This window comes from Larus michahellis, chromosome 8 (assembly GCF_964199755.1).
Source record: "Larus michahellis chromosome 8, bLarMic1.1, whole genome shotgun sequence".
Lineage (NCBI taxonomy): Eukaryota > Metazoa > Chordata > Aves > Charadriiformes > Laridae > Larus > Larus michahellis.
The window spans coordinates 22,782,012-23,065,893 of record NC_133903.1 but is presented as its reverse complement, the minus strand read 5'-3'; the positions used below and the strand labels follow the sequence as shown (position 1 = coordinate 23,065,893).

General features: G+C 51.3%; 3 protein-coding genes across 8 annotated transcripts; 1 reads left to right on the top strand and 2 right to left on the bottom strand.

The window, feature by feature from the left end:
• Positions 1-73,304: 73,304 nt before the first annotated feature.
• BRINP2 (BMP/retinoic acid inducible neural specific 2) lies at positions 73,305-87,278 on the bottom strand. Of its 2 annotated transcripts, none has more exons than XM_074597972.1 (8): positions 87,100-87,278; positions 79,647-80,014; positions 77,492-77,682; positions 77,142-77,332; positions 76,670-76,775; positions 76,079-76,315; positions 75,645-75,867; positions 73,305-75,294 (listed from the first exon to the last, which is right to left on the bottom strand). In XM_074597972.1, the coding sequence occupies exons 2-8, from the start codon at positions 79,946-79,948 to the stop codon at positions 74,178-74,180; spliced, it is 2,367 nt and encodes a 788-aa protein (XP_074454073.1). In that variant the 5' UTR covers positions 79,949-80,014; positions 87,100-87,278; the 3' UTR covers positions 73,305-74,177. The 2 variants fall into 2 exon arrangements, with proteins under 2 accessions (XP_074454073.1, XP_074454074.1); XM_074597973.1 differs by having other exon boundaries at positions 79,662-80,014.
• Positions 87,279-89,498: 2,220 nt separating this feature from the next.
• On the top strand, positions 89,499-154,542 carry ASTN1 (astrotactin 1). 5 transcript variants are annotated; one of them, XR_012588657.1, is made up of 24 exons: positions 89,499-89,843; positions 111,441-111,628; positions 114,584-114,977; positions 115,802-115,948; positions 116,399-116,506; positions 117,605-117,754; positions 118,342-118,509; positions 118,716-118,800; positions 126,508-126,582; positions 127,067-127,204; positions 127,579-127,729; positions 128,144-128,310; positions 128,506-128,700; positions 128,971-129,098; positions 131,359-131,463; positions 131,637-131,825; positions 134,915-135,183; positions 135,436-135,569; positions 136,265-136,416; positions 136,765-136,900; positions 137,031-137,131; positions 137,722-137,905; positions 139,626-141,043; positions 143,157-143,288. XR_012588657.1 is itself a non-coding variant. In XM_074597365.1 (24 exons), the coding sequence occupies exons 2-24, from the start codon at positions 110,624-110,626 to the stop codon at positions 143,389-143,391; spliced, it is 3,627 nt and encodes a 1,208-aa protein (XP_074453466.1). In that variant the 5' UTR covers positions 89,718-89,843; positions 110,578-110,623; the 3' UTR covers positions 143,392-146,874. The 5 variants fall into 5 exon arrangements, 4 of the variants coding, with proteins under 4 accessions (XP_074453465.1, XP_074453464.1, XP_074453467.1 ...); XM_074597365.1 differs by lacking the exon at positions 139,626-141,043 and adding an exon at positions 110,578-110,651 and having other exon boundaries at positions 89,718-89,843; positions 143,157-146,874; XM_074597364.1 differs by lacking the exons at positions 139,626-141,043; positions 143,157-143,288 and adding an exon at positions 154,497-154,542.
• Positions 154,543-156,054: 1,512 nt separating this feature from the next.
• Positions 156,055-257,235, bottom strand: PAPPA2 (pappalysin 2). The gene is made up of 22 exons (XM_074597362.1): positions 256,743-257,235; positions 250,645-251,707; positions 226,674-226,819; positions 219,908-220,201; positions 218,942-219,134; positions 217,180-217,301; positions 214,757-215,249; positions 214,096-214,224; positions 212,332-212,423; positions 211,892-212,085; positions 210,546-210,683; positions 206,983-207,118; positions 206,553-206,769; positions 195,468-195,639; positions 192,930-193,107; positions 190,489-190,702; positions 183,420-183,588; positions 182,532-182,664; positions 181,317-181,426; positions 178,538-178,609; positions 158,096-158,194; positions 156,055-156,129 (listed from the first exon to the last, which is right to left on the bottom strand). Exons 1-22 carry the CDS (start codon positions 257,233-257,235, stop codon positions 156,055-156,057), a joined length of 4,932 nt encoding a protein of 1,643 aa, XP_074453463.1.
• Positions 257,236-283,882: the final 26,647 nt, after the last annotated feature.

Here is a 283,882-nt window from a genome sequence, read left to right as displayed (position 1 = left end):
AAAACATACCGTCAATTTCAGAGAGTACAGGCAGTTAGAAGAAACTTAAATGAACAGAAAAATTCCTGAAAAGAAAATTGGTTTTGTTCTACCTTAAACCAGGACAGTCGTGGCAAGGGGATGCTGAGCTCCGTCAATAACTCTGCATGGTGGCTAGCTCCCTGCCAACATTGGCATGGGATTTAGATGTCTCACCCATGTTCATGGTGGTCGAAAGAGGAACAGACATGTTACCAGGAGAGTGAGAGTTATGTTTTCTCTCTAATTGACACCACTGGAGTTGTGACCTCCTTCTTTTGGGAACGATATAGGAAACCTCAAAAAGATACAGGCCCTAATCAAAAGTAGAGGGGAACTTCTATGCAAGGAGAGATTAAGCAGATTGAGATGTGTTGCTTGAGTAGAGAGGCATTTGAGAGACACGTACAGCCCAGAGTGGAGTAGAAGTGGCACAGAGGATTGTTTGCAGTGGCTTGTGATTCAAGTTCTGAGGGTTACCTGGTGAACTCATTAAGCAGAAAGTTTGAAGCAAATGAAGGGAAGTCCATTTTTCAGAAGTGCATTGTTACATACGTGTTTCATCACCGTGTGCTGCACTGGAGTCCAAAAGAGGAAAATAGATGTGAAGTGGTACTAGATCCTCACGGAAGGCAGATCCCAGGGGGATGCTGAATATAACCGAGGGGTTTGCAGCAAGGAGAGGGCCACAGATATCCCGTCACTCGTTTGCTTCCTCCCTCCTCCCCTTGGCAAGGCTGTGGCTGTGTTCTGCCCGCTACGTCCTCTTGTCTTGAAATGGGCACAGGGGCTGAGCACCAGAGGGTGTAGCTGCTGTGGTTCAACGGGCAGTCTTTCTCTCCTTAGGGATGGATCTCCTCAGAGTCATAGAATCATAGAATCTTCATGGTTGGAAAGGACCTTTGAGATCCTTGAGTCCAACCATACACACACCAAAAAAAACCCACAACAAAAAAACCCCAACCACAAACAACCAACCTACAATCTCTGCCACTAGAGCATGCCCTGAAGTGCCACATCTAGACGTTTCTTAAACACCCCTAGGGATGGTGACTCAACCACCTCCCTGGGCAGGCTGTTCCAGTGCCTGACCACTCTTTCAGTAAAGTAATTCTTCCTAATATCTAATCTAAACCTCCCCTGCCCCAGCTTCAGACCATTTCCTCTGGTCCTGCCATTATTCACCTGGGAGAAGAGGCCAACACCCACCTCTCTCCAACCTCCTTTCAGGTAGTTGTAGAGGGCAATGAGGTCTCCCCTCAGCCTCCTCTTCTCCAAGCTAAACGTGCCCAGCTCCCTCAGCCTCTCCTCATATGACTTGGTCTCCAGACCCCTCACCAGCTTGGAGTCCTCTCCCACCATGTGAGGCCTTGCATACCGGATGAGGAAGCACGGGGCAGGTGATGAAATGAGGGCCATGATGCTGCTGGGCTACATCGTGGTCCTGACCAGAAACAGCTGGGCAGAGGTGGAAGAACCACAAGCCCGTGAGGCTGAGGCTCAAGAGGTAAGAGCTGAACGTGTGAATCTCATCCCACCTATGAGACGTGATAGTGCTGCAGCAAACACCGGCATGTGAGGATGGTGTGCGATGGCTCGGCAGGGGAAGACAGATCCTTTTCATCTCTCATTTAGGTACTGTTGGAGTCGGCTGCCGCAGTCAGGCAGCATGGCTGCGGGGTCATATTTGGAAGGCTTTCTCAGCAGTGCACACAAGTTAATGATGTTTGAGGAGTAGTTTCTGTGGGAGACCTGGGAGCCAGGCAGCTCTGCAAATCAGCCCATTAGTATTTTTAAAAGAAAACCTCCATCCTGTAGGAACTGCTTTGGCCTCTGGAGACATGCCAGAACTGTATCCCAGACTGCACCGGATCTGCTTCTCCTATTAGATCTTTCCCTCTCTCTTTTTACCCACCCCTTTTCTTTCCCTCCTGGATAGAGCTTTCTATTGCTATTCTATACAAAACACAGTTTAGCTATTGCCTTCTGTTCTTCTCTTGCCTGGAAGTTTGCACAAAGATAGGTTGGTGTTTATTTTTTTTTCTTTTTTCCTCCTTTCTCCTTTTGGAGCTAATCACCCTAGTGAAATTGAGCTGTACTGCAGTTGGCAGTGGTCAGATTGAGCTGAACGTGTGTGCTCCAGCACATACTCAGATTCTTGCATCAATAAAAATGAACACAGACAGCTGCAAAGCGAAAGAGATATCGCATGGCTGTGTTTAAAACACACTTGCGCAGAAGCGTGAGCAACCTGAACAAAAGCTGCCTGTCTCCTCTTTTGAGGTGGGTGAAAGAAGAAGTTACTGGGCTTGATGTGCGCAGCGAGAGGAGGAGACCGCATTTCCCCACCTCCTCTCCCTCTGCCACCCACAGCCATGCAGCAGGTAGAGAAGATTGCGTTTGGTGGGGAGGATTTATAGCTGTCGTGAGTCAGTCGGAGTGTCAGGGTAAATCAAGCCTGACGTTTTTAACATCTTCCCCGCACAAAGGAGGGGCAAGGGGGAACCGGGGAAGCAATTGTAATTTTATGTCTATATCCTGCTCAACTAATCAAGGTGAGCAAGAGACATGCCAGCCAGCAGAGATTTTCCTCTTGTTAGCTTGATTGTTTCTTTGCTTTGGCTTTTCCCTTCCTTTCCTGGACTACCATAGCCATCTCCTCTGTGGGGGAAGAAGGATCCAGCTGATCAGTGCTGGAGGCTGTAGGCAAATGGCTCTTGTTGCTCCAGACAGGCTCTTGGAGTATGTATCTAATCACGTGAGTGAGAACTCAGGGAAAAACACATTTTGTCAGAGGTTTGGCCCTGGCTGCCACCTCCTCGCTCCTATTCAGACCCCAAATCTCCTGCTAGCCCTGAGCCGGCAGTGCTGCAGTGTACCATATCCTCTCCTGGTCCCCTCCTACCCCTCTCAGCAGCCCCCTGCTTGGGCTGGGCAGGCCTAAAGGTGAACTAAAGGTGAAGGAATACCTGCGTCACGAGGGGAAGCTAATTCCAGGGGATTTCCAGCAGCAGCATGGCTTAGGAGTTGTGCTTGGTGTGCCTCTTGTCTTGCCTCAGGCACGTGCTGCTGCAAAGCCTCCCCGTGCCTTTTACCTTGCTGCCAGTGCAGGCTGCCTCCTCTCATCCCAGGTAGCCTAATCCCCTCTGGCGAGTAAGGAGAGGCGAAATAAATACATAAATAGGTGCCTGTTCCTCGCCTTTCCTGTGCTGCAGTGCAGAGTATTGGTGTAAGATATCCAGAGCATCCAGGTTTGAGTACTGGGATTAGCAGGGCGCTCTACCTTTTGCTTGAAGTGAAGATCCAGTAGACTGGGGTCCTGCGCGGCAGTGGAAAGGCTTGTGCCTCAGGGAAGGACTCCTGGCAGCTTCAATGCAGTCTTCTAGCCCATGGCATGGGGTGTCCTGACGACGAAGGAGGGGGAGCCTGCGCAGCCCCGAGTTGGAGCTGTTGAGCAGCGTTGAAAGCTGCACACTGAGTCCGTGTGCTATCAGCGCGGGGCAGCATCATTAAAATTCCTTGTGTGCGCAAAAGCGGGCTAAGCCATCAGCAGAGGGCAGGGAGCCTCTGAGCTCCATAGGCTCCTGCTGATTTGCACCAGCTGGGGAACTGGGCCAAATCTGTCTCATTCCATGAGTGATCATTCAATTTTTCTCTCTCCTATCAAGCCCTTAAACAAAAGCCAATTGAAATCAATGGGAGACTTTAATCACTTTCAGGGTTTTAGGCCTAAAAAATTGGATGCTTGGGGAAAAAGCAGGCAGGGGAAGAGAAAGGGAAGGGAAGAGGGAATAAATGCTGCTGTAACATTACAGCTTACAACGTAAACAGATAGGAATGAGAAATGCTTTAGTTCCGATTCTCCAGCAGCCACAATTCAGTGAAGCTGTACGTGGAAATGTATACGTTGAAGAGCATCCTTCGTTATGTAAATCACTCTATGGGCGCAAAGGGCTCGTCCCTCCATGAATCCTGTCTCTGCATGTCCCATTCCTGTATGTGATTAAGTTCTCTGCTCTTCCATTGCGGTTAGGGTTCTTATTAGCGGTAAGCACATGCTCCACAGGATGGCTGTTACGCACAGAAATACAGGAAGAAGCGCTGCCTTCTGCTCCCAGAAACCAGCAGGATTTTTTTTTTTTTTTTTGCAGTAGCTGGAAGAGAGGGAGGTTAATATCTTGTCCTGCCTCTGGCTGTATTTTGATAAAATCCTTTGTCCAATGACTGCAAAGTATTTTGCAAGCACGGCAGGGTAGATCCCCTTCAGACAGGTATTATCTGGCCTATTTTTACAGCTGAGAATTTGCAGCCTTCAGAGCCACCAAGGCAATGGCGCTGTCTTCACCTTGCGATCTCCTCAGCTGAATGAGTATGTCAGGATCAGTCCTTTCAAACCCAGCCCCAGTTTGAACACGACCCTCCAGTACATCTGGGTACAGTTAGATCCTTCCTACCTCAGCCTCCCCATCCGTATAACAGGTATGACAATCATTCTTTCCCCCGGGTAAACATTTCATTATGCGATGCTGCTGAAGTACCTCGGAGGGGAGAAGACCTACAGATAAGTCTGCATTCTCATTTTGGCTATATTTGTGTGCGTGTTTTCTGCTTTAACTGCCGTTCTGTTGCTTTGCCTGCTCATTAGTTCTGCCTGAGTGCAGGACCTCTCCAAAAAATGCAGTGTTGGCAGTGGGCATGAATTCTTAACGACTCCTGTCTCTAATGACAGAAACCGGGGCCAGGCAGTCAGTTTGCTTGCTGAGAGCAGGAAAGGCGGACTAGACCGTAGCTCTGTGTGGCTTTCTCGTGTCGTGGGGGTGAGTTTGCAAAATCACAGGAGGATCTGCAAAAATATGCTCAGGTGTTGGCCCGCTTCTCACGCAGCAAGGAGAGTTGCTCGGGATGACAGACAGAAAGAGATGCCGCTCAGTCTGTGGAAGGTGTTGGATTTGTTTTTAAAGCTCACTCTGGCCTCTCTCTGCTCTTCTCCCCAAGAGATCAAGAACAGATTTTGGCTTTTGAGCCAAAACTGGAAATCCCAAGCCTGATTTGCCCAGTGCCCTGTTGTGCTCTCCAACTTAACGCAGAGGGAAAATATTAAACTGGTAAACAACCCCAAATGGAACAACACAGCAATTGGTTCAAAGAAAAAAATGCCAAGGGTTCCATTGTACCAAACAGGAGAGGGACGTCTCTTAATGGGAAGCCAAAAACTTATTTTTAGTAATGTTTTTGTTGTCTTTCCTTTCTATTCTCTACCCGTACTCAAAGATTCCTTGGCTTTTTGCAAATGCAATTTTTAACGTAAGCTAGCTTTTCCTTTCACAAACACCTTATGTTTTGTTTAAAAAATAAGGAAGTCTTGGCAAGTTAGAATAGGTGGGAAGAGAAAGGCAGGTGAATCCCGCCTGGGTGTCATTAATTCTGTTTCATTTAATGCTTGGGCTAAGAAGAAATAAAGAAATAAAGAAGAAAAAAGCATCTAAAATCTTGACAATTCTTTGACTTTTGACTCTTAAAAGCAAACCAGAGAAAATTAAATTCGTGCTGGTGGTGGTGAAATCCCAAATTTTAATTTTGATGGATTCCTGCTGAAATGTCATTTGGAATTGCTTTGTTTCTGATGAAATCTCAGTATGCACTGAGAAAATTTCAAGTCAATTTTGGGTTGTCCACTCCCTCTTAGAGCTCTGGTTATTTCTTGGATTTGTCTGTCTTTCTCCTTTCCACCTCCATCCTCGTTAATGACCTTCTTCTACTCCTGTTCCACTAAAATTTCCACCACCAAGATGGTTAAAATGGCCATGAGGTATTTCCTTCCTGGATGGACTAATTGGGGTTCGGATCTTTGTGATTCCCAGACCTATTGTCTCAGACCAAGTTGCCTTCATTTCATACATTGCTACTGGCAAATTTTCTTTGTTCAACTCAGGGTACCTTCCCCCACCTTCTTATACATGGAAAGGCAGATTCTGGCACTGGGGTATTCCATGTGGACCATAGAGGTCGGTCAGGTAGGCTGGATCTCTACTTATATTGATTGGAGAGTCATTCTGGCTTTGCAATAACTGAAGTTCAGCTTCCTTCCTATCTTTCTGTTCCTCTGTAGGTCAGATCAGTTAAATAAATAAGTAAATAAATAAAAATGTAGGAAGCCCTTTGGAGAATCTACAGAACCACAGGCTGATCTTGGATTTGGAGGAGAGGAAAGAGAAAGCTGGGACCTTGCTTTCTACCTCAGTCCCTTCTGCGTCCATGGCCCCAGGGAAATGAACTGGTTCTGATAGACAAGGGCATGCTGAAACACCAGTGTTTTGCACCTCTGTCACTATTGGTGATCTTGGCGGAGTAGTCTGAAAATCAAGTGGTCTCTGGAGTCTGGAGCTCTCCTCAGAACACTAGGGGAGCTTCTTCTACAGGAAGACTGTGACATGACCTTGGAGACGTGGCCTTCCCCTGGACCAGAGCTGTCTGCAAAAGAGTGGAGCCACCGCCTCTAGACCACGGCTGAGGAAGGTGATGCCTCGTGGCGCTCTTTTGCTGTGTTTGTCCGTGACCATCCTTTTGCTTGGTGAGGCTGACCTACAGATGAAAGTACCTGGTTGTGTCTGTTCCTGAAGCTGGAGACTGGCTTTGGCAGTGTGCCACCCAAACGTGTGAGGTAAGGCTATCGCACTCAGTGGGGCTTCCAGAGCTACTTCAGCCCATAAACCTCATGGCTCCTTTAGACACAGGCTGAAGTTCTCTTAGACCAACTCCAGTCTGTGTCAGGCTGCCCTGTCCGGTGAGAAGCAAAAAAGATACCTGCTGGGAGAAGAATAAGAAGACAGAAGGCTTAGACAAGATGCTCAGCTACCCCTGGCTGAAATGTTCAGGATCACGCTGGAAGTGGCTGGGGTCTGGTGAAGGTGCAGTGCATGCCTGGCGTGAAATATCCAATATTCGTTTGTAACGAGGTCTTTGGTCCACGTCTCGCTGGCAGACAGTTCCTGTTTTGTCTGTGTACTTCCAGCTTCGCGAGAAGGCATGTTGATTCCACGTTCCACTTGTTCTTGAGGTCGGCTTTTGAAATCCTGTCGTAATTATTCACGAGCCGTGATTGGAGCCCACGCTCAGAAACACTATTTGCATCCAGGGAGGATCTGATTATAATTGTCACCGGGAAGTTTGTTTGAACCAGATTCTGTGTCAGCTTGAAATTTCTTGATGATGCTCCTTGGGCAGGAGAACTGTGCAGGAACAAGGTCCAGAGAAGGATAATGAAAGGGACTGAAGGTGTCAGGCTCGGATATGGAAACTGCTTTTTCTTCAGAGAAGATGAACGCGGTAGGACGGCTTAGCTGGAGAAAAAGCAGAGCAGTAGAAACTAGAATTACCTGACTGATCTTCAGGGTACCACTGTCTTCTCCACCCGGAAGACTTGAGAAAGATGCATGTTTTGTTCAGGATGGTTGATTTAAATCACTCATTTTAATCATGATTTAAATGAACAAGCAGGAAATCTTGATTTAAAAACCACGTTTTAATCTTGTATTTTAAAGTTCATTTCCTAATGAAACATAGTTTCTCATTGGTTGGCATAATTTGGTACTATTTTTGGCAAAGCAGAAGGGGATGCGACACCCATACATATTTATTGGCGCGACTGTATAGCTTAACATATATCTGTTCTGATTTGGAACTTTTACATCTTTTTATTACATTGGAGAAATGGAAAACATGTAATTTCTGATTTATTAGACGCGGATTCTTTTTTTTACACTTGTCTCAAGCTATACAAGAAAAAAAAATTAAAATGCAATTACAAATGCATGAAGAAAGCATTTTGAAAGTTTGTTGCTGGTATCACAGAGCAGAGGGCTGGAACGAGCCTCTGCAGATGATCTGCTCTGTACGCTGGCATTGAGGCAAGATCAATTACACCTTTCCCCTCTGCACAGGTGTTTGTTTAACCTTTCCGTACATGTCTCCGGTGAAAAACCCTGCAACTTCCCCGGTATCTGTTGTAGTGAGGAAGCTTTTTTTAATGTCTAAACTTAAGCTTTCTTTGCTCCAAGTTAAATTATTTCTTCTTCTTCTGCCACTCTGAACACAGAGAACAACCGACTGCTGTCTTAATAACCTGCTAGCTACTGGAAGATTGTTATGCCTCCGTGCCTTAGTCTCCTTTCTTTTTTTTTTCCCAGGCTGAATGAGTCTAGTTCATTTAACCTTTCCTTGCTAGTTCTTCTTCCTAAAGCTGTGACGGTTTTATTTCTTCTCCTCCAGACTGCCTCCCGCTTTTTCATCTCCTTCTGCATCTGCAGTGAAATGACTTTGTGGATGCTTCAAAAGGAGAAATTGCTTGCTGTGGCGCGTAGGCAAACTGTGGAACTCATTGCTACGGGATACTGGGGATGCTAAAGATTGAATGGGTTTGAAAGCGTTTAAACAAAGTAATGAAAGGTGTTCCTGAGCTGTGTGTTGCTGGAAGGCTTTGTGCGATTGGGATAAGCAAGAGGCAGGGGGAGGTGGGGTAAAATGCTCCTGCTCAGTCCCATGGTTTCATTGCTGGTTTTGGGGTGCTGCTATCCCTGTTGGGGTCACACTGACGCTGGTGCACTGCCATGGGTCCATGCCGTGCTGTTGCAATATACCGGGAGCCCATCCCACTGCTCTGTTTCAGAGAAGTTCTGGGACATGCCTGTGTCTTCCCCCTGGAGCTCCTCTTTACAGCTTCTGCCCTCCAACTGGCTGTAAAAAAGGGGCTGGCTCTGACCCGAGTGCATTGGGGGTCAGAGGCTCAGAAAACCTGGATGGCAGCAGAGAGGGTATGAGTTTGCTGGGATTTACCTGTTAACCAGAGGCTGTTGGAGTAATGCTCTGCTCTTTCCTATGGCAAATACAAGTGTGGGGTGGTGATGGTGACTTTGCCGGAGCACGACGGTGGTTAATGCTGTTCCAGCCGGGCTGTGCTAGCGCTGTAAACAGCCGTTGGGAAAGAAAATCTCTCTCTTCCCCAGAATGTACTGGATTTGACAGCTCTCCTTTTATCTATTCAGAAAGTGCTGAAGTGTTTCTAGCTGCTCTTCAAAAGCAATTCTGCACTGCCCAGAGGGGGCTGTAATTCACGTGGGGAGCCAGGAGAAAATGATGCTACTCATCTCAGCACAAGTGTGTAAACCACTTAACTTCTGGCTTCAGCTCTTGAGTGAGATTTAAACATAAGGACGGGAATGCGGTTACAAGGACTCTGTGGGTCACCAGCAGGGTAAAGGTACACTGGGAAGCCAGCACTTTTTGGAAGGGCAAGATTTGAGGAGAGCACTGCTTAGTCCTGTGGCATCTCCAAGGGTGTTAAAAAAGGTAATTGCAGTCTTTGGCTTTCCTGTTTGCCGGGACCTCATGATGCTCTGTGGTTTTCATGAGAATGCCCTATTATTGAAGGTCTTTAGAGAACAGTCCCTCTTTGCTTCCATCTGTTCTTGGGCTTCCAAATCCCTTTTTCCTTTTCATTTCACCTTGTGGAGGGGAGCGCTCTCTAGAAAGACCCTGCCTGGGTTTAACTCTGCTGAGGCCACCGGAGCGCAGCACGGGCAGGATAGGTCCACCGTTCTTTGGGTAAGAATGAGGCCACTTCAACATCTGTGGGGAAAGCATGGATGTGGCTGCTGGTGGGCTGAGGATGGGCAAAGCAAAAAGTTGCTTGTCCAGCTTTGGGGTCCTCAGTATGAGGAGGACATGGACCTGTTGGAGCGGGTCCAGAGGAGGGCCACAAAGATGATCAGAGGGCTGGAGCCCCTCTGCTGTGAGGACAGGCTGAGAGAGTTGGTGTTCAGCCTGGAGAAGAGAAGGCTCCGGGGAGATCTTATAGCGGCCTTCCAGTACTTGAAGGGGGCTACAGGAAAGCTGGGGAGGGACTTTTTACAAGGGCAGGTAGCGATAGGAAGAGGGATAATGGCTTCAAACTGGAAGAGGGGAGATTTAGATTGGATATCAGGAAGAAATTCTTTCCTGTGAACCCTCACTAGGTGAGGCACTAGAACAGGTTGCCCAGAGAAGCTGTGGCTGCCCCATCCCTGGAGGTGTTCAAGGCCAGGCTGGATGGGGCTTTGAGCAGCCTGGTCTGGTGGGAGGTGTCCCTGCCCAGGGCAGGGGGGTGGGACTAGGTGATCTTTAAGGTCCCTTCCAACCTGAACCATTCTGTGATTCTATGATCTCCCAAATGATGCTCCCAAGAGGAGGATGGATCCAGAAGGGGCGCATCACAGGCGCGGCATCCCTTGCACCTCCTGAAAAGTATTTGCACTGTGTGATGTCTTTGTTTCAAGATATAATAAAGCTGGGCAGCTTGCAAGCCGTCGGCTTGTGCTTGCCTTCTCCCTGGTGTTCATGTGCTTGGCAGTGTCTTTGCTTTTGCTGAAGGAGTGTGGATTTGTTTTTAACTCTTGCTGCTCTGTGAAAGTAGAGAGCAATCAGAGAAAGAATAGGTTTGCATTTTGCAGGCAGGCAGGGGGTGGGCACCAAAACCCACTCCTCTTCTTCAGTCTTGGGTGCTGGAGGTGATCAGAGCTCTTTATACAGACCTTTATCTCTTGGCAGCTGAATTAACTAGTGGTCCCAGAAAGCTCTTACAGAACAATTGATTTTATCCACTTCAGTGTCGTTATCTCTGTCCTATTGGCGCCCAGGCTGTTGTGCAGCCAGTTCTTGGGTGGGGAAGGCTGAACGTGGTTTCCTTTCCTGTGGATATGTCCATATATTCTATGGATATATGAATAAAAACCCTGTTGATAAAAAGCATAGGTTTTGGGATTAGAGATTTAGATTTAGAGACAAAATAAAATGCTCTGTCTGTAGCTGTGTGGGGAGCATGTGGCTGCAGCTGTAACAGCCTTAGAGTATGAATGGCGCAGGGCAAGGAAAACATGACCGGCGTTGTTTCATTGCTGCCTTGCCTCACTGTCTCTGCTCCGCACCTGGCCTGAGGACGCACGTGAGAGCAATACGAGATGTTCAGCCCCTTGTCATGTTGTGTCATTTCCTTGCCTCTGGCCTCAACCTAGGTCTTTCGGTTGCCAGCTCTTGCAATTTTACTGGTCGTCCTCCTGGTGATACATGTCATGTTGAACTCCCGTGTCATGGGAGCATGTGACAGAGAGAATCACGGCCCTTATTTTAATAAAACTTAATTCCTCTGCCTCCATAAAAATATATATGTAAGAAGACACAGCTGAGCCCTCAGGTCGAGATGTGAGAAGGCAGAGGGAAGATCTTCCCCCGGGGGTGTGTGTGTATTTAAGCGCATTCCTGGTGTGGGGATGTGGACTCCTGGCATCGTTAGAATCGCTGAGGCCCTTGCAGTGGGGATTGCTGGGGTGAAATGGGGTTTGAAGAGATTTGACGCTGGCTGTGAAAAAAAGTTAATGACCCGAGTCCTCCTCCAACTTCGTACTAGGTTAGTTTTTGCATCTTCTTTCCAAGGATAGAAGAAATTCGTAATGGCAACCAGGGCCAGAGCAAACAGCTTTAAAACTCGATGCACGTCCTCCCCCTATCCCATCCTTCCAGCTTTCCCAGGCACCTGCTTGCTTCCCTTCTGCCCACCCAGCAGAGACCCCACCATTAGCTCAGCAGCTTATCACCTGGCCAATTAAGCCTGTCCACCCCTGGTGCCTCCGTCTGTCCCCACACCCTTCCTAGAGCATCCATGACCCCCTAGGCATCGTGGCAGACTCCTTTCTGGAGCTAAGGGCAGTTGGGTCAGCCCCTCCTGCACGTGGTGCCGTGTAGCAGTGGGAAAAGTACTTCTCTTTTTATTAACCAGAGGTAAAATACACCAGCACATATAGTGGCATTTCCATACAGTTTATTTGGTGGTCCCTCAGGCCTGGAAGTGAGATGAACCCTTCCCTCTGCCCCCACAGACCCTGGGACAATCAAAGTTGACTTTGTCCCATGTTTTACGCTGGCTTAGTACCCTACTGGGTCTTTCTGGGCTGCTGTTGGTTAGGGGGATGATGTTTTTTTGTTTGAAACCCAGAAATGGTCATTAAGGCAACCAGTTTGGCTTCCTGCATGGCTAAGTGAGAGAGCCCCAGCAATGTAATGGGCTGCTCTCGTGGGCCAACAGCTCCTGCTTGATATTTATAGAGAAATGGAGCTTTGAAAAGACACCATTTTTTAGCCTCTCCTGCTGTTCTCTAGCTAGGGCAGAGCCTTGCTGTTAATAAGGGAAATGCAGACATCTCTTCACAGCAAAGGCAAAAAATAAAACCCCTTTTGCTTTCCTTCCCATCTTGTCAGGAGCGCCCTGCTGTTCCCCTCCTCTTTCTTCCTATCTCACAAAGGGAGTGGATTCTCTCTCTGGGTTGTGCTTCTTGCTAGAGGACTGGTTGCTGAGCGTGTCCATGCAGTATCCCTTCAGTTGGCTTTTAATGGCAAGCAGAAAGAAATGAGCAACGGTTTGGGAAAGGGTGAGTTTGGAAGACCTGGGGGGGGTCCGTTGTGCTTTGGAGTTGCTGTATAGCCTTGGAAAAGTCACTTCTGTGCATCTGCTCTCTGCCTGTAAGCTTAGCCTCTGTCTGCATCAATGTGGTCTGGTTGACTACTTTAGTATTAAATGGTAGTCATGTGTCACTTTTAACCATATTCCATCCACGGAGGAAAATATGCGGGTGTTGAAACAAGGGTCACTTTGGAGCTGAGCCTCAGATGTTTGTGTTTCTCAGGTGCTTTCAGTGATATGACCCATGCTTTATGGTACAGGCTGGAAATACCACAAAAGGCTATTTTGAGCCCTGCTAGCTTTAATTGAGATCCAGGCTCCTACCAGCCCTTGCAAAATGAGCCTGACGGCCTGCACGGTGTTGCTCTAGTGAAAATGTGTTTCTTAAGCTTTTTGGCTGTGCTTTGGGTAGACATTTGTGGTCCAAGGTGTGTGTAGTCTCTGTCACCAGAAGAATGGGAGCTTTGTCTCTGCAGGACTTGTTGGATGCGTGTCGTTTTCCCCTCTGGAAAATCACTGGCCATGCAATAATCTCCAATGAGAAAATGCTTGATTAAAAACTCGGAGGATGCTCCATGGTGAACATACAGGAGAATCCATTTCCTAGCTCTGCTCCAGTCTGCAGGGGCTGTTAGAAGATTCATTTATTCTGCTCGAATCCTGCAGGTTTATAAACAGGGGCTCTTTTCTTCAGCTTGAGTTGAAAGCAACAACTTCCATTTGATTTCCTGTGGGACCGGAGCTGGCTGTCTCTTCCTCAGTTCAGGACTGCAGAAGCGGGGAGAAGAGGGGAGTGGGGAAATCCAGGAGAGCACCGAGAGGGTCTGTCACGTCCCACTCCCAGGAAAGAGGGGGGGTAAGTGACTTAAGATTCATAAATTCTCAACGGTGCGGACTAAGGTGAGATAAATCTCAAGGTCCCTATATTGAAACATTTATTAGCTTCCCAAAATAGTTAGTGTAGGTTTTAACAAGTCCACGATAATTGGTTAGGTGTATAACAAATGATGGGAAGTGGTGAGGTATGCGTTGTGTTACTGAACAACAGGTACAGGACAACTTATGGCAAGCGGTACTTAAGGTCGTACTTAAGGTCGTTACTTCACAACTCTAACCGTTACTTAACAATTCTAAGAGAAAAGAGAAACTGAGGGACAGAGGAAGGAAAAGACGGCAAAAAAGACAGAGATAAAGAGATCACCGGTCCTGGTTCCAGCGTCTTTGTCAGGGAATCTTCCCAGGCATAATCATCTTCTTTTTTGGAAAAATCTTCCTAGGCATGGTCTTCTTTCTTGGGAAGAATCTTCCCAGGTACTATCTTCTTCTATTGTTTCTTCTTTGTTCCCCCCTAGGGGCACTTATTTTCCCCTTTTATGTTTGCTGAATCAGCATGGTCCACCCCCCTTGCAGAGGACAGCCTCGGCTCAGGTTTCTCCCTTCTCCCAGGTGATGTGTAGTATGATTTGGGTGGAGAGACGAGTGCCACGGTCATACATGTTTAGCATGATCTCTATAACCTTCATTAGCATATGCAGGGGTGTGCGCTTTCACATGCATTTCACGGATAATGAAGCAAAGGTCACTCGTGGGACACAATGGCCTTGAGAGCTGAGAACTAGCGAGCTCACCACACAAGTGGCAGAACTATCCTGTCTTCACACGACAGGTCTCCCACACTTTTAGGTGCCAGAAGTGTGAGCCTTATCAGTTCTTGGAAGGCCAGGTCTGCATTATTTATTTCCTTGCGAGTGTTTGAGGCATTCCACTGAAGGCTTGGAGGGCCTCCTGCCCCTCCGCAGGGAATTTACACTCCGTCCCTTACAGGGTCTTGGTTTGGGCCGAACTAGGAAAACCTGCATTGTGGCAAGGATGGGTAGCAAATCTTGTGATTACATGCCCAGTAAAACTTGCGCCGCTGCAGTGGCGGTTTCCTGCCAGAAGGATTAGCCCCATCTCTTGCTGCAGCATCCCTGCTGTGGGTGAGTGTTTGAGGAAGGGGCTGAGGACATGATTTGGCTCTTAGGCTTAGGCTGAACTGCATGACCTTAGAAGGTAGGGGTAACGGACAGCTTTCCCTGGGCTGGTGCAACACTCGTAACAACACGCTGGCATTTCTGAGGCCTCTGAATGTCACCAGTATGTTGAAGATAGCTTTGGGCTCATGACTGAGAGATGTTATTACACGGAAACCCACAGTGCCTGAGAGTTTGCAGAGCTCATTGCAGGACCGAGATTGGAGAAAACAGGCGGCCTGGCTTCTCCTTCTTTTTTTTTTTTTTTTTTTTTTTTTTTTTCCTATGCCATACCCGCGAAGATTCAAACACTTCTGGGACCTGTACAGGCCTGAGGCTTTTTGGTCATTCGGTAGCTGGTGGGGTCACTTTCACCTTGCAGAATGTATTGAAAGCCTTTTAATTGCAGCTCCTCGGCCTCCTGCACAGGGATCGAAGGGCTGTGCTCCTTGGCTTGTGAGACAGAATGACCGCAGTTGCTGCAAGAGAGCGGGAAATCGACTCTGTAAAGGTGTCCAGAAAGCCTCGAATTCAGGTACAAGCCTCAGGTTTATAGGAACATAAAAGGAGCCATGGAAGCTAAATATGGGTCAGAGCACCTGCAAAAAGAAAAACTGGAGGGATTGCGGAGTTACCCTAATTTCTCTGCCTTCGGATTTCTCTGCTGGTTTCAAACCTGCCTGGGATCCTTGTCTCTGAAGGAGTCTTTGGGATCTACATGAGGAAGGGATTTTACTGGGGAAGGCGGCAGGCAAAAGACCTCATCTAAATGCCTGTACTGCAATGGTCGCGTGCTGCTCAGTCATACATGAGATGCTGCTGGCTGTGGTGTCCCTGTTGAGCCCCAAGGGAGGTCAGGTACCCAGACAGGAGTGAAGAGCTTTACACGTGTCGTTGACCTGGAACTTCCACTTTGCTTCCCTCTGCTCCCTTATCAGAGGATTACCCCGTGCAGCTCTGCATGCCCTCCTGGGCCCTTAGCAAGGATTCAGCTGCTCTGCAGTCCCCGGCTTCATCACGGGGAAACTTTTTCACCTAGTTGCTGCCAGCTTGTGTTTGGCGACCCTGGGTGTCCTGTCAGCTGTTACAGGCCATTAAAGGATTTGTTTCTTGGTGTATGAAAAGGCTTAATTCAATTCTCATTCTCTCCTGGCATTCCTCGGAGGTGAGTGTGTCCCCTCGGCATGAATCCTCCGATACCGCTAATTGACTTGAAAGTAGCTCGTGTCTCCTTGGAAATGTCACCCAGCCCTTTTCAAGTGCAATTCCAGGCAATCAGGATCAATATGTTTCTTTAGCTAAGGGTATTAGCACATGACTGACAGCCCTGCGGCATTAGCTTATTCATATGGACTTCCAGATGCTCATTTTTCTTCCCTGTCTCAGCTCTGGTCCCAGGAAGGGGAGACAGAGCTTGGAGCGGAGCCATCCCCCGGGCTGCCGTTCACAGAGCACTGGTGGGTACAATGCTGGCTCTGCCACGCCTGCCCCAAATCTATAGGGTGCTCTCGTCCCCCGTCTCCCATGTGAAATTAAATTGCATCTCCCCATCCACTTGTTCATAACGTCATGGCCTGGAGACGTTTCGAAAAGGCAAGGTCTGAATTTTTCTGCCCATGTTAATCGGCGCAGCGCTTTGTTTGATGTAAGAAAAGGTGTCAGCATTTTTTTGCAGTACCTTTGCACAGAGAATATTGTCAGTGTAATTATCTCTCCTCGGATCCCCGCCCCCTCACGCTCCTGGGGAGGCTGCAGTCCACAGCAGAGGACTTCCCTTACTTTCCTTGTCGTGTGGTGACGCTGGGGTGGTCCTGGTGCTGTCCTGAGCCAACATTTGGGGTGTTGATTACCGTCTTTCCCTCCTGCTTTCTTGTCTAAGGAATGTTTGTGAATTTGTCTTCCTAGCAGCCCTGCGTGGAAGGGGAGCGCTGCTCTCTCTGCGTAGAGGTAGGGGGGTGAAAGCACTGGGAAATGAATTTAGAGGAGTTTACAAAAGCACTTGAGGCAGAGCTTCTGTGAGTGAATTTGATCTGGGCCCAGGTGCCCTCTGCTTTTCTTGCCTCCCTCTCTAATAAGGCTGCCACGGCTGATGCACCCACACGGCTTCTCTGGAGAGATCTCACGTCCCTCCTGTGCCCCAACTCTGCCTCTTGCCTTGGGAAGCAGAGGGTACCGAGTCAGGGGACCTCGGAGCAACAATTCAGAAGCAGATCAAAGCATATTTCGGCTTTTCAAAGGAAGAAACCGAGATACTGAGAGACCAAGAACCACGTCCTAAGTGAGACGAGGCTTCTCAGACACAATTCTTCTGGGTGTGCGTCACACTGCCTTGCATCTAGCGGTGCTCCCAGCTCTTGAGAAAAGCTGCTCCCTGGCATCGGTGCATGTTAGAGCCGCAAGGAAAAAACCTGAAGTTAAGTCCCAACCAGCAAACATTAATGTACAGAGGAACGAGGTGTGCTGCACTGTGGGACTGGGAAAACTTTGAGGGCTTCTCTGCCGTGCTGTGAATTCGAGTGTCTCCCTTGCAGGGCTGCTGAAGGCACGTCATCTGCTGCCGCCTGGGGTTTGTAACTGCTACAGAGGCAGAGGTGGGGAATCTGTGTCAAGGAGCTGCTGAGAGCACGTTCCTGAAAGCCACATGAAGAGATAAACAAGAAAGCCTGGAAATCTTAATCCGTGAGGCTGCCCGGATACCTGGCTGCAGGTGCCTCTGACTGAATTCTATGTCCTCTAAAATTAGTCACGAAGGAGTTAACATGCATGCCCTGTGAAACAGCCAGAACAAGTGCATCCGAAACTCTGGCAATCAGAGGCAAGCAACAATTATTAACGCCTCGGCATTTAATGTGGCAGATCGCGTACGCCCCCAGTTATATTGTTGTTCAATTCCAGAGCACTCGGAGTTGTCAGTCAGCAGGTCCATAGATCATGGCGACCTTAGCATCATGTCAAGGGGCTTCACTCCATCAGGGATAATGAACATCTCCCACCGGTTTCTTCCCATCATTCATTTGAGATCCAGAAGTTTGTCATGCAAATGACAAACAATGTTAATTTTCTGCAAATAATTCCTCCAGATGTCCGCGGGATTCCAGCACTCCTTGCCCAGAACAGTAAAATATGTTTGTCTTCCTCCCTATAATTCATCACCAGGCCCACAAATCTCCTCAAACTCTCTTTAAACAAAGCGGGAGAAAGAGCGCAGAGGATAATAGTTCACTGCAGACGTGTCTTGCAGTCTCTCTGTGATGCAAACAGAGGAAGAAGTGGTGGAAGACGTCAATACGTTTCTTCTCAGGTGAGCTGACTTTGGCTGCACTCAGTCTTGCAAGTGCAGTGAGTGTGAGGGTCTGAGCCAAGCCTCACACAAACACAGGTCCATGTGGGAGGAGAAACTCAGGAGGAATATTTCTGGGCTTAAAATTTAGGCCTGGCATGCACGAATGGCTGCATCTGGAGCAAAACCTGCTGCAAACCTTGTCTGCGTCACTAGGGGACCCTCCCTCGGTTAGGCTTTATCGTGGGCCTGTATCAAGTTGCGTTCTCCAATGAGTACCGAGGCAAATAGGCAGAGTTTGGTTCCTGCAAGCATCCCTCAGCTCCCTAAACTCTAGATCCAGCCAAAAAAAACTATGAAGGGCTCAAATCCAGGGAGGCTTGGGCCACAGAGTACAAGAAGTTTTGGCTTGGACAAATTTGAAGATATGATGCGGGGATTAGCCCCAGCCAATGTATCTGGGATAGGGCAGGCCCATGATGAGGAAGCGAACAAAATGGCTCTATTTTTTACTCACGCGAGAGGTCAGCAGGCAGCCAGGACAAAAATCCAAGGAGGATGGTGCAAATCCTGGGCTCCTGCCAATGTTCCAAAGAAAGTAAAGTTCAGGAGAGTCTGGGGGCACCCAGGTTTGCCTCAGGCTTGAAGAATTTCTGTACTTGGGATTTATTTGGTTGGATATAGAAAAATATCAATTTAATTTGATTGGATATGTATAAATATATGTATTGTTTTATTTGGTTGGACATGAACGAAAATAGGATAGTATGTTGATAGGACGAGGGGCAATGGCTTCAAACTGGAAGAAGGTAGATTTAGATTAGATATCAGGAAGAAATTTTTCATTATGAGGGTGATGAGGCACTGGAACAGGTTGCCCAGAGAAGCTGTGGCTGCCCCATCCCTGGAGGTGTTCAAGGCCAGGCTGGATGGGGCTTTGAGCAGCCTGGTCTGGTGGGAGGTGTCCCTGCCCAGGGCAGGGTGTTGGAACTGGGTGATCTTTAAGGTCCCTTCCAACCCAAACCATTCTGTGGTTCTATGATAAAAACATGGACATCCCAAAACTCTTTCTCCTTTGGCTGCTGAGAGTACCCAACTGCATGGTCCTGCCTTGTGTTGACACCCATAAAGTGCTTCAGTCAGCTTGGGGGCTCAGTCCTGAGTTACGGCATGGAAATGTCCTGACCTGGAGGCAGGACTGTCTCAGCACAGGTGAATGATAGAGCCACCCACTAAAAGCATGGCGTGCGTGTGCTGGAGGAGACAACACGAGGCCCCTCTTGCTGATAGCACAGCTGAGCAGCGTGTGGTGAGTGAGTCACTTAACAGAGTACAGCGTTGAACGCTCTTGGAGCATCCTCTTGACTTCATCAGGGCTTTGCTTTGGCAGGTGGGTGTTGTTGCTCTGCTCTCCTCGATCCGTTTGCAACAACCCTAGCAGGACCAGCTTTGCTGTGGCTTTTTCCTCCCTATTCCCCCGGCTCCTGCCAGTCCTCAAAGCACACACCCGCTCCCTCCCCTGCTAGGAGGGAAACCCTTTTCACACCGGATGGGTTTTTAAAGGTCCCTCTAAGCAGCAGCTGCTGGGTGGCTTTTTGGTTTTTTGGTGTATTTTATGGTGAGCTGGAAATTAATTTCTTTTTCACAGGTGTTGGACTATCCATTCCTCATGTCACAGTGCAGAATGAGCTCGTAACTCTCTTGACTGCCCCGTGGCTGAGTTATAGGGTTTTCTGTAGCTTAGCCCAAAGGGTTTAATTTAACTGTGGATGTTTTGAAGAAAGCAGTGGAGATCTGACAACTGTCTAGTGCTTTTGCTGTCCGTACACTTGGAAAGGTTTTTATTAATGTTTGACTGAAAGGTTCCTTTTTTAAAATTAAGTGTAGGGTTTCTTGTCCTTTCTACAGGTGGGGAAAGGTGGGTTTCCTCCCCCCGCCCATTTCCTTTTTGCTCGTCTGAAGACTGTAACCATGTCTCCATCCTCTCTAGACTGAGCATCACAAATGCTTTCCATCTCTCCTTGCCAGCCATCTCCTATAGATTTCCAGTCACTGTAGTCTGTCTCTTTTGGACTGTCTCCAATTGTTCATACTGTCTTGGAGCATCCCAAACTGGACAACGTGTTGCAGCTGATATCTTAACAGTGGCATGTGAGGATAATTTGGACCACTTACGCATGACATCTTTTTCTGCTTTGATCCTGGTTGCCCTTGGCATGATCTTGAACCTGTTTTGGGAGAAGTGGGGTGAAGTGCTTCAGTTACTGTCTAGGCCACCTGTTGTTGTCTCCTTGTCACTATACACAGACACCAATAAGACCATCTGTTGTAGGAACCTGTGTCTTGAATCGGGGATGCCTGGGTGAGCTAATATGAAAGGACAAAAGATGCGGTCTGCTTGCAGGAACTGAAGCTCATTAACCCCTCTGCAGATGCTCTCTGTATGCGCTCCTTCATGAGACTATTTACAGGTGGTGTCGTGGTTTAGCCTCAGATGGCAACAAAGAACCACGTGCCGCTCGCACGTGCCTTCCTAATACAGGAAGGATCGTAAGAAAAGGCAAGACTCTTGGGTTGGGACAAAGGCAGTTTAACAGAACAGCAAAGGGAACATGCAAACAACAACAACAACAACAACAACAACACGGATAGGGGAATATACAAACACGATTACGGAACCGCCGCTCGCCGACCGGCCAGACCCGGGACGCCCCAGCCCGCTTTTAAGCAGCAACTTCCTGCCCCCTCTCCCGGCAGCTCAGGGTGGGCGTGGCTCACATGGCATGGAATACCAGGAAAAGTTAACCCTATCCCCACCGGAACCAGGACAGGTGGATATGTATGCGATGCCTATTAATATGCAACCTGTGTTGAGTCCCACCTTAGCTTATTTGCTGTAGCTTTACCAAATGCCTTCTTGCAGCAGGATCGATGCCATGTGGGTTGCTTGTCTGGCAAGTCGAAAGACTAGAGGAGCCACGAGGGACTTGAATGTAAACCCCCTGCAGGGTTTGGGGTCAGTCCCTGGGTATGGCACTGGGGCTTTGCTGCCTGTTTAGTGTTCCTTCCATATGGGAAGAAATGGGTGGGGTTGTGTCCACTGGAACAGTCTCCTGTTCATAGAGCTGTGAAGGAGCTATGGGGAAAGAAACAAATTCCTCGGTCTTTCCTCATCCCTAGCTCTTTGCCTTTTTGTAGTTTCTCCTTACAACCATCACCTGACTCATGTTTTTTATGCCCAACTCCTCTTTGGTCCCCTTAATGAGTAATAACATCTTAATGACACTGTGCCATGGCTTTGTCCCTGCAGGGCAGCATCTAATCCTGTAGTATTTGCTTGGTTGACCGGGTCACTGGTTTTACTGGACTTGTGTGAAGGACTTGGTACGGATCCAAGTGGAGTTCAGGGGATGGGCTATGTCTTGGGCTCCTGCAAGGGGGTGATTATATTTCTTCCGGCTTTGATACACCTTCACTTTGGGGTGTGAAGAGCAAAACCAAGCCATCTAGTTGTGGAGCAGGATGGCAATAACAGTCATTAGCAGGAGAGGATTTGGCATCCTGGGGTGCCATCCTGGCATCCTGGAGAGGATTTATGGCATCCTGGGGTGCATGAAGAGGAGTGTGGCCAGCAAGTCGAGGGAGGTCATCCTCCCCCTCTACTCTGCCTTGGTGAGGCTGCACCTGGAGTACTGTGTCCAGTTCTGGGCTCCCCGGTTCAAGAGGGACAGGGAACTGCTGGAGAGGGTGCAGCAGAGAGTTACCAAGATGATGAGGGGACTGGAACATCTCTCTTATGAAGAAGGGCTGAGGGATTTGTGTCTCTTCAGTCTGGAAAAAAGACGGCTGAGGGGTACCTTATCAACACTTATAACTACTGAAAGGGTGGGTGTCAGGAGGATGGGGCCAGGCTCTTTTCAGTGGTGCCCAGTGACAGGACAAGAGGTAATGGGCACAAACTTGAGCATAGGAAGTTCCACCTAAACATGAGGAGGAACTTCTTTCCTTTGAGGGTGGCAGAGCCCTGTCACAGGCTGCCCAGAGAGGTGGTGGAGTCTCTGTCTCTGGAGACATTCCAAACCCTCCTGGATGTGTTCCTGTGCCACCTGCTCTGGGTGACCCTGCTCTGGCAGGGGCTTGGACTAGATGATCTCCAGAGGTCCCTTCCAACCCTATGATTCTATGATTTGATCCCAGCCTGCCCGCTTGTTGGCTCATTAGCTAAGCCAGCTGGAGGTAGAAGGGAGGGCAGGTCCAGCCAACAGCTGGAAAGGGTGAGTAGAAAACCTCAGCCTCCCGAGGGAGGGAGTGACTGAGGTCCTCAAATGGTTCTCCTCGTCCTCCTGTTCAGGACTAGCCCTAAACTAGAGCGTGGTTCTGACAAACCCTGAGGACCTTATGACTTCCTAGCAGTCAGAGTGGAAATGCAGATGTACTGTGATGCGCTGGTGTAACTGCTCAGGTTACGCTTGTGTAAGTACAAGACACGCTGCCTTTGATTTAGCCTCTGTCTTGGTGGAAATGACCAAAGAGAACCTGCAAAATCCCCAGTGTTTCTCAGGAGTTTACCCCCAAATGTGGAAGTAAATCAGTGCAACTGGCTTGTCTCGCCTTTACCGGAGTCTTGCAGGCAATCATCTATTTCTGGCTTCACTTGGATGCTGTTTGCAGTCCGAATACTGACAAGTTCTGTGGGACAGCCCCCATCTCCACCTTAAACTTGTCTCCTGGAGTCAGGCGATTGGATGAGACTCTCTTTCATCTAAGTGCTTTTTTTAATCTTTCTGATCTGGGGAGGGAAGCCGGCAGATGTCATCTTTAAAGGTAAGGAAAATGGAGCCAACATTTTGTATTCCAGAAATCTCATTATTTTCCAACGAATATGCTGATTTTGGATGCTGGGGTTTGGCAGCGATACCAGGGTCAATGCTGAACAAAGCAGAAGTAGGTTCATCCTGAAGAAGCCTGCATGTGTAAAGTACGCTTTTTTCTATACGGGTGGAAAACGTGAAGTCTTTGTGTCGTGTCAAGGAGTGAAGCATTGTGGGTAATTTCCCTTTGACTCCAACTTGATAGTAGCTTTCACAAGAGGAAAAAGTGTGTTTCAAGAAGTTACTTGACACTGATCTGTCCAGACTACTTTTCCCAGGCTGGATTTGGGGAGGGATTATCTCAGATTTTCATTTAGTTCTGAAATCCTGGGTATTGGTTTTATAAACTAAAACCCCTTCGCAGCAGGTTGCTTGTTCTGTCTTGTTGTTTTAGCTTGATGCATAGGAAGGAATTTAAATTTTCTGAAAGGATGGGGCCGGAGCCTCGCCAGGGTAAATCAGCATCGTTCAAATATTTAAAGGCAGATGCATCAATACTGGCAGCTGAGGATCTGGTTTACTTTGATTAAAATCTGATCAAGATTACTCAGCCTTACCGAGGGACTTGGATTACCAGTCTATAAAAAGAAGAGTAGAAGAGGAGAGGACATTAAATACAAAAATAATCCAATGAAGGACGTGAAGCTAAACTCATTGCAAATTGAACAATAATGAAAACATCCTCCTTAAACAGGTGGAGGGCAGCAGGGCTTGTAGACAGACACTGTGCTTGGAGCTGGGTCTGAGGCAGAAATGTTGCTCTTGGGTTTCTCGTGGCCATGGCCCAGTCTTTTAAAGGCAAATTTTTTTTCAAAGGAGAGCCTTGCTCATGAGAAAATCCCCAAGGGAGTGTGGCAGGAGGAGAAATGGGTGACAAATCCTTTGGAAAATCGTTGCCTCTGCTTCCTCAGGAGACCTGGGTTGGTGCCAAATGTCACTAGCAAAGAGGTGATTGATGCTGAAGAACAGAAAATCAGCTGTTACAGATTTCAAAATGTGAAACGTGCATTTGTCTTTAGGGTTTCTTACAATGGTTGAACTTCCCCACTCCCCTTCCATTGCAGCATTTTTTTCTTCCCCTGTTTTTTCATTCTTTTCTAAATGTAAAATGTATTTAGGGAATGTTATTATGCCATGTGATTAGGCTTGATGGACAGTGACTGATAGGGATGCTGTACCAAGGCCTTTGCTTGCTGGGTGGTCAGCACGGGTCTGTCAAACCACTGAGCACGTCTAGCTTTCCCAAGGTTTCTTTGGCGTATGGTCCGTAAGCACAATAAAATCTGGTCTTGCCTGTGCTCTTGTGAAGTAGTGGTGTAGCTACTGGTAGGACGGGCATGCTTGGGTCCTAAGCTAGATGGCTTTTGAAGTGTCCAGACCCTACTGGGGCCAGCAGATTTATCTCTCCTCTTAACAGAGCATACCAGCTTGCTCAGTGGCTTGCTTCAATGAGACGAGCATCCCTTGGTGATCTTTGTTAAAAATACGTAGAAGGAGATCTTGCAGGATTTGTGACTAGAGTGTCCTTTTGTATCCAAGACAGGCAACAGTGGACAAGATGCACAGTGAGCTAGCTGTTTAGGAGTCTGGGGTGACTAGAAGATGCTTTGACTGCATCAGAGGACTCTGGCAGCCTGGAGAGTGGGGCTGAGTGGCCTTAAAAATACTGGTGACTTAAACTGGTGCATCTAAGGTTGTTGGAGGAAAGGCGAGGGGGCCATTGTGGGTCATCCTGGACCATCCATATACATGGATGGTCAGCGATATCGCCTGAATGCCCCAGCAGCTATGCCAGTCTGTCTAGTTTTCTTTAATTGGAATTAGGGTCAGATGAGGATAAGATTGTGTTTTAACAAGTATTTGTTAGCAAGTGCTTTCTTCCCCCTCTCCCCCCCAATATTGTTAATTTTCCTTGCAGTAACACGTGCGTGGTTCAGCTTCTGTTGCTCCATGTGTCATGCTCTGTTAGTCCATCTTGCTCGGAGCCACAGAGCGGAGGGAGCGCTGCCAAGGCTTTTTCTGGGAATTTGCTCTGGTCCTACTGCTTCTCTGGGAGTGCTCAAGTGATGTTTTGTTTACAGGGGGAATAAAATGCTTAAATGTCAGCTTCTGAACAGACTATCGGAGACCCAAGGCAAGGACCAGCTGCCTCTTTGTCTCTGTGCTTGGGTGCCTACGTACACATAGCCATGGTAAGTTTGGGGTGATGACTTTTTGAGAGAGAGAATTGCTAAGCAGTAAATGTGACCTGCTTGCCCTATTTTAAAAGACGTGAGACTTTGCTTAAGGCAGCCTTAACAGGAAGGTTCTTCCCCCTGCCGGTCCTTTCCCAGGTGCAAAAATGGGGGCTACAAGTGGCTGTGATACCCTGTGGAGGGGCGCTCCTTTCTGTCTGATATGCAGTTGCATTTTCACTTGGGTTGGGTGTGAAATGGTGTTTAAAACCATTGTTAATTGAAATGCATTGGTGACACATTTTTAAAACACCTGCTTTTGTGTTGGAGACGTGATTATACTTACCCAGACTAAATGGCTGCGGGGAAGGTAAAGATGCGGTGCCAGGCCGCGCAATTGTTAGCACGGGGTTGCGTTTCTGATGACTCAGAAGGGAGCTCAGCTGCCCCTCAGCTATTTGCAGATCCAAAGATCAGTGCTACTGCGGTTATGAGCCAGGACTCTGAGTATCGCATTGGGCAGAGCTGGGACCAAAAGCTCAAGTCTCGAAGTGCGTATAAAAGCAAGCAGCCGAGGGTTCCCAAGTGCCAGGTTTGCACAGGGCGCTCGCAGGCAAGTCACAGGAAAATAATAAGGTGGATGCTAGGTATGGGATTCTTGCTGCTTGCTTCTGTTTCTTTCAGGCCATGGGAGGGTCCAGGGGGAATTAAAAATTTCAAGCCTTTGTTTGAACCATCTGCAGTAGATCAGGAATGAGAGGTGAATGTTGTGCAAAATCAGAGGCTTTACAACTGCGGGAGCTGGTGATGCTGCGTATCTTATACTTTCTGATTTATAGTTCCTTCCTGATCTGGAGTCTTCTATCAAATATCTTTGTATGCGAAGCCCGAGGAATATTTGATGGGAAAGCCCATTTTCTTGTGGGACGTGCCTGCGAGCCCTCTCTATCAGGTAATGGCAACTGCAGAGCTCTTGGCCACCAGAGTAGACCAGGATTACGCAGACACAGGACTGGTAAGCAGTGGTCACTAGATTGCGTAGCTCCATGACCCACCCCTATGCCTGCAGCACCCTGGGTTGCAGAGCTCGTGTACTTGCTCGATGTATTTAACCTCAGTTCTGGGTACAGTGGGTAGCTTCATGCTGTGCTCCAAGTTCCTGGGCTATGTTTGACCTTCTGTCCTACATGGGGTCCCTTCTTCTGAGGTCTCTAAGAGTTGGATGTGTCAGCCGCCCACACCCAGTTGTAACACCCTTCCTTCTTGCCTTTCGTTTTCTTTCCTGAGAAAATAGGGTTAATGTGTTTTTTCATCGCTCCTTTTGCCCACCCCTGATAACTTTCTAGCCTGATGTCTGGTTGCAGCTGTTCGTGCCAGAGATCTTAAAGATAACAAGTTCCTATCAGCTTGATATAAATAGATGGCCAGCAAGAAGACTTTATTTTTGTCCCTCTATGCCAAGGGAGTTCAATCCTTATCAGTCCAAGAGCATCTGGGTGTGAGAGAACTGAGGATGAGAGAGACGTTATGAAGACAGGGGAAAACTGCACTTGAAGCCAATAGCCTACTGCATCCTGGAGAATACCCCCATGATGTGTAACTCCATGGAAAATGGAAGTATTGCAGGCTCTGCTACTGGATGAGCACTGGGTGAGGCTTTCTTTCACTGCAGCCTTTCAGGAGAGGCTGGAAAGAGTGACGTGTGTGGTGTTGCTGGCCTGACTCGGGGCAGAGAGCTCAGGGGCAGGAGCCTGGCAATGGAGCGGAGGGTTGCAACCTGCTTCCCAGGGGGATGAGGCTGTTTTAGCCTCTGGATGGTTGACGGGGCAGCTTTTCCCTTCAGCAGCACTCGCTTTCCCTGGGTGATAGCCATTTTTTCTAGGATGGTCCTCTGGCTCCTTTCCTGCCCTCTTTCCCTTCTGCAGGAAGCTGTTTAATCAAGGGTGTATCAAAATCCATCTGTCTACGCTGGTGTCAACAACTCGGCTTCAGGGACATTTTAAACAATTTTCTTTCCACACCCTGTAATGGATTTCATTACTGAGGGGATGGAGAGCAGAGCTGCAAAGGTATTTTAATTACAGCTGATTATGGCATCTTGCAGGCTCGCCCTGTCAGTTGTTCTGTCACAGCACCATTTAGAGCCCACTTTCTCCAGCACAGGCATGCTGGCTGGGGTTTACTGATCACAGAGGAAAACACTGATATTTCACTCCTGGCATCACCTTGGGGCTGTGTCTTCTTTCTCTACCTTGTTTTTGTGGCATTGGCTTCTTCCACACTAGAGGATTTCAGTCCTTCAATATAACGTCACTTAGAAGCAGTAAAAAACACAGTCACCTGCCGTCTTGTGTGGGCATAGTATCTGGGCAGTGCAGAGGTGTTTTGCTTGTTCTTAAGAGAACCTGCCTTACTGCAAGGGAAAGGTTCCTTTGAACCCTTTCCCCAGCTCACATCTTGGGTTCACAGCCCGTCAACGTAAAAAGGGCTTCCCTTTTTCTCAGTCAAGCAGGGGAAGACGGAAATGCTGTCTCCAGCACAACTATTAGGGGGAAGAAGGAGGAAATGAGACGTGGAAAGCTGCTGGTCTCGCCGGGCTGAAACACCCCGATCAAACCCATGGGGGTGGATCAGCGAGTGGGGTAAGTCCTGAGATGAGCAGGAGTGCAGCAGGCGCGATGAAGCACACTTTTGGAAGTGCCCGCTCACCAAACCAGAGGAACTCCAGCTGGGGACACATTGAAATGCCAGTAACTATTGTGTCTTTACATGGCTTTAGGTTTATTTTCATCAGCGCTCAGGGCTAGTGGTATCTGCAGCGCTGCCTGCATGTTTCCTGGAGCATTCAGCAGGTAGGGGCTCTCAGTGCCCATGCGTTGACCTGTGTTTTAGCAGGTCAAAGGCAGAATTTGCATTTAGCTAATTTGCATTTAGCACGCAAAAGGCAGAAACTGTTTGAATCTAACCCGGAGTTTGGAGGAAGGAAAGTCCAAGGAGGAGGAGGAGGGCAGAGTTAAGGTAATTTTTTTGTGTGTGTGACTGCTAATATGTGTTTCCCTTCTTGCCAAAGCTTTTGGTTCTGATTTAATAGGGAACGTAATCTGCAATATCCACAAGTTTTCAATGTCGGAAGGTGTTTTTGTTCCTAACAACACTCATCTGTGTCGTTTCCTCCTCTTAATAGGTATAACTTCAGCTGCAAATTAGAGAAGTGTTTTGTTTGTGATTCCTAGGTGCTCCACACTTGATGCATTGTCTTCCTACAGAGGCAGGGCAAACCCTGCTCCTCCCTTCTGGCCTGGGTTGCAATGATGGATTAAGTAGGTAAGTAATAGAGTGGTAATGAGATAACCACTGACATCAAGCATTAACGTGGGAATAAATGAAGTTACCATCCAGAACTAATGGCCTGAACTATCACTGGGTTGTAATTAATGAATGTGGTGGCTGAGATTTACAAGGATATTTTAGGATGCTGCTTGCATGCAGCTTTGGGTTTTATGGCTTGGTTGGAGAGAAATCAATTAATGCCAGCAACTTAATGAATGGGCAGAAGCTGTTCTTTGTCAGTTTGTAGTGCCCCTTTTGTGGAAGAGGCTAGACTGGCACTGTCTTTTCTTTGCTTTGGGGGTGGAAGAAGGTAGGATGCTGTGGCCTCTGACTCCAGGTCACTCTGTAGTGGCTAGTAGAGATATGTTGCAAGGTATCCTGGAGGTCTTGTTTCTTCTTTTTTTTATTAGGGCAGAGTAGCAGGAGCCTTTGTGGAAACAGTTCCTCTGAAGCGAGTCCATGCAGCAGGCTAACAAGTTTGCTTGTAGAAGGGATTGATGATGACGGGGATTCTCCATCCAGCACCTCTGAACTGAGCAAGGACCAGCTGCCCTGTTTTGCCCTATGAAGGCAGGATATCTAGTTCCTTTTTCAGGTCTTCTCCTCCCTGCGGCTGTGGTCTTACCCCCAGCATGTCATCTCCTCCCCGGCTCTGGGGTCCTGTGTGACCCAATGACTGCTTGCACCTAGTACGTGAGCCTGCTGGAGCTGGAGTTGAGGAGTCCAAGCTACACACATGCTGTGTGCCCAGGCTCAAGGGGTCTTGTCTGAAGAGCTGTCTCTCCCTGCTTCCATATCTTTCTAGGCATGTGACCCTGCTAAACCCTTCTGAGATGTGTGAATAACACTTTTGAGGTGGTTGCTAGGCTCTTGCAGAAAACACAGCAGAGCAGTCAAAATTCTTCATGTTAATTGGTAGGAATACTCCAACCGTCTAACTGCTGCCTCCCTCATCTTCCCATGGCAACACTCTCTCTACAGCAGCCCAGGTGCTTGTGGTTGGAGATAGAGGGATTTTTTGAGCCCTCTGTCTTCCAAATTGCCCCTTGGAGCATGGAGGGAACATCTGTACTTTTAAAGTATGGATGTCATGTGATACATCAAATAACTTCCCTTGGTGTAACCATATTCCTTTTTTATGCTATCAGAGACAGAAAACTTTGGAAACATGCGTGAATTGAACCCTTGCATTTCTTTGGTGGAAAGAGCTGTTGCCCTGATTTTTTTTTAACGGGGAGAGAAAGGCGCTGAAAGAGTCCTGAGTTTCTCTTCCTTCTCAAGAGTGTTTCTCTTCCTTCTCAAGAGTGTTTCTCTTCCTTCCCATGGCCTGAGCAATCACTCCTTTCTGTGAGCTGGAGAAAGGAGAGGGACCACAGCTCACAGCATCAGGTGAGCAAAGGGAAGAACGATCTCCTCCTCTCCTGCAGAGCCAAGCCAGGATGGTGGCTGGAAATTGCTGGAGATGAGAACAGGGAGAGTGGACAGGAGAGAAGAGAGTGGCTCAGGCATTGCATCATCCTCACCTCTGTCCCCAGCTGTGAGTAAAGGTGTGTGGGACACATGAGACAGCACCAACAGGGGCACTGCCTGTTGGGCGATACCCAACTCTGCCAGCGTGGGCCGAGTTGGGTATCGCAGAGCAGAGGGCCGGTGCGGAGGACAAAGTGTCCTCTCTTCCTGCTCCCCGCCTCTCTGAAACATTCTCCATGCGTGTTCTAGAACCATTACCTCTTTCAGGCCTCATTTTGTAGGCATTTTTAATGATTTCAGGGGAAAATGAGACTCAGGTGGCCAGTGACAAACCCAGCCCAAAGCCGCCCAGGCTTGGGGAGGTTGCCACTTTGCCTGGAAGCATTATGTTTCCTTAGTGCGAGTTCAGTGGTTCCCTCCCATGCTGAACAGGAGGAAGAAATTTCCACCTGCTGGACCAGCACAAGCCAAGACCCAAACTGAACAAAGAACAGACAGTGTATTCGGGAATATGTAAATCCTCCTCCGCCCGCCCTGGGAATTTTATTGCCCTCAAAAAAGTACGCAGTGTGGCTGTCATTCCCAAGGAGCCCAGGCAAGCCATTATGTGACAAGGGAAAATTACTCAGGCTGTTTTCCAGAAGGCAAATGAGCAGGAATTTTCCTCCGACCGGTTCAGGACAAAGTTAATGTAGGGAAAGCCATTAAAATTAATGCTGGTAAACAAGGACAAAAACCAGCAGGGCCGTAACAAAATTTGGACCAGATTGGGTTTTGCAGCTGTTGTGCTGCGTGCTGTCTTAAAGGCAGCAGGCAAAGGGAGGGCGTAAGCTGAGCTCAGAAAGCTCTTGTTGGAGGGGGCTGTGAGCTTGGGGTTGGGGGCATCTGGGCTCCAGCACTTTAATCCACCTGGGGCCACTGTCATTTTCTGGGAAGCATTGATGCTGTTTCGTCTGATGGTCATTACATCTTGTATCTCTTCACGTAATGGTTATCTGCCGTCTTCCAGAGGCTGCCCTCAACATTCAAGCCTTGCTCGAGGGCTCTGGGAACGTGCCCACGTGTGGTTGCTGGCTGCAGGTGTTTTATGTGAGCGTGTTTGGGAGTAGACCTCGGGCTGTTGGGACAGTGACTTGCTCCAAGAAGTTGATCCTGAGTTCATCTGGAAAAGGTGCAAAGGGGAATGGCGATTCCCTTCTCTGTTTTGTCCGCTCCAATGGGAGTGTGCTCAGGCTGGGCAGAGGGAGGGTTACTGGGGATGTGGGCCAACTGTACTGGGAGGAAGGCTCAGGTTTGATACCTTGTCTCAGGTTACTGGTTGGTACAGGCTAAACAGGGACCAGAGCATCCCAGGGAAAACACTGTAGCGCAGGAGCTGTGTGTTACTGTGCTCTTCTGGGTCAATGTCTTTTTCCAGCCCCACAGTGTACTAACATAAGCCAGTCAACTTCTCCAAAACTTCTGGCACCAGATACTCAACTGACTTGATGCTTTGGAGTAGGTCAAACTTTTCTCCAGTGAAACTGCCAGCAGGTTGCTGACTCAGAGGTGCTGCAGGTGAGGTGGGCAGAGGTGGAGAGCTTTAGTTTGTCTTACATGAGACATTGCCAAAGAATCAAAGTGACGGAATTATTTTTTGTGGAAGTGACTGTGTGAAATATTTCTTCATTTTGGTTATTTGAAAACCAAAACTGTTCATGGGTTTTAAAATTCATGTCCCCTCCAAGTTGCTTTGTTTTGTTTCGTTCCTTATTCCCTCTCCCTTATTCCTTAGAGGGAACCATCCGAGCCTACACAGTGTGTTATTTCTTGAGGAAATGCAATCGTTTTCCAGTCAAACCTAGGCTGGAAATGCTTCTGGTGATTCATTTGTCTGAGAAATTTAAAAAAGCTGGTGTGGAACATAAACCAGGCTGGTTCGGGGAGAGCTTTCTTGTGTTTGAAGACCCACTTGAATGGCAGAGTTGTTTCAAAAGCTTTTTACTGGAAAAAGAAAAATTTATAGGCGTTGTTTGGGATACTTGGACTCCGGCCATTCTTCTGTCGCACCTTCTTGTCTGGTACCAAGATCTGGAGCCTGGCCATCCTGGTCCTAGCTTCCCATGCATGCTTCATTGCAGAGCTGTGCCACCTCTCTAGAGTCCTATGTGTTGAGCCCTTTGCTCTGTAGGGCCACCACTTCTGCAGAGTGGGATGGAGGTGATGCCATCTTTGCCTTTACTGTACTTTGTATGGAAAGTCTTTCCCAAGAGCGAGGATCATATGGGTGCAGAGCTATGTCTTGAGTGCAGCAGGGACCTTCTGCTATTGCACAGTGAGGGGTTTAGATCCTACACCATCGTTATACGTCTACTCAAGCTCCTCACCACCAAGAACCTCTTTCTGAGGTTTCCCAACATCCATCAAGGTTGAGAGCCAGGCACCAGAAAGGCAGATTCAGTAGTATTAGCCACCGCAAAATCCCCTGCAGAACATCTCTCTTTGGCCTTCAGTTTCCCCACCTATAAAACATGCTTGTTTTAACAGCATGCTCTTCAAGATACGGCTTTTTGTTCCCTTGTACAATGAGGAGTTGTGGAAAGCCACTAAGCAACAGCTGAAATCAGATAAGCTGCTCTGTCACATCCCAAGAGTAATCGTGGGGTTTGGGCTCTGTTTTTATCCTCTCCGTGGCGTGTCCCAGAGCTAGCTTGATTGGAGGCAAAGCGCATCATGGAAACAGGACTGTGCTGGAAATGCTTGGGCAGCAGGGATGCTTCACCTGGGACAGGAGTGGTGGCATGTGCCCGTGTGCCTGGAAATACAGCAAGAAGTGGGCTGGATAGAGGAGACCACCTACTCCTGTTGCTGGCTGCCCCGACCGCTCCGCTGTCTAGTGCTGGCCAGATCCACAGCGTAAATGCTCGTCTCCAGTCCTTGCCTTCTCTGTGGCCCACAGGCTCCTTCTCCTATAAATAGCCCAGTGGGAAGCAGAAAACAGAGCCACCGCAAATGGCCCCCAGTTCCACATGCAGCCATGTGTGAGATCCCAGATAGGGGCTGTCAATTCCTCACCTCGAGCCACCCGTGAAACCTCATTAAAAATGGTGTCCTCTTCCCTCACCCCTGTCACCCCCTCCCTTCCCACTTCAACTTGCCTGCATTCAAGCACCCTTATTAAACATGCACTTCTAAGCAAGGAGCGCTGACTTCCCCTTAATTGAGGCATAATAATTAGAGCATTAACACATTAGGAGGGTGAGACAGCATGTTTAGCTTTTGTGATTAATTATCTGAGGATTGTAATAAGTTGTTAAGACATTAATTACTCTGGCATGTTTATTGCTCTTTATTGCAGAACAGACACTTGGTAGCAGCAAGTGCTGGTACGTCTGGAAATACAGCAACAAGCGGGCTGGAGGGAGGAGACCACCTACTCCCTTACAAAACAGGGAGCTGCTGGTGGTGGGGACATCCTCCTGGGTAAACCTTCATAACTGAATAGGTTTATTTCTCTTCCATCTCCAGGAGGTCACAGATGGATAGAAATTTTATGTGAATCCCTTAGGACAATCTAGGACCTGGAAGGTCCTTTCTGATCTTTTCATGTGGATTTTTCTCTTCTTCCAGTTGAAGTGTTTCCTTCCTGATGGTTTTAGCTCCCCCTCATTTGGATCTTTGTGTTTCCAAATCTGGTCAGTGTGGCTCCGTCTCTGTCTTGATCTTACCAGGAAGGTTGTCTGTATTGATGCTGTCTCACGTGACATCCTGGTCTCTAAATTGGAAAGGCATGGATTTGATGGATGGACTACTCAATGGATAGCGAACCGGCTGGATGGCTGCACTCAAAGGGTTGCGGTCAACAGCTTACTGTCCAGGTGGAAACCAGCGATGAGTGCTGTTCCTCAGGGGTCAGTATTGGGACCGGTGCTGTTTAACATCTTTGTCGGTGACATGGACAGTGGGATTGAGTACACCCCCAGCAAGTTTGCTGATGATACTGAGCTGTGTGGCGCGGGGACCTGGACAGGCTTGAGAGGTGGGCCCGTGTGAACCTCATGAAGTTCAGCCAGGCCAAGTGCAAGGTCCTGCACCTTGGGATGCACCTGGGTGTCGTGGTTTAGCCTCAGACAGCAACAAAGAACCACTCTCCGTGCCCTGCCCCCCCTCCCCTGGCAGCTCAGACTTCACATGGCTCACATGAGATGGAATACCTGTGTCCCAGCCAGAGCCTGGAGAGAATTAACCTTATCTCCGCACAAACCAGGACACTGGGTCACAGCAATCCCAAGCACAAATACCTGTTGGGCAGAGAATGGATTGAGAGCAACCCTGAGGAGAAGGACTTGGGGGTGTTGGTGGATGAGAAGCTCAACATAAGGCAGCAATGTATGCTCACAGCCCAGAAAGGCAACTGTATCCTGGGCTGCATCAAAGAAGTGTGACCAGCAGGTCGAGGGAGGTGATTCTGCCCCTCTACTCTGCTCTGGTGAGACCCCACCTGGAGTACTGTGTCCAGCTCTGGAGTCCTCAGCATAAGAAGGACATGGACCTGTTGGAGTGGGTCCAGTGGAGGGCCACAAAGATGATCAGAGGGCTGGAGCCCCTCTGCTGTGAGGACAGGCTGAGAGAGTTGGGGGTGTTCAGCCTGGAGAAGAGAAGGCTCCGGGGAGACCTTAGAGCCCCTTCCAGTACCTGAAGGGGGCTACAGGAGAGATGGGGAGGGACTCTGCATCAGGGAGTGTAGCAACAGGACATAGGGTAACGGCTTCAAACTGAAAGAGGGGAAATTTAGATAAGATATTAGGAAGAAATTCTTTCCTGTGAGGGTGGTGAGGCACTGGAACAGGTTGCCCAGGGAGGTTGTGGCTGCCCCATCCCTGGAGGTGTTCAAGGCCAGGCTGGATGGGGCTTTGAGCAGCCTGGTCTGGTGGGAGGTGTCCCTGCCCAGGGCAGGGGGTTGGAACTGGGTGATCTTTAAGGTCCCTTCCAACCCAAACCATTCTGTGGTTCTATTAAAGACAGGCTGAAGTTCGGAGTGTCAGCAGTGGCCAAGGAATGAACCAGGACTCCAGTTCCCTCCCTCACCACTCCATTGGGTGAATTTTCTTCTGGAGAATTGGGAAGTAGGTTAGGGAAGGGCGTTGCTCCAGTGTCAGGAGAGGTTTGGCCTGCCATAGACTGCTCTTTACGCAACAAGCTGCTCTATGGTCCCTAGAGAACTCCATGCTGGTCTGTCGGATTGGGTCTAACAGCAAAGTTTGGGTGTGGAGAAGGAGTAGGTCTTGTATGCACCTGAAACACTGACAGAGAGAAAAGGCAGCCAAATCAGCAGGAAGACATGGTGGGCCTGTTCTCGGCCTTCTCCTCTTCCCATGAAATAGTCATGGTGCCAGACTCTCCCCGCCCTGACCTCCCTCTGCAGTTATCTGTGCTGGGGAGAACGTGGGACACACGGTGGCAGCCCCGGCCACTGTCACAGATGAAGAAATTTGGGAAGATGACGAAAGACAAGACTGTGGGGAAGCTATGGGTGCGCTGTGTTGATACAGATTTCCTGTGGGCCCCCTGGACCTGATGTTTCTGGTTTCTAGGCTGTTGCTGTATCCTCATGTTATTGCAACACACTCTTGTGTCTTGGGACAGCAACTGGTGGATGCGAGGGGCAGGAAAGGGCTTCTCTTGTTAGAGTTAAAACATGCGACGATCCTGACCCGTCTTTGTCCTCCCAGGACTGACCCGGTGGTCTCTTTCCCTGTGGCTTCCACCACCTCGAGCCAGTGTCTGGGGAGGAAAAACCCCTTCCCTGCATACAGGCCGGGATCCGTCTTGTGTCAGCTGGATGAAATCTGCTGCCTTCAGACCCTCGGAGCCCCTGCCTGCCTCTCGCTAGCCCAGCCTGGATTTGGCGTTCACTGTCAGGTCCCTGCTTTCTGCATTCAGAGCATGGAAAGCGTCAGCCTGGCAGTTCCTGCTCCTAGGGACAAAGCAGGTCATGACTTGTGCGTTTTGTCATTAAAAAGATAATTTCCTCTAGATGTGTGCAATAAGACAATGGTACTGACCTGTGATCCTGGCATTGCTCACCATTAATGATTTCCCTTTGCAGGTAATAAGCAGCAAATGTATACATTTTGGGGAGATCTGAATTTTTTTTTTTCCTTGTAAGACTGCTGTCTTCCTAGGCCAGACTTAATTAGGAGACTTCATTATTTCCTCATATGTAACTTGACTTCCATTGAATGAGAATTGTTCAGTGGATGGGGAGCTGCAGAGCAGTGCTGCAATATTCATATTGTTTTAATTGCAACATTAACATTTCATGCCGCTCTTGGCATATTTTCAGGTGTGGCCCTTCAGCTCAATGCGACGCTGTGAAAGGTTGGATCAGAACAATTAGGATAGAGTGACTGGATTTCTGGATTTTTTTTATTTTTTTTTTTTAATGAACGCAAGCCTGGATTCAATCCCCATCACTCCTTTTGTTGGGCAGAACAGGGAGTCAAGCATCCCTGAAGTGTAAATCCTTTTTTGGAATAAAGGATGTGCTGTAGCACATGTTTAAATTCTCTTTTTGTGGAGCTGAAGCCCCACCGGTACATGTGATACGTGATCCACCGGACTGACGGCACCTCCTGAGACGTGACCTTTATGAGGTGAATCAGAGAAGTCTCGAAACGCGTCTCAGCAGCTGGGCCATGGTCACACACGAGCTGGAGGGAGAAAGGCTATTTCCCACTTCTCAATTACTACCAGGGATGCCTGAGTTTGGAAATGACCCTGTGAACAGATGATGACTGGCCCAGTGCAGATCCTGAAGGAGCACAGGGATTACCCTGTTCTGTTCCCAAAGTGCAAATAGGGTTTGGCTTTCTTGCAGAGGGGTCAGGTGCCACTGAAATGCTGGGCTCAACCTTGGCAAGCTCTGGTCACCTTTGCTGCTTTGCCATGTAACATATGCTTGCCACCAATTGTTCCCATACCGGAGAGTGGTGGTGAGTGATGGGAGTTCCCAACGAGTGATTCCAGATTCTGTCCTGAAACAGCGTAATGAGGGTCTCCTAATTGGGTCACTGAAAGGAGATGAGCAAGGAAAGCAAGCCAGCAGTCTAGTAAATGGCTCCTTGGAGTTGCTCTCCGGAGGCCGTATCACACCGCATGATGTGCAAACTGTTTAGTTGACTTGAAAGGAGAACAAAGAGGCCGTTGCGTCCCCTTCAGACCCTTTAGGAAAAAGAGGAAGGGTCACTGGGGCTCCCTCTGTCCTGCCGGAGGAAGGCTGAGCTTTGCGCCCACGCTGCAGCCTGCCAGCTCTGTGCTGGCACCAGCTTGCAGATCTGTACTGCGGCTGGTGAGTGGGCCTGGTCTGCAGCAAGGACCTGTGCGTGGAGGGACAGGCTCCCTCTCGCTGACAGTAACAAGTGCCGCTAATCAGTCAACCTGCTAATGGGTAGCTTGATGTGTAATTGATACTGCCGTGAGCTCCCTGGGTGGCTGCTCCGACTCTGGGCTGCCTCTGGCTTTTGCTGGCAGCAGCCCGTGGATGAAATATCTCGCTGGAAGGGGAAATCTCTGTCCATGTGATGGAGAGGCGATAGGAGGGTTGCGGGGGCGAGGGAGCCACTCTGCCTATCGGTTCTCCTCCTTGGAACTTCTGTTTTAGGGAGCATCTGAACTGTAAGTAAGTCTGGGATGGCAATTCAAGCTGGAAGTTGCAGCGGGACCTTGACTTGGTCACTGGAAGAACGGCAAGGGAAGAGCGCACAGCCTGTTTCCAGAGGCTTTCCAGAGGCTTTCCAAAGGCTGAAGTGACATTTTATCTGGCTGGCTCTTCCATCAGCCAAACACGTTCAGAGCCTTCTCCTTTTAGTACTGTGTGCGGAGGGATCCATGAAGCCTCATCTCCCGTGGATGTATAGCGTGAATTTGGGTTATCTGGTGTCTAGTAAGCTGCTCGTGCTGAATGGAGCATCTCCCCTTACAAGGATATTTATAGCATCTCTCACTCCCACGCAGATTGTCTGATGTATAATAAGGGATGATACACTACAGTTTAGAAGGTGCTAATAATGTCTCTCCTCTGTTTGACAGTCTGTTCCCATGAAATTTATAGACTCTGACTGTCTCAGAGACCTCTGTCTCTCTGTCAGATCAGGTTGAAATCTGTTTGCAGTGTCAGAAGTTGCTGGGGAGTGGGCAGAGGACAGACTGATGTGGCAGGATTGCATATGCTTTGCACTTCTTAGAAAATCAGGCTGAAAATGTGCCCAGCTCTGTTTCCTGCAGATCGGGATAGGGGGGCAGTGGTGGCTCAGATCACCAAACTGCGAGTTTGGGAAAGCAAGCTGGTTGTGTGGGAGGAAGGCGATGAGCTCAGAGACTACCCAGGAGAAGAATTGTTCTGCCCCCAGCCGTCTTGCGCGGGCTGCCATGCTGCGGGCTCTGCAGGCACGTTCGAGCTGCCTGGGGTGACGAGCAGGAGCGCAGAGTGTGGCCTCTTGTGGAAAACGGCCCCTGAGGACTATCAACGAGCGAGCCCAGAGCTCCTGGCTGGTGTGAAGAATCGCCCAGCTGAAGGATAATGAATGCCACAGCAGGATACAGAGCATTTCTCTGAGGCCATTCATCCCCTTTATCACCCCGCTAACAAGTCCCAGAACGACTTCAGAGACACTTCTCCGGAGCAGCTCCATCCCTCAGCCCTGCTGATGGGTGGGTGCTGGAGGTCAGGGACACACCGTGTGGCAGAAGTACTCGGGTCGGGGTGGGGGGGGGAAACCACAGACCACCCCCAAGTCATTGTGTCCCCCCCCGCCTCCCCAGATAACGGCCCTGAGTTTGGGTGTCAGCACTAGGGACTGTGCAGTGGCTCTGGCTTTGCTGGCGTGGAGCATGTGCCCTCCTTTGGGCCGTGTGGGGTGCCACCTCAGAGATCTGGACGTAAAAGCCAAGCATTCATCTTTTCTAAAGTACTTTTGGGCAGGAAGAGCCCTGCAGCACCCTTAGGAGGATTGCTCTATCCTAACTCCCAGATTTAAGATTTATAAGGTTTATACAAGACTCAACGGGAGTTTGGGGCCGCCGGCACGGAGGGAAGTTGGTTCTGCTTCGCTTGCAGCACAGCTGAGTCCGTGCATGAGCCTTGTGCGAGGAGGAGAGGGCAGGAGTGATGTGCTCTTCGTAAGAGCTAATAAAAGCTAATTCATCCCTTTGCTCCAAGACAGGAGGAAGCATTAGTGGCTGGCTGAGTGCCTCCTCCTCTGCGGCAGCGTGCTGGGTGCCTCTGCCTTCCCCCTGGCTGGGAGCAAAGCGTGTCCTCCCATGGAGGGGAAGGCAAGAGCTGTGCTGTCTGTGACTGTGTCAACAGGCAGCCCGTGGTGCTGTCAGTGGCTGGCATCCCACCTGGGAATTAAAAACAGTCAGATAACCTGGGCAGGTGGGTCTGGCAATGAGGATGGACATCCCTCAGGCAATTTCCCGTGCTGGGCTTCATCTCCAAGCCAGCACCTCTGCCCCAGGGCTTGGGCCACAGCTCATGAGAGCAGAGGAAAACACTGTCCCTGATTTGACTGGGCTACAGGAGGCCCCCAAAAGGGTGATGGCTGTTTGTGCCCAAATAGGCAACCAAATAGGTTCAAATACCTTCAACGAGCACCTGTGCGCTCCGCGTGCAGGTATGTGGTGTGCCACCCTGTGTGCTCACCTACCAGAGCGCTGGTGTCTGGGGTGTGGTGCGCAGTGAGTAAGCATTAAGTAGAGCTAATTGCCAGTGATTGGAAGGGTTTTCTTTTTCATCGTGTGTGTTTTCTTCATTTCTCCTTCTTCTCTTCCAGATTTAGCTGTTGGAGGATGTATTTTGTGTGGTCCATGGTAAGCACCCCACATCCAGGGCAGACAGGACTGGGAGAAGATGGGGGGGAGGAGAGAAAGCAAACAGGAGGCATTATATTTTGTTTGGCTGTCCTCAACAACACGGGTGGGTTTTTAGGGACAAAAAAGGAGGACGAAAGCCGCAAAGCCTTGCAGGTGGAGGGTGCAGAGAGCGCCATGATGGGTAATTGGTTTGTTCCAGCGAGGGCAGAAACAGCAGGAGAGCAACAGTTGGTGGGGATGGTCTGGAGCACGTTTGCAGAGCTGTGGCTTTGGAGCAGAGGAGAAAGATTGGCATGTCATGGAGCCAGACATCTCCTTGAGTGTGAGCAGCACACCAGCAAGAGGACTGTAATCCTAATTTTTTTTTCTCTCTGTTCTTTATCGGTAGGTCTTCAAGCATTGTAAAAGGAAGCTGACACTACAAATTGGAAAACTTAACATCTTGAGGCTTCAGAGACTAGCTCAAAGCCAGCCAGAGCAGCCACGGCCACCACCACTGAGTGCCGAGCCCCTGTCACGTGCTCACCTCCCTGGACCCAAATAGTGTGCACTCCGGACCTTGGCCGTTCTCCTAGGGCTCTGCACTGGCCAGACTGATGATAGGGAGCTGATTGGAGGCCAGCCATGTCCCACAGGGTGGCTGCAGGACATGTTGCCTCCTGTGGCCACATGTGATCAGCTGGACTGCCTCTGGGAGGGAGGCAAGCCCTTTGACGCGGGCTTGCATTTATAGGGGTGCACTCTGGTCCCAGTCGGTGAGGCCCTTGTTCCTGCCCTGACCCTCCCTCTGTCTTATGGGGGCAGTTCACTTACCACCTGGAAACATTTGGCGCTTTTTCTTCTTTTGCCAGCGCTGTTAAATGTCGAGTTGAAGGGAAACACCATACATCACCCTCCTCGTGGGCTGCCATTCAGCCAAGAGTAACAGAGATTAGCCTTCAATCACGCGGGGGCTGGAGCCGAAGGAAACCTTCCCGAGGACACGCTGGAGAAACATTTTCATTAGCAGAGGAGAACCCGACAGAGATGAAGTGCCCCTTCACCTCAACTGCCGGACCTCTCCCCTGCATGGCATTAACAGGATGAGGAGATGCTAACTGAGGAGCTGGTGCCAGCTGCAACACTTTAAGTGCCGTCTGCATCCAGATGTGAGAAACAGCTGTGACACTGCGAAGCAGTGCTTTTGTAGCCTGGCGGGGGTGGCTTTGGTTTTTCTCCTGCCTACCAACAAGCACTCGCTGCTGGAAGCAAACTGGCTCAGTCCATGCTGTCAGTTGAATGGAGGAAATGGGTGGCAGGTTGTGAGCCGTGTACCTGAGTGGGTACCCTAGCACGGGCCAGAAAAAGATGTCCTTGGGTGATGAGGTCCATAGTTCCAGCGGGTGTCACGGGCTCTGCCTCCTGCAACACATTTTGCAAATTTTACAGGGCTGCCTTTGTGTGGTAGTGAAGACTTTCTCTGTTCCACAGCCCACTGTTGCAGGCACCTGCTCTTAGTCTGCGTCCCCTGGGGCAGTTGAGATGCCCAGGATTCACTTCTGCCATTGATGTCTCTGTTGTGTTGGAGAAACACACCCTGCGCCCCAGCTGGGTGCCTGGCACAGACCTGTCTGTGCTGGTTACCGGGAATTAGCCGTCAGGATCCCTGCGGTTGGCCTCTGCCATCCCCCACCTTGCCCCCCTGGGGCTGGCATGCTCCTGACAAAGACAGGCTCCGTCCCTTTCACTCACAGCTGAAGGATGCCTTGCCTGGTCCTATCTTGCAGGTTGGAGGGAAATTGTTTTAATTCATATGGCACATTCCTTTGTGGAGGGGAAAAAAGAAAAAAAAAACCTAAAACCCAAGGGAAAAAAAAACAACAGAAACTCTGGCCGTTCTGGGTATTTTTAGCTCTTTGCAAAGGATCATCTCTTTCTCCTTTCTCTCTCTCTCTTTTTTTTTTTTTCTTTTTTTTTTAAAAAAAACCCCAAAACTCTCTGAAGACCATTCTCTCTTTGGGGCTGCTTGTGATACTGCATTAAGATCACATCTCTGCGATGAAGGTAAGCAAGGGCTCAGCACTCCCCAAAGCTCCAGCTCGCAGGAACCTCGTCTCCACACCTGGCTCTCCGGGTGCCCACCACGTGCGCAACTCCCTGAGAAGAGGCTCTCTGCGTGGGAGGGTGACAGGCTCAGAGATGTTTGTGTCTTCTGGGATGGGTTTTATCAGGAACGTGCTTTTAGCTTTCTGAGAGGGAGGCGACGCAACCTGGCAGCTAGGGAGTTGGTTTGGGACACAAAATCGGGTGGCTTCTGGTTTTGGAGCATTGTGAAGTGAAGATACCTCACAATTCCTTCTCCTCCCTTTCAGAACAGAGAGCAGCCAACATTAGAGGAAAACCTGGCTCCTGAGCATTTTTCCCCCCGATCTCTTCACCTGGATTGTTTTCCTTTTTCTCCTACCATCTCAGCTGGCTGAGTTTCGGTGCCAGCCTATTGAAAGGAAAGGCACGTGTTGGCTTACGGAGGGAGAGAGACCCGAGACAGGATAAATCTGGAGGCAATGAGATTGTGGGGAGGCAAGTCAGCTGCTCTGACACTTTTATTATGGAGCCAGGCTGCTTGGGAGTGAATCTTTCTTGAAGCATATGTTGCTGGATGACATTTCTCCCAGGTCCCGGCAGTAATCTTCGCCAAGCCTCGCTGCCCAGCCCTCTGCTTGCCTATTCTGGGGGCAAGAGCAGCGAACGTCAGCTGGAAATGCCACAGGTAGCAGGGCTTGATGGTGCTTGATGTACCTCCGATGAGTCTGAAAGCACCTGGACTTTTGCACCAGAAACTCTTCAGGCTTTGGTGACTTCAGGGAATGCACGTGTTGTTTTGCAAGGCAGGTGTCGGCTTCTGCTTGTGTTTCTCATTTCAAAAATGAAGAGGATACAACAGAGATCAAAATGAAATTCTCCTCGGAGCTGCCCAGAGGATGGATAACTGCAGGGAAAGAATTCTCCATGGCTCTGGAAAAGGAGGGTCTACTTGCTTAGTAACCTGGTCATGAGGTTCTTGCTCTGCATCATGCAGAGGCTGGAAGCCAGGGGAGATTTGGGGTTACAAAGAGAGCTGGGTAGAGTTTGCTGTCCCCTCCACTCCTTCCCTGTCTCACTGTCAACTTAGATTTCACATCAGGGGGGTGATGTTGTGGCTGGTGGTGACAATAGCAGAATGTCACTGGCAGAGGTGAAATCTTTCCCTCTGTGAGGGTGCTTCTTCCTTTCCCTTCCCCTTGGCTTACATCAGCAACTGCTGGCTCCCAGTGCCAAGCGGGGCATGCATACATGCTGCCCAAGGGATGATGTATACTGTGCTGAGCATCACTTCTCCTTGCTGTGTCGGTAAGCATCTCTGTGTCACAGATGCCTCTTTGCTGCGTGGTGACCGGGGACAGAGGGCGAACCTTTGTCACTGTCTGAGACAAATCAGGGCCATTGGGAGCTGCCGTGTTTGCCATCATGGGGAGCATTGCACGGAGTGGTCCTTTGTCATACTGGCACCCTTATAGCAGCAGGACATCTGCCAGGGATGTCCCTTCAGAGCCCTGGGGGCCATCCGTATTCTTGGGAGGCCAGGCCTGAACCGAGTCAGGGTCTGAGGGGCAGACAAACGTGTTAATGGTTAATGTTCTCTGCAGGCTGTCTCTCACCTCCTCTAAACGGGAGCTAATCTCGTAGAAGAGTGCCTGTGCCCGCACTGCTCCAGCAGCCCCTCTGCCAGCCTTCTGCTCTCGAGGGCCAGTTCAGCAAAGCCTTAGTGCTGTTCTGGGTCCAGCTTTCATTTTCCAGCTGGTTATGGAGGAGAGAGTGAATGTAGCTGCTGCTGCCAGGCCATGCTATAAAACGGAGGCAGGAGATGGGCCTCTCAGTGCACGTAAAGATCCAAGAGGCTAATCAGGTTCTGGTTCTCTATTAGCCCTGATCCTGTCTTGCATCTTTTCCAGCTGTTGCCTGAGCCTGTCTTTGTTCTGGGGTTTTTTTTTGTTATTTTTTTTTCTTTTTCCCTTTTCCCCCTCACCTTATGAAAAATGGCTTTGCCATCTGCATCTGTCAGGAGTCCGCCGAGCTGGGTGTACGGCTCAGTGAATATACAAATGTGCGGTTGGATTGTGGCCCCCTCTGGCAGGCCGGAGATGAATACCAAACGTGCAGGGAGAAGAGTGCGTTCCCTTCCTTCGTTGCTGCTGCCTCTGATGGTTGTTTTTCTTATCCCAAGGAAGTGTGAGAATCGCCTTTGGGAGCAGTGCTTCCTTCTGTTCCTGTTCTGCCTTGCCAAGGTTCAGTTCTCTGCCATCCATCATCAGACAAGTCCTTTCCTCGCTCCCACATCTCAGCTGCTGATGAGAATGCCAGGGAAGGGGTAAATGTTTCACTCTGCTTTTTCCTAGCAACCTTTTCCCTCTCCCTTTTGTATCTCACCTCCCAGATCCATTACAAGCCAATTGCCAGGCTGGGGCTTGAGGACACTTGCCTTCACTTGCTGGTCCAGCTGGTCTTTTTGAGAGAGGTAAGGATGAAGTGAAGGAGAGGGTAAGGTCTGACCTTACCCGAGTGGCTTAAAATGTAATTTTGAATGGAAGTTTTCAGCAGTGTTGTGTGGGACTCCACGTATGAAGTGCTGCAAGCACCCAAGCACTCCTACACGTCTTGGCCTCACTGCATCCCCTTTCCCTGCAGGTGACCAGAGCTACGGGGCTCTGCAAGGAGGAGTGCACTAGCTGTGAGATGCTCAGATGCTGCAACTCTGCAGTGTCACCCGGGTACCCAAAGGGAGATGACAGCCTGCCTTGACACCCGTGGATTTGCTCATGTCCTCCTGCCTCTTGGTTCCCTGCAGTCTGGTATGTGAGCTGCTTCACTGGCCTCAGTGTACGAAGAAGCTTTCAGCCGGGTGGGCTCAGATGAGCAGGCAGGCAGAAAATGCGTCTCTCCGTGTTCTTGCCACAGCTATCTGGTCAAGGAGGGGAGGTTCCTGGGAGGGCAGACCCCTGCTTTGGCAGGAGGAGAGAGCAGGCATCTTGAGCTGAGCTGTTTTTTTGACAAGCAGATGGATGTTCAGCGGGGGCCCAAGAAAACCCTCTTGCTTCAGGCGAACTGTGAGCCCTCCAAACCAATGCACTGTGCTGATGCGAAAAAAAAGCATCACTCCATGGATGCTCAGCCTGAATTATGTCTTTCAGGCGCCTGATTTGGGGAGCAGCAACCGTCCCCTCCTGGCACTGGGCAAGGATGCAGCAGCAGCCATTGAGCAGCCAGGAGTGGGGAAGGCGAGCGATGGCAGGTTCCTCTGGTGTCTCCACACCGCAGGGCTCTTGGCGAGCAAGTGCTCATCTGCTTTGAAAGCTCTTACTGCTCCTGCAGGTGGGAGCCAATTTGTCTGCTTTCCTGCCCAGGTGCCATCTGTTTGTAGGATTGCCTGTGCGGTGGATGAGCGCGACGGGGATGGCGAAGGGAAGGGGCCGCTGGGGTGGGAGAGATGAGCCTAAAACTTTTCTTGGGTAACTTCAGTGCTTTTGGCTGCCGTTGCTCCCTCTCCCCTGCATCGCGGCAGGGAAATCGCAGCCTGTCATTTGCTCTTCCTGGAGCGTGATGGGGAGCCGAGGCACCACTAATAGCAAGCTATCATTTTAATGCTAATTTCCTACTGTTAGCTCAGGCTGGGGGACGCTCAGCCTGGGTGTCGGGAAGCCATTAGCAGATGGTGAAGGGATGGTTCTGCACCTCCAGAAGGGACTTCCCGAGGGCAGATGATGAACCGCCACTGGGAAAACTGTTAGCACACACTGGGGTCAGTCTCTGGTGGACGTGGGAGGGAGGGAGAGGGACAGGGAGAGGGATGCTTTGTTCCAAGTCATCTTCCTGTGGGGATTTCTTAAGCGCTTCAGGCTTTGTCTTGAATTTGATGTTTGCTGCTTGTTGCCAGCCCTCAGTGCCTTGTGACCCAGGAGATGCTGACAGCGCTGGCTGGGCTGCAGCTGGTGGAAGATCATCCTTTCAATAAAGGAGCCAAGCAGGTGTCATTTTAGCTACTGTCTTTTTGTGAGGAGCTCCCCAATTCAGGAGCCTGGATATCCATGTTGGGCTATGGGCTTCAAGGTGGGCAAGTCTTGAAGCTATTCTCAAGATACCCAAGAGCAAAAAAAGAAACTTGCCCTTTTGCCATAGAAACAAGCTCAGTTGCCCCAAGTTGGAGAGCTGTCAGGAGAAACCAGCAGCTGCATTTGGAGTTATGAAGGAAACTGAACCATCTCCCTGTCCTTCCTACAGGTGGAAGATCCCACATCAGACCTCTTGGTCCATCTCCTCTAACTGTGCTTACCAAGTGGAAGAGCCTGTGCTGCTCCCCAGGCGGGTGTAGTTGCCTGGGAGCTCCTAGGGAGTTTGAACAGAGACAACTGGTTATGGTGTGAGTGTAGGGCCTGTTTGGGATTGTGTTGTCAGCAGCCAGAGAGGTCCCTCTACCATTTCTAGACCTACTTGGAAACTTTGAGACTAAAGGGACATGAGCTTGGATGCTGTGCCTGGCTGGGAAGCAACTGGTTGCCTGTTACTGAGGGATGGCATTGTTTTAAGGCAAGGGCCCAGTAATCTCCTGGTCCTTGTTGTGACACACCTCCTGAGGAGCCACCAGCCTGTGCTGATCTAGGCCCTTGCCTTCATCATTTCATATGTAAGCATACATGGATTTTTTTTTTTTAAGATCACTTAAAGGCCATCTTAAAATTGTTTTGCCATCTAGAAGGGAGGCAGTGAAGGGCCAAAAGCAGCCATGATAAAGGGAACAGTAACTGGATAAATGGCAAAGGGATGGGAAGCCAGGAGGGGGACCATCCTGCCAGGGGGACGTTAGCACAAGGTTACGTTAGAACAGCAGCATTGTTTGCTGTGGTTCCCAACTATCATATCTGCCCAGGGGTGGAGCGTGACTCACTATTTTTTAGGGAGCTATTTCCATCTGAAAAAATGGCTCCTATCTTTTCTAGAGCCTCTTCTGCACCTTGAGCAAGGCGAGGGAAAAAAAAAAAAAGTGAAGGGCTACTTTTTCCTAGCTGAGAAGAATCAAACTTTCCCTCAAGTACCTGAGTGAGGAAATCAGTGCCTTATGTATTTCCGAGAATAATACAATCAAGTAGTTGAGGAAAAAAAAATTAAAAAAAATAGCGTTGCTTTTCCCAGTTCAGCACTCCGAATAATGAGCCTACAAGCCGGAGGGACGGCTCCCGGGAGAGACGCCCGGGTACAGGAGATGGACACAACAAGTGTCTCGCATGGGCCGATATCTGAAGCGATCTCTCTCTAATTTTCTACATCAGTGAGAACCCAGCGCAGTGCCATCAATCATAGTCAGCCTCCCCTCGGAAAGCCACCTCCTGCCTCGCCGTACTGTGGTGTCCCCTTCTCGGCTTCTGCCCCCAGTTGGGAACCGCAGGTGTCCAGTCCATCAGCACCCGCAAGCGCATTCTCTCCCAGGGGGTTTCTTCTTCATCATGGCTGAGCCTGCTTGTGTTTGTGCCTTTTTCTTTCCTCCACCCCTGGCATCTGTTCCTTGCTGGAGCTTTATTTCCAGACTGTGTCTCCCCTTCCCGGTGTCAGAAAAAGCCAAATACTCCTTTTATCTCCAATGAGGAGAAGGTATGGAGCTGCCTGTCCTGGGATAACAGCCCTTGCCTGCTGCCTGGAGGAGGGATGGGGGTGGTTTTGGTGCCTGCTTATCTGTGCGTAGGGAGGTTGGACTCTACAGCTCCCCTGAGGCTATTCCTGCAGTCATGGTCATCAGGGCACGTTCTGAGGATTGCTGGTTCCTTCACAGCCCCAGCTCCGGGCAGGAAGCAGCTAAGGGAGCTATCTTTCATGCTGGGCTAGTGGTGCAATGCAGCAGCTCTTTGTCTCTTGGTTTCTCATTTTGTGAAGTCCTCTGCTCCTTACAGGCCTGGCTGTGTTTCTGCCAGACCCAGGGGCACCTTTTTGGTGGGAGCACTGGTGGTGGGCGTTCTCCTGAGCAGGCCACGACCAGATGCACTCCTAAGCTGGCCAGAAGGCTGTGCTTATGGCTGTTTCTTCTATGGCAACGTGGACACAGCTGGTGGGTTTGATGGCTCTTGCTTCTCCATCTCTCTTGTATGCTAGACTGGATGCTCTTGCTCAGTTGTGGCTTTTGGACCTACCAAAGCCTGATGGCAGCTGTCATGTCATGAAGGTGGTTTGCAGTCCCATTTCTGGCTCCATGGGCTCAAGCACCAGCTAGAACCAAGGACCGTGCTTCTTGATTGAGAACAGCCCTGGACAGAAGCATCTTCTGAATAAACCCGTGCAATTGGTACCTGCCTCTGTCTTTTATCCTGGCTTCTCAGAGCTGCCAAGCATCCTTGACCTCTCTTTCAGGCATGGTTTCCTGCATGTGTCAACCCGGCTCCAGTGTTGTGGAGCTATTGCTGGCTTCTGTTATAGCTGCTTTGTTTACTTCCCAAATGCCTGCCCTTTCTGTAATGAGCCGCAATTCACCCTGGTTTATACAGTACTCAGAGATACCTGGAGCAAGGAAGGTGTGTTATTAAACCACCTTCTAGGCTGCTCTGCAGACCAGGATTGCACATCTCCTGGAAATGTAAAACAGGGAGGACAAGAGGGATGAGATTGAAATGGGGAATAATTACCTAGCAGGGCAAAAGGGTCTGACTGGGTTGGAAACTGCTGGGAGCTGACATGCAGGTGCAGATGAATGGCTACGACAGGCAGGCAGGGCGGAGGGATGAAAGATGGTTTTTTTAAAGCATCTGCTTTCCTCTCTTCCTCTGCTTTATAACCTGTTTTTATAGAGACTGCACGAGGAACACATTTTTTTTATTAGCAGCTTGGGAGTGGAGAGTAATAAAGATTAATTTTTTAAATAATTCCTTGCATTATCTTTTAATTTCCTGTGGCAGGGTTTGACTTTTAAATCTGCGGAGTTAACCACTAACATGCTCATCAGTTTGGAAGCAGCAGCTGAAGGAGCTGCAGGACTTGGTGAAGGTGGGAGAGGCCCCAAAGTTGAGCCTGGAGTCCTAGACCCTCCTGGGCTGTATCTCTGTAAAGATCCGTTCAGGTCTGCGGCACTGGGCTGTACCTCTGCTGTATCTCTGATATCCCAGGAAATCTAATCCATACTGCAGGTCATAGCATCCATTTTGCTTCCTTCATTTGATAGTAATGATGAAGGTCCCCTGAGGAGGGAGGGAGGGAGATGGGATGGTCCTGCTCTGCTGCTGTGGGCGATGCGTCCTTGCTGGCCTCCATCCGGGAGAGCATGTGCTGCTGGGACAAGGGCTGAGATGCCCGGGATGATGAGCCTGTGGGTTGTCCAAATCAACTGGGATCCACAATGGTCTTGTGGGAGCCAGGAGGGAGCGGTCACAGGACTGAGAGGAGATACTGGGAAGAAATAACGAGGGAGCAGTAAAGGAGAAAGGGGTGAGGTGAGAGGGAGAAGTGATAACGCTGGGGATGTGATAGAGAAAAGCTTTCCCTACCCCCTGCATCTGTACTCTCAATCCCAGCCTCCGTTGTGCTCTGCTAGGCTTTAACCTGCTGGGAGACTGGCTTACGGTGCAACTGGTCTACCTTCACTGGACTGGGTGAGATCATGTGCCCTGAAGGGTACCCACGGCAAGGGGGCCACTGAAGCTGGGCAGAAGTGATGCCCTGCATGCAGAGACACCCAGCCCCAGTTTACTTTGACCACTGGCTTTCTCTTCACAGCTTGTTCTTCATCACGTGGCCATGCTGGCTGCTTGAGTTTGCTCTGAACTTCTGATAGGGCAAGTGGTGGAGGCAGAGAGCAGCTGTAACGGAGAACAGTCAGTGTGGACAGAAGCATTTTTGCTCACGTGGGTACGAAAGCAGCTGTAGCTCAAGTGCCTGGTGTGAGATTGGGGAAGGCAGAGTGGGAGCTGAGTGATGAGGGGAGCGCAGCGGGTGTGTTGACCGTGTCCTGAAAAGGCATTTTACTGGACCACACCACTCCTGTGTTAGAACCAGGACCAGGATGAGGGCTTTTAGAGGTATCTGGGGACAGCGAAAAGCCAAACCGTGCATGGGGAGCACTCTAACCCAGACGGCTCCTGGCTCCCTCTGACAGATGCCATCTGGAGCAGGCTTTGTGCACGCCTGGGTGTCTGTGCTTTGGCAGCCCTCTGATGGCCAGTTCTGCCAACCCAGCGTGGGAGGACGGCGCTCTCCCTCCTCAGAGTACTTCTCTGCATGGTTGGAAGATCAGCTCTGCATGACGGCAGAGGGGCTCCAGGCTTGGTCTGGCCTTGTAGCTGCTCCCACATTTCCCCTCGCTCCTGGGAAGAGGAGGAGCACACCTCAGCCCATCCCCAGGTATGAAGGTGGGTTGCCCCATGCCAGATAGTCTGTGTTTGTTGGCATTTTGCTGGGCAAAGCTGTCCTGGATGAGGTCTGGGTTTGCAGGCACCGGGCAGGGGGATGTGGGTGGGTCTGCTTTTGGAGGCTGTGCGACTGCCTGGCACCAGGCATCCTGCTGACAGCAATAAATGTGGTTTGCATTCTGGTTTTGTCCTTTGGCAGCGGGCTAAAGGTCTCATCCTGTTGGCCAGGCTTCATCTGACCTGGTCCTCTGGTGTCCAAGGGAAAAACAAAAAGCTTTGGTGCATGTGGCTTTTGCGTGTTTTGAGTGGGAAAACGCGTCCCTCGGCCCTCTTTTTAGATTCTCCGCATATTCGAGTCCTGAACAAAACAAAAGAGACCCTGCCCTCCGCCAGCAGAATAAGACAGAAGTGCCTTACGGATGCTCCTGATCTCAGGGGGGAAACTGAGGCACAAAGAGGTGGCTTGATGCCTGTGTCAGTAGCACTTCGGTCCTGTCCCTTTGTGTACGTCTGCCAACCCCAGTGTCCCGACGTGCTATGAAAAACTGCAGCTTTGAATTGTGCTTTTCAGCCAGAAGAAATATCATCTGATAAAGCTGCCAGGTGTAAGGAAAACTGGGGGGGCTGTTCCCAATTGTCAATATCTGTCCAAAAGCAGAAACCTCTCCTGTTGCGGTGGGTTCTTCTTTTCTTTTCCTTCTGAAGTCACACAGAAAAAAAATTGAAATAAAGATCAGCAGGGAGAGAGCTGTTAAAAAGCTTAAAGCTGTCACAAGGCATTGGTTAGTTTATGTGCAGTGAAGTATACAAACAAGTTTTCAGCCTGTTGGTTGGAGCCGAGGAGCAGGGTTTTTTTTTTGCGTGATAAATATGTTTTATGGGTCTTTTATGGGATTTGTTAAAATGGCTGTCCCAATAAATTATTTACCAGGGTAATAAAAGATCAAGGAAATTGGTCCAGCCATGTCGCCGAGCATCTAAATCCCCTACTTTTACTGGGGTGGAAGGACCCTCTGAATTCCCGTGGCCTTATAAAGGATGGTCCAGGCATGCTGTTTGTCTACGGTGTTCTTCTGGAGGCCAGGTCCTTCACTTAGTGTATCTGCAGGAGGTCCTGGGGGCCTGACACCAGTTTTCAGCCCCTCAGCATCTACTCCTGGAGATGGATGGCATTTCCCTCCACCGCTAGGTCTCACAGCTGCAAATCTCTTGATAGTCTCTGGCTCTTTATTTAAGTTTCCAAAGGTCTCAGAAGCATAATGGTCCTTCCCAGTGTGAAAAGGGAGGTAGAAATCACTTAGAAAGCTAGGCAAGGAGTTTGAAGAACAGCCTTAGCCCCTGCAGTACAGGCTGGAAAGGCTGCCACGTGGTCCTGCAGGTAATGGGGACCTCCTCCCACCCCGTATGTCTGGATGGGTACTTTTCTCCTTGCTTGGTATCAATTGCTGCACAAGGGAAGGGCCAGGTTCTGCTCGCTGTTGGTCTGGTTTCCATGGCAGATGAGCCCAAAATAGCCTTTGCGGAGGTGAAATAAAAATTTATGGCTTTCCAGCCACGAAGTCTATAAATACATCTTTTGGGGCATTGGACTAGGCTTGAAGAAGTTCAGTCAGTCTCCCACCCTGCTCCTTCCAAAGAGATGGAAGAAGGTGAGGGCTGGGGGTCCTACCAAGGGTCCTTGCGTCAGAACAGGGCAAATACTTTCGCTGCATCCCAGACTTTCTGTAGTAAGTGGGATTAGATTTAACCTCTGGTATGGTTTAAAAGACACCCAGTTGTTAATGCGGCGGCTTCTGTAAGGACACTGGTTGAGAAAGATGCATCCCTGTGTGGTAAACTGCTCATAAATAAATTTAGACTGGATTTTAGAAGCAATTTCTGAAGCTTAAAAGAGAGAACTCTGGAGTGGCCTTCAAAAGGAATGGTGAGTGGGAAGGGACAGCCGCTGTTTCAAGATAGCTCTCAATATTCATGGGAAGGATTATTCATTCAGAGCCTTTCCAGAGGGGAGAATCCTTGGGTATCTGATGTGTTGAAGTGAGACTGGATTGATCTTTGTTCATACCGTCTTTAGCTTATATTAATCCCATGCCTCAGGGCGTCTGCTGTCCTCCATTGGGTCCAGGGAGCGGAGGTCCTCCTTGTCTCCATTGATGCCTAATTTGCCTCCTGGATTTGGTGGTGGTCCTCTCTCTCTCTCTGACGTGCTGGCGAGTGGCCACAGCTGGAAACACATCTGGGGACAGGGAGAAGGTCCCCTGGTCAGCCAGCAGGGAGCACAGGGATTTATTTGGCTTCCTTCTGGTGCCTGGAAGCTTCCTCAGATCTTACAATTATCTGAAATAACTCCTTTGCTGTTACAAGGCCCTAGGAAATTAACGGAGCCACTAATCTTTTGCTTCCCGTCCCACATTACAGTGGTGGCTTTTTGGCTTTCTTCGGGCAGGTTCCTGCAGCCTGGGGCATGGCTGATGTCTCCTGAGCCTTTGGTCTAACAGAAGTACTGGGATGGAGATCCTGGGCAGCTCCTGGATGTCCTGAGCCACACTTCTGACCTGTCCTAAGCCTGGGGAGAGGGCAAGCAGTAAAAAGGGGCCCAGCTGGGAGCTGGGACAGCAGGAACAGCCCCTTAGAATCCATTCCCTTGGCTGGTGGCTGCCAAAGTTTTAGGGTGTGTTGGCTGCACCCCAGAGGATATCAGTGCTGGTGCCCACCTCTGCAGTGCATCCCCAGTGAGTGGGCTAAGCCAGGCTCAGGGCTCAGAGCCCATGAATAATTAAGGCTGTAGCCTGGGAAAGGTTTAAACTGGAGCTATGTGTTTTGATGGGTGGTGTTTGCTGGGGTCAAGGCTGTGTTGTTTGTCTTTTTGGCAGCTGAGGACTAGGTTTCAGAGCAGGCTTTCCGTTGCGGGGAGCGGAAGCTGGTACAGCGTCTAATGTTTGGCTTTAAAGAAAAAAGGACACATCTCCCCATGTCACTTTTATTAATTGTAAACACGTCCTGCCCATTTGGGAATGGATGCCATAAATGTAAATGAGGATTGAGCCAGCATGGGACAGGCATAAGAAGCCCAGATGATGTGTGTAGGCCAGGCTTAGCATCTCCTCCTGCTCGCTCCAGACTATGCAGCACGACTCCACTGACTTTGGTGGCATTTCCTCCTGGCTCTCCTCCTCGTAATGGGAATTGGACTGCACATAATTGAAAAGGATGGGGCGTCTGCCAGCAGACTGCGAGCCACGTTCCCCTTGGCAGCTTGAGCTTGTTGGTGGAGGACAGGGGAGACAGGCTGGGGCAGACGTCTGCATCAGGGGGAGGTGGGCCTCAGCATCACGGGGCCCCTCAGCATCATCCCAAAGCCACCTCCATCTGAACCTCTCTGGATGTGGCTCCCCGTTGCGCAGGGGTTGCCCGTACCTAGAGGGGGACTGGTGTCTCCAGCTGCTGCTGCATGAGCAGTAATTTGCTCTCATTCGTGTTCTCCCCCTCGCTGGCACCAGGACAGACATGTGAATAACTGCTCCTCTGAGCGGCTTTCTGAACCAAGGACTTGATCTTGAAAAGCATCCTGTGATCCGGCTGGCTGTTGCTGACCCTGGGCTTTGCATCGCCATGTGTCCCTGCCAGAGCATCAGTCAAGAGAAGCCGAGGGAGGTAAAAGGCTCTCGGGGTTTGCGCAGTCCTGAACACTAACAAGAGCTCGGCATACACGGACGGTACAGCAGGCCTTGGTGTAAGGCCAGTGATCAAGATGCGAGGGTGTTGTAAATCCAGCATCTACAAAGATGTGGGGAACAAAGCAGGGCAGGATCTGCATTTCAAAGAGCGTTTTTTTTTTTTCTGTAATGGCGCAGGGAGCAGACGTGCCTGCCTGCCTGCCTGCTGCCAAGGCGGAGAGACAAAGCTGTTTGAACTATGGTCTCTGGGAGCCCATAACTACCAGCTCCACGTTCAGGGCATGGTTAAAGGAAAGCTTTATAACCCCACACTAATTGCACCATGCTGAGCCCGGGAGGTGATGCCTGCTGGGCACGGCTCTGTCTAACATGGTCTGCATCAGATGAAGATGTCTTGAAACCAGGATTCGCTTTCAAGTGTACGTGGTCCCTCCAATGGCTACTAACGACAGAAACATCCCTGCCACTGAATGGCCCTGCCAGCGCTAGGAGATCCTCTTGGGGAGAGCCAGGTCCTACCTCGAAAAGCCTGCAGTCCAAGCAGGAGAGGCAGCCATGGGAGTAGGAGCTGAAAGAAAAGCCAGTGACGATGAAATAGTTTGGTTTTGTCTTCCAGTTGTAGCAGGGACTGAGTCAGGAACGACTGGAAACAACCAGAGTTCCAGCCAGGCCACGGTCGCTGGACAAGGAGAAATTCTAGAGGGTTTCGGGCAGCGTGGCAATTTTCATATCTCTGTGTTGGCCAACTTGGTGGGAGATGGAGCATCTCCTCCGCAGCGCTGCTGGCTGCCGTCATGCTCCTGGGGCAACTGTTTCACTGTGGGAAGAGGGAGCATCTGCAGATACCAGTTTCTGAGTGACTCCAGCCTGCCCTTCCTTGCGTGGGGTCATGAAAGGCTCGGTTCACGGATGTCCCCAGGTGATGGACGAGCAGACCTCTGCATTCCTTGGCAGCCCTGCTGAGATCCAGACTCTCCAAGCTGAGAGCGGGAGCAGGATCCTGATGCCTGGCTTGTGTTGAAACCTTGTGTGCAGTTATTTACATCTCAGAGGGCATTGTCAAGGCAAAACACAAAATGAAAGAAGAAAAATCCCATCGGCACTACTTGAAACACCTCGGTTCGCTTGGACTCTGGTCCAGAAAAGCATTTAAGTGTGCACGAACACCTCCCTGGGCAGCAGTGTGTGGCATCGCAGCCTGGGGCAGGTCAGCAGGGGCTTTGCCAGGCATCACGGTGAGAAGCCAGGGACGACCTTGCTCTTGACCCCTGCCTTTGCTGCATCCTCATAAGATGCTCTGCAAGGTAGCCCCTCTTGGCAATTCCTGCTTTGATCACGGCTGAGCCTGGGCTGGGAAGTTAATGTATTTTTGTTCCTTAACTGAGAAATTTAAACCTTCCTGGAAAAGAGGACTTATTCCTTCCTACTGGGGTGACTGGAGGCCTGTAGGATGTCACCCTGAGGCAGGACATCTTTTCTCAGACAAACGGGTACTTTGGGGTCACCAGGCTGTAAAAGCAAAGCCCTTTGGTCACAGGACTGCCTTTAGGCCAGTCTGACTTTCAAGGCTGCATCTATGCAGTCTTGCTTCTAGATTCATGGAGACCTCAAGCCCCATTGCCAACACTGGTGTGGCTGTGGGAGCTGTGCGAAGGCTCTCCTTGGGGCAGCAGAGCTCCCTCTTGATGTTCCTTTCCAGAAACGGCTGCGTCAGCAGGAGGGTGGGGGTGGGATGGGCTTCTCCTCTGGCTCAGAGGACTCCTAGAGAGAGCAGAAGGATGGTGAGCGGCCCCACGGCTGAGACCAGAGCTGGATCCAGCATGGTCACCAGAGCTGTGGGCTCATTCCACCATTGCCAGGTCTGCTGTGACAGGGCATGGGCCTGAGGACCGCTCTGGCCACCACCTTGGTGACATATAGAATTCCACCTCGCGCCGGCTGCTGGCATGCAGGACGTCGCATCACCAGCACGCAGTTGTGCATTTGCTGTTTTACAAACCTTGGCTGGGTCATTAGCAGAGGAAGGAAATAAAAAAGCAAGGTCTCCAAATGGATCCCAGAGGGATTCCCTGTAGCAATTAGCTTTATACTTGAAAACATATTTCCAATCTTTACTGCCTGCTCTCTGTATTTGAAATAATTTTCTACCCAATAAACCTTAGTAGCCCCCAAACATAATTTTAGTGATGCATTAATTAACAACAAAGCAACCCGATCGTTCAAAAGCTGAGCAAAACCCAATGCATATATTAGGCAGCGAGGCAGTATTTCTGAGATGCTCACCGGGGCCGTGTGCGGATGCAAGTACTTTATATAGGACATTACCTAAGGCCTGGCTGGCCGGAGGGGAGCGTGGCCTGTGGTCTCGATTGCTGACAGGCACCTTCCGCATTGAATAACCGTGCTGGAATTTGAGACATACCTCTTTCTCTTGCTAGAGCTCCTGTCTCTTTTTTTAGTCCTTCATAAAGACTAATTTTGGATATCTGTTAGGCTTAGGAAGGTCTCTAAACCTGAGAAAAAAAAAACCACTGCACGTTTCTGGTGCTTTGTGGCAGGGAGTTTCCGGGGTTAGACATGTGCAATATATCCCTTGAGCTGCTGTGCAGTCGCCCACCTTCCCTTTACTTTGATTTACATCTCTGTGGGTGCATTAACCAGCAGGGCTAGCTGAAAATCCCTGGCGACTCCTTACCCGCAGCCCCCTTGGCAGTAATTCACACCGGAGGGAAGCACAAGCCTTGAGGTGCCCAGTTGCTTCTGGGGGTGCAAGCCATTCAGTCAGAGCCTGTGAATGCTCCTGGGCTGGGGAAGGCATCAGGTGGAGGGGGAATATGGACTCACCGTGCTGGGTGGATCCGATGAACGTGGAGCTGGACTCCCCTGAGCCCAGTTAACCCGGTCCCAGGTCCCTCTGGGACCCGTTCTCGTCCAGCTTCCTCAGAGCGTGGGCAAGGATGGGGGGGAGCATTGCCAAGGAGGTTGGATCTGCACCCCATGGGGCTTTACCCAGGCAGGTCTGGAGCCCGCTGGTGGAGAATGATGCCCAGGTGTGATGCCTTAGGCCTCAGCTGGCCACCTGGGAAATGGCCAGCTAGTAGCTGGCAGTGGCCATGAGGGCGGGAACCTTGCTGGTTGCCACCGTCGTGGAGGCTATGGTGGAGGCAACCGGAGCACCGATCCAGTGCCACCAGGTCTCTGTGTGTGAGGTAAGCTTGTAATCTCCTGCTTAACAAAAGATGGGAGGTAGCATTGCAGGCTGCTGCCACTATCTGAGTTTTCAGCTGTCGCGGGCTCATCCTGCTTTATCTGTTGCACATGAAATATCCCATGTAAAGCTACACAAAGCTGCAAAGCTACTGTAATCCTTCCTAAAGCCACCCTGCCCTTAGGTGTGAATATGATAATAGATGATATGCTTCTTAAACTCGCTCAATGAAAGTTTTACTTCTAGCCAGTGGTGATAGTCTTGAAACGCCATTAAGGTAATAACTACGTCACGTTGTCCCTGATCCAGATTTTGGGTGGTAATTGTTCACACCTGCTGCCAGCTATTTAAGTGATAGTGGATGCAAGGGAAGGGGGGTATGATCTCAGCTGGGTGACATGCTGGGTGTGAGAGACCTGTGCTGGCTCCTTAGGGAAGTTTCGTTACTGCTCTTTGCTGTTACGCTAGTCCCGGTCAGAGCACTGTTCCCAAGCTCCCCCAGCTTCTCCACTAGGATGGTCTGAACAAAGGGGAGAAGGCGTAGGGCTGTGTGGAGGTGGGACCTGGGACACCTCTCTGGCACCCGCTCTTGGGTGGAGGACCCTCCTGGCCATGTGTGAATCAGTGCCTCTGTCTGGGGCTGAATGATGGGTGGAAGGTTCCCTGTCCTTCCCTTGCACATCTAGGCTGTCCCCATGCCTTGGAGACAAGATGGTGCCTTGAGTTCTGCTGGCAAACTGTACAATGGAAATTTCATTCTCAGAGGAGGAGAAAGGGAAGTCTTTGAAATGAGGCTGCCGTGGGTCATTCTTCATATCCATGGTATTGTTGGATCCGGGTCCCTCTGGGTTGCCCGGTCTATGAAAAGCAGGTGGTTGGCCAAACCCTTGTGCTGGAGGTAAGGGACAGAGGCATGGATGTCACTTTGCTCCTGGCTCCTCCACTCCAACGTAAGGCTAAATTAGTTTCAGTTATTTCTATGAAGCTTATATGTTACACGGAATTCACTCCTATCAATTCCACGTAAATCTTTGGAGGGGGGCGAAGTTGATTTAAAGTTTAGCAAGATTGCAATAGGTGGTTATTTTGAGTCAAGTGGGCTCTATTTATCCTCCAGTCAGATGTAAGTCCACTGCCTATCACTCATCCCACCCCACTCTGCCACAGCCCTACTGAGATGATCTGTTTATCTGTAAGACCCGTGAGCCTAGAACGTATTGCGTCCTGGGTTATAATTGGATGTAGCAGAGAAGAAAGCTTCCCCTCACTTTGTTGGTATTGAGTAAGAGCAGAACACAGCCTGACATCCTGGTCCAACGGGATTTGTAAGGCTAACGGCTATGAAGACTTGTTGAGGTGTCTCCCTGGACCACACTGGCCCTTTACTTCTGGTGAAGAAATAATTTCAGATTTTGCATGAAATGGGATTGCTCTGAGTGACTTGGGTTGCCAGTCCCAGCTGGAGCAGTACGCATCTTGCTTCTGCTTTGGCCTCAGTGAGATACCAGGGAGTCTGCTGGGCAGCTTGGAGAGGGATCCCACCTTTCCTGAACACCTTTGGAGGTTGTGACTCTTGGATGTTAAGAAGGAGCCCCCGGAGGACATGGCACCTGAACCTGGCTGTACCCCTCCTTTCAAAGATGGGATTTTAGTCTTCTCCCAGAAGCCATGATGGGCTGGTTCAGAGCAGCACTCCACCAAGGCTGGGTCTTGCTCTTGTGCTGTCTTGGAGCTGATGTCAGAGAGTAGACGTGATCCCAACCACCACTAAGTCAATAAGGACATTGTCTCCTTGCTAGGAACTCGATCAGGAAATGAAACACTGGCTTATTGCCCTCCTGAAGAGGGTAAACCAGGAGTGACAACAAGCCAGGAGAGTTTCTTATGGCCATAGGATGATGTAGCACTTCACCCTAGAGGTCAATATGAAGTGCTGCCTGCCCATTAGCTGGTATGAGTCTCTCTAGTCTGTGGCAGAAGAAATGAGCTAGTAATTGATTCTTGGATGCAGCTAGCTGGATGACCACTGAGATCATTTAGAGGGCAGTCAGACCACCTTCCAGGTCCTCAAACCTCTCTAGCGCTGGTGGCTGTGCAACAGGTGAGGATCTCTAACCTTGTCGTCAAGACCAGGTGGAAATGGTGGCACGTATCTCTAGGATCCTCTAGGTGGGCCCCAGCTCAGCTGAACGAATTAGGTTTTTGGGCTTCATGCCTTTGCTAATGTGTCCTGCTGCCTCCAAGGCTGAACCAGCAGCTGAAGATGATTATGTACACTGACATAGAGGTAAACAGATGGACATGCCACGGCCCTGGGCTCCAGCGTTGGGCACCCCACGCTCCGGAGTTGCACATCCTGTCCTCTGCCTTCAGCTTCCCACCACCCTGAACCTCTGGAGAGCAAGCTGCTGGACAACGTCTACCATCAGTTGTGGGTGGGGAGTGATCAGCTGGGTTAGCATGACATTGATGTAAATTTAAATCCTTCTTCTGCTCTCTCCGCTAGCAGCCCTGTAGTTTCAGGAAGAAAGAGAATGGGAAACAACTTTTTTAATGAAGTAGAGCATTTAAATTCTCTTTATATTTAGTCCTATCTGGAGTTCTTTACCCAAATGAAGCAGAAAGCATTTACAGCTGTATTTTCCATCACACCAACCAAGGAATATATTCATTTGCAGTAACATGGCACTCAATGAACTGGAAAATAAGCTCCCAAAATTGCTCTCGCTATGAAACCGTCTCAATGACTAGGAAAAGCCTGTTTGGATTCCACTGACCAGTCACTTTGGTTATGATAAAAATTAATTTGGTCGAGCACCTGAACTGTGGCAGAGTAGACACTTGGCGCTGAGATAGCTCTGCTTGGGACCGGGCATAGGGCTGCCTCCTGTGCCACAGCTCCCACCGCTCCTGCTCTTGGCTTCGCTTGCCCAGGAGACCTGGCTGAACCTCCAGTGCCTCCAAGGGCTGGCCGTCAGTGGCACGTGGATGCACAGCAGCCAATGGCCCACACATCCTGCTCCACATCTGTCATGTGGCTGCAGGAGGGGACAGTGCCAGCGCTGTGGCCGTGCTGACCCATGGTCGGCAGCCCATGGCCGCTATGCACAGGCCAGGCATACGTGCATCCCCACGAGCCACAAGCTACAAGCAGAGGAGATGTAAATGGGTTCCTCCTTCCCTCTGCAGCGACCCGAGGAGGACGTGAGCAGAGTGTTAAGCAGGTACTGACCGAACACCAGCAGAGGGTTCTGCTAATTGCTTGTGATGTCTAGTCCAACTTCATCGGCACAAGCAACAATTGCTACTGGAAATGCAATTAATAATTAAGCACCTGGCGCTGGCAGGTGTCAGCAGAAATCCGCGGGGCCCGTTATCCCCCGCATTGACACCTCCTCTGCCTGCACGGGAGCAGGCAGCGCCAGCCAGGATGCAGCCCTTCGCTGCCTGGATCAATACTCGGTGAGATGCAGATTCATGCCTTGAAGAAATAACTTGCTGGTGGTATTTCCACAGCACGGATGATGTCTGCCTGCTGTCAGGGCTGTGGGCAGCGGGACAGGAGCCGAATGCTGCCTGCCCAGCCACCAGGACCTGTGTGTAGTGCTCAGTTAGCATTGCAGCGGCACTTCACGGCTTGATCAATCCCTGCCAAGGATGTTCTGCAAGCATTTTCCATCCTTGCTGTACAGACAGAGTGACTTTGGGTGGAAATGGCTTGGCAGCGCTTCTCCACAGCATCGAAGACCAGGAGCATCCCACCCTGGAGCTGGCACAGCCACCGCAGGGGTGACCAGGGTGGCTGGGCTACAGGTGGCTGAGCCGTGGTGCCCTGTTCCAGCAAAGGAGGGGGCTCACTCTGTCACTGGGCGGCACATCTCCCAGCTGGGGATGATGGCACGCAGCAGAGCCATCCCAGTCCTGTCTGGCAGAAAGCAGCATCGAAATGCCTTGCTGAGGTGTCCTCCTGGCTTACTGTGGTTTTGGGACCCCCCTGCATCCCCACTTGCAGACTCAGCCAGCGTTGCTTTCACTTGCAACTGTGGCTGCTGCTTGTAATGACTTACAGCCTTTTTCAAGACGGCTTTTGTTTTTAATTACATTTTACCTCTGAAGATGGGCTGCTTTGGTGGTTAGTTTTTTTCTCTGCTCTTTTTTTTCTTTTCACTTTTAAGGCCAACAGAGTTTAGGCTCGTTGATAAATTGCTTCAGCTTTTAGGAAGGTGCAGAGCCTTTTCCCTGGGTAGCAAAGTGTTGATTTCCTACCACAGGGCTGAGTGATGGTGATTCCCTTATTAAACTGCACTTAGAGGCAACGACTGTCAGGCAGGGATGGAGAGCTTCTCCGATAAGTTGGAGCTATTCATTATTAAATTATCTTCATTCACTTGAACATCTCATTTTCATTGAATTAGATGAAAAGTGCTCAAAGGCAGCTGCTGCGGCTGCTTGGAGGCTGCCAGGAGCAGCGTGCAAATGTCACTGCTGGCCTTTCCTCCCGCACCGGCTGCATCTGACCCTTTCCATGGGATGGACAGACCTTGTGGCTGGTGTAAATCTCCTGGAGGTAGCTGAGGAGTTGCACCAGCTGATGGCCCTACCTCGGAGATGTGGATTCACCAGCTCTGAGAGCTGGAGCTCACAGGGATCAACTCCGCTGGGCAATAAGGTAGCACGGCCCTGGGGCTGATCTCTGCCAGCTTGGGAGGGGTGACCAAGGTGAGCGTCCCCAGGAACCGGGGGCTGGTGTGACCGCTGGGGGGCCTGCCCCAGTGTTTCAAAGGCTGTGTGTCCTGCTGGGGGGTGCTGCGCAGCTGGGCTTTGCTGAGTTACGCTTTGGGCTTGGCTTAAAGGACCCTGCAGGGCATATGAGCTCACCCAGGGTGCTCAGGGAGCTGTGCTGGCGGTGCAGGCAAGAAACAGGGAGCTAGCATGGGGGTCAAGAGCAGGTGCTTGGGCGTAAAGCACGTCATAGCGCAGGCAGCAGCGAGCTGGCTTTGCCCGTGCCCATCTCGGGGCAGAGATAGTGCATGGCACTGGGGTGTGTGTGTGTGTGTGTTCATCACCTCAGTCACAGTAAAATGGATGCAGGAGCTGCCCAGGGCTGAGCAAGTCTCAGCCTGTCTAGAGGGGCTGCCTCTTGGTGTTGGGTTGTCTGGTTGTCTTACCAAGAGCAACAACCCTGTCCTTTGTCTGCTGCCCAAGTAAGAGCTTTCTCCTCCTGCCATTGCCCCTTCCCCACTTTCACCCCTTTTTATCACTCCATTTCTTGGGCAGTGTGCGTACTGGGCAATCACAAACCGGGCATAAGGGCATGGCTCACACTTAAACCAGACCGTGGAAGCTCTTGAGAAACACCAGTGATGGCACTGGCTCCTCGTCTGCGTAACCCTGCAGATGGCTTTACCCCTGCTCCTGCCACCCCCTCCCTGTCTGGGCAGCAGCATGTTCCCCCTCGGGGCAGCCACCGGCTGCATCAGGCCTGGCTTTAGCCCTCAATTACAGATGAGCTGTTGGATATTTTTGTGGGAGGATGCCATCTGGCTGCCTGATCTCTCCGCTTTCACCTTGGCATGGGTAGCTGGCACCCAGCCCCATCGCTCAGCACTGAGCCAGGGGGCTGCTGTCTGGGCTTGCCAGCCTGCGGCTCTTCAAGGAGTTTTGTGGAGCCTGGGCTGGTTTAAAGCTGCCCTCTAGGAATGGGAGGCTTTTGTCTCAAGGCAAAAGACCTTGGATACAGCACACTGTGCCCAGGCATCACCGATCTCTGTCCCAGTCATGTGTAAAGCTGCATCTTCCCCTGGGAGAACTCAGAAGTAGGACACCTGGCTGCTGCTCGGTCCCAAACGTTTCAAGCGCGGGCAGCATCCCTCTCACCTATGACAGCCTACAACCCCACCGGTCAGTGAAAATCCCTTTACTTTGCTGCCCTGAGCGCTGTGAAGTTCTTCGCACCTCCTACCCACAGCTACCATTTTGTTCCTGGCGAGGAACCACCGGCCCCTTGGGCCAGCTCCTCAACAACTGTTACTTTTCCTTGCCAATAAATCTCACCCACAGAAGCCGCTTTGATCAATGCACTTGAATTTCAGCCTTCAGCCTTGATCGAGGCAGGGGGAGGGAGTAGAGCGAGTACTCACAGGCTCTTTGGGGACGGTCTTGGAAACGAAGCTCATTCTCAAAGAAAAACCTGCTTCAAAGTAAGAGGCAGTGCTGTGAGAGTAAGAGTGAACCAGGTGGGCAGAGGAGGAGGAGGAGGAGGAAGAAGGCTGCTGGGTTCCCAGGGCCCCAGCTGGGCTGGTCCAGGTGTGGATCCAGTGGGGACGGTGATGGTGGCATTGCCATGGGGCTGGAGCTGCTGCTGGGTGAGGGCAGGAGACCATAGCTTGGGAGGTACAGTGGGGAGTGGGAACCTCCTGCTATGCTTAATTCTGCCGCAAACCTGATTTTTCTCTACACATTAGCTTTTTGGCCTTTTTTGACCTTCCTTGGCCTGAGGTCAAGAAATTTTTCTGAGCTGAGAAGGGGCTGTATTTACCTCCTCAGGTCACTGGTTTCCTCCCAGTCTTTCACTGATGGGGATGGTGCTGCAGGTCAGGTGTTAATGGACCGGAGGACGGCTGTGGGACAGGAGCAGAGGAGGAAACAGCATCCCTTCCTTGCCATCCGTGGTCTGACTGTTTCAGCCATAAGCTCTTTGCGTTGGGTGGAGGGATGCATAGACACCGCTCTAGGTTTGATCAGAACAGAGCTCCTGGTTAATGGTAATTAATGGCCAGGAGGAGACCTCCGGGTGTTCGGCAGCTTTGTTTCCCCCTGCTGGTGCACACAAGGGCACTGCATCGGCAGCGCTGGTGGGCTCAGGCCCTTCCTCTGCGGGTTGCGTTACCCAGGAAGGAGCAAAGGACTGAGCAGAGATGCAGAGCATGGAGGTCCTTGTGAGCAGGTGAAAGCTCTGGCCAGAAATTGCCCTCCGGCACCGACCTTCCCTGCTCTGGCAATCCTCCTCCTCCTCCTCCTTTCCTGTTCCTGCTCCCGCTCCCTCTTCTCCCGCTGTCGCCTTCCTCAGGTGCGCGCACACGCATGCACTCTTGCCTTTCATTTTGGCTACAGATGGTAGGCAGAAAAACCAGCCAGCCAGATGTGTTTTTCATAGCTCCCAAGCCAGGCATAACTAAACATTTACATTTATTACCAATTAGAGGGGAAACAGACTGTAGTTTTATGCACTGTATGTGTCTGGATATATTTTGGTTTGTGACCTCACTTACACCGTTCCCCCCCAACAACTAAAGCTCTCATGGTTAGGAGCAAGCCTCTGGAAAGCATCTGCAGCACCGGATCCCATCCCAGCATCCCATCTCCCTGCAATTAGGAGATGATGTGGATGCTGTAGCAGCCCCTGACACTCATTGGGCACTTGGCCGCCTTGCAAGTGGCTGCAGAAAGCCTGTGCAGGGCTTTGCTCTGGGAGGATGCCGAGCATCCCTAGGGACACTCACCTGTCACATTCCCAGGGGCAGGGATTGCCATGGTGCCTGGCCTCCGGCAGGAGCCATGTCCATTAACCCCATGTATGGATTTGCACACAGCGCAGCTGTCAATTTATGGCTTGCGAGTGCCCCAAGCCTGCGGCTCCCGAGCCAACATCACAGCGGCTTGTTAGCAATGCTTGAGCCAACAGCAAAATGCAAACAAATCCATAAGCAGACTTTGGGCCTCACTGAGAGTGGGAGAAGGGGTGGGAAAAAAAGCGTGTGATGGAGGTGATGCCCCATGCTCGGTCACTAAGGGGCTGATGTCCTAATGAAGAGTGGATCCTGTCTAGCAATGGTCCAGCGGTTACCACAGTCCTGTGCCGTTGCACTGCTGCTTGCTCATCTCTGTGATGAGCAAGGCCAGCGGCTTTAACCAGAGCTGGTTCGAGCCGCAGGAGGTCAGGACAGGGTTCGCATGTGACCTGCTAGCCTTGGGCAGACAGATGGACTCTTGCTCGTGTGGGGATGGATTAGGACTTACTGGTTCTCTGAGGATACTGGGTTTGCTATACTGGAACATTAGCTCTCGTTCCTGCCTAAGGGCAATGGCTAAACTGCAAAGAAAAAAATCTTAGTCCCCTTCTTCAGGCTACCATCCCCTTGGCAAGAGAAGAAGGCAGAAGTGTGCAGTGAGGCCAGGGCATGTTGGACACGATGGTTCTTTAAACGAGGTTGTCCCACATCCACCCTGATACTGGGAACATGCCCACCCCTGCAGCAGCCCAGCTGGGATGCAGGATGCTGCAGACACTGACCCCCTGCTCTGCCTGCCCCGTCCTCCCCCCAGCTCCATACAGGTACCACAGCCGTTGGTTCGAGCTGCAACATCCTGATTCCTTCCTCGCTCCTGCATTTTTCCCCAGAGGGTGCCGTGAACCCTCCGGCAATCGTGTCTGAAGCTCACCTCTGGCTGCGCCGCGTGGATCCTGGCGCCCACTTCTGCTGTTGCTCAGGCAACAACCTCTGAGTTCGATGCAGGGATGTATTTCCCTCCTCTCTCCAGGATGCTGCTGCTGGGGAAGCAGCCCAGACACACAGAATGAAAGCCACAGGTCATGCCGTACAGCAGTTGCGTGCATCCCTCTGGCTGCTGCCGGCGACACCGGAGGGATTTATTCCATTGGGTGGAGGCTTTAGAAATGCAATATTTTACTGGAAGCCTATTAAACTGTTCAAGCAGTGATTAAGAGAGGGGCAATGTTGTGGGATAGGGCAGCAGCTGATGCAAATTGATGCAAGGCGTGGGAGGATTTCTGACCTGAGCAGGGGGAGCCACGTCCTGGCATGGTTGGCGGGCCAAGGCCGGCTCTGTGAGGCCAAGATAAGGAATAAATTAAGCTGCGAGGCTGAAGCAGGGAGTATGAAGGGCTGCCCTATTCTGGCAGAGCTATTGGAGAGTGGGAAGCACCAGTTCTGGGGTGGAAATGGTCCAACCCCACCTCAGCCCGTGGAGGACCTGTTGCTTGTGCCCACCTTATGGGGGGGCACCATCCTGCCTTCGTTTGGATGGGAGGAACCAGGTACAGGCAGCACCAAGGGTGCCATAAGCCTTGGCTACCAGCCTTCGGTCCCTTCTAGAAAAGAGCTGACATAGGGACGGGGCTGCGTGGGGAACCTTTATCCGGCAAGGGCTGGAGAGGAGCAAGATGGGACGTGCAGCATCTATAACTGTGTGCCTGGCTTTGTCCCAACATCCTGCTAATCATCAAACACAGGTGATGGTTTAGCTGCAGAGCCAGCTTTAAGATTAATAATAATTCTTTTTTTTTTTTACCCCTGTCCTTTAACTTTGCTGGAGTGTGGCGGGGAGGGAGCTCTTGGCAGCTGGGATGTTAAATGTTTTTTCACATGGTCTCTTGATTATTAATGGATTTTAGTACTTGACAAAGTAGAAATTAGGAGATAAAAGCTATTAGAAACTAATTTGGATAATCACTGATTCTGTTCCCCCGGGAGCTTTCCTGAGAGCACTGCTCCCAACACCACTGCCGAGGCTCAGGAGAGAAGGAAGTATCTTTTTAACTGAGTTTCATGGGCTTTGGGGTAGCCCCCTGATTTACGGCCGATGAGGAGATGGCTTGGATGTAGCAGGCACGATGCGAACATCGCTCTTCTCCCAGCAGCCTCCTGCGGTTTATAGTATTTCACATACCTGGACACTATTTGGGGTGGTTTATATGCTGTATTATTTTACTGTTATGTTGGTGAAACAACCATAGAAACTAGTTTGGGAAAACTACGTGGGAGATAAATCGTTGGTGGCATGGGCTCTCCCAGCGATGAAATGGACTACAAGTAGAGAAATAGGTCCCTGAGACCCTTTTCTCCTTCAATTCCCATCTCCCTGAGTGGATCAATGATGCTGGGGGCAAGGAAAGTACAAGGAACTGTCATGGGGAATCATATTAAAGGAAAAGCTGGAAGGTGGTGACTGATGGTAGTAACCACTGCTGATTTTGAGGCAGATTGGCTGGGAGAGTTTGTGTATCCTCATATGGAGCAGAGGCTGCCTGTAGGCTAGGAGAGCACTTTAAACATAATTTGACTGATCTCGCTCCTTCTTTCTTTCCATCCAGTCGGGCTCTGCTCCCAGCACACGTAGCAGGAGTGAAAGCTCTGGCTCGCACCTTTGTCTGGGTTGTTTTTTTTTATTTTTTGGGGTTTTTTTTGTTGTTTTTTTTTTTTTTCAGAGCTTTGCCCTCCAGGGAAAACCCTCCAAAATTCACCAACCATCTCAACCCCCAGTCCAGGAGCAGAGCCAAGAGGTCCCCTGGGAGCACTGTCCTGGGGGCAGCTGGACTGAGGGGGGGTCAGGGACTGGCTCGATGAGGTAAGTACTCCAACCAGGCTCCTGGCCATGAATCAGCGATGCCCCTGGCCCTGCCACTGCTGATTTATGCTGGCTGTGGTGGCACTCCAGGGCAGGGCACCCGTATTTAATGGATGGGGGTACAGCCACCAGCAGCAGCGGCTCCCAGCCCTGAGATCAGGGAGGAAAAAACAATTTGCCGTGGCATCCCTGGTCCCCTGTGAGTTTCTCTGCTTGCAGAATGGGATGCTGTGAAGACATGTTATTTGATGGTATCTCTAAGAGGTCTTCAGGTTCTCCTTGAGAGCTGGAAGCAGCTGGGGGGTGCTCAAGGAGGTCAAGGGCTGGTGCAGGTGGTGGGGTTGGGTGAGTGCTAATGGGTGGGTGAGGTTGTGATTTTCCATCTTTGCTTAAGGAGGAATTGGTGGAGAGGGAATAAGCTGAAGAACCAGGACTGGAGCCTCCTGAGGTTGCCATCAGCTTCAGTCATCCCAGCTCCTCACTCAGCTCCTGGGGGGGACACAGGAGGGTGGCTGGGACCTCTCTCACATGCCTGGGCTGGCAGCGCAGTCCCCCTGCCTCTTCCCTGCCTGCCCTTTGCCACCTCTCCTGCCTTCTCCAGAGGCCGTGGCATGAGGCTGAGGAGGAGGAGGGAGGAAGAAGCCAAGGTTGTCGTCATTTTAAGATCCTGTTAAACATCCCCCCTGTTCTCCCTAGAAAGTGTCCATTTACCGCAGGCCCTGTAAATCCTCTCTGGAGAAGGAACCCCGGGGAGCGCAGTGTGGGAGGATGAGAGCCCTCAGTGGTTTTGAAAGAGACGGCAGAGGGATGGAGCGGAGAGGAAAAAGAGAGGAAAAAACCCAGCCCACCATTGGCAAAGGTGGAGAAAATAGACTGAAACAGAGAGAAACTGAAAATGTGCTGAAGCAGCTGATGACAACCCAAACAGCAGGAGAAGGCTCCTGCCTGCCAATTAACGAGGCTCTGGCGCTAATTTGCCACCTTGACTGCACTTCTGAGCTTGTCAGGAGAAGGGGAAAAGGAATTTAAAAAAAGACAAGGCTAAAAAAGAGGCAGCGAGGTTTTGGCTTGCCTTTTGGCTATGCAGATGTCTCTGGGCTTCAGAGAGAGAAGCAAGGGGGGCTGATGGCAACTCCCCTCTCCGAGCCTGGAGTGGGTCGAGGATGATGAGTCTCTGTGGGCTTGTGTTGGCAGAGCAGCCCCAGGCCATGGCACTACCCGATCTGGGGACGCTGGTTTCCCAGGGATTGCATCCCACGGTCTGCTTGGTTAGTTGGGAGAGTAAGTGGCAATCCTACACATGCACAGGAACATCTCCGCTACCTGCCGCGAAGCCATGTTATAAGGAAAAAGCCAAAGCAGCCCCGTGCCGGGGCGGAGAAGTCCGCAGGCAGCTTGCCGTTGCCTGCCTCCCCCAGAAATGCTGTCAAACAGCAAAACAGCTCTGTTGGCAGCTGCCTGGTGGTTATGTGCAGCTAACGAAGCCGGAGGAGCCCTGAGCAAAACGCTCTGTGTGACGCCTCCCACCAAGTGAAACGTCTGATTTCTACTTCTTGCCCATCCTGCAGCCTGAACGAAGAGTGCGGAGACCACGGGGAGATGAATTTCAAGCAAAATCTGCAACAGTGTGCTGTTTGCATGCAAAGAAAAAGAGTGTCTGCCAGCAAAGCGTGTTACCTGGAGCTCCCCCAGCCCTCCCTCCTTCCCCGGGGATGTTTTACCCCCTGCGCATCCCATGCTCTTCTCCCAGGCTGATGCAGCATCAGCTGGGAGCTATGAAGTGGGGGGAACCAAGACGGGCTGGGGCAGGGATGCAGGCAGCAATGCAGACTTAGATCCATGGCCTCTGTCCATCCTGGCTCTTCATGGCAAAACTGTCCTTGCTGTTTCAGCACAGCCGGATGCGGAGATGCTCTTGGCCATGAGGCCAAAGGCACCACCTCATGGCACACAGGGCTGGAGGCTCAGCTGGTGCCACAGAAAAGGGGTGAAGACACAGGAGGGGAAAAAAGAGTGTAGGCTGGATAGCTGGAGCTGTTCGGTTCAGGTGTAGCCGATCACAGCCCGTCACCGGCTGTCTCAGGACTGGGAGACAGATGGAGGTGGGATGAACCTGTACCTGGGAGCCGTGAGCAGGGATGCTGGGGGAGAGCACTGTGGATAACACCATACTGCCGCTGGGGCTGGGGGCAAAACAGCCTGGCCTTTCCCCATCCTCCCTTCCCCTGTGGGAGCTCCTAAATAAACATGTCCAGAAGGAACCAGAGTGGCTGCAATCAAGCGAGTGAGGCGCTCAGCTCATTATTTAAGAGGCACCATTCTGGCTTTCACGCTGCAGAGAATATTGTATAAATGCAGGGGCTTGAAAACCAGAGCCCAGGTAAGGATAACCCCAAATGTACCAGTTTTTAAAACCTAATGGGTTTGACGCCAAATTCAGGGTTCGGGGTGGCTTTTTGCATCCAGAGGCCAGATGCTGCCAGTGCCGTGTGGCAGTGGCTCTCCAGCCAGTCCCGCTAGTGCCAGTGTTGTTCTTTGCAGGGGAAAGCACTGCAAGGTAATCAAATGCTGACCTCCAGTTATTAACCTCGTCTTTTTAATCATCTCCATTGAGCACCTTAATTGCTGAACAGGGATGGGAGGACCTGGCTGCTTCCACCCGAGATTAACATGCAGCCTGGCAAGTCCCCTCCTGCCTATCCCAGGGGACGTGATGCTCTGCCCTTTCTCTAACTCACCCGCTTACCCTGAAAAAAGGTGGTAGTGGTTTTCTCCCAAAATACAGCAATTTAACAGCAAAATTCAGGGAACCACTCCTGTCTTTTCCTCTACTAGGTCATGGAGGTGGTGCGGCCCCACATTGTGGGGAGCTGGTGGCCAGAGATGTGCTCAGCATTGCTGTCACTCCTCCTCTGCTGGCCCCCGCTTTGCCCTATGGGGTTGCTTTGCTGAGATGTCACCATGCTGGCTGCCAGGTTAGGAATGCCATACGTGGTCTCATTCTTGACCGGAGTCAGTGATTTGGGCCAAACTCAGTGCTTTTGGGCAATACATGATGCAATCTTGCTCCGAGGCTGCAGGGAGGGGAGGCTCCAGTGCTGCTCTGCCTGCTGGCCTGGGGGGCAACCATCAAGAATGCAAAGAATGCAAGTGTAGGGTTCTGTACCTGGGGAGGAATAACCCCCTGCACCAGGACAGGTTGGGGGCTGACCTGCTGGAGAGCAGCTCTGTGGAAAGAGACCTGGGAGTCCTGGTGGACAACAGGATGACCGTGAGCCAGCAATGTGCCCTTGTGGCCAAGAAGGCCAAGGGCATCCTGGGCTGCATCAAGAAGAGTGTGGCCAGCAGGTGGAGGGAGGTCATCCTCCCCCTCTACTCTGCTCTGCCCTGGTGAGGCCGCACCTGGAGTACTGTGTCCAGTTTTGGGCTCCCCAGTTCAAGAGGGACAGGGAACTGCTGGAGAGGGGACAGCAAAGGGCTACCAAGATGCTGAGGGGACTGGAACACCTCTCTTATGAAGAAAGGCTGAGGGATTTGGGTCTCTTCAGTCTGGAAAAAAGATGGCTGAGGTGGGATCTTATTGATGCTTATAAATACTGAAAGGGTGGGTGTCAGGAGGATGGGGCCAGGCACTTTTCAGTGGTGCCTGGGGACAGGACAAGAGGTAATGGGCACAAACTTGAGCATGGGAAGTTCCATCTCAATGTGAGGAGGAACTTCTTTCCTTTGAGGGTGGCAGAGCCCTGGCACAGGCTGCCCAGAGAGGTGGTGGAGTCTCTGTCTCTGGAGACATTCCAAACCCGCCTGGATGTGTTCCTGTGCCACCTGCCCTGGGTGACCCTGCTCTGGCAGGGGCTTGGACTGGGTGATCTCCAGAGGTCCCTTCCAACCCTGTGATTCTATGATTCTATGAAAGAGTTGATGGTGCATCCCTCCAGCTGCCTGCCTGCCCCTTTTTGCCTTTTTGCTTTGCATTAAATTGAAAGTAAACAGCCTTCATCCGCCTCCATCCCCCCACACAGGAACATCTCTCAGGGCATCACCTGGAGCTAGTACTGAGGTGGAGAAACGTGGGATCAGTCCCCTGCCAGGTAGAAGCTGCTTCACCATGTCTTGGCCAGCGGCTTCTCAAGATGCTGCTAGATGTCGCAATGGCTCTTGCATTCATGTTCAAGTGGCTTTAGGATGTGTTAAGGGTGCCAAAAAGCATGGTAGGGAATGCTCTGTCCGGGGGAGACAGAGGATGAAGCTGAGGAAAGTTAGCCCAATGCATGGCTCGTGTGAAAATGGAGAGAAGCAATGTGATGGCCCAGAAAGATGTGTAGCAGAAGCCCAAATGCTCTTTCTAGCTGTGAAGCCTCCTGGCAGCCCTGCCTGCTCAGGAGCAGGCAGCGCTGCTGACTCTCTGGCCTATACCCTCCTCATCCCCAGGCAGATGTGTGAGAGCTTCCCCTGGGGAGCCAGAATGATGGCTTTGACTTCTCATTTCCTCCTGGTGTGTTTAATTGCCTGATTATTTTTTTTTTCCTTTAGGACTGGGAGACAAGAGAGGAGACATGGCCAAAGGAAGACATACGTATAGAGAAGTCCAGGTGACAGATTGAGGGATGCTATAACCACAATAGCCAGCCTGATGGATTGATAGATTAGACAGGGAATATAAATAGCAAGCATAGTTTATCTACCCCTGTTTTATTTTCCTCTCGCTTATCTCTTTGTCTCTCCTGGTGTTATTTTCCTCCCGCTTATCTCTTTATCTGTCCGATGTGAGGAGGAAGGAGAGGGGGGAGTAAGCGGGTGACAGAAGCAGGATGGATAAGCTCAGGTTACCACCGCTTTTGCAGCATCCAAGCAGGCAAGTTTTGCCAGCCAGGGAGGATTAGGAAGCAGACTCAGATCTACACACCGATACACTCCTTTTCCCCATACCCTGCCCATCCCCTCTGCCTGCACTCCCTGCTTTGGGGGATGCTGCATGTCAGAGGGTCATCTCCTTCCTCTCTCTAGCCTGTTCTTGGCCAAGAAATTAGGGCAGCAGCTGAGGTGGCGAGTTCCGCTTGTCTGGATACCCAGTGTTTCCATCCGACAGCCGGGCAGTGCCGCTGCTTGATATTCCGGTCAGGCACCGAGTGCGGCAGCAGTGGCACCCAGGAAGGAGGGAGGGGAGCCCAGCTCCACCGAGCTGTCAGCTCGCCTGCCCCCGCTGCCTGGATCTTTGCCCCAGCTCACCAGGTGCCAGAGATGCTGCCCGTTCCCTAGCAGTGGGGCTGCTGGAGGTGCTGGTCTCAGGGAAACCCGCTGCCCCTTGATGCCTGCACTGGGTGTAGCAGAGGGAGGTGTCCAGGATGGGTTGCACCTGGTTTGGGGCCCTTTCAAAGGGGGTGATGAATGAGGAAGCCTCAAGGAGGTCAATGAGTGTACCAGAAGCACGGAGCAACCTACGTATATGGACCAAGCAATGGAGCTAGGACACAGAGATGACTCTCATACCTGTCTATACAGTTGTAATTGGACAGAAAGTGTGGGTTGGGCTCAGGTATTCCCTGTCTTTTCTCATACCAGAGTTAAGGGTCATCAAGTGAACCTCCCAAGGGCCATGCTTAACGTGCCCAAAGAGGTCACAGCAGGTGACTGAGCTGTGGCACTTCTCACCCTGGAGCGTGGTGATGTTTACATGGGACCGGGAGGAGGTTGGACATGAGATGTGTCTGGTGCCATGTGGGTCCTTCCCACCAGCTCAGGATATGTCGCATCTGCTCTAGGCACCCTACCGGGAGCAAAAGTGAGAGCTGGGGGAAGCAGGCAGGAGCTGCTGGCTCCAGGTGTGGGCAGGATCCCTCCCTGCCTCCGGGCACATCTGATGGTCTTAACGGGCCACCTCAGAGCCCTGTCCCTCCAAGTTAATGAAGGCATGGACAGGAGACAGATGGCATCTCCCCTCCTCAGAAGGCTTGGCTAAAATCCAGAGAGGAGGATGGTGCAGAGACACAGGGAGGGGGCACAGTGGCTGGGCACGCGCGGTAGCCTCCTTGCCATCCCCTCCTGCCACACAGCAAGGGAAAAGCCAGGGCCAGAGATGACAGTAACTGTTTTTTTGGGATTTTTTTTTCTCAGTTGTTTTTGGTTGCTCTTTTGCTCAAAAAAGGCATTTTTTAAAAAATATATTAAACAGATACATTTTACTAAGAAGTCTCTTGGCTGGAGCCACCAACAAGAAATGACCATCCCCAAATAAATGGGCTTTAAAAAACCACTCCCAAACAAAAGAAATAAATAAATACATAAATAAAACATTATTTTTTTCCTTTTTGTTCCTTCCTTTTGTTTTAGGTTTTGGGGGTTTTTTTTGTAAGGAATTGCGGCCCAGAGGTCTCTGCCGGTGTGGGTGACAGCAGTGTCCACAGGTCAGATGCCAGGTCCTCCCCGTGCAAGGGTGATGATGCCTTGTGACAGGCACGAGATGCTCGTGAAGAGTTGCCAAGAGAGATCTACTGCATCTCAGAAGCCTGCAGCGTGGTCCCCCCATGCTGTGTGTGAGGGCATGGCCACAGGAAGGGTCAGGGGGGATGCGGAATCAAAGGTGCTGGTAGAAACCTCTCTTAAAAAGACTACAAAAATTGGGGCACCTAGGAGACCACCACTGGAAGATCCTCATGGTGAGTTAAGCATCTGCTCCAGAAGGGCCAGCAGCTGCCTCTGACTGAGCCGCATCCCCCCTGGCCATTGGCACATACCCCCAGACACCAACTCTTGAGCAAAAGCTGTGCCACAGGGTGGCTGCGCTGGCATCGTCCCCGCACTTGGAGCCAAGTCTGTGCTGCATGAGCCATCCCTCCTCCATAGTCCCACTGGCGTCCTCCACCTGCTCAAGCCCTGCGTCTCTTTGGCCGGTCGCTGGGTGTACCATGGAAGCACGCAGTTGGCACTAAGGTAAGGCCTTGATTTAATTTTTTAGGGTGGTTATATTTTTCCCCCCCTCTGAGGAGTCCTTTCTCTTGGCCCCCTCGCTCCAAGATCTGAGCAGCCCTAGCTTTTAGCTGCAGAGTTTGCTGGTCTCCTGCTCTACTGCATTGGGCAGCTTGGCGTTGAAGGCCCTCAAGGAGGACTGGATCCTCGCCACCTCATTGTTGGCCAACTTAAGCCTGTGGCGGAGCAAGCAAGTGAAGAGGTCAAGGCGGGTTTTGCCAGGGGGTGACAACCTGTTCACCCGGTCCCTGATCTCCAGCAGCTGGAGCATGGCTGAGTCCTGGGAACCCTGGGTATAGGGGTAGTCCAGTTGAAGGATCAGGTCACGAATAGCATCTGGTTCAAAGGGCAGGCTGTAGCCGAAGACTTGCAAGCTGTTGATTTTCATGTATCCCAGGTTCTTGGAGGGATCTGCCATCTCCAGGGGTTCATAGTAGATTGTCTCATTGGAACTGTCATCCAGAGACTTGATGCGGCTCCGCAAGTAGACGTGGACCGTTTCAAAGAAGGTCTTCCACTTGTTGCCCAAGGTGAGTGTCCAGTTTTGGCACTGGGCAGAAGCATCTACGTTAGTCCTTTCCCAGTCTGGGAAGCTGCCCTCGTTGACGGGCATGAACCAGCTCTCCGAGTGGCTTCCCCCAAACGGGTTAACGTAGATGGCCATGACAGGCTCCAGTGTGCTGTTCTTGGTGAGGCAGATCTGCAAGGAGAGGGCCAACATCACATGAACCAGCCCAGGCTTGTATTTGTTGCTCTTCAGGGTCAAGAGCATGCGTTTCCTCCAGGAAGGGTCGAACCAGCTCCCCAGGCGCATGTCATTGCTGATGAAGATGGAGTGCACCTCTATACGGCTGTCCCGTTTCTGCAGGAGGTACTTCAGCTCCAAGTCCTGCAGGTCCGTCTCCAACCCCAGGTAGTGCTCCAGCGAGTCAGCCACCTCGGGGCGGCAGAAACCCTGGCTGAGCACGTAGCCGTGGTTGCAGGTCCCACAGCGGGTGCTGTTGTCCTCAGCACAGCTGGCGCAGGCTGGCCCCTCGCCCAAGGCACACGGTATGGACCCCTGGCAGGAGGGCTGGTCGGAGGGACATGTGCAGCTGTGACTTTCTTCCAGGAAGGTCCCAGGCACGGTGGTCTCGCTGCAGTACAGGAGTGATTGTGCACGACTCCACCAGTAAGGGAGGGACCTGGTGGAGAAGAGATGCAGGAGGAGAGATGCTTACATGGCATCTTTAGGGGTGTGACCAACTTTCCCTAGGCATGGAAGAGCTGCCCGCCTTGTGTTCACTTTTCTACACCATTGGTGGCCCTCCATGAACCAAGACCCATTTTCCACCTCCAGGCTTGGACCCAACCACTCAAGGCCACATCCCAGGGTGGCATGGCTGACCCCACTACCTGCTCACCCCTGGGCAGCCCTCCAGCAAGGCGGGAGCTCCTCCGGTCCCACCATGGGGAGGTGGGCTGTGGGTCTGAGTCCCCCCTGGGGCTCTGAGCAGCGTCTCCAGCATGGGACGGGAATGCTGTGGCATCTTACCTCTCTTTTGGCATTGTGAAGCGAGGTTGCCGGTGGCAGCGTTTGCTGAGGTTGAAGAGCCGCCGGATGAGTCGGTGGGTTTTCCTGGAGAGCAGCTTCAGGCTGGTGCCCAGCTGCTGGTAGCGATGCTGGATGTCCAGGTCCATGGCCCAGAAGTGGGAGATGGCCGTCCTGTTCAGGAAACGGTCCCCAGGGAGCCTCTTCACCAGGGCCTGAAACTCCTCTGTGGAGAGAGAAAGATGGCGTCGGCAGACCCAAGAGAGCAAGCGGTGAAGGTAGGGCTGGAGCCAACCTCCCTCCAACCAGGCTCTCAGGTCTTCACAGAGAGATGACCACCCTGGATTCTGCCCTGGAGCCCCACCACCCAGCCTGGGCTGCTCCTGGAGGAGGGATGGCAGGGAGGGAGATGCTTGGTGGGGTCTCTCCAGCCTCACCTGACTCCTCAAACTGGCCGTGGTGGCTCTCCCAGGCTCGCCGGAGCTGGGCCAGGCTGCTCTCCAGTGCCTGGACATCAGCCTCGGGGCAGTTGCAGTGGGGGAAGGTGGGCTGGCACTGGCAGCGGCAGTCGCTCCGGCGGCACACAAGCTCCCCGGCCGAGCTGCAGGCGATGTAGCTGAGGGCGGCCACCACGAACCGCTCCCGCAGGTAGGAGGGGAGCACCGTCTGCAGCCCTGTGAGGGGGAGGCAGCCCCGAGAGCATCAGGGCACGCATGGAGCCCCTCAAAAACATCACCTGGGTGAGAAGGGAGTGAGCCTTCCCCCTCCCCAGGCTCCCACCCTCACTTGATTTTCATATCAACTTCTTGTGGAGCCGCTTGTCTGGGTTCTGCATCGATCTTGGCTCCTCTTGGCAGACGAGCAACAACCTCATCCTGCCCAGCTTTGATTATTTTCTTCCCCCCCCTCCTCCCCAGTCCTTACATTAGAAGCAGCATCTCAAGCCAGCGTCCTCCCGTGCAGTCCCCTGCGTGCCCACGAGCATCCCACACAGGTCCATTGCCACGTCCCCGCCAGCCTGGTCCTACCTTGGAGCTGCACTTTGTTCTCAGGGCTCTGCACCAGAACCGAGCTCACTGAATCCAGGTTGTCATAGTTGCTGCAGCCGAGTGGCCCCGTCCGCGTTTCGGTCACCTAAGTGGGGGACCCGCATGAGGTCAGGGACACAGGAGGGCATGTGCCACCCCGTGAAAAATGCTGCAAATAACCCATGGCCAGGCTTGCTATGCCCCACTCCACGGAGCAAGGCGATGCTTGGAGAAGAGAACTAATTGCCTGCTAATTGGCTTGTTGACAGGCGGCAGCCCTGCCTGCAGCCCGCTGAAAAATGTGCCTTCATTAGCGTGCCCAATTTCCCATAAATAATGCGGATGTGCTAACTTTGCCTGCTCTCCCCCGCTCTGTCTCCCCTCCCCGGGATGTGATCCTGCTTCTGGGATGCCGGCGAGGCCCAGGGCCGCTCTCTCCCTGCGCTGACCTCCCCCTCGCGGCCTCCCCTACCTTGATGGCAGCTGTGGCGATCTGGATGTGGTGGAGCCGGCGCAGAGTGCTTTCCCGGTCGATGAAGTAGGAGGCTGCCAGCTGGTGCAGGGTCTCCAGCGAGACCCCCGAGCTGTTCCCAGCGGCCCCAAGGGGCTCTGCCCTCCGGCTCAGCTTGCGCTTGTCCACAAAAATGGTCAAGGACTCCTCTCCTGGGGGGACATGCAATGCTTTCAGGGGGCTGCTGGGCTCCCCCCATTTCCCTTCTTGGCCGTATTTCTCCCGCAGTGCTCATTTTCCTACCCTCCTTCCTCTGCACGCTGCCTTGAGCAAGGGAAGTGAGCAGGGAGCGAGTACCCACCAGCACTCACCTCCCAGCGTGGCAGCGAGCAAGAAATGGGTCCCATACTTTTTGATGAGGCTGTCGGTGATCTGCTGGGCGCTGGGCCGGCGTCCCAGCAGACGGATGTTGCGGATGAATTCAGGGGCCAGGGGAAGCGGCAGGCTGAAGAAGTCTTTCCTCTCCAATGCCAAGTTATTCACTTTCCAGCGAGCAAACTCTCTGCGGGAGGAGGGCAGCAGTGGGAAGAGGGGTCGAAGCCAGTCCGGCCATGCCGTGCACACGCTGTCCCTTCCTCTGTCCCCAGCGTCCACCTCAGGGCAGGGGATCAGTGGGTGGAAAAACTCCCATTGGGACCATCCCGACCTCCCCATCACTGCATCGGAGATGAAGGACCTGCTGTGTGCGTTCGCCAGCTATAGATCCAGCCAGAACGAAACTGCCGTCCATCCCATAGCCATTGATGGCGATAACGAGCAACAAGCAGCGGAGATGCTTGACGTTGATTAATCAGGCACCTCTGATGGGCATTAATCACAGCCCAGGGCAGGGCCAGAGCCTCTTCCAGCCTGCTGGGCTGGATGGGCCTCATCCATCCTCCATCCCTATGGATCTGGGTGAAAACCCAACGTCTGGGGGCTTCATGGTTTTAAGTATTGGCAGTGTTCTGTAGGCAACTGGAGGCGCTGGGATGTGATGAGGGTGGTAGCAGTTCCCCTCGTAGCTCTGGAGGCTGTGAACATGCTCCCCCATCGCCCCACCAGCCCCTTGGTATGGCCCAGCCCCAGCGGGGAGTCACCAGGCTGCCACTGCCTCGAACTACCAACAGACCCGTAAACAACCAGTGGCTGATTTCAGCCTAATCGTTGGCATTTTGCTCTAATTAAAACCAGGCTGCGGCTTTCGGACAGTTTAATTAGGGCTGGTGAGGAGAGGGAGGAGGAGGAGGAGAGGGAGGAGGAGGAGGAGAGGGAGGAGGAGAGGGAGGAGGGGAGGGAGGAGGGGGGGGGCGGGCTGGATGGGCACAAAGCATCTGAGAGGCTTGGCGGGTGCCGGTGGCCTCTCATTATGATTTTTGGGTCCAGAAAGAGGCATGTTGGGGCCAGGATCAGAGCTGGGGGTGAGGGAGGGGGTATGCTGCCTCTCCCCTTGCACACACACCCCCTGGGTGCTGGGCCACATGGAGCTGGGGGCCAGAAGCCCTGCACCAGTTCCCCCCACCCCGCATCTCATCCCACAGGCAAAGCAAGCTCCGAAGGCTGTTAGTGGGTTCTCTGCCTCAGAGGCGGCATGAGGCAGCTGCTGCCCCTCCGGTTGCTCTTTCCTGTGCCACCACCATCACTATCAGCATCCCCGGAGGACACGGGTCCCTCGGCATGGCAGCATCAGCGTGTAGGAAAGGGGCGGGGAGGGAGAGGAGCTCTCTGGGGGTGCTGGGGTGCATAACAAGGCTGCCGTCCCGGCACCTGCATCGGGTCCCTCAGGAGGGAGCGGCTGGGCTTTGCTCTGCTGCTGGAAACTCCCAAGGCTTAGCACCAACAAGGAGAGGAAGGGAAAAGGGCTTGTTAGCAGGATGTGACAGCTCTGATTAGTGCCAGGAGGCAGTGGAGTGGGTTTCCCATGCTTGGCTGTCACGGGCTGACCGCACTGCTGCCAAACCTGGTTCTCTACTGGCAAGAACCCACCTTCAGTATTGGCCCTCACGCGTGTAGCATCCCACTGCCACAGTCTATAGGGTGATGGCACTGGGGACATGCCAGGGGATCTGTCAGGGTGGCTTTTTGCAAGCTCCAGCATCGTCCCAGCCCTAGATGGCTGACAGTCCAGGCAGGCTCAGTATCTCAGCACAGAGATGTCTTGGTGCATGGCAAAAGGACAAAGGAGCATCCTTCTGTGCCTCCCCCCGTAAGGGCTCATCCCACCTCAACCTGCGCACCAAATCAGTCACGGCTTGGGGCAAATCCTGCCCGGGGCCCATCCCAGCCATGCCGTGAGCAATCTTGGAGGGCTGCTGTTATGTTACCCAGGAAAGCAGCATCTCACATCCACCCACCCGCCATCTTTCTCAATGGGCAGCCTCCTCCTGCACATGAGAGTCCACTCCGCCATGCCCCACACAGCCCCCGACACTGCAGCCCCCTCCCAGGGTGCCCACCGACGGGCTGACCCCTGGTGCTGCCGCTCACCTGTAGATCCTGTACCTGGTGGTGAAACCCTGGCGGTAGCGCTCCATGAAGTCCACATACTCCTGGGCTCGGTGGAAGGGTCCCCGGTCGGTGAGGAGCCAGTCGAGGGGTGCCCGGCCCGAGGAAGAGGAGGAGGAGGAGGAGGAGGAAGGGGTCGCAGGGGCAGCATGCTGCTGGGACACTGTGCCGCCCGCCCCACTGGCCACTCCCCAGCGGCAGCACACGCTCAGGGCCAGGAGGGCCAGAGGCCACGGGAGCATCGGCGGGGGCCCGTCAGCACGCGGGAGGTCCTGCCGCCCCATCCTGCTGCTGCCCAGCCGGCTTCTTCATTCTCTCGCCCCACGGCAATCCTCTGGGACAGCCCTGCCCTGCAAAGGCACCGCGCGAAACAAGGAGACCATGAGGCACAGTGGCACGGGGCAAGGTGCCAGGTGGGGTCAATTCGGCACGGATATAAACCAGGTGGCACCACAAGCTAAGGGAAGGTGGGGTTTGCTTTGGGGAAGGCTGCTGATGAAGGGGAAGTTGTGCTCCTGGGAGAGCCATGCATCAGACGCGGACCAGTTCTGCCACAGGAGGTAAGAGTTTATGGGGTTAGGGGTGCTGGCTGCTGCTGAAGTTAAATGAAAACCTGGCTAGTGCCTGTTTTGAGAAATTTCTGGCTTTTTCATGTTTTTTTTTTTGTTTTTGTTTTTGTTTTTTTTTTTTCTCTGCTGTGCATCAGCCTGGCGAATCAAGCTTTCTCCTGTGGAGTGCCCATGTGGTGGGGATGGTGAGCTGCCTCTGCACCCTGCGCTTTGGGGATGCCCGTCATGAGCATGTGCAGCTTGTTTTAGGAGGGCTAAAAACCAACAAGCATAGGGAACAGGGAAAAAATGAGCTCTTCTAGGTATTGTTTGAGCTGCTTGTGGTTGCCATTAGACTTTTCTGTGCATCCTGCCAGTGGCTGAGATGATTGATGGATGGAGGTCCACCCCAAGGCTGGCTGGGCTGATCACAGTGGTGTTTTGAATTCAGTTAGTATTTATGTCAAGACAAGACCTTTCTGGTCTTGGCTCAGCGTGGCGCTGTTTGTGGGAGCACGCAGGGAGCTTTGCTGGGAGCAGCAGCCCCGGAGACAGAGCCTGAATTTGCAAGTGGAAGATAGGGAGCTGCAAGGTACAGCAGAGCTGGGGTGAGGTGAGGTGTCCTCCCAGGCAGCAGGAGTTGTTTGCCTAAAATTAGGGACCCCAGCACCGCAGTGCTTCCAGGGGAGGTGATTTTATTCCCCCAGGCTGTGAGGGAGGTGGCTGGTGGGGGTCAGAAGCCCAAACGCTCATGCCTGCCAAGCGCACGCCAGCCCCAAGCTCTCCCAAATAGGGCTTTGCCAGATGAATCATCGTGCTTTAACATGTATTATTATTTTGAAAAAAAAATTTTTTTTCTCCCTCTCTTCTATTTTTAAACCCTTAAGGGTGCATTTTGATTATGCTTTCTCAGCTTCTCGCTCAGCCCTCAAGGCCGGGGCCCTGTTAATTTTAAACAAAAGCTGAGATTTTCGCATCACCAGATTGGGGGTGCCAGGGCAGTGGGGTGGGCAGGGTTTTTTCTGTCCCCTCTGCACTGTTTTTCCACATGTCATCCTGGTTTCTCCCAGCTTTGCAGGCAGCCTGCTCCTGACACATGGAGTCCCCCATGGACACAAACCCTGGCCCAAACAAATGGGCCCCCAGGGTCCTGCCGGGGAGGGCAGGGGGTTTGGGACCAGCAACATCAGGCTGGTTTCCTCGCTCCATGCTGCCTGGAGGGTTGGAGGGGGCATCCTCCCCTGAAGCGTGGCAGGACACAACGCTGGCTGCTCGTGTGCTGCCACGTGTGGGTGATAGCTGAGCAGCCAAGGCACTTCAGCTGCTCTGAAATCTTCCCTGCCTGCATCAAAGCTGGACCAGGGGGAAGCAGGCAGCCAGGATGCCACAGCTATCTGGAGCAGGCAAGCACTCCTTACTCCTCCTGGGAAGTATCTGCAGATGCAGTTAAAATTGAGGTGGCCTGGGAACTGAAGGAGCACGTGGGGCTCGGGATTAAACCCTGCAGCTGCGGGTCCTGCTGCTGCGCTGCGCAGGGTGAACTGGGGGACAGGGACAAGCTGCCATGCCTGGGGAGGGCACGGTGGAAGCCAGGGCCTGGCAGCAAATCCTACAGCTGTTTTAGATGCTGACCACAGGCTAAGCCCTCCCTGACAGGGAGGAAAGCAAAGCCTCTGAGACAAGAGCACTCCTTTGAGCAGCATCTTTCTAAATGCTCCTCGTGGAAACGCTCTGCTTGTAGCATTAAATACGGCTGTGCCGGCAAAACACCTTGCTAAAATAGCCGGTGTGCTAGGGAGCCTGCCTGTTGCACCACAGACGGGCTCGGCACCGCCAGTCTCCTTGGCCTCTGTCATTGTCTGTGGCTTTTCGGTGGCTCCTGACCACCCCAGCTGAGGTGGAGCTGGGCTGCGGGCAGGGGCTGCTCCCTAGCTGGTCCCCTCTCCCTCCACAGGGAGCTGTACAGCCAAAGCCATGGATGCTTTTCCACAAGCGCCATGGGAGACTGGCCTCGTCCATCACCACTTCACACCACCGCAGGCCGGTATGGATGCTCTCACACCAGTCACCTTGCTGCCCTCCCTTAGGCTTCCCTGGCGTAAATCAGGAGGATTGGGAGCATCCTTCCTCTGATTCAAAGCACAGAAGGAATTTTTGGAGGCGGGGGTGCGGCGGAAGACCAGGCAGGGCACTGTTTCTTTCAGCAAACCATCCTGGGTGCTAACAACTTCCCACCAGCACTGGCTACCCCACTTGCTGCCGCCGCCACCACCACCATGGGGGGCACCCCCACCTGCCTTCCCTGAGAGGGGCTCCCTGTGCTGCCCTTCCCCACCAAATCCATTCTCCCACCTCCTCTCCCAGCACTGCAGCTCAAGGCAGCAAAACCTCTTCTGGGTGACCGTCATGGGGAGGGATATTAGGGGTGGGGTCACCTTGGGCCACCTCTTCCCTTGGGCTGCTGACCCCAGACCAGCTAGAAACCATTTCAGCCTGCTCTGTTGCCTTTCCTGGGGAGCTTATTCCGAGATTCATGGCTGAATGAGAGGCGTTTCCTTGTGGCCACCTCCTGTTTTACTACAGAGCAATAAAAATAGTTAGAATTGCGCTTGGCTGGTGGAAATCCAGAAAAGGTCCCCTCCTGGTGTGCAGAGTCCCTTAAAGCCACAAACTTTCCAGACTTGCTAAATGAGCTCTTATTTACACCTGCCTCTTATTTACACTGTGAGTGCTGGCACCTCTGAGCCAGGCTCTTGCCTGGGGACAGGCGCTGACGCACACGAGCATCCTTGCCAACAGAAACTTGAGGCCCCAAGTCAGGCAGGAATGGGCAAAGCCACTGCGGGCAGTAGAGCCTGCACGGGGGGCTGCGCTGACTTATGCAGTGAGCTTATCCCTGAGGAGCAGCTTTCCCGCACCATTGTTAGCTGGGCTAATTTATTTGCTTGTATCGATCAGGGGTTATATAAAATAAGTATGTGCAGAAATTGCTATAGCTCCATAGAGTCTTTAGTGCACACAGCTGGGGAAGCCGGGGGGTGGGGGTTGTCTCTGGTTTTGCTGAGGGGCTGCTGCTCTGCAGGGTTGGGGGCAATGCTCATCGGGGTGCACCTCCACCTGCTCACACCTGCATCCTCCCGGGATGCTGGGGAGAGCAAAGCTCTTTGGAAATGAGTAACCCCCTTGATCTTACTACTAGAGCTGGAAATAACTTTCTAATCACTTTTCCTTGATCCAAAAGAATGAAGATTTGATGAGAAATATCTGACTACTTTTTGTTGTTGTTGTTGTTTGATTTAGGGTTTTGCATCACAAAAACTGGAAAACTTCCAGCTTGTTATTTTTTTTTTTTTTCCTTCCCCCTTCTATAAAAACCTTAAAGCTAAGGAAGAAGTGTGCCAATGCAAATATTCTTGGCAAACTTTCCCAGGACCACGGCCTGGGCCGAGTCTTCCTGATCTCGTTGCAGCCCTCTGTGTCCCCGTTGCCTGCAGCAGAATGCCCCAGTGTCCCTCCAGTGACAGCCGACGTGCAGCCCAGACTGTCACTCGCCACAAGCTGCATCTTAAAAATAGCTTGTTGCAATTTCTGGAGGCACCCTCCCGGCCTTGAGATGGCAATGGGGTTGCTTCTGTGGTGGGTGTCTTCATCCAAAGCGTCTGGAGAGACTGAGGCAGGATGGTGCGAGGTGTGGGCGTGGATGCGAGTGCCCAGCGAGCGGCTTGAATGAGCTCAAAAGCCTTTCTCTACTGCCCTTGGAGCTGACGGCAACCGTGGCAACATCCTGCGGAGTTATGCCAAGGTCCTGCTTGCTTCCATGCTGACAGCATCTCCAGAGCCACACGCTCCACCACTAATCAGGCCAAGTTTGATAATTAAGATGTTAGCTAATTGTCAGGGATATTAACCTTGATTTCTGCCTTTTCATGCTGCAGGAGCGGATCTAGAGATATGTAAACCGCAAAGGGTGCACTGGGGAGAGGAGAGGCTGTGGTGGTATTCGCTGGGTGCTGTAAGGAAGCATGGGACTCCAGACAGACTCTGGCGCTACCCCCTGTAAATGCAGAGATGAAGCACGCGACATCTGTGCCAGGTAGAGCAATACCTGTTGGTGGCAGAGCTGTGGGATGTGCCCAGCCATGTGCGTGTGGGGGGGCTGGTCCCTGGGGCACAGCGGGAGCAAAGGCACATCCGTGGGGGAGCAGGGAGCAATGGGGACAGATCTCTAGCTCCTCGTGGATGCCTTTTAGTGGGAATGAACGTGAAACTTAGCGACTGAGTCACCTTTTCATTAAACGTGGGAAAGCTTTATCAAATTAAGGCCACTTAAAAGAGTCTGGGCAGAGGCTAAGTGCAGTTTAGCTTCTGAAGTGGATTGACTCAGCTGAGCAGTGCCTATGTGAATTCACGCAGGCACCCAGGGCACTTCTTGCTCTGCTGCTTGCATCCCCCAGGACGGACAATCCCAAAGGGCTCAATCCTGCGGGATGCTCAGCCCCTTGCTCTGGAACCACCAACCTCACCTGGGGCTTCATGGAACGCAGCTCCCTTGCACCCAGCCCTGTCTGTGCCGCTGTCTCCTCTGTCATTCCCCCCCTCCCCGCTCCGGCTCTGTCGTGGTTTGCAATGAGCAGCTCTCAGCACGGTGCGGTGTGCCGCCGGGCTCACATCCACACGCTCCCAAGGAAGCGCCGGTGCCTCATTGATCTGCTGGGGTAATTAAGAGAGCGAGCCAGGCACTGCTGGAGTGACAGCGGCATGGTAATCGCTGGCAAAGTGGGCATGGCGGGGTGCTGTCAGCTGCCTGGCACCCAGCCTGCAGAGACGTGGCTCTGGGCAGCAAGCATGGGGACAGCCACCTTGGAGCCTGCCGTCCTTTCCCAAGCAGCAACGTTAAAGGTCACAGTGGTGACTGTGAACTGATTCTCACTAGGCTCCTGCAAACCGTAGCCCATTTGGTCACTACTGCAAAGTGACTTTAAGTTACTGCCTTCCCCCCTCCCCCCCAGCTCATGAGACAGGTTTTCAAACCTGCAAGACTTGATGACTCAGGTTCCTTTTATTAGCTTTTCTTCACATCCTTAAGAGCAAGACACTTGAAGATGAGAGTAAAGGAAAATAGCACAAAATCCCAGGACTCAGGGAAGCTAAGGATTTGCATGAGACATCAAATGAGATGAAGCCTGGGCTGCCATCAGGGGAGAGAGCAGCTGCGTGCACCATGTTGCACTAGTGCCATGTGTTCTGCCCTCTGGCTTTGCTCACCTGAGACTTTCACACCCACAGGCAGAAAGCCTCTTGGAAGAGCAATGTGCAAAATAGAACTCCCCCCAGCTCGGATCGCTGCAGCGGCTTCCCCCGCCTTGTGCTGAGCTCTCAGCCCAAAGCATCCCTTGCAGAGATGTCTCTGGGTCTGGGCAAGAGCATCCCTGCACATGAGAACTGGGGAAGAGCATCCCACAGCCCCCTCCCCACTCCTTCCCCCCAGTGGACCCTGCTGTCAGGCCAAGCCAAGTACCAGCCTCACGCAGGAGCTGGAGGCAGAGCAAGGTGAGAACTGCTCCCTCCCTTGCCTTCACACTGGTGACAAGTGTCACAGGAGAGCAGTGATGCACGGCAGTAGCTCAGTGTTAGTGACACCAGGTAAATAAGGTGATGGGTGGCTGGTGCTACGCAGAGAACTGGGAGGAGATTTGGGGTGCCAGCCCCCTTCCCATCACCCCGCTGCTCCCCAGGCCTCAAAACTGTCACTGAACCCCCACCAAAGTCAGTTCCGCTTGGAAAAAAAGTGCAGGGGACTCCTTGCAACATCTCCGGGGCTGGTAAGGACCCTCACGGTTGCTGACAGAGAGGGGGATACTGACATCTGCCGGCAGGTCCCACCCGGCCCCGCAGCACCCAAGATCATCCTTCCCGGCCCCAGCATCACAGCGGGGGCTGCCCGGTAGCCGCATCCCTGCCCCAGGGCAGCCTCGCAGGGCAGAAGCATGCGGGCCCCCCTAAGAACGGACGGGACACGGCGGACATCGCGGTGCTGAGAGCTGATGCTCTCGAGCTCGGTGCTTTAAAGGTACGGAGTTTTGTTTCCTACTGAAAAAAAAAAAAAAAAGAAAAAAAAAAAAAAGAGTGTTTAGTGAAGGCAATTGAGCCTCGCAGCCGGGGTCACCTCTCTCCCACAGCTGCCGGTACCGGAGGTTACGGAGCACCACGCTGGTGACCACCGGCAGCGTCCGAGGCGAGCAAGCACCTTCCTACAGGTCACCCGCTGCTCGCCCCGGCCCGGTGCTCCGGCGGGAGAGCCGCCAGCGGCACGGGGGATAGGAGACCTCTCCTGTTGATTTATATCCGCCCAACGGTAAAGTATGTGTTTGAGCATTTCAGGGGGCATCTCCCCAGTCCCTGCAGCCCCGGGGCCTCTCCCACCCGGGAAACCCGGGTCATCTCCCTCGGAGCTGGGCACCCTGCACAAGCAGCAGCGGCTTTCCTGCTTCCCGGGCATTTTGTTTACCCCGGCAGCCTGCCTGACGACACCCGATTCCACCGGGCCGGTCGCAGCTCCCCGGACCTGCTGGGCCCCTCACTCGGGCACCGGGGTGGCTCCCTCCCGGGAAGGGTTGGCTGCCTTCCTCCGCCCGTGTCCTCACCGGGGCAGCTACGAAGCGAGCCTGGAGCAGGGAGGCAACTTGGCCAAGGTCACCGAGCGAGCCACCGGCGGCCGAGTCGCGCCTTCACCGTCGCGCACGGCGGTACCAGGGATCAACGCCGTGCGGGGCCGCGGCTCCCGCCGCAGAGCTCCTTCCCCTTCCCCTTCCCGCCCGCCATCGCGCCCACCGGCGGGGTCCCCACACCGGCTCATCCGCTTTACCCCACGACCCCGCAACACTTACCCCAGTCTCCCGCTCAGCGCCGGCGGGGCACCGGCGGCCGCCTCTCCGTCCCGTCCCACTCCGCTCCGCCTCAGCCGCCCCGGGCCCTTCCCCGCCGCCGTCTCCCGACCCCCCCGCGCCGCCCCATCGCCGGGCGGGCAGGTGGCCCCGCCAGCATCCCGCGGTCGGGCTCCCGCCTCCGCCGCTCCCGGCCGCGCTCCGCCGCCGCCGCCCGATAATATATGCAGGCGCGGCAGCCAATAAAAGGCGCCGACGGCCTCCCCGCGCCTTCCCATTGGTGGTGCCGCGTGGGGCGTGGCGTGGCGTGGCGGCGCGGCGCGGCGGGGGACACGCGCGGAGGTCGCGGGGGCTCGGCCCGACCCGGCCGGCGGTCCCGCCACGGCCGCGGGGGGGTTCCGAGCCCCGCCGGCCTTTCCCCTTCCTCCTTCCCAAGAGGAGGGCACGGGGTCGAGGGCGGTCCCCACCCCCTCGCGGTGGCTGCGCCAGGGAGGGGTCGCTGCCTCGAGACCCCGGTGGCGTGCGCTTGGCGCCGGCTTCGTCTGTCATTTAAAGGAATCCTGGTTGTGCCAAATTATGCCATCAGTACCAGTAAACGATTAACTGAGGTTCAGAATGTCAGGCCTGGGGTGTTACCGGCGACTGGCAGCAGGATGCTGTCAGATATGCCAGGTTTGCAATTCTCCGCTGTTTTATTTTTTAATGTTTCTTTTCTTTTGCCTGTATGTAGTATTCACGCCTCCTACCGAGCCCCTTGGTTGCTCCTCTTTGTGCGGTGTTAGGCGCTAGCAGGGTACCACTCTCAGGGACGCACCCCATTTCCAAACGGGGGCTGAAAGGACCTTCTTGGTCACCCCTTCTAAATTGTGCAATTGCACTTCCCCCCCCCCCCCCCCCCAGGAAAACTCTTTTTAATTAATTTACGTCCCCTGGTGAAAGAAGAGCAGTGGAAGGGTCTGGCAGAGGCCCTCCAAAGGGATTTCCATGTGTCCCCCAAGGGGAGAGCTATGCCCCATCCTACAAAACACCACTGCTCGTTTTTACTGATTTTTAACATTTTTCCTGCTGGTAGCTTCAGCTGACCAGTGCTGGCAGGGGACGGTGCTGCTGAAACACCTTCCCAAACAGCTGACTTCTGGAAACACCCTCACTGTGATACGTTTACTGCTCAGCTCTGATTGTTAATGAGGCTGGTGTTGAAAATGGGTAATTTCTGGTGACCATGTTTTTTCCTCCCCAAAATATTGTGCGTAACTGGGAGGGTTATTATAACTCAGAAACAGATGTGGGGAAAGGCACCCACTGTGGCTCCCCTGCTCGGTGTGTTTGGCGCACAGCAGCATCCCCTCGCGATGCCCACGCTGGGGGGGGCTTCATGGCTGGTGCCAATGGAGGAGAAATTTGGGGAAATCGCTGCAGCTGCTGCATGGTAAGGGGGGAATCTCTGGGAAATAAAAAAAAAATAAAGCAAGATAAAGAAATGCCTATCTGCTGTGCTGTAGTTTTCTTCAGAGGCACCAGGTGGGACGGAGCTGTGCTCCCCACAAGGAGCCTGCATGAAGCTGGTGGGATGGGAGCAGGGATGCACTTCCAGTGCAGGGATGCCTCCTGCACCCATCTGCTCAGTGGGTGTCAGCTGGCAGGAGCCTCCAGGGGGGAAAACCAAAACAATATGTCTGTGTGTTCCTGCTGCTGTTGGGTACCAGGGTGGGGCCTAGGCCTTTCATCCCGCACTGGAAGAGAACATATTTCCATCAGTATGTTTTGGCTGCAAGAACCACAGGTGTCTGCAGGAAGGTGTGGTGGCTGGGCAAACGGTCATTGCTGCTTTGAGTTCACTTAAGACAAAATAAAAAGCCTGTGCTGCAAAAACAACCAGCAGGTTTGGGGTTGGCCCTTATGCTCCTAATATTTTTTTTTTTTTTCCAAAACACACAAGCTTGGGGGCTTTGGAGATCTGTGACTTCTCCTGGGGCCTTGGATGGCTGGGACTTCTGGGATTTTGGAGGTCTGGGACTTTGGAGGTCCGTGACTTGCCTTGAGATTTTTTGAGGTCTGTGATTTTGGGGGACTGCGAATTCTCCTGGGGCTTTGGGGGTCCATTACTTCTGCTGGGACTTCGGAAGCCTGTGACTCCAGAGGTCCGAAATTTCTCCCGAGTGGGGGAATCTGTAAATTACCCTCAGTGCAGAAGGAGGCAAAGGCGGCCGGGCCAGGCAGCACCACCACCCTTCCTGCCACTGCACCGCTCCGCAGCCCTCCCGGTTTTCCAGGGATGCGGGAAAAAAAATGGGGGAAGCGGAGGAAGGGGGAGGCGCGGGGCCGGGGAAACCGAGCCTCCCCGTGCCGTGCCGTGCCGTGCCGAGCCGCACGGGGAGGTGCCGGGCCCCGCGTCCCCGCCCCTCGCCGCCACCGCCCGCCCGCCCGCCCGCCCGGCGCTGGGAGGGCGGCGCGGGGCTCCAAGATGGCTTTGGCCGGGCTGTGCGCTCTGCTCGCCGGCTGCTGCCTGGCGGCGGGCAGCGGCCCCGCCGAGGCGGCGGCGGAGGCGGCGGCCAAGGAGCTGGAGTGTAAGCTGAAGAGCATCACGGTGTCGGCGCTGCCCTTCCTGCGGGAGAACGACCTCAGCATCATGCACGGCCCTTCGGCCGCCGAGCCCAAGCTGCTCTTCTCCGTCCGCAACGATTTCCCCGGCGAGATGGTGGTGGTGGATGACCTGGAGAATACGGAGCTGCCTTACTTCGTGCTGGGTGAGCCTCCGGGTGGGCCTGCCGGCAGCGCCGGTACGCGGCGGGTCCCCTCCCCTCCCGGCAGCGGGACCCGAGCATCCGCGGCCGCGGGGCTCCTCCCTGCGGCACCAGCGTGCGGGTACCCTGCAGCATCTCGGCCCCGGTGCCGGTTCGCCCCGCTGCAGCATCTCGGCCCCGGTGCCCGTTCACCTCGCTGCAGCATCTCAGCACCGGCTGCAGCACCAGGGTGGATGCTGGGGAGATGCTGCAGGCCTGGGGTGCTCGGTGCCTCCCCTGGGTTGTCGTCTGCGGGGCTCATCCCCAGCTCGGTGCACGGTCACTGGCGGCTTGTGCTGGCAGGAGGCCCGCAGTCTGCTTCCAGCGTGGCTGGCTGGAGGTGAGGGTTTCTGCTTTGTCTGCCCCTGAGCGGAGTCACCTTCCCTGCAGCCTGGTGAAAAAAAACACTTCGGTGCCAGCGTTTCCCATCCCACTTGTGTGTGCTGTCTCCAGTACTCCTGCCCCCAGGTTTAGGCTTTGGCCTGCTCACATAGTCCAGGTGGTTCCCGCCCGTTCTAGCCAGGCCTCTGCGCTTCACCCACTGTGTGAGACTCATCTGCCCAAATCTGATGGGCTTCTGCAGTTTTCAGACCGCAAAACAACCCCAACGATTTGCTCCTTTGTTCATGTTGGGACCAGAGCAAGGCCACTTGTGCCCAGGGACTTGCTTCCCTCCACACCACCTGGAACAAGGTCACTGAGATTTTTAATTTTTAATGATATTTGTGCAGAATACCAGCTTCCTACCACCACCCACATGTAACCCCCCTGCCCCAGGCAAATGCCGCCATCGTTTTTCTGCCAGTCCCGTGGGGGCTGTGCACAACTCCTGCAAGCCTTGTCCATCTGTTGCTGCTCCAGCAGGACCTTGGCTACCTGTGAAGTTTTTAAAATGCCACCCTTGTCTGGATGTTGTCTCAAAAATGAGGCTCTGGCATGTTGTTGTGCATGGCATTGCCCCTCTGTGCCATCTTCAAGTGCAGGCAGAGTATAGCGGTGGCCACAGCCTGGATTTTCTCCCCAGTGCTTCATCACCTCCATGGCCCCTAGACACCCCTCTGTGGAAAAAAATCCCCTGGTCCTGGGTGCTGTGCTGGCTTGGGGCAGCGCTCACCGCTGCATGGGCATCCCCCTTCTCCTGTGAGAAAGGCAGAGGCAGATGGGGGGCTGTTGATGCCGTGGGATGGGGGTGGTAGGCACGGGGACAACCAGGGACAATTTGCTTGAGTCCGGGGGCCGTGCTGCCCCCCCCGAGTCCCCCGGTACAAGTCCGCGCCCTGTGCTGCGGGATGCTGCAGCGGAGGCTGGAGAGCGTTGCTGTGGCAACGGGGCGGCAGCGCGGAGGATGCAGGGGGACATGCAAGCATGGCCGCCAGCCCTGCGCTGGTTTGAGACCCCCAAAGGCGACCGAGTGCTTGTCCCCTGCCCCCCTTGGACCTGCTCCCAGGCAGCCGAGCCCCAATGGGTCCTGTGGCCTGGGATGCTGCCAGCGGGGAACGTCTGGGCAGGGATGTATGGCTTTGATCGGGCAGGGGTCCCCAGGCGTGGCCCCTGACTGGCGCTGTGGGGATTTCCCCCTGGGATTTTTCAAATCCATGAAGTGCCATACGCCGGGCAGCACAGGAAAGGGCCTACCCGCCCTGACAGACCCTTCTGCACCCAGGGCTTGTGCTGATGACGCCAGGCAGGGGTTTGCTTTCACCTCCTTCTGCTTATGGCCACCAGACAAATATGAGGATGGCTGGCCCCGTGCCAGCGCACCCTCATGTCCTGGTGATGTCCGGGCTCTCCTGGACATTACTGCCTGGGACATTGGTTCCTTGAGAGGCTCTGGGTGCACGGGGCTGTGCCGGCCCCCGGCACATCGGGGATTGGGCTGTGGAGACACAGAGGTGGCTCCAGTACCAGTCTCCCTGCCCTGCATGCTGGGGCTGGGGGCTGGGCTGGCAGGAGGGGGCACCTCACGGGCGCCCTGTTTGCCAGGGTTTTGGCTTGCTGACTCCTGGGAAATGCCATGGTAAATCTCCGTCCCTCCCCGCAAGAGAGGGGCTTGCTGTGAAGCCACTTTGCCCTGTGTGGGTATTATTATTGTTGTTGTTGTGCTGCTTTGCCGTGTGTGTATGGGGGTCTTGTTGTTGTTATTGTTGTTGTTGTTGTTATTATTATTATTTATTATTATTATTTTAAATTGTTATTATTACTACTATTAGCCTGGGCACTGCTTTCGTATGGCAGAAGCTCTGAAGTACACGGAGCTTGCAAGTGGCAGACTTAGTAGCTCAGAGGCTGCATCTTCTGGAGCTGGAGAGCCCCCAGGCCCAGAAATCCGTGGGGCAGAGGGCATCACTGCTGGCTCTGTGCACTCAGTGGGGACGTGGCCACGTCAGGTTGGTGTGTGGAACCGGTGTCAGTGGCTGTGTTTCCACAAGGCTGGCGCGTGGCTGAAGGACACGCATTTGAGCGTCCTTCCAGGAACCTGGCTTCACACAGTGCTTATTGCACCGTCCCGGGCAAACCCCAGACCCATTAATTGTGCCCAATAACGTGTCGGAGCGGTGGATAATCCCCACATCCACCTTTCTGCCTCTGAGCCAGGCCTGGTTAAGGGTGTTTCTGCTGGGGAGGGAGCTAGGGGACTGCTCCTTCTACTCTTGGCGGTTTTCGGATTCAGGGTTTTCAGATTCCCCTGTGTACAGGGAAGGGGCCCTCAAGGGGGAGCTGCCCTTGCCGGCTGGCAGGGACTTGGGCCAGACCCCAGGGTTCTGCCCCCCCAGGCCAGGGAGGGCCTGGCTTCGGGCTTTGAGCACCATGAAGGGCAGGCAGTGCTGCATGGGAGCTCCTGGTGGTGGCCATTGGTCACCTTGGCTCTGCCACATGGGGTCTCGAGCAACTCCCTCGAGGTTACTGCAAGCCTCAGTTTCCCCATTGTCGTGGTTTGGGCCAGGCTGGCCATTAAAACAAATGACAGATGGATGCTCTCTTTAACGTCTCTCCAAAGGTAGAGAAGAATGAGACAGAGAGACTTATGGATTGAAAAGAAAACTAAAACTACTTTAATGAGATATTAATAATAAAAAGAAAAGACAATAATATTGAAAGTAATGAAATGTATACAATGTATGCAACACCAGTATCGAGCTCCCAGGATGACGATCACGTCACCAGCAGGCACTGGGAAAGGCCCAGGCTGGACTCAGCCGTGGACGGAAACTGGATTCCCTATCTGGAGTCAGGAACACAAAGATCAGGATCAAAGGCAGATGGACAGACAGGGTCCTCCTCAGACGCTGGCAACTGAAGAAAGAGGCTGACCCCTTTCATCCCTCAGCTTTATACTGAGTGTGATGCAGATGGGCTGGAATGCCCTGTTGGTCAGTTTTGGGTCACCTGTCCTGTCCGCTCCTCCCTGCGAGTGCGACCCCTCTACACTCTTCAGCTTCCGACCCTCCAACTTGGTACATAAAAAAGTTACCTGACCTTGGTTGTTATAGCAATAAGTATAAGCAGGAGCCTCTCTGCGTACCATCCCTTGGAATTTACAATAAACATCAGACCAGACCGCTAGAAGTGGACACCGTCTGAAAAATATGCTGTAAATTTCAGAGAGTTAGAGAGGCTTAACTGAAAAGTAAAATTACTGAAAAGAAAAACAGTTCTGTTTTACCTTAAACCAGGACACCCATGAAGATGGCGGGAGCGTGCAGGGAGGTGGCCGTGGCAGGGACTGCAACAGGGCTGGGGGGAGCAGCCAGGAAAGGGTCAGGATCGGGGAGCCCAAGGGTATCTGGGTGTCATCCTGCTCCGATCCTGCCTGTCCCCATCGAAACCCTGCTAAATAATTCAAGTGCTTTCAAGCTTGGCTGGCGTTCGTGGAGACTGGTGTGCTGGAAACAGGTGGTTTCCCCTGCCTTGGTGGCACCTCCCTGCCCTGGTGGCCGATCTGGGCATCCCACTGACAGGCACATGGGTCAAAGCTTTTCCCCCCCCCAGCTAGAGATGTGCTGGGGTCTTTGGAGAGCCACATAAGGTGCTTGCTAAAAACAGAGTGCTGGGGCTGTGTGTTGAACTGGGCACGCCGAAACTGGCTGTCACCCCCCACCCCGACAAGATGTTCCGGTGACATAATCGACTTAATGAAGAGTGCAGAGGTTGCGGGCATCCCATCACCACCGGTGGGCAGCATGGCAGGGATTTTGATGGACCCCTCCTGAGCCAAGCTCTGTGGGGGCTCGCCCATGCCAGCGGGGATAATGAGGAGCCGGGGGCTTTTTGCCGACCTCGGGGTCTGTGGGAAAGACATGCAACTGGTATCCATCCCATTCGTGTGTTGGCTTCTTCAGTAGCGGTGAGCTGCAGGGGCTCAGCCAGGGTCCTGGGGGGACACGTTTGCTTTGCCTTGCCTTGATCCACTGCCCTGTGGCTTTAGATTTATATTTATCTTTACCCGAGAGGGTGAGGATTGCTTGTTGCTTGCTCTGCATGCACCATTTTTGGGTCTCGTCCCCTCTTGTGGCTGTCCTGGTGCCAGAGTCAGGTGTGTCAAGCGCGTTGGTGCTCAGCCCTCTCAGATGTGGGGATCCCGTGGCTGTTCCCACGTTCCTCCAAAAGCAGAGGGATAGGTTTGGGGATTATGACCCCTGGTTTATGATGAGGGGAGGTGCTTGGGCAGGGCTTTCAGCTGCTTCGTAGGTCCCTTTGCTAATGAACAGGGCACATTTTAATTGTGCTGGCCACCTTCATGTGCATGTGCCGTCTCGCTGCCCACGTTTGCTCAGGGGGAGCTTGGTGGCACACCATCCCCAGGTGCATTGCCTGTCATGCTCCTACCCATAAAAATGCCCATGGTTTTATATGCATGACCTCAAAAGGGCTGCGACACCAACCCCCCTGTTTTGCTGCGGGGGTTTTTTCCCACCTCCTGAATTTTCAGGAAGCGGCAAGGGCGTGGGAGCAGGGATGGGGCTGCTTGCTGGTGCGCACCCGACTGCTTGCATTTAAAAGCACCCAGTTTCATCCTGCTTTAAGTCAAGGAAGCCTCCATTTGCAATGGTCACCTTTCATCTTCTTTCGTGTTTGTTGCATTAGTTGTGTTTTTTCCTGAAGGGAGGCCGAGTCTCACTGGTTGGTGGCCATTAAGAAATGCTAATTACCAGCTCAATATTCCATGTCTGCTAACCTTCACACCCCCTTCTTCCTTGCTGCTTGGCTTGGCAGCATCCATCTGCATTTGATATGTCATTAAGCGGATTCACACTCCTGCAGGCTGATAATTTTTTGGGCCCCATCCTTTCCAGGTTACAAACTGGTGAGCAGGGTATTTATTAGCATCCTAGCTTCCCATGGCCCCCTGGGCTCGATGGAGATTTGCAGTGCCATTAAAAACTGCGCAAAAGACAACGTCTTGGACTCCCTTGCCCAAGTAATGCACCAGATATTTGAAAAGCGAAGTCTTGAAATGCAGTTTTGTGCATAAAATGGACTTGAGGAATGAGAAAATGGAGCTGATGGGTTGAACCCGTTCTTTCTGGACACTGGATAATTCAAGATCTTGAAATACCGGATGGCTTCCTGTGTCCTGGTTTTTTTTTCCTGAGCATGGAGGAGCTAAAGGAACTTTTTCTGCCCCCCCAGTTTCCAGCCCAGCTGTCATGCCCTGAAATGGGGGCAGTGCAACCCCTCACCCTCTGACTCGCCCCACTCCTCATCGCCTTCACGGGAGCCTTGGCAACAGAGGATGGTAGAAGGTTCTTAACTTCAATGACTTTAATAGATTATCATAAACTCAGGCCTTAATACAAGCTGTCATGATTTCAAATTATCTTACTTTTAAATTAAATAGATCCCTTTTTAAATACAAAATCAATTCTAATTTTTTAGAGGGGTGAGATTTTTCAAAGGCACCGATGAGTTGGGCATATTTAACTGCTCTTGAATATCTCCCCGAAATATCTAATCAATTTTTTTTTTGTTAAATCTCTGCTAAGCTCTTGACTGTGCCGGTGGATGCTGTGGCCATGACTTCCTTGGGTTAATTATGGGGGGGATAGCACAGGGGGTCGTGGGGGCCATGAGATAGACTGCTGCGGGGATGCAGGCTGCCACTAATCGGGCTGACGGGTGGCTGGCACGCCTGCCTGCCCCAGCTCTTCTTTCAGGCTGCGCGGAGAGGCGGCAGGATGTGACACCCGTCATCTCTTATCCACAACCCGGGCATCTCCCTGCTGCCGCAGACTGCAGGAGGTGGTGTCCCCCCCACCATCTACCCTCACCCCCCAGCTCCTAAATGGCCCCGGAGGAGGGAAGCAGGAGACAAGGGGCTGTAGGGTTGTGTCATTATTATCCTTTTTTTTTTTTTTTTCTTTCACTTCCATGTCAGGTGGGAAGAGTATCCCATTGGGTTTTGATTAGGGGTTACTTGGCCCCACTCCTCTTGCCCAGGTCTGGGCACCAGCGGTTAGTCCCAAAGCTGGTGGCATGCAGGGCAGGCCTTTGGTCCTGGCCCTCTGTGGTGGAAAAGCGGGTCTCAGGGTGGTGTGGTGCTGGTTCCCAGCTCAACTTCACTTCCAAGGGAGGCAAGGACACCCCAGTAACACCACTGGAGCTTCCCTTCCCCATCACACACCCTATAAGACCAGGGTGCGGCAGAGGGCTGCAGTGGGGCTGGTCCCACCGCTGGACCCACAGCATCGCTCTGGTGTGAACCTTGCACCTGGAAATAGGTGTAATGGTGAAATAATGGAGCAAATATTAAGAAATTCTTAAGTACCTAGAGAATAACGGAGTTAAATTATATCAGAGGAGCTCAATTGCCTTGCTTAGATTGATTGAATTACTAAATGAGCCTGACTAATGGAATGGAGTGGATATATCGGACTTTTACTCAAGATCCTGAAATAATTTCTCTAATAAGATTGTGAGCCATTAATTGAACTTGGCTTTGATTCTGGACACTGTCGCATGCACTGAAACCTGGCAGTATGATCTGTGTTCCCGCGTGCTTGGCCAAGGGGGCGGCCGCCAGCACCTCCCAGCCAGGCAGCTTGGAGGCTGGCCAGGGGCTTCTCTGGGGGCATCCCAACCCACCCACACCAGGACCTGCGGTGGGGAAGGCACCCCAAAAATCCTCCTGCCTGCTGGCAAAACAGCCAGGGCTGTCCCGTGCCTGCTCTGGCAGCGGGACATGCTTAATTTCCTTCTGCTGCCAGCAGCTGATCACCTGGCCAGAGTCTTAACCCCTGCTCCTGTCACTGAGGGTTGAATTTGGGATGGGTGCTTTGGGGTTTATATCTCCAAATTCAGGGGTACCACCTCCTTCCTACACTCTCCTGGAGTGGTTGGTGCTACTGGTGGGATGCCACTGATAGCATCCAGAGCACTGCCTGCTGCCCAGTCTGCGGTGTGGGATGCATCCCTCTCCATTGCTTGCCTCCTCCTTTTTCCTCCATCAAATTCAGCCCATCACTGAGACCTCAGTGCTGCTGCACCTCCTTCCCTCTCTGACGCTTCAATGCTTGCTTTTTGCACTGGAGTTGCCCTCTTGAGTGCTGGCAGCAGAGGCCAGTGTGCCCCCAAAGGTGCCACCAAGGCCTGCGGGCTTGCAGAGCTTCCAGCAAAGCAGAGAGGGACCAGCGAGGGAATGCATCCTGCCCCGGACCTGCCTCGGAGCACCTGGTGGGGGAGGACAGGCTCATCTAATACGGTTTGAGTGCAAACCACTGGTGGGACCCCATTCCTGCCCTTGTTCCTGGCCATGCAATGTAAACCTGAGCTCTCCACAGCCCTTTTCCAGACAAAGGATGGGGCCAGAGCGGAGGAGGTGACCTGCTCTTAGCCACTAAATCACTGAGTGCACCCGCATGCCTTGTCACATACCCTCTTCCAGGTGATGGAGCCTCAGCTATGAGCAGGGGAGCCACTTAAATCCTAGTAGGCAGGGTGGAAAACACTGCAGGAAAGTGGGCAGAATCCCTGGGAGGAGCTCAGGGTCCCCCTATGGACAAACTGAGGATGACCAAGGCTCAGGAGGGAGGCACAGGAGGGAGGCACAGGGTGCACATCCCCGTCCTTATGGAAACCTTGACCCCATGCTGTGCCCATCACCGACGTGCTCTCTTACTGGGAGCAGAGGTTTCGGTGGCAGGGTGGATGTAGAGGGCCTCTTGTATATTTTTTCTTAACCAAGGGAAAAAAAAAAAAAAAGAAATAGGGATTTTGTCTCTGGGAACCCGTTGCCACAGCAACCATGCATCCAGCTGGCTCCAGCAGCAGTGGGGCTGGGAGGGAATCTCACTGACCCAGAAAGCAGCAGGGGGGAGCAGGCCGTGGGGCTGCTTGGCTTTTCACCGGCGGGTACCAGGGTCTGGCAGGGTGGGCAGGGGACTGCAGGGGGCCGGGCCCTCTGTTTTGGCGGGATGTGCAGAGCAATGCTCCTGGCTCCCTTTAATCGCTCCCAGCCTTAATTTCTCAGATCGCCTTCTGGCAGGGATGCTCAGGTCCACCCCCATTCCTGCCCTGAGAACTGTCCCACTTTTGGGGTCTGGGCTGCCCATGTAGGAGCTCCTCAAAGACCCCCAAAGCTCTGTGGCATGTTTCATCCCCAGGAACTGTCTCTGGACCGCACAGTGGAGGGGATCCTCGGGCAGCTGCACTCCTCCCTGGCACTATCTCACCTCTGCCCTTCTCTCCCCACACCGGTGGCATTTGCATCTGGGCCACATCCCATTTCCTACCTTTTTAGATGGTTGCTTAACCAGCTAAATGGAGGCTCTGAAATCATCTCCCTTTGAGTCTTGCCGCAAAACGGTTCTTCAAATGAAGGAATCTTTGCCTGGTGGGATTAAGGCAGCATCTGGATGGTGATGGCTCTGCCATTTAAGACTGGTTGTCCTTTTGCTTGCAAATTGCTGGCCTCTGGCTTCTCTGCAGCCAGCCTGGCTGTGGCCGGCAGCTCACCCCAAGCAGCAGCACTTTGGAGGCTGTGGGGTTTGTCTAGATAAGGGAAGATTTTTGATTGCCAGGTTCTGGCGCCCTGCTATGGCTTAATGCTGAGAAAGTGCCTGGAGGAGAGCATCCTCCGCTCCCGTGCACTACGTTGATATGTCTGATCCTGTTTTACTGCCCCGCAGCCGGGACATGCTTGGGATGGATGCTCACCCTGCGCTGCTGGCACTGAGATCTTTGGGGTCTAAGTCGACCTCACAATTTGCTTTGCTGCAGGGCTTTGTTTGCTGGTGACGGGCACCGGCAGGGGTCTGAGCCTGTGCTCTCAGCTATGTCCTGTCTGCAGAGCCTGAGATATGCTGGGGAATGGGCAGCTGCCTTTTTCACCATTTATATTTGAAGGAGGGGTATAGGATCCTTGAGGAACCCTCTAGCTGGTGGTGGCACATCAGTCACACAACTTCAGGGTCCACAGCCCCGATGCAAGAGGAGATATGGTCCCTTTCCTGGCTGGCTCTGAGGCATTTCAGTAATTAGGATGACTAACGAGCATAGCAGACCAAGCAGCTATGGGGGATGCAGAGAGCTGGCTTTGCTCCCGCGAGGAGCTGATCCAGCTGAAAACTAACCTGGGGGAGGAAGGAAGCTGGTGAAGGGTTGGAGAGGGTGGCAGCAGATGTTAAGGAGACCCTGCCTGTGCCCTTGCATGGACACATCGCTTCTGCTTGGTCTGGCAAGGGCTGTATTGCCTCAGGAGTGCTCCCCAAATCCAGTCCGTGGTCCAAGAGAAATCATTGCTTGGCTACCAGAGCCCTTTGGGATGGAGGTCTGCCTGATGGGCAGGGGAAATGGGGTACAGGCAGGACCTTGACCTTAGTTTTTGGGAGCAGCACCTCCTGTTCCTCTCTCCTGCACCCTCCCCCCCTGCCAAAAAACCTGTCTGCAATGTCACCATCACAACACAGTGACTGCCTGGGAAAGCAGATATTAGCAACCCCGAAATATCCCGGGGACGGGCTCTTATGTGATGGGAGACAGTTACCATGGAAACCTCCTTCAAATAAAAAAAAAAAAAAAAAAGAAAAAACCCTGAAATTTAAAGCAGCCCTTGTAGCTCAGAGGAACTGTAGACCTCATTATGGGTTTTGGCAACCCCCCTTTTTTCTTTTATTTGTTCCAGCTAAAAGCTCCAGGAGGGAAGGCAATTAATTTGAGCATCCCAAGGGGACAGAGAGAGGGAGGGCACGGTGCTGGGAGCCTGCTGCCTGGGCCAGTGGGCTCCTGGTACTTCCCGGCGCTGCTGCACCGCAATCAGCAAATGCCCTCCCACAATGGGGTTTCTCCACCACAGATGAAGCAGCAGGGCGTTTTTTTAGAAGAGGTGGCTCAAGGCTTAAACCCCCCCTTCCTAGCTCTGTAGGTGGAGGGTTTGGGATGGGCTGGGATGGTGGTGCGAGCAAAGGGTTCAGGGTGCTGCAGGAGGAGCGAGGATATGGGAAACGACTAGAGGGCACAGCTCCAGTGTGGGCTCGGCACAGGTTGGGGTGATTTGTCTTTACACGTGGCATCGGGATGTAGCGCAGTATCATGCCAGGGGGTCTCCTGTGGGGGTTGGCTGAGCTGGCTGGCTTCCATAGGGAAGGGGAGGTGCCTGGGAGAGGAGATATCGTGCTCCCAAATTTTCTTGCCAGGTTCAACTTTGCAGCTGTGACCACGGGGTCCTGGGCGGGGGCAGGGTGGGGAGGGGGAGGCTAAGTCCAGCTCAGTGAAGACTTTAAATTGCTGCGGTGCTCTCAGCATGTCCGCTCCCCGAACAATGTCCCCAGTGTCCGCAGCTGCTGGGGAATCTGCAAACATCAGGTTTGGACTGGAGAGCCTGCCGTGCTTCCCACTGCTCCAGGCTGGCCCCGAGCTCCTCTGAACGCTGCTTTCCTGGTGGCAGTCATGCTGGGGCAGAGCTGTTTTCCCATCCCAGAGCTGCACCTCCCCAACCTTTCCTCTATTTTTCAGACAGAAATAGCTGAGCTCTGGCTTTTGTGGCTTTGGTAGAGCTCTGGGGAGGAACAGCAATGGGACTCGAGAGCCCTCGTGCTGCTGTGGAACTGCTGGCTTTCTTGCTGGCAAAAGGGACAAGCCAGGGAGTTTGCCTTTGCAGACATGCCACACGTGGCCTGGGAGTTTGGGGGGAATTACAAATGCCTCTGTCAACGTGTGAGTGGGGAGCTGCAGGGGTCTCATGCCATGGGCTGGGATGTGTGTCCAAGCATCCACGAGCAAGACAGCGCCTGAAACATCCTTCCAGGGAAAAATCAAATCAATGTTATTAGCTCTTCAGCAGGAGCTGCTCTCTTCCCAGGTGTGCCATGCTCCTGGCATGCTCAGACCTGGTGGGCAGGAGAAATAGCTCAGCCTCCTTGGTAGATGGTGGAAGCACCTGTGAGCCAGGGAGGGGAATGCATTGCACGCATTGAGCCTGCACAGTCAACCTTGGACTTGAGCTGGCGTCCACAGCTTTTTATTACCATGTTTCCCCTTTTTCTTGCTTCTTGAGTAAGGCACATCGCTGGTTAACAGATGGAGGGCTCAGCTTAAGCTGCTGTGTCCCCACAAGTATTTCCCCTGAGGTCCTCCCTGTGCAGGCTGGCACAAACTGGGGTGAAGGGGTGTCCCATGGGCACTGGGGCTGGGGGCTGAATGAGGGATGCAGAGGTTCCCGGGATGGACACGGTACACATCTCCCCATGGGATGGTGGTGGTGTGGTCAGCCCGGGCTGGATCCAGCAACGTCCTTGTAATTAAAGCTCAGTGCCAGGGAAGAAGGGCTTTTCACATGCTGCGGGATGAAAGGCAGCATGTGGGTGAAATACAGCTGTGCCGGCAGCAGGAACTTGTCGGGATGATGGAGGGAGGGCAGGAAGGACCACGGGGTGGGAGGAGAGGCATGGTGGCAGGAGGTAGTAAATAACTGGAGGGACCATGCGAAAGCCAGGAGACATTAGGTGCGGTGATGAAGAGTGTTGGCAGAGCTGCTCACTAGGGGTGTGAGCTGCAGCATCCCTGGTGGTTTCCTGAAGCCACTGTGTCTGGAGCCCAGCAAAGCGCCCTTTGGAGCTAATCACCGCAGGAATTAATGGCTAGTTTCACATCAGGTGGCAGCATCTGTGTCCTGAGAATAAGCACTGCAGAGACCATGGCTGTGTATTCGGCAAGTTTCTGGCCAAGGAAGGGAGGAGGTGGCAGGCTTGCCCGCTGAGCCCTGGTCTCAGCAACAGCCACAGCCTGCAGGCATAAAGCTGAGCTGTGGCTGTAATCGCAGGAGTTTGCAGTTACCCTGTTCTCAGAGTCTGGAAGGGCTCTTCGTTCTCAAGATACCGAAAATGCAGCTCACTCCTCACCTTGATTTAATTTTGTTTGCCTATAGACATGCTGCTTATTTGCTAAAATGGGATGCTGCATCCCTTTGGCGCAGGAGGAGCGAGCAGCAGCAGCCTCTTGCTCCGAAACCCCCTGGTCACAGAGGTGCTGCCCTGGCCAGGGCGACCCTTGGCACTTGGCTGGGCTGGAGCATCCCAGCCCCATCCCTTTTTTTTTTTTTGCAATCCCAGATTTCAGCACCAGACTAAGAAAAGAAGTAGATTTTCCTCAATTTTTTTTTTTCCCCATGCAAATGCGAGGGAACTTTCTGCCCGTGTTTATGACATTGGTGTTTCCTTTTCCCTTCCAAAGGCGTGAGTGCTGCCTGAAAAGACAGGCAGGTAAATATGGCAGGGCCGTGCTGATGTGCAATAGCATTAGAGCTGATGGGTGCTGAAACTGAAGAGCGGCGTTACATAATTTGGACTGCAATGCAGAAACGCTTGATTAATTTTTAATTATCCAATTGGCGCACATATACAGCGCTCAACCTGGGAAGCAGGGTTGGCCCATGGGCACATGCGAGGGGACCTCACTGGCAAAGGTGACGGGAAAGCCTTCTCTTGTGTTCCCATCCCTCCTGGCATGGCGGGTAGAAATGTGTCCCCGTGGCATCGGCACGTATGGCAGGAGTGGGGCTGAGCCACGGTGGCTGGAAAGGATGCGCTGCAGCCGCATTGAGGACTGAGGGGTGGTCCCGTTGAACGGTGGGAGAAGGGATGCAGGTCTGCAAAGGTCTTGGAGGTTTCTCCAGGTAGCAGTGTTAGATAAATGGAAGACACCATGGTTGCTTTGCATCCAGATTTCCTGTGACTGCTGGTAAAAGAGCCCCAACCACCTCCTGGGGTGGGTTTGTTGGGATGTGGGAGAAATGGTGAAGGAGCTGCCATAGACCTCAGCTGTGAAGCACCCTTTTTTCCCCTCCCTATTTCTCCCCCTCTTTCAAATCCCCGCTCTGCACTTTCTGTCCTTCCTACAAAGGCAGCTGCCTCGGAGCATCTTAGGCTTCAAAGTTCCCAAAATAACAGAGGTTAAAATAAATTAGAAAAGAAAAAGTCGCTACAAGATAAAGTCAGTGCCCCACTTGAACCCGGGCTCAGAGCTTTAAAGTCCCTGCAAAGAGCACCCCGTGGTGTCCACGGTCGGACGTCTTGATGCTTTGGGGTCCTGTTTTCTTCCTCCTGAAGTCACAGGAAATTTGGCAGTAGCCAGGGTGAGATTGCGGGTAATTGCATCCATTGAAAGCCACAGGGGGTCCTGCTGCTTATGCTGCCTGGGGCGGGGGGGTAATCCATACAAGACCTGTCCCGGAGGAGAGGGTTCTAGTGGCTGCAGTGATGGGCAGGTGCGTGTGGGTGAGATGGGTGTCCCCAGGGCTGTGTCCTGCACCCACCAGCTCTGTCCTCTGGCCAGGCAGGGGGGCAAATGGCTCCTCACAGGGTGGCTCCATGCTCAACATGGTGCTTTGTGCCTCTGCTGGCTCCGCTGATTTATATAGATCATCAATGTGACAATTATATACACCTGCAGTTTTAATTACCTCCATTTTCGTCAGGCAGCAACAGATTTATGCCTCTATTCAGTTCCTGTAAATCTGAAACAAGCTTGACTAGACCCAAAAGTCCTCCCATTGATCACCACGCACTGGCTGGTCTCTGGCCCTCTTGACAAGCTCTTCTTTCAAGAGTGATAAATTTAAGATGCACAGTCAACTTTTTCCCCTTCTACATCTTCCTTCCTTCCTTCCTTTTTTTTTTTTTCCCCCGACTCCCCATTGTCTTTCAAAGCCTCTCCACAAACTTGAAAATGGAGCTTGAAAACAGGTAAGAGCTACTAAGCACCGAAGAACTTATGACATTAGGCTGCACTGGGCAGTAGCCCATGCCTACCTTCTCCCTCCTGGTATGGGGCCACCTATGAGGATTTGTCCTGCCCCCAAGACCAGCATTGGTCCCTACAGAAGAGGTAGGTGGATGAGGAGGACCACTTCTTGGAAAAACTCTTGGTTCTGCTGTTGGCAGGAGAGCAGACAGGGTTATTTTGATCCCATTTCACCCCAGGGAGGGCCACCTCATCTCTCCCATACCCCAGAAGACAGGCAGGTCCTGTCTCTCCCCCCAGGAGATGAGGAACAAGCGGCTGTGCTCGTTTCCTGTGCCGAGCACGAGGACGCCAAAATAATGTCTAATTCGCCTGACCTCTTGGCCTTGGCGCAACAGGCACTTAAACAAATTAGTCTGCAGGAGCGGGCTGAAGTTTACCCTTGAAGTGAAGTCCATGTCATCGCTGTAATGCATCCCCCCGCTTCCCCTGCCTGTCTCACCAGCACCGCTTCCTGACCTCGCCTGTACGATATGCTCCGATGTCTTGCTAAGTGCCTGGCAGATGGGCTGGAGTGGCCGGCCATTACCTTCCCTGCCAGCCCGCGACAGATATAAATAGCCCTTTGCCTCCCCATGAAAATCGTTGGCTGGCTTGGAAAGCTGAAGGTAATCTTGGCAGGCGTCTTGGGTCGGTGGGGTCTGATGGCACAGAGGGCTGGGGTTTGGAGGCGGGGAGTTGCTGCGGCAAGAGGCTGTCTCAATGGGAGGAAGCTGCCTTGGGGGTCTCCTTCCCCTAGTGATGCAGTGCCTGGAGGAGCAGGCAGGCTCAGCCACTCTTGAAGGGACATGTTGGGGTGGGATGCATCCTCGAAGGGTGGTGCGGGTAGCACCTAGCTGGCTTTGCAGCCCCCCACCATCCCCAAGACACGAGGCAGCGTGGAGTGCAGTGGGTTTGTGGTCCCTCGGCATGTCCAGCCGTGGCAAGTAACTGATACTTGGGGAAAAAAAATGTTAAAAACGCAGCTTGGTCCTTTCCCTACTGCTGAGGTCTGTGCCACAGGGATTTCTCGAACTGGGATTTGCCTCTAGGCTGTCTGTCTCGATAGCTGCTGGCGGCTTTGTCTTCCCTGAATTTGGTTCCTTTTTCAGTGCTTTCCTACTTTATGGTAGATGAAAGAGACCCTTTTGTTAGTTTTTACAGTCCTAATTTTTGCAAAGTGAGAAATAGTGAATAAACATTTCCTTTCCCGCTTCCCTACTGGCTTCATGATTTTATAGGCTTTTGTCATGTCCCTGCTCCGCTGTTTGTTTTCCTTGCTGAGGGGTCATAACACAGTTAGTTTTCCTCTCCACAAAGCCGTTTGAGACATCTCATGTTCCTTGAACTCCCCCACACCGACCCCAAACCTTGCTAGCTCTGCCTCCTCTGTTACGAGATGGCTGACCTGAATACTGCTTGCAAGATTCGAGATCAGCTTGCATTCACCAAAGTTGAATTTCACCTGCCCACTTCCTTGCCCACTTTCCTCATCCACTTTCCTCCAGCACTTCACAGCTTTAGCTTTATGGAGACTAAATTTAGTGTTGGTGACCAACTTTGTCATTCGCCTCCTCTTCCAGAGCGTTTCTGAACAGCCAAGGTCCTGACAAAGATCTCCATGGGGTTTCTTGGTAACCTCCTTTCATTTTGAAAACTAAACTCTTATTCCTCCTCCACCTGGTGGGCTTTAAGAGGACTTTCCCTCTTATCCCAACTCCACTTTGGCGCTTTGGGAAACTTTGAGGGTGGATTTTGACAAGGATTCTTTGAAATGAGTCCATCAAACTGGATCACCCTTATCTACTGCTTACAGTGTTGAGCGACCCATATTTACCCACGCACCTACCAATTCCTCTAACAAACTGTCCGAGGCAGAAGCAGGATTTACTGGTCTATAATTTCCATGATGCACAAGAGCTTTTTTAAGAGATTGCAGTCTCCTCTGCCAAGTTTTGCTCCTCTGGTTGCTCATCCCTTTCTGAGTGATAGCTGGTGTGTTCGTGGAGTTCAACAGCTGTCCCTCTGATGCTCATAGGTGCGGACCATCTGGGCTGAGGGGTTCATGCTCTCCATCTCTCCAACTTGCTGGGAGGTGATTTAGCTAGGGCAGTAATTTTCCATGGCTGACTGGGAGCTTCTCCATCATTTGGGCTCTTTCCATGGAGACCTGGCTTCCCTCTGGAAGAGGTGATGTGATGGCATTGCAGGGTGAGATATCGACTACAAATGTGGTCCTTTCTGGGATTTAAATTCAACCTTGCATCTCATAAGTTGTCACACATCCTCTTGATTTTGCATTTGCTAACTGTCATGGCGTGGGGCTTTGTTTTTTATTTTTACATGACTGTGTCTCCCTAGTGTTGGTCCAGGAGGTGGATTTGTCGCTTTTCCCACATCTCCTCTGTGGTTCAAGGTTATGGGAGATGGGACCAAACTGACAAAACAGGAGTGAAAATCAGACACCAGTGAATGACCCAGCCTGCTCGTTGTTTTTCCCAGCTTTTGGGCAAAATTGACAAAGGCGGTGGAAAAATAACCTCAGAGGTGATGTTGCACAGGTGCAGTTGGGCATGTCCTTGGGTCTGCAGGGAAGAGCGGGGCAATGGGGCACATCATGTTGTAAGGTCAGCAGCTGCAGAGCAAACCCAGTCGACTCAGACCCATTAATGATGAATCAGTGTCCTTTGCTCTGCAAATGGCCATGCGGCACAATGTTACTTCCAGGGTGATGGAGGGTTTTGTTGTTAAAGAAAGGGACGAATTAAGACTGTGGCATATTCAGAACAAAAATCCCAGTTCAAGGCTAAAGTGTGGCTACAGCTTTGAAACGAACTCCTTGGTGACCTTCCCAAAAGCAAATGCACCCTAGGTTTCAAAGAGAAACACGGTTAGCTGTCAGCCTTGCTATGACAGCTAATGGCTTCACATGTACCAGCCTCACGTGCAGGCATCGTGGTGGGGTGATCTCTCTGACCTAGCCAGAGAGTGGCTCCAGATACAGCGGGTGCTTTTTTCTTGATCCGTTAGCTTCTCCCATGTTTATGGATCTTCTGGAAATTTTGCCCGAGGTGCTTTTTCCTATGAAGCAGGTTCCTAATAGATAAAGTGAGCTTTGTGTTGGCTGGTACGGAAAAGCTGGATTGTCTTGAACCTACAGAATGAGCTGGTTTTCCTACCCGTGATTTGAGACAGGAAAAAAAATTGCAAATAAAATATAGACAGTCAGTGATGAATGTGACTTGTTTAAATGGGCCCATAAAAACATGGGTGTTATCCTGTGAAAGATGTGGCACTAAAATCTCCAAAGTAAAAACGAGTTAAATATCAGGACATGCGTTTTGACATCTGGATTGACAGGAATCAAGTCCTGAGGTCACAACACAAAGTGCAAGTAGCTCATGGTGGGAAAGTCTCCCGAGTTACTTTAGAGGTTGGAGACCCTTGGGGGAGTGCAAGGCCAGGGCTTGCTTTCGCTGGGTTAGAGCCCTTTAAAGGAAGTGTGATGTTTAGACGTGGAGCAAAAGCCTCCGCTAATGGGGAACTTAATAAAAACACAGTCAGGTTGTGGATGGAAAATAAGCCAGGTTTAAATGTTAACGAGGAAATATAAGTCCAAGTCAAAATTTGTGCTATGCTGTATGAAATGAGTCTGCAGAGACTGGCATTATGGCAGCGTTCATTTGACTAATCATAGGTGTCTATTAGTGCAAAACGCTTCCAAATGGAAAGGAAAATTGTTTTGTCGTTCTTTTTTTTTTCGTCAAAATGCTGGCATGCGTTTTTAAGGAGAGTTGCTCTCTGTGTGTGCTTTCCATCCGGCCGCAATGCTGGGTCTCAGCAGGGAGATAAGGATGTGGGAATAGGTCCATGTCAGTGTTGGGCTCAGGGGCTACAGTTTTGACATTGCACAAGCTCAGGTGCAAAATCAGGCTGTGATGGAGGTGTTGCCTACTAAAACTGGGACACACAGAGGTGTTGCCTCCAGAAGGACTGTGTTTGCTTTGGGTTGGACGGCTGTCCCCAGGGAAATGGTGTTATTCGGGATGATTGATAATGAAGCACATATAAACCCACCCACCTCCAGCAACTTTATCTGGACTTTCCTTTTCTCCTCTCCTCGGTTTGGTCCCCTACAACCTTTCATTTTCCCTTCCCTCCCCTTGCAGATGGTCTGGGAGGGGAGCAGCCGCGGCCGTTATGTTGAAAGCATCAGCCAGGGTCTTTGGAGGCTGCCGCTCCTGTAGATATGAAGGACCTGGGCCACGTTTGATACCAGGCGAACGAGGCACAGCCTAATTAGTGGTCTCCTACTGTTATTAACCCCTGACTCAGGCAGGCTATTTTTTAACTGAGGTGCAAGAAGTTAATACTAGTGCTAATGGCTTCATATCCAAGGACTTAATGGAAGCCATGCAGGGACCAGGCCTATCATCAATATCTTTCAAACTTTGAACTTGAAATTATCCTCTACCCCTACCCTTCTTTTTTTTTTTTTTCTTTTGGCTTTCTACCTACTTTCCCACCTCCTCTGGGGTCTCTTGGCCCCATGGTACAAGCTGGCTGCCAGGGTTGGCACCCACCAGCCCCATTGCAGAGCTGAAGCCCATGGTACTGAGATAAATGCCCCCAGTTTGCTACATGGGTCATCGTGGCATCTCCCACCAGGGGACGAGGTGTCTGCCTGGAGAGCGAGTCAAAGATAAAAGTGGAACATGTTGGACTGGGAGATGAGAGAGCTGTGTTAGGAAGGAAGTGTGGTCTTGGTCTTCCTTGAACTAAATGCCAGGAGAACTTCATGGGCACAGAAAAGCATTTATATGTGTAATTTCTTCAAGTAGAAATGCAGTGGGATAGGAGCAGCTGAAGTGTCACTAAGACCCTTGAGGAGAGGAGGTCCAAGGATAATGCTCTCTCATGTGGGCACTGCCTTAAGAGCCTTTGCCCAGGGCAGCACCAGAGGCAGCAGAGCAGCCTTGTCCTGTGGTGTGATGCAGGGGTCATAGCCTACCGGTTTGGGGTGATGTGGGTTGATTTCTGGGGTGTTTTCCTCTGTTTCTAGCACCTTGGACTTGTGTGCCGTGCAGCCGCAGAGTCATGTCGTGGTGTCTGATGGGAGAGGATAACATGTTCAGGGTCTGTGGCTGGATTGCACTCTTTTTAAAATAAGAATCCATTTTTTATAGAAATATATTTTTCATTTTAAAAATAAGCCTGTTTAAATAAATTTGAAATTATGACAACCTATTTTAAGGCTTAAATTTACTATAATCTATTAATCATTTAAATAACTTCCATCAAGGAGTTCTCCTCAAATATTAATGAGCTGAAGGGTGCTGCTTTTTCAATGATATGTCAGATCAGGGGGAAAACATCTTTAACTCTAGCTTTCTAAATGTCACAATGTCATATACTTAGTATCTATTATTTTCAGTCTTTACAATGGAGCAAATGCTGGTATTTACATTTTTCCAAATGTCAGTACGTTGAGTTCCCGTTGTGCATAAAAGCTCTTGCCTTAATTACTCCTAATTTCACGTTAGCAGGCAGGTGCGGGGAGAATATTTTCTTCCATTTGAGCTAGTTCATTTGAAGTTGCGAAGCCGTGGGGAGTTGGGGTAGCAGGAAAGCTTGTTTTTCCCTTTCAGCCCATGAATAAAGACCAGGTGGGAGAGGAGGAGGTCTGCTATTTCAAACCCTCCCAGCTCCCAAGACCAGCTTTTCAAAGGGGATCTGTGTGCCTAAACATGCAGCTCAGCGGTTAGAGGGAATTTCAAAAGTGCTTCTGGCTTCCTAGATGCTTTAACTCCTCTCGGTTTTGCTTCCCAGTGACATCGAGGAGAGCTCAGCATCCCTCTGCTTGGGACACTCGAAGCGCACTGATTACCGCCAGAAATATGGCCCATGCTGAGCAGAAACAATCTGCCAATTTGCTTGCTGTGGCTAATGTTTCTTTTGATTAATCAAATCAGTTTGGGAGGATGAACCTGGTTCCTGATACAGATTTCCCCAACACACACACCCTACCCCTTTCTCTGGTAGCTAGCTCACTCAAGGCAGCCTAATGAAATTAATTAACAGTAAATTTAAAATGTTGTTTTTTGGCACTGTAATTGAATTCCAGTTTTCATTTGAGTGCAGCATGAAACAAACAAAATAAAGATGACAATTTGCAAAGTGAGCCAGGCTCTTTCCCATTGCCATCAAAACACACGGCTACAAATGGGATGGAGTGAAAGGGTCCGGCCGGACCGTTGCCACGGGCCAGAGACAGGAAGGAAAGCTGCGCGACCCTGGGAAGCTCATCACGTTTTTACCGGTCATTCCAACAAATGCAATTGAAGCTTATATTTTCAGGAAAAATAACTAAGGGGCAAATGGTAGGCTCGAGCGGATGGCCGAGATCAAGGGGATCTGAGGTGGTAACCAGGGTCATCTGGTCCGAGGTGGAGGTGGTGGTTAAAACAGTGCCCATCTCTCCTAGGGGTGTGCTGGTGTCGCCCTCCCTTTTGCTAAGATCCAGCCAGAGGATGTCCCTGAAATTTTGGAGTCACCCAGGTGAATTTGGTGTGATTCAGCATTTAGTGTCCTGTAGCAAGTGTTGTGTCCCTGTCCTCAGCTGCTCCTCCTGCTTGGGTGTCCTCTGGTGCTGGCATGCCTCAGCCCAGCTCTGTCCATCCATCCCACTGCCCCCAAACACCGAAGTTAAAGGTACTTAGGGAAAGTCGGAGTGTTTGGGCAGAAGGTACATCTGCGGATCTCAGGGATGAGTCCTGTGTGGGGAGCTGTAAAAAATGTTTGAAGACTGAAAATCTCTGAACAAACCTCAATCAGAGCCAGAGCTGAAAGTGTGATCACAGCCACGTGCCTGTTTCTCTGTTCACAAGGGATGGGAAATATTTTTTGCCTGCAATAATTTGCAACATGGTCCCAACGATCCCACTAGTGCTGCTGAGAAGTTGTCCTATACCCTCTGCTCCCCATGGCTGGAGCTGTGTTTAACATAAAGCACATGGGTGAAACCCATCCAAATTAGGGCTAGAAAGATACTGCCAGACTCCCTGGCTCGGGCCCCAAGATGCTGTCAGAAAGTGCTCTGGCCCTGCGCCACATCTGGATTTTTGGAGGGCCCATATCTGGATTTTACCCAGAAATACGTTTTTACTCTGCTTTAACCCTTCAGGTTGTGGGTATTATAGGGGCAGACATGGTGCTGGCAGGAGGTGACCAGAGGGAGCCTGCTGGTGTGTGTCCCTTTGTCCCTCCACCCAGTTTTTTGTAAGAGGTGAATGTCCCCCATCGCCCCTCTCCTTCACCTTTCCCGCATGACCAGCTTTGCTTTTGCAGAGATATCAGGCAACACAGATGACATCCCGCTGGTGCGCTGGCGGCAGCAGTGGCTGGAGAATGGCACGTTGCTCTTCCACATCCACCACCAAGATGGGGCCCCCAACTTGCCTGGCTTTGACCCCACGGATGAGCCCCAGACTGAGTCGGCGGAGGAAGAGCTGAGGATCCTTCACATCTCTGTCATGGTACGTGATGGGAAGGCAGCCCCTTTAGATGTTCAGGAACCTGTTGAAAATAGAGGGGCTTTTGAAAAGCCATATATTTCCCTGTCTGGCTCCAGCTGTACTAGGATGGGGAGCTGAGCCCACCGTCGGGAGCTGGTTAAGATGCCTGGATGATGTTGTGTGCAGGGTGCTTTAGCATTGAGCCGCTTTAAAACGCTCCCTTAGTTTGTATCGCTTTGCAAATATGTTCGCAGGGGTGCCTTTATCCCCAGGGAGTGCTGGCCTTTGAAGGTCTCAACCACCTTAACCTGAGGTTAATCCACATTGACTTTGTCAGGAGCCCTTTGCCCTGTGAATGGTGCCCAGTGCCTGCTGTTCCAGTGCGTGTTGGGTGTCATGGTGCCATTAGGCACTGTCACCGCTGCTTTTATCAGCGCAGAGGCTGCACAGCTCTCCTCCGCCCTGCAGAAACACGGGGGACAAGGTTTTGATGGCAGAGAAAGGAGGGTGAGACAGAGATCTGTGTGCTGGAGGTGGATCTGTGGTTTGTTAGTTTGTTGTTTTTTTATTAAGTTGGAAAAAAAATCTGAAGAATCTGACAGTTTTTGTGCCACTGGAAGATAATTATCTGGAGACAATGTGTTGCTGAGGAGGTTGCAAACAGGCTGTTTAATGGTGCCTACCCTAATGAGAGCGTCAATAGCTCTTCCAGATTGCAGCCCCAGGCCAGGTTTCTCCTCCATCATTTGTGCTTGATTAGTCTCGAGAAAAGAAAAAAAAAATCACTGGTAAACACAGCCCCAAAAAACATTTTGGACCGTTTCCTTTCTTTTCATTGCCTCTTCCCACCTGTTCCTGAGAGGGTGCATCACCTCAAGAGAGGGTGGCCACACTCTGACACCGTGGCCTTTTCATAGGCACCACTGAATACCAAGATGGAGACAGGAGTGCCTGAAAAAAGGTTTATTATTGAGGTGATGAAAACGATGTCTGCAACTCATCGCTCTCAACCCAAAATACGTAAATACGGATTGAATCCTCCCTCTCCCCCTTTTTCCCCATAACTCTCAGCTCTGCTCTGGCGACATCCTTATGGCCTGAACAAATAGAGGTTGGCTTTTGTGCCAGGAGTCAGGATCATGTGGAGTTTTCAAGGCTGATTTTCTTTCTTTCCCATGTGGTTGCCAAGAAAAGTGCGAGCAAGGGACTGTATGCATTGCGACAGCGATCCGACCGTGCGAGAAGTGCTCCCGTGCCAGTCCAGCTCAGGGCTCCTCTTGCAGCCCTTGTATGAGTGCTGGGTGCGGGGGATGAAGGCAGAATGGGATTTCTGTGCTCCCGTGGAGTGGAACCGGGGTTCTAAGGTGGTGCCCTGACCCCCTCTAGTGAGCAGTGGGTGGAGGGGACTCCATTGCTGGTTTTCATCCTCCTTTCAGAGCCTCTTGAAATCTCAAGTGGCCACAGGCTGCTTTTCCTTGGGGAGATTTTGAGCTCTCAGACTATCGTGGCAGAAGAAATTCAGTTTTAATTCAATAACAGGTCTTTTTTGAGAACCTACAGCCGCAGTCCTAAGCCAATGGGCGTCCACCTGGCTCAAGCTCCTTGTTTACCAGCACAGAGCTCTCTGGTGTTTGGGGGATATAACGTGCATATGGGAAAGGAAAACCAGGAATTTTCTGCTATTACTCCCACCTGCTCGTCACCCCATCTGCAGGTGGATCCTTCCCTGGGGTGATGGAGAGCCATAACATGGGAGGCCATCTCTGGTGTGGATGGTGATAGTCCCCACTTATTTATGGATCGGAGGAACTCAAAGGGATTTGAACGTGGTATAGAACTGGGCCCTGACTTTACCACTAAAAAACTCAGATTGAGCGTAGCCAGGCATGAATCCAGTGCTTGTTTTCAGCCCTGGCAAGAGATTTCCTGTCCTCACAGCTACAGGCGCCTGGCCGGAGAGATGCCATGTGCCAGCCAGCGCCCCCTCCTCTGCTGAACTGCTTGTCTCCTTAATCAGTGGAGTTTCTTTGTTTTTTTCTTCTTTTTTTTTGTTTCAAAGAAAGTTTGGAAGGTGGCTGGGGGGGTGCATCACAGCTCCATTATCCTGGGAATAAAACAGGATTAAACCGTAATGGCCATTAGAGCTCCTTTTCCAGCTGCCTTTCCTACTTCTCATTCAATAATTCCCTTAATGTTTTGTCCTAATGGAGCAGATTATTGCTATTATTTTATTTTATCAAGATCATCTATTGCATAGAAAAGAGGAGGGGAACCGGAGCCAAGGATGGACATGGAGCTCTTAGCTGGCTCCGCACACGGCTTTGTATTATTATCATTATTATTATTATTATTATCAAACTGGGCATAAAGGGCTAGCTTGGACTTTCATCTCACCGACTCTATCTGTGTGCAGCGACTGTGTCTCTGCAGGAGGGTGACCTTGGAGACAGTGACAAGGTAGCAGGGCTAGGTGCAGTTTGGGGGTGTCCCCGCGGGGCAGGAGCTTTTTCAGTCTCTTTGCCCAGGCGTTCCCCAAACAACGCTTCGGTTATCCAGCTGTCTCAAGCTTTGATCTCCTTTAATCTGTGCTGCAATTTCTGCAGGATACCCTGGGAAAATCTCCCAAGATTGAGAGTGACAGCACTGAAACTGGTTGGAAATGGGTCAGAAAAAGTTGCCCGTAGGAGCGTTTGCCTGGAATAAATCTGATCTCTGCTTTCAAAGACACGTTGTGGGAGTGTGAAACAAAACACGCTCTGCTTTAAGTGCTGCTTTTTTATGCCTTGGTGGTGACTTCAAAGCCAGTCCAGCTAGAGGCAGGCTTCAGCCAGGAGCACTTGGTGAGCACCGGGTGCTCCGTGTGCCAGCTCCCTCTTACTGGCATGATAAGAGTCCTTTGCTTTGGCCACCCCGGAGCATCCCCGGGGTGGGTAGCGCTGATCACCAGCTGAGCCCCGCTTGCGTTTGTGCCCGCAGGGAGGGATGATTGCCTTGCTGCTCTCCATCCTCTGCCTAGTGATGATCCTCTACACCCGCCGGCGGTGGTGCAAGCGGCGCCGGGTGCCGCAGCCCCAGAAGAGCGCCAGCGCCGAGGCGGCCAATGAGATCCACTACATCCCCTCGGTGCTGATCGGAGGCCACGGGCGGGAGAGCCTGCGCAATGCCCGCGTACAGGGCCACAACTCCAGCGGGACGCTCAGCATCCGCGAGACCCCCATCCTGGATGGCTACGAGTACGACATCACCGACCTGCGGCACCACCTCCAGCGCGAGTGCATGAATGGCGGGGAGGACTTCGCCAGCCAGGTCACCCGCACCCTGGACTCGCTGCAGGGCTGCAATGAGAAGGCCAGCATGGACCTCACACCAGGTGGGGATGGGACAGGGTGGCATGGACTGTCCCCTCCAACTCGTCTTGTCTCCATCATTCTATACATGTTTTCCCTTGATCAGTTTTCCCATTTCTCTGGGATTTTGTTGCCTGTGAGGTGTTGGTGGTGCTCTGAAGGTGTTTCCATTGCTGGGAGACCTTGCAGCCAGTTGAGAGCAGTCCCTGCTGAGTGGAACATGGCTGGGACAATGCTGGGTGGAGCTTTGAGGGGAAGGGCTGCAGTTCTTGTGGCCTGGTGGAGAACCAGAATGGTATCCCCTCTGAGCTATCTCATGGTGACTCCTAAAATTCCCTTCTGTATCCCAGCGTTTCTGGTGTCTTCTTTAGCTGAGGTTTTTAGTAGCAAAATTATACTTGTCATCAGTATAATTCAGAGTTAACGCTGTCTTCTGATCACGAGCAGGGTTTCTTCGAGGCTTGTAACACACTTGCTTGTTGGCCCTATTACCAACTGAACCATCCAACTGAAGCCTTCTGAACTTAGACATAGTTTGGGAAGACCATGGTGTGGTTCCTAAAGCTCTCCAGGGATTTCTTTACAGACCTGGGTATGCAGAAGTTCCCTGAGAGGCTGAATGTTAAATCTCAGCTTTTGGGTAGCTTTGTGGAGGTGCTGGTCCCCTTCAGGCTTTGAGAAGCTTGTGAATGTGCGTTCAGGGTGGCTTGGCCCATTGGCCACAGCACCCTGGCTGCCTCATGCAGATGCTGGAGATGGATCCAAGGAAATCTCTCTCCTTTTCGCTTCCCTTCGTTTTCTAAGCCTTTATCCCTGAAAGATTTTGCCTTCAATTCTTCCTGGTCAGGGAGCGATAACGCCAAGCTGTCCCTGATGAACAAGTACAAGGACAACATCATTGCCACCAGCCCCGTGGACTCGAACCACCAGCAGGCCACACTGCTGTCCCACACCTCCAGCAGCCAGCGCAAGCGCATCAACAACAAAGCGCGAGGTAGGGGTGTCCCCTGGGTGGATGGGGTGCTCTGGGCTTCCACCCATGCTCCAGCAACTCACCCTCTCCTGGAATGGAGAAATAGGGCCTGTGTTGGGCGAGAGTGTGGAAAGGAGGGTTTGGGTGAGAGGAAGCAGAAGAAGCGGTGTCTGCAAGGATGCAAATGGTGTTGGGTTGGTTGGTTGCAAAGACGCAGAGGGTGTTGGCCATGGTAAATATTTTATGATACCAGCACAGCCATGGGGAAAAGTTGCAAGGTAATGGGAGCTGTGGCAAGAAGCATGGCCGTGCATGGTGGGAAGGGGAGAAGATGCTGTCCCTGCTGTGCCCTGTAGACCTGGATCCTGGTCTTCATGGCAAGGCTTGCCCTTGAAGGGGTGATCTAGGATCGGCAGCTTGGGATGGCACGGTGCCAGCACCATGCATGACCACACTTCGTGTCCCCTGCAGCCGGCTCAGCGTTTCTTAACCCCGAGGGGGACTCGGGGACAGAGGCGGACACCGATCCTCAACTGACCTTCTACACAGACCCCTCACGGAGCCGGAGGCGCAGCCGAGGTGGGTGTAGGCATGGAGGTGGGCAGCGAGCTGTGTCCCCTCTTGCCTTGTTTGCCCTCGACTTTCCGTGTTCGGAGACTTTCCATGGGCAAAAGATAGAAACTCAGGCGTGATACGAGCTGCTGTGGGCAGGTGCCAGTCCCTGGTCCCGCAGTGGGCTGCTGCTGCTCTCCAGTGGAGCTTCTCAGCAGAGATGAAATATATTCTGATTCTTTGCTGAAGGCTTCTGCCAGGCTCTGGTGTGTATTAATGAGTAACATGCTTCAAAGGCTGGCCCCTGAGCTCCCGTGCCGCTGCTCAGCACGGCGCTGCTGTGGGTTCGCTCTGGCACCATGCACATATGAGCTGTATGTGCAATGGAGGATGGAGACAGGCTTGGTCTCTGGGCAGGAGTCTCTCTCCACTGCCCTGCACCATCCTTTTGGGAGGTTTCCTCCCCTGGAGAGGACAATTTCTGTCAGTTTTCCCTCCTTCTCTGGACGGTGCCTTGGATTTTTGGGACTGATGGGCGTGGGAGCCGTCTCCTTCACCACCAGCACCTATGCTGGGTGCCAGGGGGCCAGTTCAGGCTTTGTCTCCACAGGGGATAGCTCAGCCCCCAGCCAGGTTTTTCCACTCAGCTTCTTCAGCTAAGAGATGAAAAGTCAAAGACCTGTGTGTCTTGAGCATTTAGGGCTCTCGGTGCTTTTTCAAAGGCATCCAGGAGGCTGTTGTCATGGCAAAATCAACCCAAGAGAAGTGTTGAGAAGGAGAGGAAAAAAACAAGGATATTGCATTTACCTTTCTTCTCCATAACTCTCCTCTGCTTTAAAGTCCTGCGGCTGCAAAGGTCTCGGTGTGCGGCAGTGCAGGGGTGCAGGAGAGCCCGGGCTGTGGGGGCTCAGGGTTACCCCAGCCACAGCAGGTAGGATAGAGAGGCTGCTGCAGGAAAGGCCGCTTCATGCTCTCGAAAATCCACAGCGACTCCTCTTGATTGGATTGATGCTGGATTTCCATGGAGCTGAGCAGGGTCTCTGCACCCCAAGATCCTCTGGCTGCACCCCAGATCTTCCTGGACCCCTCGGGTCTCAGGTTTGACTGTTCTTTCGTGTTTTGCAGTGGGCTCCCCCCGAAGCCCTGTGAACAAGACCACACTAACCCTCATCAGTGTGACGAGCTGTGTCATCAGCCTTGTGTGCTCTTCCCACATGAGTTGCCCCCTTGTTGTCAAGATCACCCTCCACGTCCCTGAGCACCTCATTGCTGATGGTGAGCATCCTGTGGTCCTACCCCTGCCATCCTTCCCCCTCCTGCCCTGCTCTGTGAGTTATAATGGAGAGGAGGAGGGAATGTTGGAGAGGAGAGAGGTGGGACGGGTGCAGGCCAGAGGGGGCAGGTATGGGATGGAGGGTACCAGTGCAGGACACAGTGGATGGGGACAGGACAGAAGGGACAGGCACAAGATGGAGATGGTTATCACAGGATGGAGGGGATGGATGTGGGATGGAGGGCACGGGCACAGGACAGAGGGAGCTATTGTGGGATGGAGGTGACTGTCATGTTGGAGGTCACCAGCATAGGACAGAGGGGACAGGTGTGGGGCTGAGGAGACAGGCGTGAGATGGAGGTGGCCATTGTGGGACAGAGGGGGCTGTCACGGGACGGAGGAGACAGGCACAGGGGGGGCCACCACAAGGCAGAGGGGATGGGCACATTGTGGAACAGAGTAGGCTGTTGCGGGACAGAGGACGCCATCTCAGGATGAAGGGAATGGGCATGGGATAGAGTGATCCATCATGGGATGGAGGGGACCATCATGGGGGACATGCTGCCGCTGACTCCCCTCTTGGTGGCAGGGAGCCGGTTCATCCTGCTGGAGGGGAGCCAGTTGGATGCCAGTGACTGGCTGAACCCCGCACAGGTCATCCTCTTCTCCCAGCAAAATTCCAGTGGGCCCTGGGCCCTGGATCTCTGCGCTCGGCGCCTCCTCGACCCCTGCGAGCACCAGTGTGACCCTGAGACCGGTAGGTGGTCAGGCTGTTGGGGTGAGTTTGGGAGCTCACCTCTGCCTGCTCAACCCAGCTTTGGTGGGAAGATGCTTTCTCACCTTGCTCCACAGGTGAGAGGGGAGCTGCCAGGTTCCCTGGGTGGCTGCAGACTGGGTTCGACAGGGATGTGCATGGAAAGCCTTGTCCTCCCATGTCCTTCATGTCACGCCCTCTCTCCATAGGTGAGTGTCTCTGCTATGAAGGTTACATGAAGGACCCCGTGCATAAGCACCTCTGCATCCGCAATGAGTGGGGAACGAACCAGGGGTAAGTGCACCCACCACAGCGTGCTCAGGCTTGTACTGTCCTTGCACAAGTTGCTGGGCTTCAGCACCGGTGTAGTAGGGCTGTGACAAATCTTGGTGAACTGTAAGGTCGTCGTGCAGCTGGGCTCTGCAGCAGGTCTGCGGGAGGTGAGGAACTCTGTTCTCTGAAATAATCAGAGGTGACGTAGAAGAGGCTATTGTTCAGTTTCAGAGTAAGCTCCCGCTGGAGAGGACTGAGGCTGCGCCTCTGCCCCTTGCGGGCACTCTCCTTGTCATCCTGCACTTCGTGGGGCTTTCGGTTTGGGTGTGCGAGGCACTGGGAGGAGGGCTGAGGCTGGGCTGCCGTCCCTGGCAGAGGAGGGACGGCTGCAGGGTGGGCACACCCCATTGAAAATTGGGCAAATTAGATGCTTCAATGCCACGGCCTAAGGGAACAGAGCAGTCATCGTCTGCTCCACAGCTTTACACCTCTGGAAGTACAAAGGAAAATTTTTCTGATGTTTCTGCCGCAATTTGGTGGAGGTTCCCAAACATTCCCATCTCTCTGTGACCCTCGGGGAATGCTCCGTCTGGTTCTTAATGCTCATAGGTCTCCGACACGCAGATGGGGACTTCTGGGGATGGCCGGAGGTAGTGTGCAGAAATCCAAGACACCCCCAAAACTAGAGGCCTCATGTGCACTGGCACCTCCAACCACCTTTTTCCTCCCCCTCATCTCATTGTGCCACAGGTGGATCCACAGTGTTGGCATCCCCACATGTGGCAGGACGGCCTGTCTGAAGTCATTAGTCTTCACAGTGGGAAGAGAAAATCATCAAAGGCTGGGCTTGGCGGCTCCCCAGCTGTGCTGCTGCGCCGGAGGATGGCAGCCACAGGGGGCTGCCCGTGCTGGCCGGCCCCAGATGTGTCCCTTTGAACTGGGGTCCAGGGAGAGCACCACTGCTCTGTCCCCGGCCTCCTCTCTGTTTTTTTTTTTTATTTTTTATTTATTTTAAAAGCAACTTAGCAATTAAACCAAGTGTGGAGCGCTGGCTGTGGGAGACAAGGGTGGCTGTCATTGTGGGTGCCCTGAACCAGGCTGGGGACAGGGTGGTGCTCATGAGACACGTGGCCCTGTGCTTGGGACATGCTGAGTGTCATGGTCAGGGTCCCAAAACCACTGCAAGGTACCACTGCTGGGGTGGGAAAATACAGGCAGAAATACAGCTCCTTGCCCTGTTCATCCCCAGGGGACAAATGTCCGACAGGGATGTCCCTAGGCCCTCTGTACCCATGTAATAAGGGGCACTGAATGATGGGGACCGGAGCGTGGGAGGGGGTATTCCCCCTGCCAGGGACTTGCCGGATGCGTTTGGTTTAGGACTGTGTCCCAGTGGGTTGGTAAGAGCCTGCGGACACTCATGGCCACACATGGCTTTGGTGCCAGCCTGTACCTTGATCAGAGCTACCAGCAGTGTGCTGGACCCACCATCCTGCCAAGAAGGCAAATGACTTTGTCTATTGAGGCAGATAGTAAAAAGTGATAAGGACAAGTGGAGAAGCATTTGCTTCCTTCCCCCCTGCTTTTCCTTTGCTCCTGGGCATGGGACTGCAGCTTCACAATTTTCCTCCAATGCACATTGCTCCTCTCTAGCTTCTTCCCGATCTAGCTGCTCCATCATCTGAAGGGAAAGTGGAGAAAAAGCTTCTTTCAGGTGAATTTGTAAAAAATATAGACAGTAACAAGCAGGAGAGAAGCCAAGGCAGGAAGGACAAATCCATTCCTGCAGCCCTCTGGACCCATTCACAGCTCCAGACTGAGCTTTAACTTCAGCAATGCCAACCTAAAACGTGCTCAAGACCTACTTCGTTCCTCTGGGGGATTTGGGGCCACTTTTCAGACACAGCTCCATCCTGATGCCCCTATGGGAACCTGCTCCATGCTCATGCTTGAGCCTTTGCCTTTCCTCCTGCAATGGTGTTCACACCTGGCCAGGATACGTGTTGTCTTAGGTCTCTTCTTATATACCAAAGTTGGCTATGACAAATTATAAGCAGCATTTCCGACATACTTTTCTGTTTGGTGCAGAGGAACCTAGCAGATCTCTTTTTCCTCACGGTGGAACACAGCCTTAGACCATGGTGGGGCTGTCAAAGTCCTGCCCTTCTCTGGGCTCTTGAGAGGCTCTGACGCTTGCAGTGTTGGGGCTTTTTCAGCGCTGCCCTTTCAGAGCTCATCTCTTGAGCTGTTTGAAACCAGGGTCATTTTGTGTTTCTTCATTGAACTTGTCAGATTTTTGTTTCAGAAAATGGTAGCAGCTGAAACCACGCTTAACTCAACCATCCCTGCCTGCAGCGCCCACTATTTATAAGGGCTTTTGAAAACCTGTCCACACTAAGCGTTGTGATGCTGAGGCCAGCTTGATATTTAATGAGGATTTTTTTCTGCACTGTGATCTGTTCCTCATATCCAGGTGCTGCTTGGTGCAGCTCTGCCTGCAAGGGCTTTTGATGGTGGAGGTCTTGTCTACCTGTCCAAGGTGTCCCCTGTGAACCCTTGGCCTCCACAGGGTCATGTCTGTGGGGGCCAACTCTCTTTGGTCCACCAGAACCATCTTGTCAAAGCCCATTCAACTGAATAACCTGGCGTTTATGTTTTTTGAGGTGAAGGTTGAGCTGCCAGGCCACACTGCCTTTTGTCACATTCATCAGCTCACTCCCAGCTCTTGCCTAACTTACCCAACAGGCTCATCTGAAAGAGATGTCTGCAAATCCTCTACTCTCTCCCCCAATCCCAAGGGGAGATCAACTGTCCCTGACTCATTTCTGACCATTGTTTGTCTAATATGCTGCTAACCCTGCCAATATTGGAGAGATGTACTGCAGTCACAGGTAGCACAAGCCAGGCGGCAGATCAGTCCCCAGAGAAGCCGCGCTGGCTCTTAGCAAAGGGGAAGTCAACAAAGCAGGACATGGGGGCTCTGCCAAATCCCTCGGGACGATCTGGAGTGATGTGGTCTGGCTACAAACTCTTTTGTTTCCCTAGGGTGGCGTTTTTATCTGAAAATTCATTTCAACCCTTTGGTTTAGATAGGTTTGCCATTGGTTTGTTTTTATTTACAGTGATCGGGGTTGACTTGTAATCTGTGTCTGTTTACTCAGCAGCATCTAATTTTGCTCAGGTGGGTGAGCTCATCTTTGAACTTTATTGGTGATGGCAGTGTATTTTGGGTACCATGCTGAGATCCATGTCTCTGCGGTACATGTTTTACCCAACGCATCCAGTCCCTAAATCTTCATCAGTTTTTTAAAAAATAAGATCTTCTTGATCATGGGTAGCAGATATATTTGATCAGCTGGTTTTTTTGTGCTGCTTTTCAGCTGTTTTAAACAAATCTGGCTGGTGCTGTTTGTGTGTTCACAGTCTGTCTTCCTACTTTGATATGCATTGTTAATTAGCTGCTCTTCAGCTCTTACTCTAATATTTCCCGGGTAGGAAGCAGTTTCCAGCAATCCAACCAACCCTATCTCGTCTTTGCTCATCAAACCAAATTCCTGCAGTTACTTCGTGATATGACTCGACCAAAAGTCAAATCAGCTTGTTCTGCCTTTAGTTAATAAACTGCTACCTGCCTGCATTTGTACTTATTCATCTCAGCTCTTAGATCATCATGTGATGGCCCATGGCTTTCCCCATCCTCATGTACTGTTCTTGCCTGGGTGCCCTTTTCAGACAGTATGCACTTAAGGGGTCTTAATCAGCATGCCCTGTCAACTTGTAATGGGCTTCACCCCAGCATGGGGAAGTTTTAGGCCAGTTTAAAGCAATTTGGTGACCATGTCTGGCTAGACACTCTCATCCTCTTCTAGCAGTTGTCAAGCAGGGGCCACCCCAGCCCCTCTCCCATGCAGGGCACATTACCCCTTTCTCCACCCTGCAGCCTTGCAGCCGTTTTTTCCAGCACAGGACAAAAATTAGCACAACAGCCTGTGCCCTCCTCTCCCACCTCCCTTCCCTTCCCAGTGGTGCATCTTCTCTTCTGTGCACAGTTATCCCCCTCCCTGGCCATGCACTTACTCCTCCTGTCCCATCCCCATGCACCATCCACTCCCCACCCCACAGAGGAGCTGGGGACACGCTGATGAGACAAGGACAGCATTTTTCCTCTTAAAGTCTTTTTTCCCCTCTTTTTCTCTTTTTTCCCCACTCCTTTTTCTATCTTTCACCACCCCCCCCACCCCCCCCTCCGTCTGCCTCTCTCTATCCCCTGCTGTGTGCCTCGGCTTTGTGAGCTTGAAGGACAGCCAGATAAAAAGCTCCTCTTTCTTTCAGATCCTTTCACCAAACCACCCATCCGCCTCCTCCTCCCGCCCCATTCTCCTAGCAGATTTACGGGCAGCCCAGGGAGAAAATGCTGGCATTAGCATTTTTAATAAAGAGCTGCTTGGAAAGGATGGCAGGGGGTGGGGAGGTAGAAAGGGGAGAGGCGTCGGCAGCTGAAGCCCGGGCAAAGCCGTTGCAAAGCAAAATGAAGTCATGGAGGAGCCAGGATGGGTATTGATAGCAGAAGTCAGCAGCTTGGTGCTCATGTCACATCTGCACTCTGCAGTGTTGGGTCTTCATGGGTCCCCACTGTGGTCATCATGGAGAGCAGGCCCTGGGGCTGCAGGAGGGGTGTGAGTGCTGCAGGAATGCTCCTGGGCTGTTCACCCTGGGCTTGAACTCCTGAGCTGTCAGCGAAGGGATGCGGTGAGCACCTTGGTCCATGCCGCTCACTACCAGCACACACTTGGCGGTGGTGCTTTGCTGCCACGATGGGGTTCGTAGTGGCCATCCTTGTGCCACTCACTGGGTGGAAGCCCCCAGGACCATTGTGGGTCAGGGAAACAGACATCAGGTCACATATTTCAGTGCATAACAGCCAACCATCTTCTCCTTCAGTAGCACTTCAGCCATGCTCACGTGCAATGACTTCTCAGTGCCTTCTGCAAAGACCCTCTCCTGCAGCCCCTCTGACCTCCCTGTCAGCTCCCCTCAAACCAGCTGCTCTGAGTTAGCTCATCACAGCTGCATCCTGGGAGCACCAGGCCTTGATTCCTCATCTCACCCATCTTGTCCAGAAGAGCTTCGCAGGGAGTGAGGACTGGGAGGAGCATGTTTCTTGATACTGTAAGTCAGTCTGGCTTTGTCCCCTTGGGGCTGCCATTCGAGCCTGGCTGGGGTCCTTTTGGGGTGGGTCAGAGCATCAGTAGAAGCAGCAGGTCTGGCGGCTTAGCTGGTATTTCGAGAGGTTCCACTCAAACCCAGATGGGGAGCAAAGCATAGCTGATGGTCCAGCTGGAAAAGGCAAAGAGGCCTGAAGATCATCCTGGGGACACACTGGCAGCGCTTTGACTGCGGGAACTTGCTGACTGAGTGTGGGGAGTCTGCTGGTTCTCAGCTGCTCTAGTGATGCCCTGTTCTGGTGTTTCAGATGCTCACCTGAGTGCCAAGGCTTGCAGGGAGCTGAGAGCTATCATTTCTGGCCCATTTAATCCAGCCTAATCAGGCACAGAGCTGCTGCTGATCAGTCCTGCTTTCCTTTGTGAGCTCTGAAGACCATGCAACCAAAATACCTGCCAAGAGCAACAAAGTCAGAGCAGTGAGGTGCCTCCAGTGATCACAGAAAGCAGGGAGGGAGACAGACATTTGGGCACATGCTTGCCTGTAGGGGAGAGGAAGGAGGGTGTGAAACAGCAGGAGGGGCACAGGGGGCAAAAGGCAGCAATGGAGGAAGCGAGGTGTGCCTGGGGGAGGAGATTGCACCCCATCCTCTGCAGCGGAACGCACAAGTCAGCAAGGGTTTGTGGATGGAGATGTTGTTGCTGAGCTCCTGGAGAGCTTTGTCAGAGATGAGGATGCATAAATGCCTCTTGTTGAGCTGGAGACATTATATGGAGACTTATCCCAGGGCTTCTCTGCAGAAGGTACTGTATCCTTGCAGATGCAGTGGTGCCTGGCAACAGTGGTTGTCCCCTGCTATGTAGGCATATAGCTAAAGGCTGAACCTTCCTTTTAACAGGACTTTTTTGACCCTGAGTAGAGGCAAAGGCAGGCTAGGGAGATGCCACAGGGTCCCTCCCTGGAGCGTGGAAACCTCTTCCCTGGCTCAAAGTCACCATAGCAGGAATTTTAGCCACAGTTGGAAATTGCACCCTGAGTGGATGCAACGTGGCCTGGGTGCTGGCTTCCATCTCCCAGGGAGGTCCAAGCCCACTTGGCTACATGTCCCAGATGTGTCAGCATCCATGAGCTGCCAGATGTGCCATCTGGCAGAGGTCCAGCAGCCACCGCTCCTCTGCAACGCCTGCCCTGGGGCTGAGCTCTGCTGCAAGCCAAGAGTGGCTCTTCATAACTGCTTCTCCACCCGAGTTGATGGGGAACAATACCCTTTGTTCCCTGCCTGGTGTGCTCCTGAGAAGCAAGAATAAAAGCCATTTGCGGGAGCGATGGAAGGCAGAGGTGTGAAGCATTCAAGGTGTCGGCAAGACGCAAGGAGCACATCACTTTCCGGCTGAAGCTGACCTCATTCAGGGCAATCTGATTTGTGTGCTGAATGTAATCCCCTGCTCCCAGCCGACCGGACAGGAAAGTAGCATTGTATCCGAGCAAGGGAATGAGACAGCGTACTGTAATCCTGCAATCAGATTTTATTTTTTTTTGTCCTTGCTGAAATAACTTCAGATTAGAAATTAAAGTGCTTGTGCAGGAGAGCTGTAATTGCCTCTGGAGAAAATCCCTGGGCTTGGCAGCAGCACCCAATGCTCTCACCCTGAATTTTAACAGCAATGATATGATGGGACGGAAAATCTCTTTCTCTCTCCTGTTCTGAGCTCTTGCAAAGGGGAGCTTTAGGGTTTGGGAGTGGGCTTTGTGTTGCCTGATTCAAAGCCCACCACGGTCGGGTCTCTGTGCCTCCCCTTGCGCTGCTTTGTCAGCCTCACTGTACCAAGCGATGCTCTGCCAGCTGGGCCATGCTGCGAGGAATGCACAACCCAAGGTGTGATGGCCGCAGGCATCCCACCAAAGGGCACCAGTCACCAAGTGGTGGTTGCACATCACCCTGTGCTATCTAGGGCAGCAGGGATGGAAGAGATGGGGCCATCAGCTCTTCATCCTCCCTCTTGGCTCCAAACTTCCAATTTCTCTTCCAGACCCCTTTGCAAAGTCCTGCCGGGGGCTAAGACTTCCTGAGATCCCCTCCTGAAACAGTGGTACGCAAGGGGAATAAGGCAGGTGGTGAAGCTCCGGCCCCGGACCTGACGTGCTCCCTTGCAAAAGCCTTGCAGAGAGAGGGTTCAGCTGTGCTTTTGGGTTTGTTTTTTTTTTTGCAATTTGATGGCTGTGATGCAAATTCCGAAAATGGGAGCTGGGCAGGCAGTACCTGAGCATGCAGAAGTGTGAGACTTGCAGATGCCGGGTGGGCCAGGGAGACTGGAGCGAGTCGTAAGCCAAAATGAAGGATGCGATACACCACTGACCCGTTGGCAGGTCGGGTCTGGGGTGGGGATCTGATGTTGTAGGGACTCCAAAGTTAAGATCTTGGATGTGTGTTAACAGCTTGTCCTGCCTTGGTTTGAGCCATCTTATCCCAGAACTTCTCTGCACGTCAGTTGGGGGCTAAGCAGGGGAAGCATTTCAGGCTGTGAGGGGTGGTGGGGGTGTGATGCTCTTGGGTTTCTCTTCCAGGCCTTGGCCGTACACCATCTTCCAGCGTGGTTTTGACTTGGTGCTGGGCGAGCAGACATCCGACAAGATTTTTCGGTAAGGGGTAAAGGCAACCTGGTCAGCATATTTCGGGGCTCAAAAATATGACTCAGGGATTATGGGCAGGCTGGTCCCCCCAGCTGGCAGGGCTGAGGATGGCTGTCCTGTGCCACCTCCTGGGGACATGAGCATAGCTGGGAAGGCCCTAACACAGTTGCCGTGTGGGATGCTGGATGCCCAGCAGCCAGTTCCTCCTCTGCTTCTGTGATGAGAGCAAGGTTTAGGCTCTGAAGGAGGATTTCTACCAAAAAGGAAAATTCCTTTCTTTTTTTTGTTTTTTAATTACCTAAACTACGTCTATTTTTTGGGTCATTTGGGTGCATTCGGAGAAGCCACCCCACTTTATTCTGCCCATCTGCCTTTACTCAGGGTGGCATCTCTGCAGAGCAAAGGGGACGTTCAAGGGCTTGGTTTTGGCCAGGGGCAGCCTACTGGACTTGGTGTTTTCCTCCATGCCAGCCCTCACTGCTCTGCCTGGCAGGTTCACCTACACCTTGGGAGAAGGCATGTGGCTGCCACTGAGCAAGAGCTTTGTCATCCCACCAGCCGAGCTGGCCATCAACCCCTCGGCCAAGTGCAAGACTGACATGACGGTGATGGAGGATGCGGTGGAGGTCAGGTTGGTGCGATGACAGGGTGAAGGCATTTAGGAGGTATTTCAGTAAATATACTGGTGATGCATCCCTGGAGTGAGAGGACCAACCCAGAGCACATGGGGGTTGATGAGAGCTGGGACACCCACCCCACGTTTTTCAGGTGGAGTTTATGCCCTATGTCGATTGACCTGCCCCTCTTTAGTTTCTGCAAAACCGAGCCTTCGGAGGTAACTCTCATCTCAGTAACTCCTCCATCCCTCTAAAAGCTCAGTTGCCATTCAGTTTTCTGTCAGCCTGAGGGAAACCTGAGCTCTGGAAAAACCCACACGGCAGCCACAGTTGTGCATGTGCTCACACCATCTCATCAGAGCAGTGACGCACCTCCTCCTCCTCACAGGGAAGAGCTGATGACTTCCTCCTCCTTCGACAGCCTGGAGGTCCTCCTTGACTCCTTCGGCCCCGTCCGTGACTGCTCCCAGGACAACGGGGGCTGCAGCAAGAACTTCCGCTGCATCTCAGACCGCAAGCTGGACTCGACAGGCTGCGTGGTGCGTGGCCTCCTGGGGACCTGCAAATCTCCTTTGGAGTGAGCAAGGAGGGGGAGAAGGGCTGCAACCTTCCTCCCTTCCCGTCACTTCGGGATGGATATTTTGGGGTTGTTTTTGCAGAGTTGTTTTTGGGCTGGCAGCTCCTCCGTCCCTGCCCTTGCTGCACGAATGCATGAGAGAGTGAGAGCCTATCTGCTTGCTGGCTCTCCAGGAGGTCCCACGTCACTCATGCGTGTCCCCTGTCACTGCCACAGCTGTGTTGGTTTTTTTGGAGGGGGGGGAAGGGTGTTCCCCCAGGCATTGCTCAGCTTGTGATTTCCAACAGAGAGCAACACGAAAGTCTTCCCTTCCATCTCACCCCCGGGGCCAGATTTCTTCCTCAGGGGCTTCACCTCTCGCTTCCCCTCCCACCAGTGCCCGATGGGACTGAGCCCCATGAAGGATGGCACGGGCTGCTACGACCGTCATGTTGGCGTGGACTGCTCAGATGGTTTCAACGGGGGCTGTGAGCAGCTGTGCTTGCAGCAGATGGTCCCCCTGCCTGAGGACCCCCTGCTCTACAACATCCTCATGTTCTGCGGGTGAGTACCCCATCACCACCCCAGCTGCAGGGACACCCCTGAGGTGCTGCTGTACCTTGCTGCTGCCACCCTGAGCTCGTAAGGTTGGGAGGGAGGGTATCCTCTGTTCCCAGTGTTCCTGTGGGATGGTCTGGTGGCCCTGGTCCCCACAGGTGGGGGCTGCAGCTGATGGTGGACCCCGTGCTGGCTTCCCAGGTGCATTGAGGACTACAAGCTGGGCATGGATGGGCGGTCATGCCAGCTCATCTCGGAGTCGTGCCCTGAGGTGGGGGACTGCGGCGAGCCCCGTGAACTGCCTATGAACCAAACGCTCTTCGGGGAGATCTTCTATGGCTACAACAACCACTCCAAGGAGGTGGCCACAGGGCAGGTGCTCAAAGGGACGTTCAGGTGAGTTGGGGATGTGGAGAGCTGACCCCAACAGGGTCAGACCTTGCTGTCCTTTCCAAGAAGAAGGCATGGGAAGCAGCGTGGGGCTGGACCTTAGCAGACTGCCTAGTCTGTCCAGATCTGGCCAAAGTTTGCAGGAGATGGAGGGGCTGGTGGGTAGGGCGCATCAAAGCTTTCCATTGAAAGTAGGCATCTTTGTAACCTGTGCCCAAAGGGAAGGCAATTCCCCTGTCCTCCAGCCCTGCCCTCCTCTCTGCAATTAACTTCCAGGCAGAACAACTTTGCCCGGGGCCTGGAGCAGCAGCTGCCAGATGGGCTGGTGGTGGCCACGGTGCCCCTGGAGAACCAGTGCCAAGAGGAGCTCTCCGAACCCACACCTGACCCTGAGTTCCTCACTGGTGAGTGAGCCCAGCCAGACCTGTGCCTTTCCCCATGGGGCAGCCACCAGCATGCCTGGCTCCAGCATGTACCCCTCCCAGGGTATATATCTGCTGTGGGATATATCTAGCCTAGCTTTAGCATCCCACAGTCACCTGCAGCAGCAGCGGTGGTAAGAGGAAGGCATTAAAAATGAACCAGAGGGAGAGACTGTAAATTGATTAGGTGGTGTAAAAGCTCAAGCATCCATTGGATATTTGGAATATTTGAAAAAGGATTATTATTTTTTTAATTAAGGCAAAAAAGGTTTCCAAACACCTTTCATTTGATTTCCAAATCAGAAACCCTTTGCTGGTGTAACGAAGCATTCAAAACCCGATGCAATGAAACCAAATTGTTTTGGTTTGTCCTGACAGAGCATCGTGAGCCATGAGCAATAGGGTTATCATGGATTCATAGATAACCTTCAAGGATTTACCTTTCTTCCACCAAGTTGCCAGCACCCCTAAATAGCCTTTGTTTCCTTGGTGCTTTTTGCTGTTGGCTGAAATGGCCGAGGACATGAGGCAGCTACTAATGAGGGATGTGGATAGAAAGTTGTTTTGGAAGGTGTCTGCAGGGTGGTCTCATGGGACCTTGTGCATTCTGGCATTTGGCAGAGCTCGGAGGAGGGTTTTGGGGAGCACCCATGGGCTGCACACAGGGTCCGGTTGGTGTTGGCTGCCCCGACAGGGTGCATGCCAATGTAGGTGTGTGTGCAGGCAGATGCTGGGCCCTGAGAGGGCTGTGTCAGCAGGTCACCCCTGCAGCCATGGGGATGCTCACCTCTGCCTGGACGTGCTGGAGGACACCCGCCTCCTGATGGGGAGCTGCTGCCCTTGACATGGTTGCGTGGATATAAGGAAGGCACACTGCCACCACGGCCTCAGTATCACGCCAGGGTCAGTGGGACTGGGACTCTACTGGCAATTATGCTGGGGAGGCAGAAACCAGCAAATTATCCTATTCATTTCCCACTGCTCTGCTGGTTCTTTGTGGCTGATTAAAGGCAAAAAAAAAAAAAAAAAAAAAAAAGTAGTAAAATCTCTGCCTGTCGGTAAGCAGATCTGGATGTTGCTGTGAATACATCAGAGGCAGAGCTGCTGACTAAGGAAGGGCTGGTTTTGCATAAACACTTTGCAGGGAAGAGCAAGACTTTGAAGTTGTTGGTAGCAGCCAGAACCGAAGTCAGAGGCAATGGAAGGCAAAGGATCTTATCCTCTTTATCCTCCACCTTCATTTCTTGTTACGGAGAGGGGGATGCCTGTTGTTATCCTCCTGAACTCCTGCTGTGTGGCTGTTTAGCAGCAGAGTTTGCTGCTTCGCCACCAAGTGGAGGCGTGCCACGTTAGCTGTACAGCAGCGGAACTGCAAGGGAGGAGGTGGCTGTGCCTCCGCATCCTGCTGCTGCACACCAGGGGTGATCTGGTCACCAAAATCAGAGCCATGAGCACCCTTCAATGGACTTTCTGTGGCTTTGTCCAGCCTCGGGTGGCCCCTCTGTCCCTCTGCTCCTGGAAGTTGAGCTGCTATGTTCATTGGCTCCTAACTTGGGCAGGACAAAGTGGCCACCCAGCTCTGGTCTCCATGAATTTCTGACTCCCGTAACGCATAGTTAAATGACTAGAGAACGGGATGTCATTGCCCGAAGAGGGTGAAACCCCAGGTCCCGCTGAGCCCCAGCATTGCCGTAATGTCCCAAGGGAATGGGAGCGTCAGCAGGCATGTGTTTTCTCCCATGCTCTGGGACTGTTGGCTCAGTCCTGGCTGAAAGGGACCCCAGGGCCTCTCAGTTGTCTGCACCCAGGCATACATGGTGTGACGGTGACCATTCCTAGGCCTGCAAACAGCTCATTAAAAAGCGCAACTCTCATTAGTGAAATAATTAGCACACCTGGGCATGTCTTGGGAGCAGGCACCAGGAAGGAAGCAGGAGGGGATGCAGGAGGAGGCTCATTATCTTCCAACACAGAGCCCCGCACGGCAGAATGAAACAAGTCCACGCGTTTTCCTTCAAAGCCATGATTTTAATTGCTGGGCAGCAGCTGACCCTTAGCTCCAAATGCCTTGCTGCTTCCCTGGGGGGACACAGTGTGTACGCAGTCTTTTCCCCCGGCCCCTCCCAACCCTGCTGGCTGCGTTTCCCCAGGCACAGCACGAGCAGCTGCGGCCACCCTGGTGCCCCCATAGCAAGGTGTCCCTGGGAAGCAGCACTGAACCCCTGTGTCCTCTCTCCAACAGGGATGGTGAACTTCAGCGAGGTGTCTGGGTACCCCCTCTTGCAGCACTGGAAGGTGCAGTCCGTCATGTACCACGTCCGGCTCAACCAGCTGACCATCTCCCAGTGTAAGTGTGCAGAGCTGGGAGGAAGGAGGAAAAAAGGGGTGGGAAGAAGACATACAGCCGCCTTCTGGCAGGTGATGGGCTCAGAGGTTGATTGCCCATCGCAAGTGTTTAGGGAGGTGGCAAGGGCTTGGGGCCCTCTGGGATTTGAGCATTTCCTCCCATCTCCTCCCCAGCCTTCAGCAATGCGCTCCACTCTCTGGATGGGGCCACCTCCCGTGGAGATTTCATGGCGCTGCTGGACCAGTTTGGCAACCACTACATCCAGGAGGCAACGTATGGCTTTGAGGAGTCCTGCTCCATCTGGTATCCTAACAGACAGGTCCAGCGGCAGCTCTGGCTGGAGTACGAGGACATCAGCAAAGGTAGGAGCCCTGCTTGTCCCCAGGAAGGGTCTCCACAGCCTCCCCATGGGAGTAGGGAGCTGGGTTTGCTTTCAGCATAGCAGGGAAAGCACCCAGCCCGCATCAGAGCTATCTCCCATCTCATCCTTTTATTTACACCCCACTCTCACACCCTTTGAAGCCAGCTGAAGGACTCCTCTAGACTGCAGCAGGCATTAGTCTGGGCCAGAAAGAAAGATAAATACCCTCATCCCCAGGGAGATGAAAGACAAATGCGCTAATCCCACCAAGCCATCCTGCCTGATTCTGGACTTAACTGTTATTTGTCTTTAATCCTGTTCCTTCCTTCCTTTTGTCTCTGCCGTATCTGCTCTCTTCCACTTGCATCCCGTGGCCAGACTTTTCTCCCTCTCATGTACTTTCTTCTCCTAGGGTGTCAGCACTGTGCTTTTAATGTCTGGAAACTGGGAGGTTCACCATGGTGCAGGGGGCATCTGGCACTGCTGTATCCCCTCAGGAGCCCTCGCTCCAGTGAGATGTGACGGCTCCCCCATGGAAGGGGTTTTGCAGGCAGGCGATGGCAGAATTGGACACGAACTTTCCAAAAGTAGAAGGAGCCGAACTCCTGCCTGCTGCTGGCTGTCACCAGGACCATGGCATCTCCTCTTGTGCTGGCCTTTGCAAAGCTGTCTGCAGTGTTTTGCTGCCTGTGCTGGGAACGTTGGGTTGCACCACCCAGGCCTGGGCAGCAAGCAAGAGCCAGCTCCCAAGCTCGGGCACAGGGGATGCTGAGCAGAGCTGCTGCTTTTTAGGTGGCCTTGGTTTGCTGCCCCCTGCCCCAGGAGCTCCTGGGTGCAGGCAATGTGAGCTTGGAGCTCACAGGCACCGTGACCGCCGCATCATTTCCACCAAGAAGGTTCATAATTCTCAGTATTGGCACCAGCCTAAGGTGCTGCTCTTGCTATGCCCTCGCTGAGGAGACGTTTGTTTTCTCTCCAGGGCTCTTGTGTGGAAAAGGCTTCTTTCTGAGCCTCAGTCTGGATCCTGCAAGGCTCAGACCTGGAGCCTGGGCTTCTTCCCAAGCTCACCTGCGAGTGTACAGACCCATTGCTGTTTTGCTGTGGGCTGTCTCCAGATGTAGCATCTCTTGATTGCAAGTACTTTTTTTTTCTCCTGCAATTTCCTCCTCTTTGATTTTCCTGCTTGGAGGCTTTTCAGGTCTGGCAGTCTCTTTCCACCCACAATATCACATTTTGGTTTTGCTCTGGCACCTGTCTCTTTCCCTCCTTTACTTTTTGTTTGCAAACGTCAGGAGCTGGATATCGATTGAGAAATTGCAAGAGACAAATCATTGCCTGGCTCCTCTGCTTTCCCTCGGTGCCTGCTAAGCTGCAATTCACAGCTAGCCCAAAGCGATCCATTTCCAGCTCCCTGGGGGAGCAGAGCAATGGTCTTGTATCCCGAGTTTTGTTTAACAGCCTTGTTTTCTTTGCAGGAGTCTCGAGGATAGGCTACTGCTGGCCCATTTCTCAGCAAACCCTTGCAACCCTTCCTATTGAGCCGTGGACATGCTCTCTGGCCGCTCCCGGCAGCAGCCAGCCCATACTAAGCCACCAGGGACAATGCCCTGAACCTGCCCTAGAGGCAAGGTTTTGCCTGGGCATCCTTCGACTTCCTTCAACCCCACCGGCCTGCCTTGACCGTGATGAGTGGTCCCTCTGGGCCCCTCTTTCTTTGGTGCAGGGCCAGGGACATCCTTTGGTAGGGTTTTCAGGTGAAAAGCACCCTTCACCTGCACAGCAAGGCTCATAGCAGTGGGGTGATGCTAGCCAGGGCATAGCAGTGATGGGCAGATCCTACCTTCTTGACTGCTGTTCCAGGACTTTTCCCTTTGTGTCAAAATATTTCCTTCTAGGGGAGTGCTGGAGAGAAGTCCACCAAGCACAGGGGTTGGCTTGCTGGCCCTGTGCAGTGGGGACACAGTGGCACCCAGCATCAGGCACCTTTGCACAGAACAGGGGAAAGTGTAGCCCACAGCAATGTTTCCCTGCTGCAAATTTATTTTCCAAGCAAGCTGGGTTGCAGGGTTTCCTGAGGGTTGGCAGGGTAGGACCTGCAGATATTCCCCCATGTGCATGGGGCAGAGGGTAAACAAGCCTTCAGCCTTGTCACAGTCTGGCTGGGTGTCTGTGGTGCCAAAGTACGTGTCTACCTCCATCTCACCCTTTTCTTTTGCTTCATGATGGTGCTTTGTAAGCTAAGCCCTTGGGGAGAGACCCTATTTCCTTGCCCAGCTGCAAGTTTGTCCATCTCCATCATGCCCCATGACAGTGTGAAGAGACAGGAGGAGCCAGGCTTGAGACAGCTTCCAAAAGGGAATTGCTCACCATCTCCCTTCCCCTGTGTGGGGACTAAACAAAGGAGAGGTGGAGGGGCTGGAGAGGGTCTTGGTGGTTTTGTAGCCGTCTCAGGAGCTTTCTGGGCATCGTGAGGCACTGGTAAATCTTTCCTGCACATTCTGAGCTCTTTGGTGCTGCTGGCTGCAGACCTTTGGGGAGTAGGCGGGGCACGGAGTCAGCATCATTGCTGTGCACCCTGATCTGACACTCATCCTCTCTGGTCTCCAACATACTCTGTCACATCAGCTTTGATGGAGGTCTTTGGGAACCGAGAGAGTCGAGCAAATCAGCTGTTGGGCCAGGAGGGCTTTTGCAGCAGTTTGTCAGGGGGCTTTGGAGGAGGTTTCAGAATAGGGTGAAGAAGCCCAGGCAGGTTCTTCATGAGCTTCCAGCTGCAAGAAAGAGGCTCCATCTCGTGGGGACTCACTGCAAGGGTAGCTTGTCCTAGTGTCAGGCAAAGGGCTGGAGCTGGGTAAAATGAGGCACAGGGAGACAAAGGACCTGTGATTGTAGGGGCCAGGGTGGACTTTTCCAGACCTGATTCCTGCTCTCAAGACCAGTGAGCATTTTAGCCCAACAGAGCAAGCAGAGAGCTCCTAACGATGTAGGGTAGGGGTGCTCCTGGGCACAAGGCAGGGCTCTAGGCCCCTCACATCCCCTTGCTGATGGCTCAGAGCCCACCCTGGTGCCCCTTTTTTCCCCCTTCCACAGGTAACTCTCCCTCAGATGAGTCAGAGGAGCGTGAGCGGGACCCCAAGGTGCTCACCTTCCCTGAGTACATCGCCAGCCTCTCCGAGTCAGGCACCAAGCGCATGGCAGCTGGTGTGCGGATGGAGTGCCAGAGTCGCGGGCGCTGCCCCTCCTCCTGCCCACTCTGCCATGTTGCCTCTGGTCCTGATGTGCCAGCCGAGCCCATCCTGCTGGAGGTCACCAAAGCAGCCCCCATCTACGAGCTGGTCACCAACAACCAGACCCAACGGGTGAGGATCTGCTGTCTGGGCGTGGTGGGGTGGGCATGGGGAGAAGCAGAATGCCATCAGAGTGCTCTTTGCAGGCAGCTTGCCCTTGTAGCACCATGTCAAGCCATGGCAGCCTTTGCCCGTTGGCTGACTCTGCTCTCCAGGGTGGATAGACTATACTGAACCCACTGCGGAATGGATGAGCACTGTCTTGAGTAGCAGTGGGATGGGAGATCACCTGACTGTTGCTGACCCCTTCCTCCTCTCTCCCAGCTCTTGCAGGAGGCCACCATGAGCTCACTGTGGTGCTCAGGCAGCGGGGATGTCATCGAGGACTGGTGCCGCTGTGACTCGAGTGCCTTCGGGGCTGATGGGCTGCCCACCTGCGCACCTCTCCCACACCCCATGTAGGTCTCCAGGCATTCCCAGTCTGGCCTTTTGGAGTGATGGGTCTGGGAGGAGGTGGCAATGGGGAACGGTGTGGTGGCAGGAAGTGGTGGGGCTGGGGTAGCTTTATGGGACGGGTTCGCAAGTGGATGGGGGACCTGGAAATCAGGCAGAGGGTGCAGAGATGAAGTGTATTTTCTAAATTCAGTTGAGGACTGGGGACCTGGTTTTGAATCCATCCTGGTAGCGTAAAACCCCAGGGAAGGAGCCCTTGGGACCAGCATGTCCAGAGTCAGGAGGGGTAGGAGAGGGGGAATCACTTCTGTCCTGAGCTTGCTCTCTCACGGGTTAGTGGCTTTGAAGCCTTTTCACTTCATGAGAGAGTCATGCAAAAACTGTCCCTAGGTACTACCTTACAGAAACCAACTCATTTCAGGTGCCTTTGCACATGATCTGCACAGCAGAGTAAGTGGCACTGGCAAACATGGGCAGAACACACTCATGCTGTCTTCTGCACCAGCCGTGGGGACCAGCTGGAGAGGTTATCCTCAGCAACTCTCCCATGCCTCAGCCTGGTGGTTTTGCTGCCTTTTTATGGCACAGAGGGGCAGCGAGGTAGTGATAGACATGGGTGAGGGTGAGTGGGGATGGGCAGTGGGGGTGGGCAGTGGATCTTGCCCTCCTGAGATGCTGACCGGCCGGTGTTGCCCCCCAGCCTGCGGCTCTCCACCGTGCATGAGCCCAGCAGCACACTGGTGGTGCTGGAGTGGGAGCACTCAGAGCCTCCCATTGGGGTGCAGATCGTTGACTACCTCCTCCGTCAAGAGAAAGTCACTGACAGGATGGACCACTCCAAGGTGGAGACAGGTGAGTGGGGACTTTACTGATTCTCTCTGTGGAGGGTGGGATGGAGATGTTGGAGGAGACCCTCTGTCTCCCTCTTTGCAAGGGAATGCTGAAACATACCCAGTATCCTGTGGAAGAGAAAACAGTCCCTCTTCTGCGTGCCATGCTGCAGGAGTGGCAGCTCCATGCCATGGTGATGAGCCTTGCTGGAAAAGCAATGGGTCCACCTCTGCACCAACCTCATGCACAAGCCTTGGTTCCCCTTGGCACCAGGAACCATGGTAGTGAGCACAGACCTCAGCACCTCTCCACAGCCCTGGGGACGCCTTGTGTCATCACCCACAGCGTGTCCTCCCCCTCTCTCCCTAGAGACAGTGCTGAGCTTCGTGGATGACATCATCTCCGGTGCCAAGTCGCCCTGCGCCATGCCAGCCCAAGTGCCTGACAGGCTGTCCTCCACTATCTCCCTCATCGTTCGCTGCCTAGAGCCTGACACCACCTACATGTGAGTTGCCTCCCCTATGCCATGCCCGTAGCAGCACTGTTGCCCTGACCATGGTGCTCCTGCCTGATGCTGCCTGTGTTTGCATGAGGGCTTGAGAGTTCAGAGCTTTACCTTTTTCCTTCTCGGCCAGGTTCACACTGTGGGGAGTAGATAACACAGGAAGACGCTCCAGGTCCAGTGATGTGACGGTCAAGACCCCCTGCCCCGTGGTAGATGATGTGAAAGCTCAAGGTGAGATGGAGGGAGCTGCTGGACTGTGATGCTTGGGACCAGAAACAGGGAGATCCCCCTTCCAGCATGTCCCTGCACACATCTCGTGCCCTGGCTGTTACATCTCCTTCACCCATGGTGGCCCAGGTGCTGCCACATAGTGTTGAGCGTTGGTGTGGAGCATAGCAGGAAGCACACATCCTCTCTACAAACAAACACAGAGGTGCTCTGGGCTGGTGGGAGGATGGGTGGAGAGGCAAGCACTCGGGACATAATGAAATAACCAAGAAGACCTGCCTGTCCTGTCCTGAAAGCAACTGATAGTGGAGGTGGTGTCTGTGCTTAAGAAACCCCAGTTGTGTGCCTTCTCATAAACAAATGATATTTCACTAACAATACCTGATGACACCACCTAACCTGGACTGAGTCCAGAGAATGCCATCTACTCTATTGCTCCTCCATTGGGACCTTGTCTTGATATGATATAAATCATACCTCAGGGGAAAATCTTGGCTCTGGTCTTGGTTTCCCTAGAGCTGAGGTTTAGCCTGGTGGGCTTTGTTCATGTTTTTCCTTGCACCCCACTGAATATTCCCTGTCCTTCTGCCCAGAAATAGCAGACAAGATCTACAACCTCTTCAATGGCTATACCAGTGGCAAGGAGCAGCAAACAGCCTACAACACTCTACTGGACCTGGGTTCCCCCAGCCTGCACCGAGTCCTTTACCACTACAACCAGCACTATGAGAGCTTTGGGGAGTTCACTTGGCGTTGTGAAGATGAACTGGGACCCAGGTAGGCTCGGGAGCTGGGTTGGCTACGTAAACAGGCCTGCCCACCAACATGCTTAGCCCTCATAGATGTTGGTCACCAGGAAGGTGGCTCTCTGGCAAATCTCATGAATTGTTTTGATGATATAGCTTAGAGTCTCACAGTGGGATTTCTGTTTTGCTGGATGCTGTGCATATGTTCGGGGTCCAGCCATCTCCCATGAAGGGCCATAAGCATAGGACAAGGTGAAAGGTAACCGTTGTCAACCCATTGTCCTTGTCCATCTCATCAGTCCTATACCGTCTCTGGAGTTTTACCTAGTCCTTTTATTCCATGTAGGGTAAGAAGGGGACAGGAATGAGATTCTCTTTTTCCCTCAGTAGCTGCTGCCACAGGCAAAAGGGCAGAAAATCTCAGAAAAATAGCGCACCTTTGAGGAATGGAGGTTGCTGCTGGTGAGAAGGGAGGGAGTATGGTTGGAGCGTGGTGGCCCTGGAGAAGAGCCCTGGGCATTGATGGAGGAGAGGAAGTGCAAGAAGGTGGTTGTACCTCCATGCCTACTGGACAAATTGACACAGATCATCTTGGTTGTGGAAGCTGCTGAATGAAGTTGCTGAAACACACAGACCAAGTGCATGCCAAGGTCAGGCTTGGTTTTCCTCCTCCTGGGCTTTGGCTTGAGTTGAATGCATCTCTGTGCGTTGAACTCACTGTCACTTGTGGTCCAAAGCAGGCAGTGGATTGACCTTGGCGCTGAATTGCACATGTGTTCCCTTCCTTTTGATCCATGTCTGTGGTAATGTGGGGTGATCTTAGGGACATGAGTATTTTTGGTGCCCAGGCAGTGCTGAGCTTCCATGGTAGGTTATTGGGGAGGTTGCCCTGTGTTCTTCCTGGCTGAGACAGTCCCTTCGTGCCTCAGTGAGCACTATGTCCTCTTCCTGGGCTTCTCCAGGTCACTGCAGCCCCTCCAGCTCTCTGGGGATGGGGTGCCTCATGCCACAGGCTTGTGAAGGCAGCCAGATGTTCCCTTCTCCCCATGTCCTTCCAAGTCCACTTTTGGTCTGCATGGTTTCCCAGTAACATGGATGTTTCCAGTCAGTTTATCAAGCTAGGCTGGGAAATTGTGTGGGCTGCAGTGCTGTTTCGTAACATCTGTCCTCCAAAGAACCAGAGTCTTGAGCCCATCCAGAAATCAAGATTACTTCAAATGTACGTCAGCAACAGCTCCTATCTATGAAATGCATGGCCTCCACCTTATCCCCTGCCCCACACCTCCTCTTGCTGGTATCCCCACTATCTGTCTTCCAGGTGATCACTTCTGGACTTCTAGCAGAGGATTGGAGATGCTTTGTGTACCTTCTCTGCTATGAGGTCAGAAAGACTCAGCAAATATCTGGTGCCTGTCTTGAATTTAGTGTCTCTTAAGCATGTCTCCTAGTTCAGCTTTGGTGGGAAACTCCCAAGAGATCCCCCGCTCCCTGGAGCAAAGCTGGTGTCTCTCCTCTTTTCCCTTTTCCCATTTATGTTCTAAGAAATTTAAACTCTCTGAGGCAGAGCCTCAAAACTCAGTAGCGACATCCCAGTATGTGGAGACTTGTTGTTAAGGCTGAGGTTCCCTCTAGCTTCTCTGCCCAGGGTTGCTTCATTCCCGTGACACCGATTGTGACCAGCAGGCTTGGACTTAAGCCGCACCTTTGTCTCGAGCCCAGCTGCGGTGATGCTGCTCTGTCTCCATTTCCAGATGTGAAAGTTCCAGATGTGGTTTGCACAGACCAACTGACATCTGTTGTGATGGTTTGCGTGAGGACTACATAAAATTCCCTATGTGACAGACTGGAGTCATCCCACAGCCACTGCCAGCACTGAGGCCAAGCATTGCCACTGCTACTCATTGCCTCAGCAAGGAGACCAAGGACCATCCAGAACATAGGGTGGAAGCTGCCTCCTTTATCCCCACAAGGCAGAGGTGCATTGGGATGGAGCAGCCAGAAATGCTACTGAATTGCCCAAATATTACTGTTTGCTGTGTGAATCTATAAGCCAGAGGGTTAATTCCACCCTCTGGAAATGCTGGAGCACTTAAGATGGGATGACGCAAGTTGCTGATGAAGTGTTTGCAGCTCGCACTACTTGGAAAGACACATTTAGGCAGCTGCAGTGGGTTCTGGTGATGACAAATCTTGGAAAGCAGGCCTCCTGTTTGATCGTCTGCGAGGGCGAAGCATCCAGACTGGTGGTGACAGGACAAATCACTTGCAGATGACATTATTTAGCCAGCAGACAGAGTGTTTGTGTGACTGTTGCTGATGCTCTTTTGAAGTCCTGGATGTGGATCCACGCGACTGACTCTACCATGTCCCTCCTCCTCCACGCGGCCATGCCGCCTTCTGGCTCTGCTCACTCGGGGCACGCTCACCTCCCTTTTCAGCGATACCGGCTACTGGACTGAAGGAAGCGAGGGTGCATGCAGATAACTTGTCTGGGATTACAAATGCAAGTTGCTCCCTCCCAGTATGAGAATGGCTGCAGAGAGCCCTGGACTTTGCATCAGGAGAACAAATAGAGGGAAAGGCAAGTCATTTTCTAGCAAGTAACGAGCGAAAGTAGGATTTGATGCAAAGACTGGTGAAGTCTGGTGGTGTCTACGGGCTTTGGGCCAATATCTGTAGGATCATATTCAGCATTCCTGTTAGGGTACCTGTGACACTGGAGAAAGAGAAGCAATTGCAGCACCTTGCCCAGGGGTCTAGGTGTGGGGACCAAGAGGACTGATATGTCTGCTACCTTCCAACAGCTGGAAGACCCGGCCAGCTTGGATGGCTATCTCCAGAGTCAGCACTGTGCTAAGCACCTGCACCTCTCTGCTGTGGTCTGGATGTGAGCTCCAGGGCTGCAAGTGTCACATGGCTGCAGAGCTGCACAACCTCTTGGTGGCTCCAGACCGGCCCCTCAGAGCTGTAGCCACCTGAAGCTGGATAGCAAGGGGTGAGCTGTGCATGACCATCTGCACTGTGATGGACCTCTTGAGGGTTTCCTTTCCAGGAAAGCCAAGGTTGGCTCTGGCTGTGCCTGGGGTAAATTCACTCCTCTCCAAGCAGCTCTCTCCTGGTGGACCTGGCTTAGAGGAAGGTGTGGAGGGACTGTGGATGTTACTCTGAGGTCAGTACAGTCACACTTTAGCTGTCAAACCAGCCACAACACAACCGTGTGCTCCACACACAACCTCTGCTAATCCAAGCAAGAGTGTGACAAAGAGGTTTTGGTTTTTTTCCCCAGCATCGTGATTTCTGCCTCCACTGCCTACTCCGTGCAGAATAGACGCTGAGTTACAGCTACCAAGGGGATGTATCTTCTCTTCCCTGTGTATACCAATCCTCAAATAGACCTTGAAACTGGCTAGGAAACTTAGCCCAGCTCCTGAGACACTTAAAATTTTGTCTTGGTTTCCAGGCACATGCAATACCTGCAAGACACTTAATTTGAACCCATTACCTCCACATTTGCCAGATTCCCTGGAAATCACCCAAAGTGCTAGAGAAGTTTAAAATTAAAATAATGTATTTTATCTGAACGAACTGTTTTTCTTATAAAAGCATTAGAAGCACAATTTTAAGAGGAAAAACATGAAAAGAAGAGAACATAATTGAGGTCACGTTTGGCCAGGATGCTGTGCGCTCTTCCAGTATCTCTTCCAACACGAGGGGTTGGTAATTTAGCACTTTCTCACTACCAGAACAAGGGCACACCAAGGCTATATTGCCCTGGGAGTGCTGCAAGTCTGTCTGCTGCTGAAAACGGATTCCTCCTGGACCTCCTCTCCCTGTCACCCGACCTCTCCTGCCTTCCTTGGCTGGGTTGTGGCTCTTTACCAAATGCTACTGCCGTGACTTGCCTCTCCTCATTTTGTCCTCTGCAATTGGAGGATGTGTTTGCACTTGCAAAGAATGGGGGAGCTCTGCCACATCCCTTGCTGTCTCAGAGGCATTTTGGATCAAACCTATGCTGTATGCCTCAGTATATTCCTTCTAGTTTGCACGATGTCCTTTGAGACATGTTTCTTAAACCACTACTAAACGCTACAAGTCATGTATCAGGAGGGTCATTCATTGTACTTATGTCTTATGAGGATCATAATGTTTATCTCACCTTCAGCCTTCCATGCAGACCCCTACCCCCAAGCCAGACTAATACAGATGAAAGGCATGATATTTTTAGTGGTGGTGTTTTTTTTTTTTTATTCCCTAAATCTCCTTCTCCTTCCTTCTGTTCTTTTGGGCAGTCCTGCTGCCATGCTGGTTTGAGCATCTGCTGCCTACCTCATCCCATGCTCCCCTCTGCATCCTACATGTATTTTGGAGCGCAGGTTTAAGCTAACACATACTTGTTATGTGTTAGTTTAAGTGCAGAGTGACGTCTCTGCATGCTGGTCCCCAAAACCATACGTTTCCTCTCCCATGTCCCACTCAGCCGTGTCACAGCAAGGGAGCGATGCTCCCGGCATGCCCATCTTTTCCGTGCCCTGACATGTTAATGGAAGTGTCCTATACAAAGCCATGTGTGACCGGCACAGTTCCCAGACATGCAACACGTGCACTTGGTGGAGAGGACACACATGGTGACACTGCCCTGGACTGGCCACACATGTTGTGCCTGATACCTTCTAGCATTTCCCAACCCACTGCCTGCAGTGCTGTTTGCTCCCACTTTCCCATCCTGTTGTATTTGGGGTCCAGTAGTTGCAGCAGTGAGTGGTGGTGCCATTTGAGTCATTCATGATGTCCATCCCAAAGGGTGTTGGAGATTTCACAGCTACACCTGTGACTGTCCCCTTACTAAACCCTCGGCAAACCTAGCCTTCTTGTGGGGGATGATATGGGGTGGACAGGGACAGGAAAGCATAAGGCAAGGGGGGACAGGGCAGAAAAGCATAAGGCAAGTCCCAAGACCAGTGCAGCAGGTTCAGCATCGTGGTGGTGGTGTGGGCACCTGTGACCCAGGTAGGGGCATGAATTTAGACTTGCAGTGTGTCCCCCCCATCCCTCCTTATCCCAGCCGGGTCAGGCTCTGCTCTTCTACCCTCCTCACTGCCCAACTCTTGCATTGTCTCTTCTCTGTCCAGGAGCTCCCGTGGAGTCCTTAACTCTCTTTGCTTTTCTCTCCTCATACGTTCCTTCTGCCTTTCCCACCATCCCCCCATGTTGTCTCCATCGCCCTGGCTGACACCTCACTGTCCATTCCTCCTGGCATCTCCCCCTGCCTGCCCTCACTGCAGGAAAGCTGGCCTCATCCTCTCGCAGCTGGGGGACCTCAGCAACTGGTGTAACAGCCTCCTGCAAGAGCCCAAGATCAGCCTCCAGCGCTCGTCCCTTAAGTACCTCGCGTGCCGCTACAGTGAGATCAAGCCCTATGGGCTCGACTGGTCAGAGCTCAGCCGGGACCTCAAGAAGACGTGCGAGGAGCAGACGCTGAGTGTCCTTTACAATGACTATGGTGACAAGGACTACTGAGAGTTGTGGGTGCCCGCTTTCATGCTGGCCTTCCCATGGGCATTTGTGAAGGTTTTATACATGGACCCACGGCGGGGAGGGTGTCACTGATGTTTCTGGAGGCAAAAATTTGGACTCTGTGCAGGACTGACTCAGTATTAGTTTCTTCTTTGACTTTGCCAAAAGCCTTTCTAGTTAGAAGTCTTGTGGGACCCAGTTTTCTTGGATTTGTTTTATTCATTTTGCCAAGAGGTTCCTCAGCATCAGTGGAGAGGGCAGGTTGGAAGGGAACAGCTCTTTCTGCCTGCCCCATCTCTGCTCTGGCTGTGGGGAACATCCCCGAGGGTGGGGGACACTGGTCACGAGAGAAACACGGTGACACAAGCATGAGGGGACAGCAAGCGATGCAGGGTTGGGAAAATGGAAGCAGGGCATGGAGGTCAGGTTGAGATGCTAATGGTTGTGGCTGAGCAAACCAGCTACTGGGCAGCCAAGAGAATTGGGATTGTTGTTTTTTTGGCAATTGTAAAGCATGAGGTCTGGATGAGACCTGGCTAAGTGATGGTGCCACTGCAAGGCAGGAGTGGGGCGCCATCAGCTGGGGCAAGGAGAGGGGGGCATTGGTGACCCCCATCTCCTCAGGTTCTTCTGTGATAGTCAAAGCCCACATTTGCTCCAAGAGGGCAGCTTGGTCTCAGGGCCAGTGGTCAGCTGGACATCGTCATCTTTCTTCTTGTGGGACCAAATTCCTTAGAAGTCAACTTAAAAATCCCTTCCGTTTTTTTTTTTCACCCACCATAATAAAGACTTCAAAGCAATGTCAAACTACTGCTCAGGAGAGCCCCAGTCAAGACAGCAGCACCCATACAGCACAGACGAGGTTGCCTACTGCACCAGCCGCCCTGTAGCCATGGCATAGCGCAGGCTCTGCATGGCGAGGGGTGCGAGGTGTTGTGTACCCCGATGCAGCATTGCACAATGGTCCCAGAGGTCCTCGTCCCAAAGAGGGCTCAGTGACTTGGTGTGACGGGCAGGCTTCTGGGGGTGTTGCTTGCCCGTGTTCAGGCTCACATCTGCAGCTCTCACTGGTGACTTTTTTTTTTAAACCAGAGAGCTGAGGTTGTCCTGGGACACTGGGCTCAGTTCAGAGCAAACTGTTCCCGAAAACCCTGTTACCACTGACAGTGTTGGAGGCAGCAAACGGCTTCCTTTTAGCTTCAGCTTCCAGCCTTCTTTGCAGAGGAGGCATCTCTGGACTTGCCAGCTGTGCACTTTTGATCTGGACAAGCCCTACAGTGGGATTTTTACGATGCCTCTTCAGAAAGAAATTTCCTTTTCATTTTTTTTTCAGTCTTGGCAGGAGCAATCTTCAGCCGGTCTCTTACGATTTTCTGCCTCATTCCTCCTGCTACCTGCCAAGGACACAGCTCGAATATTTGCGTGGTGCTGGGAGGGAGGCGGCTGTGATCCGCAGCCGGTCACAGCAGACAGCGCTGCATCACGGTATTTGCACAACAACAGTTCAGTATCTTCCTGCTGGACAACACGTGGCTTCTCATGGGCAGACCTCTCCTCCAGGGGCATCTGGCCTAGACTGGGGAGCAGTCACTAGCAGTCAGTGTTACCTGGGTGTCCCAGTGTTGTGTCTGTAAGCGGTCTTTGGGCAAACACCTGCTCTTTGCAAGGAAGAAGTCTACTGGGTCCTTTTGGCTTTTTCTTCCATGTTTCTCCTTATATTTTGATGTGCCCGATGCTGCCAAGGGCTTGGGGCTCAGAGCAAGACCAGCGCCACCTCTGTGCACAGGTATGTGTGGGCAGGTGATCCATACTGAGCTGTTGCTCCTTTTCCTTTCAGCCACGGGCAATCTTGGCCAAGATGCTTTGGTTTATCCTCTCACTTCTCCCAGTGGACACTGAGACAACTTTTAACTTCTAGCCGGGCAGCCATCCAGGGATGGGCAAAGGGCACCTCCGCTCAGTGCCTCGGAGGGATGCTTGAGTGAAGGCTGCTCTGGCCCAGACACAAGTTGGTTGCTTGCCAAGTAATACCACTTACGTGGCCTTTATATGAAACGCAGACTGTTTTCCTTTGGGTAGCAGACTCCTCTCTTTTATTGCTTACTAGGTACAGCAGCAGGGACAGGAGCAGTGCAGTCTGCCAGCCACTAGCTGTGATGCTGCCAGGAAAACCCCGGACGCCCCACCCATTCACACCTGCCTAGGTTACTTTTTCATCCTGCCCCAAGATTTGCACTGGGGCTCTGCAGATATTTCTGTTCTGCTTCTCTGCTCACATTTCAAAGCCCTTGCATGGTCAACCAGAACCCTGCAGCATCATCAGCCAGCCAGGCTGGGCTCTTCTCCCTTGGATCCAGCTTCCCTGTGGGCTGGGAGATGGACCACCCCAGAGGGAGAGAGGAAAGCCACCAGTTCACGGTCCTTCAGTATCACCCTTGCACAGTTGGACGTGACTTGGCATCCCCATCCTGTGATGGACTGTGCAGTCTGCTGGGGGGGCTGTGCTCTGCCTGGTTGACCGCCGTGGTGTTGCTGCACCCGCTGTGCCGGCAGGTCCTGCCAGTGTGGCACGTCTGCGGAGCCATTTTCATGATGGCCGTGGCTTTGTGAAGGCTCCCTTCTTGGTTTCTTCACTCTGGCTTTGCAACTCAGAATTTTGCTCGAACTTAGATTTTCTTGCCAAAACCCCCCAGATACATACATGAGCCCATCTCAGACAAGCGCCAACAGCCTGCCATGGGGGCCTAGACCACAGTGGGGGGGTTGCACCATGGCTGCAGACCTGGCCTGGGTGAGATGTGTAGCAGGGGGCTTGCTCACTCACAACAGCCGTGGGACAGCCCCAAGGCATGCCCTTCCCTGCAGAGCTGACACCATCTGCATCTGCCACAGTATCCTACACAGTATTTTCTCTCTCAGACTCCTGTGTCTTCTCATGCTGCCAACCACAAAAAAGCTGGAGAAGACACTGCTTTCTGTACATTTGTGCAACCTCCCTCACCCCCCGCCCTCTCTTCTTGTTTTATTAATTAACTGAATGATCATTCACCTGAGATGAACCTCTGGGCCATTATGTTTTCTTTGCTGCACCCATACCCCTGTAATAGCATTACTACCTTTTACTTGTTGTAGAGTTATTTAACATATAAAGATGTTTTGGTCCTTTTCTTTACAAAGGTGGCTACAATTCATGTTCCTTGATGTTCTATTAAAACTCTAATGTGACGTTTTACTACTGTAGATTGAAAGTAGGGTGCTTTAGGGTGAGATAGCCACGCAGCAAGAAACACAAAACCCTTCTGGATTACTTAAAAAAAAAAAAAGGTCTTAAACAACAGCAACAACAACAACAAAAAAATCATTGTAACACTATGTAAAACTCCAGATGATAATTTAACTGATTATTAAATGGAGCTGTTATTAATCTGTGGCTCTGGCAAACTGGAGTGTTTGTTTATAGTTTTGGTGCAGTTGATGTCATCTTTTGGTAGCGGATGAAACACTCCCAGCCTTTGAACTTGGGTGCGTCTTCACACAAGTTTAGCATTAGCCTGTCTGCCCACTGGGTTAGTGAAGTCCCGAACCACTCAGCACAACACAAGGAGAGCTGTGTCCTGCACCTCGCCTTGCCAACCTTCTCTGCTGGGCATGGCGAAGTGCATATGCCTGCAGGCACCCTCGGGTTTTGTGGGGAATACTGCATTTACATACCGTCCATGAGGGGCTCTCAGTCCTTGCTTTACAAACCAATGTGGGTGTTGGAACTTTGGGAGCAGAGTCAGAAAAAGCTCCTTTTAGCCTGTCTTTTTAGGGTATAAGGTGGATTGGGATGGTGCTATCTGGCAGTCAGCCACCCCCTGAGAACTTCCTGGTCCATCTGGCAGACTTTTGACGGAAGACTAGCAGCATCAAAAATATTAACGTCCTCCGAACAATGCAAAAATCAGTGCCTGAGCAGAGATGAGAGACACAAAGGATGCCTTAGAAGTCACTTAGAGAGGGCAGTGTTGTGTTTAGTGTTCAGGCCATTAGCACTTGTAGTGGCTGGCCCCTTGGCTGAGCCCAGTGTGTATTGCCACCTGCCCTGCCAGATGGGTGGGAGACCCAGGCAGTGCTGGGGATTACTGTGGGCAGGCAGACAGGATGCCTGGGAGGACATGGGAGAGGGAGGATTTAGGGACTATAGCACATGAATCCATAGGAAACCGGACTTCATTACCTCTCATGGAACAACTTGATTTTTTTTTTTTTTTTCCCCCCACTGCTAAATTGCAGGAAAATAAGTTAAAAATACACCCAATACTTTCCTTTTGCTATTTTCCATGCAGTTAAGTGCTGTGGCTGCCACCGTCTCATTGCACAATAACCCATGGCTGTGGAATGAAACGTGAGGAGGAGGAGGAGAAGAGGGGCTGCATGGCAGCGAGGCATGCAGTCGCAAGCCTGAGCTGCTATGTAAGAAGGTCTCAGCACGGCTGGCTCATCAGACCTTTGCCAGAGCAAATCTCTTCGGGGGTCATCTGGCTTGCAAGTAATGGGGGTTTGGAGAAAACCACCCCAAAAAGCAAGTGGACCTTTATAAAAGATGTGTCACCAGTTGACACAAAATGGCAGCTATTTAGGAAGTGTTTGGTAATATATGTGCATGTTGGAAGGGTTGCTGTTGGCCGGCGGTCCCTATTCATCCTCAGGTATGTACCAGCACGGATTTCTGCATTTCAGCGCATGCATGAATGATGTGGCGCTTCTGGGGCCCTCACACAAGGCACTGTGTCCCCACCTTGGTCCTGGTGGCTGCCCTGTTTCTTAATGACTGACTGTGTGGTCTTCTCGATCTGGCTAACAAAGCTTTTCAGATCCAGTGTGTTGCTGAAAAAGCCACCACCCTGCTCAACTGTATGTCAAAAGCCTGGGCTGCAGTGATCATGCACTGCAGTCCTAAGGGATCGCAGTCCTAAGTTCATGGTCCTAAGGGCTATGTGTCATACAAGGAGCGTAGTCAGGACCCTGAATTTTAGGAAAGCAACCCTCCAGATCTTCAAGGAGTTAGGCAATAGGACTCCTTGGGAGATGGTTCTCAGGGACAAGGGGGGAGAACAGATCTGGCAGATCTTTAAGGATGCTTTCCATAGAGCACAAGAGCTCTTGATCTCCAGGTGTAAGAAATCAAGCAAGAAAGGGAAGAGACCAGAATGGCTGAGCTGGGACGTGCTGTCAAACTAAAAGGCAAGAAGGAACGGCACAGGCAGTTCAAGCAGGATCAGGTATCCTGGGAAGAGTATAGGGACGCTGCCTGGTTATGTAGGGATGAGGTCAGGAAGGCCAAGGCACGGCTGGAGCTGACCTTGGCAAGGGATGCTAAGAATAACAAGAAGGGCTTCTACAGGTATGTCAACCAGAAAAGGAAGGTTAAAGAAAGCATATCCCCCTGCTGAGCAAGGGTGGCAAACTGATAACAACAGACAAGGAGAAGGCTGAGATTCCTAGAAACTTTTTTGCCTTGGGTTTCACTGCCAACCTTTCTCCTCACACCTCCCAAGTTGAAGGACCACAAGACAGGGACCTGCGGGACAAAGTCCCTCCCACTAAGTGAAGACAAGATTCTTGACCACCAGAGGAACCTGAACACACACAAGTCCATGTGACCTGATGAGATGCACCCCAGAGTCCTGAGGGAATTGGCTGATGTAATTGCCAAGCCATTCTCCATGATATTTGAAAAGTCATGGCAGTCAGGTGAAGTCCCTGGTGACTAGAAGAAGGGAAACATTACACCCATTTTTAAAAAGGGTAGAAAGGAGGACCCTGGGAACAACAACCTATCAGCCTCACCTCTCTGCCTGGGAAGATCATGGAACACATCCTCCTAGAATCTATGCTAAGGCACATGGAGAACAGGGAGGTGATTTGAGACAGCCAGCATGCCTTTAGTAAGGACAACTCCTGCCTGACCAACCTAGTGGCTTCCTACAATGGAGTGACTACATCGGTGGACAAGGGAAGAGCAATGGATATCATCTATCTGAACTTCCGCAAGGCCTTTGACATGGTCCCCCACAACATCCGTCTCTCTAAGTTGGAGAGATACTGATTTGATGGGTGAACCGTTCGGTGGATAAGGAACTGGATAGATGGTCGCATCCAGAGGGTAGTGATCAATGGCTCGATGTCCAGATGGAGAGGGACGACAGTGTCCCTCAGGGATCCGTACTGGCACTGGTGCTGTTTAATATCTTCATCAGTTATATAAATGGTGGGATCAAGTGCACCCTCGGCAAAATTGCAGATAACACCAAGCTGTGTCGTGTGGTCAACATGCCAGAGGGGTGGAATGTCATCCAGAGGGACCTGGACAAGCTAGAGAGGTGGGCCCATGCTAACTTCATGAAGTTCAACCAGGCCAAGTGCAAGGTCCTGCACTTGGGTTGGAATAATCCTTGTTATCAATACAGTCTGGGGGTTGATGTGATAGAGAGCAGCCCTGCGGAAAAGGACTTGGGGGTACTCGTGGATGAAAAGCTGGACTTGAGCCAACAATGTACACTCGCAGCCCAGGCAGCCAGTTGCATCCCAGGTTACACCAAAAGCGGTGTGACCATCAGATCGAGAGAGGTGATTCTCCCCCTCTACTCTGCTCTGGTGAGACCCCACCTGGAGTACTGTGTCCAGCTCTGGAGCACTCAGCACAAGAAGGACATGGACCTGTTGGAGTGGGTCCAGAGGAGGGCCACAAGGATGATCAGAGGGCTGGAGCCCCTCTGCTGTGAGGACAGGCTGAGAGAGTTGGAGTTGTTCAGCCTGGAGAAGAGAAGGCTCCGGGGAGACCTTATAGCGGCCTTCCAGTACCTGAAGGAAAGCCGGGGAGGGGCTGTTTGCAAGGGCATGTAGCGATAGGACAAGGGGCAACTAGAGCAGGGCAGGTTTATATTAGACATTAGGAAGAAGTTCTTTACAATGAGGGTGGTGAGATACTGGAACAGGTTGCCAAGAGAGGTGGTGGAGGCCCCATACCTGGAGACATTCAAGGCCAGGCTTGAAGAGGCTCTGAGCAATCTGATCTAGTTAAAGATGTCCCTGCTCACTGCAGGGGACCTTTAAAGGTCCCTTCCAACCCAACACATTCTATGATTCTATGTCCCCCTCATCTTGGGGACACAGGGGTTGGCATCTCTTGCCTTGGGGCTGGGTGTTTGGCAGAAAGGAGGGGATGGGATGGGAAAACAGCTCGTCACTTGGCTACTGCCATAGACAGCTGCCCTTTTTGATTTAAAAATGGTTGTCTGGGGCTGTGAGACCCCTTAATCTGCTGTCCTCTGTGGATGCAAATCTAGCCCCAGTGGAAGTTCATGATTTGGGGACCTTTGCTCCAGAGAGGACATCTGATGTCACCAGGAGATGATGTTCCTCCTCCAGGAAGCAATGTGAGAGTCCGTGCAAAGACCAGAAGTGAAGGAGAGGCTGGTGTGGAGCAAAGGGAGGTACATGGCCATCAGAGATGGCTGGAGGAAGAGGGAGCGGGGTTTAAAGACACAACAAAGGAAATTGAAGATAATGAGGAGGGAGACTCAGGGTGAGTTGACTGTCCCCAGCAGGAGTATACCCCCTTTGGCTTTTGAGCATCTCCATCCCAGCCCTAACCCCCTGGACATGGTACAAGGGCCAGCACTGGAGGCAACCCTGCCTGCAGCCCTGCCTGCATGCCCCTGTGCATTCCCAGCTGCTCCGGCACAGGCAGCCAGAAAGACTGAGGGTTTGCTGGGGCCTCGCTTGCTTCCAGGAGCAACACAAACCCAAAGCACCTCCGTTTGTTTCGATCAGGACTGGTTGCACATGGCTGCAATGACAGCTGTGACGGGAAGGGCACCTTGGCCTCTGGTGGCAGACGCAGCTCCTTGTCCCCAGGTGCTCCCTGCTGAGCCAGCTGCCAGGGCAGCACAGGATACCCTGTGTTGGGGACTTTTCCTTCCATTTTCTCAGCCCATTGCTCCTCTCCAGGGCCCTTGACATGCTCACGTCAGCCCCGCAGGAGGAAATTTGGGATTTCATTGCTTTTTGTAGCCTTGGCATTGCCCCCTGGTGTCCAGCAGCGCCCCGGACCCTGACCCACTGCAAGTGCTTGTGTTTTTCAGTCCTTTCTAATCTCTCCACTTGCTCAGCCGTGACTTACCTTCTCCATTGCTTCCAGGTGAGGCACATGATGAAGGAAAGAGAAATAGCTCCTAGCACAGCTTTGGCCTTTTCAAACCCTGCGCTGAGCTGTGAAACAGCAAAGGGGCTCCTTGAGGGACTATCTTGCCCCTGTCTGATGCGTGGAGAGGCTTGAAATGTCCCCAGAACTGGTCCATTGGAAATGCAGCCTGGATTTTGTTATCTGCCATTTGTACTTGCTTGTTCTGCTCTTGGAAACCAAGACTTTTTTCAGGGCCATTTTATTTGATCAGTTGAAACTGCCTTAAAATAGGAGGAAAAAATACCCATAAAGTATACACCAAAAAAACCCTGAACAGTGGAAAAGGTAGCAGTGGGAAGAAGAAAACCCCTGCAATCCTCTTTCCCCAAAGTCTATGAAAAGCAGTATCTCCTTCCGGTAAACCACCCTGCAAGCTCTGAGAAAGCAACCACAGGGCATGCTGGTCCTGTTGCAGATGTTGCTACCAGCTGTGGCCACCGCAGACCATCATGGCTTGGTGGCTCTGTACCCAGCACCCTGGGAGACCTGGCTGTGTGGGGGCCACTGGGAATTGGGAATAGCAACAGGGAAAGACTCCTGGGGGAGAAGCCTCCGCTGTCCCTCCTCATGCCACTGTCATGATAGCCTTCCATCGTGGGGGTTGGTCGGACTTTCAAACCTGTCCCAGATGCTCCAGGTGCCCCGGTCTGGAGGAGATGCACAGGTATGGCTGGGGACACACAGGGCTGTGGTTGCAGCAGGCTCCACAGGACAGGCTGCTTCATTGAATGCTGCAAATACCCTTTTCCAGAGTACCAGAAACGCTGATTTGGCCAACTGGTCAGAGCAGAGCAGCTGTGGGCATCTTTGAGGTGAAGTCCTAACCCATGAGGGTTAGGGTTAGTCCTAAGCCACTCCTTGGATGTCCCCTGTCTTGGTGACACAGGATATTTGTGGATTTGGGTCTGTACACGGGAGGAGCTTCAGCTGGTATTATGGCACCAGCTTGCCCTGGTCCGTGTCATGCTTTGTGCTGGTGGTGCACTGAAGTGGAGATGGGTGGCTTGGGCTCACCACCATCCAATGGGGAAGCTGGAGATGGCTGCCCGGACACCATGGGCTGTCACCTACCTTGTGCTGGGCTTTTTGGTGTTTCCCAGTCCATATGTACAAAGGTTATCCGGTTGCTTAAAAAAAAATAATTCCCAAAATCTTTAAGCAACTTCTTTGATTGATTGTCTTTGGTTTTAGCTCTTTTGCCAAGACGCCACTTGGCATGTCTCTCTGGCTCTGGCATGACCCACCCTCTGCTCCCTGTCCCCAGGGAGGCAGCATGTGAACACACACACACACACACACATGTTTTTCCTACCTTTAAGGTGGGTTAATTACAAAAGGTGATTGGCAATGGACCAGTTTGTTGCATAAGCAGCAGAAGACCATCTGCAAAAGTGTCCTCACAGTTGGTGGCACAGCAAAAGCCGCCTGGATGTCAGCCTTGAACAGGGAGAGCACTGGAGGGAAGGGGCGGGGGTCCCCAACCCAAAACCCAAAGGGGGTCTCCCACTGGACTGAGACGGTGCTGGGAGAACCCATAGTTTGGGGCAGAGAAAGGTGTGTGGGACCCAGGGTGCTGGAAGCAGATGAACCACCTCCCTCCCCTAGCCTGGCCCCTCCTTGGGTGAAGCAAGGAGACAAAAGAGGCAGAGGATGAGAAGATTATTTATTTTTCATAGATTTTTATAAAAAATAATTATCAAATACAAAAAAATAAAAATAGCAGCCTCCATTGTGAATAAAACCCTAAAGGGGACAAAAAATGCTCAGTGTCGCTATAGAAGAACAATATTTCGGTACGTAGAAGCTATCCATTCATGAGAAGCACAAATCTCTGTCAGCCAAGCTAGCACCTCTCCCCACCCCCGGTTCCCCTATCTATGGGGCATGGCCCCTTCCCTGTACACACTGGTAAGCAGGAATGAACCATTGCTGAGACCAGGTTTTTCATGCAAAAAGGGTGAAAATTTGACATGTAAACACATAGGCATCTAGGTAACACTAATGCCAGGCAGGGAAGGGTTTGGCATTGCAAGATGCCGGGACTTGAAATTCTCCAATCTCCCTTTGCGTGTCACCCTCATCCCATGTCCCCACCATCCCCACCAGCAGGGGGGGCTGCCATGTCCCCCTCTGCTCTGTGCTGAGACCCCTGAATTTCCCCTTCCCTGTGCTGGTAGAGCAGGACAAGCTGCCCGAGTTGCACCTTCTGGGGGCATTGGGGACAGAAAAGTCTCAAAGGGCTTTTTTTAAAAATTTCCTTTGTTTTTTGTTGGGTTTTTTTTTTGATTGAAAAAATGGATCTCTGTCCAAAAGTTGCATTTGCGTTAAAACCCCAGCTGTTGTCACCTATGCACAATGGGAACAAAAATGTCAGTGCATCCCTGATTCAAGAGGAGATGGGACCCATCATGCCCCCTGCGGATCCCTGCCTAGGCCAGGGCAGGCAGGAGGTGACCTGGGCGATGGGCGATGGGCACACTTGGGATGAGGAAAGGGCTTGGAGAAGGTCAAGGCATCCTCTGCCTGGACGCTGGTGGGATGTCCAGGTACCTCTGCCCCTACTGCTGTCCTGCAGCCAAAAATTGCGTTAGGAGATGCCTGACAAAAAGGGGAGGGGAGGTAGCTAGCGAACGTCAAAGGATGCCTTGAAAATCCCCGGTCTGTCCACACTGTGTCACCCTCTCTCCATCGTTCTTGTGCTGGAGAAACCCTGGCTTGGAGCCTGGCTCCACTGGCACAGGCCATGTGGGAGAACGCAGCAGAGGCAGCCTTGGGTTTCTTGGTCCCAACCTGGTGGCACACCCGGGTATCCATACTCCTACTCTGTGGTCCCTTCTCTGCTCTCCTCTTTCTAACCCTTTTCTCTACCTCTTTGCAGCACAAAACCATCAGCGATAACCCCAGCTTGAGCCAGGCACCTTCCCTACTGACTGCCTCTATGGGCCTGCGTCCAAGCTGCCAAGCTGAGCTTCTGGGAATCAACTATGGGGGTCAAAGTTTCTAGCTGGGCTTCTTTGGGGCTAGAAGTGAACCTGAAGATTTTCACGAAGTGCCTACAGCAGCGAGAGACTTGTGGAAGTCAGTGACTGTATGTCTACCGTAATGGGCTCAGCCATAGAGAACATAATCAGGAAAATCTCAATGGGAAAAGATGGTGCTCAAAGTCTCCTGACGGGTTGTTCAGGTCCTGTCTTCCTGTCTCTCCTTGCATTACTGGGTCTGGTCTCCTCCGGGAACTGCTGGTAACACTGTTGAAGATCATGTTTGGAAAGGGGACATGGGGAAAGAGAGAAGGACCACCTCGTCGTCCTTCATTCAAAGCATCATACAGTTACTCTGGGTTGCCCACTATATTCCTCCTCTAGTTGGGTGTGCAGTGACCAGGGTGAGTGAGGCAGAAAGGGACCGTTGCATGTCTTTGCTCCTACTGACCACGCAGCAATCCCCATGGACACGTAACCCTTCCCAGAGGCCTCTGAAATAATGGGTGACAGGCACCTGTGGTGCCCTTTGGGGCAGCAGTGCTCACCCAATCTGCTGGGCTCATCAAGGTGATGCAAGGGAACAGCAGCGTTTCTTCTCAACCTCAAAATCCTGACCCTAAGCAGAGCAAGGCAAAGCACTGGCAAATCCCAAGGGCAAAACTTGGTGCCTGCAAGATGCCGAGAGCACCTTGAGGTCACAGCCTCCATGCTGCCTGCCTGGGGAGCGCTCTCCTAGTGTAGCCTGGGTGTTTGGCTTCTCTCTCTGTCCTCCATCCAGCTCCCTCTCAGAAATGAAGAGGAAATTCCCTGCTCCTCTCGCCCGGACCTGTGCTTTTCCCAATGGTTTCTACTTCACAGCAGCATAGGTGTGTGACAAAGGACATCCTTTCTCAGCTTCATCAAGAGCAAAGAAAATATAATATATATTTATATATATATTAGATATATGTGTATATATATATATAATTAAATTTAAATATTTGCAGAGAGATCACAACTACCTCAACCTTGCTAAAGAAGCCTGTACAGCAGAGGGGGGTAAATAGGTGACAAAATCCAGAGCGAAGACAGACACCCAGATGCTGGACCAGGACAAATGTCCGTGGCAGTGCCTGGGCTCTTGGCATGGAGCCCAGCCTACTGTGTGGCTGAGGCGGCGCCGGACCCCTGGCTGAGCCACTTGAGTGTGCACCAGGCCCCCGTGTCCCAGCTGGGTTCAGGAGGGAGCAGCGATTGGGAGGGGACCGCCACGCGCCTGCCCTCCTGCACCGCAGCCCGCTGGCTACTCAGTGGCCTTGACCCATGCCCTCTGTGTGCATTCACCATCCCCCTGCCCAGCTCTTCCTGATGCCTCCTGCCTCCTCAAACCCCACCATTCCCCAGTGGCCCCCATTGCTGCCCCTTTGCTCCTCTGGCGCTCGCCTGACTGAAGAGAGGCCCTTCGTGGTGCCTCTACTGGTTCTCCTCAGCCGCTGGATCACGGCATGTGCATTCATCCTGGTCGCAGTCGGCAGCAAATGGGATCACCTGAGGGGACCAAAGGGAGATGTAAGCCTCTGCTTTGAGCTTTCTGGCCCGGCAGTACCCCAATGCCTCTGCAAGCCCTCTCCATCCCAATACAGACAGATAGACACTTTGGGCTGCACCCTGATGTTGTTGGCAGCGTGGAGACTTCCAAGCTCCATGCTTGCTGAGAAATGGGCTCTGATATGGGGTTTTCTCGGCTGAGTTTTATTCTTAGCAGTTTCCTTTTTTTTAACCTGTGTTTCAAATTTTGCAACCAAGAGTCACCTTGAGTCTTGCACCCCAAATGTCAAACCCTGGGGAGAAGTCTCCCGTGGTGGGTGTGAGCCGTTTTGCCTAGGGTTGTCAGTGGTGAGGCACCTCTAGATTTCAGTTTTACTTTGGCTCCTGTTAGAAAGTCCTCTTTGTCCATTTCTGAGCCCATGGACCTGTCCTTCAAGCTACTCCTGGGTCTTCCAGGCTCAGCAAATAATGAAGGTAGCATAGCCTTCTGCACCTCTTAGAGGAAATCCACCAAGCTCTCAGCTGCAAAGTGTGGCCTCCATACTACCCAATGTAGGAGCCAGGGTAGATGCATATAGTTCTTGTGCATTATGGATTAAGAAAACCCAGGCAGGCTGGACGCTGTACGAGCAGGAATGGTGGGGCAGGCAATGGGTCTGTCTAGGGTCACACATAAGCTGTGCTGCTTTGAGACACCCCATGTAAGTAGAGAGGGTCATTGCACATTGCTTTCTCTACAACAACTGAATGTGGACGAGCAAGCTTATGTCACCTTAGCTGGTGGCAGCAGAGCAAGGTGGGAGGGCACCACCAGAGCATGTGGCTCCTGGTTGACAGTTGCCCAGCCATGGGCTGTAGGAGCTGAGGAAACTTTCCTCCAAAGGTTTTACACAAACCAGGCTCAGAGCCAGGAGTTTTCCTTACTGTAGAAGGACATTTGATTTTTCGCAGCCTGGGCCAGTGAGAGGCTGGAGCCTGTTTGGTGGTTGAACCCCATATTCCTGCATCTGCCTTAGCAGCAAAGCACTGGAGGCTTGTGCTGTGGGAGATCTGGGACCTGTGGGGGGGATGTGAGCTGGGGCTGGGTCTCCTGAGAACCATGGGACTGAATTCCCCCACCTTCCACTGCAAACCCGTCCTTTATTTTGGCCAGAGATTCAGATGTCTTAGACCTCCTGAGAGCCATGCCTTGCTCCAAGATGTCATGATATTGCTGTGGAGGTTTCACTCATCACTTGGGTGTAAAGCCTTTTCCCTCCTATCTCAACTGGATCTTCCCAGGATTTTATTTTTTCTTTTCTCTGTGTGTATATGTGTGATGAAAGGAGAAATGATTCAAGCTCCACAACAAAGATGAGAAGATCCAAATTCACATATTTTTGCAGTGAGAAATTATCGCGTGCCCTATGGTTTGTTTTGCTTTTGAATATGCTTAGGAAGGATGGGCTGTGAGTGCTGGATAGCAAGTTAGGTGGGAGGGGAGGTTGTGATGGCAGACAAAGTCTGTGCAACCCCAACACCAAGTTGCTCCCTCTACGCTGTTCCTCCCTCCTTCCCTCCCCAGAAGAATTGGGAGGGAAAGACAGCCCATAGCGGATGCCAATGGACCATACCAAAACCCCCTTGAGATCGATCAGTTATCCGACAAGGTGACTTCTGGCTAGCACTACATTCTGTGGAAGTCATTTCTCTGGGACTCATTTCCCAAATCGAGAGGGAACCCCATGAACATCAGTGGGAGCTGGGCTGAGCTTTCAGTCCTGCTGGCCTGGTTCCAAACCCCACTGTAATCAGTGGGATGAGGTCTATCAGCTTCAGCTGGCTTTGGTTTAAAATCATGGGTTTGTTTTCTGTTTGTGGGAGAATTGCATTGCAGGCTTGGTTCCACAGCCAGCAAAGCCAAAGAGCACAGCTAGCAGTCACCACTTAATTCTAAATCCTGGCCAATGCCACAGAAGATGCTCACCTTCCTGGAGGACAGTGTGGAGGAGCAGCAGTCACCCCCATCATACTGGCAGTATGCCCGGTTGTTGATGGTGTCACACCAGCCATCTGCTTGGAAAGGCTAGGAAGGGAAATGAGTTGTTGCTGAAAGGGTTAGTCAAAAGCAGGAAGGTTCCCCCCAAAAGCAGAGATCCTGGGCCCTCAGCTAGGCCCCTGTACACCTCTGATGAGGTTCAAGGTCCAGTTCCATCCTACAAGACCACCTCTTCAAAGCCAAAGGGCACCAGAAGACTGGTATCCCAGATGATGTGTATGGAGGAGTGGGTGCTTGGAAGGCCACAGCTGTAGCTCGAGGATCAGGGAATTGTGTCAGGAAGGGAGAAAGCAAATCCGCATTGCTAGAGAGGGTCCCAACCTGAATGTCACAAGTCCCAGTCCCCATCCCACTCAGTGCTTCTCCACGGAGCCCAGTGCCACCCAACTAGGAGTGAGTTCATGTCCTGGTTCCGGCGGGGATAGGGTTAATTTTCCCTGGTATTCCATGCCATGTGAGCCATGCCCACCCTGAGCTGCCGGGGGAGGGGGCAGGAAGTCGCCGCTTGGAGCAGGCGGGGGCGTCCCGGGTCCGCTCACCGACCGGACCGGTGATCAGTGAGCGGCGGGGAGCGGCGGTCCCGTAATCGTGTTTGTATATGCCTCTGTCCGTGTTATTGTTGTTGTTTGCTTGTTCCCTTTGCTGTCCTGTTAAACTGCCTTTGTCTCAACCCAAGAGTCTTGCCTTTTCTTCTGATTCTTCCTGTATTAGGAAGGCCCGAGCGAGCGGCACGTGGTTCTTTGTTGCCGTCTGAGGCTAAACCACAACAGTCCTTTTTGGCGCCCAACGTGGGGCTCGAAGGGTTGAGATAACGACAGAATTCAACTAGAGCTTGAAAAAACGAATGTGTTGTATGCGTTTATTGTATTAGGCAAATAGTCGCTGGTCACCATGTTGCTTGGTTTGTTCTCATGGCTGTGTTATGTGAATTCCTATATGTCTTATGTACTCCTTCCGATGATTTTTGTTACTTCTGGGAGAGGGATGAGGATTATCATTTTGTTGTCCTGTGCAATATTGGCTTATGAGATGATAACATCACTTGTTAGACAGTTACTTTGGGGCTTTTATGTGGTGTTGCTGTCCTGTCCGTACCTTGGGCATCGTCTCTCAGAATTTATTAATAATTACACCCAGTCTCTGGGGGAAACGGGGGGGGGGCACTTTCCCCAGCTCTTTTGCCTCCCTTTTCTCCTTCGGGTCAGGTATGGCAGCTTTTGAGAATTTTGAATATCCTTGGGATACTCAAACCAGCCTGGTCCTATTGTTATGTCTGCTGAATGTGTTCCACGTCCTGTTTAAGGTTAAACAGCTATTTAAGACTGCCACCCGGAGATCTGCTCCGAGGCTGGATAGTCAGGGGTGGCATGGCATGTGGGAGAACATGGGCAGGTACCTAGAGAACTACTCACCTCCAATGGTCTGGGACTTCACCCCTGAACAATTACAGGACCCTGATAAAGTGGTAGAATATTTGAAGGGAAAATGCTGTGGCTATTCTAGAGAGGCACAACTCACCGCGCTGTGCTGGGCCCTGGCCAGTATCTACCAGGCACTGCTCAGAATTATGCAGCACCCTCAGGGGGAAGAGATGGAGACCAGATCAGCAGCCACTGCGGCTGCTGCAACCCCTGCGACGGACACTGTGGCTACTGCAACCCCTGCGGCAGCCACTGCAGTTACTCCAACCCCTGTGGCAGCCACTGTGGCTACTCCAACCCCTGTGGCAGCCACTGCCGCTGAACCAGGGAACCAACCCGTGCCAGTATCAGTTGCCCCCATACAGAAGAAGAAGTACACGAAGAAATCAGTTCGCTTAGTAAGAGATGATGATGAACCAGGGTCATCACGAGAGCAGGAGGAAGAGGCAGAACCAGAGGTAATTACTCGATCCCTATCCTTGAGTGAGCTGCGGGATATGCGAAAAGATTTTAGCTGACTTTCAGGCGAGCACATTGTCACCTGGCTGCTCCGGTGCTGGGATAATGGGGCCAGTAGCCTGGAATTAGAGGGTAGGGAGGCCAGGCAGCTGGGATCCCTGTCTAGGGAAGGCGGTATTGACAAGGCGATTGGGAAGAAGACCCAAGCCCTCAGCCTCTGGAAACGACTCCTGTCAGGCGTGAGGGAGAGGTACCCCTTCAGTGAGGATGTTGTATGTCAACCAAGCAAGTGGACTACCATGGAAAGAGGTATCCAGTACCTGAGAGAATTAGCCATGCGGGAGATGATTTATTATGACTTTGACAATGCAGACTTACCCACAGACCCTGATGAGGTGCAATGCACAAGGCCCATGTGGCGGAAGTTTGTGCGGAGCGCACCATCGTCATATGCCAACTCACTGGCAGTAATGGAATGGAAAGGTGAAGAGGGACCAACGGTGGATGAGGTGGCTGGCCGGCTCCGGCGATATGAAGAAAGTCTCTCTTCCCCCCTTGTCTCAGCTGTGGAGAAACTGTCATGGAAGGTCCAGCAACTTGAAGAGAATATGTCCTACTCCCCACCTGCACGGGCCAGCGTCTCAGCTATTAGAAGCAGGCATTTCCCCACTCAAGAGAGAGAGTACAGAGGGTACACACCACGAGGCACCCTGTGGTTCTACCTGCGTGACCACGGAGAGGACATGAGGAAGTGGGATGGACAACCCACTTCGACCCTGCGGACATGGGTACAGGAGTTGCAAGGAAGGACAACCACAAAAGGGGATCCCTCCAGGAAAAGTGCCGCCCCAGTTTCCAGTGGGCAGTTCCCCAGACAGAGCAGAAGGCCTGATCTTGCTTCTGATCCTCTTGAAGGAACTTCCAAGTCATTTATGCAAGAAGTGAGTAATGGATACTATGACCAGTATTAGAGGGGCCCTGCCTCTGGCCAGGTGGAGGAAAGGGACAACCGGGTTTATTGGACGGTGTGGATTCGATGGCCTGGCACATCAGACCCACAGGAGTATAAGGCTCTAGTGGACACGGGTGCACAGTGTACTTTAATACCATCAAGCTATAGAGGGGCAGAACCCATTTGTATTTCTGGGGTCACAGGGGGATCCCAAGAGTTGACTGTACTGGAGGCGGAAGTGAGCCTAACTGGGAATGAGTGGCAAAAGCATCCCATTGTGACTGGCCCAGAGGCTCCATGCATCCTTGGCATAGATTACCTCAGGAGAGGGTATTTTAAGGACCCAAAAGGGTACCGTTGGGCTTTTGGCATAGCTGCCTTGGAGACGGAGGAAGTTAAACAGTTGTCTACCTTGCCTGGTCTCTCGGAGGACTCTGCTGTTGTGGGGTTGTTGAGGGTCGAAGAACAACAGGTGCCAATTGCTACCACAACGGTGCATCGGCGGCAATATCACACTAACCGAGATTCTCTGATTCCCATCCATGAGCTGATTCGTCAACTAGAGGTTCAAGGAGTGATCAGCAAGACTCGCTCACCCTTTAACAGTCCCATATGGCCGGTGCGAAAATCTAATGGAGAGTGGAGGCTAACCGTAGACTACCGTGGCCTGAATGAAGTCACGCCACCACTGAGCGCTGCCGTGCCGGACATGCTAGAACTCCAGTATGAACTGGAGTCCAAGGCAGCCAGGTGGTATGCCACAATTGATACAGCAAATGCATTCTTCTCAATCCCTTTGGCAGCGGAGTGCAGGCCACAGTTTGCTTTCACTTGGAGGGGTGTCCAATACACCTGGAATCGACTGCCCCAGGGGTGGAAACACAGTCCCACCATTTGCCATGGACTGATCCAGACTGCACTGGAACAGGGTGAAGCTCCAGAACATCTGCAGTACATTGATGACATCATTGTATGGGGAAACACAGCAGAAGAAGTTTTTGAGAAAGGGAGTAAAATAGTCCAAATCCTTCTGAAAGCTGGTTTTGCCATAAAACGAAGTAAGGTCAAGGGACCTGCGCAGGAGATCCAGTTTTTAGGAATAAAATGGCAAGATGGACGCCGTCAGATCCCAATGGATGTGATCAACAAAATAGCAGCTATGTCTCCACCAACTAGTAAAAAGGAAACACAAGCTTTCTTAGGCATTGTGGGTTTTTGGAGAATGCATATCCCAGATTACAGTCAAATTGTAAGCCCTCTGTATCAAGTAACCCGGAAGAAGAATGATTTTAAATGGGGTCCTGAGCAACGACAAGCTTTTGAACAAATCAAACAGGAAATAGTCCATGCAGTGGCCCTGGGGCCAGTCCGGGCAGGACAAGATGTTAAAAATGTGCTCTACACCGCAGCCGGGGAGAACGGCCCTACCTGGAGCCTCTGGCAGAAAGCACTAGGGGAGACCCGAGGTCGACCCCTAGGGTTTTGGAGTCGGGGATACAGAGGATCCGAAGCCCACTACACTCCAACAGAAAAAGAGATATTGGCAGCATATGAAGGGGTTCGAGCTGCGTCGGAAGTGGTTGGCACAGAAGCACAGCTCCTCTTAGCACCTCGACTGCCGGTGCTCGGTTGGATGTTCAAAGAAAGGGTCCCCACCACACATCATGCAACCGATGCTACATGGAGTAAGTGGATTGCACTGATCACACAGCGAACTCGAATGGGAAACCCCAGTCGCCCAGGAATTCTGGAAGTGATCATGGACTGGCCAGAAGGCAAGGATTTCGGAATGTCACCAGAGGAGGAGGTGACGCGTGCAGAAGAGGCCCCACCATATAATAAAGTGCCAGAAAATGAGAAGAAATATGCCCTGTTCACTGATGGGTCCTGCCGGATTGTGGGAAAGCATCGAAAGTGGAAGGCTGCTGTGTGGAGTCCTACACGACAAGTTGCAGAAGCCAGTGAAGGACAAGGTGAATCGAGCCAGTTTGCAGAGGTGAAAGCCATTCAGCTGGCTTTGGACATTGCTGAGCGAGAAAAATGGCCAGTACTTTATCTCTACACTGACTCATGGATGGTGGCAAATGCTCTCTGGGGGTGGTTACAGCAGTGGAAGCAGGGAAATTGGCAGCGCAGAGGCAAACCCATCTGGGCTGCTGAACTATGGAAAGATATTGCTGCCCGGATAGAGAATCTGGTTGTGAAAGTACGCCATGTAGATGCCCACGTACCGAAGAATCGGGCCACGGAGGAACATCAGAACAACCAGCAGGTGGATCGGGCCGCTAGGATTGAAGTGGCTCAGGTGGATCTGGACTGGCAACGTAAGGGTGAACTATTCATAGCTCGGTGGGCCCATGACTCCTCAGGCCATCAAGGAAGAGATGCGACATATAGATGGGCTCGTGACCGAGGGGTGGACTTGACCATGGACACTATTGCACAGGTCATCCATGAATGTGAGACATGCGCTGCAATCAAGCAAGCCAAGCGTTTGAAGCCTCTGTGGTATGGAGGGCGATGTCTGAAATATAAATATGGGGAGGCCTGGCAGATTGATTATATCACACTTCCACAAACCCGTCAAGGCAAGCGCTATGTGCTCACAATGGTGGAAGCAACCACGGGATGGCTGGAAACATACCCTGTGCCCCATGCCACTGCCCGGAACACTATCCTGGGCCTTGAAAAGCAAGTCCTGTGGCGACATGGTACCCCAGAGAGAATTGAGTCGGACAACGGGACTCATTTCCGAAACAGCCTCATAGACACCTGGGCCAAAGAGCATGGTATCGAGTGGGTATATCACATCCCCTATCACGCACCAGCCTCTGGGAAGATAGAACGATACAATGGACTGTTAAAAACTACACTGAGAGCAATGGGTGGTGGGACTTTAAAACATTGGGATGCACATTTAGCAAAAGCTACCTGGCTAGTTAACACCAGGGAATCTAACAATCGGGCTGGCCCTGCCCAATCAAAACTTCCACGTACTGTAGAAGGGGATAAAGTCCCCATAGTGCACATGAAGAATATGCTAGGGAAGACAGTCTGGGTTAGTCCTGCCTCAGGCAAAGGCAAACCCACCCGTGGGATTGCTTTTGCCCAAGGACCTGGGTGCACTTGGTGGGTGATGCGGCAGGATGGGGAAGTCTGATGTGTACCTCATGGGGATCTGATTTTAGGTGAGAATAGCCAATGAATCAAATTGTGTGTTTTTAATTACTAAGTAACACTGTCACTGTATGTCCTCATTGCTATAATTGCTATCAGTTGTACTACGAGTAAGGCACAGGGATGATGGGATAAGAACTGACCTTAGCAGCTGGCGCCCAGCAACTTCCTCAAGATCTACATCTTCAGCCCATGGACTGTGAGCATGAGCCACACCGGGTGCACCAGTCACAAGCTCCGAAAAATACAGCATGCAACAGACCAGCACCACACAGCATCTCACCTGCCCTGAGAGACTGTTCTAACAGATGGAGCCCAAAGCCATGGATTACAAGAGCTCACCGGACACTTTTGGAGGGATGGCCCATAAACTAAGGGCATTATATTTGCATGAATATATATGTATATATATATATGACAGGGGAGAGTGGTGGCAATTCATTGGAACCTGTAAGATCTGGGCATGGCATAGATGGTATGGAATAAGGGGTGGATAATGTCCTGGTTCCGGCGGGAATAGGGTTAATTTTCCCTGGTATTCCATGCCATGTGAGCCATGCCCACCCTGAGCTGCCAGGGGAGGGGGCAGGAAGTCGCCGCTTGGAGCAGGCGGGGGCGTCCCGGGTCCGCTCACCGACCGGACCGGTGATCAGTGAGCGGCGGGGAGCGGCGGTCCCGTAATCGTGTTTGTATATGCCTCTGTCCGTGTTATTGTTGTTGTTTGCTTGTTCCCTTTGCTGTCCTGTTAAACTGCCTTTGTCTCAACCCAAGAGTCTTGCCTTTTCTTCTGATTCTTCCTGTATTAGGAAGGCCCGAGCGAGCGGCACGTGGTTCTTTGTTGCCGTCTGAGGCTAAACCACGACAGTTCACCACCTTGTCTGCTCACCCATCTTCTCATACCATTCTCACATGTCTCCACTGTAATCCAGCTCTCTGCATGTTCAAAGCTGGGGAAGGGTTCTGTAGGAAGCTGATCCAACTCTTCTGTCCAACACCCCTCCTCCCAAAGAGCTTGCCTCTGAAGTTGAGCTTGGTGACCTGGCTTGGGCAGCTAAATGCAGAGAGGCTGTTACAAGAATCGATAGAGCATCCTGCTAGAGGATCAGTCTCAGCAAGGCAGGTGCTTTATCTTCCTTGGACTACGAGAAAGATTCAGCAAGGTCAGGAGTCTCCCAGAAGTACTTACACTCAAGCCAAGCCAAGCATTGGCAAGCACTGGTTGCAAGGATTATTGCCTGTTACGGAATACTCTTGGTCTGGCTCTGACCCCAAGGAACATGTCTCCAAATTCCTCCAGACTCTCCACTGGATTCTCTAGCCCTGTCCACAGCACATGGCTCCACCAAACCTTGCCAGGTTGAACTACAAGGCTACTTGTCTGATGGCCAGCTGGGACAAACAGAAGGGCTCTTCATTAAGCACTAGCTCCCTGCAGGCAAAATCCAACTCTGGATTGAGCAGAGAGGGCACCAGCCTACTGATTACCAGAAATATTGTCAATGTGACCACATTCCAGCTTCAGTCTTGCCCATCTTCCTCCTCACTTGTCTTATTCATGGCCCAAATCCCACCCTCTGTAAGGAAATTGAGTGGTGGGGGGTTTTGCATTGCCAAAATTATGGTGGCTCCTCTTTGCAATGCACAGCGCAGTGCCCTTTGCTGCACCTTCGTGTCTGCCTGGTCAACTGGGAACTTGCAGAGCCCAGATTGTCTTGGTGCAGCTCAGACAGATGGTCCGTCACTAACAAGCCTTCTTTACTTTCAGCTCAAATGTGGAAACAGAAAGCTATCGCAGCAGAATAGCTCTCTCTCCAGAAATGTTAAATGGCACAAGCAGCCATTCAGAAATCCATTATATTGTTGTTTGGTTACATGAGTCATCTGATCAGAGAAGATAAACAAGCAACTGGGGCTGAGAAGCAGCCAACTGGGGCTTAGAAGCAGTGCTGTGTGACTGGTGCAACCAAACAACATGCATGTGAAGCATTTGCAATGAACTGTCAGGAACAATCTGCAGCCGAGGTTTATTTATCACAGATACACATCAGCACTGCCAAGTAACAACCAAATGCACTAACAGAACGGAGAGACTGTTCTTTAACTAAGTGATTAGTAATGAAATGTTTCTCCCACCTCTCACCAGACTCTGTGATGGTAGCTACTGGCCCAGCAACCATGGCCAGCCTCCAGGAGGACTGCTGTCATCAGAAAGGGCTCTTGGCGAAGACCTGGTCACCACTTTGCTCATGGAAGCAGCCAACTCCTTTCACTGGATCTGGTGGTCCCAAATGACAACTGGGCTTCAGAAAACACCCAGACACAGCCTTTGATGGACAGTAACCTGCAGCACCCCTAAACCGAATGACAGCCTGCTGAAAAATGTCACTGCACCACAATAGCCCTGCATCCTCTGTGCCAAAGCCAACATGTGGGACTGGTGATAATGCCAGTAATTCACTTGAAAAAGCTGTGCCAAAACCAGTGAACTGATGTGGTTTTGTCATCGTGACTCACAAGGAACAGAAATGGGCTCAACGCAGGTTAATGTCACTTTAGAAAGCAGCAGCAGGGATTATGGCAAACCATCAAGTCTGTCTGTGCTGTCAGTACCACAGTCCCTGGGCCAAATCCAGGCAGCTACAGAAAGATTGCATTTGCCTGGAAGATCTTGCAAGAGAAGAAGATAGAGCACACATTCCTACATCTGGGAAATTGAGGCACAGACAGGTTAGGTAGCTCACTCAAAAGCAAGAAGGGATTTGGCTCCCATTATTGCTGTTGCAAGCCACATCCAGAGGAGACCAGGGTGGAATTTCACCAAGGCAATAGGGTTAACACTTCTCTTCCATTGAAAAGCGTCAGTGGGTCTTAAATGATGGTGATCAAAGAAGGTCTCCACGCCATGAAGCAACTTTGAGTATTGAGAGGGCCAGGGCAGGGATGCAGGCAGGGGACCGGCCGGGGCTGCTGGCAGGGAGGAGACCTTCTGGGTGTGATTTGCTTTTGCAGACTTCCATGTGGTGGAGTTTTTCCTTGAGCTTTGCTCCATATGTCATGACTCACTGGCAAAACAACACCCGTTGCTTCGGTAGTTTCCATACAATTATGGGGGGGTTTGCCCATCCTGCCTGCACGGGTCTGAAATGATTTCCAGATATTGTGTGCAAGGTGGGGGGAGGACAGCGATGGGGACAGTATGGGGAAGGAGAGGCTCTCAGTTCCTCTCTACACCTATTAGGGCTAATTGCCCCCTGCTCTCAACCTCCCGGAGCTTGTACCCCACCCTAAACAAATACAGGCTCCTATGGCAACACTTGTTGGGGAAACTTAACAACTCATGCTCCAAATTACATTGGAAAAACGTATGAGGGGAAAATAAAAAATGACTAATTGGGCTCGAGGTTCAAGAGACACAGACGCAGGGTTCAGGGACTGCTGTCCCTGCTCCTCGCCCAGTGCCTGGAGAGCACAGTGACTCCCATTGCTTTGCCTTGTCAACTATCTCCAGCTGGTTTCATCTTTGCAAGCAGAAAGAGCAAAGTAAGGTCCTGGTGGGTCACCCCTGAGGGCACAGGCACCCTCGTGCTTGCATCAGTCTCATTTTGGTCTTGCAAGAGTCACAGCAAGGGAAGACATGGGCAACACAATGTACAAAGAGCAGGTGACGTGAGAGAGGAAAACCTGTCCAGACTCTGTTCAGCCCATGCTTGAGCCATGTGGCTCTACAGAAAGCAATGACAGCAGTGGGAGAAGGCAGGTTTGCCCATGTCGGTGACTTGTAGAAACACCCGACGATGTTTTAAGATGCTGGCAGGGAAAGAGAGATCACCCCAATGCACAACCGTGCCACGCGAAGGCAATGGCTGTGATCCAGGGAAATGGCCAGCTGGGTTTCAGTCACCAGAATATGCATCCTCCAGCACAGGGGAAAAAAGGGTTCAAATGGCTCAGATGAAAACTGAAAAAAAAATGAATAAGATTATTGCTGCAACCGGTCGATGACACGTTAAGTGATAGGGAGCTGCTCGGCTAGGCAGCATGCCACCGAGGCAGCTAGCGAGCCGGGCTGTGTCAGCGAATCTCCCCGCTCGCGCCATCCGTCTTCCTTGTTTATTCAGACAGGAGCTTCTGCCGGGCGTGTGTCAGCACGTGGAGGTGCAGCATCTGGCACCACCAGGCCCGAGCCCTCTGCTGCTGGCGTAAAAATAGTACCGCGAATCAAGTGCTTGGCAATTTCAATAGGCTAAAAAAACACACGCTCTCGAAGCTGTGAATAGGCATGAATAAAAGAGAAAAAAATTAAGTTTAAAAAAAGAGGGAAAAATATTGCAGGCAAAGGAGGGATGTGAGAAAGGACTGGTTAGATCCTGCTGCATCCAGGACAGAAGCATCTCAGAGGGCTCAGCGGTGACATTTCTCTTGAGGCTGCCAGGAGATGCTGTGCAGGGAGCAGCGTCTGCACACAGCGTTTTTCCACAATCTCTGCAGAGTCCCCAGGGCTGGGGCTGACCTGGCTGGCTCCCTCCCTGGAGCTGGTGTCCTGCCCACCATGGGGGAGGCATGCAGGGTCCAGTCACTTTTCTTCAAATCCACTTTATATGTAGGTTGATTCACTGCGAAAGAGTGTGAAAGGGGGCAACAGAGCGAGGGAAAGATGAAACACGAAGAATAAATCACAGATGCGATCAGTATCATACATATTTTGCTGCTGCGTCATAGACACTTGATGAACATTATTTCCCAGGAATGCAGGTTTTGGTCTGGTCGAGCAGACCTGAGGGCCCAGTACCTTGCTTTTGGCAATGACCCGTTCCAGATGCTTCAGAGGAAGGTGGAAAAAAGGAAAAAAAAAAAAAATCAGTGTGCACCTGGCCAATTGTGTAACCAAAGAGCTGAAAGGATCTCCTGTGCTGCCACTGGGATGGAAAGTGCTTGTGATTTCAATCTGCTTGTAGCTAGAGAAAGCCCAGATCCCAGTTTCAGAGGATCAAGTCCAGCCTTAGTAAGCAAAATGTTTCCTCCAGCCTTCAGGAGGCTATGCAGGTCCTGGGATTTGCAACTGTGCTGATCCCATCCAAGGAGGGTGCATAGTTTGCCGTCATGCTGCTTCTAAGACAGTGTGGATTTTGCTGTCCTTTCATCCTTCCCTTTGGGCAGTGACCTCAGACCCTTTGCATGCTGAGAGGACCATGTGCAACCCTGCAGCTGAGGGAGTGCAGGTTTCTTCGTCCTCAACTGTCACCCTCAAAGCAGCCCCAGAAGAACAGGGGAACCATCATTTCATCAGGGGAGACAGGCAGGCACCAGCCCTGGAAAAGCTGCTGTGCTGTCAGACCCACGCCTCGTGCATCGGCTTCACCACTGTTAACACTGCTCTTGCGATGGATGAGTCATTAGTGATGGAAAGATCAGTTGAGGGAGACAGCATGGCAGAGAGATAGGCACAGGGCTGGGTGACAAACCTTTGCTGGAGAAACGTCTCCCCTCACTGTGCACATGGTCTTCCAGGAGCCACCACCTTGCGAGGCCTTCAAGAGCAAAACCCTAAAGGCATCAGCGTGTGCTGAGCACTAGAAATGAGAAAGCAGCAGTAGCCAGGGCCAGGTTCTCACTAGTACAGCTGGAAACCCCTGCCCATTCGGCAGCAGAAGGATGTCAGCCCAAACCAGGGCTCACAGAACTGCATGACATGTACCTTGGGCTGCCCCAGGGCTGGAGACCGCTGCAGCTTCAGGGGTCTGAGACTTGCAAGAGAAGTCACGTCCCAGGCACAAGCCACTGCACATGGCAGGGGGGAGCAGGCAGTGGTGCGTGGGGAAAAGAAAGCACAAATTGGCTGCAGCCATTCTTGGCCAGGCATAGGCAGAGGGCAGCTTCTCACCATCAGATGCCTTTCCTTCCTTCCCACCTCAGTCACTAGCCAAGATGTTTCAGAAAGCTCTAGGAGGTCCCTGGGAAGACTTGAAGAGTACCCAAAGCCTTGTCAAAACTCTGGTTCACTTAAAGCCCCTAAACATCCACCACCCCAGCTTGGGTGCCTGGAAATTCCCCCTCCCATCCCTGTCCACATCCCTCCAACATCGCTCCAAACCACTGTTTCCCTACAGAAAACCGGGACCGGTGTCAGTCCCTTCAGCCGCAGACGTGGCAGGAGCTAGTTAAAGCGATGCTGTAGCACAGTGTCCCCACACTCACGCTGGTGAGGCAGAGAGCCCGGCCATTCTTGGCTCCCCCTGCTTGCCCAGGGAAGTTGACTGGGAATGCAGACTGTGGGAGGAAACGACAATGTTCATTGTTTGGATTAAATATTTTTCTTGGCCCTCTCTCTGTTGCAGTGTGTCTTTTATTTTATTATTTTTTTTCTTCCCCCCCTCAACACCCCAAGCACATTTTCTTTCCCTCTCTCCTTCCTGAGACTCTCCAGCGCGCAAGAAGGAAATCAGTTCTAAAAAACACAGAGAGAGACAGAGAAGGAACAGGGGTGGCTTCTGCTCAAAAAGCTTTTTGGGATGCCTTGCTGCCCAGAGCCATTCCTAGCAGCAAGCAAATGCTACCTGGCCCGTGGCAGCAAGGGAGGCAGGGTGAGCATTTGCTCAGAGGAAGACAGCACTCAAAATTTGGCAAGGGGCACCTGGGACCAGGTGGCTTGAAGAAAAGAGAAACAGATTCCTACAAACCCAGCACTTCATCCACCATTTTAACGTCTCTTAGTTTGTGTCCCATGAGCTGTTTCTGTGCTCCTTTTGAACCATGGTGGCTGTCCCCTGGAGCCACATGCCTGCAGGATGGCTTGCTAGGAGACATCATGGACTTGCCCCATCACCTCATGGCTAGAAATGGAGAAATGCCAGTTGTTTCTGAGCTTGATGGTGTCCCTGAGACACTTGCTTGTCAGCTCAGCGTGCAGAGTGCTTTCATCACTTATCAGGTCTTCAGGAAAATCTGCTCCAGCTCCAACATCCTTCTCCCCAGGCCTCACTAAGAAAACAGAGGCATGTTGCTTGAGAAAGTACTCTACATACTCTAAGGAACGTTTCCAGGAAGGGGTGACAGACTGGAAGGCGGCGTCCTGCTGTCTGGTTTCAGCCTATGTGCCATCACTTGTACTGCCATGCCCAAGGCAAGCAACAGCCCAGCTCCCAGCAGTCTCAGTGTGCAGCTCTAAGTGTTCTTCAGGACAAAAGGACCCTGTTTCCTGCAAACACCTGGGCCCTGTTTGAATCAGCCTGGATTGAGTTTGGATAGGATCAGTGTCTGAAAAGTGCAGAGGTTAGATCATTGCTTGGTATCCAGCCAGAATGTTGCTGTAGATGGCCATACTGGGAGAACAAGTTCTTGCCTTCATGGTGCCTGAAAGTGTCCCAGGCCAGGATCTGGTTTGGATACACTTCTGCTGCAGAATTGAGTATGTGGCACTTTGGGCTACTGAATAGGGATGCATTTCTTCTCCCCTGTCCTGCTCTGTGCCTTGTTCCTTGTCTGAGCAGTGAGCTGGAAAGGGCTTTGCAGAGTCCACGGGGACAAGAGTGAAGAAAGGTGGAAAGCTGGTGTAGATGAATACCACATCAGGGCATATCTTTGCTTCCATAAAAAGATTTCTGTCCATGATCTGTTTGTGGTGGGATCCTTAGTGCTAACTAAGGGATCTCAGTGCTAACAGGAGAAAAAAAACAGAAGCAGGAAAGAACAAGCAGAGGGGAGCACAGGAAGATGCCACGTGTTGGCAGTGCTCCTGGCAAGTGCGATGGCTCCCAGAGTGGGTCCCTAGCGGTCACCGTTTGCAGGGCTGCTGCTGCGCACACGAGAGAAGCCAGGACTTCCCATGCCACCAACACCAGCCTGCGATTCTGCCCTCAGCAGCTTGCCTGCTGCCATGGATTAGATCTCCTGCCAAGCCGTTTGTGCAAAATATGTTGCAGGATAGAACGGGTTATGGAAAACAAGCCCTGAAAACCACAAGGGCCTCCTGACCCACTTGTATCTGGTTTCTGCCAAGTTCTTGTTACAGATCTTAAACAGAAAGAAAAACAATGTATGAGGGATGAAGGAGCTGAAGGGTAATGAATATTCGTGGTGGAAGAGCAGTTGGCTGAACTACACTTGGGGATGTTTGTTTATTATCAGAAGTGATGCATTGATTTTTATTTCAGTGGGTGCTTTCAGTGGCTTTCCACTCCCTCTGTCTGTATCACTGCCTGCAAGACTGGTACCACCAGGAAAGGGGAAAGTGGGACATGGACAGGGATAGAGGGATGGCACCTCAGCTGAAGAGGGCAGAGAAGCAGCCAGAGGTTGGGGCATCCCGAGTGCAGGCCAGCCTCCACAGCCATGGGTTGGGGGAGCTGAGGCTGCTTTGGTGGAATGACAGCCTGGGTGCTGTGGTCCTGCTAATGCCAAAAGGCTCCTGTCTTTTGGGCCTCTCTAAGCCCGTCCCTGCCAGCAGGAGAGCTGTGCCTGTCCTTGTACCGTGCCAGTGTGTGATCATTTTGCTTCCCTCTGTTTGCTTTGTCTCTTAAGAAAATGAGGTTTCTACAATCACACTCCACGTGCGTGCAGGGGAGAGAGATCTTCTCACAGTTTAGGAAAAGTATGCTTCAACTGAGGTTTTTGGAAGAGGAATAAATTTCTTTGGGCTCATCCCCTGAAAGGCTATATCCCACACTAAGCAGACCACACTGCTTGTGCCAAGAGCAGCATGAAAATATACCCAGCAGGTATGTAGAGAGCTCCTCATCTTTCCTTCCACCTCTCCAGCAGGAAGGGCTTTGCCCTCACAAGTCGGGACCAGGTCTGATCCAGAAGTGACCACTGCCTGCAGTCAATGCTCCTCGTTCTCCCCCCATATTGACACTTGCTGTGTTAGGCATGGTGGAAGGTATAGCCCTGCCTAGTCCTTTCAGTATCCGTTTGTGTACCTGATGTCCACTAATTTGTTTAATCCCTTTTCGAACTTAAAACTACTACTCAATCCTGCGCACTCACATGGCAGCCAGTTTTGGAGTTCAGTGCTCACTGTGTCCAAAGTACTTTCCTTCATCTGTTTGAAACAACCCCCTTGAGTCTCACTGAGTGCTCCCCAGTTCTGCATTCATCTTACCCAGCACCTCTGTGGCTTGGCAAACCTCCAGCAGTCTGCTCTCCAAACTGAAGAGTCCCAGCTATTTTAGGGTCTCCTTGAAGGGCAGCTGTATCATCCCTTAATCATTTTGATTGCTTTTTCCAATTCCGCTGCATCCTCTTGAGATGTGGAGGCCAACATGTCATGTACTATCCAAAATCTGAATGTACCAGAATCTAGAGCAACTCATCAAATCCTGTTTGGTCACCTGGATCACATGGGCTCATAGGCTTTGGCAAGACTCTTGAAGGAGTAGTAGTCACCATCTGCCTCTTGCCTGCTTACAAGAACAGCAGTCACATCCAGTAGGATCCTTTCCACATTTTCAAAGACAGATGGCAGACAGAGGAAGACTGCGGACTGGATAAAGGTGTCATGAAACACTCCCATGGGGACAGAAGATGAGATAATGATGATGTGAGCATCACAAGAGGGTCACTTTAAATCCTGGCCATGCTGAGATACCTAGTTGCTCTCTTTGGAGTGAGTCTCCTTGGAGAAGCTGGGGTGCCTGTAGTCCTTACTGCCTTAAGCCCCAGGAGAGCAGAAGAGGATGTCTTTCCTGGAACGGAGCATCCCGCCAGCATAACGTTTCTGCCTGGTTTGCTACACGGAGCTTTGCCATGGTACAAAATCAGAGCTCCTGGGTCTGGGAGGAGGGACAAACAAGGGGCCTCAGCCCCATCAAGGGTGAGGAGCAGAGGCAGCTGCCTGCAGCTGGACTCCGGCTGCAGCGTTTTGCCCAGGGAGTGAGTCGCACTCTGTCTCCCATCACATTAAAGCACAGCAGGACCCAGATTTTAGATGAGAGTTCCCACCGTTCCTATTGAATATGCCTTCAAAAGGAGCTAATTCTGGCTGATAAATGCTGGACGCAAGCCACAGATGTGCTGAGCGAGGTTTTTGTGCATGCTGGTGGGAAGAGCCAAGGATCCATCAGGATCAATGACTACCTGTTGGATTAAGAGACTGGAGAACAACTTGCAACTACAAACACACTTCAATCCCTATCTCATCATTTCCATTGTAATACCTCAGGAAAACCACAAAACAGGGAACAGATTAGTGTTTTATGATCGTGATAACATGACCAGCAGCACATGCAAGGACAGCAAGACCTTGTCCTCATGCAGGGAAGACCTGAGAAATTCCCAGCAGCTCATGCTCATGACTGCTTTCTGGTATGGCCCATCTTCACCCAGGACATGAAGCAAAGACCTCAAGCCAAAGTCTCTGCTTGTTCCCCCATCATGCCGGCAGGACTTGCTCCGATCAAGGTACAGCAAAGCCAGCCTCAACCAGAGAAGGTACCGAGTCACATCAGGAAGGAATTGTTACCCTACGAGGAGGCCACAGCTGGAGTAGCTCTTGTCCAACTCCTACAGTACCAGTATGAAGCTTTGCCTACTGGTGGTCTGTCCAAAGCATGCTGCCTTAAATCCCTTGCAGTTAACCCTTTGCCACCTGCATGTAATGATGAAACAGGGCTGGAGGTGGGGGCAAGGTCAGCATGTTGCACTATGGTTGGAGATAGAGGGGTGCAGAGCTAGTGATTTGCATGGACTAGGAGATGCTCTATAGCAGCTAATATTGGCCACGCTCATGCATGGACTGTTTTGAACCATGGTAGGAATAGTCCAAGGGAGCAGCCTGGATCACTGTACATGCTGTCTCCTCCTCTGAAGTCAACAGCCTCACTTGCTCTTGGGCACAGGCGGAGGATAGCTGTGAGCTGGTCACCTTGGGATGGCTTGGGACAAACCTGCCCCAGATGTTGCAAACACCTCCCTCCCAGCAGCCGAGCACACCACCCGGACCACAAGCACCTCCTCCCAAACCACAGTGGGGAGGAGGGGTTTCTCTCCTCCTCTACTCCCCTCTCCACCCAACCCCAAGCTCCCTCCTCTCCCCTCCCCGCACTGGTGCTGCCATCTGTTTTTCTACTGATGGCAGGGGATGAGATGTTCCGCTGGCTCTTAAGAGGTGAAACACACTCAGCACTAACTTGTATTCCTGATGGGGTCCTGGAAGGGTTTGCATCCCTCCCTCCTTCCCTCACCCGCTGAACTACGTGCCTCCGCACTCTGAGGATGGGGAACTTGGCAAGGCACTGGGAGGCAGATGGACAATCAGATTAATGGAAAGAGAAGGGAGGTGGGGAGAGGAGCGAGAAGGATGAGCAGGCAGGCTGATCTGCTGCCAGCATATGATAAAGATAAGCAAAAATCGCTCTAACATCATTGTGCGGTGACCTGAACTTTCCAATGTGAGGCAGGGCTCCAGCTGAGGCTGCAGAGGTTGAGGCCTGGCTACTGCTGCCATTCCCCAGCTCAAAGTGGCTCCACCAGGGAAACATGGTCTGAGCAGCCAGGTGGCCTGGATTTCTCTTATGTAGGGTTGCTCCCCTCACTGAGGCATCCAGATGAGAAGGCTTCCTCATCCAACATGCACTTGGCAGTCAATGGAGAGGCAACAGCATCTCTGAGGGGTGACTCAGACCAGAGGTGACCTGGACAGTCCTCTGGAACAGCATTTCGCTGCCCAGTGGGAGAGCAGAAGTTGGGGTCCTAAAGGAGGTGCCTCCAGTGAGGGATTACTGTGAAATGAGGAGGAACTTGGGGCTGAGATGTCCCACGGACATGGTAAATCAAGCTGAACCACGTCAGACCCAGCAGAAGCTATGTTCTGCATGGCCAGAGGAATAGGGATGAGGGCGGAAGCCAGCATAGGTGAGGTGGAAACAATATTCAGGGCATTTTCTGTGGTCAAACATGGGGACCGGTAACACCTACCTTCCTCCCAGTGCTGAGCAATACTTTGAATGAGACAATTTTTGGTAAGAGTTATTCTTTATGGCAAGACAATGACTACTATAAAACACATGTGAAAAAGTGTTATCTGGGAAGATTTGTCTGATCAGTTCAACCTTAACAACCTGCAGCAGTGCAGAAGAAAACCCAACGAAAAGAATAATCGAAGACACATATGTGAGAAGTGAGGAGGAGGAGAACAGGGAGGAGGTGGCTGTGAGCTGTATCAAAAAGGAGAGCATCAGGGTAAAAGAAACTATCTGAAGATGAATCTTCATTAGTATTACAGTGAGTGACTGTGACCTTAAAAATAGGTCTGCACTGACAAAATTGCTAACGAGGAAGAAGGCATTGTTCCTCAGAGGAGGATCAGGATATCTGACACATAGTTAGATGACCCGAAGGACTAGAGAGAGAAACAGGATGACATTCACTTGTATAAAATTGAAGGGCAAGCTCTTGTACTGATGGTAAAACATCTGCTGTTCGCTTGGAGCTCATCAGTTGGAAACAAAGGAGGTAGAGAAAGATCTGGGTGTACTTGGTGACCTCAGGATATCTCTGAGCTGCCAGACAGATGCAACTGCAGAAATAACAGATATAGTCCTGGGTCCTATCAAAAGAAACATTTCCAGCACAAGGAAACTTTGTGCAGGGCTTTGGTGAGACCTCAGCAGGAAGAGTATGTACTGCTTGGTCGTTTCTGATGAAAGTTTAATTGAAAGCAGAAAAGGCATTAAAAAGTCTACAAGGGTGAATAAGAGCATCGACTCTCCAGCTTCTGGTAGAACACTGCAAGCATTTGGCTTGCTTAACATACTGTATGCTAAGACTGCTGTCGAGGATTGCTTTCTAAGAGTAAAAGGGGATGACAAGCATCCAGGAGCAGAAAGAGGTCATGCTGGCCATGAGTATGTTTGAGTGGCCAATGAGAAGACAGTGACTGTTACCGCGAGATGCTGAGACTTCAGGTAGTTGGTCCCTGTCTCTCTCTCTCACACATACAAGCACACACAGAAATAAGCTGGCATTTTTCATCATCCCCTACGGGACCTCTTGCTGAAAACACAGACCTGACCCAAAGTGAGGTGCAGGAATCATAGAGGAGGAAAGGCTGTGGTCAGTCTGGTGTATCTGAGGCTAAGGGAGCATCCTCATGCCTGTGTCAGCTTTCTCTTACCTAAACTGCACAGGAAGGGAAGGAGGAGCACCTCACATCCCATCTGTTTCCTTTTTTGGAAGGAACAACTCCCAGAGAGTTGCTAGCAGGAGAACCACATATAGGATCATCACAACCATCTGGACTGCTCTTCCACATAAGCCCATCCTACTTCAAATACATCGCCCCAGAACCGAGCTAAAAGATGTGGGTTAGAAAGACATGGAGCTCCCAAAACACTGGAGGATCCATCACTAAGCTCTGGTACTCAACCACCAAACACCTGTCTAGCACACAGCACCTCATTCCCCCACGCTTGCAGCCCGTGCCTTGCAGTAGAGATACACAACACAGCTGTCAAGTTTGGAAAATAACTGTTGCACCTTCTGTTGACCATAACGTTTCTTTCCTGGGGATGTAGCCACTGCAACATAGCCCTTTCTCCCACACTTCAGTCGACAAAGAGCTGAGCTAGGCAGAATCAGTGAGCAAAAGCGATCATTTGCATTGAAATGAGCATATAAAAATAAAAAAGAAATCAGCAAAACCCAAAGCTATTTTTGGTGTACAAACTTCATTTACATTTTCCTTTTTGGTAAAAATCCCAAATTTTCAGCATACAACATTCCAAAATACCCCCCCACTTTTTCCTTTTATCCTTAATCATAATAACAACTAGTGCTTGACAGAGACTGCCTATTTTTAATTTCCTTTGCAAACTGACTCCAGGCCGCCTGTGATTTTCTCCTGCCTGGTCATTATTCAAAGCAAAATGAGCAGCAAACATTTCTGCAAGGAATTCTTTGTCTGCAGATTCTTCAGGAGTGGTTTGTTTTGCATGTACGAGGCTGGAAATCCTAGTTGTTTTGGTTGGACATATGAGTCACACAGGGCTTTTCTGGATCCGCGTTACTCTAGAACTGCAGTTCTGGTTAAGGAAATATTCAGGCTTGGAGTCAGCATGGTCTTTTTGGGGATACCCCTTGCCAGTGAAATCCTTTTGCTAGAACATTCTTCCTGGGCTAGCCAAGAAGAAGCAGGCGAGGAAGGAAATGAGTTATTCTGCAGCTCTTGTTCCCCAGCATCACCCTGGCTGTGGGGAACCATACCCAAGGATGCTTGCACTGGTGTCTCTGCTGAGCCAGCAAGCCCTGGCCCAGCTTTGAGCAAACATAAAGCCAAAGCCATCCAGCTTTGTGCTGGAGTGAGTCTTCATCACCAGGAGCTCTCCTGCAAAGAGGAGGAGGCTTGTGCTGGGAGCAAGGGGGGCTTACCTCGCATGACTGGATGCAGTGAATGACGGAGGGGTCTGGATACCATCGCAGCCTGCCCGTGCACACAATATGCTGAGGAGAGAGGGAGAAAAGGGCTGTTAGGCGAGGCAGCAGAGGCAGGGCACAGCCACCAACACTCTCTGGAGGTACAGGTTCTTCCACAACATCGCGGTGCAGAACAGCAGTGGCACCCTTAAGACCCTTCCTGCACCTCTGCCCAGCAGGGAACCCTTTGAAGCCCATCAAACCCAAGGCAGCTGCACGTGGTTCATCCACAAACCAGGGTACATTTTTCAAGGTAGAGGCTAGATAGACATGTGCGTGTGTTTACGCAGATGTATATAGGTGCATGACTGAGAGAGGACAAAAGGAGATGGCCAGGACCACCAGAGAAGTGAATTTGTCTGGAAGTGCCACCTCACGGCGGCTAACATGACCACAAGATGCTGCCAGAAGGAAGCCACCCCAGGGCCACAACAGGCTAAGTCTGCCATCACCTGTCTGCATGATGCTGGATTCACCAGCTTCTGGCTTGTACGGGATGGGGGGCTCAGCCAGTCATCACTTGGTGCCTGCATTAATTTGCTCATTGACCTCTGCTCGGGCTCTGAGAACCAGGTCCCAAGAGGACTCACCCCCCCAGACCTGGCCTGAAGGAGATACACCAGACTCGTGTTCACTCGTGGGGCTGAGGTTATCACTGGTATTTACGAGGCACGAACTCAGCTGTTACAGCCAACTGGACACAAGAGCAAGATGTGAAGGGCTCAGTTTCATCGTGCTGGAACGTGTTGTCCTGCTCATTCAGCAGGGTTTGTGGGGAGCACTCATGATTATACAGAGGGAAGAAAAGCCCCACCACACATGCAATTTCCTCCTTGTAAAGCTCAGGCAGACTTTGAAATCTGAGGCCCCATAAAATGATGGCTGGACTGCGAAAGTGTCCTAGGATGCCCTTCACAGCACTGGAGTCACACAGAAGGGCATGTGTGCTTTCTCCTAGCCTCCCATTCAAAATGTGCAGCAGCAGGCAGACCAGCTCCAGCATTCCCAGGTGCATGGCAGCTGGGAACAGGGTAGCTCTGCCCACGCAAACCTGCTGCAGGTCCTTCTGCTGCATGTTCGGTCAAGACCATGATGGGGCTGAGGCAGAATGAGGTCCTGGCCAGGCTCAGCCATTGCAAGGAAGGCACAACTGGAGGCTGCTGCCGTCAGCTGGAGCAGAGGCTGGGGATGCTGGCTGAGCTAGCTGATTCCTGTTCAGCCCAGAGCATATTTGGATCCTAACCCTGCTGGGATGTTTCATATGTGGATGCTGGGCAACTTGAATGGCATTTTAGCACACTCATATTAGTATATTCGTATTCCAGGCTTGGAAATAAGGGCAGAGGGACAAACATGCTTGGCTGTCAGATGTGACCAGAGCTGAAAGAAAGACAGGACCATGCCATCTCCGAGTGGCCTCTGCAGCTCCCTGTGTGGTTCACCCTATCCTCTCTACCACCTCAGGAGCGTGGCAGCTCCCAGAAATGGAGGCTGTTGGAGGCTTGGAGGAGCATAGCAGGGAGCAGAGGCAGGAGCCAGGGGCAGAGAGGAAACAAGACAGTCCACAGAGAGAGCTCCTGGCAAGGGGGAGAGCCGCTTCTTAAAATAATGCCTCCTGCTCTCTGCAAAATGCCTCCCTTGCACGAGAGCCCACAGCAGCAGCAAAAGGGAAGCCGAACACCACTGCCTTGATGGGCCAAACCATCCAATCCCTCAAAGGCGAGGACTCTTTCCAAGGCTCATGCTTAACCATCCCACATGTCCCGGGCGTCCCCACCCCCCAGCAGTGATCCATTGTGGGTCTGATTCAAGGTGACATACAGTAGTATCCACAGGCACGATGCTGGGCCTCCGGCAAGCTCCCAGGAGGAGGGGAAAGCATTTGGATGGGAGCGCTGGCTCCTGGGAAGATTGTTTGCTTTTTTTTGTTCCAACTCCTTCCTTATGCATCTCGTTTTTATTTTAAGAAATATTACCCAGGCGGAGATGCATTTTGGGAAAGTCGTGCCGTGAGGATCCAAACTATTTGAGCTATTTGAGCTGTTTTGCCTACAAAATGAGTAAGAGACGGGGAGGGAAAGGCCCCCCCCTGTTCCAGCAGCAGAGGCAACTGGCTGGCCAGCGGGTCCTGGCAGCCAGAGACACCTTTCAGCTGACAGCGCCCTGCTTCCTCCTTGGCAGGGAGATGCCTGCCTGGGGTTGCATCCCTGCTGCCAGGCAGTCAGGGACCCAGAATCATGATGTGCCAGGGGTGGCTTTTGCTCTCCCAGAACACTGGCTGACAATAACAGCAGCTTAGCAGATTTAGGCATGCAGCACATCCTGGAACATCAGCGGGATTCCTGCATTTAACTTCATTCATTGTGGTATCCTGCAAGTCCTTGAAAGTTGGCTTGGGAGCGGGTAGCTTATGCTGAACGGGAGAGCAGGAGGCTGTGCAGTAGTGTCTGCAGGGGAGGGAAGAGGAGGAAGAAGTGGTGGGAGGGAGGAGGACCTTGGCGCTGTAACCTGATTATGGGGAGCAGCAGGTACCTCTGGGGCATGCAGCCCGGGCAGCTCCTTGGAGAAGGCCAGGCAGCCCCAAGCTCACTTACGCTGCTTGTCTTTCTGAGTCTTACCCTTCTTCACCCAAGGCAAAGAGATTTTGCTTAAATAACACCAGAGAGAGAGGAGGAGGGCTGCCCTCTGTGCTGTCAGCGAACCCCCTGCTAGAGGAATCCACCTCCCCATTTACCTGGACTCTGGTGGGCTGCAGACGGTGATCCATAGTCTCAGCAGTTACGTTTTCGGGCAGTATGACAGGATCGCTGGGAGGTATGATACAGGAAGGTATGCACACAGCACCTGCAGGAGAAGAGAGCCTTGAGGACTTCGTCAGGAATGAGGCAACTATGTTTTAGAAGAGCGTGCCTGAGCCAAACATGTAGGCTCCTCACTGAGGTTAGAGGTGGACATAGAGGAGACCCTTTTCCTCCCAACCTGGTATGAAAATTCCTTCCCCAAATCCTGAATTATGCAAGGGCCTACAGGAGAGGCCAATTCTCTTCTCCCAGATGAGAGGAAAATTGAACACGCCCCAAGAGACAGATTCAAGCCCTGATGGCAGGAAAATAAGTCTGACCTAGATGCTCTGGGATGTTTGTTGACATGTTAGAAAGTGTTTTCATAGTTTTTCTACCATGCTGAATTCCCACTGTCTTCCTATGCCCTAGGAAGAAAAAATGTTGCAAAAACCACCTTTGAAAACCAGGTGGATCCCAGCCCTAACCCCAGCCTCACATCAGGTCTGTCCAAAGCTTAACCTTAGCAGGATCTGCCCTTAGACTTTCTTCGGCCTGTTTTGATCAGAGCTGGATAACTGGTGTGTTTGCTTCAGAGTGATACGGGCTTTGCTCAAGCGTCCTGTCCAGCAGCATGCCAGATGAGATGCAACCACTGTGACTGAGCACTGCGGCTTTTCCTGAAAGCACAAAGTGACCAAGTCCTGGAGAAAGAAAAGGATGATGTGGTGCCTCATCTGGTGAAAGTGCCCTGTTACGCACTATTGTCACTGTGGCTTTTATGTAGGACCTGCCACATTAACCCTGTAACGTCAGCAGTAATAACAAGTGGAGAGACCTTGGGGGAATTGGAGGGCTAGAGATTAGGAAAATTACTGCAAAGGGCTGGGTTTGCCCTAGAGACGAGTCCCTGCTCCTTCTGAAAAGAGAGACGCTTACAGTGGAGCCAGCTTTAGCTTTGAGTCTTGCCCATGACTACAACCAGGGCATGCACAAGGCTAAAGCCGCCCCTGGCTCTGTGTCTAGAAAGAGGACAGAAGAGAAAACAGGATTTTTTTAATAGATTTAGTGTGGATTGGTACAAGAAGAGTCATCGTGACCTTCAGCTCTCTGGGAGAGCTGAGTCAACGTAAGGTTTGGTTTTCTGTTTAGCTTTCCTCTGCCCTCACCTATGCCGTGCCCCTGCTCACACTTGTACTCCAAGAAATTCAGTTCCGGGGGTGGCGGACAGGTGCCCTGTAAGCTCTCGCACAGTTTAAACTCTTCTGTCCATAAGCCCTCCTTGGTGCAGATGATGGGAACCTGCAAAGCAGAGGGAGAGCAGCCGGTATTACTACTGGCAGTAGCAGGGCTTACAATGCCTGGCCACTGCCCAGCTCCGGAGGGAACAAAATGCAAGGAGCCCCCTCCTGCCAGTGAAGTCCAGAGGGAAGTTCTCTGAGGCAGCTGGGTTGCAGTCATCTGGTCCAGCCTATGTGTACTTTGCACTATCGACCAGAAAGCAAATTCTTTTCCAGCTGCTGCTGGATCCCACCAGAGGGAATCAACTGCACTTCTTTTGACAAGACCCTTTCAGCAGGTTGGATACAAAACCTGGATGGAAGAGCCTGTCAGGCAGCAGCCTCCATCCCCAGGCTAGCAGCCTCCATCCCCACCCCCTAACCCCTTGGTTAGCAATCCTGCTACAGCAAGGTTGCCCATCATCCCAGGCATCCCAGCTCCCAAAACCTGCTGGAAACCCTCTACTTTTTCTTTCTGACCCTTTTCACTCGAGACAAGCAGGCTCACCTAGGACCACTGCTTTTTGGAAGGGTCCCCAGGAAGCAGAAGATCATCCCCAGGCAGTGGCACACTCTGTGCCATGGGTGGTATTCACCAAGAAAAGCTTTGGGTTTGCAGGGCAACTGCTGCTTGGTAGTACAAAGGCATTTGGCCCTGGGGATGGCCAGGCTGCCGTAGGGCCCCTCTACACAGTGGGGCACAGGGAGCCCTGCTGTTTTCAGGTACAACGAAGCACAACATTTGGCCGATCTCTGCCTCTCCCTCAAGTGACTCACCTGTTGTCCCTGTGGCTCGCAGTTGAGGACACACTGGCTGTTCAGCTCAAAGCCCTGGGTGCAGTTGTACATGCCCTCAAAGATGGGAGGGGGTGGCTCGCACACCACGGCGATGCAGTGGCCCTCTTCCCATTGCCCACTCTCCAGGCACTGGACCTTCAGGAACTTCCTGGGGAAACACAGACGCCAGACTGGGCTGCAGCACCCCAAACAAAGCCCTGCCTTGGCTGTACCAAGCATCCCACAGAGGCAGGAGCACCCTAGAGACATCTCTCCCAGAGCACAACCAAACCCCTGTGTGGGGCTTTCCCATGCCATCCCACCCCTCACCACAGGCAAGCCCTCCTAAAGGGACAGCCCACGCTCAACCAAGACCTTTTCTTCCTCTCACTAGGGAGATCACGCTGATTTAGGAGCACCGGATGTTTTTTTCTTGCACTAGCCACACCATTGCTCCCCGCCCCTCATGATGCCCCTAAATCATGCCCCTCTGCCCCGCAGCCCCTGCGTGTCCTGGGCTGCTTTGTCCCACCGCCAGTAGCTATATATTTTGCTGGATGGAGTGAGCCTCCACCAGTAAATCCTGCTGGCCTGCACCCAGCTACTCCTGAGGCTCCTCTTTGTACTCCAGCCAGATCTGTCAATCCCACTCTCGCCGAGGGGCTGTCATACCGCAGCAGACCAATACCATCCTGTGCTGCTAAAACAGCCCAGCACAAACTACTCACCAAAAAAATGATGAAAAAAGAAAGGAAAAAAAAGTCCAGGAGCAGAGCCCACACGCTTTTCAGTCTCCTGTCCTTGGCAGCAATAGAGACAACGCATCTCTTACACAGAGGCATCAAAACCCCACGAGGCATCGGGCTGGCTGGGGACTGCTCTCCCAGAAGAATGCATGTCACCGTGACTCCAGACTTTGACACACAGGTTTTGACAGCGCTGATGAGCTTTACCTGAGCCAGTGCGGATTGCTCTATCCTTAATGAGACTTTTTCCCCCCTACCTCCTGCCCTTCTCTACTAGACAGTCTGCTCCAGTTGCTTGCCCCTGCCCTCATCCACCACCAATGCCAGCAGGCAGGGCTCCAGGCGCTGCGTTATGGAGTTTATAGCATGCCGCATGTATGCGGAGGGGAGTTTAACTGGGTTAGAGAAACCCCACAGGGCAGGCACTAAAATGCCCCTTGTTCTGAGCAGCAGCAGATATTGCATGGGGCCACCCGGCTGCCCCTGAACACACGGTGCAGGGTCCACGCAGCCCGGAGTGACAAGGGGATCCCACTCCACCGCCAGACCCGGGGCACAAGCTGGTGGCTATCCCTATCACTTTTCTGCTAGGAACTCCTGGATGAGAAAGTTGAGAGTTTTATGAAACACTAATCTCTTCAAATATTTGCAGTTCTTAGATATACCATTCTTCCTTCAGAAATCAGGGATCTGGTTTTCCTAAAGACTGTATAAGCGGAACAGCGGGTTTCTGCTCTGGTGAATTCATGCTCCAGCAGGTAATGTGGAGGCAGGCAGGGAAGGGGATAGGATGGAACATAGCAGGTCCCTTGGCACAGAGTTCTGCACAAATCTTCCCACAAGACCATGCTGGGAGTGTGGGTGGCCATGGTGTGAGCACCTGAGCAGCAAGTGATGCTGCAAAGTCACCTCAAGAGCAGTAGCTTGAATTAACTCAAGGCAACTGCAACTACATACTATTTTGGAAGGCTGTTGAGGACGAGCAACTCTGGATCCCATTGTGGGCATCTGTGGTTTCAGCCCACCCCTAATTTAGCTTTCTTGGTTGCTCGCCCTTTCCAATGGGATGATGGTCACTGCCTTGTGAAGATGCCCCTATCAGACCTTGCCTCCTCTCTTGTCTGATCGTTTTGCTCTGCCCACCTTTAAAGGTGAGAAAGATGCATGCCAAGAGGTACTGATCTGTGTTGCTTGTCCAGGTCCTCAGCATTTCCCCCTTCTTGAATTGCCTGGCACCTAGGGTGTGATCCAGCTGTCCAACTTGCAAGGGGGAAATCACCTGGGGTTAAGCTGGTGGCATTACAGCAACAGGAGCAAAGTGGTTGGGCAAAGTCTCGCTGGAAGAGCAATGCATCGGGCACTGAGCAAACTCCTTTACAGACCAGGAGCATACCAGCCACATGCTACTTCTCACTCCCCCGCTGGCCACCGGGGTATAACCGATGCAGCCACTGCATCTCCCTGTTGCTCCTCTGAATCACAGAAGAGGCCCTTTGCCCAGGAGCTGGGGGAAGACTTGGGAAGAGGGGCCGAGCATGGAGAGGACACACCATGGGAGCTGCAGTTTGCACAGGTGCACGCTGTGGTTCAGAGCCCCATCGTCTTCACCAGAGCTCCTTGTCTTGATGTGGTGCTGGAGTGACCCCAGCATGGGGTCAGCACTGTGCACAGCCTCTCCAATTTCTCCCCAGACCTGCACCACCCCCAGACCTCGGGGGAGAAACCGCCTTCCTCCAGAGACTCACCCCATCACCAGCATCCGTGCTGGAGAACTTCAAACAGGGATAGCCTGGACTGACCCCAGGGTAGAAGGTGGCATGTGGACCACTGCCACACGTATGAACTGAGCAGTTTATATTAAAGTACGGAGAAGGGAAGGGAGAGGCTTTTTAAAAAAAAAAACAAACACATGTATATATATGAAAAAAACACATCCTTGAAATTTCCAGACCCCCCTCCCCGACTTCTTCTGATCTGGGTTAGCGGCATTTCTCGAGGATTAACAAGGAAGCCAGGAAAATAAGAGTCAAAGCTTCCCCTTCCAACCAGGCAAGCAGATGCCTAATGGGTAGAAGAGGCAGGGGAGACTTCTGAGGCCAGTGAGGGCTGCTTCTGACATGAAGGCATGAGCGTTCACCCAGCTCTGGGAGCTGAGCACACAGGAGCTTGGCTGGGATCCAGCCGTGTACTGGGATGGCCAGCTTGGGGGAACTGGGTCTGCTGTACAGGAGCTGTGATAAATGAGCCTAAAAGCCTCATCTCCCATGGCAGGAGACTGACAGCTTCAAAAAGAATAGTGGAGGAAGCAGGGACGTTTGCCAATAAATTGAAAGAAAGCAAAACCAGCTTTGTAGGACCTCCGGTGCTGCACTCCAAACAGGCTGGGCAACCTGGGCTGTAAATCTTCATCAGAGACCTTAGAGGTGGAAGTGACACAGGAGTCCAGTTGACAGCCTGTGGTTTTTTTACCTGGCTGCTTGGTTCCCTCAGCTCTATGGGTGTTTGCCTTTTATCTGGAAGGGGCCAGATGTGGTCAGAAGCAGCAAGCTCCCCGTGCCTTTGCACCCACCACAAATGTACAGTGGCCCAGTGCCCTGCTAAACTCCTGGGTTAGGCTGTCTTGCTTTGCCACTGCGATCTTTCCAATTCATTGCCAGCACTCAGTCTGCTAACTCCTTCCAGTCTGTTTTCTCCTCCACATTCTCCTGCCTCCTCTCCCTCTTTCATAGTCTCCATAGTCTTTGAATGGAGAGAGGAGGCGGAGGGGCTGACACCTCCATGGAAGCTCATCAGGGGGCTGGGCTGTCTCATGGCTCCCTTGATCTCTGGTCAAAATGCAGGTTGAGACTTTAAAATCTGCCCGAAAAGGCCTGCGTGTCTGGTTCATCTTTGCTTCATTCCCTCAAGCTAGCAGAAGGGGATCAACCCCTCACGAAAGTAGCTTTGAGATCCCAAAATCTCTTCTCTCCAAGCAATCATACCGCATTGGCTAAGTGAAACAACCGTTCTGCAGGGTCTGACCTTTTTGGTCTCCAAACGGAGAGCATCCCCCCAGCATGACAGTGCTCCCCTAAAGGATGTCCTAGATATTCCTGTTGGAAAGCTGCTTAAGATGGCACTTTGTGGTGGAAGCAACAGCAGGGACAGACCACTGCGGGAGTGATACCCGTTTTCCCCGAAGTATCTGACCTCTGACTTTCAGGCTGGCTCTTTTCAATGCTGCAGCCCTGGATGATGCCAAACATTGCTCCTTTGTGCAATCCAGGTGGGTGGGTTGGTGCTGCCATTGGACAGATGTTGCTCAAAACCAGAGACCTCCCATCACAAAGCACGAATGCACATGTTAAGTTCCTCTTGTTAACTGTTATTTTGGGGTTAGATGTGAAATAGCTTGGCAGCTGGAAACCAGGCTGTTATGTGGGCTCTCCAAGCTGAAAACAGATTTACTTTAGGAAGAGTCAAAGATTTACCCTTCATGTCAGCGTTGTCAGTCAGATGATCCTGCCAGCAGAAAGGCAGCAAATCTCTGTCAGGATCTTAATTACACAATCAACATTTCTTCTAGGATCCCTCGTTGACAAGCTGTGATTTCTGAAGGGCCTTTCCTCACTCAGGTTAATAGATAAAAGTATCTTCTCTGAGACAACAGATTTCTTTATCCCCTTTCTCTTCCACTTATGCTATGGGAAATGATTTTCAATTACAATTGCAGGAGCATTCTAAGTAACCTTACTGCCCCTGCAGTAAAATTCCACTAAGGAAATAGAAGTGAGGGAATCATATGAGCATCTGTGTCCAAGAGCATCCTATCTTAGACAGGGACAGCTGATTCCCAGCCATGGCTCAGGCCTGCATAAGGTGGGCACCGTAGCCCTACCATGTAAGAAACAAAGCTCCAGAGGTTGGGTCCCCGGTCCAGCTGTAGCAGCCACGGTGTTTTAAGAGGTACATGAGAGAGGAATGCTCTACAGAAGCTTGATCAAAAAAACCAGCTAGTCAGGAGATGATGCTGAGCCCTGGCTGGGTTGAGCTCCTGCTCGCTCACATTACAGCTTAACTGTCCCTATCCAGGGGTATCCAGAGCCATCCCTGAAGGAAGGTGCTTATAAGCAGCCCTTGAAGGAAATGACCAAGCTTCTTATAACAGTGCCGTGAGAAGATGAGCATGTCTTTCACATAGTAGCAGAGTGGGCTGAACCCTTAGGAACCCACAGACACCCAAAGATGCCTCTACACCTTCCCTGGAGAACAGTGCGAGCTCCATAGCTGTGGGCGAGGCCAGCTGGGGATTACATTCCTTCCATCATTCACCTCTAGAAAGGCATGATTGCTAGAATTCAAAGAATAATTCAAAGGGAGTCTGACTATATTTCCAAGGTTGGGATAATTAGCTGCCGTGGGGAGTCTTCAGTGTCAGCTGTGGACCATGCCTGACTTTTGTCCAATATCTAGTACACAGAATCTTGCTTTCTTATGCCCATCAACACCTGTACGAACTAAACCCTTTAGCAAGGCTGGTGCTTGCCAGGTTGGTGGACAACAGGGAGACAATGGATCAAGAACTCAGTTTGCTGAACGCAGAAAGAACCCAGAAAGACTTCAGAAGACCCCAAAAACTGATGTCTGAGTCATCAGCTGAGACCCTGCTCCCTCACCAGCACATCAGCAACCTGCACCCCACCGGTGCCGGCCCCTTCCAGAGCTCTCCATCGCCTTGTCCAAAGACTCGCTTTCTCCAAAACTGGCCCGAACAAAGAAAGCAGCCTCTCACTCTGGCAGCTCCCACCCTCTGCATGCCAGGGCTGAAACACCAGAAGAAATTGCTGGGAATAGCAATCGACTGGTCCACTTACTGGCTAGTAGCTGCTACTCACTGCATGCTCCAAGGGGTTTGTACTCTCGCTGAGTATACACACAGAGCTCCAGATGAGATGATACACTGGCATTTACTCTTCTAGGGAAAGGCTTTTGCTTTGAATCAGGCCACTCACATAGCAGTTAATGTGGTATGATAAGAAAACAATAAAGTTTGTGCTCCTGTTAATGTTTTTTTTGCTTACTGTAACAGGATCATACTCTACTATCAAAGATGTTAGATGAATTAGTAGCAACGATAACAGCAAATGTGAAAACACTATGTCAACATGCATTGCTATGAAAATGTAAATGACTTTGCATGATTTTCCTTGACTTGTCTCACCAGCTGTTCACTCCCATAGGGAAGGTACACACACGTCAGAGGAGCCTCAGGAACTCCCAGAGGGCATCCTTCTTACCAGCAGTTGCTGCAGCATGACTGAGATGGCCTAACTTTGCAAGCTGCATTGATCTGATTGCACATCCAGTGCCTAAAATGCCACAGGCACGCAAGCTGCTCTGCAGTTGGTAGTCTATGTGATCGTAGCCATAATCACAATTTGCTTAGCTCCCTTTGGCCCAAGAAATGCTCCTAACACTGCAAAAAGCTGTTTACAGAAACCACTTCCTTCATTACGAGGCAAGAAATTTGGCAACTGCTTCCCAGTGCACAACAACCCTACCCCAGAGCAAAGTAGAGATGAAGTCTGCATCCAATTAAAACTGGAAGGGGGCATTAAACAATTAGCACATAATTACCTGATTTGGGTTAGCATCAAGACTCTGAGGAGGACCCAGCCAGTGCCAGGGGATCTTTAGTGACCATACCCAATAGGGACTTCAGCTGGAGGCATCGCAGACAAAATGCTTCTTTACCCCTTAGCGTCACGATATTGGCTGAGCACAGAGGTGGTGAAACACAAGGAATTTTTTCCCCGAAGCTTTGGGAAAAATCTTCTCCAATTGAAATGCCAGTGCTTGAGATTAAATTTAGCCAAGGCATGCAGGGGGTAAAATGTTAACCCTGACAAAAGGCAGTAATTTATTCTTACGGCCCTCAGCGCCTTGATCTATGTTGTATCACTTTTAGGAAAGACAGCAGCTCCAGCAATCTTCCGGCATCTTATTACATCTAATTACCTGAGAGTCCACAAACACTTCTGTACATGCTTAATTTTCAGCAACTGACAAGTAAGTTGAGGTGCACGGCAAAATTTGCATGCTTTAGGTTAAGGCACTTACCGTACTCATGCATGCAACAGCAGCTTGCATCTTTTCCCCACCTGCTTTCACCTGAACCAGAGGAATACCTGTTGTATCTTAAGAAATCTGCATGACCAGAGCAAGCTGCTCTGCCTTGTACCTATCAAATCAGCTCTTTGAGACTGCCAGTGTACCTCTCCTCCTTGCTCACGTTGGGGAAGAGGAGGAACGAAATGGTGATAACAGACCTGCCACAGACTTACTTCTTAGGCTTGCCTGCTACATTCTCAGCCACATGGTATCCAGGCTTGCACTTGTAGCGACAGACTGAGCCCACATCGTGGTTCCCCTGCAGGCACCGCGGAACCAGGAGCTTGGCATTGGCCACCGCAGGAGGTGCATCACACTCCAGCTTGCAGTAGGCTTCAGGGAGGGACCAGAGACTATCCTCCAGGCAGGTCAGCCACTGGTTTGTTCCTGAACCCAAAAGAGAAGCAGTTTGTTGGGTTTACAGCTGACCTGGGAATGGAGTCCTGCTGAGGGAAGCTCAGAGCAATTGGCAAAAGTCCTCTCGTTAAGAGTGGATACTGATGCAAGGGAGGCAACAAATATAAAGACCATGGACTCCGTTGCATGGTTGGTCAGGCTGGGGCAGAAACCAAATCCCTTGAATGCAGATAGAAGTGGGGAAGGGGAAACTTCTAGGGAATGGAGAAAGGATCTTTGTTCTGCAAATCCTCCCAAAACTTTCCCTTAAACTTCCCCTCTCTGGTGATGCCTCAGGAAAGCCTTCAGTGGGCTGGGGGCTTTCATGTATGACAGCTATCTGTCATATTTAGCTCAGCTCATCTCCATTCTCCCCAAGTGCTTTTTACAGCTTGTCCTTACCTTCCCTTACAAGCTGTCATACCCTGTGCTACATATGCACTGCAAGTTGGAAACTGCCAGCAGGACAGATGTGGGAACCTTAACTGGTGTGACTAGGAATTCAAACGACCCATTACTAAAGGCTTGGGTTGAGTATTACAGCCCAACTCCCTGTTGTCCCTCTAGAGAGAAGGGGATATTATAGACCCAGCTAATGGGTGGCCAAAACTGCACAGCTCTGGGTGACTGCAGTAAGTGTCCAGGACTGCATCACCCACATGGTGTGGATGATGGATGGCTCACTGGGAACTGCTGAGCAAGAAAAAAAAATGGACTGAAGTGAATGGGACTCTTCTTACTGAGGGGTTTAGATCAGTAGATTCCTGGTGCATCCAGACTGCTCCACACTCCCTTCGAGCATCGCTTTCTTTTTATGGGATCTCTGCTCTGCCTACAACTCCTCTTGGACCAGGGACAAGACCGTGCGTCCACACAGCGCCTGTGCTCCCAGCGGGTCAGCACTGCTGAGGGTCAACCCCCACCTCCAAGCACCATGCAGCTGTGTCATCCTTTCCTTGCCTGTTCTTAGCATTTATTAGCCTTGAGAGTCTGCCCATAAGGATGCGAGCCTTTGGGGAGAACAAGCATCAGGCACGTCTCTGGACCTCTGCGAGTTTACCCGCGTGGCTCGGAAGCCTTGGCTGAGCACCACCAGCTGTCGTGTCAGCCGCTGGAAGTCACCCAGGGCACTCCATCAAGAGGACGTGTTCCCCGCAAGGGAGCCCATGGCAAACCTCCCGTTGAATTCAGCGGGAACAAGGAGGTGGCTGTGAGTGAAGATCAGATTAAAACTCTGCCCTCAGGTGACCCACCTAAGGCAACAGGCATCGGTTCGTGCAGAATTTGGGCTGTCGAGTCATCGTTCGCATGCTGCCCTTTGATCAGCTCATGCTGGGGATCTGCTGGCATCCCCCCACCCCCGTCTTGAAACGTGACCTTAATTCCCTGCAGTTTTTACTCCTTAGATTTAACTTTAAAAAAAAATAAAATATTTTCATACGTTTCAGCTATAAATGTCTCCATAAAATAGGGCACCCATTAAAATGATTTGTTGTATGTGATTGTTCAGAGCAAAGGCGCTGGTGGCAACTCATATAAAGTCCCAATGCTTGAAGCTGTCAAGGTAATTAGCCCCGAAATCTCATCCAGCTCAGCCTCGTATAGACAGGAACAGTAGCTCTCTTTCTCCAACTTGGCCTAAAAACATTCCTGTGGCTATTGATGGAGTCAGCAGAATGAAGGCCCGGACATGGCGTGTCTGGGGGACTGCTGTGCGTCTGGGTGGTGAACATCTCCCAGGCTGCTCTGCAGCTGTGGGCATCAGTCTCTACAGCTTTATACAGACCCAGCACTCCTGAACCACACACTTCCCTCACACCCACCAGACACTGAGCCACTTGTGGCTCTCTGAAGTCCTCTCTGTCTGTCCGCACTGGCTGCCTGCACACTTCCTGCCTCCCTCATCCCCATAGTGCTGGAGGCTGCCAGACTCACCAGCTATAAGGAGAAGGCATCCCTACACCCTGAGGTGGATGGATAAGGGCTGCCAGCCCAGAGATGGGAGTCAGAGGGAATTATCCCCACGCTATGGTGTCCTTGCTCAAGGGGGACGGAGGCCCACCATTTTGGGAGGTCTCTCAAGAGTCCACCTGGCTGGGAGAAGCCAGGATAACTGGGAAATTCAAAGCTGCGATGCTCTGTTTGAACAGCTTGGGACGGGCAGGAAAAGTTGGCATTAAACAGGAAGAGTTAAATCCCTCGGTACTCCAGACCATACCTTGAAGCTTGGCTGGATCGATGCAGGAGAATGAACATCTCTGCAGGTAGGTGGTCCCCTTGGGGCAGGAGAACTCAGCGTAGTACACGTGGGACTGGTCAGGGACACCACAGTCGACAGGGTCACAAGTCACAGATCTGTCCCACTGCCCTGAGCTGCATGTCAGTACCACCTCTTGCTGCAGAGAAAGTAAGGCTCCATCAGACCCCTGTGAATGAGCTTTAATCTACTGGTTTGCCACCACAGCAGAAAGGGTGGACCCAGGTTTCAGGACAAGGAGAACTTTCCCCCATTTTTCCTCCCCAAATGTGCCCTTTCTCCCCACTCCGGACATGGAGTCATGAAGCCCCTACCTGTTCATGGGGTGAAGCTTGGAGTGGGAAAGCAGTGAACGACCCTTCAGGTAACTACAAGGTAATGAGTGAATGGCCCTTGAGTTTGGTCTGTAAGTGCTTTCCTCCAGAAAACACTGGCTGCACGCACACCGTCTGAGCAGTGCCAGAGCACATTAAGGGGGAAAAAAAAGTTATTCCCAGCTCTGTGTGCTGCAATTTTCTTCCCTACAAGATCAAGATTTACGTCAGTCATTGACAGGCAACTCTCCTGTTGATTGTTTTTCCCTAAATGCACTGATTCTCTCATGCCTCAGCCCACAGACCCCACTGAAATCAGAGGTTCATATAGCCTCATTTACAAATCATAATTACACAGCCCCTCTTACACAGTTAGGGCACTGCATGAGAACCTAACCCCGCAGTGGTCCCACCACTAACCATGATCAACATGTGCCACGGACTTTGTCAAAACAGAGTGGTAGGTGATGGTGTGCCATGGGCAACCTGTTCTAGTGAAAGGTGTCCCCAGCCATGGCAGGAGGGTTGGACTAGATGGTCTTTTAAAGGTCCCTTCCAATCCAAACTCTTCTATGATTTCCACTCCCAGACCACTAACCCCAGCCCAGCAGACCTCAGGCAGGGGCTGCAGACAAAAGAGGTGTCTTTCAATTGTTTCTGATGTCTCTTTACTGTCTGAGTACCACCACCCTGCTTGTCAAATGTGTGACCTGTCCTCCCAGCCAACAGGTTTTGATTGAACCTGGACATGGTGGAGGACATCACTAAATTTGAGTCTGGCACTCTTGGGTGCACAGCAGGATCATGGTGTAACTGAACCACATGGGGAGAACGGTCAGGGGAGGGGAGGGCTGTGTGCTTTTTCCCAAAATGTCTCAAGATGCGTGGGGTCACACAGCCAAACCAGAAACATCACTTGGAGGATCAGGGCAGGGCACCTGCAAGCTGCCATCTGCTGTGTCAGCCTCATGGTAAAGCTCTATCCAGAAGTTTTCCATCTCGCTGCCAAAGGCAGGAAAACTGTTACAAGAGGAAGATTTATTTTTTGTGGTTTCATTTCAGAGGAGAACAGGAACACTTCATTTACCCTGGGCATGCCTTGGCCCACAGAGCCATGCAGCCTTGTAATTAACAACCTCCCCAGTCATGCGGGGCTGAGCAGTGCATCCCCAGGTGCCCCATTGCACTTTCCAGCTCCCACCTCTCCGTCAGCAAATGCGGACCACTGCAGCACAGGAAACCTGCCTGCCAGGCATCACGAGCACTTGCAACTCTCCGAGGGGATGAGACGTCCATCCTGCTGACATGGCCTGACTCACCTCCATCTGTCTCCACCCAATGCAAATTCACACTCTTGCTCAGGCTAGCATAGGGACCAGCTCAGCCCTGAAGACTCTCGCTCCCCCTCCAGGAACAGCCTAAGGGTGGGACACACTGTGCCCACAACCCTGCCAAGGTGATTGCGCAGACCCAAGGCAGCCCAGCTCCCAAGGGCACATCAGTTCCAGGTCTCCTCGGTCAATGGCTAAAAGCCATGCTGGCTTGTGGCTTTTACAAGGCATCCCCCAGTCCTCTGGAAAGCCGGACAAACGCTTTCATGGTGACCTCTGTGCTGCCCTGCTGGCATGGGCAGTGTTATTGCAACACAAAAGAAAGGAAGAAAAGCTCTCAGCACTGTCGGCTGCCCCTAAATATAGTCATTCTGCAATGACTTCATTTTTTCCTGAGCCACTAACTTCAGCTTTAAGAGAGAAAGTGTCCCAGGGATGTTTAACCCTCCCAGCAATATCCATCTGGAGAACAGAAATGTCTACCTCCCCCTCTGCGGAAGTGCGTCACCCTGGCTTGGGAAGTGCATCACACTGAAGTTTCTTTTCTTGCAAGAGCAGAGCTGTGGTCTGCAAGCAGCACTGTGGTGTGCAGGCAGCCAGGAAGACTGCAGCAAGGGAAGAAGAGAGGTCCCTAGAGCAGGATCACCAGCCATTGGCACAGAGGTCCAGGTCCAGGTCCAGGGCCAGAGCCTCCACTGGGCTGAGGTTCATTGGAAGAGCAGTGAGGAGTTTGGGGCTGGAGGAACAAGGTGCCATGGGGTCATTCCAACCACCTCAGGGTAATTAAACCTTTCATAACTAGTACTTGGTCCAATGGGCCATGAGGTCAACCCCGTACTTTGAGGTTCACTCACCTGCGTGGAGCCCAGGCTCTTCCCATTGCCAGAACGGATGACAAAGCCCTTTTCGCAGGTGATGGTACACGCCATGTGCCTCGGGCCATCGGAGGTGCAGTTGAGGGTGGCAACATGAGCGAGCAGTGGCCGTGTGCAGCTTCCTGATCCTGCACAGGCACCATGGACACAGCTATAGAGAAGAGGTAAAGAATCAGCAAGCAGGTCCCAGGGCTTATGCAGCAAGGAGGGGCTCTGTCTGGGTGACATCTGTGTGGGATGCTCAGCGGGTCACAGATGTCTAGAGAGATGCACACCTATCCCTCATTCCCAGCTTATTCCAGGCTCGAAGTCTCCTGACAATGATGCCAGGAAGGTACTTTTTCCCAGCTCTTGGCTGGACCTCAGCCTGACCCCAGCCCACACCTTCCCACAGACCATCATGTCCTTCCAAGCTGATGAAAGGAGGCACAGCCCAACAATGCTTCTTCCAAAATCCATGCTCTCTGGTGGGCCTACTCCAGCTCCTCTACCCGAGGGAGCACAGGCTGCATTGCACAGAGCCTGCACACGGCCTGGCACCGAAGGGTTTTCGTGTAGATGCACCTAGGGAGCAAGAGGAAGGAGGTCATGGGGAGAGGGCAGGCAGGTGATGTATCCAGCATGGCCACAACTCCCAGAGCCAAAGTGGGGAAATTAATATCAGATGGCCTTATCAAGCAGCACTCCTCAATGCACAAGGAATAAAGAACAGTCACTGCAGCACCTTCCTGAGAATGCTGCGGCTTCTCCAGCAGTTAGGCAGTTTCACATCTCCAACATGCTCAAATCATGGTGGACACCAGAGAATTTGCGGCAAGGGACCTCCTGAAACTGTGCTTTGCGATGCCATAGGAAGTACACAGTTAGACTCACACGTGATTGCAGCCACTCACATGTGTCCTCCTGTACATACTCTGCTCACACATGTGTCTCAGACAGAAGTGTGTGGGGACATACAGTGGACAGCAAAAGATCTGCACTTTCCAAAGGCAACAAAGCCCAGAAAGTAACATTGAGTGTTTCTCCTTCCTGGTAGCTTTTGAATCCATGCCTCAATTTCAGTAGGCCTTAGTGCAGAATAAGAGAAGATTTGTAGCAACAGAGGGCCAGGAAAAAAAAAGATGAAGAGGCTTTTTTAAAGCCTGTGCTGATAGAAGGGTAACAGGTACGTCAAACCCTGTATTAGACATCAGAGAATCCACAGAAGATTCTGCAACTGCAAGGAAAAGTTTAGCTGGAGAAGGAACCTCTGCAGATACTACGGAACCATCCATGAGATGTTCTTCAACCTACACACAGTCTCCCCCAGACCTGGCAGAAGAGCTGCCTGAGCTTCGTGTCCACAGAGCCTGTGGTGGAAGGGGGAAGCTGAGCATGCTGCAGCTGTCTCCTCCACCCGACTCTGGTCACCTTCCTACTCTGCTTTGATGGTCTTCAGCGGCTCTGTTCTTCCCACAGGCTCACACAACATTTCAAATCTGTGCATGTTGATGTCAGGCTCTTTGAGATCGAGATCATCTCAACACACACCTGTCCAGCTCTAGAGACTCAGCTGTGGCCACCAATGTGAGATGCAGCTAAAATGAGGAATTACCCTCCCCTTTGCACCACCCTCAAGTTACAAGAGGACCCAGTAAAGCTGTCACCCATCCCTGGGAACCATCAAGGACCAAAGTGAAGAGGAGTGCCAGGCAGGGGGCTATGGCCTCCATCAGCGAAATGCAGACAGTACATGAATTACCTGAGATGGAGTGGTGCCAAGGCTCAGTTGACACAACAGCTCCCACAAGAAAATACCCTGGGTGTCTGTCGGTCAGGCTTTATCTTTTACCAAGTGGTACCAGCGCAAAAAAAATGACAGCAGCCCTCCTGAAGGAGGGGCAGAGGTGCTGCAGCTTCAGGTGATAACTGGGAGAGAAGGGAGGAAGGTGTACCTGAATGCCTCCCCTCTGCTCCCTGCTTTGCACGGGGCTGCTGAAAATTGTGCACTGCCTTTCACCCAGGGGAGGCAGAGGCAGCCTTGGACTCTTGCATTCGCTCAGCCTCTCCATCCAGCCAAGGATGCACAGCTAGAAATCCCACAAATGACACAAGAAAAAAAAAAAAAAAAACACAAAAAAAAAACCCAACAGTGCCGACATGGACGTTAAGGGAACGCAATGTGCTGTTGACTCTGGACAAGTCCACCAAGCCAAAGACACGGTGGAAACCTGCAGGCCACAGCCCTGAAAGAGCTGGTGGGCACGGGAGGGGACCACAAAGGAGAACAAGAAGAAAGGGGCTGTTTTTTCAATGCAGACCTGTTTATGAAGTGAGAAATGGTTTCAGGGCAGCTGCTGCAAATTCTTTCACTAGCTTATATTTCCATTTGCTTCCTTTTTAAAGAATTTGTTTTACGAGCACAGTGTTTGTCAGATCATTAGCTTCTGAGGGCATCTGGTACCAATTGTAGCCCTCTCTCCTCCCCTCCCCTAGTCACCTTCTCCAGGCGGTTGCTTTGCTCCCTGCCTGTGCCCCCACTGCATGCACAGGCACGCTCCTGTCCCTGACTCCACCTCCCCATGAAGGAACCACTGTCCGAAACTTCCTTGCGTGCGTGTCTCTGTACATGCACGTGTGAAAGGGGATGAGCTTCTCCTCCCTCTAGCCTTGCTCTGGCCTCCCATCCCTTTCCTCGCCAGTCATGGACATGGAGGGAGCTGCAGCTGGCACACAGCACCTCTCCTACCATTGAGATTGGTGCTACATCAAAACACCATAGCAAGAAAGCCCTTATTCCCATGTGCCTCCAGGCACATGGGGATTATCCAGCCAAGTCACAGCCCACATGTTGGGAAGCAGGGCTAGGAGATGAGCAGTGAGTTCACCAAGTGGCTGTAGGCTACCCACCAGCTGGATAGACACAGCAGGATGCCAAGACACTTAACTTCATCTGCTCACGAAGGCGCGTTGAGTTACGGAGCGTGCGCTTGTCTCAGCATTGGTTCAGAGAGGGTGGTGGCACCTCCAGGTATGTCCAGCCAGGCCAAGTGCTTGGCTGGAGCAGCTCTGCTGGTGCTAGTGGAGAGATGGCACATTGTCTGGGACAGCCTTGGCAGTCGGGACCAATGCTGTTATTTCATTACAAGTAATGAAGCACTGATCCTTTTCAGACCTTCTGGACACATTTTGGTTTTCCATCAGTTCAGAAACATAACCAGCAATGCTGATATAAAGTAGATCAAGAGATCAGCAAGTTTCTTACTGTATTATTATATAGGCAAAATGTTATCTAGATTAGTTATACATAGGGGATTGATAATTATAGGTCATAATATCAAAATCTTTCTTTGTATATACACCACACATACACACTCATGCATACGTTCTATATGTGCATACAGACATATTTTAGAAATAATTAGCTTTCTTTTTGCCCCAAAAGATGACTAACGTCACCATTTTCTCTGTGACTAACAACACACCCCTATCCCACAAATACTCACTAGGTTTTATTTTGGAAATGATTCGAGACTTGTAGATTCTCGGGTTCTGAGAAGCTGTTCTCATCCTACATGTAGCTTTGAAGTCTGGTGTTGCCATCCCAGACCTGAAGAGGGGTTTGTGCCACTGAAAGCCATTGTCCCGGTCTGAGGTAGAACAGAACCACCTTTGTGTTCGGTAATTTTACTGCTTAGCTAGGCCTCTTCTAACTGTCTGAAATTAACAGCGTGTTGTGTCAAAAACAGTTCGTTTTCAGAGTGATAAGACCAATGTTTACAGTTTGTGCCAAGGAATGGTACTCAGAAAGGCTCTTGTTTATACTTATTTCTATAACAACCAATGATGTCGGCTAATTTCGTTATTTGCCCCGTTGGAGGGTCAGAAACAGAAAAGTGTAGAGGAGTCCCGCCTGCAGGGAGGAGCAGACAGGACAGGTGACCCAAAACTGACCAACAGGGGTATTCCATCCCATCTGCCCCATGCTCAGTATAAAAGCTGAGGGGTCAAAGGGTCAACTCTCTTCCTTCAATGGCCGACATCCGAGGAGGACCCTGTCTGTTCATCTGCCTTTGATCCCAATCCGCTGGTTCCTGACTCCATCTGTGGAATCCAGTTCCCACCTGGCGCCGAATCCAGTCTGGGACTTCCCCACTGCCTGCCGGTGACGACATCCTGGGAGCTTAATGCGGTTTTGTATATAGTGTATCTATTTTATTATTTTCCTTTTTATTTTATTATTAATATTTCATTAAAATAGTTTAGTTTCTTCTAAACTTGTAACTCTCTGTATCTCTCCTCTTCCTCTCCGCATACGAGAGGCTGGGGGAGAGCATCCGTTGCTGGCCAGTGGCCAATTTGGCCAAAACCACGACAGCCATCTAATTTTCTGAAATTTATCAATAAGCTTAAAAATATATATATATCATCTCTGCCTACAAACTTTGCCTTGATCGCTTCCTTTATCATTATCAGCATCATCATGATTACCACTGCAATACTCCAGGCCAGGACACCCTTGAGCATGATGCCATGCAAGCGCAGGACAAAAAACAAAACAAAACCAAATCCATGTGGCCTGACCGCATTGTGATCTGCATGCCTGACCAGGGTTCGGGTAACATGATGGGATAAATCATTGGTCCCATCTGCTGGAAGACCCTAACGAAGGCTGGATGAGGAAATGGTGTAGTTAGCCCAGTTCTGATCTCAGCATGAAGGAGCTCTTTCTCCTTTTGATGATAAATGAAATTCCTGTATCGCAGCTGCAAACTCCTGACATTTGGCCATTTCTGATTCAGGCCGTATAAGATGTGGTACGAGCCAATTTGGGTTTTTTTTCTGCATGAAACATCAAAAAAAAATTTCCATTTTTATCCCAGCATCTTTTGAAGCTCAAACTAATGGTTTGTCAACATTTTCACAAAATACCAAGGTTTTTCTCCTAACTTATCCCACATCAGCACAAGCCTGCATGATTTTCTGGGCTCACCAACTCCTATAACTCATACATCAAAGAAAGTTTCAGATCTGGAAATTTGTGAAATTCGGCCTAGCAATGGCCCTAACGGCTCTGGAATGATAAGAGCTTTGTTCTGAAATTCTATAAACCAGACCAAAACTTTTCCTTCATCTTTCTCTAATAAAAGCAGGAGGCAACTGCCAGCAATGGAGCGCATTGAGCCAGTGGTAAAAATGCTGGTAGGGAGACATCATTTTGTTGTGACAAACCCCAAATCCTGAAAAGCTGAAGTTTCCCATTTTACAACAATTATTTCATGGAACCCAGAAAATACCGATGGATTTACCCAAGTCAAGCAAAGCCAAGCCAAATACAGTGCAGCTGCCTAAAGTATAATAAATCATCCATAAATTGCTGTAGTGCCTACCCAAGCTTTCAACCCAAAGATTGCTGCTAAAAAAGCCCTTATCATCGAGCTCCAACTCTAACAGAGGAAAATTATTAAAAGTAGTTCATCTCATGGTGCAAATTTTTTGGGGAGAGGTGTTTATAGGGGATGCTGATGGAAAGGTAAAGACTTCAGCCAAATGTCCTGAAGTTAAAAGTAGTCACTGCATGTGCTCTGGTGGAGTCTGGATTGTAGCACTGAACATCAGTGAGATAAAAGATGTTTACCCCAATGTGGTCTAGCAAAAGAAAATAGCTAGGAAATGAGAAAAGGTGTTTTGGAAATACTTGGGAATTTCTCCCTTCAGGCATGTTTCTTGTGAAGGGGAAAGGTCTCACTTTTCCAGTAAATCTGATGGCAACCATCCTTGTGGGAGCAGGCTGCATGTACAGACCCAACGGTGGTGATGCTGCTTGATTACGATCTTCATTGAGGTTGCCACCTCAAGAAAAGATATTTCCTTCTGTACGTGACTCCCAAAGAAACTTGGCAAAAAAAATGACATCCCTGTGAGTCATCCACTGTCATCTACCTCACAGATAGAGAATAGACACAGCAAGATGTCAAATGACCTGTTGGCACTTCTGCAGCCACAGTGGCAAAGGCAGGAAAAGAGGTAAGAGGAGATAAATCTTAATATATTTCTAGGTAGTTACTTTCCATGTTTTTTTGGGTTTTTTTTTTTTTTTTTGTTGCTTGCTACACCAAAACAGATTTACAGAAGCACAGAAAGTGAGGCTGAAGGGGATGTCAACTTTGGGCTAGTCAGCTTCCCAACCTGAGGCAGGACGGACCGTACCTTCATCACTCCTGAGAGAAGTTGGCCTGACTCCTTCCTGAAGGCAGACGGCCCACCTGCCCATCGTAAGAGCAGCACACAGGTAGGATTTATCTGCCAGTATTCCTCAAGGATGCATATTCAGCTATTCCAAAGACCACCTTTATTCCACATCTGATCCCCATGGCAACATGCTGCACCTTATTTCTGCTGCCTCCTCTCTTGTCCGGAGGAATTCACTTCTGATCCACATCCACCACCAAGCAGGACACAGAAATAGTGGAGGGATTTCAAAAGGGAGCTGCCAGCAGAAGCCATAGCTAGACTGCAAGACTTACGCTACCAGATTTTAGAAGGAAAAAATATTTATCATGGCAGAGAGGAGATAGCAAGAGGATCTGATTGCTCCGTACAGACACATACACACAGAAAAGTAGTCTGCTGGCAGGAGGCATTTAGACCTTTCTGACAAGGATGGAGCGAAAGCAAAAACTTTCATCTTGAAATCAGAGGCAGCTTCTCAGCAGAGAACATTACTGGACATAAGAATAGCTCAGCAGGGGAGATGGTGGACTCATCACCTCCTGCAGCCTGTAACACGAGATAAGAGAGCCTACTGAAGGACACGTTTAATCCAGTGTCTGTGAAAAATGCTAGCACCTGTATGAGACATTAGGGAGTGCAGAATGGGGGCAGGCTGGCTGTAGCAGTACACTGAGGGCTCTGCAGGCAAGCTCCCAGCGCTTGTTCTCTTCTTCACTGGACATGGGAAGGTCACATAATGTCCATATTGGTAAGAGAATAAAGGAATCGAGATCAAGTCTCAGGGTTTCACTGGGAGCTCTACCGGGGTCGGGAACAGAACATGCCTCACACCACACAATTGCTCTGTGTTGTAATTCACCTTCCCTCAACGTATCAGGGGTTGGCCATGCTTGGGGCAAGACTGGGTGGCCCTTTCCATGAGGTAACACCAAGCACCCTGTTTCTAAGCTGTTCATCTGCTGTGTTTGACTCAAAATCAAATTGGTGTTAGGAGATATTGTTTTCCAGGTGAGACTGGCTAGTCTCAGGGAAAGGCAGAAGATGCCTTGAGCATCCTAAAAAAAGCCTATATAAAGCATTAAATTGAAGAAGCTGACTACGCTGCAGAGAGCAAATGGAATGGGGCAGCCCATGAAAATGGTCCTTGCACCTTCAAGGGTTTCCCTTGCCACCATGCAGCCAAACAGTGAAGCCACCAGTTGTAGTGAATGATCAAGTCCTACAGTAGAGCCTTGGCCACCATTGCCCATCAGCCAGTCAGTGACCCATAAGCAAAATGCCACAGGTCAACAGGCTTTGCTGCCAAAGGAGAGGAACCTTGAGAGGTCTGAAGGGCAGAGCCAAAGGCTGAGGTGAGCCCATGACCCAGGAAAGGTGGTGATCATGATCCTGGGTTTGGTCCTTGAGAAGTTTTTTTTCATCCAGACCAAGGACAGAGGATGTGCATGGTGCAGGATAGACGCAACCTACTCTGATGGGCCTCATGGTTCACCCAGGAGGCTGCATTAACCTGGGAGAGGCAGGGAACAGACATGCTGTCCTCATGGCAGACAACTCAATGACAGCTGTACACACTGGAAGAGCCTGAACAGACACTAGCTGGGAGGAAAGAGTGGAAATGGAGGTACATCTTGACCTAAGTATGTACCAGTCCGTCGGGGGTGTCCTTAGGATCCCAACATAAGCATCCATCCACTTTGTCCATGATCCCTGACCATGGAACACCCTTAGGCCAGAGGGAAGGAAAGGAAACACCAGCATCTCTACCCAGGGTTCCCACAAATTTTCACACCGGCCACAGATGCAGTTCATAAATTGACCTTGAATGAATTTGGTGCCTGAAAGAAAGAAAACAAACCAAGTAAAACCTGCTTGGGAAATGGCCCTCTTTGCTGAATAAAGTTTAGCAATTGAAAATACGTAAACAACTCCCTCCTCCATCTGATTTTCTCCCCCTGACACCTACTTTCTGTATAAAAGGAATCCAGACCAGACTCTCCTTGATGTGTTAAGCCCACTTTTGGGGGAGCAGAAGAGGGCACTCACACAGGAAATAAAAACACAATGCAGATTCCATTTTGTAGCACCTTTCCTGTTAACTCGCCAAGGCATTTCCCAGCATATGCTAACATAAAATAAAACACACTAAAAATGAAACCAAACTAAAAATAAACATAATGGAGGAAATGCACAATGTTCCCCTGGTTCATTATACAACCTGTACCAAGGAAAACAGGAGGGACTGTGCTTCAGCTTTAAAATACAAAGAAAAGGATGAAAGCTGGAGAGTTTGAGTTTCCTGGGTGGAAATTCACTAAAAGTTTGATTTCTGTTTGACCTCATGAGGTTGTGATTAGGTACAGAGAGCAAAGAAGAGCCCTGAGCTGCTGGTAGAGGCAGTAGAGGGGGGTTCCTGGTGCTGGTAGCAAGGTGCAAGGGAAGGACACCACACTGATCTGGTCTTCAAGTGCTCTTCCAACCTTCAGTGCTCAAGCAGGTCCAAAAGCAGAAGGCAACTCTTCTTTCAAAACAAGGGTGTACTTTTCTAGCACCAAACACCTGCTGCATCCAGACCTGGAGATGGCTGCGTTTCAGCAGCAAAAACACAATCTCTTTGTTTTCCCCAGCCTGCAAAGCACTTTGAGATCCTTCAAGATGAGAGATGATACAGAAATACCACGCTATCATATATTTATTATTTTGGCAATGAGCATTTCTAGACTGAAGTCAGGAAACCTAGTTTCTTTGTTGCTTTTGTTACTGTCCCTTCTTTGGGTTATTTTAGGAGAGCACTCGCATGCACACACTGTGTATATGAGGCTGAGTGCAATCGGTCAATTAAATTCTTTATAGGAATAACACAGGTGGTCTGTTATCTTTTACATAAGATTCTACATTCTTGTGTTTCTATAGGGGATTTTTTCCCCAAACTCCACCTGCCTTATATGAAATGGATTATTAGCCCTTAAAAATAAAGATAGTGCTGTTTTGGAGATGAAATAGATTTTTAAAATATAATAAGGGGGGGATGCTTGAATGTTTCCTGACTTAACAGAGGCAGATCCTTTGCCATTAGTGAGACTGTGGGAGGCTGTAAGCCTAACCCCACTCTAGAATATTCAAGTCTTTTGTCCAGGAAAGCAATACTGTAAATAGCATTTCCTATTCTGAAAACTCTGGGGATCTGATTTACTTGAGTGTTTGCTAAGGGCACGTGTATAACCTGCAATTCCACACACTGCAGCTAAGCCAAGGCCAAGGGGAGCCCGCAGGACAGCAGTGAGCGGAGAAAGAGAAGATGTGAGGATCCTGCTGGGTTCTGCCATGGGGACAGCACGCAGCTCTGTGCACTTTGACGATATGAAAACTGGCTTGTCCTTCAGCTATAATGAGACTTTAAAGAACAAAACATCTACTTTCCTCTCTGTTTATCCCTACACAAGCTTCTCCCCATACATACGCGATGCCCAGCTGCATCTGCTCAGTCTATTCCTCCTTGCAGTCATTTCTGAGGGGGAGGGGGAAGCTCTCAAGCAGTGAGAGCGCAAAATTATTTTAAAGGATGGGAAAATGTAATTGAAAAACCACATCAGTTGGCTGGGGTCTTAGAAGCATGTGTGCACATAGCTGTAACAGCTACCAGGAGGAAACAGGCTGCGTTTCAGGTGGACGCTGATCCTTTAATGTAAGGCTGAGAATAATATTTATATGCTGACTCACTAAGATTTATGTTTCTGTATAAATCACACATGCACTTAAAAAAAAAAAAAGAAGGTAAAAAGCAACTGCAGGATATTCATGGCTTCTAGAACTCTACATAAATCAATTGCACCATGATTCCACAAGCTTTTAGACAAACACAAGCACGCTCATTCATTATGGGGGCTGTTCATCCATTCAGGGCCATCAATAGAAGGAAAAATGACAGTAGCAGTGATGTGATGACCCTAGTCAAAGCCCTTCACTTTTAACGCACCCACAGGTCCAGCAAAACTTGGACCCAGAAGTCAGTATTCCCAGTGGTGCAGTTTTGAGTAACAGGCTGAAACAGATCTTCGGATCGGCACACTTGTAGGTTCAGGGAGCCTGGGATCCGAAAGCAAAGACAGACTTGGCAGGTCTGGCTGCCGTCAGCCCTGCTACCCCTCTAGGACAGAGCTGAGCACCACCCTTTCATTCCTCCATGGACCCGTGCCTCTGCTCGGCACGCTCTTTCCGCCTTTTTTGTTTAGTCTGTCTTGGATGATGGACCTTCCCCATCCCTTTGCCAGCACAACCAGCTGGGAGAGCAGAACCCGTTCTGCAAATGCTGCCTCTCGTTTGCTGCTTTACGAAGACAGGCAGACACCTGCAAGCACTCAGCATCAATAAATTAAAGCACCATTGCTACTATTATTGTTATCACTGCATTATGAAGGGGGTGGCGTGAGACTTGGTGAGGAGCCGGGGATGGATGGGGAGCCAGCACAGAGAGGAGAAGGAGGAGATCTTCATCTCCACTTCCTTCAGCATGGGGAAGACTGGGATGGATGAAGACAGAGCTTGCAAAGCAGATGCTGAAGAAGTCTGCATTTCAGCTTCATCAGCAACCATCAGCAATAAGTCCTTAGCAGAGGGAGCTTGGTTTTCCCACCAGGAAACTGTCCTTTAATACACTTTTGTGCAGATGCACAGGCCACGTACAAAATCTATTTTCCTGCTTTTCCCCCCAACAGCGAGATAAGCAAATCAAGACTCATTACACTGGATTTTCCAACACCACCTCAAAAGCCACCTGAGAAGAGTCACAAAACACTCAGCGAGTAGATAAAAACCCCAAAATGAAGCACAAAGCCCCAAAGGAGATGATACCTGGAGCGCTGGTGGCCATATCCCTCCTCATGTTGTAGGAAACAGGTGGTGGGATCAAAACCAGACTGAGCTGATGTCCGCAAGGCCACAGCTGCGATGCCCACAAGTGGAGAGGAGAAGTTGAGCAGTACTGAAGAAGCCCAGTGGGAGGGATCTTCCTGGCCATAGGTCACGTTGATGACAAGCGGGTTGTACTGGCATGACAGCTCAAACATCCCTGCAAGATGAGGCAAAGAAAGAAGCTGCTAGCTCAGCTCCAGGGATATTTTCTCTGCTTCTGATTTACTTCCTCTGCTCCCCCGTATCCCACCAGACCAGCTTAAGAAGTAGCAGATGCTGCAAGGGGGGACGGGGAACACCAGCACTCAACTCAATGAGAGACTGCAGCAATGGTGGGGGCTCCTGTTGTGTGAGCCCATAGGATGCTCACCCAAAGAGTGGTTCAGCCCATCTACGCTGCTCAGCTGGACGGTTACCCTCGGCTTGTGCTGGATGCTTGGGACGGTGCCGTCAGAGGCCAGAAAGATCAGGAGGGAAGTGGGCACCACAGGTCTCTCAAAGCACACCTGGGCAGGAGGACAAGAGAGATCCTGAGAGCATGCATACCAAATAGAGCCTTTCTGATACCATATATGCAAGAGGGAAAGAAAGAGGGAGCGTGGGGAGAGAGCAGGAGCAGAGATAGGGGGTCAGAGACTGCAATTGTGCAGGGCAGCAAATGAGTGGGAAGAGAGACAGGAGGGAAGGAAGGGTGCAGAAGCACAGTCCTTTCCCTTCTAATTCCCCTTCTCCCTTTCAGTAGTCTTCCCCACGTGTATCAGTCCTGCCTTGCCATAAATTTATGGCATTTTCCCAGCTTCCACATTTTCTACTCTTAGAATTGAGCAACACCTGACTGATACCTGGATAACCCCTTTTCTGCCCTCCCTTCTCCAGGCTCTGACTCCCACCCCTCACGGTGCTGGTCGGGCAAGCCAAGCACCCAGACAGTGGAGTTACCAGTCCTGCCACCATTAAAAAAAATAATAAATCAAACCCAAAGAGCAGCTCTGGTACCCAGGGTGACTTATAAACTGTCCGTCAGCCAACACACAAAGATTTGTGGGAAGAAGTCCTGCCTCCTAGGAGACCTGACAGCTCCCCACTTGTCTACAGCCCCGAAGGCTACAGGAGGCAGCCGGGAAACTCACGGCATCAATCATGGCAGGACAGATGTTCTTTGGAAGTAAGAGGATAGAAATGTTTTTCTCCCCCACCCTGGTGCCCCCCACCCAGTGCCGAGATGTGTTTTGATCAAGACCCACCCTATGGAGTGTTTTTGTTGAATGTCGGTGTGGAGGGAGCCCAGAAATGCAAGGCAAAGGTGTTATTTCAGAGGAGGACAAGTCCTGGCTGGCCAGGCACAGCCCAAGGAGCACACTGAGGGAGCGTAGGGGACAACCAGCCGATTTGCGACGGCAGCCCAGCCTCGGGGTGGTTTGTACCACGCCAGGCATTGCTCATGCACGGGAGCGGAAGAAAACGTTGGGCTTCATCCCAGGGCTCCCACCCTGCAGGGAGGTGCTCAGCAGTGAGCACCCCATGAACACCCCAGCTCCCTTGGCCAGGGCTTGCTCTTGCACAGGGCTGGCCCTGCTGCAAGGAGTGGGCCAGGAGGCTGAAGCTCCCCTCCTTTTGTTGTTGTTTTTCATTTTGTTTGGTATAATCCCGCCATCTCCCCACCTGAGCTCAGAAGCTGGTAAGAAAAGAAAGCAAGAAGGGAGAAAAGACAAAGAAGAGCTATCAGTGCTCAGAGGCTACTCCAAGGAGCCCTCAGGACAGCGCTGCAGCCAGGAAGCCACAAGGAGCTACCAATTTTAACCTAGCTGCCTGCTGCCCACTCCCTCCAAGAGCGGTTCCTCAGGGGAGGTGAGATGGTTGAAGTCAGGTGAGGCTTTCGCGGACTACACAGCTTAAGGTGGAGTATTTAGTCTTTCCCTTCCTATGGTGCATCTACTTGGAGGTGAAGGACATTGGCCCCAAGTTAGACCAAGAGCAGCTGACTTGACCAACATCCTAAATTTTTTTATTATTTTTTTTAATATGTATTATGTGCCTGGGCACAGCAGACTATCTTTTTAATTTTTCTCCCTTCCTCTCCCCTGTTCCACTTAATTTCCTACATATTACACATCCTGACTTCCTTACAAGTGATTTTGATTTCTCTCCTCAACAGAGAGTTGTTAGAAACTAAATTTTAACTATCAACGGTTTAACTGTTAACTATTCTTAGTTAGAAACTAGGAATAAAGCATGGCTGGAGATTGTAGAATCATAATTGCAGACAGACCCCAGGTGCATGGTAGATGCCCTCTTGCCTCCAGCCTCAGTCATCTTACAACATGACCCAACCTTTCCCTTGCTCATTGGTGCCACCTTTTGAGAAACACCATAGGAAGCAATTCCTACCACCCAATGAGTTTTGTGTTGTGGCTCTAGCCTGGGTGATGCAGGTGCAACAGCTTTAAAACGGTCATGGGAGTTGGTGGCCATGAAACACCATGCACACGTGGGTACACATGTGCATGAACAGCACCGTTCTCGTCCAGGCAGGCGAGAGTGCTAGGCAAATTGTCAACAAGAAGCTGTCTTTCCTAACCCAATATGTTACCAATCAGGCAAACTCTATTAAAAAAGGGAAAAAAAAAAAAAAAAGAAAAAGGGCATATTTATTACTAGTCCATAAATAATTTTATGGGCGGAAAATAATAGCACTCCTAAAGAGAGCATGGAGAACCAGTAATGAAAGTCTTTAATATAAACATCCATAGAGGAAGAGAACTGACCACAAGTTCCAATAAAACTGGAACATGCTTTAACCCCTGGTGAGAAGTGGAGAGCAAGCTTTCATCTAGGTAGGGCCGAGGGGGAGACTGCTGCTTTCTTGCTAGCAAAGGAAGAACGGAGGCACATTTGTCATGGCCAGAGACTGAAGTCAAAAAGTAGGTTGTAAGCACAAAGACAAGGAATGAAGGGGGGCAAAAAAGCTGTTAAAGGAAGTTTTTTGGAGCAACAGAGGACATCAGGGGCAATACCACTGTTTGTTGACTCGGGTTTGACAACTCACCAAGTCCTCTGAGTGTCTTGGGAAGAGGTCCCCTCTAGACAACCTCGAGCAAAGCAGGGCAAGGTGCCCCTCAAACTGCAGAGGAAGCAGCCCGCCAGATCCCAGCTTTCCAGTAACACCAGGCAACAGCCACAAAACCTCTAAACCATAGCTGTGGTCAGAAAATCAGTGCTGTAAAAATTGCTCTGGCCTAACACTCATCTCTCCTCTGTCCTGCTCCTCTGCCTGCTGGGACAGAGAGGTTTGACCCTTCAGGTACCCTCCCAAAGGCAGCCCCCAGCCATGGAGGCATCCCCCGAGGCCCTGTCAGGCTGCAGGACCAGCAGCTTGGGCACAGAAATGCCTCCTTTGGTCTGGCATCACTGGAGGGCAGGAGGAGCTGCATGCCACAGTTGATAGCTGTGGGTTCACGGTGCTCAGCAGCAAACCAGGGTGCTCAGAACCTCTCAGAATGGCAACATATATCCCGCTACCCTCTGTTGCTCCTCATGGCCATGGGGAGCAAAGGTAACTAGGACTTTAAACCCAGCTTGCATGCACCCTTTGTGGGTGTAATAGCACAGCTTGACTGCAGGGAACAGTAAGGAGCGAGTTGTTTCTCAGCCTCAACATATTTCTGTGGGGTCCCGGATTCAGGCACCGCCCTTCTCCTGGCAATCTGTCCCAGGATGGGTTTGCTGTTCACAGTGGGAATGGGGCAACTACATAAGAGGCATCCACGGGCATTTGGGGTTGACAAAGAGTTCAGTAGGATATGAAGTCCTATCTGAGCAGTTTTTAAGACTGCTGTAACTCCTACAGGACAGAAAAGGATGTGTGTTTATCACCAAAGTGCTGGGGCAAAGACCAGCAAATCCTTCGATTTCTGACCACACATCCTCACTTACCTTGAGCCAAACTCCCTCATTGCCCAAGGGCATCCTCTTCTCATCTGGATCCTGAGCGGTATCTTGGCTGGGACTACAGGGGAACCAAGCAGCCAGGGAAAGGTCCTTTGGCACATCATGAAGGTGGGATTTACATATCTGAAAGAAGAGATTTATTTCAACCCAGAAAGAAGCAAGGAAAGTGAGAGAGAGAAAGAAAGAAACAGCACCTACAAAACCTCAAGGAAGACTCAACATGTTGAGAAGGATCCCAAGTCAGTTCATAGCATGAAGACAACTTGGGTTCTTAGGCGAGAGACATCTCACCACCCACACCTGTGTACAGGAGGCCTTTGCCCTTTTGAGATACTGCAAATATACTGTTGAAGTACCTTGTAGTGTCTGTGGGTCTGAGCAAGAAAAAATGAGCCAGGCTTTGAGATGGTAGGGAAGATCACAACCTCTGGATTTTGACTGGGCTGATGAGATCTTAAGATGCAATTCATTTGCCTGAATTCCAGCCTTCAGTGACATTTGATGCCCTATGGTAACCCCAACATCCCCATAGACCTGGCAGACAAAGCCTAGGAGATTTGTGAGTCCTTCTAGAGGAGCAGACACCCAAGCCCACATCATCCCACTAGACATGTATATGTAGGCAATTTAATCATACTGTGGATCTCAAGATGATGGTTCCTTACATGAGGTCAATAGAAACACAGGTATAAAAGGCTAAATAAGACATCTCTACATATCTCTTTCTTTTCTTCAGCTTGCTAGGAAAGAACATACACACCCCACATTAACACCGATTGGGTGAAATCCCATCCTAGACCTCCAGGCCCTGCTCCAAAGCCTGTATGAAAGATGGGAATTCTCTCATTGATTTTTTGTTGGCTTCAGATCAGAGAGTTTGAGAGCAATGCAGATGCTGATGTACGTGTGATTTTATCCTTCCAGGCTCTGACCTTATAAGGTATTAGATTTAAGGGATTTTTTTTTTTTTTTTTAAACCAACACAGTGCCACTACACTACATGCTCAGAGTTGTGCATTTAGCTGGTGGGTTGGCGGTGTTGTTGTTTAGCAAACTGCATGGTCAGAGGAGATGCTCCCTACCTTGATGAAACACCCTCCCGCATACTGTGGTTCCCGAGCCTAGGGACTACTGAAAGAGAAGGTGTGAGAAATGCCCAGGTCCTCTATTGGCTCCCTGCATGGGAACACAGTAGTCAATAGACACTTCAGAGCTGCTCTGAATATATTGGTTTTGCCTCATTACACTCTTGCAGCAGCGACTTTCCCAGCTTTACTGCAGGGGCTTTGCTAGAAAAGTCTTTTTTTTTTTATGTCCATGCCTTCACTCACCTTCACAACAGGCTCTCCAGTGACCAAGGAAGCAGAGCAGGACTTAGCATCCTGATGGGAGGCATAGGCTTTCACTGCCCACAGATCCACATATCCATCGGGCGTGTAGGGACCACAGTCCAGGACACTGCTTGTCTTCTCGAATGGCTCACACACACCATCCCCCTCATGCACGTAGCACAGGCTTGGTTCCCCTACAAGGAGACCAGGGGTGACCCATTTACAAACCAGGCTCCAAGCACATATGTTTCCTCCTGTGCCAGGAGGCATGCTGGGCGTTTAGCCCACCACAATGGGCTGACAAGCTCCACGAACCATTCCACCTGTAGACCCAGGTTTTATTGTGATGAGGTGCGTCACCCCCTCTCTGAGGAGCAGCATGAATAACACACAGTTTTGGCTCCTGCCTCAAAAGTGTATCTCAATCCATTTGGACTCACCGACACAGTTGAAGCCTTTTTCCTTTTTACACTTCCTGGAACAGCCATCTCCATCCAGCAATCCCCCATCATCACATTCCTCCTCCAGGCTCCTAAGAGGACAACAATCAGACGTGTCAACACCATACCCTTGACTCAACACTCTTTTGCTTCCACTCAATCATAAGCAAGGACACCATATCTTGGTTCCATTTCCACAGGAACAGGGAGAAGAGGAAGAATGCCATGTGGAGTAAGGTAGATGAGAGAAAACACCATATCTTGACAGGAATTTAAAACAGGTTGAAGACACAGCATATGGGAGAAGGCATGACTGCACTATGACTTTCTTATAAGACCTGAGGCAAGAACTGTGGGAGAAAATGAAACCATATACAACGGAGGACGTAGAGAGCCAAGGATCAGGAAGACTTGCTGCTGGAGAAAGCAAGTGCTGGAGACGGCAGGAGGTTCTGAGATGGGGATGGTGTTTCAGTGGGAGCTGGAGAAGGGGAGGCAGAAGGGGGAGAGAGAGGTTAGCCCAAGAGGAGACAAGAAGCAGCCCCCAGCTGACATTCATGGCACCTTATGAGGAAAAAGAGCCCGTGCAGTTTCCTTGAAAAGGTTCTGCCCCCATACTGCAGAAAATAGGCCTGATGGGAAAAGCTGTCAGAAATGCAGAAATGCCTCAATTCATACCTATTCCTTTGTGCACAAAGTTAGGCACCCAAAAACACAGGGAGCAAAAAAACTTCAGACAGACATCTTGTGATGCTGACCCACCTCCACCTTCATCTAATACAAAAGATCCACTGTGTCCCATATTCCCACCTTTGATTCATTGTTCCACACATGGTACAAAGGAAAAAACTTCCACGGACAAAGCTTCCTGCATGGCCTTCCCCACGACAGCTGAGGAACAGGAAAGCCTGCCAAAAATCTCAGCTGCTATCTGGCCATTTCTGTTCCTCTCACTTTTCTATCAACTTTGACAACAGAGCCCAATGTGGTCATATGGTCTCTCTGGACCAAGTCTTCATCTAGTATGAATCCATGCTGAAACCATAACAGATTACACCACTGTAGCACCCAGCCCTGCTGTAAGCCTCTTTGCCTTGATGGGTCTTATACAGTACCAAAATTCCTCCTGCAATTGCTTCAATTTTCCACTTTCCTCACACTGTTGAGAAAGCTGTTTTCAAAGGAAAGGGATTCTGAGTAACCTGGAAGTTGAAGTCTGAAAAATCCAAAATACAGAAATTTGGCGTAATTATCCCCAGATGCAGCAGGTGAACCATTGGAGTCTCTTAACATAGAGGTGGTGCAACCCTCATCATTTGGGGTCTCTAAGCAGAGACCAGACAGCTCTCTAAAGACACCGCACTGTGTGGGACTGTGCTTGCTGCAGAACCTACTCCTGCAGGACCTCCACCGTGGGCCCTGTGCAAAAGGTTATATTGGCCAGTCCCAAAGGCAGAACGCTTTCGGGTCAGACTCTGCAACAGTTTGCTGAGATGGGCCAGAATCTAAGCACTGCCGTCAAGGATGGAGGACATTCCGGTTGGACCCCTCATCCAGACCCGGCTCGTAAAAAGACCATCTCCACTTCCTATGCACTTGGCATTTTACAACACAAGCTCTATAGTCTAGTCTGCTGGAGGGATTCAGTGCAGCATCTTCAGACAAGTACCCATGGGCGGAAGACCAACCTGGTGCTTCTTTTTGAGACAGGATGACCTGATAGCTCAAAGAACCTCAGCTGAGAGCTTGGGTTTCTTGACTTACGTGGTCACCTTCCCATCCCCGCAGTAGGGTGCTCCATGGATATGGACAAGGGGTGGGGAGGCTTCTCCTGAGGTCGTCCCAGAGACTGCCTGCACCTGGTAGCGGTACACCTGCCCAGGCATGACTTCCCTGCAGGAACAGAGAGGACTTGAACAAAGAGCAGGAGGAACCAACCCATACATCTGCAACAGATTTTCTCACCACAGCTATAGAAATCACATGTTTGTGCTCAGGCAATATCACAGTTTGACATATGTCTTCATACTCTAAACTGCCAGAGGCAGAGACTGTGGGAAAAGCGTCTCTGCCAGGTCATGCAGAGGGGCCTGCCACTTATCTCCCTAGGGTCTCAGCTGGGGAGAAGCTGCGTTAACTTGAACGATCATTTTACTAGTTGTGTTGATGGGAAAAATGCTTCTGGGTTTAATGAGCTCCTTCTAGTTAGCCTGGGCTCCTGGGCAAGGGTTGTGCTAGCATGATGGATCTGCAACAAGCTTCCTTGATGCTGAATAGGGAAGCTGGCATTGAACGTGGTAATTCCCAGGGTAAACAAAAAAACACAAGCAAAACCATCCAGGGATTCAAAGGCATGACCTGAGGAAGTCATCAAAACTGCCCCAGGCATCCACTCAGCCTGTGATGGAGCAGCCTCATCACTCACGTGTCAACGAACTGGCGGTGTGCCTGTGCCAGGGCAGCGGGGGATCCATTTGCAAATGGGGGGTCACGGAGTACTCGGTACTGGATCAGCTTGCAGGCAGAGCAGAGAGAGCTGTGGGGCATGGAGGTCAGCAGTGCTGTGTCTATCTCCATCCTCTCATCAAAGGTGTAGATTTTGACTCCAGACACCTTTTTAGGTATGTTGAGCTTCACAGTAAAGGGGACATCACAGAAGGTGTCCAGGGGGCCTAGATGGATGGACTCCCCCTGCTCTGTCAACACTTCAATGTCAGACAGTGCCTTGGGAGAGCCTGTGGAGAGGTACGTGGTCCAAAGCGTGAGGGAATCAGGGTAGACGGGGTGCAGGAAGCGCAGCTCCAGGATGCAGCCATCTGGCGTGGGGCACGGCACCGTCATGTTCATGTGGTATAGGTGGAGCTCTGGACTCCAGGCCTGCAGACTAGGCTCACAGGGCTGATCCACATCTGGGGGCCCTGGTCAGGAGGGATGAGGAGGAGGCTGATGAGAACCAGGTGACTACTGACCTCACAGGGGACCCAGAGGGGCAATCCTCCCTGCAGGTACCCCATACTCTGTACGATAGCTGCACACCCATGCAGTTTTGCACCCGCCTATAGGCACGTGCCAGAGCTGGTGGCATCTGCCCTACCCTCCTAGAAAGCAATAAGCACCACTAATCTCCCAGCTCCTGGGTGTGCATAGAAGCACAAGGCTTCGCAGATCTGAATGTCCCACAGCCCTCTAAAACAGCGGCAATGGTACGCGTGCTGCAGCTGGTCGCAGTGCTTACCAGCTCCCCTAGAGACAGCCTGGGCTCAGCTGGGGGACACGAAGCTTGCTCTGTAGTCTCATGGGCACAGGAGGCTTGCCAAGGGCACCTGAACTCTGAGTCCCTGTGGCTCCATAGGTTTGGACAGTGGCTAAGCAGAGCAAAGAGACCAAAGCTTCCCACAGGCACGTGATGGAACGGGTCACAGGCAGGAAGGGACCAAGTCCAAAGCAAGCCAGGGAAGCAGCTCTGAAAGGCTGTTCCTCCACCAGACAGTACCCAAGCTGACCTGAGATCCCCAGACTGCCTCCCCTGGTGGTGGATTAGCACTCAGCAAGAAAAATGTGGTGGGATTTCAGTCTCAAAAGCATCGCTGGAATCCATCATCCTGTAGTAGAAATACCCTTGTCTTCAACCACCACTGCCAGCGTTTCTCAGGACCTAGTTCCCATTCAAAGCCCGCATCCATTTAGTATTAGTCTTCTAAAACCCATAAAACCTGTCTCTTTTTCACCAGAGTAAACATGCACTTGTGATAAATGCAGGTCACGCATAGGAGAAAACAACACCCAGTAATTCCAGAAGCAATTTTAATTTGCCAGTGAATCAGACAGGTGGGGGAAACAGGAACCGCTGACAGTACATGAGCTAAGCTTTGATTTGCTTGGTATCACTGAATAAGCACATATTTGATTATTTCTTTAAATTGACTTCCCCCTGCCCGCAACTTGCAAAGCTAGTGAGAGGTACTTAAATTAAAAAGTTTTCAGACACAGAATCTCAGCTACATCCTGACACTCCTGTTCTCAAATCATGGGCTACATCCCAAAAGCGTAATAATGTCCAAACTGCACTGTCTCAGCAGTCACCCTAGCACTTTTTCAGTGGGCCTCAGTGGCTCAGACCCGCAACTTCACAGAACTAACAGATCCTCTGGCTCAACATGGTTCAGCAGCATCACGTGCACTACATACAGCCCATGGGATCATTTCATCTGGTCTCCTGCCTCCTCTGCTTTGCCCTTGGAGGAGTTGCGGCTGCATGAAAAGCCCAACAGCTCCTATGGCAGCTGCATGACCTTGAAAGCCACCATCATGCCCACAAGGTGGGTCTCTAAACCAACAGCTGGGTCTCTAAACCAACAGCTGGGTCTCAGCACAAGAGAAGTTGTGACACCCTGCTGTTCACTTTGCCAGTGAGGAATTGTGTCCAATTCAGATTGCCCAGGACTTGGTTCAGACTCAGTGGGACTGAGCAAGAGGCTCCTCTTGCTCCCTTTGGACAAGGCTGCATCAAAGCCTGTGAATGCCCCCGACGTTTTGGATGACGTTCCCAGGACCTATGTTGTAAGACTTATTTCAATGAAATGTCTCTCCTTTTGACCAATATTTCTCATTAACACCTTTCTGGGCAATGATTTGGGTTAATATCGGTGTGTTGGTTTGTTTGTCCAAAGCCGACTGGCAGTACCCAGGTATCTCCTGGACACCTAGAAGTCCTTCCTGCACTAAAAAGCCTCCCCAAAGAGGAGACAACTCATTCTCTAAAAGAAAAAAAGCTTCTTTCTCTTTTCCCAGCAAGATCTCATCTCTTCCTAGGGGATTCACACGTAGGGAAAGAGAGGAGGTGTTTACCTTCTGCTTCTTCTGGTGTCCAGTAGCCAGAGGAATCGCAGACCCGAGGGGAAGAGGCCTTATGCACATACTGATGGAAGGTGCCATCCTCTGCACAGTCATCACAGAGTGTGTCCTCCTCCCTGCAGGCAAAAGACAAAGGCACCCACATGTCTAATCATGACCAGTTAATTTTCCATTCATGTTTGTCCAGGCAGGATAAGACGGAAAGCTGGAAAAGCAAAGCTAAACTCTCAGGAAGCCACTGGGCATATCATCCTGCCTGGAATAAGTTTCCTCAAAGACCGTAAAATAGGAGTGGCCATGAGACAAGCTGGGTTTAATCCCTCCTCTTCTCTGGGTAGTCTTGGATGAGCAATTGAATTGCCTGTTCCCTACCCATGAAGCAGAGCTAACAGACTTCACGCTTCCCAGGGTAATGCCTCTGCAGTCAGGTGGGTGCACTTGGGTCTCTCTCTGCTAAACCCCAGAATCAAGTTTTGGCTTTCATCACTACTATAATACAAAGTGGTCACCATAATGTCAATTGAAAGAGGTCCCACTGTGCTCTCCAGGAAAAAAACCCAACGACTTTTCTGTGATAAGGACCAGTTTCATCCCTTTTCCTTGACCAGTTCATCTCGGAGGATGCAGGACCGCCATCCTGGACCAGCTCCTGAGCCAGTTATGAGTGAGAACTGGAGATGGATCAGAAGACCCAGCACCTGCCTCCTAGACCCGTGTTTTCCGGCTCCCAAATGGCTCCATTCCCCACCAAAGCAGTTTGTTTGGATGACTTGAGGCCACGCAGCACTCAGAGGCTCTAGGGGTTAGGTCCCTAGAGGCTCTACGCACCTAGGAGGTGACAGGCACACGCTTTTGTTCTCCCTAGGTGAAGGGCCAATCGTGGAGACCACCAGTTCTTTGGAAAGGCAGGAAATACTGATGCAAGAGTGTCCCAGTTGCCCTCAAACAGCATTTTTCTTTTAATTGCAAGTGACAGCTTTGTGAAGCAGCTTTAAAACAAGTTCAAGAGCTCTTTAACAAGTGCTTATGGTCCCATAATAAAAGCATAGACCTAAAACCTGGTGGAAAACAAAATGTTTTAATAAGATGTGCCACTCAGTAGAGGCATTGGTGGTGTATCCAGGTCTTGGTGACTGCCCGGTATTGCAGAGAAGGAAGACAGCCAGCCGGTGCTCAGGGCCATGCACTGCTCACCAGCCAAACAGCTCTGGTTCCTCGGCATTGTTTCTCTGGCTTGAAAAGTTTCCTGACTTACCCCCAGTTCGTTACACTGTGAGTCCGTGACAGCACTGGGAATGAAACCTAGCTCTTGTGGTTCAAGCTCCCTGCCTTAACCACAAGGCTGCATTTCCTCCTGGTAAATAGTTATTTTATACAATAAGTGCTAAATGAAGCTCATTTTTCATGCTGTGATTGCACTCTGGGGTTTAAGAATTGGCATTGCCTCCCGACGCGCTTTGGCTTCCCCTCCTGGCACCCCGACAGCAGAAATCTTGCAAGCCCATGCGCTAGTGGGGCTATTGCAGCAGCCTGGCTCTGCAGGAGACAACCAAGGGGGTGTCTGAGGGCTCTGCTGGAGACGACCAAGGGGGTGTCTGAGGGCTCTGCTGGAGACGACCAAGGGGGTGTCTGAGGGCTCTGCTGGAGACGACCAAGGGGGAAAGGCAATGGGGGGGTCTGCACCACAGAAGATCCCTTGTCCCTTCCAGAAGGCTCCTGCATAAGCCCAAGACCACCATAACAGCAGATCCCTTACCTTTCATGGATGACACCGCTGATGGGAGGCAGCCAGTAGATGCTGAGGGAGTCCTTTGTCTGACCTGTGACCATGGGAGGGATTGGGATGGGTGCAGGCTTCTTGCTTTGGCCCCAACGCTGATACACCAAGTCCAGGTAGCAATGCATCCGGGCCACTTGGTTGGGGGTGAAGGTGTTGGTGCAATCATCATCTGGGGGAAGAGAGGTGGCTGGGATCGGTCAGTGGGGCATGACAATGTGTACCCTTCCTGACCTCCAAACCCTGTTTTGGGGACCTCTGGGAAGACCTGGGAGACACCAGTGTGTTGTTGTTCTCCTGCCAGGACTCTTTGGTGTCGTGTGTCCCCAAAGCCACAAGATGGCACTGCCTCAGCAGCTCCACGTCCCTGCACTTGCCACAGCAGCTACCGACTGCAGTGGCCCCAACTTAAAGCAAGAGCTTTAAGATCTGGGCAGTGCCACCATCCTCGTGGACTCGCAGTGGGTCAGCAGGGGGTGACAGAATTGCTCTACAGGCTTTGGTCCTCCTGGGCTGCCAGGAGGAGCACCAGTCCTTCACAGCATGCCTTTGGAAACCAAGCTGAAAGGGCTCAACTTGAAGGTCCAAAATTATAATAGTAGTAGTAGTAATAATAATAATAAATAATAGTAATAATAAAGTTGCTTCAGGATTGGAGGAAGAAGGCACACCACCATGCAGACAAGAATGGCCTCGGTGCATCTCCAATGACCTACAAACTGGCAGGGAGGGAGGGATGGAAACAGCCTGCAGCAAGAAAGGGGCTAAGAAACAGGCTAAGAAACAGCAAGCACAGGCTGCAGCCTGCTGCATCCCTGCCCACCATGAGGGACCACACCAGTTAGGAAATGAGGAAAGGTACTATTGATGGAGGCAGAAGGGAGAGAAACCCAAGTTTCTAGGGAAGATGACCCCTTACTATTTCTAATGACTGTTACTCATTACCTGTGTAACTCATGTAGTTGTTGAAGGGCGTTCCTGTGAAGTGTGTCTGGCCACAGGTGTCATTAGTAGGGTCTGGATCCCGACAGAGTTTACTCTTAGGGGTGGGGGCCGTGTCAGCACAGAGGTCTCCCGTCTCCATAGACGGAGTTGTCTCCCTGCAGGGATCGTCACAAGATTCACGCTCGCTCACTCCCTTAAAGACATGGTACAATCCCAGGACATGTCCCACTTCGTGGATCATGGTGTTCGTGTGGCCGTGCATACCGTAATAAGCAGGGTTGAGGACAACTCCACCTAGAATTGCAAGTACGGAGAATATAATCCAGAGTGAGACAGCAGGCAGCTGCCGTTACTCACCTGTGCTAGACAAAATTCCTCTCATTGTGCTTCCAGGTCACAAATGAGGTGCCAGATGGAGACCTGAAGAGCAGGATGGGAAGAGAGCTCCTTTGCCCTCTTGGAGTGGAATGGGATGGGTGTTTTTCCTTACCCTTCTCATCACACCACTCCCCGCAATGTCTTCAATCGTTTTGGTTACCGCTTCCCTCTGTGTCTTTTCACATGTTCATAATTTGGTTCACACAACTCCAAATGAGGTTTGAAACCAAGGCACCAAACCGAGACATGCTGTGCGTTTACAGGGATAGTCTTTTAAACCAGAGGAAAGACGACCTTCCCTAGCTTAGACACATGGCTAAACCATACCAGTACCCATGGCAGGTGAGAACAAAATGCCTAGCAAACTCCTGATGCACTTGGCTGTGTCAACTAGAAGCCACCTTCATAGAATCATAGAATTGTTAGGGTTGGAAGGGACCTTATAGATCATCTAGTTCCAACCCCCCTGCCCTGGGCAGGGACACCTCCCACTAGATCAGGTTGCTCAGAGCTCCATCCAGCCTGGCCTTAAAAACTTCTAGGGACGGGGCTTCCACCACCTCTCTGGGCAACCTGTTCCAGTGTCTCACCACCCTCATGGTGAAGAACTTCTTCCTAATGTCCAGTCTGAATCGTCCCATCTCTAGTTTTAATCCATGCCCTCTAGTCCTACCATTACCCGACACAAGTCCATATGAAGATTCAAATGCACTGCCTCTGGCCCCTACTGAGACAGCATCAACGGCCTACTGCTTCACCCTCCAAACCAGACCCTAAGGAGTAAATTTAGACTCATACAAAGTGCATTGCAATCCCCTAAGCTTCTACCACAAACCTGACTCAAATTCACAGTGTATTTTGGAGTGAGATTTTCCAAAATGCAGCTGCTGAAGATCCCTTCCTCTCCTTCAGAGGGCTTTGTGTGTGGGCAAGGTGCACCAAGTGAACCAGGCAAGAACCCCCCACCCATCACAGTCCTACTCCTCTTCACTGGGGCACCCCAGCCCCTTGGCTCAAGGGGGCGCAAAGGGGCAGTTCATCCCCAAGCCAGTTTGGTGCAGGCTCAACTGTCAAAAATGCTGGACCATGGGTACAGACAAAGTCTCCCAGAAACCGCTCAGAGCTGCCACCTTATACTGACAGCAACAGCACAGAGCTGAACAGGACCCTTGGCTGCAGGACAGGTGTCCTTTCCTGCCCACCCACTGGTGATGGGAAGAGCAAGAAGAAATGATACTGAGGAAAGCCAAGTGGAGCAGAGCCTTCCTTTTGCTCACTGTCAGCATCTCTGACTCCTGACCTGGGATGCACACCCTGTACCAACAACTCTGTACCACTTCTGCTGGGAAACTGTCCATGGAGAATGCTCAAAAAAAATACTTACCTCTTCACCCTTGCTTACTTTTATTTTGCCCAAATGAAAATGTCTTTGGAAACTCTACATCTTTTCTCCCTGTTTTGAGGCTTTTCAGTGGCCATTTCCTCCCCTTTTTTCATCTTGCTTCCTTGCTCCATCCGCTTTTCCATGCTGCCTTACGGTGGAGTGAGTGCTGGGGAATATCAGCAAGATGAAGGGGCAAAAAGCAGACCCCAGCATGTGCCCAGGCTGACTCCAGGAAATATCTCCATGGCATGGGAGGCCATTTTTACCCAACTATTAACCTAGACAGTTTGGATGGCAGCATGGTGAATAGCTGGCTCCAGCACAACTTGCGCTGTCCTTTGCGGGGCCCTGGAGGATTTACTGTGCCAGCTGCCTCACAGCAGAGCTTCTGCTACTGCATCTCTGCTGATGATTGTTGCCTCTGCCAGCAAAGTTAAAATTGGCAGAGGGCCACCTTGTGACCCTGTCTCCAGCCACAGCATAGACTGCTTGAAATCTGCTCCTGGATCAGCTCCGTGCACTACCGGACTACCTCATGTCCTCAAGTACAGGACATTCCTTCCAAGAGAGGGCTTTCTTCAGATCACGGTGTCCCTGGCAGGACACCAACAGGACTGTGACTCCTCTGGTGTAGCCATGCCGGGTGAACACTACGTTGGGGCTGGAAAGGGGCCTTCAGAGATGCCCTGAGCAATTCTCTCAACTCCAAGAGAGTTGCAAGAGGGTGACCTGTCGAATGGCACTGTTTCTTAGCTAAAGATTCATGTTTGTTGTTCTTCCTACCCTCAGTATGGATCTTATGCCCAGGGCAGCTTGGCCCGAGGCAAACGATGGGTCACAAAGTAGCTGCATTCTCTTTCTCCCCAGTTGTAAAACACCAGAGCAGAGGACCTTGCATCCCATCAGTCAGCTCTTGACCCTTTTGTTGCCTGGAGATGGGCCAAAATGAGGTACAGATGTTGAAAATTCCTTTTGGGACCTTCCTGTTGTGTCCTGTCAATTGTTAGGTTTTTGCAAGCCATCCCCCTCTTAATTACGAGGCTGGTAAATGCTATAGATAGTAAACAGCATCCCTTTGATGGGGAACACAGTGGGCACAAAAAAAGCTGCTTCTCATTTTAATCAAAACAGGACACAAGAGAAGAGAGAACAGAAAGAAAAGGCATCTCTGCAGCCAAACCCAAGCCTGAACAAGGCAGGGAGCTGCCTGCCCAAAGGTCTGAAGGGAGGAATGCACACACAGAAACAAAATAGTGTTCATAAACAAATAAATTAGATGTGAAAGCCCTGCACGCATCCGGTGGCACTAACCACAAGGAATGGGTCTGAGCACCAGGGGCATGGGAGGCCCTGTGACCAAGCAGACCTCCTCCCAGCAGAAACCCAATGCTCTTCCCATGTGGGGGAATAAATGGGATTCCAGCACAGGGAGGGAGAAAACTGTCACAGGGGAGGGATGCCAAGGCTGGGATACCCTGTCCCTCCCTCCTCTCTGCTGGCTTCCCCTATCCCATTCCTCCCTGACACTCCACAAGGATGGTCATATTTTTAGTACTTTTTTTATACAGCTAATTAGGTGGCAGGATTAGAAACAGCATGAGAACTCTGCCTTCCTTCCAGAACATCCTCGTCCCTCCATTCGCTGTCCCCTCAGGTCCCTGATGAGCTGGGAGAGCTCCCAGCTTTGGACCAGGAAGTTGTATTTCCCCTCTGCAGGGTCCTGGCTGTGAAGGCAAGATGTGGAAGTGTTCATAACATCCCAACAATACCAGCCTCCCCTCTCCCTCATCTGCAGATGCAGCTTTCCTTCTCACCTCTGCCTCTTTCTGCCCTGGGAGACGGGCTAAATTCGGCTTTAAGTGAACTATCCCTCTCATTCCTGAGAGCCAACCCAAGGAGACCCCCAATGTCAGAATTTAGACAACCAAGCTGAAAGCTTCAATGTTATGTCAAGGGGGTCTGGCACTCCGAGGCAGGTGAACCAGAGTCTTCTTCGGACTTGCCCACCAAACAGCGGCCAGGCAGCTGGAAACTTCAGGGCTGGTCTTGACACATCCTCTCCCTCCACACCAGATCTACCACCTACAGCTGCAGAGCTGGTAACATCCCAAAGGTCAAGCCTCAACTCTGCTCAAGCAGCAAGAGATGCTTAGTCCATCTGTACAGTGAATGATTTGCACTGGTGTGGAGCCCGCTTCACCTTCACTCACACATCCCTCGAAAGGTCCCAGGTTGTTACCCTGCTTCTAGCCATGATCAACGCCAGTGATGAAAGACTCTGGTTCAAGCCATCCCCAAAAAAGCCAACCCGGTCCTGGGTCAGGGCTGTCGCAGAGGACGCATGCTCAAGCAAGGACTGGATCTTTAAACAGCAAACCACAAAGCTGAACCTGTATCATAGGGCCAGCCTTCCCCAAACACTGAGTCACGGCAATTAATGGAACAAACGCATGAGGGTTAGTCAGACAGGAAGATGGCCATTGCTTAAGGTACCTTTGATGGAACGGCTGGCCCTCCTTCAGGATCCACTGACCTCAGCCAGATATATGAGCTGGCTCCAGCTTATATAACTACAGAAAGTATTTATAACACCAAATATTCACAATTCCCTTGCCTTTCGACCATGTTTATGCAAATACTGTTACATGCAGCTACAAATGAAGTTTAAAGCATCTGCATTATTACTTTGCTTGGGTTTTTGAGGCAAGGCTTTCCACTGTGGAAATCTAAGCTTCTTTATAGGAACAGGAGTTCTTCAACTCTTTGTGTTTTGTAGTTGAAAAGATGTACTTCTAAGTTCTAAGTAATTCATTCCAGACTCCAAGCAAGAGCTCTGAATTAGAAAGGAAGTCACTGTGATTGTGGTAGAAAGACTGAGACAGACGGTATGGTTAGAAGAAGTGGTGCAAACAGACCTGAGATCTCCTACCTCTGCTGCTAGCTGGCTGCAAGTTGTCTCTGTCTAGGAGCTGCACAGCAGCTGAAATACTGCCTATAGAAGTCTCATAGACCAGGTCACCCTCTCCAAGTCAGTGATTATTTCTTATGCTTCAATGAATGTAGTTGCTCTTGGTAGTATTACTACTGGTCTAAAATAGTAAACCAACCCTAAACCTTCAGAAAAGCATTTCTTCTCCACAGGAGCAGACAGTGGCATGTGGGAAGCAGGGTCTGTGTACTGACCTTAAAATACTAAAGTCGGGATAGACAAGTGATCAGTAAGATTCAGTGCAAGAGTAGGAGTTTGCTTGGAGCAGACCTCTCCCTTTTGTAAAGACACATGTCCACTGCTGGTCACTGTTAGGTCTTTAAATAAAGCTCGGAAAATTTTCTTGAACTACTATTCACTGCTCCCAAGGTTTTCCTTGCTCTTTCCTCACTGCTTTACCTTCACATCTACTCAGATTCTCCCATAGCTTCTTGTGAGAGGTTTTGACAAAAAACATAAATTCATGACCTGTTCAGTCCTATGTTTCTTCGATGCTGGACAATAATATACAATGTGTGTGCTACAAAACACTTGATGATGTGGTGGAGACTACTGTTTACAGAGAATAGAGTCCACCACCTGCCTTCCCAAGCTCATTAAATCCAAAACCAAGGACAGCCTCGAACCAAAATCGTCAGTCTACGCCAGAGTCACAAAGAGGTTCAGATCCAGCTTCACACTTCACAGGCCTGGCACCAGGGCCAAGACAACACCCGTTTTCCCCTTAACCTCCAGGGTAAAACCCTGATCCAACATTTCCAGATGGTGCTACCTCTTGTGTCCCTGTCTGGACACAAACTCTGAGACTGGAGTTAAATGCAAGCTTTGGATGAAACTGGTCACCCTGATTACCCTTCTGTACAACTCCTTGCGAGCCATTGGGAGGGGTCTGAAGAGAAGATATGTGGCTGAAGCACTTGCTGTAGTAAGATGATTGTCAGGCCGAGCCTTGGATGTGATTTCTGGAAGCTGAAGGAATAAATCTCATGGAGATCTGCCTTCCTCAACAAACAACTGTAGCAATAGGCTATTGAAAAAACAGTCCTGAAACTCATTGAGGGAGGGAAGCTGGCAAAGAAGACCTTTAAAACAGGTCTTTAACAGGTCTTTTAAGGGTTGAACATCATGCACTTGTAAAAGCAGAAGGTCTAGGTCTGCTGTGCATGTGTCAGGAGTAATTATTTCCAGTTACTTATTGAGAAACACTTTAGATGTTTTGACTGCAAAGTGTAAAAGGCTTTGCCAGAAAACTCTGACATTGAAGAGGTGGAGGGAGGGGCAGGAAAAAGAGAGAGCAGAAATATGAGAAAACACACAATAGACTTACATTCTAGTAAAGCAGTTGCCATTTTGACTATTTTGTAGCCTGCCAGGACTGATGACCTTAAGCGTCTGGCTTGAATTCACTGAAGCCAAGAAGAACCTTGCCTCCAGCAGGTAGTAAGCCAAGTTATAAAAGCATGCTTTAATTTGATAGTCATCCTCGCATTTCCAGTTCAATTCAGAAATAGCCAGTGCTCACTGCCTGGTCAGCTCTGGAGTCGCTCAAATCTGGAGTCTCCGCTCTGAAATCACTGACACTTCTGGTTTATCTGTTTGTCATTATACCCTGTAGAGTGAAGTTCACCGTTTCCAGAATCCTGGAAGACAGACCTGGAAGGCCCCAGAGAAGCCAAATGCATGTCTAAACCCCTCTCCAGAGCCTGTACTTAAGGTGAACCTGAAGTTCTCCCCAAGCTCTCTGCCCCACTATCTCACTGCTGTGAAGTTTCTCATATCAACCTTGAAGTCCCTGGTCGGGTTGTAACCCCACCACCTTATCCACATGGTACACAGGGAACAGGCAGCTCCTTTCCTTACAGCAGCAGCTGTTGGTACACCCAAAGCCTGTTATCATCACCTTCTTAAACATTCTCAATGTCGAGACAAATCATGGCTGCCTCTTTTTGCCAAGTCAATAAAGAGAGAGAAAAACCAACAACCCTGAGACCCCATGAGTGGTGTAGCTTACTTACCAAGGTGACTAAGGGCTTCTTTATCCCACGGCCAAGTGGCAGCACCAGCCAACTCTTCCCTCACTGAACTGGCAAAGTAAACATTGAGGAAGTGGGTGCTGTTCAGCTGCAGTGCCTCCTTCAGCTCCTTCACACTCACATACGCCCTGCAAAGACAAGGGAGAGGAGACAGTCATCACAGGCTTCAATGGAGCAAAGAGGAAAAGCAGGAGCCACCACAGATACCCTGCAAAGGGTGCAGCAGACCTGCAGACCCCATCCTCAACCCTCTGAAACAAACAGCATTTAGGAAAGTGTGGCAAAATTCAGCAAATTTCAATAGAGTGCCCCAGGACAGTATTAATTCTGCTTTGTGACGTGCATGGACTGCTAGCAAGGGGGTTATGAGGGAGGCAGTCATGCAAATCTGAAGAACTTCTTCCAATTACAGTAGATTTGTTGATGAGTTCTGCTCTTAGAGAAGTTCATTCATCAACAGGGACAGAAGAGACTCCATAGAAGGGCATAAAAGGATATAATATGGTAGGAGAAACATTGGGAGAAGAAAGGAAATGTAGAGGTCAGTCCTGCTAGGGAAAAGAGAAGGGGTTTGACATCGGGAAAGTGGAATTTGAGGAAAAAAGTGTTTCTTTCCTCAAAGTGTGTGTAGAGAGAAAGGAATCCAGAAGTCCAGCTGGCTCCAAGAAGGGGTTGTCCCTGATACAGGTCAGGGCAGGAACGGACATCAAACCTTATTCTTGGGAGCAGTGAAGATTTGCCATCTGGGGCCAAGAAGTCTCTTCTCCAGCTTCTCTAGCCTGTCTGGAGAAGTTCACAACCACGTCTCTCCGCTCTATCCCTTTCCCCACGATAACCAGTATGCCAGAGCTAGCAAGCACAAGGGGTCCTTGCAGAGCACAGGCACATAACACACGAAAAAGCATGCTACCTCACACTCATCTTGTGTATTGTATAAGGAAGAGCATGAATAAAAAGTATCTCAGAATTTGCTCTGAGACATCTCTCTTCCAGCTCTGCTCAACGTGGACCTTGGAGAAGAGAGCTGCCTTGGTCCTCCCAGTGCTGAGCCATCAGCAGGGCCCTCTTCAACGAATCTGTCTCTGCATGTGATCCAAATCTTTTCTGAGAGGAGGTCTGGCATGTCTGCAGGAGCCAGGGCAGGGAAGCACAGGAGTTCCCAAAATAAGCTTAATGGGGAGAGAGGGACATCTCCTCCCATGTCCAGAGCTGGCAATAAAGAGCTGCAGGAATGGAAAATACACTGGAATGGGGATACCAAAGACGCATTTCTAAAAGACACAGGAAGGTACTGGGCTGGGAGAGGTGGGTAGGTAATAGGCATTGCAGCAGAGCAGTAACAGCAATGGGTATGTCCAGGTGTCCACAAAACAATCTTCACAATGTGGCATGTGTCTCAGCACCTTAGGTTTCACTCTCCCCTCTGCATGGTTGTTTCTGCACAGGTCAGAGGTCTACATTGCATTCACCAATACATTAACAGTCTCAGCGCTGATCTTTAGGGAGTTCAAGTCCTCAGCTGTGCAAAATGATCAGGATCTAACTTAATAATAACAATAATGATTCCAATAATAATGGCAGTGGGATCATAGAGCCTTGGTCAGTGCTGCAAATGCCAGATACTCTTTTAAATCAAGTACTACCACTTCTGTCATCAGTGCCATTAACCTCATGGGCTGAGACAGCATTAGGACAGGTAGCCCTAGAAGACATTGTCTCTAAGTCTTCAAAATCTGAGGACTCTGACCTGCATTTTGTGAAGCCATTAATTTAAGAGATTCTGAGCAGGGGAAAAACTCATGGAAAGGCTTCAAATACATCACCGTGGAATGATGATGGAAATGCACCATTGTGGAAATATGTCATAAGAATGACTAAACCTGCAGCATAAGGCCAACAGCAACATTAAGGTGGTGGAAAGCATTTCATTTATTCCCATACTTCCAGGACACTTGGCTTCTTTGAGTTGCATGGAGAGATTATGAAGCAAATGTGGTCGTTTCTTTACACTGGACCAGCCATGAAGGCACACCAGCTATATTTGAACGAGCAACTTCTGTAAAAGCTGCATCTATTAGTGCCTTTCTCACCTCATTGAATTACGGAAGGAAGGGCAAAAAAAGTTGAGCATGGGCTAAGGGAAAAAAGGCATATTCTCATCCAAGATGTGAAATGAGAAGGGAAACCAGTGAGAGATGTGCAAACCACCGTTTGTGATTGCAATATCCCTAGACAAGTTATTATATCAACAGACCTGTTTAGAAAGAGAGAGGTTACTACAACAAATGGAAAAGGAGAAAGAAGTGGGGAAAAAAGTAAAGAAACAGGATTCCAGAAGCAGACTAGAGCAGGATGGAATGTAGAACACAGCTCGGTAAACCCAGGTGTGGCCACTTCCCCAGATCTGAAATAGCCAAAAGACCCTCAGAAGCCATTACTGACTTGGGAATTGTCAGATAATCAGAATCTGCCGACTACCTCCCCTATCATCAGCCCCAATAGGCCATACTGGACTGGAGACATCTCACCCACCTTCCCAGCAACAAAGCAGCTCCGAAAGTTCAGTCACTTTATAAAATTTTGGCTGGACTATATGGCAGCATTTAATGGTGAGAGGGGATGACCAGCTTGTCTTCACCAGGCCCCGAGATCTCCCACCACAAAGCAGCATTCCCAGAACACTTTCCCCAGCCACATCAGCTTGCAGAGAGAAAACTCTCCCAACCGGAAACGGCAAATTAGGAGAACATGATCTCTTCTCTGTGATGCCTTGCCTGAGCATCCCAGACACGCGCCACGCTGACGCCATCCCTTCAACCCAACTAAGACGGGAGCGGGCCGGGAGGAATAGATAGGGAGAAGAATAAATAAACCTGAAGGACATATTTGTGGCATGACTCGGAAGGAAGAGAAGCAAAAATTTCATAGAAATAGAGCATAAAGGAGGGAGAAGGGGGAAAGAAAGTCTCCTTTATGCACCATAGCTGCTCGGGGGATACAGACTTAAAAATAACATTGATTCCTGACCTATGATATCTTGGAAAAATAGCCCCAAACCCTTCCAGGCTGTCCAAATTCCGAGAGCTGACGTCAGCCCTATTCAGAGGGATATTCCCGCCGCCCCTCTTCTGGAGACATGATGTTTTTCTGGCTGTCGCCTGCCATTCCCTTGACACTAGCAACATTTTTTGTCAACCCTTAATTATAAATAACTGTAATTTCCTCCATTGAGAGATCTGGATGGTTCTGAGCTGTGTATGGGGTAGGGAGAGCCACTCCAGTATGGAGAGATGCTCAGATGAATGGAGGAGGAGAGGAAAGGACCCTGATTTCACCCACTACGGCATGGAAAGCACAAATATCCTCCTGTTTGCATCCCCAAAGACACAGTCAAGACCTAAGCAACTCCAGAATGGGCAACTCCAATTCCCCTCAATCCACATTTCCCACTGGCATCCTTAGCTTAGACAAGGAGCATGTAACTGGCGTCTTTGCCTGTTGCTTATTGACAAGGTCATGCTCTCCCTTTTCTTCGGCACTTCTGTTATTTTCCCAGGGGGAAGGCAGAGCAGCCTTTGGTCTCCACAAACAGCCTAAATGACAGACCTCTTCTCTGCTCCCCAAATAGCTTCAATGCCTACAAGACTGGAGGATTCCAAACTAGATGGTATTTACAGCAGGGTGGGCACTGCAAGCCAACACACAAACACAAGGCAGGCCAGAAGGACACATGAAGGCACATCTATCAGCTAAGGAGCCAAAAAAACCCCAACCAACCCCAAAGAATAGGGCAGAGGATAGAAGAGAGACAGAGAAGGGCCATTAGGTTTTCCAGATTCAAAGCAAATGTTTTTCCAAGAGCATCCAGAACTCACTGGTGAGCAGCTGGCTGCATGATACCACCTTGACCTGGGGAGTATTTGCAACCCTGGGAGAATGGAACTCACAAGAATCACAGAATCATAGAATGGTTCAGGTGAGACCTTAAAGATCATCTAGTTCCAACTCCCCTGCCATGGGCAGGGACACCTCCCACTAGACTGGGTTGCTCAAAGCCCCATCCAGCCTGGCCTTGAACACTTCCAGGGCATCAAGAACTTCCCTGGGCAACCTGTTCCAGTGCCTCACCACCCTCACAGTAATATCTAATATTCCTAATATCTAATCTAAATTTCTCCTCTTTCAGTTTGAAACCATTACCCCTCGTCCTATCGCTACACTCTCTGATAAAGAGTCTCTCTCCGCCTTTCCTGTAAGCCCCCTTTAGGGGGTGTCCCTGGTCTCCCCGGAGCCTTCTCTTCTCCAGGCTGAACAATCCCAACTCTCTCAGCCTGTTCTCACAGCAGAGGGGCTCCAGCCTCTGATCATCTTCATGGCCCTCCACTGGACCCATGCCAACACATCCATGTCCTTCTTGTGCTGAGGGCTGCAGAGCTGGACACAGTACTCCAGGTGGGGTCTCACCAGAGCAGAGTAGAGGGGCAGAATCATGTTACTCGACCTGCTGGTCACGCTTCTTTTGATGCGGGCCAGGATACAGTTGGCTTTCTGGGCTGCAGGCACACATTGCCTGCTCATGTTGAGCTTCTTGTCCACCAGCACCCCCAAGTCCTTCTCCTCAGGGCTGCTCTCAAGCTATTCTCCACCCAACCTGTATTTGTGCCTGGGATTGCCATGAAGAATATATGGAACAGTACAGAAAGATTAGGGATGGGAGGGCTATGGACTGCCATTATTAGAAATGAGTGTGGCCATGAACACCACCTAAAATGATGGTATTTGAGGTAACAAGTCCAGATATGAGGGCATCCTTCATGACAGGTTCTCACCTGTGATACTGTTGACTTAAAGTTCTGCTGAATTGCTCTAGCTGCCAATCTGACTCTAAGGCAGGCTTAGGTACAACACTGCATGCTGTTTTACTTGTGGGACTCATGGTTGGCAGAAGGGGAAAAGCATGGACCTTGTTTTCCTCTACCACAGCACAAGGGATCCACACTGATGTTTGTGTGGTCCTGGTGCTGGATCAGAAGCACATGGCTCTCTATGGGACATAATAATGTGCTGTCATCATACTATCATAGAATCTTCGTGGTTGGAAATGACCTTTGAGATCATCGAGTCCAACCATACACACCTACAATCTCTGTCACTAGAGCGTGCCCTGAAAAAAGGAAAGGAAGATGAAGTCCAGCAGCTTCAGTGACTGTGTCACCATAGAATAGTGGAATCAGAGACTCATAACTGTGGATGGGGAGGACCTCCACACGTCATCTAGTCTGACTCCCTTGTTCAAAACAGGTCTAATTAAATCAGGTTGCTCAAGGCCATGTCCAGCTGAGACCTGAACAGCTTTGAAGACAGGTTTCACAGTTTCTCTTGGCAATCTATTCCAGTATTAAACCACCCTCATGGTAAAAAATAAAATCCTAATGTTTAAACCAAATTTCTCATGTTCCAACTTGTGTCCATTGCTCCATGTTCTCTGTGTCACCCTGTCACATCAAGTGGGAAAGCCATCAAATGACTACAGCTTTGAATGGAAAACTATTACTGCACTAGACTTTACCACACTAGGGTCTAAAGACCCAAAGCTTCCTTTCTGATCAGTTGATTCCATCCATGATTCCAGGCCTTCCTGGAGAACCCTCACTTACCTTTCTCCTGCTTTTCCCTTGGACAATTTTGACGCAGCCCTTGGGGCAGACAGCATCTTTCTACTTGTGAATGTAAATCAAGCTCTGAGCTGGTTTGGTCAAAGGAGAGGGCTTGACATGCTCTGGGGAGATAGAGTTGTTACTGCTTTTCCAGGCAGTAACATCTGGCAGTAAGAACAGGACCACTAGTGGTGCACAAGGGGGAGAGAGGAGAGGATCTGCTAATCTATGGGGCAGTAGAATGGACAATCAAGCTGTAACACAAGCCTGATGTGGTTTAAGGTAGAAGAGCAGCAAGAGTGGCACTTTTTAGTGACAGTCATATCATGACAGGAAGTCTTGGGGCCACGAAAGTGGCCATTACCACTGAAAGGCAAAAGGTGGCACTTCCAAATGAAAAGCAAGGCCAGCATGTACCCCATGCAGTACCATAAATCAAACTGAATTCTCTGGGTACTGCAAAGGATGCAGTGTGTAATGCCACAGGAATTCCACTGCAATTCAAAAATAGGAGTCTTTTCCCTGTGGACATTTCACAGGGGATGTGGGAGTGGGGTTGAGTGGAAGCTATCCAAGTGCCCTCCATGGACAGCTGGAAAATACTTGAAAGTCAGCCAGCTCCAGCTAACCATACAGCCTAATGAAGTCACAAGGGATTCCTGGCTCTGCTTTCATGTCCTTCATCCACCGCAAGGAAATTCCTCTTCCTACTCCCACCAAGATAGGAGGCTCCCTTTTTCCCCAAACCTCTGCTTGACAAATGAGGAATCCCTCAGACTTCCCAGGAATAAGCACGAGCCTGCCAATAATATTTTTGGTGCATGGACAACACATTCCCCCAAGGCTGCAAAAGGTTAATAGAACACGCAGCAACCTTGCTTCTGAGGCAGGCGGCCAAGAGCCCAAGAGCCACAGATCAATCCATGAAGACAGGTGCTGAATCAAGTGGCACGAATATTTTCAGAGAGCAGACTCTTTAAACTTTCCATATCATCAGTGAGGAGAGATGCTCCTCCAGATGTTGAGCTAAAGCGAACAACTTCTGATTCACCCCACCGAAGGACTCCTCTCCATGGTGACTCTTTAGGGGAGGTCTAAAGAGATAGTCCTCCAGAACTGGGCTCTCTGCTTACATACGCAAACGCTCCTTGCTAGAATTTGTGAACCCTCATTTCTGTTCCCATCACGGGCATTCCCAGGTGATCCTCAGCCTTGCCTCCCTTTTGCCTTGCTGCGGGCAGACAAAGCCCACTACCACAACATAAACAGGACATGGTACCATCTTGGTACAGCACACAAGCCAAGATGGGTTACTTGGTCTGCTTCCAGACTAGATTGATGGTGGTTCTCATGGATTTACCTGCCCTGAAATTTCTGGTGTTAACGCAGCTGGGGGGATGCTCTATTTTTAGGAAAAAGCTTAAGTCCTTCTGTATTTGTTAAAACTACTTGCATCCCCACAACCACGGTCTAAGAGCTCTGACTCCAGTCCAGCACTATCCTGGTATGCCACAAACATCATTGGCAGCATCATGACAACTTGACAAGGCAGTAACAATCAAATGTCTCTTATCTGGACAGGCTTTGGTAACACAGTCAGATACAAGACACATGCAAGAGGTGAAGGGAAGGCTGAGGAACAGCCAGACTTTCACCTGGGATCACAGGAGATAGATACAACCCTGCTGGAATAATACCCTCTATAGTCCTCAGGGGTCTCTCAGTGACTTCACTGCGTGTTGGACTCCAGCGAAAGAGCATTTGGGTACGCAAAGGATGAGGGCATCATAGACCTCTTGGACATTCCTGGAAAAAAACACCATTGAGGCACTGACAGCATGAGTAGAACTGCCTAGGAAGCAGCCATCATTGGCAGCACCACTTAAGAGACAATTTAAAATTTGCATGAGTGGCTGAGTGTCAAGATATGAAAGAGAGTGAAACACTTCTATGTGAGGTCCCTCAGGATCAGGGATTTCCCTTATGCATAAGCAATTCCTGTGGGATTCAGAGGTAGTCCTCAATCTCCATGTGGGAGATGGGATTTGGCTTAGGGATTGAAGCAACAGCAGATGTTGCAGGGTCAGAGAGATGCACTGGCAAAGCCGCAGACGGGATCAAAAAGACAAGTTGTGGTTCGAGGCTGTGACCCTTCCATATAGATTTACTGGGGAAAGGGACCAAGAAGGCTGCAGATCACTAGCACACAGCAGGCAAGCACCCAGTTACATCAAATGGTAGCACACAACTTCCTGAGGTCAGATTTGGGAAAGATAGACAATAACTTTAGTGTTAGACCAGAAATCCCTGCAGGGAATTTTGCCCTGAGATAGGCTGAAGAATAAGTGCTGCTAACAATGGCATGGCCCAGCTATTCCTGGGAGTGTTTCCTAAAAAGTTATTCACTAAGTCACCACTGAACCAGCCAAAGGCAATGCTATTTTAGACCTGGTTTTGGTAAGCAGTGTAGTAATTATGGAAGAGCTGATGAAAGGGAGAAAACTTGTCCTGAACAAATGATGAGTTGATTCAGATTAACTTAAATGGAGGGATGAATACAGGTCTTGAACTAAGAATTGAAAACCAGGACTGATCAGCAGACACCACTGCATCTGAGGTGCCAGGGAGAACAGGGTGAAATGGGAATTCCCTGAAATCAAGCTGACTCCAGTGAAAACAGAGAGTGAAAGAACCTTTTAGAAATAAAAAGAGCAAACAAAGGAAGTAGCAGATCCGCTGAGCGGGGAAGATGGAGCTGAAGCTCAGCGTCATTGAGATGCATCTCTGGACAAAATTAATGTACGGGCTCCACTTATATTCAGGATTGTGAGGCAGAATTTGAGCTTCCTTCCAGTCAGGCACAACAAGATTAAAGACATGGTACTGGAGCAGAGCTCAAGATAAAGGAAAAAAAGGTGGCACCAGTTAGATGGGGACTGAAGTGCCATTTGGACTTTGTGGGAGGGAAAATGAACCACTGGGAGATGGCAGCAAGCCCCAACTCTGAAAGGGTTTGGATGTCGAGATACAGAACAAAGGACAAAAAGCAGGAGGGAAGAGTGCAGAAATAGAAATGTTCATAGATAAATAAAACCCATTGGATGCAATACATTTGCAGTAGGAGCCCAGGGAAATGCCACCCCGAAACCAGGAGGACTGACCGCCGGGCAGCTGGAGAACAGCTAATATGATAGATGCAGTGGTGTCTACAGGGGTGAATAAAGATCATAATGAGACAGACTGATCTGGTTGTCCTCTGACAGACCTTAAATCCTCTTGCAAGCTTCCACAGACTTTCACGTATAAAGGTCTCCATGTTAATACGTTCACCTTCCTATCCCATCTTTCAAAAAAGTAATGGAAATGCTCAAACACAGGGACTGATGTAGATGCGATCACCTGAAGGTCAGCGAAGGACATGCAATGACCTCTTTGGGCAAACTCTGAATACACTGCCAAGGATGGCAAATTTTTAACCAGCTGCCTGCACTGACTGATCCTAGACCCTGCCAGCGCAAACACAGGCAAAGGCGCGTGCTGCATTTCCTTGCCTTTCTCTTGGGAAGCCACAGTCGGGCATCAAGGACTTGTCTTTGCCTCTGACACCATGCCAGGGCACCTGACTTCAGGAAACCCACGTTAATTCCTCCCACCAGCCTGCTCAGAGACTGTTTGCTTTTCTGCCACGTGCTGCTTTCCTCTCTGCATCTTGTTACAGCTCTATCAACTTGCAGGGGGAGGGAACAGGGACCAGTTTTAAGGCTGGTTGCACATGGCACACTGATACTCATGGTTTGGGGGTTGAACAGAGGATGATCCCCCCCACTTACATTGAATACATAAGAATAAGCCTCAGGAGAGGTTTACCCCCAGCTGTGTCCTCGCAGCATGGTGGGCACCCTCAGGACACCCATGCTGATGGGTGCACACCCCCTAGCAGATCTTCTGACCTCCCCTTCCAATGCTGTCTTCCAATACAGCCCCCCCCTTGCAGCTTCTCGTTGGAAGCTTTGCCAAATTTTTGCTCTTGGAGGATGCTAAAGAATCTGCACCATCAACCCGCAGCCCCTGGGACTTCTGGCCAGCTGTCCTGGTTTCATCCAGGAAGGAGTTAATTTTCTTTCCAGTGATTGAAAGGAATGTCAACAATAGTTTCAGTTGTTGCTAGGCAATGTTTATGCTTTTCAAGGACTCTTTTCAGCTTACCATAGAAGCTGAGAAGAAATATAGTCAGAACAATGGAATGGCCAATAGAATATTCCATAACATCAATGTCATGCTCAGTATATAAATGGGGTTAGCTGAGGGGGGTAGGCTCCTGCAATCACTGCTCCAGACAGTGCCAATTCCCCAGGCAGTGAGAGTGACCTGTGTCATTATTATTATTGTTAATTTCCTTTTCTGATATTGGTCTATTAAACTGTCTTTATCTCAACCCATGAGGTTTTTTTTAATTTCCCCTCCTTTTCTCTGTCTTATCCCTACCCTTCTTGGGGGGGAAAGAGACGGGTGAGCAAGCAGCTGTGTGGTCCTAGTTGCTGGCTGGTGTTAGATGACCAGTACTGTAGGAGTGGGGAGTTCCCTCCACTGCTCCTCTGAAGGAACAGGGATATTCAGTGGCTCTTCCTTCAGCACACATTAACCACATGTGCATCAGGTGCTTGGATCATTGAAAAACACTGGTTTCATGATGTTTGTGCTCTCAGGACAAGGCTGGCATGCTGTCTCATTCAGCTACTAGTTGCCATGCATATGATGGGCACCACGTCCTGTCTGAGGGCCTCTTGGGATGGCTCTGCTGAGAATCACAGCCCATCTTCACATGCCTGTGTAAGTTTCCTGCCTATAACTGAGGTACCACCAGCCCTAGAATACCTTAGGAAGAGGTAAGGTTTTTGAGAACCACTCATTTGGACCCAGGCACCAGCATTTTGTGCAAGTTGCATTTCAGTTTCCAAAAAAATTCCAATGGTTGCGTCTCCCTGATAGACCTCTAGTCTCCCCTGAGCTCCTGGAGGAGTCAATCCTGCACTGCAGAAACCACCAATACCACCCACCAACAATCCCAAATGGTCAAATCGTCCTGGTGCCTGACACAGAAGCCATTACATTATGATCCCAGGAGAAAAGTCCAACACCACTTGCTCTAGGGTTACATGTTTACACTCTCCCCAGGGACAAGAACCCATGTGTTGCCCTTTGCCTGACTCAAATTAAAATCCCTTAAGAAGGGGAGGGGACACCAATTAACCCCATTGCCTCCTCCATTCCCATCACAAATACCATCCAACATCATCACGTTGCTGGAGGGAGAAGGGGCATCTTTTCACAGTGGCCTAATGGAGGAGTGATCTAGACATGGCCCCATAGCACAGACACCATACCCCACTAAGAAAGGGCTCAGAGAGGCGACAGGGCAGTGGGAGAGGAGCGCTGGGTCAGGACCAGGCACACACAGAAGAGAAACCCAGGGCTGCGGGAGGGAGCAGAGGCCGGCGGTGAAGTTGATTGAAGGAGGCATGAAGGGAGACAAACAAAGGAAGCGTGGCCTCTGGCTTGGCAGGGACTATCTGACCTCTCCTCCAAGGGGGCACGGCAGCTTTCGGCTGAGGCTGGCAGCCAGCCCACGTCCTGGGAGTTGCTGCTATCTGACGGAGACAGTAAGCAGCAAAGCCCTAATCATAAAGGACAGCTGGCTTGCAAAGCTCCCTCCTGTGCTTCTCTGCTGGGCCAAGACGTGGGAGCTGGGGCTGGGACCCCTTTCTGCTGTGCTGCTCTTCCCCCATCTTTGGTGCATCCCCCAAAAACTGGAGTCTGCCTTCTGAGGGAACAACAACCAACAGAGATGGCCCTTTGGGTCACCTCCTGAGGTGGACCTGCTAGAGCTGTAACCCTCCACCACCAGTGCTCAGCAGGGACCTGCCGGGTCTCTCTGCTCCACAGCACATTTTAGGACTGGCACAATTCTCACCTCCCACACATGGGAAGAGTCACCAGCAATGTTGCAGTGGGGACATCTACTGTTCCCACCCCTTCTTCCCCACATTGTCAAGCTCTTGGTGACCAGCCTTCCATCTTGTGAGCTACTTTTCACCCAGAGGCAGCCTGCAGGGATCCCCCGCAGTCCCACCAAATTCATAGCCCTACAGCCTCCTTTAAGGGTCCACCACAACACCAGCAGCTCCAAAGGGCTTCCTTCCTAGGGCAGAGAGACAAGGACTTCATCTTTGCAAGGCCATTTTCCAACTGCTTTTCTTGTGCAACCTCAGAGGTGTGTCATCCCTGGATAATTCAACATGGAAAACCCTGTGCCACCAAGAAGAGACACATAAATTTAACATTTCTTACAGTACTTCAACCCTAAATCATCATTTGGTTCTGCCAAACAACGGAAGCCTGTACACACTTGAAAGTTAATACAAAGTATGCCAAATGTTCCGAAAAAGGTCCTGCGGGAGGCTGGCTTTAAGCTTGTGTTAGCACTACTGATTCAGCCCATGAACCTTCCTTTTTGCCCCCTCAGGGAGGACAGATCCATGCAAGTCCCATAAACTTCCTGGCTTATGTGACAATTCTTGTGTTGCTTAAGCATAATGGGCCATCAACTTTCCCCTGGGATAAATTTGTCCTGGCAATCTGCACTTTAGTGCTCTACATCTTAGGGGAGTTGATAGCATTTGGGGTTTATTTTAATGGGAGTTGGTAGCCATGATCAATTGTAAAAGCTCTATTTCCACAGAAATGGGTATTTAATAGATTTTGAAAATGGTGGTTATTGACCCAATGGGCCTTAATGGCTTAAAAACCATCTGATTGTAGTATGTAAGAGTAAATGCATATGATTTTCAAATGCATACTGGAATAGGTAGTAAAAAAACCTTTTAAATTGCAAGGACCTGGTCAATAGGGAGTTTCCATTTGCTTATTTGGCCTTTCTATTTCTATCTGAGTGAATCATGGCCATCTCTCCCTCAGAGAGGCTTACCATTTCCTCACGGGTGAGATCATCTTAAAACACGCGACCCATCTGAGACCCACCGAGGTACGGGGATGTCTTTCATTAGACCAGGCAGCGGTACAGAGTCAGGCTTTCAGAGTGGCTGGGCTCCCAGCTGCTCTTGTGGTGGGAGCAGAGGGCACACGGGCCATGTCTCATCCTCCATGGACCGTGCATCCCCGTTGCTCCCAGGCAGAGCTCCTCGGGAGCTGAAAAGCCACACATGCCTCAGACTCCTGGATTTAAATTCAACCTACAGGCTCCCAGTTGATGATCCTACAGCGAAATTCCCAGAAAGAAATCTTGGTTTATCTGGGGCTAACACATACCAAAAATATCAATAGGAGTGAACTCCAAAGGAATGTAGTAATTACTAAGAATTAATCCTGCAAGCAGTGAACAGGCTAAACCTTCATATTTATTTCATGGTGTCTACGAGCACTGACTGCAGCCTGCCCCCCAGCTAGGGCATGTATTTAGGGCTGTCACCCCCACCAGCTCTCCAAGGTCTACAAAGGCTCAGCACAGGCTGCAGTTACTCCCCACCTTTGCCCATCACAGGGGTAACTCCCCTCTCCTGGCTACCTTTTTTTTGGTGAGCCTGCAGGAACACAGATGCCCAAGATACATCAGTCTGTGGGTTCAGCCATTGCAAAGAGGACAGCCCAAGCCATGCATGTGCAGGACAGCAGGGCTGGCTACCTGTCGTAGAATCATAGGGTTGGAAGGGACCTCTGGAGATCATCTAGTCCAAGCCCCTGCCAGAGCAGGGTCACCCAGAGCAGGTGGCACAAGAACGCGTCCAGGCAGGTTTTGAATGTCTCCAGAGACAGAGACTCCACCACCTCTCTGGGCAGCCTGTGCCAGGGCTCTGCCACCCTCAAAGGAAAGAAGTTCCTCCTCATGTTTAGGTGGAACTTCCTATGCTCAAGTTTGTGCCCACCTCTGTAGAACAAGCCAGAAAAAAAAATCGAGGACCTGCAAAATCCCAAATTTCAAAGAGACATCTGTCCTCCTGCTCCCTCTTACCCTCCCCTTCAAAAACCCCACAAAGCAGGAATTAGAGAGTTCAGAGCCGCAGCCTGTTGCTTCTCCTCATCAGTGGGATAAGTAAATGAGACAAATGCTGCAGGTCACAGCCTGTTTCCACTCTAGTAAGGTGTCTCGCAGGGCATCCCCAAGTAGATCTGTAACACAGCATCCCACCTGTTTGCAGCAACACTCACCTCCACCCCCTGAACCCCAAGAGCATGCAAGGAAGGAGCAATGCTGCTGACCAAGTGCAGACTCTGGGTGCAAACCCCAAGGCTTGCAGGTACCTGGGTGACTGGGCCCCACTGGTTTGGGCTTTCCACCTGTGCTCAGCACTGACCATCACTCTCAGCAGGCATGAAGGAGGTTCAGACCACCATGGGGGCCTCTGAAAACCCATAACCATTTCTCCAGAGCACATGCCTGGCCATCTATGAAAGCAGAGATCTAACAGTGTACCTAGCAAGTCATGAAGCTACTGCACATCTGTGGGGACTGTAAGAAGGAGGGGGAAGCTGTCATCATGAGACATCATCCCTGAAAACACAGAAACAGCAGTGGGGACTTAATCAGAAGAATTCCAAAGAAACAGAGTTAAAGATCCAGTTTTGAACACTTTAGGGGAAGAAAAAGAGCCCTGCTAGGGAGAAAGGCAGCAAAGCATCAGCTTGGGGAAGGAGAGGAGCCCAGAGTTGCCCTGGGTGGCTGGATCCCAAAGCTCAGCAAGGTCAGCATCCTGGCTCTAGCACCCACCAACCTGCTTTGGAGACACTCGCTATCTACCACATGGGGTAAGTGTTTACCTTCTTTTGCTAACATTGATGCTGGCTGGCAAGACGCTGGCATTATACCGCTGGTGTGTGAGAGATGGCAAGCAAGAAGCACCGTGAGAAACAGAGAAATACGTTTGCAGCCCCTTGCGGTTTTGCGAGTCAGAACTCAATGGTGGCAAGTTATTCTAGAGCAGGCTCCAAGCTAAACAAAGCCAGGTACGGTTTGCTTTCTGCCTGGATTATTTGTTTCAAATTAAAATAAAAAAATCTCCCAGGCCAGGATTAAGAACTTCTTGTCTGTCTAAGGTTGCACAGATAAACCCTGTCCCATCTAATTCACAAGAGTAGGTCTGGTGTAAAGCAGCTTTCTCTAACTTTTTGCCTGCAGCAAAAATACAAAGCAATGTTCCAGTTTTAGGGAGGTCTTAAGGTCTCTGCAAGCAAGTCAATGTCCCCAGGAGCCTGAATTTCAGTGCCAATTTTTAAAGCACAGTTCACAATCTGCTGAGGGAAGGCAGAGGGGATAACATGGGTTGGTGCAATGCTCCTGGTCTCCCCCAGCACTGTGTGGGCTTCAGGTGGCTGAGCAGAGCCTCAAGGCCAGGAGGCTCAGCAAAGCACACTGGACAGAGGAGAACTGTGCAAATGAGAGCATCATTTTTTGCCTTGCATTTAGCCAGGACCGAGCAGCTTCATGTCCTTTCATTAAATGCCTCTTTTTCCCATCCAGGGACTAGGAGGCAGGAGGCCAGAACCTCAGTGCCAATAGCAGCACCTCATTGCTGCATGACTAGGGGGCAAGATGTCTAAGACTTCTGTGCCTTGGTTTCCCTGGCTGAACAGCTGGGATTATGCTTGTCCACAGCACAGGCAGGTGTTTGCAAACATCTTGGAAGACTTTGCCATGCAGGGTTTTCAAAGGTGCTTAGAGAAGTCAGGCACGCACACCCCACTTCTGTTCCATGGAAAGCAAGCTTTTCACCAGGTGACTCCTCCTTTCCCACCCATCTTCCACATCACCCTCCTCCACAGGGCAGATGAGAGATGTGGTGGGAAAGAGGGAGAGCTATGGACTGGATGGGCATGGTGAAGATGACCCTACAGCACATATGCCAGAACGGATGCTCCACACTACTGCCTAAAGCCTGTCTCCAGCCAAAGAGCTGGTACTGATGCACGTCACCACCAGCATCATCTTCAGCACCAGGTCTCAGGAGACAGAGTGCATGTGGAGCTCTGTGCTAGGGCTGGAGTCAGTCCAGTCTCTCCAGTCAAGGCTGGAGAGAAACATGGACTAACAGGTAGCAGGATGCAGCTCAGTCCTCTCCTGAAAGAAAGCACGGCTGATACAGAAGAACCAGATCACAAATGGTTTTCTGCACAAATGGGGGCAGGCAGAGACCGTAGCTTGAAGTCATCTCCAAAACCTGTTCTTGGTGACCACCAAGCGACAAGCAAGAGCCAGTCTTTCTTCATCAAGCCTCCCTGACTTGCAGGGCAGCAGAAAAAGAAACACAGACACTGCAAGGCTGGGGAAGGATTGAGACAAGCCCACAGGAAGCTGCAGTGCTCGTGCCCCTCAGCAAGGCAGTATGGCCTTGCAGCACAAGTCAACGAAAGGGTGGCAGGAGACCAGAGTGCCACCTTTCCAGTCTCTATCCTGCCTCATTGGTTCAGACTGAAAGCTCCTGGGCATGGACAGGGGAAGGACCGTTTAACGGGGCTGACAACAGTGGGTGAATTTGCTGAGCAGGGATGATGCTCCCAGAAGCATTAAGCTAAAAGCTTCCAGTTCCTCTGCAAGGGGAACCACACAGCCCTGTGGTCGATAAATCTCCCTCAGGCACTCTTCACCAGGATGGTAGTGTCCAGTCTTGCTAAAAGATCCAAAACTTTCCTACATTCACCTTAAACTTCCTACTGAAGGGCAAACACTTGCAGTGTTGATATTGGTCAGGGAAGGGACTGAGACAGAGAAAAAGAGGAAAAGAAATCTCTTCAAGCCAAACAAACCCCACACACACTTTTTTTTTTTTTTTTTTTTTTTTTTTTTTTTTAGCAAAGGGAAAAACCAAGTCCCAAGCCTCCAACTTATTTTTAGGTCCAGGCAATTGGGTGTCCCAGCCGGAGCACAGCGCGCACAAGCCAGTGTTCTAAAAATGCCTTCCTCACGGATATAAAAAGGACTTGAGATAATTTATTGGGGAAGTCTTCTTGTACTGTAACAATCATACGTTAACCACAAACAAAAAAAATCCAAGGCTGTCTCTGGTACCCAGCGCAGCCCTTGGCAGGCGACAGTCGCAAAGGCTCAGCATCCTTGCCCTCCCCAGAGCTTCCCGGCCAAGTCCTCTGCCTTGTGCCATCTCAGTGGGTTTAGGCTCTGCCAGACCCATTCCCTCTTGCCCCATCACCGTCTGCAAAGGGGCAATTGAATTTCCTAAATAATGGTGGTGGCTGGGCCAAGAAAAACTAAAAGCAGTATGTTCACTTAACGACTCCAATGGCCGCAGCTCAGCATGCCAACCCAAACGCATGATAAATCATCCCAGAGACCCCGTCAACACCGAGCTAATGGAGTCCCACCGCACAGCTGCCGAGCTCCTCGCCACCCTGCCGTTTCAGTTCCTGGGGTCTCGCTAGCCTGGCCACGGTCTTGGCTGGCATCCTGCGCCTGTGGGCAAGGGTACCAGGTCGGATGAGGAGGAGTCCTGGTGAGGGCTGAACATCAGGACAAACAGTGACACCCCCACCCCCAGCCCTCAGACACATGCTGTTCCTTCACAATTGCCATCCTGATACAATCAGCCTCTGGGACAGTGGTGTTTGCTAGAACAATAGCTCACATCTGGGACAGCTGTTTTCCCCGAAAGCACCCAAGCTGCCTACAGCTGCTGGGCAGGGATCTTCTCCCCTCACTAACACGCAGATTGTGTTCATCCTCTCCTGCACAGAGGCCGCCACCCCCGGGGGGACCTGGAAGACCCCTCAAGGAACATTGCCTGGCAGCTCCATACTTGCAGGAAGGCTTACTGGTAGGAGCAAGAGTCGTCCTCCAGCACAGGGTTATTGGAAATTAACCCTCAAGCCTTCAACCTTGGTAACAAAAGGAGTGCATTACTGCAGATTTTATTTCCTACCTTTATCACTCCAAAACACATGGAAGAACATTTGGGCACATGGGCAGCATGCTGCCATACATGTAAGCTGTTTCGGCTAGTGGTGAAACCAGGGGCTGGAAACCAGCCCTCAGACCCGGACACCTCTACACCTTCATGTTCATCTTTCAGCCCCACTACTCTACTTCCCTGGGGTAACACAACAGAGCTCTGGTCCCAGTGCAATATGAAGCCCTCTGCTCTTGACCAGTGTCCCCAAGACCTTGCATGGTCCTGCCAGACAGCTGCCCCTGAGTACCACCTCCCCCCAGGAAGAAGTCACTCCTGCAGTCCCACTGGCCTGATACCATGTGGGCGGGTTGAGTGCTGCCACGTGTGACCTGGCTATGTGCTCCTCTGAGAGCGTGCCTCCATGCTGGAGCCCCCATCACCACCTCCTTTGCCACTGCTGACATTCTCCCCATGGACCTGTCATCATTTTATGTCACAGACAACAGCCCTTGGCCCTTCCCTTTACCACCCTATGCTGGAGAGGTTATAATCTCCTTCCCTTACATATTTGTGAGAAAAAAAGCCCCAAATACCTAAAAGTAGCCTCATTTGTGGTAAAGTTCAGGAGATACAAGACAGCTCTTTGCCATGAGCCTGGAAGGGCTGCATGTAAAAACAAAAAGACCAGCACACTCAACTTCTTACGAGAAAGACACAAGGACAGACAAGTGCATCACACATAAGGAAAGGCGCAGCCTTCAGGGCAAACAAGGAACCAGAAAGAAGCAGCAAGAGACTAAGTAAATAATATATATCTTGCAGAGAAGGTGAAGGTAGCAGGCAGAGGCCAACACATGTGCTTCCCCAGCGGTGGCATAAATGTAAACACATTGCAGAGCCCGCTAAGTCACTCTGACCAAATGCACAGTGCCCGCATCTTCTCACCACCAGAGTCCTTCCTCCTGGAAGTACATTAGAGAGTATTTGGCATGTAACAACCCTTTAGTAAGTGTCTGATGCACTGTGCGAAAGGTGAGGAACTCTGAGTCCTCCATTGTCACATGCCAAATACTCTCCAACATACTTTGACCAAGAAGTTCAAAAGCACATCCAGGGTCTTCAGCCCTAAGCTAGGGCTCTGGCTAAGCTGAGTCACCCAGAGGCACATTCACAATACCTGTACAAGCCCTATCACAAGCAAGGAGTTTGGTAGACATCCTGCCCACCTGATATAATGGGCTCTACCAAGGACAACCATTTCTATCTTTGCCAAGTTTTGAAATCAGTAATCAATGGGAAAGCCCAGAGGGAGTGGGCTTTCCTACAAGGAAAGAATAAGTTTTTTGATGAGCTCAAATCCAACCACTCTCATGAAACTTTAAAGCATGCACCAAGAAATCATCAGACTCCAGGAAAAAGCCCTGTACCTCCGCAGCCCCAGCAGGTCTACTAGAGGAGAAGTAACAATCTCAGCAGCCAGTGAACCAATCACTGCAACCTTTGAGGTCCCTAAACTACCTATCTCCTCATCAGCAGACTTACGAACCCTGAGACTTGAGTCCATCACTTTGTCTTTTGGGAACCACCGTGCTAATATTTGGGTACAGGCCAGTAGGATTTCAAGAGGTGCCAGAGGGAGCTTAAAAGCAGCCAGGGCTTAGGCCCTGAGCAGGGGCACCTCCTAACTATGCTTTCCTCATGGGAACATCAGGCAAGCAGATAGTCTCTTCCACTCCACATCTCACAGGCAGTGAGTTCAATAGCATGCAGGTAACACCTCAAGTGACAGACCACCACAAACAGTGAGTGAAGGTGTCTGCAGACACCTACCTTCTCCACTTGAATCTGTGCTCTACAACAGTGTTGGTAGCCTCAGGTTGTTCCCAAAGCTTATGATTTTAAAATAACATTGCACATATCTCCCCTTTCACCGTGAGAAAGATCTGCTAAGAGGTCCTATAACAAGGAGAAGTAGAGTGCAGGGGAGCATCTAATTTGAATGTCTGGTTGGGATTATGGTCTGGGCTGGTCAGCTGTGCCCCATCCTTGCCTCACCTGCTCTCAATTTTACACCTTTTATGCTATCAGTCCAACCACGTTCAGTGGAACATCTCCTGACAATCAGCTGCTCAGGTGCCAGAGAATAGTTCCGAGTGATTCGTTCATCCTTAAGGGCTTGCCCATGAGAGACATGAGGTTAATCTGGATAAGTTTTTGAAGACACCACTTAAAAAACGAGAGGCTCCCAAGCCACCTTTAGCCATTTAAGCATCCTTCCCTTAGGAAAGGAGACCAGCTAAGCCTGCATTAATGTCCTGTTAATCAGGTACACTTTAATATCACAGCTGTGGTCATCCCAGTGGAGGCCACCAAGAGGCTGGAGATGTCTCATTATTTTTCACCTCCTTTTGTCGCTTTGGTTATTTCTGCCATTACTTTGGGTAGTGAGATGAAAGGCCCAGCAGCTCTGCCCTTATCCACTTTGCTCTCCAGACTCCCCTCCAGTTTTCCTTTTCACATTAAGTGTGTCACACACCAGATTCTCATTCACTAACTGCCTGAGGGGGACCCTCACTGAGTGTTAATTGCTGTTAATGAGCTGTTGCTGCTTTTCTTCCAAGAGCACCAATTACAATAGCACTCAGGCACGAAAGAAGATGCCTGTCTGCAGCAAATCAAGGCAAATTTTGCTCCAGACCCTGGCCTTGCACTGCCAGCAACTCCTGGAAAATGCTTTAAATCAGTACCAGACTGGGTGAAAGATGATACTAGGCAGCTCTCCTGCCATTGCTTGTCCCCTTTTTTCTTCATGATGGGTCAGGGTGAATAAGAAGTCCCCGACTTGCTTCCTACTGCCCCTATTGAGGTGCCTTGCAGGGATAACTATACTCAAGCGTTCACCTGAGCTCTCACTCAAGTTTCCATCTAGCAACAAGCACGCAGTCCCACCGGTGAGTTTTGCATGCAGGTGGTGGCCCAGTTGGCTCAGAGCACAGCGGGACTTGTCTTGTCACATGTGCTACTAGAGGAGGTGCGGGAAGGACTTGGGAAGATGGCCTGGTGTTGTGCACAGCAACAATGCCGTCATTTCAGCATCATCCCCTACCCCAGAGCTGGGGGCAGCTCTTATCTCATCTACACCATCCCTCATCCTCCTACCTCATCCCCACCAGAGCTTCTTTCCAAACCTCATTCCCTTCCCCTGCTAAGCATGGGTGAGGGTATATGCTAGCACCAAGTATGGCCTTGGAAGCATACAGAGATGTTCACCAGCTGAGTAGCACTAGAGCTACCACTGTTCCTAAGGCTTCTCCCTCTGATTTGCCTTTCTCAAAGCTGCAGGCCAAGGAAAGGAGATTTTAAATGAGGGATGTGCTAAGATAGTAAAAGCTTTTGCATGAGTGCTTACGTCAAGACAAGGTATCGAGACCCTTCACCAAAATAGACTGAATCTGTCTACAATGCTGGTAAGAAATTGCCCAGTGTCTTATTCTTTCTCATTTGGGTTATTTTTGGCCATACTAAGAAACATTCACATATGAACCACTCTTTGTGAGAGCCTTGAAATGAAATATAGCACAGCTGATTTACTCCATGAAAAAAAAAAATCCCCAAATTTTTGTCTTGCCACCTTGATCTGAAAGGAGATTTAGAAAGCACCACCTGAAGCAGGGTTTCCTTCTCCCCCAGCTCTCCCAAAGCTGCAGCTTCTTCCTGGGCTCTGGCACATGGTTCTCCAGCATAGCAGAGCAAGACACCTTTTCCTTCAATCACAGACTGAGCGCTGTTGTTTGGATCAAAAAGCCTGGTTCCTATTGGGCTGCCTTTCCACAGTTTGTTAAATTTTACTTTGCGTCATTTCTCCCGTTTTGGCTTCTACCCTAAAAATCCTTCTGTAAGTTCCCCGGCTGCCCCACTCCCCATAAATGTTCATTTAAGTATAAGACCTTATGAGCAAACCCAGAGGTACTTGCTCAGCGGGAGCTCTGCCTCAAAAAAAAAACCCTGAGGTAAGGTCGCCTGCTCATATATCTTGGGATTCATCCACCGATTTGGGGGGAAAAAACACACACCTGGCCATGCCCTCGGGTGACCTCAAGCTCACCTTGGTTTTTCCCAAACCACACTACCAGTTTCTCAATGGTTTTCCCCCAAACATATATATTCTTCCTCAGAAGCCAGGGTACCCTCAGCAGAGATGAGCCCAGGGAGGGTGGGTGTCCACCAGCGTCTCTGAAGAGGCTGGTGAAAGGCAGCTCAGAAGAGCTCAGCAGCAGCAGCAGGATTCAACTCATGCCCCCACATTTCCCAAATGCTGGGCACGCCGGATTTTGTTTTTTAGAGCTCAGCCTACAAACAATCAATCTTGTCTTCTGTGCAGGCCAATGAGGTTTGCGGAAAGAAAATTGCAAAAGATTTGTTATTTCCCTAGCGTTCCCATTTTCCCATTCCTTTCCCACAGAAGCAAGGTTTTTGTTTTGGTTTGGTTTGGTTTTTTTTCTTTCCCAACTTTCAGGGGAAAATCCTGACAAATGGAAGCCCTGATTCATACCAGCAAAAATCTGGCCTTTTTAAATTTAAGGTGGAGCTCTCCTTGTCTGAGGATGAAAACATTTCTTTAACTGCACACAGAGGGCAAGGGCCAAGCCTTTGCACTGCCGAAGCAAAGGCTGGGTGGCATTGGGTGCTTGTGGCCACCACGAGCAGAGAGCCGTGGTGCAGGCAGCAGAGCTGCTCATCTCCCCCGTGCTCAGGAAAGCGCTACCTGTGATCACTCACAGGGATGGGAAACAAGGGGACCGGCAGGCACAGGGTAGCGATACTGGCTGTCACCAAAGAGACTTCCAGGGGTGGGAAAACATCTTCTGGGGGGTGCTCAGGAAGAGGCATGGTATGAGGCTCCATGGCTGGTGGGATGCATTGGAAGAAAAGCTCCCCATCCTCCCATGTTTTCTCAGACAACTGAAGGACATACGAGAAAGGGTCAGGAAGGGAGGAAGGGAACCACTGCTCCTCTCTCATCACCAGCGCCCAAGTACAGACACTGCTTCCCTGATCCATCCATGTCCCACCTGGAAAGCAGCAGAGAGAAGCAGCTGGCCACAGCCTACCTGCTCACAGGGGAAAAAACGAAGGAGAAAGAAGATCAAAGGAGCCATGTGTCCCTAAAACCCTCCCTTGCAGATTTTCTGCCCGGACGCTGCCATCCATGCTGTACCACTCCTGCTCTAGTGGGTGCCTCTGCCCATCGCTGAGAGCCGGCAGCAGGGAATGAGCAATTTTCTCTGACAACGAGGCAGAAATGGCTTAAAAAAAAAAAAAAAAGGAAAACCCATGACTTTTTTTTTCCCTTCCCTGTATCCAGCCAGAAAGCACATTTGGCAGAATCACTAGTGCTGGAAGCCATCAGCAGGGCTGCCAGCACTTCAGAGGCTCTGGGGAGGAAGGCAGGCATGCACAAACCACCAACTGCACCAAGGTCACTGTCCCCGCTGCTGCGGGGCCCCCGTCACATGGAGGGGGTGCCCCTCTCCATCCTGCCTCCGAAGGGTCCCAGGGAAAGCAGGAGTCCCCTAATGCTGTGTGTTGATGCTCCACAGAGCAACGTGTGCTCTGCAGGACATTTTGCACCTGCAGCACACAGTAAACGCACACATCCTTCTCTGGCACCAAGCTGCTTCCTCACGCCTTTGCCTGAAGAAGGCAATTTGCGCCAAAACCACCATTTGGCTTTGAGGTGCAGGGTTTCATCAGACCCTGCCCATGCCCAGCCAAGGGCATCTCCCCATGCGCATCACTCCCCAGGGTGAGAGTCAGGGAGGCTCACGCATGCCAACCCACACCTTACCAAATCCTGCCGCTTGCACCTAGCAGCGCTGCCTCCTCCTTACCCCAGCACTCAGGCAAAGGCGTTTAGAATAAAAATTAAGAAATCGTGTTTTAAACATGTCCAGAGAAGGTGGGGAAGGGGCATCAATCCTCCCTCCACTGCATCCCATGCAGGGAGGTCAGGGGATGTCAAACCCTTTGCATGGGACTGCTCTGCCCACCCCAGGGATGCCCATGGACCCGTTGGCATGTCACTGGAGACCAGCAGCTCTGCACTGAAAATCCCCCCGGGGGGGGGATCCCCATTACCCCCACCACTCATTTTGGGGGAGAAAAACACTAAATGTCAGGGCATCACGGAGGGGTGCCATCCCACGTCATAGGATTTACCTGCCCTCAATACCCACATCCCCTGTCCCCGTTGGAAGACACACTTCCACGTTCCCACACTGGAAAGCGGCTGATCAGAAGCAACATCCAGGCACAGAATGGGTGTCAGGGAGAGGGCGCACCCCATCCCTTGATGTGCCACCCCCCCATAAGCCCTGCACCTACCGCTGGGGCGAGTCAGGGTCGAAGCAGGTCCTGGCCACATCGGTGGCCCATGGATCGCAGCAGTCGCCGTCATCGAAGTCATCCAACATGTTGTTGCACTCCATGTGGCAGACGCCATCACGGCGCTTCCAGGAGAAGCAGCGGCCAGACCGGCGGCAGTCCCCGCCATCATAGCCAGTGAGGGGATGCTCGCACTCAGGATCGCAGCGCTCATTGCCCACCTTGCTGGGCTCACAGCCCAGGAGGACAGTGCGGCGGCGCAGCGAGGAGTTGCGTACCTCCAGCAAGCTGAGCTGCCAGGAGATGTTGTAGGGTCGGAAAGCTTCGCTTAGTGCCCGGTGTTGCCGCCAAACCTGCTCCCGGCTGACTGTTGGACGATTGCCGCTGTCCTCCACCAGGTTCACCACCCGGTACCGCACCACCTTCCCACTCCGCAGCGGCCAGTGCCGGTTGTAGTGGGAGACCAGCTCCACGTTATCGCAGGCAGTCTGCCCGCAGGCAGGGGGGCCCAGCGGCTGCAGGACAGGGGACGGCGGGGACAGCAGCACCTGCTGCTGGGGGAAGTCGCCCTCCCGAAAAGGCACCCAGCGCTCCTCCGGGGTCGTAAAGCCAGCAGCCAGAGCCAGCCCTGCCACCCCCCCAGCCACCCCCTCTAGGAAGGCACGCTGGAGATGGGGTTGGGACAGGGCTCTCCGCCACAGGGCCAGCCTGGCCAAATGTCCCCGGAAAGCATGCGCAGTCCCCCAGGCATCCCCTCCCAGCAGTAGTGTGCGGCAGGAGGCCATGAAGGCGCTGTGCAGGGGCCCCCCCTGCCCACCAGCACGACCCACCCGTGTCCCATCCACATAGAGGGCCATCCACCGCCCGTCGTAGCTGGCGGCCAGGTGGGTCCATGCCTTGGGACGGTAGCGGTGGTAGCTGGTCACCTCGGTGGCAGCAGCCGCCCTGTCTGTGCGGAGGGAAAAGAAGAAGCGGGCGTCCTTCTTGCCACCGAGCTGCAGGGCGCGGATGCCCAGCGCCCAGCCCTTATCGCTGGCTGTGTGCGAGCAGTTGTCGAAGATGCCTGCAGCGGGGTTGGGGATGGGGATGGAGAGAGAGGAGAGCTGGTGAGGACCAGAGAGAATTGCCACTCCTCCCCAGGGTGCAAGCTGGGTCCTCAGGAGTAGGACGGCTCTTGGCAGGGCTGCAGGGAGGCTCCTGCTACCGCTGCCGTGGATAAGGTGTAGAGAAACTGGGCAACAGGTGCTGCACCAGGGGGCACAACCCAGCCCCTGTCCAAAATCTTTGGATGAGCAGGTGGAGTAGCCAGGAGGGACAGCAGAGAGATGGAGAGGCAGGATGGAGAGGGGAGGAAAAGCGTGGACGGGAGGTGAAGCCAAAGAGAGAGGAGTTTCTGAACCGCTCTTTGGAGCAATTCTCCTGTGGGACAGGATTAGAGGCTAAGCTTTTTATCTGTGGGCCAAATCTTTTAAGAATTAGAGCACAGCAACACAAAGCAAAGCAGCCTCTTCCAGGGACTGCTTCCCCAACAGCTTGCAGGCAGATTTACAGCTCTCCTTTACGCTCCAGTTTTCCTCCCAGTCATGCATCCAGCGCAGGCAGGTGAGGGTCAGAGAGGGAGACAGAGGGATGCGCTGCCTCCAGCTGGGCGAATGCACACGTCAGCCCCTGAAGCTCTCCTGAGCATAAATCCATCCCCAGCAATAGGTTCAGGCTCAGCCTCTCCCTGTGCACCCAAGTGTGTTGCAGACCTGTGTTTTAGGCTGGTCAAGACCTAAAGCTTTGATGACTTTTCTCCTGTGATGTTGCCACAGCATTGGTAGATAAGGGGAGAGCAACTGACGTCATCTACCTGGACTTACGCAAAGTGTTTGACACTGTCCCACACGACATCCTGGTCTCTAAATTGGAAAAGCATGGATTTGATGGACGGACCACTCGGTGTATAAGGAACTGGCTGGATGGCCGCACTCAAAGGGTTGTGGTCAATGGCTCAATGTCCACGTGGAAACCAGTGACGAGTGGCGTTCCTCAGGGGTCAGTACTGGGAGCGGTGCTGTTTAACTTCTTTGTCGGTGACATGGACAGTGGGATTGAGTGCACCCTCAGCAAGTTTGCCAACAACACCAAGCTGTGTGGTGTGGTTGACACGCTGGAGGGAAGGGATGCCATCCAGAGGGACCTGGACAGGCTTGAGATGTGGGCCTGTGTAAACCTCATGAAGTTCAACCAGGCCAAGTGCAAGGCCGCCCGCTGCCTTGCCCGTCCCTGGGGATGCTCAGCATGACACTCTGGGGAAACTGTACCCACCACCGGTATTGCAAAGAAGCCAGCAGAGAGAGGCAGAGGCTTTCATCCAGGGGATGTGCCTGAAGCCAGGTTACCATGACCCCACGTCTCCTCTGTCAGCCCTCAGAAAAGCAGCTGGCAAAGGTCACTGCTGCACCCCAGGAAGCAGCACCCTCCCTCCATCCATCCCTTTCACTGAAGGCAAGACGGGTGGTGGCCTCTTGGACAACACACGATTGTAACCACCCTGGGCATGGATCCCTGCCACCACTCACTACAAAGGCATACACGCACAAAGCCTCCGTGGGCAGATGGGATTTGGCAAACTCTTGTTTTCTGGTGGATTGTGAAAGGGAAGCAGAAAGACCAGGGGAAGCTGAGACGGAGAGAAGCCAAAAAGCAGAAGGCAGGCAAAGGAGCCTTGCAGGCATGAGAAGGGAAAGCTGGAGAGTACTTTTGGGCTGAGTGCTGGTGGAAAGGTGTTTAGACCTGCACATTCAAAAGCCATCTCCTAGTATTTGGTCCTCACTGTGGTTGAGGAAACAGGGTTTGGTACCTCCTCTCCTGGGAAGCCTCATACATTTCATCTTGAAATGATTTAGAGTGCCCAAATTTGACTAAACACTAAGGAAAAAAACACAGCAAACAGTGTCAGGGGTGGAAAAGCCTTCTGGGATAAGTGTGAGCTAGCATCCTTGCAAACCCATGCTGAAGCCAAGCCAAGCATGGAAGTGCCTGAAGCATTCAAAACTGGCCAAAAGAACCTTACACGAGCCTAAAACCAGGTCTGGAGACTTCATCAAAGGGATGCAAGTAAGGTCAAGGTCAGCTCTACAATAGGGGCTGGAAAACCACTACAGCAGCAGATGGTGCTTCCTAGACATGGCCAGGGATGTCACCTCCATTGCAGCAGCAGCGATGGAGCGTGCAGGCAGAGCAGCACGTCCCACAGCCAGGAGCCACTGCAGAATGGCAAAGCAGAGCCATCTGGCACCAGGGCCTGACATCTCCCAAGGGACCCCACAAGAAATCACCAGGGGACCAGTTTCAAGACCCTGGAATTTGCCAAGGAACTTGGCATTCTCTCCTGGGGCAACCCACCAGGAGGGGAAAGAGCTGTTTGCAGAGGAGGTGCAAGGCGATCTCAGCACCTGTGAGTGCAACTCTGCCTCTGATCCGTCAGGTGGGAAAGGGGAGCTCTAACCTGGTTTGTGATGTTTATCAGTGCTTAGGGTGATAACTTTGGGGTTTAAAGCAAGAGCTGTTGGCAACAGTGCAAAAAATTGAAGAGAAAGGTGTCTGCCAGGAAATGTCTGATGGAGAACAAGCCTCCAAAGAGATGGAGTGCACAACTTTGTAAGAAGCACACTCAAAGCAGCATCTTCTCCTGCTGGCGCCAGGAGCTTTGCAGCACGAGGAATAGTTCAGCCATGCGTTGAGACTCAGATACCAGGGGGAAATTAGCTGCTAAAGCTCTGGAACGTCTGACACAGGTCAGGAGCCCCTAACTGTGCCATGAGAGCAGCCGGCCCGAGAGGGTGGTCACCCCTCAGGGCATGCAGTGGTGAGCAGCTTGGGGACCCAAGGAGGACACCTAGGTTTAGACACAGCAGAGGTATGAGATTGCATCTGGTGAGGGATCTTCTGACCCAATAAAACCATCTTTGATCTCAGTAAAAACAAACCTCAGCCTGGCACAAGGGGACACCCCCTTGGGATTTACCAGAAGCAGAGCAGGCATGGATGGAGAGGAGAGAAAAAAGGCAGAAAAAGAAATGACATCACATGAAAGGACTCTCATCTGCTGCCCAAAATGAGAAGGATGTGGAAGATGCCACTCTCCTTCACAGGTGGTGGCAGTGGCAGGGCGCTGGGGTTAGACCCCAGCAGAAATGCCCCCCGTGCAAGAGGGACTAAGAGGGATGAACAGCCCCATCCAGGATGGCCCTAAGACAAAATGCGACATCTACAGGAATAAAGCCCCAACTCCTGAGCCTTCAGTCCAGGTAACAGTCGCACCAGCCAACAGGACAGCTTGCTTTTGCCCAGACAGAGCGGCTCAGCCTGGCCTTATTTCCCAGGTAATGACACTGGGAGATGCTCAGTTCTGTCCTGCTTTCCTCTCGCCTTCCCTTGCACATGGACACCTATAGCATCTCTAGCTCCTCCACAGCGTTGGGACACCTCAGGGCTCAGTCCCCTCTTTACCGACAGAGCAGGAGAGGCAGATCAGAGGCAGGCTCAGCACCTGCTGAAGGGCTGGCAGCTGCCTGCATCACCTGCCCACACGAAATGCCAGGAGCACTGGCCTGTCCCCCTTCGCCACCTGCACCTGCAGTCCCAGCTGCAGTGAGAGGGTGGGAAGCAGACAGTGACTCAGACAGCTGGAGGTGCCTGGGGCTGACTCAAAACCTGGAGCCTGGAGGCCAGGGGATATTACCCGAGTGAGTGCCAGCGCTCACAGGCAGCACTTTCAGCACTAACAACCATCCCACCCTCCACAAGGAAATTACAAAAAGAAAAAAAAAAAATAATAAAAAGCCTGCTGGCTAGCTGGGAAAAGTAAAACCCAACACGTGCAGGCCAGACCTCCGGATGCAAACAGCTGTACTGCTGATGCGATGGCGGGGAAGCGTGCTCCGCGCATCCCCAGCCACTGCCTGCCGGCAGGGAGGCACCAAGGACCCTGGTGGGAAGACGAACAGGGAGGTGAACGCTAGGGAGTTTCCCTCTACATGGCTGATTTCTCACTCTCCCACCCAGCTTCCAGCCTGTCCCTCCTCCCTCTTCAGCAAAGCACACAGCAAAGGTGTGGCTATCTTCCTGATGAGCCAGGGAGAGAAATTAATGAAAAGCGCCAGGTAGTGAGTGAAGGAGACAGGATTTCAGTGAAGAGATTGCAAGTGGAGGGAAAATTAGGATAGAGGGAGGGTTTCCCCAACAAGCTGGCTTGTCCAGGGTGGCACAGAAACACAGCAGCCCCCACACTGTCCCAAGTGGAACCCCAGACATCCCATGGGAGCAGTACATCTTGGCGCTGCCACCCATTTCCAGCCTTGCCCAGCATCACTGCGCTGCCCTGCCTATGCTTGCACCCTCCTGCAAACGTCCTGTCACAGCTGCACGAAGCACCGCTGCAGGAGGTGACATCTGCTCCACTCTGTGCCCGTGCTCTGTCCCCTCTGGCTCTCCATCACCTGCCTGTTTCTTAGCTTGGTGGGGTGAAGGGGTAATTCCCGGTAGAAAAACCTTCTGTCCCGGGAGCCGCTCTGCAGGGCCCTCGGAACCGGGAGCCCGGGGAGGGAGGGAGGAGGATGCCGATGCCGGGGCCGGGGCCGGGGCCGTGCGTGCGGCGCGGCTGCCACCGTGCGGCCGCCCGCCCCGGGGACCCTCGAGAGCCTGGCCGGGCAGGCGGGGAGAGAGCGGGGAGCCGCGGCCGCTCAGCCCGGCGGGGAGCGCCGGAAAGCCGCCGGCGTGCCCACGGGCCACGGGGAAGGAAAAAAAGGGGGAGCAGGGAAAGGTCGGGCGGAGCGCGTCCCCCGAAGGGATCTTCCAGCTCCGGGCGGGAGGAGAAGGAGAAAACAGACAGGAGCCGGGGGGCGGGGGGCTGGAAGGACGGGGCGGGGGGGAAAGAGAGGGGAGGGGATGTTTTAGGATTTGGTCTCAAGGGAAAGAGGAATATTTCGCGCCCGGGGCGCGGGGTTTCACCTGCCACAGCGGAGAAAGGAGGCGAGCCCCCCATGGGGGTTTGGCGGGGAGGTCGCGTCCCCATCCCTCCCTGACCTGCCCGCCAGCGGGACGGGGTTTACCTGCGATGATGGCCGGGTTGCTCTGTCCGCCCTCCGCCTTCACCCACACCTCCAGGGTGAACTCCTCCCGCGGGATGTCGGGCAGCGCCTCCGGCCGCGCCGCCAGCTGCTCCCGGCCGCCGGAGAAGTACAGGGCGGGCAGCAGCCGCTCCCGGAGGGAGCTCGGCACCTGCGGCTCCCGGCCCCGCAGCCTCTCCCTCCGGACCTGGCCGTCCGCCTCGCCCCCTGGCTCCTCTCCGCCTCCCCCGGCTCCCCGCGGTCTCCGGCCCCGCGGTCGCCCGGAGCCCGGCGGGGCCTCAGCGTTGACCACCCCGTGCGCGCCGGGACCCTGCGGGTACAGCCCGTAGGGGTGATGCAGAGGGGCGGCACGGCGTCTCGGCGCCTCCATCCCGCAACCGGAGACCGGCGTGGGGTCGGGGCGCCGGCTGTCCCCGCGGGCCAGGCTGAGCACCGCCAGCAGCAGAGCGGCCAGGGGGGCCCCGCCGCGCAGCATCATCCTTGGGGACGAAGGCGGGGGGGGGGGGGGGGGCGGCCCCGGGGGAAGGGGGCGCTCAGGGGGGCGGCGGGCGGCAGCGCCGGGGCATCCTCCCCTAGCCCCCGCCGCAGCTGCTGCCCCCAACTTTTCCCCGGCACCGCTCTCCTCCCCTCTGTTCCTGCGGGAGGAGGAGGAAGAGAAGGAGGAGGAGAAGGAGGGTGAGAGCACCGCTGCGGGGACCCCTCTTCTGCCTGCAGCCGGGGTTCCCGGGGTACGGCGGCCCCTGCGCGGCTCTCTGCGCTGCCCGGCTCTGCCTGCGGGAGCGGGGGATGCGTTAGACGCTCTTATCTAGAAAGCCCCGAAGAGCTCCGCTCCCCCCCCCTACCCAAGGAGGGGTGTGGAGAGGGGGGCTGCCTTATTTAAAGATGATTATGTCCAATCTAATAAACCCCGAGCGGAGCATCGCCCTCCCTTCCCTCCGCCCTCCCGGGCGCTGCCCAGGATGCTGGCGGGGAGGGGATGCGGAGGGGACCCAACGCCCGGAGGGAGCCCCCGGGGCTTTGGGGCAGCAACCGGCAGCACCTGCCCTGTCCCGGGCTGCACTTGGCTCGGGCCATCAGCCTTCTCCACTGCCTCGCTCATTCCTGCGCTTGGTAGTCCTGTGCTTGGTAGTCCCGTGCTTGGTAGTCCCGCACTTGGTTTCTTTTCCTCCTTTTCTTAATTGTTTTTTTTTTTTTTCTTTTCTTTTCTTTCTAAGTTGAAACGTGCCCGTGTTTTTTTCTTGTTGTAGCTCAAGATGTGATATTTACCTGCCCTCCTCACCTCCACCCTCCATCTCCATCACCTAGGGGACAGGAAAGGAAGGTGAAAGGAGGAGACACCCTTTCACCCTCAGCCCTCCCTTGGCAAGGGGAGAGGTGGTCCCCAGCTCAACAGTGTGAAGAGTCCCAGGGTGTCCCCTCAGCCAGAGATTCTGCTGCTTTTTCTCCTTTTTTTTTTTTTCTTCCCCAAACAATGATCCCATCTGTTTGACACATGCAGAAAGGTGGGCTGGAGGCACCTTATCTGGGCAAGAGGAAAAAAGCCACCTACAGAAGCAAAAATACCCCAAACCCCATCAATGCAGCAAGGAGGAAGGCAGCAGTGGGAGATGCATCTCACCCACCACCCTGCCAGAGGGTATGGCACCAGCACTGCAAGGGGAGAGCGGCTCAAAGCACACGGGTGAGAAAACAAGCCCCCAAAGCTTCCTCTTGGATCCTGAGACACCATCACACCATCACACGGCACGGGATACTGGGAAAATTTCAGCAAGGAGATTTGCTTTTCTTTTCACTATTTTTTTTTTTTCACTCCCGAACACTATCTGTGGCGATCAGTCTGAAGCAGGGTTGCCAGTGAAAGCTGGGAGGCCCCTTCCAGGGTACAAGCTTTCAAACTAGCGAGGCAAGAGGGAAGAGATTTAAGAACAAACAGCAGGAGCTGGCTGCGTGTGGTTGGGGTTGGGTTTTTTTGTCTTCTCAAGGTGCAAGAGTGATGGGAGGAAGGGCGGAGGGAGGGGGCTGGTGCTTAGTCGGGGGAAATAGAAAAAAAGTAGTGCTGGAAAAATGTGAGGGTTAGGAGGGGTGAGCACAGTGCTCCGCTGAGCACCTGGGAAGGAGGAAGGAGGAAGGTAGGTGCAAGCATGCAGAGAGGTAAGGGCATGGCGAGGCTGGGCTGGAGGTGCCTAGAGAGGATGGGAGGATGTGCAGGGGATGAACAAGGCCAGGCAGAGTGGGGAAGGCTCATGCAAAGGAGCTCGAGCAGCTCCTGAGGACCTCTGGGATGTGAACAACGTCCAAGCACAATGCAAGCACCCATCACTCACAGGGGAGAGGCAGGAAGAAGTTTGCAGCTCTCCTGCCTGCACCAAACACACCAGTGCCCCTCCGCTGGCAGTGGGGATATTGAGATAACCCAGCCTGGCACTTGGCACTGGTGAGGTGGCCCAGCAAGAAGTCTTGTCCTGGGGCCAAGGCCAGCAAGCATTTCTTATAATGCGTATTTATTCAGGAATAAATCGAGCTCCTGATAGCCCTGTCTACCCGGGACTGATAAGAAAGAATCCCACAGAAGGGCTTATTTTGAATGGCGGTGACCTTATTAAGCAGTTATTAATCATCTTGCCACACAATACCTTGCCCGACCCAGTCATCAGACAGGGAACTCCAAAGAAACAAGACCACAAGACCCTCAGCAGCTTGTGCTGCCATCCAAGAGGCTCGGCAGCGCTGCCTCCTTGGGGACAGCCTGGCTGGGATGAATCCAGCATCAGAGCAATAAAACCCTCCAAAAATGCACCCAAGTGAGGCCTCTATATATAGGCTCTGGCCTGGGCTAAGCCACTCGCTTGACAGGACTACACCCGCAAACAAATAGTTCTGCTGTCTGTTGGGCCGGTGTGGAGCAGGAGCTGCAAAGCAGGAGTGAAAACCCATCAAGGAGCCCCCTTTTTGTAGGGGAGATGGGTGAGAGCAGAGGAAGGCTCTCTGCCATGCCATGCCCCCAGCTCCTCCTGCTCTGCCTGCCTCAGCCTGAGCCTGGCCAGATTTAAGGATTGACCTGAGAAGGCATTACCCCCTGCTGGCTACAGCATGCTCTCAATCAACGGGCAGGCAGGTTCCCCTCACAGCCGATGCCAAGGTGGGGCCTGGAAGAGGCTGGTGAGGTTGACGAGGGCAGGACCATGGGGGCACCTCACCAGGCTGGGTCAGCGTCTGAGGAACAGAGATGCCGGGATGCTGTTCCCATCCCCAGCACCACTTCAGGCTACAGAGGAAATCCCTGTTGTTTCGGTAGTTTTCCTTCATTTTCCCAAAAAAGGGGCATTTAGCTTGACTAATGTGACAACTTCGCCGCATGTAAAGCAAAGACTGGACCCAGGGATAAGGCAAGGGACTTGAAGATGTCAGGGTGGTGGCAATGCGCCCTCGGCACGTTTCCTGTCTCTCAAGGAAGTAAGGAGGGCATCTGTTAGAGGTCCCAGCTCAGAGCCAGGCCACCTAGGCCAGGGAATGCAACAGCCCTGCATCTTCCAGGGATCCCTGCATGCAGCATCTGGAGCGAGAGGCCCATCCCAGGCAGGGTCCAGCTGCAGTTCGAATCTACTGATGCCCAGGAGTAAGAAAGGATGCTGAATGGGAGGCAGGAGTAGGACAAAGTGGTGGGAAAGCATAGGTTTGGCTGGGCATTCCCCATCCCTCCCCCACACGGTGTCCTTCCTGGCACGTCCCCGCTCTTTCGACCCTCTGGGCTACAGGTCTCTGCAGTCGGCATTATTTGGCAGGGGTGGCGTGGTGTGGACAGACAGCTGAATCAGGCAGATGTCGGTGCTGGGCAGGGGCAGGGGACCTGCGTTGAGCCCCTCACCTGGAGCCTCTGGGAGGAGGCAGGGGGAAGAGGGGAGCCCCACATGCTCATCAAAGCAAGGCAGGGCTGTGGGGTGACACCAACACAGGAGTGGGGTTCCCAGTGAAGGCTAAGCCCACACCAGGGAAAGATGAAGAGCAGCGTTTTAGCTGAAGCAGAGGCCAAGCAGTGCTTTTGCCCATGCCTGTTAAAAGCCATTAACAAAAGCCTTCCTCTCCCTCTGCTCCTTAGGAAGCCACCAGTGATCTCAACATGGGAATAAAGGCTCTGGGAGAATCCAGCTTTTTCGTTCGTGGCCAGGCAGCCAAATACTGTGAGCCCGAGACAGTAAGCCTCAGCAATCAAAGCGGCAAGCGACAGCGACCCAGCTCAGGGCACAGCCCCAGCCCTCCCTCCTCTCCCTCCCGAGCTCGCCTGCTTTTCCCAAGCAGATTAGGAGCCTGTTCAAATGCACAGGACCCCCGGAGGTCAGAAACGCTGGCCTCCCGCACCAGAGGTTTGCTTGGGAACTTGCTGAGTTTCCTGCTTCTGGTAGGTCTGGAGATAAGCCTTGGTGTGCAGCCGCCGACGGTGCCAGCGCCGTCAGGAGTCCACAGCCACACACTGAAAATCCAGCAGAGAAACTTCTGGAGCCCCCTCTCTTGTGTGTTTATGCCTTGCAGTTGGGCACATCTCATAAAGAACAAGAGACAACCGGGGAGCACTCCCACAGGCTGTCTCGCCTGGAATCTCCAAGGTCTGATAGAAAGGCTGAGCTCCTCTACCCCTCCCTCTGCCCCCCAATGCCTAGTAGGGTTTCTCCACAGTGTTTGGTCCCATGAGTTTGGTGACAACAGTTTCTCCAAGCCCCTCTGCTGAATTTGACTATACCCACCTCAATGAGCCATGTACACAACCTCAGCTGCTTTGGCAATGGAGCCAAGGAATGAATTTTAAATAACAGTGAAGAATAACCAGCCAAGGATACGTCTGCTCCATCATACTCACACCTCACATCTGCCTCCCCACCTTCCCTCTGAGCCACACAGCCTGCAGACAGTGGCTGGCACCCCCATGGTAGCAGGGATGGTAGGAGCCCATGGAGGAAGCCAACTAGCCCGGCACTCATCAGGGCATCAACTAAGGCACTTTGAAGCTGGTTCATTGTGTCATCATCGGGTACAGCTAGTTCAGAGCAGCCTTGGATGTCATATGAGAGCTCCGAGCTGCAGCAGAGCTGTGCTTTGAAAGGCTCTTGCAAGCCTCCACTAAAAACTATTTCCTTCCATTTGTGAGGTGTGGACGATGCAGGTGCTCAGCATCGTCCTAGGAGGAAGACGCTCCCTAGACAATAGGCCCCAGGTCTCCTCCTGCACCCCAGAGTGCAGAAAGTTCTTCACCAGGAGCTTGCGGGTGCTAAATTAAGACCATCCAAAGAACAGAGAATGACCTTTGCCAGATGGGGTTTCTCAAATATTGAAAATTATTCCAACTGCTCACAAAAGGCAGGGACTTATGTGCCTTTATGGAATGTAGCTCTTCCAGCAGCTGTGGAGAAAAAGCATACAAGAAAAAGCAGGGCGAGAAAGGGAATCAGCCATTCCCTTCCACTCTGCCACCGTCATCGGGGAGTTTCAGCCTCATTAAGTCAGGATTGTTCAAGTGCATCTCTGTATCCCAGCTGGGTGGGGAGCAACTGCCAAAGAGACAAGAGGCACTGGCTCCCATGCCAGTGTCGGAGGCAGGATCCCGGAGGAGGACCTGAGCTCTGCAGGCACCCGCGGGAGGAGCATATTGCTACAAACACAGCAGGGACTGCCTCAGTTTTCCAAAATCCCGACCTAGCAGAGCCAAGGTCTGCTGGCAAGAGCTCCAGGAGAGCACCACGCCTGCGACAGCTCCACCGGTAAATCCGAGTGGGATAATTACATGGCCTTGCTGCATTTTCACTGTTCGCATGCCCACACCAACATCTGCTTCTCAGTCCCCTTTGGATGTGCTGCTCACGCGATAGCATCTCTTCCCTGGCTGAGCACGACTTTCCTTGCAGGAGTGTCAGAGCAATTACTTGTGCAAACAAGCCTCGCCATCTCCAGACAGCCTTTGCTCTGCCTCTTGCATTTATATACACTTTCCACACGTTGCCCAGGCAGAAAAGCCCTTTGCTAGAGCCAGTCGATAAGACAAGAGTGAACATTTAATCTGGCACAGGTATCTGAAGGACGAGGGGAGAGTGAAAAGGCTTGTGCCAACCCAGCATGGCAGCTTTGCAGATGCAAAGCTCAGCAGCTCCTCGAACTCCTGTTTTAACGTCTCTCCACTTGACCAGAGCCAGCGAAGAGCTGCTGCAAGAAGAGCAGGAGCAAATAAGCACATTGGCTGGGGTGGAGGCAAAGGGTCTGTATTCGTTAACTTTGTTGCCTCTGTCCTCAAGGTAAAACAGGATTTTTGGCACTGGTTGGCAGTGTGAATTAGAGGTGCCTCCTGATTGTTGGTCTAAAACACACTGTCATTGTGACATCCTCTATCCTGCTCCTGGGCCAGCGAGGAGAACCTGATTCATAATTTGGCAGCAAGAAATAAAAATAAGGGTGAAAGAGCCAGACTCATCTCTTAAAAGCTGGCTAGCAGGGTTCTAAGTATTTGGGATTTGGACAAATTCATCACAACAAGGAAACACCTCCATCCTCCCCACTCATTTTTGGAAGAGATAAATAAAAATAGACTTGCCAGGAGAGCCACAGGCAGGGGAGAGAGGGGAACGAAGCCATGCGCCAGCTGCCAAGGCAGCTCGCAGCCTCCAGCTTGCGTCTGTGCCATGGCCCTGCACCACCCAATTCATCTGTGTCCCACCTCGGGGCAGGTTGGAGCCCTAGTGGAAAGGTGAACGAGAGGATGAGCAGGCACACACACGTGCTCTTCTCAAGCAAGAGGAAAAAAGGCTGGGGAAAAGACACCTCCTGGTTTTCACTGGACCAGGAAGGAGACCAGGAGTTGAACTCTGCTACTGCCTGCTATCCAGCAAGTTTCCAGTTGCTTCTTAGTTTGGTTGTTGGCCTGCATGACTTTGTAACCAGTTTGGTTTTGCACCCTCGTTGTTGGAGGTGACAGCAGTCTTGGGCGTGCAAGCCCAGGCATATGAACACTCACGCCAACAGCATCCTGGCACCTGTGAGTCTACACAAGTAGTGGGAGCTAGAGGTACCATTGGTTCCCTCAGCCTTTGGAACCAGAGTGAGTAGGGTACTTCCATTTGCTGGAGGACTGGCACTGGGACTTGTCCTGCCACATTGTGCTTTCTGTGCCAGTTAGCTGAAGCTCACATAAGCCCTTGAATCTTCGACTTCATGCTCCTGAGCCCTTAGCCTTCAGTGTGTCTTTGGCAACAGTGCCATGGTCATGGCCAACTTCTCTGGCCATCCCCAAAGCACAGAGACATCTTCTGAGGATGTTTGGCACATTTACTCCTGAGATGTTTGCAGCATTTCCACCTGATCCCAACCCTGGTGCCACCTCAAGACCATCTCAATCCAGAGCACTCATGCTCACCACGGTTTTGAGCAGAGGATGGCAAGGCATGGGCATGAAAGACTTGGTCAGTATAAGGTCCTCGCTGGCAAGGACCACTCCTTCCAAACCACTACCTTCCCAGGTGCTAAAACCCATTGCATCTTTGTAGCCTGCTCTTGTAGTCTTTATCTTGGCTCAGACAGATATAATTAGCTCTTCTAAGCTTCATCCCTAGTTCAGGTTTTCCCCTCGAGTGTTTCTGTGGCTTCTTTTGGAGTTGTAGATGCCCAAGTGATCCCTGGTGTGCCAGGAGTTACTCAGAGCCATCTCTGAGCTCACTTCTGTACTGCTGTCAGAGCTGGCTGACAGCACTTCCAGCTTCTTGCAGCATCACTGTGCCGGCAGGAAGCACAGAAGAGTGGGAGTCCCAGTCTGGAGTGACCCAACAAAACCAGTAAGATCATTTTGGATGGGTACAGACCCACCAGGCAAGGTTGTTACAGTTAAGCATGGAGATGAGAAGGTGTTTGCTGGCATGCCCTTCCCATGCAAGCCTTTGGCTCCTGAACCTGCTACTTAAGAGTCCCTTGCAACTCAGTGCGCCCACCCAGCAGAGACCCCCACATCATCTCCTTCCTGCAGCCCACACCACTGTGCCCAATGCTGCAGCTCCACCAGCATCACCCAGTGTGGTTCTTTCCCTCCTTCCCTTCACCAGAGCTCTGGAGAGTCTGGAAACACAACATGTCCCACACACGCTACTCCCCACCATAGGGCTGGGGCCACTAGGCCAAGCTGGAGGAGCTCCAAGAATGCAGCAGTCCCTTGAGGATCATCCATCCGCCCATATGACTCACCAGAGGGGTCTATGGCAGGGTGCTGCCCCTAGTCGGAGCACGGGTCTCCAGCACCACTGCAGGGGACTGCAGAAGAACATGCTGCTCCACAGACTAAAGGAAGCTGGGATGGAGGAGGATAAAGCTAAAGCTTCATCTTGCTGGGATATTGGCGTGCTAGCACTCATGTGACCCTCTTAGTTCAAGCCGGTTAGCAGTGCAGAAAATCTCAGGCCAAACACATCCAGCAAAATCCCTCAGTATAGATAGAGTTGTCCCTGTAAGGGGCCATTTGGCAGCATTGCTGTCCCATGCCAGTTTGAGGGATTAAAACAAAAAGACCCTTTTGATGGTACAGAAGATCCCCTGCGTCAGCTGCCTTGTTGCTGGGGAAGGTGGTTAAACCTTATTTGGGGAAAATGTGCTTTTCCACCTGCTGCTGCCCGTGGCCTGAGTCGGGGTCCTGGCTAGATGAGTTTTTCAGCTAACCCTCTGCCGTTGCGGCACTGATTTCTCCTGCCAAACTGCCAAAGCACCACCAGCAACGCAGAGGCTGAGGTGTGTCCCCACCCCACCACGAGGCCACCACAAGCCCCGTGGGAGCTGGTGAAATGCTGCAGCAAAAGAAATCCTCGGGTCCCTACATCCGAGGCGGGCAGCTGTCCAGGCACACTGCGCGCACCCAAGCGTGCCAGTGTGGCGGGGAGCCGGGCACCCATCCAACACCCGGCGAAGGCACTGTGGTTCTTGGTCTCCCCCCAGTGACCGGCTCACATATAACAATGCGGCATGTCCGTCTCATGCACGGGAGGTTTCCAGCCCCACGAGCAGAGCTCCTGGCTCCCAGAATGGGTGTGTTATTAACAGGTAATTACATGGATAATTATTTCCCTGAATCCTCCACACGTGCGAAGTACTCTCACTGGCGCGGCATCTTGTTTTTGCATTTTTGGAAGCAAGACCCTATTTCCCCCCATACACCAGCACTTGAAATGGATATATTCATTCATTAAGGAGCACCAACACCACCGCGGCAAATGACCTGTCAACAGATTTACAGCAGGAAGTATGTCACTGCCTCTGAGCCTGCGTTCTTAATGTAATTAAAGTCCTCTGTTTGGAATTTGTTGCTAATTAATATTCATGCTCTGTTCCCCATCTGCCATTCCCACGTTGCTGGTTCCTTCTGAGAATGATCAGAGGGTTATTCAGACAACAAGCAGATAGAGAAGGAGGGGCGCAGCTGGTGGGAAAGGGTCGGATCAGCTTTTGGTAGGGGAGCAAAATTGCATCCAGGACTCTGGCTGCTCTGGGAGGGGACGGCCAAAGCATCGTCCCGGCTTGTTCCATTGCTGGGGGGACATTAAAGGGCTGGTGGGAGTGACGGATCAAGAGATAGACACCCGAAGTCTCTCAGGGCTCGCCTCAGCCCTCAGAGGAAGGCAAGAAGCATCTCTGGCGCTGGGCTGCTGAGGACAAGCTAGCAGCTGGTGGCTTGAGTGAAGCCTAATTGAGACAGAGCCTAATTGCCAGCTCTTGTGGTTTGGTGTGGGGGAGTAGCAATGGCATGGCAGCCCAGCACCATGAACCAGACCCACCAGAGTGGTTATTCAGTGGTGGAGGCTCAGAGGGAATTTCTGATGAAGCCATACTCACCTGGGCATATGTAGGGAGGCCACAGATGTATGGGGTGTTCATGGGCATGAAGAACGGACCCCAGCCCAGCATGGGGCATGAGAGGACATCTGTGGGGACACCCTGGCCAGCTTTGGGTGGGCACAGCCATTGCAGTGACAACACAGCAGGTGCTCCTGTTAAAGCAGGTTGTGGGCTGCCCCTTGCCCTGGGTGGGCACTGAGAGCTTGCCCCATCCCTGCATGGGCTGGACATCTTGTTCTCCTCTCTGATCCACAGCTATTGTGGCATTTCCACGCACCCTCAGCATGGATCCTGACAGGATCAGGCACCCATAGGAACAGCCTCAACTCCTGTGCCAAAAATGCTTTCAGCTGAAACCAGGAACACACTGTCCACCAATTTGGGTGAGAAAGATGTCCCCCTATCACAGGCTGAGAGCCTGATGGGTGCTACGCTGCTCAGCACACAGGCTGCCATGAGTAAACGCAGTGCTCTGCAGCATGAGGAGGCCAGGCTGGAGACATGTCCCCAGTAGTGGCCCTGTATCACCCCACCGCCCCATCTCCAGATGCTGGAGATGTGTCCCTCATGCTGAACCTATGTCACCCCATCACCCCATCTCCAGATGCTGGAGGTGCCAGAGCTGAGCATCCTTTGAAATTAAGAGCACAGCATGCACTGCAAAACCTCTTCAAGACCCTTCCTGCTCCCAGGATGCAACCCGGGGTAACTGGTGGTCTGTGTTGAGTGCAGACAGGTAGGCAGCTGGAAGGCAGATCTTGCAGCCAGCCTTGCACTGCTCCTCTCCCTTTCCTGGGCCCTTTTCTTCCCAGGAAAGGTGGCACGGGAACATGTCATCTCAGGACAGAGGTTCCCAAGGAACGAGAGGGACTGGGGCTCTGAGGCAAGCCCCGAGTGCTGAGCAACCCTGGCTCTGTCGCAGGAGCACTCTGAGTGGGGTTTTCTCAATTAACAAAGCCCATTTCAAACAGCTTTTAGATCCTTAAACACAATCATAGGGCACCCTGCTTGTATTCACCCCGCCTTAAAGCTGAGTCCCGCTGGCATCTCCTGTTTATATATGAAGATTCAAAGTGATTTATTCATCTGCCTAAAGCACGGTTGCTCTTTGACCATCCATCCATTATCCTTATCTATCTGTCCTAGTTAGGAGCCGAGCAATCCATCTTACCCAACCTAATGTATGCCAAATGACTCCACAAGCCGCTGTGCTCCAAGTGGGCTCTGCTGGGGCAGCCGACATGGGCCTGGTTTTCAGCAGCACTAACGCAATTGCACTGACGTCAGCTGGAGCCACCTGCTGTCACCCTCCTAGAAAATTAAAGCCTAGGAAGGGCAGACCTGAGGCAGATGCTGAAGGGATCTACGGTTGTAATCGGGATTGGATCTGCCACTGGGCTCACCACACAATGTGCAGACCATGGGCCATCAGCATGCGAAGAGCCTGTTTAATCTGGGCTTCTCTTTTCTCCTGATGAAATTGCAAAAAGTGTGAGGTGGTGTGGTCTTGGGGCAGCATCTTCTTGTTCACAATGGAAAGACCACGCTGTTCCTGTGCTGCATGAGCTGTGACCAAGGTCTCCAGCTGTCCCCGCCTGCGGTGTTGCAGAGGGGCAGCATCTTCTGCAATCAGATCTCAGGGGGTGTTGCAGGCGATAGCGGGCTGCTGACCTCCCATGTCCCAGGGGAGGGAGGTTCCCCACCTTGTAGAAAAGGAGTAAGTGAAGCACCATGTGGATGCCCCCTCCCTGGAGGTGTTCAAGGCCAGGCTGGACGGGGCTTTGAGCAGCCTGGTCTAGTGGGAGGTGTCCCTGCCCATGGCAGGGGGATTGGAACTAGATGATCTTTAAGGTCCCTTCCAACCCCAACCATTCTATGATCAATGGTCTGTGACCATAAGAAATTAGCTCAGAAAATGCATTGCCACCTCTCTTCTCATCTTTCACCAGGGACAAGCAGTTGTGACAGGTTGAAGGTGTCCGCAAGCCCCTTCTCTGCAGCAGGTGGGTGCCCAGCAAGGAGAAATGGGGTCCCTGTTCTCTGTCCCACGGTTTGTCCCCATCCTGGGCTCCACAGCCGTGGATGGGAGAGTGCCGAAGCTCAGCTGCGCAGGAGACGTGGAGGGCCTCTACCCTGGAGGAGACACGGCTTGGGGAGGATAGCATTGGAGCTGCCCACCATGCGCACCACCACAGCGCTGCCTGCACCTCTTGGTCCGCAGGTCAAGCGACTGCTGCTGAGATTTTAGCTAAGAAAAACAAGTCTATAAGCTTAAATAAGCTGCAAAGGGCACTGTGCTCCTCTAAGGAAACTGGCACAGTTTTGCAGGTGAAAAAGGTTGAAAGTATGGTCTCATTGAGAGGAACTTCCTTTGACAAATTTCACCTCCCCACATGAAGCACAGGGTATGACATCTTTCCAAAGGAGGTTCATGAAGGGTGTTAGGCCACAGGTGAACAAAACGGCTTTCCCCTGCCTTTTCTCTTGGAAAAAGCTGACTCAGTTTGGCTGAAATTTTCCAGAGAAGTTCAGGTTGAGGCAAATCCCTGGCAGATAATTTCTGCCTAAATGTTTGCATTTTGGCATTGTTCTAAGCAATGGGAAACACAGCCCTGTAATGGGAAGTATTGGATAACCAGTGTTACCTACCAAGTCTAGAATAAAATAATTAACTATCATTAATATGCCCTCTTTGCCTTTGAAGAGGATTTCCAGACTGAAGAAAGAAACAAAAAAGAGAAGAAGCAATGGAATTAGCCAGCCTCCTCTGGACATGAATCACTCCAGATCTACGTGGCGCCATCTGGCAGAGCAAGGAGGGGTGTTAAGTGCTGTTGTTAGATCTCTGAGCTCAGCTAAGAAACAAGAAAAACGTTCATGCCATTGCCATCTCTGAGCAGGACCTTTGGCAGCTGTGTCATCTTAGAGGAAACTCCTGGGTTGTGGAGGAAAATTAAGGTGTGGCAGGAACTGAGCGCTGGCACTTCCAAAAACACAGTCCTGGAGAGGGAAAAGCAGGTGTTTTCACAGTATTTGAGACACTATTTTCACCTGCGCAGAGTGGGCAAGCAGTGCTCCTGCATGAGGATTCTCCACAGCACTGGTGAATGGGGTTTATGGCCTCTCTGAAAGCAGAAGTCACCACATCTATGTGAAAGAGCCTGTTTTAGAAAGATTTCCAGCTCAAGTAATTCATGAGGGTTGGATTATCCAGAGAAGCTCCAGGTAAGCATCTAAAATTTGGGGAACCAAGCAGACCCAGACCTTCAAGGCCAGTGCCCACAGCTGGGTACCAGGATGCATGATTTGTATCCCCAGTTCTGCAGCCAACCTGGTAGGTCGAAGTGAGGCAAGACGACTTCCCTGACCATGCACCTTCTCCACTGTTGCCCTGGTTGGATGGAGACACAGGTACCGAGCATCAGTGCTGACAACGTTGCTGCAGGATTAGGCAGTCTGACCCAGTGAGCCACCAACACGTTTTGAGCCATGACTGGTTCTTCCGGAAACTCCTGTCCAGATTGTGCCAAAAGATCACTCAGGTTTGACAGATTTAGTTTGCTGTAGCGTGGGGTGACTATGTCTGCAAGCCAGGGTGCCTTCATAGCCAGTGTGAGTGTGGGGGCACTCATCATGTGCTTGGAGAGATGTCCACAAGCCAAAGAGGTGTTTTTGTGTGCAGCGAAAGCATTTTCACCGAGCTTAAGTCAATCAATGAAATATTCATAGGACACTAAAGCAGTGGGCTTACTGGCTGCCTTCCTTCTTATGGGAATTCAATAATACTGGAGACAGCCTTAATTCAATATTCAAAAAGCCTCTTTCTCTTCCCCTCTCTATCCATCTCCCTGCTGTCTCTTTGGGTTCAGAGATCTTTTTGGAAACCTCACTTTTATGCGCTGGATGCATTAGTGGAGAGTGAACAGAGGAGAGGAGAAACAGGGGGAGAAGGAGTAGAAGCGCGAGGATGGGGACTACACACAGGACAGGCGGGGATTTCTGGTCCCCAATCTGCCTGGTGATGCTTGGAGGGATGATCCGAACTAGCTCTTCCTAAAGGCACGTCTGCATGGCTTTTTTGGGGCCAGACCCACACTTGTGCTCAGACATGGCTGATTAGGAGTCGTCTGTGGTCCAAGAGCTGTGTAACCATGGTCGTGTGGTCCTGTGCTCCCACCAATTGACCTGCTGAAAAACATGTCTCAGCCATGGTGCGACGCTAGCAGGACTGAGACCATTTTTGGCTTGGCATTTATCTTGTGAAAAAAAAAAAAGAACAGTGGAGATGGAGCCTTTGTCCACCAGCATGGACTGGAAACTGGGAGAGTAGGGCCTAGATGCTCATGAGGGGTAAAGCCTGTGGCTCCAATGACACGGGTGCTGTTCACGTGGACATTCATCCTCACCCAGTGTGAGGACACAGATGCTGGCAGGGCTCTAATGAGCCATTTTGGTGCTCCTGACTTGCCCTACTGTTGCTACAACTCTCGATCCCTGTCCTCGAAGACCAATACTGACATCCTCCTCCCTGTTGCAGAGAGAGCAAGGGTCAACCTGTGAACCTCTTCCCAGAAGTCATGTTTGGGGAGGAATTTGCACTGAGCTAACACCCAGAAGCCAATACTGGCACACAGCTACCCCATGCCAGGAGATGGGCACTGCTTCGTGCTGCAGCCCGGTGGGAGGGAGCTGTAGCTCTGCTCGTTTCTGCCTGTTGTGGGGAGGGACAATACTCAAGGATGTGACCAAAGCTCCTCCAGCCATGGAGGCCAGGGGACTGCCTGCTGCCCCTCTGAATACAAAAACAGGGGGGCACAAAAGGATACAAGCAGCAGGAGGTGGCTTTCCACACCATCCATGGACACTACAGGGGCAGGATGCTGTGGGTGATGAAGTTTCACACGGTTCAAGACAAATTCAGGGAAGAAAATCCCCCCCAGCAACCCACATGTCATCCATACCTTTGGATGGCAATGCTCTGCACGTCTTGCAGCAAAGGTGAGATTTAGAAGAGCAACAGCTTTCCAAGCACTTAGCAGGGCTTTTTTTCCCCCCGCCCCCGCTTCGTAGGATCCTTTCCCAGAGAGTAGTTAAAATCAAATGATTTACTCCACAATGCACTGGTTATTTGGTTTCTTCTGGCATCTCCCCGTCACGATTGCCCTCGAGCAGATCAGTTTCAACCTTCAGAAAACCTCTCTATTATCATTTGATCTTGTCAAGCTCTTTTTATAGCCACTCTTAAAGCTAAGTGGAAGCTGCTGGATGGCTATCTGCCATGCTGGGGCATGCGGGTAGATACCAGCCAGCAGATGCAGAGCACGGTCCCCGTGTGGGAGGCTCCAAAGCACCAACTATGGTTCAAATGATGAACAGAAATTGGGTCCATGTTCTCATGCTGGTGTGAGGATAGGGAGCTCCATACTGCTCTGAGACGCTCCCCATCCCTCCAAAGCCAGGTGGGAGCCCTTTGGGGAAAAGCAAGACGCGCCATCCCATTGCAGGGATGGTGGCTGGGTACTCGATGGGTGCCAGCACCCTGGCTTGGGGGCTGTGCTGGTGCATCTTGCAGAAGGACAGGGTTAGGAGGTTGCCTGGAAGTCCTTTCACACCTTTTGCAAGACCCTGGCATTAGTGAGGCCCCAGCCAAACTCTAGCAGGGACCTGACATGCCGCTTCCCTTTCCTGCCCTTTCCATGGTAAAAAAGAGATTTCTTCATTTATTCCTTATTCTAGCATCTCCAGGCCTGATGCTGATCACGTAAATGCAGTGAAGATACTCCTTCTTGTTGATCCTTTATAGATTCCAGTTCCAGATGTACTTGGAATTATTTTATTATTTTTTTTAAGCCTTTCTGGCAAATCACCAGTCCCACAGATGACTGTTTTGGAGCAGATTTCCCTGTGCATTTGGAGCCTGTGCAGGTCTCCTAATAGGGTCTCAGGAAGCTCTCCTTGTCCCTCACCTCTCTGCTGGTGCTCCAGGTGCATCCCGGCCATGTCACCCCACAACACTCACTTCCTACCCCACCTGCCAACAGCTTGGGGCCTCCATCTCCCCTTCATGTCTGCAAGCCAGGTGGAACAGCTGGACCATGTCTCCCAAGGGGCACAGGGACCTCCTGCTTCTGGGCACTTAGCACTGCCTGGAGTCACCTGGTCCATGGAGATGAGCAGAGGTACAGTGCACCCAAAGGAAGCTCCCAAAAGGCACCTCCAATTCAGTGTTAAACAGGAATTTAATAGTGTCAGGCTCAAAGTTTTCCCTGTCTGCTGTAATATCTCAGATACAGCATAGCAAATCGAACCCTACCATACATACAGCTACAGTGCCATAGCATCGGTGTGCATCCAGGCTGAAGAGGTGAGGCAGGTGTTTTATCGTATGGCAACGCGTCACTGTAGATAGGTATTTAGATATTGGAAAACTATTTTTTTGTGATGAACACAGATGAAGCTTGGTTTTCTCCAGATTTTGAGTCTTCTACTTTGACTCCCAGTTTTAGAGCTCCAAGCTAGGCTTTTTCTGTATTTGTGGTGTTGACTGTTTCATGATGACTCTTGATGAACACCAGAATATAGTTGATGGATCTCACAAACCATATTGGGAGCTGAAAGCAGAGACATGCACTGATGTTTCAGGTGGGAAAGCCGGTTATAAAGCAAGTCTAAACAAGGTTACACAGGATGTGTGTGGTGGAGCAGGGAGGGTATACAGGGTCAACAGTAATGCCCACCACCACACCTCACCTTGATCCCTTTCTTCTCAAGGACAGTTTCAAAAACCTGACGGTCTCCCTTTGCTTTGGTCCCCCAAAGCACCAATTGCATCATGGCTCTTGGGCCTCTGGTGGGTGAAGCACCAGCTCTGCCCCCACGCAGCAACGTGTGCTAGGGTATCCCTGCAATCCCAGCTTCTCCCTCGATGAACCCCACCCACAGACCCATAAGCTTCCCAAGAAGACCTCTGCAAGGAATAACATCACTGATGGATGTTGCCTGTCTGCATGAATCGTCTGCCAGTAGGTCACGAATTACTCAGACGTGTCTGTTATGCCAAATTATTCCCTGATTCACACAGCAGCTTACGCAGGATCTCCTTGATTAGATTCCTCAATATCAAACATCCTGGCTCATTGGCCTGACCTTCTCATCCACGTAAGTCTCCAGGCCATAAGCCATTCTTATCCAAAATCTTGACCTCACATTTAATTTTATCTCCATTGACGTTAACGGAGGTTAGTTAGGCTTGAGCGTGTGCTGGAATTATGCTTTCCTGTACCAGGGCCTCCATGCATTTCCCTGCGCTGACTGATGACCCGAATTCAAGGATGCCTTTTCCCTGGCTTCAACAGGCTTCAGCTTGGCACATGCATAATTCCTGGAATCAGTTCTCCACCACCTACGATGATGAATCAATCATTTGCTTTCTGAACGTGTTCCACAGAATTCCCTCAGCCTTCAACGCACGGGCAGGCTTTTACACCAGAAAATTAGTTGGCTCAACAGTTCTTGGGATAGCGAGCACCCTGAGTACGGTTCCTGCCTAGAAACAAATGGATTTAAATGTTTGAAGTGAACCTTTGTGGGATGACCTTTTTCAGCAGTTCCCCAGCCTTGATGAGAATCAGACTCAACATAAATGTGTCCGTGGGCAGAGGGTGGTCATCGGTCAGCCCGGGCAGTCCAGAGAGGGTTTTTACAGGTTCAGCAGACCCCTGTCTACCTGACCTCACCTGGACAGTTCCATGGAAAATCCCTGTAACTCGGGTTGAATTCATCTCACCTCACATCAGTTATCTGTAAGGTTGGTTGGTTTGCTTGGATGTCAAAAGCAAGCAAATCATCCAGCCTGCCTCTCTGGTGAGTGAAGACATGAGAAAGAGTTCAGTCCAGAGGTTGGTTTATCCCAGGTATCTGAGGCAACTGGCTTGGGATGAATCACTCTCAGACAGTTGCTCATTCAGTCCTTTGGCCATCAAGGGATATTGGACAACAGCTTGTGTTGCAACAACTAGCTTTTGGATGGCTGAAGCTAGCTAAAGTGAATTCTGCCCCTCTGTGCCCACCTGTACCTTTATGAGTCTCTCCTGCTTTCCAAACATCCCTGTCTCCATGAACCACTTCCACACATTATCCGCCACAGCTGCTGCATGATGAATAACAAAGCACCTTCAATGAAGTAGTAGGAGAGGAACTGGTAGGGCAGCCCAGTTCATGGGGCAAACCTCATTTGGTATTTCCCCTGTAGCTGCTTCAGCAGCAAGGTTGCATCCTCCTGCCAGAAAAGGGGGCTTCCCAAAACAACATCTCCTACTGCTTCACTGAGGTTTCCTCAGGTCTTCCTAACTCTTTTGCTTCTGTTTAAACGAATCACTCCTTGCCTTTTCCTCAAGGGACAGTTTATTCCTTCTCTGGCAGCTTTGGGTGTATCTGGAGCCTGTTTCTATACCTTCCCCTCACTTGTCTTTGCTCTTGGCGAAACTGCTCCAGCCCCTCAGCCTCCCCACATTGTCTAGTTTTTCCATACTCACACAATAAGTTTTTGGTGTTTCTGAGGCATTCTGAAAACATTAAGTTTCTTCCAACCTCACAAACTGATTGTTAGCACCCAAAACAGAAGCCCAAACTTAAACAAATTAGTTGAGGGCAGCCCTGCAGAGAAGGATTTGGGGATACTGGTTGGTGACAAATTAGACACCAGCTGGCAATGTGCACTTGTAGCCCAGAAAGGCAATTGTCAGCAGAGCATTGCCAGCAGGTCCAGAGAGGTGATATGCTCCCTCTGTGCTCATGAGACCCCACCCAGAGTACTGCATCCAGCCCTGGGGTCCCCAGTACAAGACAGACGTGGACCTGTTAGAGGGTCACCAAAACAACCCAAGGGCTGTTCTCCTCTGAAGAAAGGATGAGAGAGTTGGGGTTGTTCAGCCTAGAAAAGAGGAGGCTCAGGGGAGACCTTATTGAGGTCTTTCAACACCTAAAGGGGGTTTATAAGAAAAATGAAGACTTTTTATCAGGGCCTGTAGAGATAGGACAACGGGTAATAGCTTTAACCTAAAAGAGGGTAGATGTAGCATAGATATAAGGAAGAAATTTCTTACAAAGAGGGTGGTGAGACAGTGGAAGAGAAGCCCAGAGAAGCTGTGGATTCCCCATCACTGGTAGTGTTCGAAGTCAGGCTGGACAAGGCTTTGAACAACCTCATCTAGTGAAAGGTGTCCCTGCCCATGGCAGGGGTGCTGGACTAGGTGATCTTTAAAGGTCCCTTCCAACCCAAACCACTCCATGATCCTCAGCCTATGATTTAGACTTTAGATAGATGTCTTTACTTTCCTAAAGATGCCCAGTTCCAAAGCCTGGTAGGGAAGCTTAGTGAGGCAGGGGATCCCCAGCACCTCTGGCAATCACATCACACCAGTTTGAGTGCCAAAATGGGGCTGGGGGAAGCTGAAGTCTCACTATTAGGCCAGGTGTGTGTGTTTATGTATTGGCATAACGTAGAGCATGTTTGCAAAGAGGAATGAATCATTTTTGCCTATCAGTTTAATTGTTGAACGCTGCCTCTCTCTGCAAACTATTCATGAATAGATGACAACTTTCTTTAATTTAGTCATTAGTCCTAATTATTCACTCCATCTCTCCTATTAATAACATGCAGTCAGCAGACTGACAGTAAACAGCTCCATGCAATTATTTTGCTCAGTGAAGTTTGAAACACGAGCTGTGCCAGGTACTTCTGATGGGGTACAGATTGCATGGCGCATCTCTGTCTACCCACCGTGTGGCTATCAAATCCTAGAAATGCATTTCTGGTGTGAATGCCCCTGTTTGCAAAAGGAACACATGCCAAAAAGCTGCTGGTTCCCAGACTCAAAGGCATTTGTTTGAATATTTGTGAAAAGTGAATACAAAGAAGGACCAAAGCAAATATATTTAAACCAGCTCAACAAATCACCAGTCTCGACTTTGCAGGAGACAGCTTTCTTTAGGTTTACGGTGTATCCGTATGTTAAGTGATAGTGAGAGAATTTGCCACCTGAAACGAAGAGTGATTTACCAGGTACATGAAGAGTACCTAATATTTAATTAGCATGATGTTAATTAGCTCTGTCACGCTGCTTTCTTCCATCCAAACAGTGATCTAAGCAGAGTCAGGCACCTGAGCAGCGTGTGTAGCCCTCTGCCTTTCTTTCCCTGTGTTACCTGGGCAAGGATCCTCAACATCACCAAACCATCAGCAAGTTATGTCAGGCTTAACAGTTTTAAGGCCATTAGGGGCTGTAGCCCTAGATTTCACCCTTAGCAGGGAATAGAAATAGGAATCTCATTTTTGCACATATAGACCTAAATTTAAAGCCCCACATCAGGCAAAATTGACAGCTCACAGGCATGCCCTCATCCCCTGGAAGAGGCAGCTGCAGCATTAACTCCAGACAAAAATCCCTGCTAGAAAAAACGTATCGACTTCTGGTGAGGAGAGCTCCTGTCTTGGTTTTAAATTCACTCGAGATGCAGAGTTTATTCAATTATCGGCCATCTAGAGAATGAAATGTGGCTTCACTCCAAATACCAACTAGGCAGGGGAGAAGATGACAACCAGGTTAACCCTTCATTTACCCTTCATCTAGATAAAGGGTGGGCAGCAGGATGGCACCGAGTGATCCTACATATATGCATCATGCATCTCCAAGGTTAACGGTGTTGGCTTAGTCCCCTGCATGCAGAAAGGGCTTTTACACTGGCTATGCCTAGGAGGGCAGGTGGAAAAAAAATCAGTTTGATGTGGTACCCAATGGGAGGATGCTCTGTTCAAAAGCCCCCTTTTGTAAGGGGACCCCATGTAGTACAAAGGGCTCTCTGTCCTCAGGGGAGACCCACAGCAGTAAAAACAAAGAGAGACACCAGGAAAGCGTCTGGTTCATTATTCCCCTCTGAAAAGCTCTCCAGCGTCAAGCTTTTTAAAGGAAGACTCTGGGCAATGAGGGGGGTGTGGATTAAGACTGAGATTCATTGGAAGAGGTAAAGGGGGGGAGCTGGCAAGATGTAAATCCCCACGGAGGGTTTTGGGCTGTCAGTGGGGACCACAAGCCAGCACATGGGGCTCCTGGGAGAGGTCAGATCTGCAGCTGTATAAAGCAGTTTTCTTCGCTCCTCTAGGATGCATCTGAAGCACTTGAGGGGAACCACTCACATAGAGGTTACCTAAATGTCACTGGTTTTGCTGGGGCTGTGCAGCCACACTCACTGGTGGCTCTGGGGAGCAGCAAGATGCTGGATAGAAAGCAAGCACCAGCCGGCACAAGTTTTCCACGTGCTGCTCGTAGTCTGTTCTCATCCATAAATACAATTTCTGCTGGAGGAGGAGAGAGTAGGGAAGATTAGATTGTATTTGGGATGCTAAAGTACAAACCTGCTGCTTTCTGGGAATCTATTCTGTATTAAACTGATCTGACTTGGAGCTGACAGCAACATCCCCGCCACTCGCTGCAGGCTGGGGCGGTCCCGCAAAGCAAGATTTGCTCTCTGGGGAACTGGGGAGCAGAGCCCTTCCTGGCAGCAGGCAGAGATGGGGAGCTGGATCTGTCCCCTACGAGAGGGACAGTAAACGGCCTCCCTTTCCTTTGTCATAACCTGGCAGCAGCAGCCCTGGCAAAGATGGGTCTGGGAAGCAGCAGGCTGCAGTAACCGGGAATGGAACATCTTCGCCTGGGCTGAGCTTGCCCTCTGATGGTAAGCGCCGGTAGTGAGAAGCAACAGTCCTCTCCCGAACCCACCCTCTCCTCCGGGGCCTGGGGGATTTCCCCATCCCCAGCTGATCCCCCCGATCCTAATAAAGCATTTCAGAGTGCTTCTGCCATGAAGGCTGAGCTGAACCTCAGCTACTGGGCTGAAGGTTGTCCCAGCGAGAGCAGCTTCTCCAGGCAGCCCTTTGGCCGTGACAGCCCAAGTTGTGCCCTACCTCAAGCAGGGCTGGAGGGACAGGGGCTGGCAGAGGGCAAGGAAGGCAGCGCAGGGATGCTGCAGCAGCCCAAACAGGGTAACAAGGCCCCAAAATGCTTTTTTAAAGCCCCAGTTCAAAAAAAGGAACCAGGGAACACGAAGGAAAACAAGCAACTTCCGCCAGCGATCAACTGGCTTACCCAAATCCAGCAGCTGACTCTTGTGGGGGGGGCGGCTGTCCTTGCAGCACTAACCCCTCTGACCTGCCATCCACCCAGCTCAGCAAAGAGAAAGCAGGCAGGGGAAACAGCAAGGGCACAGCCACATCCACAATTGCTAATATCAGGGAGCTGAGGGCTGTCTCGTGTAGGGGGACAAGCCAGCAGCCAAGGGTGACCCCATCATAGCAGGGCACTTACCAACACAGGTGCAGTCTGAACACAGCAGGGCAGGCTGGGTGCTGGCAACAGGGTCCATCAACACCCCTAGACACAGCAAAGGAGGCCAGAAGGTGCATGGGTGGAGGTCCCAGGTGACGCTGCTCAGGGCAATCAAGGCTTTTTTGGTGCCCCCAGGGTCCTGACAGCTGGCACCATGCTGCTTGCAGGCCAGAGCTTAAGCACACACACCCTCTCCTTTTTTCCTGCCTCTCCCCTATTTCTCTGCTGAAGGTCAGACCCTAGGGCTCACCTCCACAGCGACAGAGATGTTGGCTCCTTGCTCTTCATGGGAATCTGCCTCCAAAGCAGGCACTAAGCAAGGACTTCACTCTCCTCCATGTTCAGATGTAGGGGGCAGATGTAGAGGATTTAGCACCCGCCAGTCTTTCTCCCCTTTCTCCCCTCCATGCTCCATACGAGCATGGAGGTTGCACAGCCAGGAGCGGGTGATCTACACACACATCTGGGGACTGCAGGATTGGACCTGGGGAAGAAGAAATATATCCGGGGCGGTAAAAATGAAAGGGAGACCTGACTGGGTTAGGGTGTTGGGAGTGTAGATCGGTGGGTGAGGGCCAGGGCTGGTGAGGACTTTAGGTGCTGTGTTTTGTACGTAGTCCCTGGCATTCAGCCTGGGCATCACACTGTCTTTCCCTGGTGTTATGGTTTGAGAAAACTCGTAACAATTTATTATCATTTAGACAATTATTCTATCGTCCAATGACACCTCCCCACCCAAAAAGGGGAATCAGGGAAAGCAAGGAAACAGGAGGGTTGAAATATAAACAGATTTAATAGGATAAGACTAAACAATTAACAACAATACTAAAGAACCAGTATTAATCATGATACTAATATAAGATATACAAGAATTATACTCAGCCAATTCTATCAGTAGGAAGCTGTGTACTCCCAGCAGGGTACAGTAAATGTGGAACACTGCAAGCACAATGGTTTCAGGAGGAAGGAGAGGGCTCAGAGCTCCGGAACTGGGGCAAGGAGTTTCTCTGGACCACCGCCATCAAGGGAGAGAGACGCTACGCAGCAAACTTTCTAATTTATATCGAATGTGATGTTCGTGGTATGAAATAATCCTGTTGCCCAGGCCTCGCTTCTCCTCATCCCTGCACCTGGCAAGGCTTGAAAACATTGAGACCTTGAATCCCACATAGCCTAGCTGGCTATAAAGTAAATATTTTCACAAATTCAGACACTAGAGTCTTCCAAAAGTGCAGTTTTCCCCAGCATTAGATGAGAAATTAGTCCTGTGTCGCTCAACCCAGGACATCTGGCCATGTGTGCAGGGCAAGATGAGAGCAGGCACAACTTTACATCTTTTTTAATCATGGCAAATCTGTATTGTATCTGGCCTGTGAGCCCCAAGACAGCATCACTATGGGTCATCCTGGTCTGCAGGTGACAGAGGTGATGCAGGAGAGCAGAGCCCACTCCAGACGGACAAAGCAGCAAGCAGAGGGCAGGAGTGGTGCGTACCTGTGAGCTCAAACACAGGCAAATGAGCATAGATCTTTGGGTTTGTTCAGACAGCAACTTTTATTCGCCAACTCCAAAGGCCTTAGGGTAATTTTTCTCACCAGATAACCAGCAGAGACACCATTTTCCTTTCTACTTGAAGGATGAGATGCACCAGAGATTTCCTTGTTCCAAGCACAGGTTTGATTTGGGCAATGAAGAATAGTGCATGGGCTGGATGGAAAAGCTCACCTGTGCGGGCAGAGTTCATGTGTGGCAGAGGCAACAGGGCAGTGTGAAATTTCCTGGCCTGGAAACCATCAGTAGTTCAGTGGATCACACCTTGAAATGCCCTTGTTGGTAGCTGCCTTCTGTAGAAGGGTAAATTTTTCAAAACCCATTGGTCTGCATCAGGACAATCAACCCTGATCAGAGAATGAAAATGGACTGGAAAATATTCAGCCTGGTCAACTCTAATACAGTCATTCAACAGGCTTGAAAATAGTGAGATTTGACATAGATTTCTCTATATGTGTTTCACTTCTTGATTTTTTTTAATTCTTACAGCTCACTTTTTCCGGTCTGCCCCTATAACCATATGGGCCGGGTACACACTTCCCTAAAAACGCCGCAGAGCAACGTGGCTCAGGCAAACACCAGATCTAGACAGTCAGGGCTACAAGAAAACATCAACTCTTCCAAGCCATGCTGTAAATCCTAACAGATGGACACTAAAGACAGATGACTTTTGCTGTCCATAACATAATGGAGAGAGTTCACAGGAGATAGCAGCACATGCTAATGCTCAAAAAAAACAATTGCAAGCCACTAAACAGACCTGCTCCATACTATAAGGGCACATAAACTACATCAGTGTCAATCATATTTTGTGGGAAAGAAATCACCCTGGACAGAGATGCCAAATTAATCTTTATTAAAATTATTAGTACGGTTACACAAGGAATTAATTTGATCATGGATGTATTTAGGCATGGCGTATTAGCCAAGAGCGGGAGCAATAGCTGGGTCTCAGTTTGGCCACATTTGGGAAGCAGGTTGGTGGGAGCAGGTACGCCAAGTAAGGGATGGCTGAGCCTCACCAATGCACTGCATGAGAACCAGCAAGATTTGGCAGCGCTGCAGCATCGTGAGAAAGACCTGGGGTTGCATAAACCCAGGGTGGGCCAAGCCTGTGTGAGACAGAAACCGCCTCTAGCCTTGCTCACACTGAGCAGAGGGTTTAGTTAATATTTGCCTAGAAAGCCCACCCTTTGAATACAAGGTCAAAGACTCTCAGAGCGAAAGGATGTGCCATAAGAGAACCTTCATGCTATGCAAGGGCACAAGCGTTAAAGTGTGGTGTTTAATAACAAGATGGCATCTTTCCCCCCCGGCCCCCATAAGGGAATTTCATAATTCTGAGCAGTGAATCAGGCATTTCTGCTTGTGTAGGTCAGAAATGAAGTCCAGCTCCTCTGTAGCTTTGCTTCAGCACACACACATTGAAACAGCAGTTGCATGTGCGTTTCTCTTTGGGTCTCTGTAGCACCTGGAAACTTTGGAGACAGTATTTTAGTATTACAGAAGAATCACCAAATGATTTTAACCTCATTTTAGTCCAGTCAAGTAAAATGCCTCCTCAGAAGACCTGAATGATGTAGTTTGCAGTGTAAAGATTACACTTCTCCCAGACACCTTTTTTGTTTTGCTTTGCTTTTTAAACACAGCAGTAAATATTAATATTTTATTTTGCTGATTCTTCATTTCTGAAAATGAAATTTTTGCTCAAAATCTCTATGCCAGCTTGGAGGTAGCCTGAGGCGGGTGCATAAAATTCCATCTGCCAGTGGCAAAGGTGGTGTTGTAAAGCATTGAAAAAAATCATTTTTTTTAATAACTCTGTGTAATCTTTAGTATAATAGATGTCACTAAGCATCTTCCCTCCTAGCACTACTTGCTTCTGCAATATTGAACTAGAAAAGAAATTAAAAAAACAGTCAACCGACCCGGTCCCCCAAATATTCTTTCACAGTCATGTTTCAGGTGATGACCAGAAACGTACCCGAGTAGCTATAAGAGCTATAAGACTGTCAAAACATGGTCATTAAGTGCATCGTGCCCTTCCCTTGGGGGCTCTCCCCTGTGCAGACACCAAGTTGGTCCCGCTGCCCTGCAGAGGAGATGTCTGCTGTGGGCAGGAAGCGCTGAGCTCTATTCCCCCATCTCACCATGCCCTCCAGATCCCCATGTCTCTGTGTCTGACTGCAGGAATCAAAATTCAGAGAGATGTATTCAGGTTTCTCCCAGTAAACTGGGGAGGGAGTGAACCTGATGGGTACGAACTGGGTGTCCTGGATAGCTTTGCTGCAGGTTAGCTTTAGAAGAAGGTGCTGACAGCCTAATTTTCAGATTTATGGAGCATTAAGATTTCCCATTGACTCTGTAACCATGTGATGAATCTGTATATGCTTCATTTATCTCAGCTATAAACTGGGAGAAATGGCATTTCTGTCACTGGCTAGCTGGGAGGTTAATACAATGATTATTAATAAACCTCTCTAATGACCTCTGGGGCAGCAATTCCCAAGCCAGGGTGGCAGTTCCTAGCAGGGGCTGCTGCGCTCTGGAACAGACTAATGGGCCCAGTGGAAATCAGGTGGCGGCAACAGGCTCAGAAACTGGAGCAGAAGTAATTTTTCTAACAAGACACCAGCAGTCAGGAACGGAGCCCGGGAGGTGACTGTCACTTCCCCCAAATATCTGGCCCACACGTTGCTCTGCGTGGAAGTCTCAGTCTCCCTGCATGGTGACCCATGCAGAGCGCCCTTAATGATTTTTGCAGCTGTGCAGTGACTGAGCTTCACAGCTGCAATTGCCTGTTGCACAGGTAAATAAATGTAGCTGCAGTCATAAAAGTCACAAACTTGGAGCTTACAATAAGTAGGATTTATGTACCCAGAAGAGCAGAACCTGTATTGCTATTAAAGTTCATTCATCTATAGACGGTACTTGTCTGCTCCTTCCTTTAATGTCAGGGTCAGTGTGTCATCCCTCCTTGCACAGGATCAGAACTGGTACTTCGTTGTTCAGGGCATAGTGAGTGAGTGGCTTCAGAGGCTGGAAATACAGAAAAATAAGAGCAACTTCCTATAGCCAGTCTCTGCCAAAATGTATGTCTGTCAGAAATGCCAGTTTCATTGTATAAAGCAATCTCTAAGGATTAAAGTATAATCGCTCTGTATTAATATATTAATTATATTAATATAGAGGCTACTTTAATTAAGTAATAATTAATATGTTGTATATATTAAAGTGTATATATATAATCTCTATAGCTGGAGACAGCTTATCCCAGAATAACTGATTTGTTTCCAGCCTAAGTTTCAGGCCAGGCAGGAATGGGTCGATTTTACCGGA

Excerpts from the sequence above, each read along its gene's own strand:
- BRINP2 (XM_074597972.1), bottom strand. The coding sequence starts at position 79,948 with ATGGGGCGGCAGGACCTCCCGCGTGCTGACGGGCCCCCGCCGATGCTC. Across the intron at positions 77,683-79,646 it reads ACCAGGTACAGGATCTACAG|AGAGTTTGCTCGCTGGAAAG; the intron begins GTGAGCGGCAGC and ends CTCCTCCCGCAG. Across the intron at positions 76,316-76,669 it reads GAACAAAGTGCAGCTCCAAG|GGCTGCAGACGGTGCTCCCC; the intron begins GTAGGACCAGGC and ends TCCCCCTCACAG.
- ASTN1 (XM_074597363.1), top strand. The coding sequence starts at position 89,561 with ATGGCTTTGGCCGGGCTGTGCGCTCTGCTCGCCGGCTGCTGCCTGGCG. Across the intron at positions 116,507-117,604 it reads GAGCCGGAGGCGCAGCCGAG|TGGGCTCCCCCCGAAGCCCT; the intron begins GTGGGTGTAGGC and ends CGTGTTTTGCAG. Across the intron at positions 118,510-118,715 it reads CCAGTGTGACCCTGAGACCG|GTGAGTGTCTCTGCTATGAA; the intron begins GTAGGTGGTCAG and ends CTCTCTCCATAG.
- PAPPA2 (XM_074597362.1), bottom strand. The coding sequence starts at position 257,235 with ATGCTGCGCGGCGGGGCCCCCCTGGCCGCTCTGCTGCTGGCGGTGCTC. Across the intron at positions 206,770-206,982 it reads TGGGCTGAACCACTCTTTGG|GGATGTTTGAGCTGTCATGC; the intron begins GTGAGCATCCTA and ends CTCATCTTGCAG. Across the intron at positions 190,703-192,929 it reads CGATCCAGCCAAGCTTCAAG|GAACAAACCAGTGGCTGACC; the intron begins GTATGGTCTGGA and ends TTTTGGGTTCAG.